The sequence below is a fragment of the Pleurodeles waltl genome, chromosome 9 (genome assembly GCF_031143425.1).
Source record: "Pleurodeles waltl isolate 20211129_DDA chromosome 9, aPleWal1.hap1.20221129, whole genome shotgun sequence".
Taxonomy (NCBI): domain Eukaryota; kingdom Metazoa; phylum Chordata; class Amphibia; order Caudata; family Salamandridae; genus Pleurodeles; species Pleurodeles waltl.
This window is the reverse complement of record NC_090448.1, coordinates 876,171,988-876,460,345: the sequence shown is the minus strand read 5'-3', so window position 1 is coordinate 876,460,345 and position 288,358 is coordinate 876,171,988. Positions and strand designations below refer to the sequence as shown.

At 44.3% G+C, this 288,358-nt stretch overlaps 2 protein-coding genes and 1 long non-coding RNA gene across 3 annotated transcripts; 2 read left to right on the top strand and 1 right to left on the bottom strand.

Annotated features, from left to right (window-relative positions):
- The first annotated feature begins 108,636 nt into the window (after positions 1-108,636).
- On the top strand, positions 108,637-112,760 carry LOC138259753 (mucin-7-like). Its single transcript, XM_069207640.1, has 2 exons — positions 108,637-109,284; positions 112,689-112,760. Exons 1-2 carry the CDS (start codon positions 108,637-108,639, stop codon positions 112,758-112,760), a joined length of 720 nt encoding a protein of 239 aa, XP_069063741.1.
- Positions 112,761-152,272: 39,512 nt separating this feature from the next.
- Positions 152,273-223,189, bottom strand: LOC138258736 (uncharacterized). Its single transcript, XR_011198534.1, has 5 exons — positions 223,173-223,189; positions 212,706-212,742; positions 207,384-207,420; positions 187,086-187,191; positions 152,273-153,953 (listed from the first exon to the last, which is right to left on the bottom strand). It is a non-coding gene; the product is annotated as an uncharacterized lncRNA (long non-coding RNA).
- A 15,272-nt stretch (positions 223,190-238,461) lies between these two features.
- CALM1 (calmodulin 1) lies at positions 238,462-275,726 on the top strand. Its single transcript, XM_069208188.1, has 6 exons — positions 238,462-238,608; positions 248,491-248,521; positions 249,159-249,302; positions 266,965-267,071; positions 269,296-269,431; positions 274,868-275,726. Exons 1-6 carry the CDS (start codon positions 238,606-238,608, stop codon positions 274,894-274,896), a joined length of 450 nt encoding a protein of 149 aa, XP_069064289.1. The 5' UTR covers positions 238,462-238,605; the 3' UTR covers positions 274,897-275,726.
- The last annotated feature ends 12,632 nt before the right edge of the window (positions 275,727-288,358 follow it).

The window sequence follows — 288,358 nt, the reverse complement described above, 5'->3', positions numbered from 1 at the left end:
ACCCGACCAGGATTATGGGACGCCTGCTCAGCCGCGGCCCGTCCTATAGAAGGGGGGGGGCCACGCCCCTCCACCTTTTGCCCCTCATGAAGAGTGGCTGTCAGTCTCACTGACCCCATCCCACTCCGTGACGAAGTTGGGACTGCTGCTTTCCCTCATTGGCTGACCGAGCTGAAGGTAAGTGTGTGTGTGTTTTTTAAATGAATGTTTGGGGCGTGCGTGTATGTTTGAATGTTGATGAGTGATGTGAATGGATGTACGTGCTTGTGTGAATGTATGCATGTGAGTGTGCTTCCCGCCCGCCCCTTCCCTCCTAAAATTACCGCCCGCCACTGCCCCTGGTACGCTCCTAATGCTAATGTCCCGAGCAGTTGGTGCCCTAACAGGTGCACATATCTGTAACTCCTCTAGGTTCAGGGGAGTTCAACTACTGAATACTAAAGTAAAGTTGTGGGTAAAATGTCAGCTTTGTGCACTGCACACCTTTGTGATGCCTGCCATAACCTTTTGTGAGTCGGAAACTGCAATCTATGGAACTAACTGCAGATGCACATTTGCAATGAGAAGACTGTTCATGAGCAGTTTGCATGTTTGCAGTTCGTAAACCTGGCTCCTTACATCATTTATCAGGATTTTTCTGGGACAAATCTCAGCTTCATAACATGTATTTTGCTTGACCTAGAGCCAAGTTTGTTCATATTACAAAATTGGCTCTTTCTGCATAGCAACTCAGATTGTTAACATTCCAATTTTCTATACAGTATGCAAAATAAGATTTTGATGAGCCTGCCAGTTGCTTGCGTTTTACATTGTTTGTATTTTGTGAGTTAGCTTTGTTAATTTAGGAACTTTATTTTTGTAGCACACTTTGTTCCCCTTTCTTTTGTACAGCACTACCTTGCCCCTGCCGCCAGATGTGCAGTTTTGAAATGCTTTGGTAAAATAAAGAGCTCCCAGTGTGGATAGTATGAAAGGAATCAATAGACACAGCCTTTTAGCTTTCATTTTCCCTCCTCCGTCTCCAGAGTCTGAATCACCGGATTTTGCCCATGACAAAGCGAAGCGTTCACAATTGGACCACATTAACAATGAATAACTAAACGCTGCAGGTGAAGTTATTAGCCCAGTTGAGTGCTAAACCACAGTAATTTGGAAAACCAAAAGGGTCAATAGTCTTGACTAAGACGTAAAAAAGACTGCCAAAAGCAACACAAAAAGGCTTGCTTTTGTACTCAACGAATATACAATGAATCTATGAGATACAAAATTTACTGTGCCGTGTTTCAGAGTACTTTTCAGATGTAAAAACTCATACATTGACATGCACTCCATTAGGAATGTAATGATACATAATACATAGAACGAGGTGAGTGAGCAATACTGCTCTAAAGCCCACTCTATGTATATTTAAAAGAATTGGTAACAATAGGTTTTACAAACTACTTTTAACTACTTCAAACTACTTTTTACAAACTACTATTAAGCGGACCTAAAAAGGAACATTTTGTTGAGGGTGTGGGTTTCAGGTCTGGAGTGCCATCGACCTAAGCTGTGTATATTTGGGAATTAAAAGGATTCTGTATGACACTAGGCGCTAAGTTGGCAACCTTCACAAAACTGGAAGACAACTTGCCATAGGCATGTATATAGTGCACTGCGCTGCTGCCACTACTGTGGATTCATACTACTGTGAAGTTGTCCAGAAAAAGCTGCATCTAGGGGGATACAAGGATGGATGAGAAGAGTTTTGTTAATGTGATCTATGTATGAATTGGCTGATGTATGTGGGGACCAGAAGTGCTCAAATTGTGTCCCAGCAGACCTTATGCAGCTATGCAGCATAAATGTGTAGAAAGATTGAAAATAAGTATTAAGGGGAGCGGATAAGAGGCTAGTAGAGCAGGGAAGTTCGTATGTGTGGGTGGAAGCATTTAAGTAGCATGTAGGCACTACGAGTATACTAAGTGCTATGAACGGTTGCCATGGCTTGCTCTGAATGTGGTGCAGCAATTAAAATGCACAAATAGGATGTTAGGTACAATAGGGTTCACTATTATTTATACCTGAGTTATATTCACTTTTAGCAGTACCCCATGGTGGCAGTTATGTGCATAAAAACATCCATGATTCCCCATTGGAAAGGAAAGTTATTGTGAATACTTCTATTGTAGGTTGGAAGGGAGTTTCAGAGTTCAACAGACTAGATGCAGAATGTAGTCTCTTAATCAAGATTCGTCGAAACTTGGGATTTCCAAAGCTAGATCTTTGAGTGAAGGCTATGCCTGTGGTCTGCAGTCTTCTTTGGAGGAAGTCGAGACCAATGGCATTTGAGACAAATATTGGAAATACAGAGGGCTTTTAAGCAAAATCCCGAGTCTAGAGGAAACCAATAGACACGTTCAGTGTTGGAGAGATGTTATGGAGGATTCAAGTAGCTTTATTTCGGACCATTTACAAGTTGTGCAGGGGATACACTGTCCATTACCATACTTCGTATGGGACAGCAAATATGAAATGGTGGATGGCACCAAATATGGAAGTCTGAGAAATACGAAACGTTAATCTCGCCAATCTTAGATGCTAGAAGGAAGTTCACTGGTTTGACCTGCAGTCCAAGGGTAAGACCAGAATCCAAGGTGACTCCAAGGCACTTTACTGGGGGACATACTGGAGGTGTGGGGTTCTGCCAGTAGGTCACCATGAAGAAGGCAATAGAAATGGCAAAGATCCTCATGTCAAGATTTAAGACTTGTTGAACTTGATCTTCCTAAGGTTACTACTCACCCAGTCATCAATGTCTGTGACACAGCACTAAAAAGTCAAGGTTTGTTTCTTGGTTCTAGTTCCAGTTTGAGGTCATAATTAATGTCATTAATACAGATCTCGCATGCCAGACTGAATAACTAACTTGAGTAAGGAAAGTGCCTAATGCACACACTGAAAATATTGAAATCTTGTGGGACACAAAACATAAAAATTGGGACACCAGATTTGATAATGTTATACATTTGATGGTTTCAGCTTCATTACCATGCATTTCGATCTTGCAGATTGCATTCCAAGGTTCCAAGATAAATTGGGAATTAACGTTTTTGGACAGAACGTTTTAGGTGTCCGTGAATTTGGTGAATTACAGAAAAGCATTCTTCACCAATTTAGTCAACAGAGCATGCTAATAAAATGCCTATCATTGTCCGGGTTGATGGAATCAAGAGTATGGTAATGGTAAGAGTCAAATTGGTTTTGTTGTTTGATTAACTGAAGGATACAAAGCTAAAAACGCATAAAGTGCAACCAGGATCAGAGCTAAAATGTGATTAGGGACACCGAAAGGGTATTCAGCGCAAATTTGTAGTTTACAAGAGCTGGTAAATCTAATATTCACATTTGCAAAGTGCAGAGGTAGAAATGCAGTGCGCAAAATGCAGATACAATTAAAAAGTCCTAGCCTTGCTGATACTTAGCCCATTTGATACTTAGAGTCAAGAGGGGATTTTACTGAGCTGCCCGCTAACTACACGCGGGGTTATGCCACAGGTAGGGTTAGAGGCAAACAACACAGCTTATACATTGCAAAGTCAAAATACACAAACGCAAACACCGTCAATCTCAAGGTTGTCATCCTTTCAAGTTAACGGCAAACTATATAGGTCAGTGTGAGATCGCAGAGTGAGAAGGCACATCATCAGATCCTGTTCTATTCAACTAGTCAGTTTCCAAGGTTATATATTTAAAAAATCAAGTGGTTATTTGACTTTATTCACACTTTAGGCTCCACTCCGCAGACTTTTTGAAAGATTGAATCTTGAGGGTTGTGCATAGGGGGCAAAGACAGAATTTTAGAAGTTACGCATCTGCAATAGATATTAATGAAAGATTCTGGAGCTGATGTACAGTCTGCAGACTTGGTCTGAATCGCTCCTTATCCTCCCACACCAATGAACGTCAAAAGTAATTAGAACAAATAGTAACCACATTGGGTCTCTTTTTAGTTTCAGAGGAAAAGGGAGCTTGAGGCAAAACTGGGTATTTTGGGGTATTTTGGGAGAGGGGTCGTATGTATTTAAAGCTATATGTCCATGTACTTTCTTGCTAAGATCGTCCTTGTCTTGGGATGTGGAGAGAATTTTAGCTTGTCTTTTAGTAGCTCGGCTAGTTGCTTACCTGGCAAACCGATTTCCCATATCTCTTTTGCTACAATTTCAAGAAGGGATGCTTCGAAGTAGGTTCTGCAAAGAAAGTTCCCAAAGTTAAATGCCCGCCACAACAGGTTTTTCCACTGTTCCGTGCTGCAGCTTTCAACTTCGCACAGTAGGCCAGGTATCTTGCACGGAGCATTAGATTTTGTCTTGCCAGGTTGAATTCTACAGTCAGTTGTCATTCAGGTGTGTATTCTGGTAGGTAGAAGAGAATGTGATAGGTCGTACGCGGTGTTTCTCAAGTCATTTGCCGAGTTTGTTTCTAAATATTGCCATTCCAAACTTTAAAGTCGGCTTAAGCTTGCATCCTATAACCATGAGTTGGCAGTTGGAGGCCAGGACGACTAAGTTATCCTGAACGCAGAGTAACGCACTTGATAAAGCACGAAGGGCCAAATGTATCAGAATTACACCATTGCGAATGCGAACTAGCCTTTCCGAATGTATGGAAGACATTTGCAGGGCAATTTTAAGGAATCACAAAAATAGTGACTCCACTTTGCAAATCCTCAAGTGTGTTTCGCAAATAGGTCATTGCAAAATCAATGTATGAACCATTCGCAAATTGTGAATGGTCACAAAATGGGTATTTCTCATGTGCAATTTACCACTAACTCAAATCAGATAGTAAACAGGTGCAGCCTATATAAAGAGGCCCAGAGAGCATTAGCCCTTTATAACCATGGCTGCACTCTAGGTCATAGCGAGGAGGAGGAGGAGGAGGATCCTGGCAGGTTTGAGGAGAAGGAGGAGGAGAAGACGGGAGCACATTTGAAGAGTGTGCATTACTTTGTTTGACCAAACAGAGGAGGAGATGTATGAGAAGTATAGGTTGAATTCTGCCATGATATCAGATCTAATAGCTGATTTGCAACCACAACTGCAGCGACACAAACACACACAGAACCAACGCAATACCCACTCCTGTGTAGGTGTTATGCTTCCTGCACCTCTTAGCTTCAGGAAGCTATCAGGGGGGGTAATAGCAGCAGCTGGAGGTGTGTCACAAAGTGCGCTCTCACGCTTCTTCCATAAATTCCTGAATTTAATTTTATCTAAAATCAAAGAGGACATCAAATCCCCCAACCCCACCAGAGGACCTGCTGCTCACAAAATTAAAATTCTATCAGGTAGCCCAATTCCCACACATCATCAGCTGCATTGATGGGACACATGTCACAATCTGTCCACCATCTGACAATGACTATATCTAAAAAACTAGGAAATTTAGCCATTCACTGAATATACAGGTCATCTGCAATGTCTCACACATCATAACAGATTTACTGGCCAGATTCCATGGTAGCACACATGAATCCTATATATTCAGGCATAGTGGAATCTACACACAGCTACTTGGTGGAAAGACTGGAGAAGGATACCTACTTAGTAATTTAACACAGAACAATGTAGCATAGTATAAAGATGAGGGTAGAGATGACAATGACTCACTATTCACTTCTGTCATTGTAGGAGACAGTGCATATGGAGTGCGGTCCTTCATCCTCACACCATACCTCAATCCAGCTACACCAAGTGAACAGTGTTACAATGCTGCATATAGGATGGCGCAAAGTGTTATTGAGAGGACCTTTGGCCTTCAGAAGAGTCGCTTTCGATGCCTGCACAAAAGTGGCAGGGCATTATAATACAGTCAGGAGACCTGCTGCAAGATTGTGGCTACCTGTGCTACATTGCACAACATCGCATCATCGAGAAGCATACCCCTGGAACCCTCAGATACGCAGTCTGATGAGGAAGACAACCCATTACCACTCCGTTACCCAGCAGATGGATCAAGAGCAGCAGAAGTCAGGCAAAGTCGTGCAGAGGCTATGCAGAGTTATTTTTAATGTAAGTAATGAAGAGACCACAGATTGCTCCTTATTACTACAAGTATCACATTTATTGCCTTAACGTCAGGTCAAATATGTGGGCATACAACATAGGTAGCCCAAAAGCACTATCTGTACTTAAATCAAATGCTTCACCATAAATATCATATAAGTAGTGCAATGTCACAACACAACAAGCCCCGGAACATATCCTAATTACATTTTTAATCCATGCACTCCACTAAAACGGTCAATGTCTTAGCGCATCCCTTGTTGAAGCTTCTGAGACTGCACTGTGTCAGGAACTGTGATACCTATACTCCATCACATAGGCAGTCACACTACTGAGGCTAGAAAGCTCTTCACTATCCCCACCACCTAGGTCTCTGTTTCTCGCGATCCATTCTGTCTGTATGTTCTCCAATGCATTGGTAACCTGCACCAATCCCCTTGCAATGTCTCCATTACAATGTGTCATCTCCACTTGCATGTCCACGACACACAATGACAGCAAAGCAGTTGCATTTGAGAGGCAATTGACAGATCTGCTAAACCCATCTAATCTACCCATCAATTGGTAATGTCGCCTACGGTGGGTGACATTGTTCTGCTGCATTACTGTGCGGTGTTCCTTAATGGAATTCGTCATTGTCCTTAACTTGTCTGCTGTTGCTTTCTGTCCTTCCAGCACTGTTGCTTTCAGCTGGCACATGTAATTGAGAGACACCAACTGCCTATGCAATGATTTCATGTGCTTACATTGTAGATGTTGCACCTTCAACATTGATGCCTCCAGACCTCAAAACATAGATGGGCAATCACCTTCCTCTGAGCTCTGTCTGGCATTTACTCTACATCTCCTGAGGGGAGTGTTTTGGTGCTGGAAAAGGAACTGATGTCTGTGGGTGCATCTATCCTCATCGGACTCCAGATTAAACTCAGGGAGTGGTTCCACTGTTGCCCTGCGTCTGCGTTGTGCAGGTGTTATGGACACAGCATAGTCGACTTCACACCGTGGATGGCTTTCCTCATTTCCCCCAGTTTCTGTTTCTGTTTCTGCTGCATGTGGTACAAGGACATCTGCAACATCAATAAGCAGTATTTTGGTTACCTATTACTTTTGCATGTCTCAGTTCCTAGTTTCATTTTGAAGTAAACAGTTTCTCTGGCATAGGCCCTCATTACAACATTGGCGGTAAGTGCCGCTTACCACCATGCTGACTGCCTCCAACATACCGTGACCGAAGCGGTATACAGCTACGGGTATTATGGCCCACACATAGAAATCAGCCACTATACGAACACCCACACAAGTCCGCCAGCCCAAAGGTCTGTGATAAACTGGCAGTACCAAAACCAACCCCGTTACGCCAACAGAAATAAACCCACAGCATCATGACGCACGAATCACCGAGGTAAACCATTGGTGGTACATGCCGCCGCACTCAAAGAACACACACACTAACAAAACAGCACTACATTGGACAATTCAAACTACACACACCTGACACACATACACACACCACACTCACACGCCCACAACACTATAAAACACACACCCACAATACCCACAACCCTTTACGACCCAAACATTTTGGCAAGTGAGTGAGAGACAAGCAAGGAGCACCCACTGAATCTGAGCCACAAAACACCATCACCCATACACCATCCACGCACCTCACAGCACACACCCCAACACATCACCCCACACACCCTCACACATACCACTCACACTACATGGCACCACAAAGACACCCCAGGTTCTCAGAGGAGGAGCTAAGGGTCATGGTGGAGGAAATCATCCAGGTAGAGCCACAGCTATTTGGATCACAGGTGCAGCAGACATCTATTGCAAGGAAGATGGAGCTATGGCGGAGAGTCGTGGACAGGGTCAACGCCGTGGGATAGCACCTAAGAACAAGGGATGACATCAGGAAGAGTTGGAACGACCTATGGGGGAAGGTGCGTTCCGTGGTAGCAAGACACCAGGTAGCTGTACAGAGGACTGGCAGTGGACCCCCACCTCCTCCCCCTCAACTAACAACATAGGAGAAGCAAGTCTTGGCGATCATGCATCCTGAGGGCCTCACAGGAGTAGCAGGAGGACTGGACTCTGGTAAGTCAAATCTTTACTGCTATATCCCCCTACCTAACTGCATGCCATCACAAACAACAACCCCTACCCTCACCCCGATCACCCCACCACCTCACATATACCCCACTATCACAACCCACTCATCCCAATACTAAGCCCTGCATGCAACACCAATGCATGGATCCCATCACAGACCTTCATGGACACCCATCACCACAGCATGCACACTAGTGACAAACACTTAGCCAAACCAAGCACAACTCACACAAGCAAAAGCTGCCTTGCTAATAACAACCATAGATGGAAACATATCCATGCACAAGATGGCACACGCAGATACAATAACACTGCATTTACATCCCCACAGGACCCCCACTCAACGTCACCGGAGAGGAGGTGCCAGCCACACCTGGTCCCCCCCGAAGAGGCCCACAGTGATGATAGCACCTCTGCACACCTGGGTCACGATGACCAACCTGGCCCATCAGGGACCTCTGGACAGTTGGTGACCCAGCCACAGTCCCAACCCACCACAGAGCCTCCCTCCTCAGGAAACACCAGCACAGCACCCACCCAGTGGGCCTATCCCTCTGTCCCAGGACACGTCATCAGCAGAGAGTCCACCACTACAGGGACCCCAGGAAACCCCATAAACACAGGACGATCAGGGACCTGGGGTCAGTGGCAGTGGGCATACGGTTCAGGGGACAGAGGCACAGGACAACAGGGAAGATCGGAGGACTACTGTGCGACAGGGGGAGAACAGGCGAAGGGAACCGTCTCTCCACGAGGCACTCACCAACATCCTGGGAGCACACCACCATTCCCAGAAGACCATGGGCCAGATATTGGCCAAGCTGGAGGAGACCCAGCAGGACACCCAGCGGCTGCAGGAGGGACAGTACCTGGGGGTGATCAGGGAGGACCTGAGGAACATCCACACCACCCTGGTCACCATTGCAGGGGTGCTGGCAGACATGGCCAACACCATGAGGGAGGCAGTGGCACACCAACGGGCCCCTGACACTAAACCGAAGAACAGCCCTCCACCTCTGCCGGCGCTAGTCGACAGGAGACCCCACCACAGGACCAACAGACAACCAGCAACCCACCCCCTGCAGAAGGAGAACCACCCTGCAAACGGTCCCTGCGATCCAGGCAGAAGCCAGAGAACATTGCCAAGACCCCTGCCAGGAAATAAGACTCTCCTGATTTTCACCCTTCTGTCCCACTCTGTCACCCTGTCCAACATGAACTGCCATTTCTCCCCTTCCTATGCCCCCTTGGACAATGCACCTGTGATACCAATAGACTGGACTCTACCCTGGACTTTCCTCCATCAGCAACCCAGCTCATTGAAATACCTCCTACACTTATTAGCACATAAATAAACACCCTTGGAACAAATTCAAGTATGGAGTCTGTGAATTCTATTAAAAATGTATTAGTTTCACAAACCGTAAACATTGAAATTCAAATGTACTGTAATATTTACATAGGTATGACCTGCAGTGGCAGCAGTAAACACACCAGGAGCCAGAGTGGGGCACAGAGATCTGAAAATAGAGATGCCAAAGGGTACAGTCAGTGGCCATAGAAATACGGAAATCATGCTGCCATGTTCAATGTCAAACACAAAACTGCAATGGAAGGTGAAGTTACAGTGTCTTACCTGAGTGTCACTGGAAGTACTGTTGAATTAGTGTACTTCTGTTGTCCACATCTTCTTCCTCTGCCTCCTCCTCATCACTGTCCACAGGCTCCACCACTGCCCCACGACCATCCCCAGGCTCATCTTCCTGCAGAAAAGGCACCTGGCATCTGAAGGCCAGGTTGTGCAACATGCAATGATGATCTGGCACACCTTCTTGGGTGAGTAGTACAGGGATCCACCTGTCAGATGGAGGCACCGGAATCTGGCCCTCAGGAGGCCAAAGGTTCTCTCAATAATCTTTCTTGTTCGCCCATGTGCCTCATTGTAATGTTCCCCTACCCTTGTCCTGGCATTCCTCACTGGGGTCACTGGCCATGAGAGGTTGGGGAAACCAGAGTCACCTGCTAATATTCGAGGGATACCTGTTAGCCACACACTCACCCTTAGGGCCAAAACCACACCCATATACATCAACTGGGTGGGGACCATGGGCTCACCTATTAGCCACACCCTGTGCCTCTGGAGTTGAGCCATCACATATGGAATGCTGCTATCCTCAAGATAAAGGCATAATACGCAGAGCCAGGATACTTGGCATTTACATGGAAGATGTACTGGTCCGCCAAACACACAACCTGCACATTCAGAGAGTGAAAGCTTTTCCTATTTCTGAACACTTGTTCATTTCTCCGGGTGGACGGGACAAATGCAATATGTGTACCATCAATGGCACTAATGATGTTGGGGATATGTTCTAGTGCATAAAAGTCAGTCTTCACTGTGGCCAAATCCTCCACCTGGGGGAATACGATGTAGCTGCGCATGTGTTTCAGCAGGGCAGACAACACTCTGGTCAGCACGTTTGAGAACATTGGCTGAGACATCCCTGATGCCATGGCCACTGTCGCTTGGAAGGAGCCACTTGCCAGGAAATGGAACACTGACAGGACCTGCACTAGAGGGGGTATACCTGTGGGCTGGCGGATAGCTGAAATCAGGTCTGGCTAAAATTGGGCACACAATTCTTGGATGGTGTCCCTATCAAGTCTGTAGGTCAGGATAATATGCCTGTACTCCATTGTCGCCAGGTCCACCAGGGGTCTGTACACGGAGGGATGTCTCCATCTCCTATTCATCCTCAGCAGTTGAACTCTAGGGTGAAAAACGGTGAGCAGAAGGTCATATTCACACATATGTCAATATTAATATGCATTTCTGGGCGTGGCCGGGCTACGAAACAAGATGGCCGCTTAGAGCGAGTGCTCCGAGCCGCGACGATCCTGGAGAGGCGACGGGGGCGAGAAGACAGCCGGACAACACACCGGGTCCGGAGCCCCTCCACCTCCATAACAGTGGCGACGTGAAACCATGTCCGGAGATCCCGGAACGGTGGGGCGTAAGGCAGAAAATCCGTGACTCGCCCCAGGCAGATAAGGCCCGGCAAGAGGGGCGGAGTCGCGTCCTCGGAAGACCGAGATCGGTGCGCCCGCAGCGGCAAGGAACCAACTGAGCAGGCCACGAGGACTGCAGGAGCGGTGACGATCCGCTCCCACCTCCCGACACCAGCAAATAACACCCACGGACCTTTGGACCCTCAAAGAGAGACAGCGAAGGGGTGCGGCCTCTTCGACAACCCGGCCAGAGAGGTAGGATCGAAACCTCTTCAAAACGAAACGACAACACCGGAGGCAGAGGTACGGCCCCCCCTCCCCTCTTTTCTACCATAGAGGGATTATAAAACCCTCCTTCTGAGACATATCAAAAAACTCTCACCCCTCGACTAATACTGAGGGGGGTGGAGGGGACGGGAGGAGAGGGGCACGACGGGAGGAATGGAGGGAGAGGAGAGAGACACGAGGAGAACGGACACGAGGAGACGGAGAGGCGCGGAGGGGGAGCGATCGGAGGTATAACGGAGATAAGGGAAATCAGAGGGAACTAAGGGAATAGAGACACAGGAGAGGGGATAGGATCATCCTGGCACCAGCGTAAAACACCAAAGCCCTCACTATCCCCCACACCTACTGGGGGATTCTGGTGAGGATAGGAGAACCACGCAAACCCCTGCCCAGATCAGTCAGATCAGACGGACGGCACAAGACCCGGAGGAAAGCAAATCAGCCCCTCCTCTCACTCCCCCCTCTACTACTACTCAACGCAAACAACATCAACCACCGATGAACTAACCTCGGCAGATACCGGAACTTGTGGAGGGAAATCAGGGCCTCACAAGGCCATACTCTGCAAACAGCTGAGGCGATGCCCGGCAACAAACCGAACCATAAACCCGCCAGCAAGCCTGCACGGCAACTGCTGTTCTCAGAAGCATTACAACATAAACGCCTAACCCCCACAAAGAAGAATCCCCAAATATCATCACCTTTAAACGAGCCTACCAAAATGTATGATAAAGACCAATCCACGACTATGGACAAGATACTACAGGAGATCACTGCTGTTAGTCGTTGCATAGAGGGGATGGACGCCTCTATAACCTCATTGACACTAGAAATTAAATCCATGCGATCTGACATTGCAGGCTTTCAATCTAGAGTGACAGGACTAGAGCACCGAATGGGATCACTAGAGACACAGATCAACATGTCTCAGGAACGAGAACAAGACCTCCTCCACCTCAGGAGCAAATTAACGGACATGGAGGATAGGAGCCGGAGAGACAATATCCGCATACTCGGGATCCCGGAAAATGAAGAAGGCTCGGATAAGCAGGCCTTTCTCACCTCCACCCTCCCAAAAATGACTTTGTTGGACTTTGACCCTCCGCTAGAATTCCAACGGGCACACAGGATAGGCCCAAGACGCTCTGACGACTCTTCAAGACCCCGTCCAATTATCGCATGCTTGCTGCGGCATAATCAAACCCGACAAATACTCCAAGCAGCACGCAATCATGGCCCTTTCCGAATAGATCAGCACGAGGTCCGAATAATAGCCGATTATTCCAAGGAGACTAATGAACGTAGAAAGGCCTTCCTAGTTCTACGACCTCGGCTCCGTAAATTAGAGATGAAATATGGCCTCTTTGAACCTGCAAGAATGTGGATTACCAAAAATGGAGTATCCAAGGACTTCTATAACCCCGACGAACTGAGACTCTTCCTTGACTCTTTTCATTTCCAGCCTATAGACTCCCTCAGTACGGTCTGCGAGCAGGACATTGCAGGAGGCAGTGATAGGACTGAAACCCCCCACTTAGGAATGGAAAAGATGAAGACGGCTCCATACGACGACGGAGCCAGCCACAGAGGCAGAGACATGGAGAGACTAACCAGATCATACAACAATAGGGGTCAGATCCTACACGCAGTAGTAACCCACACTCAGTTGTCGGAGAGAGACAAATCCCGCTCCCCTTTAAAGCCAACAACTGGATCTCATTGAGAAGACAACGCGACAAGACGACATGTGGGACTATCATTAGAAAGCCGGAAACAACAGCTGTAAACCCAGAGGACGGATGAGTATCTTTCCAGATCATATGTGTATTATTATTGTAGTCGTCCAAGACTGATAGTATCAATGTTAATATTAGAAGCTTGAAAAACCCATGTTCTGCACGACTAGAGCCGAGGCCCTCTAAGAGGAAACTAACACTAAATGGTTACTTGTCCTCAGTATATGACAGGTGATAATCACTAGCATAGAGCCCAGAACCTATTGCCCCCCTGTATGTTGAATAAGGACCTAGTCCCGACCCTACAACCCTATAGCAAGGCAACAGGGGCATCAAATAGATAACAAACAACAAATAATAATAAAATATTACGGAACCTGCCCTGTATCTCACACACCACAAAATATCTTACAGCGATAAAAAACATGGTATGCGAAACCCCCCTAATATACACCACACTCGACCAGCATCGACATCAGAACCATCTAGCCCCCGTTATCATACCCAGGGTTGGGACTAGACCACGTAAAGATAAATTAATCTCAACACAGGGATACACAACACGATATAACCTGAGACATATCAACACCCCCATTACTTTACTTTACCTTACTTGACTTTACTTCATTTTACTATAAGAAAACGGAAAACAAAACCCAGAACACAAGGACATAATACAACGCAGCGCCACATAACAAAGCGAAACAATATGATACCTTACACTGTCACATTACATCACATTATAACAGCATAATATACATTTTTAGCTATTCCTCCTCCCCGAATGATCGTATTACTCCCCAGCCTAATCATTGTTATCAGCCCAAATTACCATCTAAAACAGAACGACCGTGATGGTAGCATATGTCAAGTAAGACCCTAGCAGATCAGTCAGTATTATGATGTAATAATACATGACAAGAAGCTTGTAACGGGACGAGATACGCACTATCTTCGCGTAATCCGGGTCTTGGCAACATTCATTACCTATCCTATGATATATAGCGAGACGCCTTACAAAATGGCTCTTAACATAACATGATAACATAATAATGTGAAAAGATACTAGGTTGTATTATGTTGACTAACCCACAATATCACTGAAACGTTATGAAGCGCGATGAAGCAGTGTTATAGTTGAAAAGAAATGTTCAGGATGTATTATTATCATACTGTATATTGGTATCTTCATGTACCCCCCCTTACACGAGAACTGTAATACTCTATCGGAACTCTTCCCCCCTTCCTTTGTTCTGCTCCCTCCCCCTCGCCAACCGAATTATGCCCTCCTACCAACCACGTCTTTACTCCAATTTATGTCCCTATCTCAAGAGTCCACAAACACTCTACGATACCACACAATACTAAGCATTTGGGACGACATCCTAAACATCGTTCCCCATCAACACTCCACATCTTCTCCCTCCTTCCCATTTCTAATGCCGCCCAGGTATCATAGCTATTACCCGACCATTATCTCTACTGATATACACGTTAGTCATATAAACACTATACTAGCCATTAAACATCGACTAATGGATCCATTTCTCGATACATATACATAAACATAAACACAGCTGTGTACTCCCCACCCCTCCTTATCATCGACATATTGATAACTGGCTGTCTGTTACCTCCCCCCTCCCCCCCAGATCGAGATCGCCCGACGGCACGTGAGCTCCGAGAGAAATCAGGCCCGCCGCTTACAGACCTAACGAACGAAGGAGGTTGGGCTCCTAGCCTCCCTCATCCCAGAGCCCACCCACTCTCCCCTCCCCCCAATCGAACGCCTTTTTGTCATATTCTCAACCTCAACTTCAGCGCACACATCCATTCCCTCCTCCCTCCTTTTTTCTTCTCTCTTTATTCTCTCACTTCCCTTTGTCTTCTTCCCCCCCGTATTCTCCCTCCCCCTAGCTCTCACACTACTTATATTGTCCCTCTTCCTTCACCCCATCTTCTCTTCCCTCTTTCTTTTCCAGAGGACATCCTTGGCCCCCCACCAGCTGCTACCCTCCGTGTAAAATACTGTACTATATTAAAACACAACTCTCACTCTAACAACTAAGTCAATATCCCCCAGCCTTCCTCCCTTACCACCAACATCAACCCCGGAACGAGGGTGACTACTCACAATTATTCAAGATGTCGAAAAAACACCCCCAAGTGACGCGACCACTACGAATACTCTCTTGGAATGTACACGGTTTGACGAGCTATGTTAAACGGAAAAAGATACTGTCCTATCTCCAATCCAAAAAAACAGATATAGCCCTGATTCAAGAGACCCACCTTGACACTCTGGAATCCATTAAACTCAACGGGATTGGGTAGGGAGGGTTGCTTTCAGCTGCCGTCCAGTGGGCCAGGAACCTGGAAGTAGCGGGCCCCGCAAATATGGAGTGGCGATACTAGTGCGAAAATCACTTCCGGTTACTATCATAAAAACTTGGAATGATACGGAAGGAAGGTACATATTTGCTAAACTAAAACTAGGGGACACCTTTTTATGCGTGGGATCCATCTACGTACCAACCGGCCCAAAACGCCCATTCCTCCTACAGCTAAATCGCCTCCTGACAGAAATCGGAACTACTCGATACATAATTGGTGGAGACTGGAATCTTGTCCAAGATGCCATAATGGATAGGACAGGCCCCGTTGATATATGAAACAATCACGACAGAGCACTCCTGACGGACTTGACCACTGATGTTGGTCTAGTGGATTGCTGGAGAATACAACACCCGAAAGAGAAGGAATATACTTTCCTATCCACTGTCCATGGCACTCAATCACGCCTGGACTATTTCTTAGTATCACATACTGTAATCCCTCATATGCAAGACACCTGCATCCTAGATAGTGGGCTCTCAGATCATTCCCCAATACTAATCCAGATGGGACTATCCTTCTCTGGTCGAAAACCATGGCGACTGGCGGTACACAGATACCGCTCTCCCCAAGGGAAGGAACAACTCAAAGCTCATATATCTACATACATGGCCGAGAATACAGGCACCTTGTCCTCAAAAAGGATCCTATGGGCGGCGGCAAAAGCGATCCTGAGGGGGAATATGATGCGAGACGCAGCGCTGGCCAACAAAGATAGAATAGCCCACCAAACCACCTTAGAGACCACGATTCAGGACCTCACTAAACAATATACCGCCCAACCATCCCAAAGGTTGCGACATACTTTAGAACAGGCCTGCATGGCACATAACGAACTCTACACATCTCAGGCGGAATACGCATTACAAAAATTGCGAGACCACCATTACGAACAAGGAGAAAAAGCAGGACGTCTCCTAGCGGCACAGCTCCGACAAAGAGAGGCAGCCTCCGCCATTGCGGCCAAAACATCTTCATCAGGAGCAGTGCTAACTCGTCCACAAGACATTGTGAACGAGTTCGCCAAGTACTATCGACATCTGTACACTCCTGAAACAACGACTGTTCAAACACAAATGGAGAAAATCCTCACCGCGGCCAATCTACCTCGCCTGTCTGAGGCAGGCAGGACCCTCTTAGACTGCGATATAAGCAAAGAAGAGATAACCCAAGTTATAACAAACCTCCCCTACCACAAATCTCCAGGAGAAGACGGATTCCCTGCGGAATTCTATAAGTGGGCAGGGGAGGAGGCAACCACCGCAGTACATGAAGCACTGACGGAAGCATGTAAGGAAGGCTCCCTGGGCCATCTATCCAATAAAGCCACGATTGTCGTCTTGCCTAAGCCAGGGAGGGACCCCCTACTTTGCGGCAGTTACCATCCTATTTCCCTCTTGAATAGGGATGTCAAACTCCTAGCCAGCGTCCTAGCAGCGCGGCTCCGTAAGGTTATACCATCATTGATTCACAATACTCAAGTAGGGTTCGTGCCGGGCCGTACCTCCAGAAATCATATGCAAACTCTCTAGCATACACTGTTAGAATCCCTACAATTACCTGATGAAGCCCTAGCCCTGTCCCTAGATGTGGAGAAAGCATTTGACCGCATCGAGTGGCCCTACCTATTCACAACCATGAAGCATTTTGGCCTGGGGGAACAATTTATCTCTAAAGTACGATTATTATATGATCACCCGACAGCACAGGTTAATTGTGGGGGCATCTTGTCAGACCCATTCCCTATTGGAAGGGGCACACGCCAGGGATGCCCCCTGTCACCACTTCTCTTCCTATTGGCCATGGAACCCCTAGCTGCCATCATACGAAATTCTCATCAGATAAAAGGGATCCACATATCCGGGGGCATATCCAAAATCTATCTCTACGCAGACGACATTCTGCTAACAATGTCCGATCTAGAAACCTCCCTCCCAGCACTACTTTCCACTATAGAAGACTTCGCATCTCTATCCGGATATCGGGTAAACTGGGATAAAGGCGAAGCACTACCAATATCCCGTATAACGACGAGGGCAGCGATACATGGCCTTCAATTCAAATGGACCCCGACCCGCCTTAAATATTTAGGAACGTTCATTAACCGAGGTCTGGAACATATGGTCAGGGACAACATAGACCCTCTTATATCTAAAATGAAACAGGACACAGGCAGTCAGAATGGTCACCCTACCACATTTCACATACGTGCTAGGCATGCTCCCTCTACAGATACCTCTTTCTTCACTCTGTCCAATTGACGCAGCCATAAGGGCCTTTGTCTGGGGCTCCGCACGCCCAAGACTGAAACCTGCAACAATACTGGCACAACGGCCCTACGGAGGATTAGGACTGCCCTCGGTAGAACAATACTCACTGGCCCTGCAACTCTCACACACTCCCAGATATACCCGATCCACCACAATGGGTGACCACAGAGACATTCCTATATGGACAGAACACGGAGATGGGAGGAATATATGCTGACCATGTCCCCCCAGCTAACCCCATCCTCAAGGCTACAAACACAGCGTGGTGCAGAGCCCATTGACTACTAGGAGTACATCCCTCCTTGCACACTCAGGCTCCTATAGTATAGGAGGGAAAATTCTCAGATGGCCCCAATGGTCTGAGACAGGTATCCACCATATAATAGATGGAGATAGCTTCCGCGCCTTCGCCTCCCTCCAGGAAGAGTTCGGTATCCACAGTAGTCAGGAGTGGCGATAACTACAGCTTAAACACTGTATGCGTGGAATACTAGGAACCCCTCCGTGGACGCTCAAAACCTCACCCATCGTCACATATCTCCAGAAATGGGGCCGGAAAAAAGGCGTCATGGCTGGCCTCTATGCCGAATTAACAAACCACCTCTACTCACAGCCTCTCCTTGAACGACTACATTTAAAATTGCAGGACAAACTAGAGATAACCTATACGGACGAAGAATGGCCAGACATACTAGAAGCCCTCGACAGGGGCGTACGTGAAGCACGCCTGAAATTTTGCCTGTTCAAAATCCTTCAGGAGTGGTACTGGACCCCCGTTAAACTCCTCAGGGCAGGGTTGATACCGCACGCTAACTGTTGGAGATGTACAGAGTCCTACTGCGACCAACTCCATATCCTATGTCATTGTCCAACGGTACAGCCTTTATGGGACGCGGTACGCCTTGCCCTATCGGACTTCATACAGATACCAAAACCGACCCCGCCAGCACTAATCATTCTACAAGATACTCACCCGTATCCCTCCCTATCACGGGCGCACAAACGACTACTCCATACGGCACTCGCCACGGCCAAAATATGCATACTCCGGCACTGGAGATCGAGTACTGCCCCCACACCGGTAGAATGGATGACGGCCATGTATCAAACAGCCACCCATGAACAGTTAATTTATAACCTACAGGACCACGCAGAACTATTTGCGGAGGTCTGGCGCCCATTCCTGACGAGACCATGAGCGGCTGGTGGATGTCCAACGATGTCCAACGATGTCTAACGGAGGAACAAAGGCCAACAATCAATGATTAGGGAACATCAATTACCAATTACCCCCTGAGAATCCTAGACCCTGGAAATATATCTACAGAAAAATTGTATTTAGTGTGCCATCGCCAAAGAGGTGCGGACCCTTGGGGTCTTTGACAGGCGGAGCACCCACTGCCGTAAACAGTGGGAGGACCTGCGCAGTTGGGCAAGGAAGATGGCGGAGGCCCAGCTAGGGCTGGCGTCCCAACGAGGGAAGGGGTGCCCATCGTACCCTGACCCCCCTGATGTTCCGCATCCTGGCGGTGGCCTATCCGGAGTTGGATGGGCGCTTGAAGGCATCACAGCAGCCACAAGGGGGTGAGTACAGATTCAGAATCATGACTTTGCATACGTTAAGGTTTTACCTTGGTGGGGGGTGTGGGCTGTGGGAGCCCCTAGGCCAGGGCGAACATGTCAGGGTATGTTCAATGATGGGCAAGCTCAGATGCACTCCAACCCCCATAGTGTTAGTGAGCATCTACTGCTGGGCAGGGTCCTGTGGGTTTCAGGTGCGCAGCTAATGGCATTATGCATTGTACCCCATGGGCTGGTGACTAGCATTATAACTGGTAGTTCATGGCCTAGTGCACAGGACTGTTCCCTGTGTGTTGTGTACACCAACGGTAGTGTTTTTGCTGGCATTGACCAAGTGTATCCTCTGTCTCTCCTCCCCGTTTTTGTTTTGTCACCCTGTCCTTGTGTGTATTAGCATCATCTGGCGGAGGAGCAGAGGCACCGGTGATGGAGGGAGCTGCAACCCACATGGGCCTGGAGGACGAATCCGCCAACAGTGAGTGCACCAGTGGGACGGAGGCCGAGGGAAGCACCACGACAGAGACAGGAGGGGACACTGCCCACAGCGATTCCTTCTCGGATGGAAGCTCCCTGGCGGTGGCGGACACCTCTGTGCCCCCCCCCAACAACAGCTACAGCCGCCACCCCCGTACCAGCACCATCCTCCCAGCAGCCCCTCAGCATGTTTACCATGCCCGCTCACCCAGGAGGGTGGGTATCTCCTTCACCCCAGGCACATCAGGCCCTGCCCCAGTCAGCCCTGCTGCCCTCAGTGAGGAGGCTATTGACCTCGTGAGATCCCTCTCTGTTGGGCAGTCAACCATACTGAATGCCATAAAGGGTGTAGCAAAGCATTTGCAACAAATAAATGCATACCTGGAGGGCATTCACTCTGGCGTGGCGGCCCAACAGAGAGCATTCCAGGCTCTGGCCTCCGCACTGATGGCAGCCAGTTTCCCTGTCTCCAGCCTCCCCCCTCCAACTTCCTCTAACAGTCCCAAGCCCCTCAACCCCAACCTATTCCAAGCACACCTTCAGACCAGCAATCAACCAAATCAACACACAAAAGTGGTTCAGGCAAACACAAGCACCTCACTTCATCTCACAGGCACTCACACAAGCACCATCCCCATGCAGACACACCAACATGCACTGCCTCCACTGTTTCCTCGTCCTCCTCATCGTCCACCTCCCTTCCAGTGGCGTCTCCACTCATACCTGCATGCATTACATCCTCATCCACTACCTCTATCACTAGCACGCCTATCACTACACGCCCCTCACTGGCAGTCACCACCCCCACATCCATGTACACTTTCCCTGTGTCCTCGCCCACTGTGTCTGTGACCCCTCCTCCAAAGGTACACAAATGCAAGCACACACACACCCAACAGCCATCCACCTCACAACAGCATCCAGCCCATGCACCTGCACCAAAACACAGCAGACTGACACCTCCTACAACCACTCCCTCTTCCTCCACTCCCAAACCTTCATCCTTTTCCCATCCCAGTGTCCCTAAGAAACTTCTCCTTGCAAACAGTGACCTATTCTCTAACCCCCCGGTCCTTCACCTCAGGCCAGGGTGGCCAGAACCCAGCCCAGCACCTCAGCCACATAGCCACTGTGGTTTCTACAGCTGTGAGAGGCTCCAAGGAGGCCCCTGTCAGCCCAGCCAGTGTACCAGCACCACCTTCCAGGGCCAAGAAGGGCCTGTCACCTGGCAAGAAGGGGACACCAGCCAGCAAGGGGAAGGAGGCACAACCAGCCAGCCAGCAAGGGCAAGACCAAGACTGCAGCTGGCAGAAGCAAGGAGGCACCTCCATCTGCCAATGGCAGGAAGGGGCAAAGAACACCAGCCATGGCACTTCAGCCATCGGAGGCTGCAAGTGAAGGCCTGGAGGATACCACCACCACTGCCTGCACCACCACCTGCACCGCGGCCAGCACTGCTACCTGCACCACGGCCAGCACCGCCACCTACCCCACCACTGCCAGCAGCAGCCCCAGTAAGTAGCCATCCGAGGCTGCAGGCGAAGGCCTGGAGGCTACCACCACCACTGCCTGCACCACCACCTGCACCGTGGCCAGCACCGCCACCTGCACCGCGGCCAGCACCGCCATCTGCCTCGCCGCCAGCAGCACCACTGCCAGCAGCAGCAGCCCCAGTGGGCAGCCGTCCAAGGCTGCAGGTGATGACCTGGAGGCTACCACCACCACTGCCTGCACCGCCACCTGCAGCACAACTGGCATCCACTGAGCAGCTTTCACCACCGGAGAGCAGTGTGTAGTGGTGACTATATGGGCTGCAGTGCGTCCTGGACCCTGCAACACCTGTTGGTGTGACACACAGGTGAGAGACTGTGACCTTGCCCCATCCAGGATGAAGCACACTTGGCACAGCGGCCCTCCAGAACCAGTGGAAGAAGCCATCCACTCAGCCCCTCCTTGCCAGGATGAAGCACAATGGGAACAAGGACACCCCCAGAACCAGTGGAAGAATCCGTCCACTCAGCCCCTCCTTGCCAGGATGAAGCACAATGGGCACAAGGCCCCCTCCAGAACTAGTGGAAGAAGCCATCTACTCAGCCCCTCCTTGCCAGGATGAAGCACAATGGGCACAGGGCCCCCTCCAGAACCAGTGGAAGAAGCCATCCACTCAGCCCTCCTTGCCAGGATGAAGAACAATGGGCAAAAGACCCTTTCAGAACCAGTGGAAAACTGGCACCCACTTGAGAGACTGTGGCCTTGCAATCCCCAGGACCAAGCAGTGGGCAAACCACCCACTTGAGAGACTGTGGCTTTGCACTCCCCAGGACCAAGCAACGCGCAAACCACCCACTTGAGAGACTGTGGCCTTGCACTTCCCAGGAGCAAGCAGTGGGCAAACCACCCACTTGAGAGACTGTGGTTTTGCACTCCCCAGGACCAAGCAGTGGGCAAACCACCCACTTTAGAGACTGTGGCTTTGCACTCCCCAGGAGCAAGCAGTGGGCATGTAGCCCCCTCCAGGCCAGTGGCGTTATACTATCTTCTGTCCGAGGTACCCCTCCATTCCCCGTCCCCCTGATGTGCCTGTGTGTTTTCGACCTGATGCCCCTGCAGTGTTCTCTCCGTATTGAGGCAGGAGTCAAGTGTGGCCTTGGCCTATGTGTTTTGGCCCAGTGGGCCACGGACATTTTGGAGTGGGCATTGTCCTCCTTTTGTATATATTGTATAAACTGTTTATTTCTTTATGAACGTATTTCTCAGAATTACACTCATTTTACTCCATTCCTTTTGTCCTTGCGTTGTTCCTGAGGGTTACGGGCGTATATGTAGTATTGTTGCATGAGTTTGTGTGTATGGTGTTGGGGGTGACGGTGGGGGTGGAGGTGGGGGTGTTGTGTATGTTTGTTATTCTCTTTTTCCTCCCCCCCCCTGTGTGCTAGGTGCAGTACTCACCGTGGTCGTCTTCGCCGGCGTTCATGCTCCTGGTGTATGAGAAGGTACACCAGCATGGGGAACACCTGCAGTTCAGGCTCCATGGAGTCCTGGTTCTTCCTTGAGTGTTGAGAGGTGAGTTGTTTCCCTTCTGTGTTCTGTTTCTGCTGTGCTTTTGATGGCGTTGGTACCGCCCCGGAAAAGCTGGCGGATGGGCGTGTTGTAATGCAGTGGGCGGTACATTGTCTTCCGCCTGGCTGTTGGCGGGTACTGCCGTGATGTTTGTTGCTACCACCGTGGCGGTCGGAGTGTTAAAGTGGCTGTTTGTGTTGGCGGTTTCCGCCGTGGTCATTATTCCAATTTTTTTACCAACGGCCTGTTGGCGGTATTACCGCCGCTTTATCACCGATGCAGTTGAGTATTCTGTGTTGTGGGTGTCTGAAAGGAATGCAGAAGTGTAGCTGTTACCTAGCCCAAGCCAGACGTATTGGAGATACGCTGTGGGCTCACAAAGCAGTGAGTGCAGAGAAGTGCCTAGTTTTTAAAAGTAACATCTCTAAAATAGTAATAATAAATCTGACTTTACCAGTAAGGAGGATTTATTAGTACCATTCCAATGGTACTAAACATGATGCAGCTACTCCTCTCAGGTCAGGAATTAGAGCTGATAGGTATTATAAGAAATTCTCTACCATAGTTTGTCTTGTTACATGACCATGATTAGGCCTGTTTTCTCATATAGATGCGGTGCTCTTGCATGGATGAGCATGTATCTTTAGATCATTGTTCTTAACAGCAGGTTGATCAAGCTGGGTCTGATGAGTGTGGTTTGGCACATATGGGTTGCTGGTTTACTCCAGTCATAATATACTTGAGTATAGTAAATGATGTACCTGGTTATATTCCTAAGGAAAACATCCCAAACCACGACTCTGGAAGAACGAAGTCGTGAACAACGAAAGCAGAACAACGCTTTTGTTAACCACAACTTCGTTCTTCTGTGCCTTAACCACGCATCTGCTGAACATCGCACATGCTTGGTTAAGGAACAGAAGAAGGGAGTCTTCTTCCGAGCAGGACGTTGTCAGGTAAGTGGGGCTGGGGCCATTTTAGGGGCAAAGGTGGGGGCTCGGGTATTTTGAGTTTTTAGGGGTGGAGGGTCGGGTAGTTTAGGTTTCAGGGGGTGGGGAGGTCATGGTAGTTTTAGGGGCGGGGTGGGGGGTTGGGGTATTTTTAGTTTTTAGGGGCGGGGCAGGGTGTGGGGGTCAGGGTAGTTTAGTTTTTTTTTCTCATAGTAGTTTTAGGGACAGGGTGTGGGGGTCGTTGTAGTTTTAGTTTTTAGGGGTGTGGGGTCAGGGTAGTTTAGGGTTTGGGGGGTTACAGTAGTTTTTGGGGGGGTCGGGGTCGGGGTATTTTTAGTTTTTAGGGGGTGGATGGTCACAGTAGTTTTAGGGCAGTGGTGGGAGGTCGGGGTATTTTTAGTTTTTAGGGGTGGGGGTGGGAGTCAGGGTAATTTAGGTTTTGCAGAGGGTCTCAGTAGTTTTAGGGACAGGGTGGGGGTCGGGGTGCTTTTACGGGCAGGGGTGGAGGATCGGGCTAGTTTTAGAGGGGGTGGAGGGTCGCGGTAGTCAGGTAAGTGGGGCTGGGGCTGGGTTGGGGGTAGTTCTAGGGGCGGGGTACTTTTCATTTTTAGGGGCAGGGTAGAGAGTCTTGGTAGTTTTTAGGGGCAGGGGTGGGGGGTTGAGGTAATTTAGGGTTTAGGGGGTGGGGGGTGCAGTAGTTTTAGGGGTGGGGTGGGATAGTCGAGGTATTTTTAGTTTTTAGGGGGAGTTTTATGGGTGTGGTGAGGGTCGGGGAAGTTTAGGTTTTAGGGGGGGGAGTTGGGGTATTTTTAGTTTTTAGGGGCAGGGTGGGAGGTCAGGGTAGTTTAGGGTTTGGGGGTGGTGGGGTCGCTGTAATTTTAGGGGCGGTGGTCGGGGTTCGGGGTATTTTTAGTTTTTAGGGGTGGGGAGTAAGGGTAATTTAGGTTTTGGGGGATCGCAGTAGTTGTAGGGGCAGGGGTGGGGGGGTCAGGTTCTCAGGTTCTTTTAGGGGCAGGGGTGTGGGGTCAGGCTAGTTTAAGTTGTAGAGGGGCGGAGGGGCGCGGTAGTCAGGTAAGTGGGGCTGGGGCAGGGTTGGGGGTAGTTTTAGGGGAAGGGGTACTTTTAGTTTTTTAGGGGCGGGGTTGGGGGAGTTTTTAGCGGTGGGGGTTGGGGGTATTTTTAGTTTTTAGGGACGGGGTGGGGTCGGATAGTTTAGGTTTTAGGGGTGGCAGTAGTCTTAGGGGCAGGGTTGGGGGGTCAAGGTAGGTTAGGTTTTAGGGGGTGGGGGTTGAGGTACTTTTAGGGGCGGGGTACTTTTCATTTTTAGGGGCAGGGTGGAGGGTCTTGGTAGCTTTTAGGGGCAGGGGTGGGGGGTTGAGGTAATTTAGGGTTTAGGGGTGGGGGTCGCAGTAGTTTTAGGGGTGGGGGTGGGATGGTCGAGGTATTTTTAGTTTTTAGGGGGAGTTTTATGGGTGGGGTGGGGTGGGGTCGGGGTAGTTTAGGTTTTGGGGGTGGGGGAGTTGGGGTATTTTTTGTTTTTAGGGGTAGGGTGGGAGGTCAGGGTAGTTTAGGGTTTGGGGGTGGGGGGGTCGCTGTAATTTTAGGGGCGGTGGTGGGGGGTCGGGTTATTTTTAGTTTTTCGGGGTGGGGCTGGGGGGTAAGGGTAATTTAGGTTTTGGGGGATCGCAGTAGTTTTAGGGGCAGGGGTGGGGGGTCAGGTTCTCAGGTTCTTTTAGGGTCAGGGGTGTGGGGTCGGGCTAGTTTAAGTTTTAGAGGGGCGGAGGGTCGCGGTAGTCAGGTAAGTGGGGCTGGGGCACGGTTGGGGGTAGTTTTAGGGGCAGGGGTACTTTTAGGGGCATATTTATATTCTGTTTGCGCCGGAATTGCGTCTTTTTTTTTGACGCAATACCGACGCAAAACTAACTCCATATTTATACTTTGCCGTTAGACGCGTCTAGCGCCAAAGTCTATGGAGTTTGCGTCATTTTTTAGCGTGTACACCTACTTTGCGTTAATGATATGCAAGGTAGGCGTTCCCGTCTAAAAAATTGACTCCGAGGCATGTGCGCCGTATTTACACTCCCGGGCAAAATTCACGCCCGGGAGTGGACGGGTCAAAAAAAATGACGTACGCCCGCTTTTGTGCTGTTTTTTAGCGCCTGGACAAGGCAGGCGTTAAGGGACCTGTGGGCTCGGAAGGAGCCCAGAGGTGCCCTCCCATGCCCCCAGGGACACCCCCTGTCACCCTTGCCCACCCCAGGAGGACACCCAAGGCTGGAGGGACCCATCCCAGGGACATGAAGGTAAGTTCAGGTAAGTATTTTTTTTAATTTTTTTTGTGGCATAGGGGGGCCTGATTTGTGCCCCCCTACATGCCACTATGCCCAATGACCATGCCCAGGGGACAGAAGTCCCCTGGGCATGGCCATTGGGCAAGGGGGCATGACTCCTGTCTTTGCTAAGACAGGAGTCATTTCTATGGGGGTTGGGAGTCGAAAAAAATGGCGCAAATCGGGTTGAGGCGAAAAATTTGCCTCAGCCTGATTTGCCCCATTTTTTTACGCCCAAGCTCCATATCCCCTACGCCGGCGCTGCCTGGTGTACGTTGTTTTTTTCCACGCACACCAGGCAGCGCCGGCGGCTAACGCCGGCTAACGTCATTGATTAAATACGGCGCCCGCATGGTGCTTCAGAATGGCGTTAGCCGGCGCTAATTTTTTCTACGCAAAACTGCGTTAGCGCAGTTTTGTGTCAAAAAGTATAAATATGGCCCTTAGTTTTTCAGGGGCGGGGTTGGGGGAGTCGGGTAGTTTTTAGGGGTGGGGGAGGGGGTTGGGGTATTTTTAGTTTTTAGGGACGGGGTGGGGGTCGGATAGTTTAGGTTTTGGGGGGGTGACAGTAGTCTTAGGGGCAGGGGTGGGGGTCAGGGTAGGTTAGTTTTTAGGGGGTGGGGGTTGAGGTAGTTTTAGGGGCGGGTACTTTTCATTTTTAGGGGCAGGGTGGAGAGTCTTGGTAGTTTTTAGGGGCATGGGTGGGGGGTCGAGGTAATTTAGGGTTTAGGGGGTCGCAGTAGTTTTAGGGGTGGGGTGGGATAGTCGAGGTATTTTTAGTTTTTAGGGGGACTTTTATGGGTGGGGTGGGGTTCGGGGTAGTTTAGGTTTTAGGGGTGGGGGAGTTGGGATATTTTTTGTTTTTAGGGGCAGGGTGGGAGGTCAGGGTAGTTTAGGGTTTTGGGGTTAGGGGTCGCTGTAATTTTAGGGGCGGTGGTCGGGGTTCGGGGTGTTTTTAGTTTTTAGGGGTGGGGGTAAGGGTAATTTAGGTTTTGGGGGATCGCAGTAGTTGTAGGGGCAGGGGTGGGGGTCAGGTTCTCAGGTTCTTTTAGGGGCAGGGGTGTGGGGTCAGGCTAGTTTAAGTTGTAGAGGGGCGGAGGGTCGCGGTAGTCAGGTAAGTGGGGCTGGGGCAGGGTTGGGGGTAGTTTTAGGGGAAGGGGTACTTTTAGTTTTTTAGGGGCGGGGTTGGGGGAGTTGGGGGAGTTTTTAGCGGTGGGTGTTGAGGTATTTTTAGTTTTTAGGGACGGGGTGGGGGTCGGATAGTTTAGGTTTTAGGGGGTGGCAGTTGTCTTAGGGGCAGGGGTGGGGGGTCAAGGTAGGTTAGGTTTTAGGGGGTGGGGGTTGCGGTACTTTTAGGGGCGGGGGTACTTTTCATTTTTAGGGGCAGGGTGGAGGGTCTTGGTAGCTTTTAGGGGCAGGGGTGGGGGGTCGAGGTAATTTAGGGTTTAGGGGGTGGGGGGGTCGCAGTAGTTTTAGGGGTGGGGGTGGGATGGTCGAGGTATTTTTAGTTTTTAGGGGGAGTTTTATGGGTGGGGTGGGGTGGGGTCGGGGTAGTTTAGGTTTTGGGGGTGGGGGAGTTGGGGTATTTTTAGTTTTTAGGGGTAGGGTGGGAGGTCAGGTTAGTTTAGGGTTTGGGGTGGGGGGTCGCTGTAATTTTAGGGGCGGTGGTGGGGGGTCGGGGTATTTTTAGTTTTTAGGGATGGGGGTGGGGGGGTAAGGGTAATTTAGGTTTTGGGGGATCACAGTAGTTTTAGGGGTGGGGGTGGGGGTCAGGTTCTCAGGTTCTTTTAGGGTCAGGGGTGTGTGGTCAGGCTAGTTTAAGTTTTAGAGGGGGCGGAGGGTCGCGGTAGTCAGGTAAGTGGGGCTGGGGCAGGGCTGGGGGTAGTTTTAAGAGCAGGGGTACTTTTAGTTTTTTAGGGGCGGGGTTGGGGGAGTCAGAGTAGTTTTTAGGGGTGGGGTGGGGGTTGGGGTATTTTTAGTTTTTAGGGACGGGGTGGGGGTCGGATAGTTTAGGTTTTATGGGGGTGGCAGTAGTCTTAGGGGCAGGGGTGGGGGGGCAGGGTAGGTTAGGTTTTAGGGGGTGGGGGTTGAGGTAGTTTTAGGGGTAGGGTATTTTTAGTTTTATGGGGAGGGATAGGGGTCGGGGTAAATTAGGTTTTTTCACTGTAGTTTTGGGGGTGGGGGGTCGGGGTATTTTTTGTTTTTAGGGGTAGTTTTAGAGACGGGTGGGGGGTCGGGGTAGTTCAAGTTTTAGGGGGTGGGGGTTACAGTGGTTTTAGGGGGGGTGGGAGGTTGGAGTATTTTTAGTTTTTGGTTTTTGGGGGGTGGAGGGTCGTAGTAGTTTTAGGGGTGGGAATAGTTTAAGTTGTAGTAGTGGGGGTCGGGTAATGGGGTAGAGGTAGAGTTTTTAGGGGCCGGATTGGGGGTTAGGGTACAATTGTTTTGGGAGTGGGGGTAGGGGTCACATGTTGGAACCATGCATGCCGTTCCACACATGCCTTTACCAGGAATGCTTTTACAACGAAAAATCGTTAAGGCATTCGTGGTAAAGGCATTCGTGGTAACAACGCAGTCGTTGTTACGATCGCGTTGTTTAGGCATGCGCGGTTCCAGCATTCGTTGTTCCGACTTATATTCTTCCTAGGGTATGCTTGGACAAGCTGTCCATTTGCATACTTATCTTTGTGTAAAGGAAGGCAGGTGGTGGACCTAGTTTTTGTCAATACCATGACGGTTAGTAGGCTTGAATAATGATTGTTTTGAAGAAATGTTCAGGACTTTGCTTTGCCAGGATATGATATCTTCTAGCATTCTTCTGTTGGCTGCCCTGTTAGATAAATTTCAGAAACAGCTTTAGGTTTCAATGTGCCAACATGTCACCTGGCATGTTTGTGATGTAGTCAGGCAGAAAGTTAGCATAGCTGATGCTTGTCAATGCTTGGACAGATAGTGGGCTAACATAATATGCACTCATCAGTCATGTCTTGGTAATTTGTTATGCTGGGACAGGATGACATTTGATTGGTCAGTGGCACATCTGACTCTTTTTTTTAATTTTAATTTAATCAATTTTAGCAGATCCAAGGATGAGGAAATAATACAAAAGATGCACACAAAAATAAATCAATAACTTACAATATTATACAATATTCATAAAACACAGGGAAAACACATATTTACAGACAAGATATTAACTTTCAAAAACATTAATTGATCATAGAGTATAGCACATTCTCAAATTCTTGCGGGAAAGGTAATTCATTTAGCATATATAGGAACAATAAATATAACTAAATTCCCAATTAGAAGTTGAAAATGCTATAGCCTTATAGTATGAGGGTGACTCTTGACCTATCCCCCATATGCCCTTAAATTTGCATATTGCACCAATACGTTGTACATAAAGTTGCTCCTTGGAACGCACAAGTTTCATTTTAGCCTCCCAAGCCGCGTTGGATGATGTTAGAGCCGACTTCCAGGCCTGAGGAGTTAATGATTTGGCAATCAGAGAGGTGATGAACAGAATTTGCCTTGCACGGAGTGATAACCCGGGATTGCTAAATATTCCAAACAATGCTCTAGCGGTATCTGGAGTGAGAGTAGTCCGGATCTCAGAACTAATCCACTGGAATATTTTTTCCCAGTAGCCTGCAAGCTTGGGACAAGCAAAACATCTTTAGGCCCACCATTCCTGAATCACAAAGCAGTACTGCCGGATGAAAGCTGGGGACTTGATATTTCTGGAAGATGCTCTTATAGCCCAGTTCATGACAGCGGCCTCGTAATACTTCCTAAAATGAGGTAGGGCTAGCCCACCATGCTCGTCCACTAAGGATAATGTTTTGAGCTGAATGCACGGTTTTTTATTAACTCATTTAAACTGAAGGAGCATCGTGTCTAGGTCTTTGAAGAATATTTGAGGGGGTTTGATAATCACATTAGAAAACAAACAAAAGAAGAGGGAGAATCATCTTTTTGACCAGTGCCACCCGCCCAATGATAGTCAATGAACAAGTTGTCGTTTCTGTAACAACCCTTGAGCTTTCTTGAAGGTAGATGTGTAATTAAGCAGGATAATATCGAACATTTGTGAGATACATAAACACCGAAATACCTAATGGGGCGAGAAAGCTGAAACTGCACCCGCATTCCTGAAGAAAGAATAGCATCGGTAGAATTAAACAAGAGAGCTTCAGACTTGGTATGATTAATCTTACAACCACACAGATACGCAAAATATCTTGATTTTCGCAAAGGCCCTTTCGATATTCGAGGGCTAGGCGAACAGTTTCAATTTGGGTGCTTGGGGAGAAGGGGGATATATAGAGTTATCTTGATGAAGAGCAACTGCTAGGGGTTCAATAAAAAGTGAAAAGAGCACTGGAGAAAGAGGAAAGCCTTGGAGCGTACCTCGACAGACTTGCAAAGTCCCTGCTATGCGTGCGTTTACTAAGATCTTGGCATGGGCCTTGTGTATACAAATTACGCAGAACCTGAATAAACTGCCTGGCGAACCTTAACCTGTCTAAGAGCAAAAACAAACCTCCCATTGAACTTAATTGAATGCTTTCTCTGCATCAAGCATTGTAATAGCGGTGGGGATCTTATTGTGGGAAAAGTGACGAATGACCTGGACTAATAAGTTAGTATTAGTTGATAAAAGCCTGCTTGGAAGAAAACCACACTGATCCTCATGAATTACCCCTTGCGCCACAGAGGCGGCTCTATGTGCCAGAATCTTTGTCAGAAGTTAATAGTCATCATTTTATAAACTGATCGGGCGGTAGGAGACTGGTTTCTCTGGTGGCTAACCCTTTTTTAAAAAGCTAACAATAGTGACCCTTGTAAAGAAGGCTGGTATCTCCGTCCCCTTAAGTATATCATTAAAAAGACTGACCAAAAACTCAGAAGAGCTTTATGCACTTCAGCCTGAAGACCATCTTCGCCACAAGCTTTCGCACTGTACAGCAGTTTTATGAGCACTGCAAAGTTCCTTGTAGATTCAGCAACTTTGGGCAAAAATAAAATCATCAAGATAACTCTGGTGATTACCTTCTGGTTTTGTCTAGTGGCAGTTATGACTCATCTAAAGTAGCGCAGATGGTTAATATGTCTGCTGCAAAAATGTATATCATGCAAAGCACAGCATTCTATGCGCATAGAACAGTGGGGCACTGCTTTTATCACAGAGATTCTTTTGTTACTGTGCAGTTCATAAGTTACAATCGTAATATAGCACAGTGAGTTATGAACTGCCATCAAAGAGCTACATGAAAACTGCATAGCACAAATTACAGAGTTGTGTTTTTTTCTCATTCTATCATTTTCCTTATGCTGCTGAAAAGGTTTGCTTGCTTAGAAATACATTCTTATTATTATAGTCAACGCTAACCACTGTGTTATGTTCTGAGTCCTCAGTTTGTGCTTCTCCAGGCCAAGCACTCTTAGAAAATGCCTACTAGTGTGGATAACATGTGAATCCTATACTTCGTAGTCCTCTATAAAGTGCTCGTACACTGGTATGTGAGATGCTTTAAAACAAATGAATTACATGTGACAGGCTATGAAGAGACTAGAGGCCCTTATGGTCTTACTTCCCTTACCCACTACATATTTATGTGAAAAAGTTTTCTCAGATCCTATGTACCTAGAAAATAAAAACAGAAATCTCTTGGGAAATGTAAAATCTGACCTGAGGATTCAGCTTTCCTAAATAAAACCAAACATTTAAAAGTTAGTTGCTGAGATGAAGAACCAACCTTCCCATTAACATTTTTTGATTTTCGCATATTTTTTCAATATAAAATAATTATGGTGGTCATTACAACCCTGGCGGACGGTGTTGAAGCAGCAACGGTAAGACCGCCAACAGGCCGGCGGTAAAAAAAGTGGAATTACGACCATGGCGGAAACCGCCAACAAAGACAGCCACTTTAACACTCTGACCGCCACGGCGGTACAGACAAACAGCTTGGCGGTCACCGCCAACAGACAGGCGGAAGACAAAGTTATGCCCACAGTATCACAACCTACCGATCCACCACCTTTTCCGGGGCGGATTCACTGCGGACAAAAACACGGCGGAAACAGGATCTCGAAGGGAAAATGCCCAACTCTACACACTCCACGAGGAATCTGGACGCCATGGAACCAGAGCTGCACATCCTGCCAGCCCTCATCTTCTTGCTCCTCTACCAAAAGCACGAACGCCAGCGGCGAAGACAACGGTGAGTGCTGCACCTACGACACAAGGGAGGGGAAGGGAAAAAACAGGGACACACACACGCAACACCCCCACCCACGACAACACACACACTAATACATATTTATACATTATAGTTACGCCCCCCAACCCCCTTGGAAGAATGCAAAGACAAAAGGAAATGAGTGTAACCATTGTAATATATTAAAATCAAGTACGCAAAAATATATGTATACACCATAAACAAAATATAAACCAAGCTTAGTAGTCCAGGTATTGCTCCAATGAAGTCCGTGGAATACTGGGCTCACACGGTATGGGCGAGGCCCACACAAGATCCCCGACCATGATGGAGAGAACACTGCAGGGGCATCAGAGAGCAAGAAAACAGGCACCTCAGGGGGAGGGAAAGGGGGGGCATCTCAGCCGGCTGAGTACACAACGCAAAATCCACGAGAGGGCCACATGCCCACTGTTCAATCCTGGGGAGTGCAAAGCCACAGTCTCTCAAGTCTCTACAGTGGGTGGATTGCCCACTGTTCCATCTTGGGGAGTGCAAAGCCACAGTCTCTCAAGTCTCTACAGTGGGTGGATTGCCCACTGTTCCATCCTGGGGAGTGCAAAGCCACAGTCTCTCAAGTCTCTACAGTGGGTGGATTGCCCACTGTTCCATCCTAGGGAGTGCAAAGCCACAGTTTCTCAAGTCTCTACTGGAGGGGGCTCTGTGCCCAGGGTGCTTTATCCTGCGAAGGACAGAGGTAGTGGATGACAGTCGCCACTGGCTCTGGAGGGGGCATGGTGCCCAGAGTGCTTCATCCTGCTAGGGACAGAGGTAGTGGATGACAGTCTCCACTGGTTCTGGAGGAGGAATGGTGCCCAGAGTGCTTCATCCTGCTAAGGACAGTGGTAGTGGATGACAGTCTCCACTGGTTCTGGAGGGGGCTCTGTGCCCAGAGTGCTTTATCCTGCGAAGGACAGAGGTAGTGGATGACAGTCTCCACTGGTTCTGGAGGGGGCATGGTGCCTAGAGTGCTTCATCCTGCTAAGGACAGAGGTAGTGGATGACAGTCTCCACTGGTTCTGGAGGGGGAATGGTGCCCAGAGTGCTTCATCCTGCAAAGGACAGTCGTAGTGGATGACAGTCTCCACTGGTTCTGGAGGGGGCTCTGTGCCCAGAGTGCTTTATCCTGCGAAGGACAGAGGTAGTGGATGACAGTCTCCACTGGTTCTGGAGGGGGCATGGTGCCCAGAGTGCTTCATCCTGCTAAGGACAGAGGTAGTGGATGACAGTCTCCACTGGTTCTGGAGGGGGCTCTGTGCCCAGAGTGCTTCATCCTGCTCGTGACGGACTCAGTAGCGCCAGTGCCCTTGGCGCTCATGGGCCAGCAGTGCTTGTGGCGGCGGTGCCCTATTCAGCGGTGCTTGTAGTGGCGGTGCCCTGTTCAGCGGTGCTTGAGGGGGCGGTGCCCTGTTCAGGGGTGCTTGAGGCGGCGGTGCCCTGTTCAGCGGTGCTTGTAGCGGCGGTGCCTTGTTCAGCGGTGCTTGTGGCGGCGGTGCCCTGTTGAGCGGTGCTTGAGGCGGCGGTGCCCTGTTCAGCGGTGCTTGAGGCGGCGGGCTCCTTTGCAGTGACTCAGCTGCTGGCGGTCCTCTCTGTTCCAGCGGGGTTTGTGCTGGCGGTCCTCTCTAGCCCAGCGGGGCTTGTGCTGGCGGTCCTCTCTAGCCCAGCGGGGCTCAGGCCCTAGGAGACGGACGGGGTGGGGGAGGTGTGGGAAAGAGGTCAAGGTTGGACAAGAAAAGTTTTTGGGAGACACTGGGACGGGTAGCTGGAGGGGGTTTGGGAGTGGAGGAAGAGGTTGTGGTTGTAGGAGGTGTTCGTTTGGTGACTTTGGGTGAAGGTGCATGCGCTGGAGGCTGTCGTAAAGTGGATGGCTGTTGGGTGGGTGTGTGCCTGCGTTTGTGTATCTTGGTAGGTGGCGTCACAGACACACTGGGAGAGGACATAAGGGACGTGTGAATGGTAGTGGGGGTGGTGACTGCACGTGAGCGGGGTGTGGTGGTGTGTGTGCTGGTGATGGCAGTAGTGGCTGTAGATGTAGTGCATGCAGGTGTGAGTGGAGACGAGACTGGGAGGGAGGAGGGAGACGAGGAGGCGGGGGGCACAGTGGAGGCAGTGGATGTTGTTGTGTCTGCATGTGTGTGATGCTTGCGTGAGTGCCTGTGGGATGTGTGGTGCTTATGTTTGCCTGAGCTTCCCTTGTGTGTTGATGTGTGTGCATGCTGGTCTGAAGGTGTGCTTGGGATAGGCTGGGGTACAGGGGATTGGGTCTGGGTGGAGGAAGTTGGAGGGGGGAGGCTAGAGATGGGGACAATGGCTGCCATCAGTGATGAGGCCAGAGTCTGAAAAGCTCGCTGAAGGGCAACCTGACCAGAATGAATGTCCGCCATGGAATGCATTTGTTTGTTGCAATTGCCTTTCTACACCCTGGATGGCATTCAAAATGGTAGACTGCCCAACAGTGAGGGACCTGAGGAGGTCAATGGCCTCCTCACTGAGGGCAGCAGGGGTGACTAGGGCAGGGTCTGAGGTGCCTGGGGCGAAGGTGATGCCCACCCTCCTGGGTGAGCGGGCACAGGGCAAAGGTTGAGGGGCTGCTGGGAGGGCGGTGCTGGTAGGGGGGTGGCGGCTGTACCTCAAGGGAGCTCCCATCAGAGGACGAGTCAGTGTCGCTGGTGTCAGCTCCTGTCCCTGCCGTGGAGCTCCCATCGCCCTCCGTCCCACTGGTGAACTCTGAGTCCGTAGTCTCGCCCTCCAGGGCCATGTGGGATGCAGCTCCCTCCTGCTCCTGTGCCACTGCTCCTCCGCCAGGGAGACCACAAAAAGGGGGGGACGACAGAAGAAAGACATGTTGAGTGCATGCATTACAGCTACCGTTGGCGGACACGACAGACACAGAAGCCCCCTGCACTACGCCACGCTCTTGGGCTCCACTGTTCAATCCCTAGGAAATGGCCTACAAGGCTATGGACGACATCTGCACACATGGATGGCACAGGGGCATGACTAGGTGTACTTGGCACGCTACGGAGGTGGGGTGGGGTGCCACATGGCCTGCCTTAAGGAGAGACCTTGCCTACTAAACTCGCCCTGGTCTAGGGAAACCCACAGCCCACCTCCCCCACCCAGACACCTCCACTGCGCGCAAAATCAGCAGGATGAGAGTGTACTCACCCCCTTGTGACTGCTGTGATGCCCTCAAGCGCCCATCCTACTCCGGGTATGCCACCACCAGGATCCTGAACATCAGGGGGGTCATGGTACGACGGGCACCCCTCCCACGTTGGGAGGCCATCCCCAGCTGAACCTCCGCCCTCTTCTTGCTCCAGCGGCTAATGTCCTCCCATCTTTTCAGGCAGTGGGTGCTCTGTCTGTGGTAGACCCCCAGGGTCCGAACGTCCTTGGCGATGGCACGCCAAATATCTTTTTTCTGGTGTGCGCTGACCTACATGAATTGTACAGGGGGAAGAGAAATTTATTACCAACTGCACTGGCACAGTCATTGGCCCCCATCCCTACCCTTGCCATGTGGCACATGCCCTCACTGTCGTTGCATGCACGCCTCAATCTCCCCCCACCCCCATCTTACATCCACCCCACTCCACACATGCATAGCCCATACAGCATGCTCCCAGTGTACTTACCTGTTTGTCTGGAGGACCGTAGAGTAGCGTGTACTGGGGGAGGACCCCGTCCACGAGTTTCTCCAACTCCTCCGATGTGAAGGCAGGGGCCCTTTCCCCAGACACTCGAGCCATTGTCTCTTCCAGACCGAGGTCACAGCAGCACTTGCAGTATAGGTCCTCTACTGTCGAAGATCAGGTATTGAGTGATTGAACAGATAGAAAATGGCGGTCACATCTGCGGCGATGCGTACCGTCACAGCAGGCGTATATCGTCATTGGCTCCTGGGACACATAGGGTCCAATGTTAACCAATGCAGCATTGCGCCGCGGTCTTCGACCGCCTACCGCGACGGTGTACAACGCCAGCGCAGTTACCTCACATCCCATTGTCCCACTTTAGAGGTCAGGCATCTGCCATTTCAGGGGCCCACATGGCTTAATTTTTAACTACGTCACACATACATAGGCCTAGACTCAACACACATGCAGGCCACTTTTCGGATTAGGATTTGTGTTCTGTGTAAGCTGTGGGTACGTACCTCTGAGTTGGTTGACTCTGTGCTCGCTTTTGTCCTTCATAGGCACCGTCCGCAGGGACATGTGAGGAGATGGCGGCATCCTCCGGTGTACAGACCGCTGGTGGACCTGTCGACAATGGAGGAAAGACATGTGATCATCACATACAGGCTTGACCGTGCCACAATCCATGAACTGTGTACCCAGCTGGAGCCAGACCTGATGTCAGCTATCCGCCATCCCACAGTAATCCCCCCTCAAGTGCAGGAGCTGTCAGTGCTCCATTTCCTTGCAAGTGGGTCATTTCAAACAACAGTGGCCATAGCATCAGGGATGTCCCAGCCTATGTTTTCCAACGTGTTGTCCAGAGTGCTGTCTGCCCTGCTGAAACACATGCGGAGCTACATCGTTTTCCCTCAGGTGGAGGATTTGCCTACAGTGAAAGGTGATTTCTATGCCCTGGGACATATCCCCAACATCATAGGTGCCATTGATGGGACACATGTGGCTTTGGTCCCCCCCACAGGAGTGAACAGGTGTACAGAAACCGGAAGAGTTATCATTCCATGAATATGCAGATGGTGTGTTTGGCAGACCAGTACATCTCCCATGTGAATGCCAAGTTCCCTGGCTCAGTGCATGACGCCTACATCCTGCGGAATAGCAGCATCCCTTATGTGATGGGTCACCTCCAGAGGCACCGTGTGTGGCTATAAGGTGAGCACCTGGAAGCAAGACAGTGTTAATGGTTGTCTGGGTCTGGGGTTATCCCTACAGATTAGTGTGTGTCTAACAGTTGTCCCTCGCCATTTGCAGGTGACTCTGGTTACCCCAACCTGTCATGGCTACTGACCCCAGTGAGGAATCCCAGGACAAAGGCAGAGGAATGCTACAATGAGTCCCATGGGCGAACTCGGCGGATTATCAAACGGACCTCCGGCCTCCTGAAGGCCAGGTTCAGGTGCCTCCATATGACAGGTGGATCCCTATTCAACTCACCAAAGAAGGTGTACCAGATCATCGTGGCCTGCTGTATGCTTCACAACTTAGATTTGTGATGACAGGTGCCTTTTCTGCAGGAGGATGGTCCAGATGGCGGTGTTGTTGCAGCTGTGGAGCCTGTGGACAGTGAAGACGAGGAAGCTGAAGAAGAGGACATGGACAACAGGAACTCAGTGATCCTGCAATATTTCCAGTGAGACACACGTAAGGGTACAGACCTGCCTACTACATGTACTTTGACACTACTACCTCTCTACTGTCTGTCGTTTTCACCCAGTGTATGATCACTGAGTTGTCACTTTCCCTTACGATTTCAGAGATGTGGGTCCCACTGTGTGACATCTGCTTTGTTTCCTCATGGACTAGAGCTGTGTGACATAGGTATGTTGACATTACAATTGAAAGAGTATTTTGTCACTGTAATTGCTAACACACATTTTCGAAATCACAGACTGACTCCAGATTGTTTTGTGCTTCAGGGGTGTTTATTTAAGTGCTCAATATTGGATGGGGTTGTAAAATGGTGAGGGTTGATGGTGGAGGAATGTCCATGGCAGAGTCCAGTCTATTAGTCTCACAGGTGCATTGCCCAAATGGGCATAGGAAGTGGAGCTGGGGCAGTTTGAGGATGGACAGGGTGACAAGGTGGGACAAAAGGATGACATTCAGGGCGGTCTCATTTCTTGGCGGGGGTCTTGGCATTGTTCTCTGTCTTTGTCCTGGATCTCAGGGACCGTTTGCGGGGTGGTTCTCCCTCTGCAGGGGGTGGGGTGCTGGTGTGGTGGTCCTGTGGCGGTGCCTCCTATCCACTAGCTCCGGCAGAGGTGGTGGGCAGTTCATCGTCCATGCTAGTGTCAGGGGCCCCTTGTCGTGCCACAGTGTCCCTCTTGGTGTTGAGTACTTCCTTCAGCACCCCTACGATGGTGCCTAGGGTGGAATTGATGGTTCTGAGTTCCTCCCTTAAGCCCAAATACTGTTCCTCTTGCAGGCACTGGGTCTCCTGAAACTTGGCCAGTACTGTTGTCATCGTCTCCTGGGAGTGGTGGTAGGCTCCCATGATGGAGGAGAGGGCCTCGTGGAGAGTGAGTTCCCTTGGCCTGTCCTCCCCCTGTCGCACAGCAGCCCTCCCAGTTCCCCTGTGTTCCTGGGCCTCCGTCCCCTGGACCGTGTGCCCACTACCACTGCCCCCAGGTCCATGTTGTTGTTGGGGTGGTGGGTTAGCCTGGGTTCCCTGTAGTGGTGGACACACTGCTGATTGACGTGTCCTGGGGACAGAGGTATGGGCCCGCTGGGTGGGTGCTGTGCTGGTGTTTCCAGCTCTGTAGTGGCCTGTGACTGTGTGATGGGAACCGACTGTCCCGAGGTCCCAGATGGGCCGGGCTGGCCATCTAGATCCAGTTGGACAGAGCTACTGTCATCACTGTGGGCCTCTTCTGTTGGTGGTGTGGACATGTGTGGACTCTCCTGTTCGGTGACGTTGGGTAGGGGTCCTGCAGGGGTATAAAAGGATGTTTATTACATCTGTGTGTGGCAGGGTGTATAATGGGTGAGTGACCGTGTACCCCAGTGCTGGCATTCCTGTGTGTGAGCTTGTGTGATGATGGTTTAGGGGGGTGTATGGGTATGTGCAGTGGGCATGCTTTGGTGATGGGTGTCCATGCTTTGTTGTTGCATGCAGGGCTTTGGTTTTGGGATGTGTGGTTTGTGAGGTTGGGACATTTGTGAGGAGTTGGAGTAATGGGGGTGAGGGTGAGGGTGGGGGTATGTGATGGCATGCAGGTAGGGTGGGGGATGTAATAGTTAAGATTTGACTTACCAGAGTCCATTCCGCCATCTATTCCTGCGAGGCCCTCAGGATGCAGAATCGCCAAGACCTGCTCCTCCCATGTTGTTAGTTGTGGGGGAGGAGGTTAGGGTCCGTCGCCAGTCCGCTGAACCGCAAGGTGGTGTCTTGAGACCACGGAACGCACCTTCCCCAGTAGGTCGTTCCACCTCTTCCTGATGTCATCCCTATTTCTTGGGTGCTGTCCCACTGCGTTGACCCTGTCCACGATCCTTCGCCATAGCTCCATCTTCCTAGCAATGGAAGTGTGCTGCACCTGTGATCCGAATAGCTGTGGCTCTACCCGAACGATTTCCTCCACCATGACCATGAGCTCCTCCTCCGAGAACCTGGGGTGTCTTTGCCGTGTCATGAGGTGGCGTGGGTGATGTGTGGGGTGGTGTGTGTGGTGATAAGTGTGCTGATATGTAGTGGTGTGTTGTGTGAGGTGCGTTGAAGTTATGTGGGTGATGGTATTGTGTGCCTGTGGATGCTTGGCAGTAGTTTGTAGTGTCTCTCTCTTGCCTTCTTTTGGTGTTTTTGTCGTAGGGGTTTGTGGGTGATGTGGGTGTGTGTTTTATATTGTATTGGGTGTATGGGAGTGGTGTGTGTATGTGTATCAGGTGTGCGTATTTTGAATTGTCCAATGTGGCTGTGTTTTGTAAATGTGTGTATTTTGAGTGCGGCGGTGTGTACCGCCAATGGAATACCCGGGTTGAAAGACCACTGCGTGGATTCCTGTGTTGTGATAGTGTGGGCGTATTTCTGTTGGCGTGACGGTGGAGGATTTGTTTTCGCCAGTTTATCACTGACCTTTCGTGTGACTGACTTGTGTGGGTGTCTGAATTTTGGCGGATTCCGTGCTGTGGGTCATAATAGCTGTGGCGGATTTCCACGGCGGTGTGTTGGCGGTCTTCTGCACGGCAGTAAGCAGCTTTTACCGCCAATGTTGTAATGAGGGCCTATATCTTTAGTAATTACAGTATTTGGTGTGTTCTTGTTTATGTTTTGCGAATTACTGTTTTAATGTTTGAAATTTCTAGGGGATCCCAGGCTTCCAGCAATGATTCTGTGAGGGTTCTCAGGAGTCAAAGGTTTGGGAACCACTGACCTACATCACCTATCCTGGCTACAATCATCTATCTGTTCTGGAGCAAGAAGTCATTAAGTATTATGTAAAATTGAGTATTTGGAAAAAGAATAGACAATGTCAACAATAAAGTGAAAACTTATTGAGAAGGTTCTTTAAAGTTATTCCTTGGAGAAACAAATGAAGTAGCTATTGGAAAGTCCTGAAGCCTTAATGAACAGTTAGTTGAGATGTAAATCCATGTGTTGTTACAGAAGTCTGAAAGTCTCTTATGCAGTGGTATTAATTTGGATGACTGGCATTAGACAAGGGAGGGGCAGAATACTGTTAGTGTAAATGAAGTGGAGGAATAATACTCGCGTCTTTGTCTTTAATAAAATGGAGTTTTCTTTACTAACACTAGGAAAATCTAAATTTTATGGGAAGACCAGAGACTCATATTATGCTTGCTTAAGCATGTTACCAAATAAAGATGTTGCTGTAGTATCAGGTTTCTCATAAAAAGTATGAACAGTTTTATCATTTACCAGTAGGGTGATCTTAGAAAATCAAGGGATTGTCCTCAGTACCAGTGTGACCTAGTAGCCCAAGCTAATTTAAGTGCTTTCGTTCTTCCAGGGGCCGATGATTTTCTAATATAGTTTGCAGCTTCTGACAAAATGCCTGGAGTGGACCAGGCAGGCCAGATACTTTACAAGCAGTTAGTTTTAGAGTGCTGTCCAATACAGCCTTAGAGTCTGACGTAGAGGGCTATAACGGCCCTAAAGGCCCGCTCCAGCGTTAAAGGCCAGAGCCAAAGGCGAGGGCCTTTAACAAGGGAGCGAGACTTAAATTGCTGGTATAGTCCAGCTATGAAGGACTATAAGGCTATTAGAACATTCTGCCACTAGAGGGCAGAATGTTCTAACAAACAAAACAAAGTCCTCACGGAGCCTGCGGGGACTAAAATCCTCTCGGGCTTCATGAGGCCTTTGTTCACAGCTGTTGCTTTGAACAAAGAACATTGGAATGTTGAGGCTCCAGGCCTTTATCAGCCAGTAAAAGCCCAGAGCACTCCATTGTCTCCAATGGAGCACCCAACATTCCAATGTTCTAATATTAGTTTGTGGCTGTGGCTTTGAGAATCTCGAAGAAGTTTGGGAAAAGTTGATATTACCACCGGGAAGATGACTGCTAGTTCTAAAAGAGCTGGATATCTCACTTGGGATTGCTAAACAGAGGCTATATAAATCAGTCATGATTTCTGTCACCTCACCTGTGCTAACACCGTGATGATCAGGAGGAATGGAGGAAAGGCATATTTGGTTCCTTGAGACCAATCTTGTAGGAAGGCATCTGTTGCTAAGGCCAAAGGATCTGGTCTCCAGCTGGAAAAATATTGAAGTTGAGTGTTGAGCCGGGATGCAAAAAGGTCTATCCCAAAAGGACCTCTTTTGTGATTACGTTTATTGAATATGGAACGATTTTGTTTCCAAAGGCTCAAGTCTTAGAGGTAGAATGAGTGCCACTCTGCCTCTGCGTTGAGATTTTCAGAGGACACATTGTCCCTACAGAATGTCTGCAAAGAAGACAAAACTCCCAGAAGCTTTTTGCTAGTCCTACCAGAGGTCTGGATGATTTTTCTGCACAATGATTTATGAATCTCACTAGTGAGAAGTTGCCCATTCAAAGGAGGATGGAACAGCTTATCCTGCTTTTTGCAAAGGTGTGGATTGCACAGGAGTCTGCAAGCATCTCTGAGCAGTTTATTTGTGACTATGGGGGTCATTTTGACCCCGGAGGTAAAAACCGCCTACCGCCGCGGCGACGGCCACCAAAAGACCGTTGTCGCGGCTACCAGCTGTCTGCCAAATTATGACCACAGCCAGATATCCGCCAGAAAGATGGCAGAAATCCAGCTGTGGCCATGCCAGCGGATGGCGGTAAGGTGGCGCTGCTGCCAGCAGCAGCACCACGCCAGTAGACCACCGCAGCCGTAATATGAGAATTAATACGGCCTGGTGGTGTTCTCCTGGTGGAAGCTGCTGTTGGCAGCAGCGCCCCATCTCCTGTCAGAGGACCCCCTGGACACAGGTAAGTGGGTACTCCGACGGGGGGGGTTGTGTGTGTAGGGGTGTGTGTATGTCTGTGCATGTGTGTGTGCAGGTGTGTTCCGTGTTGTATGTGTGTGCATGTTTGGTGGTGTGAGTGCATGTATGTTGAGTAGAGTGAATGCATTTCTGCGTGTATGTATGTATGGAAGTGTGTATAGATGTATGTGAATGGATGCATGCATGCATGGATGAATGTGGGAATGGGTGTGTGTATGCATGTGTGAAGGGGGGTATCAAGGGGGGTCTGGAGAGGATGGGGGGAACCTGTGAAGGGGGCAGGGGTAGGGGAGACCCCTATCAGTACCAGGGAGTGGATTTGCGGGGTCGTAATCCCGTAGGTGGGCAAGTGACGGCCGCCGGGCTGGAGATTGTTCTCTCCAGCCCGACCTTCATTACCGCCATGGCAGTCGGTGTGGTACATTGGCGGTTTGGCTTCAGCCAAACCACCAATGTCATAGTATGGAGGAAAGTACCGCCAGCCTGTTGGCAGTACTTTCCTCCATAATACCGCCGACTGCCGAGGTCATAATGACACCCATGTATTTCCAGTTGAGCATTGACCACATCATGCTCCCCAACTTGCATCTGACTCTAAGACTAGATGTGGGGCAGGAAAGAAAATTGTTTTGCTGTTCTAGGAGTCCAAGTGATCCACGCACTATTGGAGTTCCATCTGAGACTCGTGATGTAAATCTATTATATTTGAGTAAGCCAGACTTCTGCACGAGTGATGAATCTTTAAGTTCTGAATAGCTTGATAATGCAGAGACTCCGGAAATATAGCCTGTATAGATGAGGCAAGAAGACCTACAATCTGTGGTAGTGTTCTTAGAGAAATGTATGCAGCATAAACAGTTTAAGAGATTTTTTATTGTTTTGCCTTTGCTTTGGAATTGGGTAAATGAAGAATGGGAGTTTCTGAATTTAACAGAAATCCCTTAAATTTAATTTGTCTGGAGGGAGTCAGGATACATTTCTTTTTGTTGAGAATGAAGCCTAAATCTTGGAGCAGGGACATGTGATAAGAATCGGTGGGCATTGAGTAGAATGTTAGTGAAGGGTATAGGATTGTTGTTCATAATGATGGAAGAGTGTGTCAGTGAGGTTAAGGTCAAGGTCACATTTCATGTGATGCAACTTGAGCGAAAAATTGCATGCCTTTTATTCTGATCTAGTTTCATTGTTATATGATTTGATTTCTTGTGGGGTTGTGGCCTAATACCTATGAGTAGGCAGCACCCCTGCAGTGCTCCCGCTGGCGATCCCTATCCGGTCTCATCCTGACCCCTATAACCAGCCATGACAGCTCCATCCTTGCACGAGACCCCCACACAATGGCCACTGGTGGCGACTCCCCTGGAATATGTATTAGAGACCCAGATTGAGGGGGGAGCAGATCCAGACGAGTCAACCCTCCTGGGACCATGCAAAATGGCAGCCATAGCCCAAGCGTAGCACTGAGCCGTCCTTGCCAAGCTTGTCAGCAGCAGCTCCAGGGGTGCACCGTACTGGAGGACAGACATGTGGGCACTTACTGAGAGGCGAATGAGAAACCCTGCCCAGCCCTGCACCCTGACCTGAGACATCTGCTGGCTGGGCTGAGTGCGTGCTGTGGCCAGGGATGGAAACGTGGTCCAGCAGAGAGGTGCTTGCACACGGAGCGGCCACTCAGAGATCACTTGGAGTGGCGGCAAATGACTGCTGTCCCCCCACTTGGGGATCGGATACCGGGCACCTTGGAGGGGGCTTTTGAAGCAGTCTGCGCAGATGAAGCAGCCTCAGTGGTCCGGCAGCATACTACGGAGAGTCTTGTGCTTGGGCCCAAATGCAAGGACCTTAGAGAGGGGTGTACCATTGGAGAGGCCCTAGGCAAGACGACTTGTGACAGAGCTACCCACTGCTGCGGCTGGCTGCTCTTTTGCCTCCCAGGAACGCTGGAATGACTGCAGGTGAGCAGGTGGATGACTGATGGTGCCTTCTACCCACCTACCCTGGCTCTTTGTGGGGAACCATGGGCACTTGAGATAGCACCCAATAACCAAAATAATTAAGTGTCTGTGCTGGGCAGCCCCTGTGAGTGCTAGGGAATCCTGTGCCCCAGCAGAGGGCTCCTGGTCCAGGTCAATCGCCTGGCATTGCAATCCCCCGTCACTCAGGCTAACTCTGCTGAAGGATCACAGGAGGAGGTACCCACCCCGCTCCCCGACCTAAGGACCTGCAGCTCACACGCCGTGCTATCTACCAACAAAAGGAGAGTGTGAATAGAGGGGTGTACCTCTGCCTCTCTGAGATCGTACCCTGAGCACACAGTGGTTGGTGCGATAGAGAAGAAGCAACACGGGGGGCCCATATTAATCAGCGTGCTTGACCCAGGACACCCCAAGTGGAGAAAAACCACTCATTTAAGCTTGCCATGAGGAAGACAGCTCGTCAAAAGAATCGGTTGGAAGAAGGGGGCCTGCTAGAAAGGGTAGCAGGCCCCCCCAACATAGTCACGACAAACAGCCTGATGCTGCTGGGACCCCCACACTCGGGATGTTTTACAGGCCATCACGGCATTATGTGAGGCTTTGGAAGCCAAAATATGCTCCACGGCCACATACATAAGAATACTATGCGATGATCACCAGCACTTAGCGGACAGAGTCACCACCACTGAAAAAGATATGCAGGACATTACTCCGGCCCTGAGAAATATGACCAACAAACTCACAACGATGGAATCGAAGGTGCGTTAACTGGAGCAGAGAGCGGAAGACACTGAGAATATATCTAGTTCTAAAATTATTTGAGTGACTGGGCTCCTGGAGTGAGGAGAAAGGAAGGAAAATGGTGGAGTACCTTGAGAGGTGGCTAAGGAAAGAGGTGTAGACTGATAGTCTCTCAAAATTCTTTGCCCTGGAAAGAGCGCATGGAGAACCTGAGCTCCCTCTGCCCCTGGTGGCACTGCCGCGCCCAGTGGTGGCAAGGTTGTTGCATTATAAGGACAGGGACCATATTTTGAGCCAGGCCAGGAAGAAGGGAGATTTTATCATCGAAAATAGCATGGTCCACATATTCCCGATTTTTCCAAAGAGGTACAAAGACAAAAACCCACCTTCAAGAATGCCAAATCAAAACTTCACCAACTGGGAATCCAGTATGTAATGATATTCCCATCTTACGTCCAAGTAATGACAGCAAGAAAAACACACTTCTTTCACACTCCCAACAAAGAATGGTCCTGGCTTGATGATCAAGCTCAACACCCCATCCCTGAGTAAGGACTCCAAAGTCGTAGCAAGTGAAAAACCAGCCCACGCCGTGACCTGCCATGATCACCACGTCTGCCCCCACAGTTGGAGAGACAATCCAGGAATGTAGGAGAGTGATGGTGCCAGAGAAAGCAGTTGAGAGAGACTCAAACTCCGACCTTGAGTCCTGCACGTAAGGAGACTTGGGGGCTGCCATGCCAGTGGTGACTCAGATGAAATCATCAGCAGTCACCAGTGGTGACTACTGATGAAATCATATAAGCAAGTGACTGTCCAGTAGTAGTTATGAGAGATTGGACCCAGCAAATAAATCTGGGAAAGCACACTATCCTCGGGCCACCCAATGGCCAACATCCCACTTCTATATACAAGGGTGGGTGGGGAGCCGTGTGGGGGCTAGGGAGTCCACCAGGCTACTATTAGTTGTTGGCTAATGGGTACACCTGTGAGCATGGTTAACTGTTTGAATAGGAGGTGTTTGTCTGTTTGTCTTGGGAAACAGGAGTTGGGCTGACTGTTGTTGGGTACATGTTGGGAAATATTTGAGTCGTATTCTAACAAAAGTTATGATATTAATGATCGTGCAGTTGGTGATGAGGTGTGAGGGGGCGGCTGGAACATATTGGGTGACATGACAATGATATCCACTTTGAATTGCAAAATAATATAGTGGAACGTAAGGGGGATGCACATGTTAATGAAGCGTTACAAGGTATTCTCATACCTGTGACAAAGTGGGGTCCAGGTGGCCATGTTGCAGGAGACATACCCTCACGGCCAAGAAGGGGGCAGCATTACATAAACGCTGGTGGGGACAGGCATATTATACCACCTATTCTGCTTATGCCCAGGGTACACTAATCTGGATTAGAGCAAGAGTCTCCTTCCAATACACTGGAGGCTTTGCTGACCCAGAAGGGAGATTCATCATAGTAGCAGATCACCTGGATGCATGTGATATAGCACTAATAAATGTATATGTTCCCAATGTCAACCATGGGCCCTTCTTCACAAACTTATTTGGCCTCCTAGCCCCATACCTGGTCAAAATGTCAGCCATTAGGGTTTTTTTAACTGTGTGGCAGACCCTCAGATGGACAGTTCTCACCCCCCATTGGCTGGCTCACCAGCGACTAGAACAGGGCAAAATTTCACTCACTGGCAGACTCAATGGGGCCTCACAGACCCCTGGCATCGCATGCACCCAGTAGCACAAGACTACTCCTACTTTTCAGGCCTACACAAACTACATGTATGATTAGACAGCTTTCTCTGCACCCCCAATGGCCACGGACTAGTCCACGATGCGAATACCTAGCCCAAACAATATTAGACCATAATCTATTACTCCTCTACTTGAAGTGGACTACACCATGACCACAAAGCTCCACATGGAAGCTAAAACCTGAATCCCTTGAAGACCCACAGTTTAAAAAGGCAATACAGGAGCACATGGTACAATATGTCATAGATAATGAGGGCACAGCAGCTAGTCCTTTAGTAGAATGGGATACCTTTAAAGCAGTCATATGAGGAAGGTCTATTGTTGAATCGATGTTGGTCAGGCACACGCTACTTCGTGAGGTACAGGTAGCTGACGAGCGGCTGAGGGACATTAAACAGTGCAGACAGGGAAACCCAAAGATGCAGAAAAATGCTCATAGAGGTGAAAGAACAAGTAGCGGTCCAAGTCGAACAACTCTGCTCCTGGCCAAGAGAAGCTTGGTTATAATAGACATAAACACAGACAATGGACATCGTTTATACAAACAAGAACAGATCAACCGTCACTTTATGCACTCTTAAACAGAGCTTTACAAAAGGGTTGCTCCATATGACGCAGCAGCGACAGAATCCTTACTGCCCCTATCACACCTCAAGTCCTTAACAGGGGAGGAGGTAGAGCCTAGTTGGGGACATAACAATTACAGAGATAAGGGGGAGATCAAGAGTGTGGCCCATGGCAAGACTCCAGGGGCAGATGGGTTCCCAATGAAATTTTACCCTGCATATTTGACTGAATTGGCCCCCAGAGTGCCCGCCCTTTTTCGGGCAGCCAAAGAAGCAGTAGCCCTCCCAGCCTCCACTCTGGAGGCATTAGTAGTATCCTTGCTGAAGTCTAGTAGACCAGCTTCTGACCATAGAGCTTACAGACCCCTTTCCATATGAAACCTGGATTATAAATTCCTCAGCAGGAATCTAGCCACTTGGATACTCCCACACATGACCACCTTGGTGCACCACGACCAAGCAGGATTCATACTGGGCAAAAATAAGGCTCACAATATTCACAGGATTGTGGTGATAATGAGTGACAACACCTATGACAAGACTGGGGCAGCCGCTTATTCATAGACATGGAGAAGGCCTTTTTCTGCTTATACTGGAACTACTCTACAGTGTACTGACCCAGATGGGGCTGGGAGAGGGTTACTTGGCCTGGATTTGACTACTTTATACCGATCGATCAGATAGAGTTCGCATGGGAAAGATTATCTCTGATGGATACAGGGTGGAAAGGGGAGCAAGACAGGACAGCCTGGTATCACCCCTGCTGTTTGCCTGACCATGGAACCCTTGGCCTGCCTGGCTAGAACGGGGAGTAGATTCCAGGAACTTCAACTAGGCCCCACACAGCATCATATAGCGTTATCCGAGGATGACCTGGTACTCCATAGGAGCATGTCCTCAGACCTGACGGGTGGCAAGCAGAAGATGGTGGAATTTGGCACCTTGTCAGGCTTACAGGTCAACTGGCAAAAATCAAGACTATTCCCCCTCAGTCCAGACGGTCCCCGGCGGACGTGCTGGGGCCCCAGCAGTGGTAACCCCGATGCCTTCAATACTTGGGGGTGAAAATGTACCATGACGGCGAGACATGATGGACGGGAATATTGGGCAGGCGCTTCGATCTCTGAAGTCTTATATGGACCTCAAGCAAGCACTTCTACTTTTGATGATAGGATGCGCAGCCTACTCAAAATGGTGGCCCTCCTTAGGTTGCTCTACTTCTTCTCTGTGTTACTGTTCTGGATTCCCCATACAACTTTTAAGGAACTGAACACCATTACTATAACCTTCATGTGAGGATAGAGTCGGAGGACAGTGGCACTGTTGTAGATCCTATGTAGTTTTAATGGGAATAAGGAGTTTAGCTTAGCCTTCTGGCTTGCAGGCCTGTGCCCCCATCAGCTAGTGACTTTTAACCAACTTAGCTTGCTCTTTTTTAGCACATTTATTGAATTATTTCTTCCAAAATGGCTGCTATGTGTATAGTTAGGTAGATGTTTTAGTTTCACGTTATCAGAGCCACTGTGTAAAAGCATCACTATCAAAGTCAAAGATAGATGAGATACGTAGGTACTCACATCATGTACTTTCCCGCTTTCGTGTGACAGTAACATAATGTACCTTTTCCAGGAATTGTTTAAATAATTGCCACCCCAAGCATGCCATCTTATCTATTGTTGAGAAATATACCTGCATCAGAGGTCCTACAAAATCTGTATAAATACATTTCATACAGACAAGATTATCAGGGGGAATTCCTTCCAGATGCCATCAACGCTATCTATACAACACATCACCTTGATGCTTTTTTTTTTTTTTTTTTTTAAATATGTTTTTATTGTTATATCAGCCAACAGGCAACATTAGAGTGAAATACAGGTGATTACAATTTGCTCCTGGGCACATATACAGTGAAATTGTCTTGCTTTGCCACATCTTCAATTCCTGTGTGGGAGCTCCATCTCCCGTGCACACACGAGAGCGCGGAAACCTGCGCTCCCAAGGGCAAAAAAGGGGCATGAGATAATGTACATTTGAGATGCATAATTGGCTCACCATATAAAATAATAATAGAAAGACTTAAGGGGACAGAGGAAAGACATAAAGAAAAGAGCCGGAGCGGGTTGAGCGAGCGCCGTCGGGGAGGGGGGGTGGGGGGGAAGAGCAGAGGGGGAGAACAAGGTGCGGGGAGGAGTGCAGCCCCCCTTTCTAGCGCTGACAAGCCCGCACCCCGGCCAGGGCCGCACTGCCACCCCCACGGCCCAGGAGTAATTTGAGGAGAGGGCCGAGGCCCAGCCCCCGTTCGAGGAGAAGGCGGCAGCTCCAGAGCAAGAGGGGGACACCCACGGCATCCAGACACACCAGAGTCGGTCATGTAGTTAAGTGTTCCGGCCCCCTAGTGATATACCTGGGCTGTCCCCATAGGCCGTATTTCAATGCATATGTTGGTTTACAACTTGTTATGTATGTGACAGTGAGCGCCTGTGTTAGTGTCTTGGGGCTCTCACTTGAATATCGGGTGTTGTCTGTTTTTTACTGTTTTCAGGGAGGACTCTCGTCATCCTTGTTTTCTACAGCAATCATGAACGAGTTCCAAGCGTCTAGGCCCTTGACCAGGATTCCTTTGTCCAATAGGTTCTGCAGTGTCTGCGCTTCCGCTTTAGCCCACCGTAGCATGTCTGCCCGCCATTGGGCAACACTAGGGGCGCTCGGCACTTTCCATTGCATGGCTATGAGGCGCCTGTACATCACCAGTGCTAGGGCGATACATCGAAGTGTTTGTTTGCGTTTTTTGGGACAGGGTCCTATGCCCAGTAAGCATCATTCGGGGTTGGGGGTTAGTGTGGTGTCTGTCTTCTCGGCTAGTAAAGTTATTATGTCAGTCCACGTGTTTCGGATTGGGGGACAGTCCCATGTCATATGATAGAAAGTGGCTTCTGCTGTTCCGCATCTGGGGCACGTCTGCGGTGATCGGGGGAACATGCGCGTTATGCAGTGCGGCAATAGGTATGTTTGATGCACGTAATTGAACTGCGTGTACCGGAAGCGTGGGTTGCGGGATACTTCGTAAATCATTTTCATAGCTTGTTTCCATACATGCTGTGTTAGGGGTTCAGATAGTACACAGTCCCATCTGTTTTTTGCTTGTTCCTGTTTGTGTTCGGTCTGAGTAGTGAGGGTTTTGTATACGTTCAATACGCTTTTTGAGGCATTTATGCTTCCTAGCAATTCGTGAAGCATGGGGGAAATATTAGGTTCCGCGTTGCCGCTTTTCCACCATGCTCGTATTGCTTGTCGCACTGCTCCGTAGGCTATGAAGCCACCTTGTCCTAGGGTACATTTGTCAGCCAGTGCTTCATATGTTTGGAGTTGCCCGTCATTATATATGTCACCGATTGTGCGTACGCCTCTGCTTCCCCATGTACTCAAACCCACCTTAGTCGCTATTTTCGCGAGTTTTGGGTGAGCTAACAGTGGTATCCTAGGGGAGTACTGTGGGTTTTTATCATCTAGTAGTGCAAATCGGCCCCAGACCCAGAGCGCAGTAGCCAATAGGATGTTGCGTGCATGTTTAGGGCTCTCGCGATTCATGAGATAATGCAATACCTCGGTACCGCCGAGATCCAATAAGACCCTCTGTGTTTCTGCGCTGGTGGGATTCCCGATCCAGATAGATATCCATTGCAATTGGGCGGCTGCGTAGTATAATTCAAATCTGGGGGCCCCTAGTCCCCCTAGAGTAAGTGATTGCTATACTTTGGATAACGCAACGCGTCTTCGGCCATTTCCCCATATTAGGTCAGTCAGTAAACTGTTCAAGGGTTTGAAAAAGGAAGTAGGCAGTACCAACGGCAGTGCCATGAAGAAATACAGAAGGCGTGGTAATAGTATCATCTTTGCAATGGCCACTCTGCCCATAGGCGACAGTGGGAGCGAGCACCAGAAGGGCAGGGAGCCCCTTAAGGATCTAATCACTTGGCCGAGGTTGCCGTCCCTTAGGTCCCGACTATCATGATGTATGTTTATACCTAGGTACTTAAAAGTGGCATGGCACCACTTCAAGTCACCCGGTCCTGATAGTGTCCTGTGGACCTCAGGGACCGGGCGCATAGGGAATATGCATGATTTTGCCCAGTTCACCATCAACCCAGTCACGAGCCAAATTGTTGTAGTAGGTTCAATAAGCCAGGCAGGGATTCCGTATGATATCGGAGGAAAATCAATGCATCGTCTGCATATAAATACACTATCCGATGTGATCGGCCGTCAAGGACACCCCAAGTAGGGGCCATTGTGCGGAGACGGGCGGCCAGTGGCTCAATGGCCAGCCCGAACAGGAGCGGGGATAATGGGCATCCCTGCCTGGTACCTCTTTCTATGTTGAGTGCCTCGGAGATCGTGTCACCTGTCTTGACCCTAGCCGTTGGATTGGAGTATAACACTTTCACCCAGTCAATATAAGTCTGCCCAAAGCCCATGCGACAGAGCGTTTCTGTCAGGAAGGGCCACCCTAGTGTGTCAAACGCTTTTTCTATGTCTAGTGATAGTGCTACCCGATGCCACTCGCTTTCAGGGGAGTTTTCCATCAAGCGCAGTAGATTCCTAATGTTGCTGAAAGTATTGCGGCCAGGGATGAAGCCCGATTGGTCTTGATGGACCAATTCTGATATGTATGGGAGCAGGCGGTTGTCTAGGATTTTGCCAAGTAATTTGCAATCTGTGTTTAGCAACGATAGTGGCCTGTATGAGCGTACATCTAATGGTGAATCTGCTTTAGGTAGTACCGCTATCAGTGCCTCACGGCAAGTGTCAGGGAGCTGGCCCCGTTTTAAAGCCTCAATTAGCATTGCTAGGTATGGGGCTAAGGTTTGGGATGGGAACGTACTATAGTATTCAATGGGTATACCATTGCTACCAGGCGCCTTGCCATGTGTTAATTGTTGCAGTGCCTGTTGCACTTCAGTGATATCTATCGGCCTGTCTAAGTCCGTCACCTGTGTGGCCGTTAGGCGGTTCAGGGTAATGCCGTTGAAGAACTTGCTTAGTTGTTTTTCAGTAGGTAGGGGTCACGCCTTGTATAGTGAGCTATAGTACTCTCTAAAGGCACTGTTTATCTCTGCCTGTGTATTAACTATTAATCCTGTATCGAGGCGAATGTCACCTATAGGGGAATTCCGACGTTCATTGTTTATGAGCCATGCTAGTAATTTGCCGGATCTGTCCCCTTCTGCGTGTGTACGGGCCATGTAATGTCGGTGGTCAAAGTGCCTGAGTCGATTGTCTATCTCCTTCCATTTAGTGCATATACTAGAGAGCTTCGCTTGTGTGATCGTGCCTTTTGCGAATTCGCACTCAGAAGAGTGAATCTCTTGTTCTAGTTTACGGAGCTCGCGCGTCAGTGTTTGACGTATGCCTACTGTCGTTGATATACATAGCCCCCTTATGACTGTCTTGTGTGCATCCCTCTCGATAGCTCTGGAGATTGTTGTCCCAACATTTTGGGTGAAATATGAAGAGATGTGCGTGGCTATCTCTTTTCTGAACAGGGGATCATGTAATAGTTGAGTTTGCAGGCGCCAGGTTGGGATACAGGTGCGGTGTCTGCCCCATCTGATTTGTGCAATAAGTGGGCAGTGATCTGAGATTACCCTGGCGGTGTAGTCTGCATTCATTATTCTATGTGTTAGGTCCTGTGATGTAAGGATGAGGTCAATCCGGGTGTGTAGAAGGTGTACTGGGGAGTAGTAGGAGTATACTCTGTCATGCAGGTGCAAATGCCTCCATATATTAGTCAGGCGACGCTCTGTTATCCATAATCGTAATGTCTGGGAATTTTTCGTTATTGGGGCGGCCACCAGTGGGGGGTGTGATCTATCCATATCTATTTGCGGGATGCAATTCATGTCCCCGCCCCACATGCAGGGTATAGTTAAGTCATTTGTCATTTGCGATATCATTTTTTGTAAAAAATTTCTAATGTTCGGGACACATAACCCATTAATCATAAGCTCCTCCACATCTAACAGTCCCTTTAATTGTATGAACCTACCATCCTTATCTTTTATGCTGCGTTGCACTGTGTAAGGGACCCCCGGGGCTATCCAGATCAGCACGCCTCTGGCGAAGGACGAGTTACCAGAGCTGTATATTGATCCCGCCCAGCACTTTTCTAGCCGTGTAATGTCTTCACGTGTGATGTGTGTTTCCTGGAGGATTGCTATATGGATATGGTGGCGTTTTAGATATGCATGTATCCTGTTTCGTTTATTTATTCCGCCCATGCCCTTCACATGCCAGGTTATTATATTATATACGGGTTCCTTCTTCATTGTATTGAGTGGTGTTATATGGAGCTATATGGGCTGTTCCCGAGATCCCGTTCTTATGTGCATCATCCCCTCGCCACCACGCCTCCGTGCATCCACCCCAGCCACCCCACCACACACCCGCCCGCATGCAACCCAGATCCTGAGAGAGGAAGAATAAACCCAGAGTGGGAAAGAGGAGGGTAAGGAAAAGCAAGAACACAACAACAAAAAGGATATTCCGGGCGGTGTCCGGTTTTAAACAAAGTGGCACAACCGGTGTCTAGACTAGCGTCCAGGAAGTTCAGTTCCATTCGGGTACCGTTCAGGTAGTGGGGGACGTGGATTGATTGAGGTCGGGCCCTTGGTTGGCCCACCTCCAGGATGATCCATTGCCTGTGCTATCCTGTGCGTGGCCGAGTTGTATAATAAGAGACAGTTAATGCTTCCGATGCGGCTGTCAGCTAACTCCCCTCCAATGGCCGTCGCAGTCTTTGGCATGAAACTACTGAGGAAGAGGAAGGTCCCGCTCCGGTTGCCGCAACGCCCGGAGGGGGCGCCGCAGGTGTCCACTACGAGCACCTAGAGTTCGTCCGCCGAGCGTGGGGTGAGGTCCGGGCCAACCAGCAACGGGGAGGGGGACGGGCTGGAGTCCCCCCCATGTGAGGTGGTGTCATTGGTATCTGTTTCACTCCTGGTGTCCAATAGCAAACACGTGAATGAGCTGGTTTCCTTTAGGATTTGTGCTTGGTCTGCTGCCATTTGTGATTTTGTAGGGCGGGAGGTTGCTTTAGCTTTTTTCTTCTTTCTGGAGCTGGGGGTGATCCATTCTTCGTTCGCTGTATCTTCCTTGGTTGGGTCTTCTAATCCTTTGGCATGGATCCATCACCATGCGTCTTCAGGTGTGGAAAACATTAGTTTTTTCATCTATGAATATGCGCAGGCATGCTGGGAACATGAGTGAGTAGGTGATGTCATGTTCATGTACTAATTGTTTGATCTTAACATATGTGACTCTCTTGCGCTGTACTTCCATCATATAGTCTGGGTAGGCCATTACTTTGCTATTTTCCAGAGTGATTTGGTTTGAGATTCTGAAATGTTGGAGGATCGAATCTCTTTCTCTTTAGTTTAGGAAACGCGCTATCAGCGGGCGAGGTGCCGCTCCGGGCCGCGGGGGTCTGCCCGGGATTCTGTGGGCTCTCTCAATCACTGGAGCTATGGCGGGTTCAGCCAACTCTCTATGAATTCCTCTGCTTTTGGGGACTCAATACGTTCTGGGATGCCGAGGAATCTGATGTTATTGCGTCTTGATTGACCCTCAGCGTCTTCAGCCCTGCGTTGCAGTTGAGCTATATCCGTTTCCATTAGTTGGATTTTGGTTCTCATGTCTGCCACTTCTGGTTGGACGGGTTTTAGTGCCGTTTCTGTGTTGTGCACCCTTTCTGTTAGTTTGCGATGATCAGCGTGAAGCAGTGATACTTCCAGTACCGCAGCATAAATTTTCCTTTCCAATGAAGATTGAGGGGGTCATTACAACCTCGGCGGTCTTTTTACAAGACCGCAGAGGGACCGCCGTGCTGAAGACTGCCAGTGATGGCGGTTTTCTGCTCGGCATATTATCACTGTTGGCAGCTCTACACCGTTTTTCCGACGGAGAGCCGCCAACAGCCATAGTGACGGGCGGCGGGGAAGTGGAGGTTGCTCCACCTCCACGCCAACAGAACACCGCCCAGCGAATCACGTCCTGTGATTCGCCGTGGCGGTGTTCTGTTGGCGGTGTGGTGTCGGCGGAGCTGCCCCCATGGCTCCCGTCCCCTCCTGGATGATCGACGGAACAGGTAAGTCGATCGTCCGTTAGGGGAGGAGGGTGGGGGGTGTTGTGTGTCGTGTGGGTGCATGGGGGTGTGCATGGGTGTATGTAGGGGGGTGTGAGTGCGTGTATGCTTGCGGGGGTGTTGCGTGTTTTGGGAATGAGTGCGTGTATGTCTGTGGGTATGTCTGTATGGATGTGTGCATGTATGTTTGAATGTGGGTGTGCGTGTCTGACTGTGTGTGTGGATGTTGGCATGTATGTCGGTGTGTGTGCGTGTATGTGTGTTGGTGGTGCCTGCGTGCGTGTCGGGTGTGTATGTGTAAGGTAATGTCGGGGGTCGGGGTGGGGAGGGGGATCCTGCCACCTTTGGAGGGTGGCAGGAGTGGTGGGCGGTGTAGGGGGGGGAGTCGGGTGGGGGTGGGGGGTGGGGGAGACCCCTATCAGTGCCAGGGAAGGAATTCCCTGGCACTGATAGTGCTTACCGCCATGGATTTCATGGCGGTTCCTACCGCTAGAAATCCACGGCAGTAAGCCGGGTCAAAATACCGGCGGCGGTATTGTCATGACCGCCCTGGCGGGCGGAACGGAGGAGCGGCGGATGACCATGGCGGTAACCTCCATGGTCATAATCCTCAAAAAAAGACCACCAGCCTGTTGGCGGTCTTACCGCCGCTTTAACACCGTCCGCCAGGGTTGTAATGACCCCCTTAGTGTCCATTATTGCTTGCATGATTTTGTCGAACTGGAGGGAACGCGCGCGTAGTGTTTCATTCAGTTGAAGAAGTGTAGCTGATTGCATGTCCGAGTGACACGCTGAGGGCTGAGGGGGGGTCCCCATCTCTCTGAGTCCCCGGTTTGGGATGTTTTGGTTTTATCATACTTCTTCACAGGGGTAGCCCCACCCGCTTCGCGACGCAAATCCAGACCGAGTAGGGTGGGGCCGTCAGGGGGCCCAGGCTGGGCGATTGCGGGGGTCTCCGCCCTGCAGGGAATCTACACGGAGTTGTCACATTGGCCAATGTATATTGCACGGGTGGTGCGGCTGGATGTACTGTGTGATTGTGGGCCGAGAGGAATGCCCCATAGAGTTTGTTCGCCCAGGGCTACGACCAGTCATGTGCCCGCTTATGTTGTAAATTATACAGCCCTTAGCCCATCATACCTTCCAGTACTCGATCCACTCCGCTCCCAGCACACCATTTTTCTTGTTGCCCGTTTCCTGTCTTTCCCGGAGTGCTACGACTTTGTCCCCTTTTCAAGCTGTGCTTTCCCCCTTTGATTGTTTTACTTCTAATGCTGACAGTCGCCTTTCCACCTAGATAAATGAATTGTTAGGAGACCCTTTGTTATATTGAACTTTAACTTGGTCTTCTTTGTTTCTATTCTTTTGTTTCTTTGATTTTTTTCTCTCTATTGTCCACTTTTGTAGCTAGTCCACCTTTATGTTTAGTTTTTAAGTTTCACTGTTTTCATATGGCTCAGTTGACTCTGCACGTTCTCCTCCGTGCCGTGTGGGGCCAGCCCCCGTCCCGGTCCCAACGCGCCAGGCCCAGTGCACACCGAGCTTGGTCCAGCTGGAAGCCAGAGGGGCCGCAACTCGTCCCGGGAACGAGCACAGCGCAGCCCTTCCAGGATCTTGCTGATCCGGTGGACGAAATCAGGAGCCGGCTCCCATTCGCCGCGCGCACTCGCCCGCACCAGCCAGGCGCACCCCCGGCTCGCCCAGCTAGGGCGCGGCCATGCCGGAGCGCAGCGCGCACAGCTCACCTCTCTGGGGACGGCTCCCGGCGCGCGGCTCACAACCCCGGGCATCCTGGAGGCGTCGATCAAAAGGAGCTCCGGTGGGGGCCCAGGGGGACCAGACAGATCCCGCGGCACCACCGCGCGGTGCACTCAGGTAGGGCCCGTGGACCCAGGCCTAGGCCGCACCGCCGCTTCCACGTCTCCGCTTCCCCGCAGCAGGCGCCGCCTCCACGAGCTCAGGAGTCCTCAGGTGCGTTCCCGGCCGGGAAGGGAGATCTTTGCCCGCATCAATCCCCGGTAAAAAGAAAAGATTCTGACTGCAGAAGGAGAGGCCACTTGCCCAAGGGAAACGCATTATTGTTGTTACCCCCGTGCCTGCCTTAGATGCTGTCACCGAAGCTAGTGTTCCTAACGCTAAAGCATTACATCCACGTTAGAGTCAATGGGCACCTCCCTGACTGCCACCGATGTTGATTACATCTGTGATCCAAAACTTCAGATACAAGAATTTCTCCAATACGAACAGGAGTACCCCGCACCTCTAGACATATTGCCACTTGACAGATACCGTAGTGTCATTTGCACTGATGGTTCATCACAAACAGCTGTAGGTACCAAACATCAATACTCAGCCGCTTGCGAAGCAATGAGCCAAGTGATGAAGGATGATGTAATCCACCCTCACAATACCTACACGCAGACCCTAGGGTACTGCACCGCTCAGCTGGCTGAACTCAAAGCCCTCATCTTAGCGCTAGAACATACAGATTGATTGTCTGTGATTCATACTACTGTGTCCAGTCCTACAATGATTATCTTAATCATTGGTAATCGAACGGGTTCAGAGACTCCAAAGAGAACACCATAAATCACAGAACTCTGTGGGGGAGGGTGGCTGATTTCAAGGATAAGCTACCGAGTGGTCATATAGTCCATAAATTGGGCCACAAACATGTAGGAGTACATGTTATTGTCAACACTTGGGTTGATGAAGCAGCCAAATCCGCAGTAGCTACAGCTTCTCTGCCTGCAGTGACTCGTTTCCAGACGAGACTGGATAATGAAATTTGGGCTGCTGTGAAAGCTTTGGCTGAAGGAAAGCCTCTCCCAAAAGCATACCCTACAACATACTCTTACCACATCAGTGCACAGAATTTTGCTTATGCAACACTTCCTGGGGTTGGAGATCGAGTGAGCCCCAACCAAGACCTGAGAATAGATCTAATCAAAGCAGCGCTTGAGGGTGCCGCCTCTGCACACGCTGGTATTACGGCCACAATAACACTCCTACAGAAACGCTTCTGGTGGCCGGGTCTATACAAATAGCCCAAGCAATATATCCTTCCACTCCAACACCAAACGCCCTCTGCAGACATCCCTCTTGGTGTCCAACAGACCACTACAATGTGTGTACCTGGACCATTGTGGTCCACTCCAACCTGATGGTGCATACAAACACATCTTAGTCGCTGCAGAATCTTGTTCTAGATTCCTGTGGGTATGTCCACGGAGTCAGCTGACGCTCGAACTGTTCTAAAAGACTTGCTGATCTTTATTGGTACATATGCGGTTGCAGCATTGCATTCGGACCATGTTCCCTGCCTTTGCCTCTAAGGCATTAAGGGACACCATGGGGACGATGGGGTTTGAACTACATTACTCCTCACCCTACCATCCCAAGGGAATTTCGGTTGTGGAGAGGAGGAATCGATATCTAAAGCCGTCTGTAACAGCTAAAGTATTAGGTTCTGGCCGCTGCTGGCTTCATCACCTATATGGGGTCCAGAGAGCACTGAATAATCTGCCAAGAAGGTCTTTGGGAGGACGCACTCCTTATGAGGTTCTCTTTGGGAAACCTATGTATGTCCCAGATCTAGATGGTCCTGGTTTGGCGGCATGTACATCTTTTTACATAAATTAACGTCTCACTGTCTTACAGGAGCTTCAGCAATTTTGTGATGATAAACCATCCACCAGTGCTGCCACCTTAGTAATAAGGAATCTGCCAACAACTTCTACTGGCAGGATTCCTAGGTTCAGGGATCTGGATTGTAAAAAGATTGCTGTGAAGAAGGAATTTGGCCCCATCCTACAGAACACCGGTCCAAGTCCTGGGAATACAAGGTACCAGAACTGTCATCCGATCACCGCTGCCTGGTTCCAAAGCAAACAGATTTGTCTCCATTGACAACATCAAACTCCATCATGTGGCCGATCCTGCACAGTAGAGCCAGAGGTCCCTTGGGTAGTTCCCGGTCCCCTCTCACTACCCAACAGGATTTACCTCTTCAAAGAAGAAACAACAATACTTCTGACAACAACAACATGTACAACAATGCAAAAAATCTCTCCTTGAGCATGGGAAGGGTGGAAAATTAGCTCTTGCTGATTCCTGTTACAACTTCAACAACATCACCTGTCCAAGATGTGACTGTTTTCTACTCCAACACAACACAAACCAATGACATTGTCTACTATGAGCCTCCACGCAAAGAGGATCCATCCACCAGTAGTGCACCACCTGCAGTGCTTGCAGAGACTGCTTCTAGTTGTTACATCGCCTAGTACTTCATCTGCTCCTGCACCTTCACCTGAAACTGTTTCAAAGACACGTAAGTTGTACATATGGCTTAAAAATCATTATTTAATGGAACTATCTGTGGCTATTTCTGACGTTGTTTGCATTTTTTCTATGGATTAGTTTTGTGACTGTTTTCTTCTTGCTTATAGATGGTCATTACCTTCCTGAATGCTCCTCTGTTGAGCCATTGGATGATGTTCTAACTCCATATCTTCCCTCGCATCAGGTCCAATGAGAATTGTCCCTTGTGAACATTTCAGCAATACTGATTCCTGATGGGATTGTGTGGGATAAAGTTCAATGTGATATATACGGGCCTACTAAGGTCATTCAAATTCCATATGTCTTTAAAATGTTATTGACTGATGTAATTACACCTGGTGTTTTTTCCGATGACTGGGATGTTCAAACAGTTGTTTCTAATGTTAGTTGAATTGAAGGATTACACTGTATTTGAAATTGATGATGTGTACACTAACACAAAGAATTATGGAAAAATGTTCTGTTACAATAACTGGAGACATTGCTACCTGCACCGAGCAGCTAGACACAGATCAGTATTCAATTACACACAGTGGGAACACTGTTCAATTCCACCTGTGGGGAGCCCAAAACATTATTTAGATAAATTCTGATATTTTTCTGGGCATAACTTTAAGAATGCAGAGTCATACTATTTCAGGATACCACCTTCTCAAATTAGGGAAATTTTGCTAACAAACACAAAATTGATGTATTCAGATTCCTTTGTTTTCCTACTTGCAGTTGAGGGCTACAAATACTCAAAGAATACTATTGATGTAAAGAGTGTATGGGGTACACAAGATTGGCAAATACGGGTTAGGGAAACTTTATTTAGAGCGTACCTTATTCCTGCGCAAATTATCTTTTTGAATGACACAATTCAACAAACATCCTGACTAGGGTTAGCAAAAATGAAGGAAATGAATGTGCCAAGTATCCCCACACCGGCAAAATTAATCAATTGGCAGTCCTTCCTCAACGTCACCGAGGAAGAATGAGATGCAAAGGTTCAGGCTGGTACTTATTATTCTTCACATTGCTGTCCAGGGCGGCAAGGGCGGCTCCTCCTTTAAGGGTGGAGGAGCGTCGCCCCCCGCCAGCAGCGGCATCTGCAAACCTTTGAAAGAAAAGGATAATAAACTTTGTTTATTATCCTTTACTTTTGAAGGGGTAGGACCACAGGGGTGACGAGCAGCGAGGGGGGAGTGGTCAGCACTCCCCCTCACAGTACATGTATGTTTGACCGGCTGTCACAGGTGATCATGATGGCAGTCTGAAAACACTGGAGGGCTGGATTATCAGAACCAAGGGCTCATGCAGTCACAAGATATTAGTCAATATCAACGGGCAAGATAAAGGCGATCACCTGCATCTATAAGTCCATTAGGGGCAATACTCTCATGCCTAGACACCCTAAAAAGCAAAATGGGGAGAGGAACTGGGGCGCCTATCCCTGCAAAGGATTGGGTAACATGTTGGATAGGAACCTAAAAATATCCTGTAACACACGCTTTAAATGAATTAACTTTTACATCTTACATAGCGCATATCTTACGCTGAGTCACATAAACAAATACTTTCACACAACAGGGCGGACTGCCAATGCTGTGGGGTGGAGGGAGCTGATATCAAACATATGTTCTGGGGTTGCCCTCATTTAGTGACATGTTGGGCAGAAATCACAAGGGTGGTGGCGGTGGCCATTTATAGAGAAGTCACCTCTACAATTAAACATTGCATACTGGGCTGGTTCCCCCACACCTACAAGACAAAAGTAACCAGTAGATTCCAAGAATTTGAGCATGTTCTGGAGAAAAAAGAACTGACACGAAATTGGAAGACCTCACATGGCAGGAGAGTGAAAATATGGAAGAAGGTGCTTGAGCTCTGGACCACATATGAGGGTGAAGTACTGCTATTAGAATCAATAAGAGGACTACGTCCTCTGGAAGTAGCACTTGCATGGGAGGTACAAGTGGAGAGCATGTAAAACATGGGGGCACAGTCCAGAGAGTCATCAGCAGCCCCTTCACCACCCCAGAACCCTCCCATTGCAGTGGGCTCAGGAATTGGCAGCATGAAAGGGATCAAGACCTTAGAAAACTGAGATATGTAGAATCCCTCCCCAGCCCCCTCTAGCCCTATGCCTACACACCCGTCATGGTTCCTTACCCATTATGGGATACATACAGATCACCTACAAGAGACATAAACCCTGCAAATGTTCTGTAGATGCGACTCAAAAGTGTTGGGATGGAAAGGAGAGGTAAATGTTTTCTTTAAAGCACAACCCAAATGTATCCCCATCTGTTACGAACTGTATGAAAGCTCAGATACTGCCATAATGCAATCATCTGTATTTACCTACAACTGCACTATATACGTGATGTCAGAATGTTCAATATAAGCTGTTTACAAAAAAAATTATTTTATTTCTTGTGATGTCATCATCTGACCGAAGTTCACGTGATGTCATTTCTAGTAATGTTATCAGTGGGTAATTGTTAGATTTGAAAAATCTAATCTTGTTTCAATCAACAGAATGTTGGCCACAATGAGAACTTCAGAAATCCATTAGTGGGCCAGAGGATGGAGCAAAATGCAGTAAAGCAGCATGCAGATAGACAAGCTATATGACAGGCTGACTTCTATGCAAATATTAAACTGCCTGTTTTGCCTCTTGCACACATAATATTTGCCATATATACAGAATGAGTGGACTCCAAATAACGATGCAACATAGATCTCTTTTGTCTGAGATGACTTGACGGGCTCCAGCAGCTTTTAACAGAGTCAAGCTGTGAGCTTCACTTCCAGAGCTTACTGTCCCTTTAGTAAGATTGAAAATAATGCCACCTGAGGTGGTACAATAAAAACAAATCTATCACATAAGCAAAATTTTAACTCTACTGCGGGAACCTCACCACTACTGGGTTGTCTCGCTTCGGGTGTGTGCTCAGTACTGATTTTCATAAACAAAGGGCTATAGTGCGCATACAGTTACCGCTATTGTGACTTGCAGTGAGCGCAACTAGTGTCTCCTGTTGCATGAAAGCAGAGCAGCATTTGCATAAGAGGAGTTTAAGTGCCAAAAATAAATCAAAAGGGTTCACCCTCCATGCATTTCAATGTAAACACTTCTCTGGCAAACTAAGGAAATATGTAATGGATTCCCCCCACCATATCTAGCAGACTATTGCTTTTCTGGAAAGATTTACTATTATAGTTTCCGCCACCAGTTAGCACCATGATTAAGAGCAGGTTTGATTACCCTGGTGAACTATACAGTGTCCTCAAATAGTACTTAGGCCGACCGGCATATTGAAATCACAGAAATCTGACTAACTGGTGTCTTAAAAAAATGAACCCCTCATTATCCCTCTCACAGATCCAAGTTGCAGTTGGCTCTCTGTCACAAGTAGAATTAAGTTGAAAGGTCTTTACCTGTCATTTGAAGTTGTTAGTGCCCTTGGCTTATCTATTTAATAATAGTAAGTGGTTGGACGCTGCTTTAAGGTCGATTCATCTTTTGACTTGTTTAAATTATATATAGATTGTATGTCATGTAACACGACAGCATTAAATAATAACAATTACCAAAGAGTCAACAAAGAACACACCATGACCAATTTGGCCACGAATAACCACACCTTTTAGTATCATTTAAAATATTTATTTCCCTATATTAACAATGCTAATGTCACACAAATTATTCGCAACACCAAATGGTACAAATAAAGAAGCATCACAGGCTGACAAATTGGCCTGAACAATTCTAGTTTAAACAGAGAAAATAAAACAATAAACTCAATTGATAGAACACAAATCAATAACATGAATATCTGTGCAAGAGAGATAAGATACATTTGATTCAGCAATAAAACAATTTCAAATCATAGGCATAGAGAAAAACACCTCACTAACCTCAAATTAGCATTAGCATATTGGGCTTCATGCAAAAGTTTAGTAACATTAAATTAGAAAACAATTAGCTATGACACTATCAAAAATAGCAGCAGTATTAAAACAGTAGCAGTTGGTACCGGGAAAATAAAAGACAAGTAATATTGCACAGAGCAGTATATTTACCAATCCTAAATAAATCAGCAAAACAGCATAGCTTCATCAGAGGGTCAGCAGCATCAGCATCAGGACAGGGGGCAGGGAAAAGGTGTGACAGTTCAGAATTTGGACTCTAAGCTCTCTGAACTAGCAAATTAATTATCTGTGGCAGGCAGCAAAGCAAAGCTACAGGCGCTAGGCATTGAGCGCTAAAGTAAGCACCAGCATCATTGCATGGAGCATAGGAAATACCTCAAAATAATAAAGTACCAGAATGTCAGTAGACTGACTGGCAAAGCATGAAATGTCAAAGTGACAGATCATAAGAATGAGAAGTAAAGTCTCTGGAAATCAAGAAGCAATGAACCTCAAATGTCTGATTCTCAAATTTAAATAAACATGCAAAACTTTTTTCGTTGGCTAAAAACTTCATATGGAAAGGGATCATCCAATCATAAAACATCAACTCATCAGAATTAAATGTAAAGTATCATAATATTAGTTTAAATGCTTTGTATTTTACTGCTTTTTCCTTTTTGCGTAAGCTCAAACAATATTAATTGTTGCATCTGAAGCACACATCCGAACGGTTCAGTAGAGGTCTTTGTTCAGCCACTCCAAAATACACTGCTGCAGGACGATAGTTACAAAGAAGTAGAAACATTTTCAAATAAGTTCGTTCCTTCGAGAGAAACACATTCCATTAACACAGAATAAATTAATGATTCAAACAAAAGAAGCTTGTAATTCTACGGAGATTAGCTCAGCTTGGCAGACAGATAACTACACCCTGTGGCCTTGCTCAACTTCAGACACAGCAGAGAACAAGAAATGCTCATATCAAAAGAAATACATTTAATTAATAAACGTTTTAAACAAGTTTGAGATTCAAACAAAGAATGTGTTATACAGCGGACATGAACTCATTCTACTAACGTTGCAGTTTTCAGTGCTTTGGCAGAAATTCAACATTAGCTGCGGCCTTTCTCTGCTAGAGGCTCAGCAGAAACCCAAGAAATCCTCGTATTATTTCTGCATTTATTTTTGCAAAGAACTTTTTCTTAAAGAGACAGAACATTTTTTCTCATCACTAAGTTAGTTGTTTTCATTATAAAATATGTGCAGGCCTTTCACTTGATGGCAGCCACTAAGTAAGGCACCATTTTCATGTTAACATCTATTTTTTCATTTAAAGTATTTCTCATATTATTACATCACTATGATTACATAACAAATAATTATTTCATGCTAAATCTCAGCTCTCACAATCCCTCCTCTGATGACTATATATGTCATCACACCTACATCCCAAATACATTTACTTATTTCATTACATAGTTTTTGATCCCCTCACATTTTTATTTAATCTTTTTCTCTTTGTATTTTTCAAATATAATCTTTCCAACTGAAATTCTACACTCCTCTGATTCTTTTCAAATCTTCTTCTTTTGATCACTTTGTACAATTTGCACATTCCACATATTCCATTTAGACAAATCACAATAATTGAAACTCCTTGTATTATTTTCATTACCAATCCTTTTCCCAGGTTGCCAACCCAGTTCCCCACAGCAGTAATTTCTTTGCCAGCTTTATTCCAAACAGTGAGCTCTGTTAGTTCTTTTAATTTAGTTTCATCTTTTGTTAAATTGTTAATCAAGCCTCTAACTGCTTTACTGTTGTCCGGTATGCAGGAGCAACAATGACGCAGACCTAGCAATTTACAAACTTCGCCCTCCTTTGCTAAAAGAATGTCTAACACAGGGCGGTTCTGAAGAGTCATAGCTCTTACCACAGCCATTTCTGTATCCAAAAGGATAATGGCTCCTGATTATCTTGTCAGCATGTTATTCACAACTGTGGACAACTGTCGACCCCAGGCACAGGTGGGTCTTGACCATTCAGCATAAATGTCCACTTATTTTGCAAACATAACAATCTCTCGCATCCATGATATCAACATACTTATGCAATAAGCGATAGAAGACATTAGAAGAAAGGTATCCCTGTGAATGCAAATATTTCTCATCTATTTTAAATCTATCTATTGTTGAGAGAGTAGGCACTCATTCTGAAGAAGCTGTTTCTATAGCTATGTATAGTTGGTCCCATTCTTATTAAAAACAATCACACCCACAATCAATACCAAACATACAATTGCACAAACAAATCACCAAACCAATACTCATGTATTTACCGCATCTACTTTTAGTATTCTGCTTTACAGACCCATGGTCTGTAAAGAATCAGGAAGTAAAGCAAATACAAAAATATGGCTATGCAGCAAAAATCAAAACTAAAAACAAACATTTTCAAGTCTTCAATCTTCAGTCTTCAATTTCAATCCTTCCTTATTTTTATTTTTTTCAATAATGTTCACAGCTTCATTCACACATGACCCTTATGTCAAAAATCTGTAAATTTGTCAAAATCTGTCTAGCAACCTGTCAAATTTAGGTTATCAAAGTCTCTCAAAAATATTTTCTTTTCAACTAAGTCTCTTTCATTCAGTTTTCAAAATTTCAATTGTTCTCAAACAAATATCCATCAGTTTTCTTCACATGCCAACAGTTAGACCTGGAATGCCTCTGTCAAAACAAAAATTTGAAAGTTATTCTTGCCATTCATTAGGAGTTGCATATGCACATTCAGGACCAGAGTATCTTCGATTGGCAACTCTCTTTCTTTTTGATTTTCGACCATCACTTGATTCACCATCAGTCAGATCTTCACTTCTGGTGTTATTGACTTCTTCCTGTATTGGTTGCACCAGATTTTTGACTTTGAACTTGTGTCTGGCCAGTTGTCACCTTTCAGAGATTTTCTTGTTAATGCTCTTTTAAGTATTGGACTCAAATTCCCCTCCTTTGACGTTCTCGCAACCGGTTCAAGAGGAATCAAATCTGTTTGGTCTAGATCTTCCTCAACTCTGTTCCCGCTGAGGTCGGTCACTTGTTGAGTCTGGTTTGTCAGACCATCTGCTTCTGAGAACACCCTCCTCTGAGCAGGACTTCTCTGGACCGGTCCCTTTCTTGCTCACTCTTGGCCAGTTTTTTTACTGTTTCATTTGAGGACGTTGATGATGTTTCATCCTCATCTTCCAGGATTCCTCCCACTTCGTTTGACACAGGAGTGGGCAAGTCAACTGAAGCCTATTCTGGCACTGTCTCCAGCATGTTTGGTCTCCTGTCTTGTCCTGGAATACGTTCAGGTGGTGGTAATCTCAACAGTTCTTCTTCTTATTCTGTTGGACTGTTCACCTTCCTAGTGTGGCTCACGGGGATCCAGTTCGGAAGTCCTGCACACTTCACAGCTGTGGTAGTGATCAATACCACCTGGTGAGAAACCTTCCACGAGGCTCCAAACACGATTTTCTCACGTGCTTTCGGATAACCACCCAGTCCTCCGCCTTTAGGCTGTCTCCTTGCTCTTGGGACGGTTGCCATGTGGTACCATTCACCTGATGAGAGAAAGAGCGAACCACATCAGCTAGACCTTTGCAGTAGTCCAATACCATATAATCTGTATTGTTCACAACAGCATTTGCAGGTACAGCAGGCAATCCCATGGCCCTTCCCATGAGGATCTCATAGGGCGAAAGTCCTGTTTTCTTGTCAGGAGTGCTTTTCCTTGACATTAGAAACAGATAGACAAAGCATCTGTCCATTTCAGATTTGTGGATGCACTCATTTTTGCCAATCTCAATTTCAAAGTACCGTTAATTTGTTCTACAAGTCCTTAGGCTTCTGGGTGGTAGCTACAATGAAGCTTCTGCTCAATATTTAAAGCTGAACATAGCAACTTAATCACCTCATTGTTGAAGTGACTTCCTCTATCTGATTCTAAAGAGACCGGAAAACCAAAACGTGAAATTAACTCCCTAAGTAGTAACTTTGCCACTGTGAGACTGTCATTTCTCCTTATAGGGTAAGCCTCAATCCAATGACTGAAAATGCACACAATTGCTAACACATATTTCAAACTAGCACATGCAGGCATCTCAATGAAATCCATTTGCATTCTGCTGAATGGTCCTCCAGCTATTCCTATATGTCCCACGTTGACAACTGTTCCTTTGCCCATGTTCATCTGCTGGCAGACAACGCATCTGTGGCAAACTGCTTTGGCAACCTGTCCAAATTTTGGAGTGAACCAAAATTGTTTGAATAACCTGACCGTGGCATCTCTCCCTACATGAGTTTGACCATGATAGTATCTGGCCATTTGAGTTAGCAAACTGTGGTACTACCTTCCCCTCTCCCGAGATCCAGATGTCATTGTCACTTTGGACTCATTTTGACTTTAACTAATCTCTACGTTCTTCCCTTGGGACATTGTCTTGAAGAGTTTTTAATTCCTCCAAATTATCAATAACATGCATCAGTTAATTTGCATAGATTTCATCATTTTCAGGTAACAATTCCCATTCTCCTTTGGAGGATATGCCAATCAATGCGCAAAACTTTGCGACTTGATCCGCATATGCAATTTCCAATGACATGTAATCTTGTGATTGCTGATGTGCACTACATTTCACCACAGCAATCCTTTCAGGCATTTGAATCGCTTTTAACAATCATGAATTCTTTCACCATTTCTTATTGGTGAACCAGAAGAAGTCAGGAAACCTCTATGTGACCACAATTAGCCAAAGTCATGCTCAATGCCGAATCCATATTGACTATCTGTGTAAATAGTCACTTTCAATTGAGTTGAAATATGGCATGCTCTAGTAATAGCCACTAGTTCTGCCACTTGTGCAGAAAACACTCCTTGAAGCCATGAAGCTTCCAGTATGCCAGTGATAGTGCACACTGCATATCCTGCTCCTAATGTGCCCACATTATCTCTCAGGCAGGAACCATCAACAAAGATAATTTGGTCATTTCTTCCAGGCAAGTATCTCTAATATCTGCTCTGGGTTTTATGCATAACACTGTAATTTCCAGACAATCTTGTTCAGTATCATCCAATTTATCAATGTTTGCTTCCACATTCGGAAGTAAAGTTACTGGGTTAAGCACTGTACATCTCTTAATGCTTACATTTAGAGACCCCAAGATTGCTGCCTTGAGCTGGTCAGATTTTACCCCTCATTACGAGTTTGGCGGTCACTGGGCAAGACCGCCATGTGAAATGGCGCCACTATACCGGCAGCAGTGGTGGAATAGCAACCGCCGGATTACAAGTCACAAAACACAATCTGCCAAAATACAGACACAAAACCAACACCGCCAGGCCAACCCTCAGCGAATGACTAACTGATCAATCTCCGTGCCCGCCACACCGACACCATTCTGACTGTCATATTATGAATCAACCTCCAGCACTGCAGAACATGCACGGCAGACACCGTAGGCAGTTCACACCATGGCAGAACAAAAAGGCACCGGGGAAAGTAGCTAACACCACATTGGCTAATACAAATATCCCACACCTGATAACCATACACACACCACGCACACCTGACCATGCCAACATATAACCCCCTCCCCCAACAATCAATAGCGACAAACGCAAGCACCCACAGCCACACCCGAGACCAAGCACACAAGAAACACAGCAAACAAAGATCACAAAGCACACATTGCACAAAGCAACACCGCATCTCACCAGCACACACAGCCATACATCCCACATCACCACACACCCCGTACTCCACCCGACACGTACAACACATTCCCACGCTACAACATGTCACGCCAGAAGCACCCACAAATGCAAATGAGTTGCAGGTCATGGTGGGCGAGATCATCAGAGTAGAGCCACAGCTCATGGGAGCCCAGGTTCCACAGACATCAATAGCCAAAAAGACGGAGTTATGGTAGAGGAACATCGACAGAGTCAATGCAGTCGGCACATACCCATGCACAAGGGAGGACATCAGAAAGAGGTGGAATGACTTCTGGGGGAGGGTCCGGTCCATGGCCTCCAGACAGACGATATCCAGTACAAAGACCAGCGGTGGGCCGCCACCACCTCCCCTACAGCTGATAACCTGGGAGGTGTAGGTCCTGGACATCAAGTATCCTGAGGGCCTGACTGGCATGGAGTGCTCGACACTGGTAAGTCAGCAATACCCCCCAAGCACCAACCACACATGCCCAGCATGCCACCCCACCACTCACCAATCACTGCAACCCACCCCACTGACCCTGTCCCAAACATCGCACACCCCTCTTATGCATGCGACACCACCCCAGTCCCACCATCCCTACTCACACACCCTGAAAGCATGGATGGCAACCACAATGTGAAGAACCACAGCTCCCACAATTCAATCCAAACCAATGTCTGCAGTGCAGTAGATGTTATTGCTAACAAAGGGAAACATGACAAGCCACTGCATGCTTACACAACAGGGACACAACAACAACAGTCACACAACTAACATCTACCGTATCCATCCACAGGTACCCCGCCACTGACGCCCTGCAGAGAATTCCAGGCTCAAACAGCCCTCCCCAGGATGAAGGCCCCACAGGATGTCTGGATGAGGACAACTTGTCCGGGCCAACTGGGGCTACTGGGCAGTTCACCAATGGCACACCCACCCTGGACACACCGGAAGACCCTACCCATGCAGCAACAACACCACAGCCATACCCTGACCCCCAAACCTGTGCCCCAGGGACCCAACAATCATAGGTGTGCCCCGTAGTACAGCTGCCAGGGTCAAAGGCACCCACCCCAGACAATGATGTCCCTGATGATACTGGGAGTGGGCACACTGTGCCAGGGGCACAGAGGCCAGGGCTAGTGGGAGGGGAACCGTGACCCAAGGGTCGGGACAGCCACACCAAATGACTGCCCAGGAGGGTCTTAACCAAGTCCTGGGTGTGCACCAGCACAACTAGGATACAGTGGGCCAGATCCTCGCCACCATGCAGGAGACACAGCGGCTGCAGGGGCAATACCATTAGGAGGCCATGCAACAGTGGCAGGCCAACAATGCCACCATGGCCTCCATTGTAGGGAAGCTCAAGGACCTGACCACTGTCATACGTGAGTCCACCACCCACCAGCAGGCCCCTACCACTGGCCACATCCAATCACAGCCCTCCACGTCAGCGGCAGCCAGTGGCATGGAGGTCCCCCCACAGGTCTCGCAGGACACCAGCATCCCTACCCCTGTAGATGGGGAACCCCCACGCAAGCGAGGACATCCAATTAGACACCCAGCCGGACATGATGCCCAGACCAAGACCACCGCCAGGAAGTGACCCTCTCCTGGACATTCTCCCTTGTGTATGAGTCCCTGTCGACTGTCCACTCCCATATCTCTGTCTACCCATGGCCAGCAGACTGAACCTGGACTACCTACAGCTACCCTTAACATTCTGATGATCACCGCCACCTTGACCCCATTCATCACCCCTCACAATTGAACATCATAAATAAACTACAACTAGGCACAGTCCATGTCTACGTGTTTATTTGCCATGAGTGTGTATGGAACTGCCAATACATGGGCAAGTGGCAACTCTTTGTCCAGCACATACATGGGAGAATGACAGTGGAGGCAGCAAAATGCCGGGAGGTTGATCGTGGAGCAGGCAGTGGCGGGACATATGTGTCAATGGAGGCTACAGGCCTGGCAGGGGGCACAGAACACCACAACATTGTCCTGAAAGGAGAGCAAGAGAGGGACAACACTCATTGTAGAAGTCACAGATTCCAGCTCCACACAAATGCACTGTAGAAACAGGTATCCAGGACAGGCAGGTCCACAACCATATGGCCAGTACCAACACACATACACAACACATACCAACCAAATGGTCCCACCATCACAACGCCCAGTGCCAGACCTGGCCCCATACCCACTGCCACCAACAACAATGTTGCACTGCCTCCCAATGTCGACTCCCAGTATGGATGCTGCATACATGCAACAAACCTGTGTGGCACACATATAGCACCTGCAGTGGCAACTCAGGGAACTTTACACCTACACATTGATAACACTAGTGCACCAGCACAACACCTGCCTGACCATGGGCCTGATCTGTACACTTTGACTACCTCAGTCATGGGCACATGTGACACCACCCCCAACTCACTCAGAGTCTGACCTGCAACCATCACCGACAGTGGTAACAGACAACAGGTGGCATCAGAGTGAAGGCAAACAGTTGTAGAGGACACATACCACACAGTTTGCACATACCTGCATCTCAGCCAAATTAATGTCGAATCAGCTCCGCCCTGGAGTCAGATGCATCCTCATCATCCTCCTCTTCATCACTCCCCATTTACCCTTCATCAGCCACTGGTACAGCTACACCCTCCTCTGCATCTAGCTATGGGATGTGACGGCTCAGGGCCAGATTGAGCAGCATGCAGCAGGCCACAATGATCTGGCACACCTTCTGTGGGATGTAGAGCTCGGCACCACCAGAGACATGCAAACACCGGAAACTGGCCTTCAGCAAACCAAAGCATCTCTCAATGACCCGTCAGGTACATCTGTGGGCCTCATTGTAACAGTCTACTGCAGCTGAGGTTGGACACCTCACGGGTGTCAGGTGCCAGGGCAAGTTGGGGTAGCCAGAGTCACCTGTGTCAATAGAGGGAAATGCATATCAGGACCAGGAGGGAAATAGGGTAGGGACACAAGGGTGAAGTGAGCTGAGGGGCACACATGTGCAGGGGTACAACCCGATGAGCCAGGCCTGGTCCCTCTGGAGTGGTGCCATCATGTGTGGGAAGCTGCTGTTCTGCAGGATGTAGGAATCATGCACAAAGCCTGGGTGCTTGGCCGTCACCTGGGAGATGTACTGGTCCGCGAGACAAATTACCTGCACATTGACCAAATTAAAGTTTTTGTGGTTTCTGTACACCTGTTCATTCCTTTCTGGGTGGCACAAGGGCAATGTGGGTGCCATCAATGGCCCCAATAACATGAGGGACCTGTGCCACAGCGTAGAATGCAGCCATGACAGTGGGAAATCTGCACGTCGGGGGAACTGGAAGTATTTGCACATATGTTTGATCAGGGCACACAGTACATCCCTCAGGACAAAGCTGAACATGGGCTGCAACATTCCACTTGCAAAGCCTACTGTGACCTGGAAGGAGCCTGAGGCAAGGTAGTGTAGGACCGACAACACCTGTACTGTGGGATGGATGACATGGGGATTACGTATGGCAGGCAACAGATCCGGATCCAACTGGGCCACAAGTTCCATTATGGTCACACAGTTCAGGCGATAGGTCTGGATGATGTGACCCTCCTCCAAGGTGGCAAGGTCGACTAGGGGCCTGTACACCGGTGCATTCCTCATCTTCAACCGTGCATAGTACCTGGGAAAAGGGGAGAGGTGTTAGCAGGTCATGCAGCATAGATGTATGACGCATTACATTTCACACACATCACACGTTCTAAATGTGAAATGGTTGCCGCCTCTCTGCATGCATGGGACAGGTGGAAGTGAGATAATCCCGCCGGCATAACATGTCATGGCGGTAGGTGGTCATGACCGCCGTGCTACTCACCATTGACTCCAGTATCATTGGCTCACACTGTCGCCAAGGGGAGGCTGGAGCCAATGGTGATTGCCGCGGCATACGTGACAGCCATTTCATGTGCTCACGCTCACTTGACTCCTGAACCTCGTGTACTGAAGACCTCCACTGCATTTGCTGCTGTGTACTGACTCTGGTAACCAAGACAGGGCCTCAGCCTTCATCCAGGAGGAGTTGGAGCGGCTTGTGGACGGGGTCCTGCCTCTGTATGGACTGTTGTATGGGGCACCAGAGCAGCAGGTGAGCCCATTGTCATTGTCCTGTATGTGAGCTGTGTGCATAGGGATGGGGCCCTTGGTAGATGGCAGTGTGACTGGAGAATGGACATGGGTGAGGGGCCGAGGGACTGTGGAACTGTGATGTGTGCTGTCCACTACTGTCCCAGGAATGCCACCATACATGACTGTGTTCTTCTGTCTGTGTCATCCATGCAGGTCAGTGCCCATCAGAAGAAGGGGATTTGACGTGCCATTGCCAAGCAAGTGCAGACGCTGGGGGTGTATGCCCGGAGGAGCACCCACTGCAGAAAGCAGTGGGAGGGCCTGAGATGCTGGGCACGGAAGACCGCAAAGGTCCACCTGGGGATGTCTTCCCAATGAGGAAGAGGTGCTCGTCAGACCCTGACCCCCCAAATGGCCCACATATTGGCAGTGGCCTACCCTGAGGTGGATGGCCACTTGAGGACAGCACAGCAGCCACATGGGGGTGAGTACTCACTGTCACTTGTGACATGTGTTGACATGGTGGCTCTGGGTGGGCACCATTGGGTAGCTGTGGCGTGGATGCTAGGTACAGATGTCCACCATGGGTTGTGTCCATCTGGGCAGGATTTACATCACAGGTGTAAGTGATGCCATGCTGTCAGTGGTAGCAGCCCAGACTGCTTAGTTCAAAACTGTGTGGCCATCCACTTGCTGTACCTGCTTACCAGCACATGGCAACTGGATCTTCAGAGCTGGGGTGTCAGGGCATTGTGATTGGTCCTGACCAACCACTGTGCCAGGGGTGTATCCATGTCCTCAATCAGCTGACAGGCACTGCATGTATAATGGGTTGGGTACACAAAGTGGTGACAGTGCTTCTTGACATTAGCCAAGGGGGCCTGCCAACGAGCTGTGCAGGATCCTCTTGTGTGTCCAGTCCTTTGCATGCCTGTATCAACGGCCATGTGTGTGGGCAGGTGCTTGACAGGTGTGGCGGGTATGACACTCCTCATGTAAAGAGTTGCCTCAGTCAGACCATCAGCAGTTGACCTGTGCATTGTTGTAGTATCCCCCATGGTGTTACCAAGTAGTAGGATGTTTAGAGGTGGGCATCATGTATAATGTAATGGCATCAAATGCTGATGTTCTACCTTGTGTGACGGTTGTGCTGGCAATGACCAATTGCACCCTGTCTCTCTTTCTCTCCCTCCCTGTCCTCCTTTCTCTTTGTGTGTATCACCATCATTCGGGAAAAGGTGAAGGGGCACCGGTGTGTGGGGTAGCTGCAGCCCATGGGACCCAGGAGGCTGACACCAGCGGAGCAAGGGGACCAGTGGGACAGAGGGCGAGGGGAGTGCCACGGGAGTGACAAGATCAACCACTACATCTTAATATTCCTCCTCCGATGGTGGCTACCTGGCGGTAGTGAACCCATCTGGGACCACCCTAGCACCATCCTTGTCTGCCACCCTCATACCAGCACCGCTCTCTCTGTAGCTCCCCACCCAGTTGCCCATGCCCGCTCACCCAAGAGGGTGGGTATCTCCTTCACTGAAAGCACTGCTTCCCCTGTCCCATTCAGCCTTGCTGCCCTCAATGTGGAGGCTATTCACCTCCTGAGGTCCATCTCTGTGGGGCAGACAACTATCATGAATGCCATCCAGGGACTGGCATCCCAGATGCAACAGTCAAACTCTGGGAGTTGCAGGGCCAGGTAGAGTTTTGGAAGAAATTGCATTTCACGTGCCATGGTGCCAATGGACGTGCCTGTGTTCCTGAAGGCGGGTGTTCCCTTTGTTAGTTTCCACAAGGCTTTTGGTGGCGGTGTTTCCCCCTGGAGATCCTGGCAGTGTGCAACCTCGTAATAAGGATGTTGGATGCTGCCTGTCCACCAGGCTGGAGATGGCTACTGCCTGGCGCACCTGCACTTCCACTGTGGCGGGCCGAACGGTGAGTTGGCTGTGTTCTGCAGGTACCTTTCCAGGACTTGTAATATGGCGGTCTTCACCACCAGGCCCGCAGCGTTGCGGCCACCAACTACACCACGGCGGTATGCTGACCGCCAAACTCGTAATGAGGTCCATTGTGTTTTAGACCTGGTAACCAACATTTCAATTGAGTGTGGTACCATTATAGTGAGAGGATAACCCATCACTATACTCTCGCTCTGAGGGAGGCTCTGCTCAACTGCTGCAACGGACCACAAACAACCGGGAAAAGCTGCTGCGACCGGATCCAAAGTGGATGAAAAATATGCCACTGGGCCATTCACACCACCATGAGACTGAGTCAAAACAGACAAAGAACATGCATCACGTTCATGACAAAACAACAGAAAAGGCTTAGTGTAGTCAGGCATACCTAAAGCTGGAGCTTGACACAAACTCTCTTTCAAATAAGTAAATGCTTAAATACAATTTTCATCCAGCACTATAGGATCAGAAACATCCTTGAGTCAGCTCCTGTAAGGGCTTTGAAAGAACTGAAAAATCTGGTATCCATTGGCGGCAGTAACCCACCATTCCCAAGAACATCCTTACATCTTTCTGAGTAGTTGGTGCTGGGATTTGCAAAATAGTTGCAACTCTCTTTCTGGAAACCTTCCTAGTTCCTTTCTCAGTCATATGATCCAAGTTCTCCACCTCTTTCTGACAGTACTGCAATTTAGCAGGGGACACTTTGGGCCTGTTTACAACTTTGGAGGAGGTGTTAATCCGTCCCAAATGTGACGGATATACCACCAGCCATATTACGAGTTCCATAGGATATAATGGACTCGTAATACGGCTGGTAGTATATCCGTCACATTTGGGACGGTTTAACACCTTCCTCAAAAGTTGTAATCAGGCCCTTTATATCCATTGTCTCCCAGGAAATTCAACAATGTAATCATATTGTATTTACACCCTTCTTTTGTTTTGGACGCAATTAATAGATCGTCAATGTATTGCACCAATGTTGACTGATAAGGCATCACTAATGATTCCAAATTCTTTTCCAAGATCTGGTTGACAATGGATGGTGACTCTGAAAACCCTTGTGGATTTCTCCACCAACAGTAGACTTTGTTCAGGATTTAAAAACAAAAGAGATATCTGCTGTCCTCATGAAGAGGCACAGAAAAGAATGCTTGACGCAAGTCCACCACAGTGAACCATTCAGCAGCACATGGGATCTGAAACATAATCACAGCTGGATTTGGCACAACTGGGCAACACTTGACCACTATGGCCGTCATTATAAACATGGCAGTCCGGACCGCCATGCGGGTGGTAGTGGTAATATTATGTTCATGGCAAGACTACCACCGCCAGGCTACCGCCGCCAGACAGCCTGGCGGTGGCAGAGTTCCTTATCCAACAGTACAGCGCTGAAAGCAGCGCTGCCCGCCGGATAAAATACCTGTTTTCCCCCAGCCTTTCCCTGGCGGTTTACCCCACCAGGGAAAGGCTGGTGGATTGGGTGCCCTGGGGCCCCGCTGGGGGCCCCTGCACTGCCCATGCACTTGGCATGGGCAGTACAGGGGCCCTGTGCACAGTCCCGTCGCACATGTCACTGCCCGATTTACGGGCAGTGATATGCGCGACGGGTGCTGCTGCACCAGCCGCACTGCTACATTGCCGCCGGCTCCACGTGGAGCCGACATCAATCTACAGGCCCAGCGGAATATTGTTTATGTGGCCGGCGGGTCTTCAACGCGATGTCGGTCTTTTTTAGACCACCAGCACCGAACTCGGCGGGATTTCCCACTGAGTTCGTAATGTCCCTGTACGAGGTTGGCCGATTGAAAACACCAGACTACCTGTTATGGGTGTTAGGTATGTTGCCTTTATTGCTCTTTATACAGTATCACTAGTGTTGTGGGAGGATGTCTTGTAGGTAGGTATCGGTGAGGGTCTTCTTTCTTCTGGTCGCTAATCTCGTCTTCTTCTTTCTTTTCTTCTAGAGGCCTTGCGGGAAGCATGTGGGGACCGAAGAAGAATAGGGGTGGTAAGTGTTTGGTTTTTTACCCCTCCTTTTTTCTCACCTCTCTACTTCTCCTCTCCACTCTACTATCGTACTGCATGGCTTTTTCCTCTATCTTTATCTTCCTCCGGGCTCTTTTCTTTCAGCCTGTTGGGTTTTCCTTGCGGTCGCTCGGTTTTTCCCTTTCTTAACCCTCCTCCCTGATGCTGGCGGGTTTTTTCCTTTTTTGTTTTGTTTCCTTTTTTTTTTCTTACTCGTCTTTTCTTATTTCTTCCCCTTTTCTGTGCCTATTATACGCTTGGCGTATGTTTCTCGCTAGTGTCCTTTTCTTTCTTTCTCTTTGGTCTGTTCCTGTTCTTTTCTTTCTCTCTTCTTGCTCTTTAGGCTAAGCTCCTCTGGCTTACTGCCTTCCAACACCCTCGTATTTGTCTTTCCGATTCCTTACACCCCTTTTTCCCCACCCTTCTTCTCCCCGTGCTCTTAGTGCTTTCCCTGTGTTTTCCCCTTTTCCCATCCCCCTCCCCCGCTTCTTCCTCCCTGTCCCGAACTCCCGTACCTGGCTTGGCCACGCTTCTCCTGAAGCGTGGCGGGCTCACTCGTGTGCTCCCCGGGGCCAGCGGTCCTCGTCTCGGTATCGGGTCCGCAAGGGTCTTGATTCCGGCTCCGGTCCTGGCTTTGGATGAAGAGTCCTGGCGTTTTCCGGATCTTCCTCGTTCCTCGCCCTCCGCTGCTCGTCCTCCGGTACTCCCATCGGCTCTCTCAATCGCCACCACTGGATCCCGTCTCTCCTCTCTTGAATGGGTGAAACCACCCCTTTTATGGCGTCATGTTCGCGCAGCTTCTGCAGGGAGCCAATGGAGAGGGGTTCTTCCCAGGTTACGTCCGTGTTGTCCGGGGCAGAGACAGCACAAGACATGTTGATGTGCGGATCGGTCCGGTCCAATCCGTCACAGTCCCCATATGTCATTTATTTTTCTCAAATCTTGCACAAGTCGAATTTTCCCACAAGGCTTGCGCAGGCCTATTATTGGTGAATTACACGGGCTGCTCAACACTTCTTTCAGAATTCCTTTCTCCACAAATTCTCCCATCAATGGTCTCACTCACTCGATTACATCTTTTGCCATTGGGTATTGTGGAGTGTGAGGGAAAACTACATTGGGCTTAACCACAGCTCTAACTGGCTCTATTCCTTTTATCAACCCAATGTCTTTTCCTGAAAGATCCCAAACTTCAGTCTTAACACTTTTCTGTAAGTCATCAGGAAGATCTTTTGCTGCAAATACTGGAAAGAAACTAATCAAAGGAGCTTCCTCCTTCACTGGCTAATCGAAACTGATCAAAGGAAATTCTTCAGACATTGACTTATTGTTAACAGTAAGTGTCGGTCTTCTTCATCATCACTGTTTGTTTGAATTTCAATTCCCTCATATGAACAGGTAATGCAACATCTTGTTTTGCACAATAAATCCCTTCCGAGTAAGGACACAGGACTTGAATCACAAACCACAAATTTGTACAATCCTTTAAAATTGCCAATTTTAACCAGAACTGGTTCTCTAGATGGGTTAGTCTAATATTTATTAGCAACCCCCACAATCTGAACTGTCTTCCTTGACAAGGGCAAATCTGGAACTTCTGCAGATGTCACTGTTGAGCATGTAGCTCCAGTGTCAACCAAAAATGAAACTCTGTGACCATTCATCATTTCTTTAACATAAGAACCCTTCTGATCCACTTCTAAAGAAGCTGCCATCACACATTCTTCTTCATCCAAAGTCTCAGACATCCATTCATTGTTTATTCCATCCTCACTGTGTAATGGAAATTGGTGTACTGTATTGTTACACTGATTCACACTTAGACATGTGACCATCTTAGAAAGCATTGCCTGCTGCTGATCCATAGGGGCTTGAGGTATCTGAATTTGTTGTCTAGGCATTTGAATTTGTTGTGCAGGCACTATCTGCACCTGTGGCTGCATCTGCTGTAACTGGGGCATTCACATTTATAAAGGTTGTACATTTTGCATATGCTGCATGAGTTGAAAACCTTGCATCGGGTTCACACTATTCTGGAAATTTTGAATTTGACCTCTCATTCTTGGTCCTCTCACACTTTTAAACAAATTGACATCATTTACTTGCTGAACCATACCGCCCTAATTTACCATTGGACACTGCTGTTTCCAATGCCCTATTCCCCCGCAGCGTGACAAGGTAACATTCTCTTTCCTTGCTGCTCTCCTTGAATCATTACTGTATTCAAATCCAAACCACAATTAACACTTCCCATTCCACCTGGATCTCTGCCTCCACTCTGAAATGTGCCTTGATTCTGAAACATGCCTTTTCCTTGCTGCTGCTGAGGCTGAAAACTTCCCTGAATCCCTGTCTGTGCAGCCTTAATCTGCATCACAATCCCTTTCTCCTTTAACTTTTTCTGTTTCAATTCAATCTCATCACTACAGTATTTCGCATACTTCAACATCTCATCAATCGATTTGGCTTGCCAGCAAATCAAATGACTCCTAATCACCTGACTAATTTCTGATCTGAGTCCCTCAACAAGTCTAAACACAAAATGAATAATGTCTTTCGGTTCAATCGTTTCTGTACCACTTTAATGTGTAAATGTTTTAACAACCTCTCATAGTATGCATGAATTGACTCTTTTGCTTCCTGAGCTGTTCTATCTATGCACTGCCAATCAATGTTTTTCCAAAAAATTCTCGTTTTCAGAAATTCAATCACCTTATAGTAAAATTTCATTACTTCAGGTGATGGTGCACCTGTTGCTGGATCCCTTGGCGGCTCACTTGTTGGCCAATCCACACACCTCTTGCATTCAATCCGTAAATCTGCTGGAACAACTATCTCTAAAAGAGTGTTCAAATCCTCCCACAGGCATTTTGCAAGTTTCATAAACCTATCTGTCTACTGATACCATTCTACTGGTTTCTCCCTCGACCTGGGGTAATCATTAGTAAAGTACAAAATGTCACTTCTGCTCCAAGGGACATGTACAAAATTCCATCCTGGAATTTCTCTCATTGGTAAAACTTTCGCTGCTTCCTTATCCTGCGGTGTTTCTGCAGAAAAATTATCAGGACCTTTTTTCGGCTTGTCTCTTTTCTTCACTCATCTGCCTTCCCATTTGTCTAATGCTCTACATATCGGGATGCCTCAGTGTGTTTTCATTCCTGCAAATCTCATGTGTTCAAAATCTTTTACTTCAAAATCTAACCTATAACTTCTTTTCAAATGTTTCATTTTTGATAACTCTATCCCATGTTTGTCTGCTACGTCGGCCAACTGTTGATGTATCTCACCTGCTTCTTTTGTAATCTTTGGGCACATGTATCTAAATTCTTCTTCATTGTAGGACTCTAACCTATTTACATGCATGGTTCCCTCAACAAGTTCACTCGCTTCCATTGAAAGCCTAGTGTAGCATTTTGTGAGGCATTCAGCTTTTCTAACCCCTGGGTTAATTGTTAAGCTGTCAACCCTTGTAATGAGATGTTATTAGGCTGAGTACTAGGTAGCTGTTGTACAGTTAGACCTGGAGGATGAGGTGTCATTGACCTCGAATCAGCACCAATAGGTGATCCTGATCCAGTATTCAGAGAAACTCTCAAAGAACTTAAGTCTATCAATGACCTTGTTCCATCAACAGTCTGTAACACGGTTGTACCTATTTTGCCATTTTCACATATTCCTCCTCCCAGCAAATTCTGATTCCGGATTCCCTGTCCATTTGTACCATTGTTACCCTGGGCATACAACGGTATGGGTGGACCAATAGTGACAAGTAGAGACACTGTATCTGGACTTATTCTGGCATTTACATTCTGAGACTGCATTACACCTGTATTCTGCATTTGAGGTAGTAACAGCGGGGTTGACTCTGACTGAATCAACCTTGGGTTCTGGAAAACCTGTCCTGTTAGCACTTTTACATTTGTTGTTGCCTCCACAATTGGTACATTTGGCTAAATCCTAGGAACGCTAGGTTGTGGCAACTGTACAGAGTCTGTTGACTGGTTTAGACTGCCCCGCATTGGTATTTGTACTAAATTACTAGTCTGCACTGAGCTCTGTGTCATGAAAGGATTAACCTGTGTGGAACTCTCAATCATGTTAAGACTGCTCTGTATTGAACTCTGTGATAAGTTAACTTGTGTTGGTGCAGAAGGATTCACACTAGTACTTGGACCCTTCTCTTGTGCCATAAATGGTGGTGGACAATTTATCAACATCTGTAAAATAAACTCCTCATCGTCCGATTCCTCATCATTAATCGAAGACCTTTCAGGTTCTTTTGATGTCTGCTCTTCATCTGATAAAGAAAAACTCTTTTTAGATTTCTTTAAAGCTTTCTTTGCATCTTTCTCACTGTCTTTAGACATTGCAGGAAATATCCCAATAACATATAAGGTATCGAGTCTCCACTGTCTCTGATCATTGTCCCACCTTGCTTCTGCTAGTGACTTCTTTGCTTTTCTCATCTTTCTCTCAAATTTCAATGGTTGTTGTTGTCTGGCTACTAACTCCCAGTTCGCTAATGCCTCAAACTGAGCTGGTCTTGGTGGAGGTCTTAGACCACACATCACCTGTCTCAGATTCTCCAAAATTCTCAAATTAAATGTCTCATTTTCAGGAAATGCTAAGCTCCCTTCCTGTCTGGTGATTTTGCACCAATGTTTTAACCAAAGGCATGCTCCAGTACCTCTCTCTTCAATTACGATATATGCTGGAGTATCTTGTGGCGGACAAATTTCTAGCTGGAATATATTAATCTCTTCTATAATAGCACTTTTTAAAGCTTTGAAAAACTTCATTTTCACAGATTTATATCAAAAATAAATAAACAGGAAGTGACTTTTAATACCACAATCCTCTTTGTCTACCGTCTCAACTAATTGCGCTTCACGGTTGTCCACCAATCCGTTTGCGACCCTTCTCACTAACCAACCTATCCTAGCGCAGCACAAAATGACGTCACACTTACAGACAGAGGCTGACAAATTCTTGCAGCTTGTTCTCTTAAACTCAAAAACATTCAAAACTAATGCAATATTATTTGCGAGCACTTCATCAAAACCACAAAAAAAACAAATTTGTCTATTTACTACAGGTAGGGTAATACAATTGCTTCAGTAACCTTACGGATTTTTACTGACGGCTTTTCGCTCTAACAGCTATTCTTCTTTCTCACTTCCCCAGATTTGCAAGCAAAATTTGACCCGCAAATTTCACTCTCAGCTGATCAATGGTTACTGTCCTGGCGCACATAGGTCTTGCCAAATCTCAGTCGAAAAAACCTTACACTCAACTTATCTCACAAACTTGACCTGCCAACTACACCCGATTGCCCTACTAAATAGACAAATTACAACAAAATCCAAGTGTTGCAATACACTTAATATACACCGGAATCTTAGACCTACCTCAGAGTCCGTATACCAACAACCATGTGGACAAGTTTTTTTTTAGCACCAAGCACCACAACCCTGAGAAGTTCGCAGACTTCCCTACTCTCACACTTCAGAGTACGCAAACTCCTTCTTCAACAACATTTGGAGTACGCCAACACCCCTAAAATCTTGCAAACAACTCAATCCCATGCAAATTAGCTAAAGCTGTGCAAGTGCATAATCTACTTCATTCAACCTGACAATAGAACGCTGAGAACACTCCCCACACACTTAGCCAGACTCCAAGGACCGGGGACAGTCACCTTGGGTGTTTAGGGACAAATCCTCTCCATATTTTTCATAAATTTTTGAAAAATCAATAAATCTCAATCAAAACCCAATTTAATCTATACAATCTATATGATTTAAAGAGACATAACCATCAAACTCTGTCTACCAAAACCGTTAGCGCGCCCTTGGCTTATCTATTTCATAATAGTAATTGGTTGGACGCTGCTTTAAGGTCAATGAATCTTTCGACTTGTTTAAATTGCGTATAGATTGTACATCATGTGACACAACAACATTAAATAATAACAATTACCAAAGAGTCAGCAAAGAACACACCATGACCAATTTGGCCACAAATAAGCACACCTTTTAGTATCATTTAAAATATTTATTTCCCTTTATTAACAATGCTAAGGTCAGGAAAATTATTCTCAATACCACATGGTACAAATAAAGAAGCATCACAGGCTGACAAATTGGCCTGAAGAATCTTAGTTTAAACAGAACAAATAAAACAATAAACTCAAAAGTTGGAACACAAATCAATAACATGAATATCTGTGTAAGAGAGATAAGATACATTTGATTCAGCAATAAAACAATGTCAAATCATAGGCATAGAGAAAAACACCTCACTAACCTCAAATTAGCATTAGCATGTTGGGCTTCATGCAAAAGTTTAGTAACATTAAATTAGAAAACATCTAGCTATGACACTATCAAAAATAGCGGCAGTATTAAAACAGTAGCAGCTGGTACCTGGAAAACAAAAGACAAATAACATTGCACAGAGCAGTATATTTACCAATCCTAAATAAATCAGCAAACAGCATAACTTCATCAGAGAGTCAGCAGCATCAGGACAGGGTCAGGGAAAAAGGGTGACAGTTAAGAATTTGGACTTTAAGTTCTCTGAACCATCAAATTAATTATCAAAGGCAAGCAGAAAAGTGCTACAGGCTCTAAGCATTGAGCGCTAAAGTAAGTACCAGCATCATTGCATGGAGCATAGGAAATAACTCAAAATAATAAGGTGCCAGAATGTCAGTAGACTGACTGGCAAGGCATGAAATGTCAAATTGACAGATCATAAGAATGAGAAGTGAGGTCTCTGGAAACAAGGAAGCAATGAACCCCAAATGTCTGATTCTCAACATTAACTAAACTTTTCCCATTGGCTGAAAACTTCGTATGGAAAAGGATCATTTAATCATAAAACATCAGCTCATTAGAATTACATTTAAAGTATCATAATATTAGTTTAAATGCTTTGTTATTGCTGCTTTTTCCTTTTGCGTAAGCTCAAACGATATTAATTATCACATCTGAAGCACACATCCGAACGGTTCAGTAGAGGTCCTTGCTCAGCCACTCCAAAATACACTGCTGCCGTACGATAGTTACAAAGAAGTAGAAACATTTTCATATCAGTTCTTTCCCTCAAAAGAAACACATTCCATTAGTACGAACACAGAATAAACTCACGAATTAAACAAAAGAAGCTTGTAATTCTATGGAGATGATCTCATGCAGTTGATACTTTAGCTCAGCTTGGCAGATAGATAACTACACGCTGTGGCCTTGCTCAACTTCAGACACAGCAGAGAACAAGAAATACTCATATCAAAAGAAATACATTTAATTAATAAACGTTTTTAAAAAATTTGAGATTCAAAAAATGAATGTGTTATATAGCAGACATGAAATCATTCTACTAATGTTGCAGTTTTCAGTGCTTTGGATGACATTCAACATTGCTCTGCTAGAGGCACAGCAGAAACCCAAGAAATACTCGTATTATGTCAGCATTTATTTTTGCAGAGAACATGTTCTTAAAGAGACAGAATATTTTTTCTCATCACTAAGTTAGTTTTTTTATTATAAAACATGTGCAGGCCTTTCACTTGATGGCGGCCACTAAGTAAGGCACAATGTTCATGTTAACATCTATTTTTTCATTTAAAGAATTTCTCATATTAGTACATCAGTGTGATTACATAAGAAATAATTATTTCACTCTAAATCTCAGCTCTCACAAAGTCTTCTCCATGCACCATGACCCCATATTTATTCAATATTCTACACCGGTTCAAGCCTTCCTCTGAATTCTTTATGATCTATTTTGTAGCATTCAAGATTTTGATGGAAACTGTGCGCATTCTGGTGCCAATTAAAAACCTCACTATGGGAGGTGAGTGATCCGAGCTCATGAGCAGATACTCAGAGTACGGGTATAGTCCTGCTTTTCTGGTACCTCCGAGGCCACTTGGGGAGTGTAAGCTGGCTAAAAGTCCCAGTGGGAGTGTGAAGGAGGGAGTCCCACAACCAGATCCAGAAGACTTTTCTTGAACCTGTGGAGTGTAGCCCCTTTGAACTTGGTGGCATACCCTAATGATGGCAGAAGTACAGCTGTGTTTTTGTAGTGATGGAGCCAGCTCATGGCAGACCGCCTGATGACTGTGCCAGCCAAGATCCAAGGGAGCATGTTGAGTGAATAGCCCCTCATATCCAGAGATTCACCAAGGGTTAACCTGATGTAAACAGAGTCCCCAGTGCTGAAGAAGGCTGTGGCACAGTAGAGTAGGGGATAAATGATCTGGGAGCTGGTGGTGGCTCAAATGTGGAGGAGTCAATGGGGAATGAATGGCTGCTCTCCCAAGAGGACTCTGAAATGGCCGGTGGCCTTCACCCTTTGTGTGATAATAATGTGCCTGGATTTATGTGTTGTGCTTATAAACAGAGATTTGGCCTCAGGATGTCTCAGGAAGCGCACCCCACCCCCAAGGTTGATAAAGTTAAAAACAAAGTAAACAAAAATTACTTTTCACACGTGACAGACGTGACAGTTACAACAACAAGACAGTGAACTGGTGTTGTCTGAACTTACCAAGGCTGATGGCAAAGGCACATTGTGGTAGTCTATCTTTATGTTCTATTTTAGAATGCTATTATTCAGGGGCCAGATCGAGAGAGCGGATGGTCATCGAGCAAGTGTGCACACTTTCTAATGGCTGAGACTTTCTAGTTAGAATAAACTGAGTGGCATCTTATCACTCTGCCTCCCAGTAACCTGACTAGCAACTGCCTGTAAGTGCCTGAAAACCGACTAATGAAATGAAAGTGCTGTTTTGACATTGCCTTTTTGGAAGCTAGAGCAGTTTCACCTTGATAACTTGTTTTCCTCTAGAGCTTGTCGTCATCCAAAGATGGAAAGCACTCCATGAGAGGATCAAGGCTGTAAATGAAGAAACTGGCAACTTTGTTTGGAGACAGTGTGGCAGAATAACTAGTCTGTACCTGGTGTACCTAAATGGTGAGGCACTTTGTTAGGCGACAGAGGTTATATGGACAGGATACTCATTATTTTATGTAAAGTTATAACCTTTAGGTTGCAATGGTTGCTGATTCACTGAGGGAGAAATTGTTTACCTGGTTGCTTGTCATATCTTTTGAACAGTCGTGGAGCGCATACGAGTGGCGATTCTTAAAGGTTTACTGTATAAAGAATCAGGATTTTATTAAAGACAAGGAGGCTAGCATTATGCATTAAACCTTTTATTTACTTCTTCTGAGCAGCAAACTCATACATTAAAAGTATCCAATAGAACTTTAACAACATCATAATAGAAAACAGAATGTCAACTCCATATAAACTGTGTGTCCTCCATTTTGTTCCTCTTTTGTTTGAATTCTTCTTCTCCTCCAGAATCCACTTACGTTGAAATTATTCCTTCTTAAGACTCTGCAAAAATAATTAAATAAATAACTCTAAATCATAAAACTTTCTTTCCTTACTCTTTTCTTTTTTTTCTTTTTTTTAATCATAAAATATACAGAATTCACTATTCCACCACTCTGAGGGAAGGGAGGGTGGGATAATGCTAACCTCCTTGTCTTTAATAAAATCCTGATTCTTTATACACTAAACCTTTAAGAACTGCCGTTTTATGTCAAGACAGGAGGCTAGCATTATGCATGTTTAAAGTCATTCAAAATACATTTTGAAACATGATCTATAGATTTAAAATAAAATGTTCTAAATGTTTCTGAGGATCAATCAGCAGCCTTCATAATATGCTGGCCACCTAAGTCGAGAAACAAATTTACATTCCAAAGGACATGATATTTCGAAGTAGGTGGACATTTTAAAGGAATCCCTTTCATCACCCTACATACCAAAGAGCTCTTACCAATGGATGCTCCCTGTTGAAGAACATGACCTGCAGCTATAGATGAACTGTAGCAATTAACTGTTCTATAAGACATACCCTTATTAAACAATTCCACTAAAACATTTGCTACTTGAACATCATCAGCCTCCATGGGATCCAAACTCCTTTGTAAGCACCAACGAAACCAAACTTTCCAAGCACTCCTATACCTCTTTTTCGTCCCTGGTGCCCAGGATTCATCCAATATGCCTGCAGCTGATTCCGAAAGCTCTGTGAATTCTCATGAATGCCTGATATCCTCCATACTAGAAGGTTAGGAGAACCCAACACCACTAAGGGATGTTCTTCGCAGTCTGCACCTGGCAACAGACTTTTGCAACACCTTATTAGAATCGGATGTTCCACTGCCATCTCCATCACCGTTGGAAACCAGATCTGAGTTGTCCAAAAAGGAGTCACCAAGACGAACTGACACTGCTGATGTCTCACCTGCAACAACACTCTCTGAACTATCGAGAATGGTGGAAAAGCATAACCCCTTATTCTGCTCCTATCCTGCATAAATGCATCCACTGCATAAGCACCCTGATCCGCTCTCCAACTGACATACACTGGCAATAGAATGGATATTTTGGAAGCAAACAGATCTACCTCCAAAGGACCCATAATCTGATTTATTTCCTTGAAAAAATCTTCTGTTAGTTTCCAATCACTGAAGTCCCTCATCTGACGAGAATTTCAAACTGCTATAACATTTTGTACACGTGGCCAATACTGCGCCTTTAAACTTATTTTGTATTCCAAACAGAAACCTCACAACTCTTTCGTCAATTCCGCCTAATTCCTGTAACATGCTCCTCCCAATTTGTTTATGTATGTCACCGCAGTGACATTGTCCATTTTGTAAATGTAAAAATGTAAATTAGCACTTGTATAGCGCACTACTCACCCGTTAGGGTCTCAAGGCGCTGTACTCATACCGCTATGGAACCCCTCCTGGCTTTTCCCTGTGAGACGCCCACTCCTGAGCACCCCCAGGGTGAAGCCAGGCATCCAAGCGCTGTTGGGGCCGTTGTGGAGATTAAGCAAGCTATTGCCCAGAGTTGCAGAGTGGGACCCATGAATTAGATTAGGCACCGAGGCGAGAATTATCTGGTCAAGGGGAATTGAGCCCTAGACCTGCCGAAGCGGGACTTGAACCCTGGTCTTGAGCCAGATCTCTGCTTCAGGGTCTGCCGCTCTAACCATTGAGCCACACTTCTCCACAAAAGTACACATTTTCAAAAGTACATATCTCCCCTAAAAAACCTCTTTGAAACTTTGCAAAGCAAACATTCCCACGTGTAAATCTAAACAACGTATGTGTTTCTCTTTCTCTAAAAATGTCCACATTCCACCTGTTTCTAATCCCAGACAATGTGCACCCCATCCAAGTTTGCTCACATCCGTTTCCACTATGAAATCTGCTTTTGTTCCAAAAATCGCTCGACCATTCCATGCATCCAGATTCTCTTTCCACCAAATCAACTCATCTGATGTCTCCTGAGATATGGACACCCAATCTCCATATGCAAACCAGACATCTTCATACTTTGTAATGCTCTGTAATGTAATGGACCTGGAAAAATAGCCTGAATAGACGAAGACAGTAGCCCAATCACACGTGCCAAATTTCTCAGAGTCGCCGGTTGCTTCCTCATCAAAGACTGAACTTGTTTTATCCTCTTCATTTTCCTTACCGTTAGCTGTAACTGACATAACTCTGTATCCACTATGAAACCCAAATATCCCATGCACTTCATAGAAATCAAGACAGATTGCTACAGGTTTATAATGAAACCTACATTTTCCAATAAATCCTTTCAAAGTTTCAAATGTTCCTTCAAGACTCCTAAATCCTGGTTAAGAATCAATATATCAACCAACCACTGGTCTCAATACCTTCGTGAAACACCAAGGTGCTGAGGCCAGACCAAAGGGCAAACTTGAAACGGAAAAACCTGGTTCTTCCACATGAACTGCAAAAACCTCTGACTGTATTGCGCTACTGGAATTGTAAAGTAAGCATCCTTGAAATCCAACTTTACCATCCAATCTTGCTCTTGTAAAAGATCTTGTAAAAGAAAAATTCCCTCCATTTTGGAATGATTGTAAGACACAAATTGATTCAATTTCCTCAGATTTATCATCAGTCTCCAAACCTTGTCTTTCTTTTCCACTAAAAATAATGTGCTTACAAAACCTTTCTCCTGTTCCTCCATCTTCACAATGACATTCTTTAACAACATCTGAGTTATTTCCACATGAACAATCTGTTCCAACTCCCTGTGAAACTCTATTTTCTCCTGGTTCTATTTGCTGCACAGGTTCTCGATCGAACTCTATTACATATTCCTGTATCATTTGTAAAACCCATACATCCTGAGTGATTATTTCCCAATTGTCTTTAAAATACTTCAATCTTCCTCCTACATCTATAGTGATAGAAGTAGAAATAATCTTCATACTTACCCTGAATCTGTACATGTCCAATGTTACTACCTCTTGCTCTCGTAACACGACCACGTCCTCTCCCTCTCCCTCTCTGGGGATAGAATTGAAAACATCAGTGGTTCCCAATGAAGAAACCTGGTCCTTGATTCTGATAATGGGCCCTAAAATTTGCTTGGCTGGTAAGCTGCCTTCTCCTACCAGCCCTCCCATATAAATTACTGTTTGCAAAAACTCTTTTTATAGAGAAATGCACTTTATCCAGGCTAGTAAATGTGCGTACATATTTTGACAATTCCTTGACCATTCCAACACCAAATAGAAGACCACAAGCCTCCTCAGAAGAATCGTTATTAGCCATACCTGATTATTTAGGATTTCTACGCATTAGGACCGTTTTCCTTCACTCTGCCAAACATCTTACATTTGCATTTCCATCAAAGCAAATGACTCTCTGACACCAACCCCGTAAAAGATGCACATCCAAGTCCTTCCCCTTCAAGTACGCATCCTCTACTGTGTCAAATATCCAACCCAAAGGACCTCGCAAATCAAGCAATTTATCCTGAACCTGTTTTAAAGACTTTTCCAATCCCTTGCTTGGATCTTTAACCAACCTAAATACATAAGTTATCATCTCTGGGTCCAAATTTGGTGTCAAACACACCTTCTCATCAATGATGGGCCTCGAACACTCAACCCTCATTATATTTCTTTAATCTCTCTCCAGAGGCTTACATAACCTCACTTTGATGTAACTGGCAACATGGTCCAAAGGCCACCATTCCTTCTCCCGTGGATGGCTAATATCCTTAGGCTCAAATAACGTCTCACCTAACGGATCTTATAAATCCTTGCTACTCTTAGTTATTATATTACCACCCAAATCGTCCTCAAGACCATCTTTATACTCCAGATCTGATACATATTTGTGTAAATCATTATCATTATCATATTCCTCATTTAAATAATCTTTTTCAGCATCAAGCTGACTCTCCATTGTACCACTTAGGGTACCTCTCTTTTTTGAGCCACTTGGGACTCAAAACTTGTCCTGCATCTCCACTAAATGTTTTCTTTTAATTAAACACTCACCTCCTGGACCTCTAAAATGGTCCTCATCCTCAGACAAAGAGAAAAATTCCTCCTCATCAATACCTTTCCTTTTGCCCAAAACCTGCTTAGCTGACTCCTGAACTACTGCTTTTAATTCCCCAGAAACGATTTTCCTAATGAAATCCTCCTGAGTCCCTTCTTTCTCCTTGTTTATTTCAGACATCCTCTCCAAAATTACTTATATTTATTTATTTCCAGAAATAATATAATAATGCCTGCACACCTGAAAAATATCTCTTTGTGTGTTATGTAAACCTTTCCTCGTAACGAACCACCAACGGTGATCCGTTATCTTGGAAACCCACAACTACAGAAATTTGCTTTAAACATAAGCAGAATTGCTCACAATGTGCTCAAATGCCTGCCAAAACAAAAGACTAACCGTTTCCTTATTTTGTTCCAGACACGCTGATACATCAGTGCGTCCCAATGTAGAGGAAATGAACGTTTAAGCGTTCATTCGTCTAAACCCTCTGAACAGATGTAAGCATCTGTTCAGAAAGGCCTCACACTCCGGAAACCATTCTAAGCACAAGCGAAGTCCTTGCCTCGCACTCTAAGGGTGCTACAAATAAAGAATAAAAAGTAAGATTTTTCTATTTTTAGTTAGATACACAACAATAAACCGCACAAAACATAAAAACAAACTCATAATGAAATATGTCCTAATTAATCAACAATTAAATGTAGTAACTATCCCCTTTTTTTATATTATCCTTAAATCCTGTAAATATAGCTTATTAAACTAATTCTACCCATAAATTGGGTAAAGCATACACAAAAAATAATCACATATACCAACCAGTAAAAAGTCATAAATATTAGTAACATATACTTATCTGCTCAAAGCAGCAAACAAAAGAGGAACACAATGGAGGACACACAGTTTGTATGGAGTTGAACATTCTGTCTTCTATTATGATGTTGTTGATGTTCTATTAGATTCTTTTAATGGGTTTGCTGCTGAGAAGAAGTAAATTAATGCATAATGCTAGCCGCCTGTCTCGACATAAAATCTAGCAATCCATTCATCAAGTCTTCACCAGAGCCATGGCTGGATCTTGAAGCGGTGGAAGACATGATAGCATTATGGCACCACATCACAACATCACAACATCACAATGCATGTTGAAGTCATTTATGACGCTATATAAGGAAGACATTCGGCTACTGATTGGTGTCACCCCTCAAAATAATAAAGAAAAAATACTACAGCAAGCGGGCAAAAGAATTAGGAGTGACCAAGCATAGTCGTAAGTAGAAACACCAAAGAGAACAAGCATTTGCAATGCAATGGGTCTCGCATTTGCTCGAGTTAGAGCTATTAGCGTTGTAAACTCCTAACCAGGCGTTTCTTGCCACATAAATTGAAAATGAGAGTAACACAGTTTCACATAAGCGAGATGATTCAAAGCAATTCAAAGCACCACGCCATGAGCGTGAAGGAGACACGTGAAAGGAAAAATAAGTTTGCTCACAGTCAAACGTATTGGCAAAAGTGCAATTAGCCATGTAACAGGGTGGATGTCCAAGGCGATACAGGTGACCATAACGGACGTTGAGGTACAAAAAAGCACTAACATGATTATGCAGTTGGAGGCCTTGATGTTAGCATTTCAGGATAAGAGTAAGGCATCACAAAGCTTTAAGAATTGCATTTCTCAGTTATAAGCTGCATCAAGACAATTGGAACAATTGAAGTATCATAGCTGTGCATGTAACATTCAAATTTTAGCAATACTGAGATAGTTGGTGTCAGAAGAGTTCTTCGATCATGATCCAGAGGTTCTTAGAAACAGAGATGACTGCACCTGACAACAACAAACCAGGGGCCATGGAAAGGAAATTAATTTTGTCTTCTTTTGAGGAGCACAATAAAGACTCTGGGACGGACTGTTATCACAGAACTGGGACGTCTGCATGAGAGAGAAAAGAATCTGCTAGAAGCATCTAAACGACAAGAGGCAATATTTTAAGGCAAGTGCATTCTACTGTTACCAAACTACAGCCGGTGATTCGCATTGTTAAAGGTTTTTGTGCGTTTATATTTTGGTGCATCACTAATAATGTGCAGAATGTCTTTTCAGACTTGATTACACATGTATACACTGATATAGTACTGTTGCTTCTGAAAATAATTCTCTGATGTGTAAAAGTGTGCTTTTTGGGTACATTTTACCTAGGCCTCAGTTTAGGTATATACACCATCTTATGCAGAATGGAAATGACCCTTGTCGTTCATGTCTTTCCCTGTGCACATCACACTGCTTGTTGATTCTGTAGCATGTAGTCAAGCAGATTATTATTATTGTTTATTTCCACTGTTGTTGTTCCTGCTGACTTTGATTAACTTACTTGGTTCTGTAATGAAACTGTAACTATTTCTTCAAGATCTTTCCATTATGTCACGCTCCCCTGTTCATTCATATAACATGCTGTAGTTCATGTATTTAGTTTGTTCGAGCATCTCAGGATGATATCAGCGTATGGGGGTAGAATAATTGTTTATGTAGTAGGATAGTGCTTAAATGTTAAAGGCAATATGACGTTTAAATTTACTGTGCTCTGACGTGCTGATGAAATGATACATTTGCTCACACCACAATTAATCTCATATGCAAAAATAATATTTGAAAACACTTTCCTGTTCTACTAATGATCATATTTGTTCCTCTCCTGATTTTGCTGCCCACTGGAGACAGAATAATGTCTGATTTTGCCTATCTCTGCATTATCCTTTTCATGGAGACCCTTCCTGGCATTGACTCTGTACAGCTTCAATTTTGAATTTTGTAATAAAACCTTTTAACTATTCCATTGATCTAGAACTCAGTTACTGAGTGGACCAACCATTCACTTAATTCATTGTTTTCTCTGATATATTGATGCATTGGAAGGTACCTTAATGCAGGGTAGATTGCCTCATGAAATTGAGATTTAACATAGTCTCTCTTCCAGTAAAAGTGGGCATTCTGATTTAGGTGAATTTTTGAATGTCTAAAACTTTGATAGCAGATGATGTTTGCATGTTAAAGAGCACCTTCTTTCTGTTTCAAAATTCCCTTTAGTGGATTTTCCAGTGTGGATTTTTCTAGTGGATTTCAAAGAGAACCTGACTTGCAGTGCTGTTCCTGAATGATTTGGATTGTACATTTCAATAGAGCTGAATGATTCTGGAAATTGTGAGTGATCATGGCGTGTTATTGAGGTGTTAATTCTTGTGCTGAGTGATGGATTGCTATGAGGTATATGATGCTTTTGGTTTTGCAATGATGATTTTGCATCAGTTGGTGGTTTGATCACTGTTGTTTTGACTTACTGCTCTTGTTAGTGATTTGCATTAGAAATATTTTTAGTTTATATCTGTTGGTTTGGTAATTGGATTTATCAAAATCCAAGATCCCACGATATTTCTGTTTAACTTGTAAACATAAAAGAATGTCTTTTGTGATGGTATTTTGAGTTAATAATTTTTCCTTTCCAGGAGAATGCATGATTAATTTGAGCTGGTGCTTTCTGCTCCTTGTAACATTTAGGTTGAGCAGACAAGATTTATTTTGGTTTATTATTGTATGTTCATTGACAAAGGCTATGCAATTGTTTTCTTATTCATGAAGATGTATCGCTGTGATTTGCTAGTCATAGAGGAATCACGCTGGGATTGGTAAAACGTCACCACAGAGTTTTGCTGTCATTAGTTGGTTTCTGACAGAGCCGCTTTTGGATTGGTTGCTCTTTGGCATAGCCACGCTGGGATTGGTTATTTTGGCTTGCTCATTTTGTGCAGTTTTTGCCTTGTTTTGAGTGAAAATAATGGGTACTGTGTTAAAAAAGACTAGCATATCTGCTATGGAGGATCAGAAATTACCTGATGATGGGAACAGCTGCATATGAGATGAAGACAGACATTGTTTTTATAGGTGTACTTGGATTTCTGAATGGCATGAATTTTCCTCTCCTTATAAGGACATGCAGTTTCCTTTGCAGAGTACCTTTAACAATAGAAAGGTAGATTTCTGAGGCAAATTAAGAAATCATATAAAGATGTTACCTAGACCTACACAGTTTGAGGCATTGAACAAATGGAATTGCTGGCTACAGAGAAGAAGAGAAAGAAAATTAAGAAGCAGGTGAATGGTTTATTTAAACAGTGGCTCGAAGGCAAGTGGGCACAACAAGAAAGACACTCAAGGCAGGATATGATGGAGAGAGTACGAGTTTTACCAGCAGCAGTCAAAGAGACGACAAACACAAATAAAATTGATGAGGGGGACAGAGAGAAGCAAAACCAAGACTCAGATGAGGAGCATAACGTTTTAAACGATCTTTAGAATTCCAGTTCTCCTCAATATATGCAGACGGAATACCGAGATTAAGTCCTGTAGTATCTAATTAGAGTGAAGCGGGAGATGGTACGTATATACAAGCACAGGGATCAACTGCACCTACAGCTACAAGTGCATCAGCGAGTGCCCAATCTGATATTGCAATGATGCCTATACCAGGTACTAGAAGAGATGTTACACTTGTTTCTTCCATTCCAGATGGCATGTCTATTACTAATGCTGTTATTGAAGAATATCCTAAAGTGAGAGTGAAAATGGAAAATGTGCAAAGATATTAAAAAATGAATTTCACCAATTATTAAATAAAAGAATTAGGTTTAATAAAAGACAAGGGAATGTAGGGAATGGAGGAATAGAAAAAAAGATGGAAGGAAAGGGTTACTAATAAAAGAAAGCTTCAGAGACAGGAAATAAAGTGAAGAGGTCAACTAGAGATTCAGAAATAGTGGCAGTTTCAGAATTTCCCCAATGAGAAGTACATGGAGGAAACTATGTGCCTTGGATGGGAGGTGATCTTTGTACTTTTACAACAATTATTGAAAATAGTGAGAGGTAATTGAGAAGTGCTACAAAGAGGTTCATAGGTTGACAACCATTTCAATACGATGTTTGAGATCGTAGTGACTTTTTGTCTGAGTGTAAGGTTGCTTTTGCTGGGCCAACTGAGGAAACAGTTAGGGTTGCACCTAAGAATGCTCCTTCTGAAGTGATTGCTGACAAATAAAAATAAGTGACAGAATTGTTTTAATGGATTGAGCTAGAGAAAGACATTCCTTGGGTGAAGATTTTCACAAGAGCCAAAAGAGTCAGTGTATGCCTATTATGAGAGACTTCTGCACATTTTTAAGAAACACTATGGAGTTGACAATCCTGAGAAAGATTGTGCCAGCAGTTTAGTTTCTGTTTTTGATGAGTTTGCATATGGCTGGGTCCAAACTGGGGTGGCATGGTGAGCAAAAGAACGATGGATTAAACCCAGATCTATGACTGGGGGCGAGTGTTTGACAATGTTCAGCATTCCGTCCATCACTTGTTGTTTTTGCTTTGATGAGTTTGCATCCTGCGCTTAGTTCACTTATACAGAAAAGTGTTATGTGCTGGCAGACATAGAGTATAGATAAAATCTTGAAATATTCCAAGTACGCTAGTGATTAGTTTGATGCAAAGCAGAAAAGGATCAAAGAGAAACTGATAGTTGCCCAGACAAAACAGTTTGAGAGAAATGGCAAGATGTGCAAATGAGGCACATGGTAAACTGAAGGAATTGACGGATGTATATAAGGTTGACATCAGTATAATGAAAAATGTGCCAAGACATTACAAAATGAATTTGAGAAATAACGAAAGAAAATAATTAGGTTTAATAACCTTATGCGCTCTCATTAGGGATCAGGTTAAAAAGACAAGAGAATGAAGAGAATGAAGTAATACAAAGAAAGAGGGACGAAAAGGGTGAGTAACAATAAGAAAGCTCCAGAGACAGGAAGGAACATGAAGGGGTCAAGTAGAGATTCTGAAATAGTGGCATTTGCAGAATTTCCCCTATCAGAAGTACATGGAAGAAACTATGTGCATGTGCCTTGGAGAGAAGAGTTCTTTATGCTTTTACAACAATTTTTCCAAAATAGCAAGAGGACCATGAGAAGTGCTACAAAGAGGTTCATCTGTTATTGACGATTTAAATAATGCTTTGGGCTGATTTTAATGTGATGTGTGAGATTGTAGTTCCTAGTGACTTGTGGTCTGAGTGTAAGGTTGCTGTTGCTTGGCCAACCGAGGAACCAGTTAGGGCTGTGCCTAAGAATGCTCCTTCTGAAGTGGTTTCTGGCAAATAAAAATAAGTGATAGAGAATTTAAAATGGAAGGTACCAGAGAAAGGCATTACCTGGGTGAAGATTTTCACAACAGCCACAAGAGGCAGTGCATGCCTATTATGGCAGACTCATGCAAATTTTCAAGAAACAATATGGAGTTGATAATCCTGAAACAGATGGTGCTAGCAGTTTAGTTTCTCCTTTTGTTATGGGTTTGCATCCTGAGCTTAGTTCACATAAGCAGCAAAGTGCTATGTGCTGGTAGACATAGAGTATAGATACAATCTTAAAATATTGCAGGTACACTGGTGGTTAGTATGATGCAAAGCAGAAAACGATAAAAGAAAAACTGATAGTTGCACAAATAAAACAGTTTGAGAGAAATGGCAAGAATGGTTGATGGGCTCTCATTTGGTTATAGTGTCATCTAACAATGCAGGAATTAATGGGATGTCTTCAATGCAAGTTGTAAAGCTGGAAAATGAAATGCGCAGATGCAAAGTTGTGGAAGGGGGATTGTAAATAAATTAAGAATTAATGTGAATATTGATATGCTAAAGAACAATACTGCTTATCATTTTTGGGGTAAAATCAGGCACTGGAAAAAGTAATGTCAACAAAATCCATACTGAATTTAAAATTACTTTGTTGCCCAGATGCAGCAGAATGTAAATAATGTACAGACACAGTAATTATCCCCAGCTCAACCAGCTCCTGCGCTGAATATGAAACTTCAGAGGCGATTTTGAATGAATATGTGTATGGCCACAGTGTTGCAGCACAATATGAAAAACAAAATATCATATAATCTAGGGTACCAACAGAATCCATTGATTCTAAGTAATGATTTTCCTTTTTGTTCCTGAAAACAATTCTCAATGATGTGCTGGGGTGGGGGAGGTGGATTGCTGACTTAGAGCAGCCCTGAAGGTAGACCAGAGTGGCCCATACATTGATGTTGAAGTCAATGGCCATCCCTTTCCTTTCGTGATAGATATGGATGCTACCTACTCTACAGTTCATTCTGTGGAGGTTCCAAACCTTCCCTACTGGGAACAGAAGTCCAGGTTTTAAGCATCAGCAATAAACAGATTGTTAATCAGGTTACAGTAGATGTCCCTGTTAAATAGGGTCAATAGAGAATAATCATCAGCATATTTTGTGTGATTTGAGTCCTGTAACTGTGCTGGCCAGAGACTTGCTTTGGAAGATGAGCTGTGTGATTTATTCTGCACCAGATGGAATTGCACTTGAAACTCAAGATGAAGATTCTGTGTTTAAAATTAAGTCACATGACTCAAGAGTTTAGCTGTTCCCAATTCTGACTAAAGATGATTGGCTTACGGTTTTCAAACACACTGTTTAAGAAGAGGTATGGAATTTCCTTGATAAAGAGATAGGATTAATTGAAAGTGCAAAGACTGTTAGAATAAACATGAAACCAAATTCCGTTTTACCTAGAATTCAACAGTACCATTTTTTAAACAGAAGAAGAATGAAGCTTGTTTTTGAAAAAAATTATTAAACAGGGAATTCTTTGGGAAGTGCTTGGTAGTCCCTGCAACTATCTAGTGATGGAAAGTTAAAAAACTGTGGTAAATGAACAATGGTGCAGGACCTGAGAAAACATAAATAAAAAAGTGATTCCATGTTGTCCAGTGGTACCAAATCCAGCTCTAATTTATTCAAGATTCCCTCAGATGCAGAATGGTGTACAGTCATTGACTTATGCCAAACGTTCTTCTCCATCCCCCTGCATGAAGACAGTCAGTACTTATTTGTGTTCCAACTCCAAAATAAAGTTCTTGTTGGTGTCGAATTCCACAGGGGTATATTGAAAGTCCTTTGATTTTGAGTCAAATCCTAATACAAAATGTGGAAACTTTACAGTTGCCCTGTGGCCCACTCTTGGTGCAATATAGAGATGATCTATTGGTGGCCTCAAAGACAAAATAGGATTGTAAACTTGACAAAGTGCCTTGTTAAATTATTTAGCTGATAAAGGTCACAAGGTTTTCCCCCACAAAAATGCAATACTGTAAAAAAAAAGTGATTTATCTTGGACAGTATGTTAAAAAAGGAGTAAGGAAAGTCTCAAAAGAATGTGTTTCTGCTATTCTGAAAATGAATCCTCCTACCACCCAGAGGGAGGTGAGGATGTTTGTGGGAGTTGTTGGTTACTGTTGTAAGTGGAACTCAAACTTTTCCTTGATTGCAAAGCCTTTAGGTAGGTTGACCCACAGTGATATCAAAGATTCTGCTTTCCTGTGTATTGAGAAAAAATGTGTGCAGTGCACCCACCCGTGGAATACCATGTTATAATTTGGAAATGTTTCTTATTGCCATGAGGGAGGTGGGTGTGCACTTTCTGTACTTACACCAATGCAATGAGGAATAAAGAGTCCAGTAGTCTATTTATCAGCTGTGTTGCATCCAGTAGCTAAAAGTCTTCCTGTAAGTTTCAAAGTGGTTTCAGCTATTTGCACTGCAATTGAGAAAACTGAAGGCATTGTGGAGGAAATATATTGGCCTTCCCCCAGCATCTTGTCCATATGTTATTGTGTTAGCTAACGTACCCAGCCTCCCGCCTGGCCAGTTTGAAACTACAAGAACATTAATGAACAAAGTTATCCATTGGATGTCTGCCAATGCGAGCAGACAATGGGACTTTAGTTGTGAGATTTTGTTTGCAAGGCAGGTGGGGGTCATTGGTCGTCTGAAAAAGCATTATTCAGGCAGTACTATAGTTATTAATGCCTGCAACCCTTTGATCATGGGCAAAGTGCTGGCATTAGCTAGAGATGGCTTGGTTAAGCCAAGTATGGTCAGGATTCTGCCACTGGGCTTTTCCTATCTGGTCCCAGTCAATCCCTGGTTTCCTGGGAACCAAGCTCTTAGCCAACCCTTTATCAAGCTGCTAACACTTCTCCACCTTCAAAAAAGGTTTATGTCCCTTACATGTTTGGAAGACATTGACTGACATCTTAGCAGGGAGAGTGTTTGTGGGAATAATAGTGTGGCTTATGGAGGTAGTGGGGTTAATATCAACATGGACCACACCATCACTCCATCGTTGTTGGTACCATCTGGTTCGATGCACCCTAAATCTCTCTTGCTGACCCCAGAAGAACCAATGATCGTTGTGCCTGGTGGTCTTGAGGCTGAGCATAGAAACTGTGATTCAAGTAGCAGAACAAGCAGCAGAACAAGATGAATCAAAAGGAGCAAGGAAAGTCTCAAAAGAATGTGTTTCTGCTTATCTGAAAATGAATACTCCTACCACCCAGAGGGAGGTGAGGATGTTTGTGGGAGTTATTGGTTACTGTTGTAAGTGGACCTCAAACGTTTCCTTGATTGCAAAACCTTTAGTAAGGTTGACCCACAGTGATATCAAAGATTCTGCTTTCCTGTGAATTAAGAACAAATATGTGTGCAATGCACCCACCTGTAGAGTACCCTGCTACAATTTGGAAATGTTTCTTATTGCCATGAGGGAGGTGGATGCGCACTTTCTGTACTTACACCAAAACAATGAGGAATAAAGAGTCCAGTAGTCTATTTATCAGCTGTGTTGCATCCAGTAGCTACAAGTCTTCCTGTAAGTTTCAAAGTGGTTGCAGCTGTTTGCACCGCAATTGAGAAAAGTGAAGGCATTGTGGAGGAAATACATTGTGTTTGTTTCACATTCTGTTGATATTTTGCTGGCTCTAACTGCTCATCTGACCAGATATGAACAAAATACTGGCAGCTGTGTTTCAATCAAAAGGTATAACTACTTGAATCTTGCAACACTGCTTCCTGTTCCAAACAACAGTGAAGACAGAAACATGAGGGATGGCGGTGAGCCAGAACATTACTGCATTTGTGTCATGTACCAAACCAAGACCAGACATTAAAAACATTCCTCTTAAAATGGCTAATCTGATTTTGTTTGTTGATGGTTTCTGTCTAAGAGCCAACTGTGGAGCACTGAAAGCTGCTTATGTAGTGTGTAGTACATTCCATTTCTGAAGGCCTTCAAGCATCATAAATGCAGAATGTAACTTCTACACAAGTGGCGGGTTTGGTTGCATTTGCAGGAGCTTGTTGCCTATCAGAAGGTTTGAGTGTGACAATATATACAGACAGCCAATATGGTTTTGGAGTGGTGCATGATTTTGGACAACTGTGGTAACAAAGGGGTTTTATGACTTCCTCTGTAACACTCCCATCAGGAATAGTCTCTATATACTTGATTTATTGAAAGCAATACAACATCCAAAAGAGATTATTGAACCTAATTGTGCTGCCCATAAGGCTGGAAAACATATGGCCACATATGGAAATAAATATGCAGACCAAGTGGCCAGATATAGTGTACTTGAAAATTAAACTGTGATTCAAGATGGAATTGACAGATCAGTGTCCAACGTCTGCCCCTCTGATCTAGAGTTGAATTCGGGGTCAACAGTTAAGCACAGGAAAATCACCCGGAAATCTCAGCAGTCTGAGCCTAGAACTAAACCAGCAACTTGTAGGCCTCGTAGGATGGAAGTATCAAAGGGACATGTCCTCCTCGTTTGTTAACCCCCGGGATAGCATGGCTGCATGTTTAAGTGAGTGAGCGCTGGATGACAAATTATGACTGCTTTATGATTGACTTTTTGCCATTGAGTCTAATTTATGTAAGTTGACCATGGTAGGGGAGGTGGAGCTCATCTGCCCTCAGAAGTCTCTTGCTCCTCCTGCTGCTGGAGTTAATCCTCTGCTGAACTCTGTATCATCAGCTATGCAATTGCCGATCCATTATTTTGGGGACAGCGCGGATGATAACAACTCGCTACCGGCTAAAGTTACAGGAACCGGTCAATCCTCATCGCCTTTGAGGGATGGCAGACAGACCCTCTCAGTACCTCTTTCTAATCAAGTTAAAAATAAAGGCCCAAGTGTGGACTCCTTGCCTGTAATTGACCTTCCCCCAGCATCTTGTCCATATTTTATTGTGTTAGCTAACGTACCCAGCCTCCCACCTGGCCAGTTTGAAACTACAAGGACATTAATGAACAAAGTTATCCATTGGATGTCTACCAATGCGAGCGGACAATGGGACTTTAGTTGTGAAATTTTGTTTGCACAGCAGGTGGGGGTCATTGGTAGCCTGGGAAAGCATTATTCAGGCAGTACTATAGTCATTAATGTCTGAAACTCTTTGATCATGGGCAAAGTGCTGGCATTAGCTAGAGATGGTTTGGTTAAACCAAGTATGATCAGGATTCTGCCACTGGGATTTTTCTATCTGGCCCCAGTCAATCCCTGGTTACCTGGGAACCAAGCTCTTAACCAACGCTTTATAAAGCTGTTCACACTTCTCCACCTTCAAAAAAGGTTTATGGCTCTTACAGATTTGGAAGACATTGACTGACATCTCAGCAGGGCGAGTGTTTGTGGGAATAATAGTGTGGCTTATGGAGGTAGCGGGGTTAATATCAACATGGTCCACACCATCACTCCATCGTTGTTGGTACCATCTGGTTCGATGCACCCTAAATCTCTCTTGCTGACCCCAGAAGAACCAATGATCGTTGTGCCTGGTGGTCTTGAGGCTGAGCGTAGAAACTGTGATTCAAGTAGCAGAACAAGTAGCAGAACAAGATGAATCAAAAGAAAATTCTGTGATAAATATAGACGACGTGAGTTGTTTCCTATTGCATTCAATTCAAACTTCTTTAGGAGCACTGAGAGACCTTTAGGAGAACAACCCAGAAGATGAGAAAAAAAGGGAAATGTTGGATTACAAAAAGAACGACCAGGACATACATATATATATATATATATATATATATATATATACATATATATATATATATATATATATATATATATCCTGAGTATAAATATGTATTGCCTGACACAATGTTGAATTGCATGGCTCAGTATTTTCATAATCAATCACACACAGTGATAGATGCCATTACTTGAATATGTGAATTTAGCATCTATATCTAAAGAAGAACAAGACAAATCAGAACCGGAGACTTACATTTAAATAAACTGTTGCCAATACATATTCAGTAGTGACCCAGAAGAAAAATAATTACTTTGAGAGTTCATAAAAGAATGTCATAGATCAGTCCAAACTGTGGACAACTCACATAAGATCCCAATAAGAAGAAAAAACAATGGAGACCATGAATTGAACAAGAAAAACATATTTTGAAGTATATTTTGATTTGTGATTATTGTTTTAAAAACAAAGAAGAAACGTTTATAACTGTTTAAAAAAAACGGTTAGCCTTTTGAGTTCCACATTTGCTTTTTGTTTTGATGAACATATAGCAAATGCTGCAAAATCATTGGTCTAATCACTTTGCTAATGACACCAATAATCTAAGTTGGCTTGTTATTGTGTCTCTTTTCTACAGTGGATATGACTCCACAGAGGTTGAATTAACTACAGTACTACATGACATTACACCTAATCCACTGGTACATAGGGTAAGCTTAGCTAGTTGATTTCATGATAATCTTTATACTAAAATGTTGATTAATATGTAGAGATTATGAGGGTCATGGATGGTTTGGTATACACTTTTTCCCCTCTCCTCAGATGAAGGTGCGATCTACTTACAAATACCAACATCTTATGATCTTTTCTGTAACGTGTCCCTTAGACTTTTCAACAAACATGAATTTCTATCACCCTGAGTGTCGGGTTTCAACATCTCACTGGAAGAGCTAACTATCTCTAAAAATGTCAAGAATCATCTAAAATATGGTAAAATTTGAAATACAATTGCACAAGTTCACCAGGAGAATGTGTGCAGTTTAAGTAAAGAAGAGTATGAGTTTGTTAAGGAACACAATGAGAGAAAAGTTAAGATTGTGAGAACTTGGAAAGGTAAGACGATAAGAGAACAGAGTAAGGCTGAAGAAGAATTTAGATTGCCACATTTCTATCCAAGACTGGAATAGAACATGAAGAAAGAGTGAATTGTGTCTTGTGCATTGTGAACCTACAAGAATTAGATCAATTAATTATGTGGATGAAAGTGAATATGAAGAAACTATGTTTAAATTGGTGCTTTTCTGATTGGGGAGGAACCAATTCTGAGAGGAGTTTATTATGTGTGTGGTGAGACTGCTTATTTCAATTTGCTGCATAACTGGATTGGATCATGTGATTTTGCTTTGGTGTTTCCTAGAGTCTCTCGCTTGACTGAAGTGAATGATGCTGTTGGTTGAAGAGAGTGTAATGTGGTTTTGGACAGACAGTATTAGATATTTTAGGAGCTATTATTCCATCTATAGCTGTAGCTGTGAATGATATGAAAATTATATGTTTGTCTACACTTGTAGATCGACTTGCTTCTAATACCACTGGTGCTTTAACCTAGAATAATTCTGAATTGATCGCAATGTGGCAATCATTATGCAAAACCCTTGCGCTAGCTATCTTTCTTCCGATGGAGGGCTGTGTTTGCGAGGTACTAAACGTCAACGTATGTCGCACTTTCATACTTGATAACAGTAGAGTTATTACTGCACATGTGAGTAATATTACTAAAATCTCTGGTGAAGTCCAAGCTTTATAAGAACATAGCATGTGGAAAACAGTAGTTTCCTGATTTAGTGAGATAGGGAAGGGTTTTACCAAGATTAGTGAATGGTTTGATAGTCTGGGAGACGGGATGCTAAGACTAATTCTAACCTCTGTAATAATTGTAATTATTGGTTGAACTGTCCTATTTCTCTTGTTTTATTTTTTTCTAAAATGTGGTTGTAAGAGTAAAGAAAGTAATTAAAGCATAAACAAGAAGAATTTGAGAGGGAGGGTGCCAAAGATTGTGCTTACAACCAGCTACAATTGACAGAAGAATCAACTTGTAAGAAGCAGAAAGTGATGCAGACTATGGTATAGTTGCTGATTAGTTTAATATATTAATTGTATGTTTTAGTGATGATAAAATAATAAGAGGAGGGAGTTGATTGAGGTTTTCATGTTTTTATATTTTTGTGCATCATTAATAAGGTGAAGAATGCCCTTTTACATTTGAAAACACATGAATACACTGATATAAAACTGTTGTTTTTTAAACAAATTCTCTATTACGTGTAAAGGTGTGTTTTGCTGGTACATGTTACTAGGCCTCAGTTTAGATATAAACACAATCTTGTCCAAAATGGAAGTCGCTGTTGTCACTCATGTCTTTTCCCTTGCACATCCACTGCTCATTATTTCTGCAGCAAGTAGTCAAGCAGATTATTATTTATTTTTTCCATTGTCGTCATTTTTGCTGACTGATGGACTTTCTCGGCTCAGTCATGAAACTGCAACTATTTATTCAAGGTCTGTTCTCCATTCATATAACCTGCTTTTTTCATGTATCTAGTTTGTTCTAGTATCTCCAGATGACATTAGCATAGAATGGACAGAATCATAATTCATGTACTGGGATAATATTTAGGTGTTTAGGCAATATGATGTTTAAGTTTACTGTGCTCTGATTTGCTGATGAAATTATACATTTGCTCACACTACAGTGATTCTGCAGTTCTGTTAATTTCATATGTGAAAACTGTATTAAAACCCTTGATTTGGGGGCTGGGCCAGAAGACTTTCCTGTACTACCAGGGATGTTGTCTGTTACCCTCCCAATTTTGTTGCCCACTTGAGTCTCAAAATAATTTCTGATTCCGCTTAGCTAAGTATGACCGTTGAGATCATTAATGGCATTGACTCTGTACTGCTTTAATTTTGAATTTTGTAATAAAACCCTTTTACTATTTCATTGATCTAGAACTCAGGCCCTCATTATGATGGTGGTAGTCGGCTGCCGCTGCCCGCTGCCAGGGCTGCGGCAGAGGCCAGACCGCCGCGGGGCTGAAGGTCCGATCGTTAGATTACAATGCTGATAGTCGGACCGTCAACGGTCCGCCGCCACTGCCAGGATCAGAGGTCACGACGGGCTGGTGGCGGAACGATTTCCTAAGCAGCCACAGCAGTGTTGAATTCAGCACCACCGTGCTGAGTAGGAAATGGTTTTCTGCCAGCCTTTCCGTGGCTGCTTTCCTACTACGGAAAGGCTGGAGGAAAACCTAAAAGGAGCCAGTGTGGGGGGGGGGCAGTTGCCCTCTCCACAACCTGGGGGGGGGGGCAGTTGCCCTCTCCACAACCTTGTCGTGGACAGGGCAGGGGCCCCAAATGCAGGACCTACAGAATGTGCACTGTCTGCATTAGCCATGGGTGCTGCACAGCCCCGTGAGTGGCTGCAATGGCCTCGGCTCCATGAGAAGCCGAGACCAATGCAACTGTGGATGTTCCTGCCGCCCCTATGGCTGGAACAACGTAATGGGGTGGGAGGAGAGGCCAGCAGTCTGGCAGCGGCCTCTTCACCACAACTTCAGCGGGTCACGTACAGCCTGCCAAAGTCCTAATGAGGTGCTCAGTTTTTGAGCGGTCCAATTATTTTCCTAATTATTTTACTTGATATTTTGATGCATTGGGAGGTGCCTTAATGTGGGGACACAGCCTCATGAAATTGAGGTTTGACACTGTCTCCGATCCAGTAAAAGCAGCATTTGGATTGAGGTGAATCCTGGGGTGTATAAAATTTTGTGCGACTCCCTGCCCAGAGGTTCCATAATCAGTAGCTAGATGGAGTCAAGAGGAGACAGATTAAATTGGGTTGGATGTACCTTAACGACCCCCCGACATGCTGAAAGAATAGAAGTAGTTAGTGAATGTTTTCTCTTTTTCCCTCCCTCTTTCCTAGGTGGTGTAGGTTCTCTGGATGGGCTTGGGAATCACCTTGAAGAAGAGCAGGATTTGAATGTCCCTCATATCTCTGGCATGTGTTTACGATGGAGGCAGCTCTGAATCATGCAGTAGATTGCGTTGTCTACAAGCAAAATATATGCTTCTCACTCTCCTACCATTTTTTCCCATCCCGCCCCACTCTACTGTGTCTTTTGAAAATGGGGGGAGGGTAATAGATTTTAAACAATAGTTCCAACTGGGGAGGGCATATACTTTCATTACTACTGAATAGTGTTGTTTGTAAAGCTAAATAAAAATGATTAAAACATCAAAAAAATCATTAGTGTATTTTTAGTCTCTATATTTAATAGATATTATTTTGGCTTTCTTTCCTCCCACCACCACCCTCCTTCATCTACCCTCCTGTCCCTGTGTAAGATGAAGGCACACACATTATGACAAGTGAAAGGTAAGGTCATTCTTCTTTTATTAAGTAGATCCACAGGAGGGACCCCATCCACATCAACGTCTCAGATCAACTGTCAAACAACCCTTTAACACACTGCCTGGATAACCATCCCACATTCTAACGGTCTACATCACTATAATATTACAATTGTACCGCATCATAACTTAGAAACATAATCCTACTAGGTCATCCCTTAGATACAGAACACCACACCCTGCCAATTCAGTCCCTCTTTCCTTTACCTTCCATTTGTTCATTGGGAACTTAATACTGTTGAGACTCACTGTATAGTTTCTATTCTTAGGGTTTACACTTTTTTACCTGCTTCACAGTTCTGATGCTTTGGTTTGTAATGTTTTCTGTTATGTTATGAAAACTCCAAGAACGACATACAAAAATGCCTAAAATACTGATTCTGGGAATCAGGATTTAGGAATTTTGACCCTATATCCTACTTTCTGCAGCCGTAAGTGTTCTTTTCAAATGTAAATGATTTTGTATATCATAAATGTTCACTCATTGCAAACGCTGTTAGCTATATAAAAAGTAAATGCTGATTCTTGTTCAATATTTACTTATTACAATTCATATAAAAATATAACTTATTATATGTTTTTCACTACATAGTATTCATTGTATTATGTATTACAATGACTTGAAATATGGCATGAGATGTATTCATTAAAAAAGTTGCCACATGCCAGGTAGCTTGAAGTCACTGATGACATCACAAAGGTGGGATGTTAACCGAGTTTTCTCAAGTAGCAGATGAAGATGGAGAAGGGGGAGGGGGAGGAGAGATGGGCAACAGCTGGGAATCGTGTGGCATGCTTCCACAGATCAAGTAATGGAGAAGAAAGCTGCTGGGGGAAAGCCCGAGAAAGAACCAGCAAAACAGAGTGTTAACCCTCCAGCCCCAGATTCAAAATCCACAGAGGCTGAGGCCATGAAGGATTCACCTCAAAAGGGCACTGGCCCTCCCGCCACAGAGAAGAAAGTTGTGGCTGGGGAGGCTAAGAGGGCACCAAATCAACCAACTGCTGCTTCTGCAACCACAGAGAAGAAGCCTACATTGGGAGGGCCTGGGAAGGAACCACCTCAGGAAGGACCCAGCTTTCCAGCTGCTGAAAAGAAAGCAACAGAAGAAGAACCTGGGAAGACGCCAGCTCCACCAAGTACAACAGCCCCTGCCACAGAGAAGAAAACTGTAGGAGAGACTGGAAAGCTGCCAGCTCAACTGGGTACAACATTACCAGCTACAGAGAAGAAAACTGCAAGAGAGGGTGAGAAGGCGCAGGCTCCATCGAGCACAACATTCCCAGCCACAGAGAAGAAAGGTCCAGTAGGAAAGACACCATCTCAACAGGGTGCCAGCTCTTCGGCCCCACAGAAGGAAGTTGCAGGAGTGGCAACTGCCAAGACACCAGCGGTGCAAGGTGGAGCTAAACCAAATAGTACCACTCTGGGTGAAAGTCAAGAAACGTCTGCCTCGAAGGTGCGTAAAGTTTTTTCGAAATGTCAGAGGAGGTTGCTATGGTGCTCACTCAAAAGCCTTTAAAAAAATGTAATCTCATTATATACACAAGCAGAGCTGAAGTGGCTGGAAAAGATAATTAACTTACAATGTCCTGTGAAGTTTTGTATAATATTTGGCTCTTTGTAGTGACTCTTTGCAAAGGACAGACATGCAGATTAGGCCATCAAGCCACATAGGGCAAGGTAAACAAATAATATGAGATGCCAATCCAAACACAGGATGCAATAACCATGTTCAGGCCGAATCTACTAGGGAATGAGTTCAGTCTAACCATGATTTGTATACGCAATTCATATAATTTAAAGAGGAATTCACCCCCTAAGAGCACCTTAGGTTGATCTTTAACCAAGCACTGTTAGAACTGTTGTTCAGAGACAATCTCTGTCCACAATTCAGTACTTCCTGGAGCACAGTAATTTGTTAAGTCCCCCTTTACCCAGAGCTCTGCCCTGTTCAAAGCCCAGCATGGCCCAGAACATAGCCGGAACCTCTGTCTTGTCCAGAACTCAATTGAGAATGGATATCAGTATCTACCCAAATCAAACCAGGGCCTACCACTTCCCAGAGCTCTGCATTTTTCATATACCAGCCCTGCCACAAGCTGAGCAGTGCTTGGAATACAGCCAGAAGCCTAGAACTAAGAAGACTTAGCCCAGCTTCCAACCATTATCCCGGGTCCAGAGCTCAGCTTATAGCCCAACACTTCTCAGAGTCCATTCCGTATTTAAGTCCAACTCTGCACAGAGTTGAGTGCCTTTTGGAGCAAAGGCCTACTGAAAGGTGAGCCATGCTGGATATCTCCCCTTCTCAAAGCCTAGCCCACAACCAGTCCAGCCTGAAGCACAGTCTCAATTCCAGCCCAGTCATTACCCCATGTTGTGACAGCCTGGATCCCAAACTAAACCAGCACAGGAGCCAGCTCTACCTGGAACTAGAACCGGAGGAAACCCCAGCTCATCACAGCTTAGCCCATAATCCACTGCCAAGTTTAGAAGTCAGTCCACTTCAGGGGACTGTCCATAAACCCCAACTCAACCCAAACCCTTGAGCCTAGGCCTAACCCATCCTAGCCCAACTCAAGCACAACACAGAATCCAGCCAGGAGCCCAGCCGTGAACTAAGCACAGCCTGGAATCAAGCCCTGCCTACAGCCTAGGTAATATGAGAAGCAAAAGTGTCAGTGAACAGTGGCGACTGGTGAAATTCCAAAGTCCTGGGGCATAAGCACATGCCTGAAATTGAACAGAGAAAAGCCCAACTCTACCAAGGCCGGCCCCGGGGGAAGCATGAAGGGGGCTTGAAAACTGGTGCATTTTATGCCACAATTTACCAAACACACTGACTCAGAGGCTACATTATTTAAAAGGTAATTCCTTAGGGGCACTTTAGAAAAAACAACCTGTAAAATGTTTATTTATCGTTATGAGACACCTACTTGGCCAACTGTTAGTGCATATGGCACTTTAAGCAGATTTGTGTAATGCATTTAGGAGCACATCTTGATTGTGGATGCAGGATAATTAACTCCAACGTTCAAATCAAGTTTAGGAATGTTTTTAAAGTGAGTCAATTCGAATGAAAAATCGTCTGCATGATAGGTGTGCATAAACAAACATTACATACATGGAAGTACAGTCTGACAGCAAGGTCACATGAGCTTATATCACACTATGAAGGCTATGAATCCATATGCTGCAAGTATACAAGTTTTTTGTGGTATCATTTTTAATGATGTATTGGTATACATTACAGATTGGAACAAGCAAACAGTTACATATCCATAATACCCCAGACCCAACCACCCCCTTCCTCCTGGCTCTACAATAGAATACTCTGATGATTATTTATGAAGCACAAACTGTGTGAAAGTCTTCGAAGGAGCAGGAAACATTCCACCGGGGACCCAACCCACCTCGGACACACAACCGAGGCATCTGCCTCATGCATCGAGACAGAGACCCTTTGTTCCTCCTACCCTCTAATAGAAGCAATGTTCCCAGCAACCACCAAGGCCAACTTCCCTCAGGTGGCCTAACACCAGGGGGCTCAAGTAGGGCTGCAAGCATGGCACCCCAACCCTGTAAGTCATGAGATAGTTTGTTATCCCTGCGGCATGTGCGCATGCGGCTCTCATCAGCCACTGCCCATTCAACCATATCTTTCACCCACTCCTGCACCCCTAGGGAGGTTCGAGACAACCAGTGAACAGCCACCCTGTGTTTGACAAGGATCAACCCCAACACCAGAAACCTCCTACTCAGGCACTTCTTCGGTGTTAGGGTCACACCTAATAGGCATTGTTTGGTTTCCCGAGAGACCACCCATCCGTGGTGGTGTTCAGCCGGCCAACCACTGTGCAAAAAGTGCCAAATTCAGAGCATCCCCAGATCATGTGTAGAAAGTCAGCATTCTCAACCAAACACCGGGGGACAGCAAGTGTATAATTTGTCATAAAAAAAGAAAGATATGATGCATTCTGGGTTATGTAGTGTTATGGTGTGCTGAAGAAAAAAATCACTACAAGTATATACATCAACAATGCTGTAGTCGATAAGGGTTAACAGTTTCACAGAAGTGATAGGACTTCCCACTAGCGACCTTCATGCTACGCCTACAATCACAGTGCATTTCAACACAGAGATCACTATAAGAAATGTGTCATCATTTAGTTATGAAGACAAGCATCTAGGCCTACACTTACAACAGCATCATCTGGCCTTCTACATATAACACACTAGTGTGCACTGCTCACTGAGTATCCACATCATATGGCCTCCGAGAGAAAATTTCACATCAATCAAGTGCCAGCATTGGAGGGTCTCTGCCATGAAAGTTTTCAATTATTTGAAACAAGTATTACCTTCGTCCTACAACATGCTACATTGAATTCACAAGGTGATCTTACAAATGTAAAACGTCCTTTTCTCCCTCCTTCATGTTCTTCACTCCACTACAAGGCTGTGGGTAAATGCAGTGTCCTAACTTCAGACACAAAATCTCCTTCTTTTTTGCATTTTCAAAGGTCACTGTGTGTTCTTTATATCCACATTTTGAGTGCCACGACACATCCATTTCTGCAATCAGCATACATGCGAGCCTGAACTCCCCTTCCATCAGCTGGGCCCCAAGCGTTGAACCAGTGCCAATCGGCATGCATACATGAAGATGAATGCGAGCTGGCGCCAGAAAATGACATGGTTTATTTATCATCACTGACGTCTGGTTGCGAGCTCCTTTATCACACCCTTTCCCCGCCTCATCACAAAGTGTGGTCGGGTCAGTAAAGCATTCTGATCTCACTCCTCTCCATGACTGGAAAAGGTGTGGAAAACCGCTTTTGATTGATATGCTGCATTTTATAGCCCGAGCTTGAGAGTAAAATGCCAAGGGCTGTTTTCCACATCCGCTTGAAGGAGGAGGAGACAAGGATATGACAAGACCTGCTCTAAGGTAAAATACAAGGGCTATGCATGTGCAAGCCCTAATGATGTTGTATTGCGGCATCAGGCACATGTTCTAAAATGCGCAGCGTGGCTCCTGAAAGTGCCTGACCCTAAATGAACAAGCGTCCAGCAGTTTTGCATGCAAAACGGCATTTTTTGATTCTACTTTAATTACAGCCAATTTTTTTTTTTATAAAGGAAGATACAAAAATGGCAGGGGGCAGAGCTCCAGGGCCCTTATACAGGAACCGCCGCTGTCAGTTAATCAGTGAGCTACTGCCAGGAACGCAAATCTGAGTGAGACTGTCAATACAGTGATCTGTGACAGTTTGGAATTTTCAGGTGCCGGGCTCTCTCCCAGCCCCTAAAAACGTAGCCCGGCCTTGATCCCAGCATTAAATTTAAAAAGGACGCTGGGTGGACTGCTTGCAAAGGTCTCAGCCAATAACAATCCCTCAGGCTGCATTCCAGTCTATTGTTTGCCCACTATGACAATGAGGAACTACATGCAAATCAGTTTTGGCCTTGCTACTAGAGGAACAGTCGAGCCACAGTGCCAGGCCATGTCCCCTCTTAAGTGGAAACACACACAATCCTAGAATGGTTTAAGCATTACCAAGTCTCACAACTTAGATACAGCTAGGATACTGTGGCATAGAAAACACAGGACCAGTGACCTGTGAAAATAAGTTTGCCAGTGTTCCAGTGCTTCCCCCAAATAACGTGTTCCATCAAGAGTATGATGTCAAGGTTGGTATGAGGAACACAAGTATTCAAGAGTCTATATGAGCTTTCTTAACAGGTAGATGCAAGGGGCATCAATGTACCAAATGTGTATTTCTATTTCCAAGTAGCTCAGCTACAGCACACTGCAGCAACTTTCACGTGACCAATCGCTATGTAATAACAGAAGGAGCTCAATTTCAGCAGACATCAGTAGCTAACATGTTCATATTTCCTGACTTATTCAAGAGGGTATGCCACTGGGCTGTACTCTAAAAGGTTGGAGGAGGATGCTCTGTGCCTCGAAGATGCATAACCCACCTAGCCTACTGACATATGACATACAGTGGCTGCACCTCCAAGTCTGACTCCAAAATACATGCTTAGTGGTGGTAAAGCAATATTTAAAAAATTGAGAACCTATTCACTGATCATTAACTAATTCCAGTAGTGAATAGGAACCGATCAAAGGAGGCTACACTGTTCTCAAGTAAGCATACGCATATGTGAGGTTATGGTGGCAACTGGAGCCAGAGAAGTCTCTTATGGTACAGAAACAGAAGGAACCTGATTTACAGCCTTTCACCTTGAAAACAAGGGAATTTATCAGTAACACTTATCTGTTACTTCAGAATGCCTCTATTGAATAACAAACGCAGGCTAGGCCAAAGAGGGTGCAAGATCTGGGGGTACAATGATCTGAAAACCAATAGAGAAAAACCTGTATTCGCACCCAAGACGGTGTCGCTCAATGTGTGTACCCTGGTCTGCCACCACATACGTAAGAAGCAAGACAGGTGCAGTGCACAGGAACTTCACAATCCTATGTAAGCCACCTGCCACTGGCATCAGTTGTGAGTTGACTGAACATGATCAGGCATTCTAGATTCGTGATGTACTAAAGTCTACAGGAAAATCAGGAGACCAACTAGATGTTGGAGGACTGCAACTGACAACTGTCAGTGATAAAATGATTCCGTCAACTTGATAGTCTCACTGCAATATATGCAAAATATATATATAAATATATTGCCTGCATGTCAACCTGATTACCACCACGAAATAATACTTTAGTGGAGTAACGAGATCTCGCCCAGCAGAGCATTTGTTGTTAATATCAAGATAGATGACCCAGTGATGAAAACAGTGTTCAATGCCTCCATGGTGCGCAAGGACATACTTCTAGACTGTGATTCACCTTGGAGACTTAAATGTGGTCATTTAAAGGGAACAACATCCTATCTCCGCCTTTGATGATATTGTAACTGACCTAATTGGTCACTACATGTTCTCCAAGTTGTGGCTCTAAGATGGTGCAAATGCTGTTTTTTTCGTATTGTCAGCAGCCAAAGTGTTCCAAGTCGCAGTGGTGATATCTTTGTTTTGTGTTAAACACAAGTGACGACATTCTGAAGTATTCACACAATAAAAAAGAAACATCATGGGACACTACAAGAAGGTTTTCGAAGAATGTAGGACACTGGCCTGACAGTGCAGAGGTCCACAGGTAAATACAAGTGGCATACGAAAAAACAGAACACGTCACAGGCAAGAAATGTCATGGGAAAAGATAGAAATGTGCACAAGTATGCACCAATATGTGTATGAAAATAAGTAATTACACTTTTCCACATGTTTAAAGTCCTGATTTTGCTTTTAATTAAAGATATTATTCATACTGATAGCCTGCCCCAGGCCTCCAGGCCACACCTCTGCCTGGGCTTAGCCTTGACCCACGAAGGAATGTCTTGGATGACTGGTGTGGTGCAGTTATTAGGAGGACTGTTCCATGGCTAGGTTGGTAGTTCTCCTGTCTACTGTGATATGCTTCCTTAAAAAAAGAGAGGTATTCTGTTTATACATTGGCCAACATATTGCTAACAGCTAATGGTTCTTATTGAATGGAATAACTATGTTAAAAAAATAACTTTATGCTTTGTCTATTTTAGCTACATTCTGTATAAAGATACATTTAGTTAGGCATCCTTCTCCATAAGATCATGAAATGTGATCCATACCCTGAATTATAATTACGTTTTGTTCCCCTGTGCTCTACTAGCAAACCAGTTTCTGATTAGGGTGGTCCTGGAGTCGCCAACATGGCCAAAAGGAAGACCCCGAGCGCTAAACCCCAACAGCCCCGGAACACAACCACTGGCTCTTTTTTGGCCAGAGGAGTAGATGTTATTTCAAAAGAGATTGATTTGGCCGAAATACTAATTTCTCTGGGTCTCTGTGTAATGGCCACCGCCCCTGCAATAAGTGACACTTTGTCAGAGGCTCCAGAAGGGTCCAACACCACCCTGGTCTTCGAGGTGACTCCCCCATGCCTCCCCCTCTAGGCCTAACGAGGATCTAACTGCTCCACCCTCGCCTGCATGTCCCCGCGCTGCCAAGTGTAAGCGTAAGTCCCTGAGATCCGCCAAAGCACCAATAAATCCGTTTGGCTCTTCAGACCCACCTAACTTTAATCTCCCTGGAGCTCTCAAGGATTTTGACCGGGCATCCATCTGCCACAAACTTTTGTCCGCACTTAATGACTGTCTTGCTCCCATACAGGCAAAATTGGACAGGCTGAAGTGTAAAACATTTTAGCTATTTGCCAACATAAGATTACACCTACAGAGCCACCGTTTACCACAACCACTGTAACCAGACCTACTTCTGTCTCTAGGCCAAATTCACTTCTACCACCTTAGCATATAGCTCCACAGCTAGCCGGGACAGATCTTGGTCAACTATCCCCTCTTAGCCCTGGCTGCCTTGGAAGGTGCTCTCAGTCTTCCTGCTCCTCTAGGTCTTCCACATTCTGCTACACATAAGCCCTGCCTAACACCCCCATTAACAGTGATCAATCTTTCCCCCGCCTGCTGTCCCTATGTAGTGGTTATGTCAAATGTCCCACCCCTGCCAGACACCAGCCAGAAGTCGACTGGCCAGCTCCAAAACAAGGTGTGCCATTGGCTTGCTTGCGATTCTGGATTTAAAACCCAGGACAACCATAACATCTTGATGGTATATCTTGTGGCCTGGAATGGTCCCTCAACAAGGAAACAAGGATTTTTTCAGGGGATTGCATTAATATAAATGTTACGTATCCGCACATTGCAAGGAATACCTTGTTTCAACTCTGCCAGACTTAAATTGTGTACAATACGACTAGCATCTTGCCCCTTGCCTTCTTTTACAGGCACCTACAAAAGCCTGCAAACAGTTTGGTACCTGGGAGCTCACAAAGTCTCAACTGTCTTGGTGGCTATTGCATTCCCTGCAAAAAACGGTTTGCAATACTATTGGGCCTCAACGAGCAGGTGTGACTCTCATTACCTTCCAGTAGCGTAAGTCGGGCATTCGATAATAGACTATCTCTCAAGGTTAGGTTGAAGGGACGACCCTATCAAGTATGCTTGGATGTTAAACTGTAAACTTCGTACTTGTATAGCGCACTACTCACCCGTTAGGGTCTCAAGGCGCTGTACGCATACCGCTGTGGAACCCCACCTGGCTTTTCCCTGTGAGGTGCCCACTCCTGGGCAACCTCCAGGGTGAAGCCAGGCATCCCAGCCCTGTTGGGGCCGTTGTGGAGATTAAGCAAGCTATTGCCCAGAGTTACAGAGTGGGACCCATGAATTAGATTAGGCACCGATGCGAGAATTATCAGGTCCGAGGAAACTGAGCCCAAGACCCGCCGAGGCGGGAATTGAACCCTGGTCCCGGGCCAGATTTCTGCATGTTCTTCCTATTGCCCCCCTTAATGGCATCCCGCTTTATCAATTGAGTCTCCAAAAGGGGCCCGAACTTCTTTCCCATTATTTAATACTGCCCCCGTAAAAAAAAAACATGGTGGCAATCTGGCTGGATTTTCAAAAAGCCTAGTCTGCTGGAATGTATCTGGGCTATTGGCTAAATTAGGAAATACTGACTGGGTTGATTATGTCAAAACAATTGATCTTATCCTATTGCAAGAAACCTGGTGTACAGAACACTTAACATGGCGAGGTTTTCTGAGCTTCTGTGTTCTAGCCATTAAAGGGAACAGGGGCAGAGCTAGTGGGGGATAATGGTGTGTATTCATTCCACATGTAGCTTTAAGGTTTTCCCTGTGCCCGTCAAAAATACCGGGATCCAGATCCTTTGACTGGTGCACCCCAATAACTTCTCCTTTCTGCTAGTCAACTTCTATGATACTGTAGCAATCCAAGGCAACTTCTGTAGCCTAGAGGACCTGACTTTTGTTGGGCAATGCCTCCGCAGTAGATTTTTTCACTGGCTAAGGGTTTCACCATAATCACTAGGGGCGATTTTAATGCCAAATTGGGGACTAACAATACTGTGTTCCAGCCGTTTGAAGTATTCAAACCTGATTGTGTCCCTTGTGCCACAGATGCTAGGGGCGTTAGGCTCTATAATTATGTCTTAGGGACTGATTTAGATTTCGGTAGAGGGGTTACTCCATCACAATGGAGATGGATATCCCTTCCATCGAAACCTAAATCCCATAAGAAACAATGGGATTTAGATTTCGGTGGATAGGATATCTGTCACCGCTGTGACAGAGTAACCCATTTGGAAAAATCTAAATCAGATCCTTAAACTTGGGGAATGGTGAATTTGATGGAACTACTGGGTTCTCCAGATATACATGTACCAACCTTTATAGGTAGAGGCCGGGGCACCATTATAGATTACATATTTACTACTCCTTCGATGTGAGGCTTCATAAACTCAATTAATATGGCCCCCAGAGCCCACAGTGACTACAAACCTGTTGGGCTTTTTCTGAATCTTCCCTTGCTTTTGGACACTACTTTAATCATGAAGTCACAGATATTGAGGCAAATGATCAGACAATGAGAATTAGGTGGCGTAGCATAGATTACTTCAGCTTCTGTAAATTGGTGATAAAATCTAACCTTTTACTCTTCATGTTACAGAGTCTTTCCTGGTATTAGAATTCTCTTGCATCTCCATCATAGTTGCTTTTGGATCCTTGAATTGTATTATTAAAAATCTTTTAACCTCCTGTGCACCCAATAGGGCAAAACTAGGCCCTTCCTGGTTTAATGATGAGTGCAGGAGAACAATAGACAGCTGCATGCAGCTATTAAAGGTATTCCCAGGAACAGGACTCACCTGGCAGTCTGGCGCTCTGATGACAAGAAGGCGAGCTTTGCTAGAAAGAGAGGTTAAAGAAGAATTGTGGGATAGCCTAGCCTCAGCTCTTGACCCAGGGATACCCGGGGTTTCTGGAAAATTGTAAACCGCCCAAAGATACCTGATGCATTAACAGATGGGCTGGGGATTAACATTAGTACAGAACACTGGGTTGAGCTTTTTAAAGCAACATTTCCCTGATATCTGATGGACACCACCCATACTGAGGGCCTGATGGAAATCTTGGTGGAGGGTAATTCTCTGTCACAAACATGACGGATATCCCATCTGAGGTATTAGGATTCTATTATAGCCTATGGGGATCTTAATATGGCGAAAGGGATATCCGTTACGTTTATGATGGAGTATTCAATCTGCTGAGATCTAAGTCAGGCCCTGAATCACCTATTGTTTTCCCCTTGATTATTAAACTTGATCAGCTGGAGGTATAAGATGCTATCTGTGCAAGCCCCTCTAGGAAGGCCGCTGGCTCAGATGGGGTCCCATTGGATCTCTATCAAGAAAACTGGGTCCCAGAATTCCAGGTTATCACTGAAGTGGTTAATACAGCTGTTAAAAGTGGCCTCTCAGACTCGTGGCATTCTGCTGTCATCAGGCCTGTCTACAAAAAGGGTTGTTGACAGGATCCCATTGCTAGCGCCCTATATCCTTCCTAGATTCAATGGTAAAAATCCTTGGGCGGATTGTCCTCAACAGGATTTTAAACTTAGCAGTTAATAATCATGTGTTTTCCCCCTGTACAATATGGCTTTAGAGAGGGCTTGGGCAATGTACAGCAGTCTGTCAACCTTTATCTCATTATTAACAAGTACGCAATAGCTAAGGAAGGAGCACTGTTCCTGTCATTCATAGACCTTAGCAGGGCCTCTGATATGGTCAACTGTAGTAAATTGTGGTGGATACTTTTGGAGCAAGGCTTTGATAAGGATTTGGTTAACTTTCTGACGAACCCTGCGGGATCAACACCTCTCTACGGTATGTGGCAGTGGGAGAATGTACGAGTACCTTAGAATTAGAGCGGAGTGTCCGACAAGGGTATATCCTTTCCCCAATTCTTTCTCTCATATATAAATGGTTTGAACACTACCTTGCAATCTGACTGGAAAGATCGTCCTAAAATTAACTCTACCCTGTTCCTAGCCCTACTTTAAGCAAATGACGCTGTCTTGATGTCACACACCCCTAATAGGTTGTGGGCTTTAATTAACAGCTTTGTCACTTTTATAGAGAATTTAGATCTTGACCTGAATATTTCTGAAACCAAATACATGGTTTGTACCAAGATAACTGTCATAACTGGCTCCTTGTGGATTAAGGGCAAACGTATAGATATGGTCATCAATTTCCCTTATCTTGGCATTTTGCATGATTCAAAAGATTTCTGGGTCCCTTTGTAGCTAGCCACTGCCTACATTTCAGCCACTCGGTCAGGGCCTTAATTGAATTTGCTCAACGTGTTGGCAATAAGTTGATCAAGCCGGCCCTTGACGTTTTATCAAGAAATGCTTGCCAGTATTAATGTACAGTGCTGGGATCTGGGCTATTGGGAGGTCTCCAAGGTCCAGGTGGAGTAGAGTAGATTTTGTCTGCACTTATTAGGTCTCCCCTGTTAAACCTCTATATATCTGAACACATTACGGTTGCAACCCTAGCCCTTTGGACTTCAGACTGGTCCAACGGTCACACTCGCTTAAACAGAGAAATCACCCAAGATTGTTTGAGGTACGAGAAGGGTATCTGTATTCCCTGGATAAATTATGTGAAATCTGTTGCAAGCGTCATCAGCTGGAAAGAACTATTTTCCTCCCCGAACATCCTGACCAAAGGTGACATTCTCATACCCAAGACACTATGGGGCATATTTATGAGAAAGTGGTGTATCGGTCCCAATGAGCCACTTCTCTTGCATCACCCTTCCCCGCCCTAACAACACCATGGTTGCGCCATATTTACAATGCGGTGCACCATGGTGGTCATTACCGCAAAAGTGTCAGAATTTCTGACGTTGTTGTGGTACTCTGCTGTACTAGCATCAAAAATGTTGATGCTAGTGCAGCAAAGAACAGAGAGGCCCATTGATTATAATGGGTGCATTATTTTAATGCTTGCCTTGAGCAGGCATTAAAAATGATGGAACAAATGGTGCTGTGAAATCTAGTTAATTTCACAGTGCCATTTTTTCAGGGTTCCCTGCATCGGAACGCCCCCCCTTGCGTACTTTATTCCTGGTTCAGGCATAATGTAGCACGAGGGGTTGCAAAGTAATGCAATGTAAATCTGGTGCGGGGGGAAGGCCATGTTAGCACCGTCCTAGCATCAAACTTCAATACGAGAACAAGAAGAATTAAAGAAAACCTTCCCCTGTGGGATTATGCCCTGGTCCTGACAACACCTTTTATTGAACCATATCTATCATGGGTCCCCAGTCCATGGGAAAGGACACTCTTGGCTAAATTCCGGATAGGATCAACCAGGTCAATGCTTTTTTTCCCTTTAGGCCAATTCGACAAAGACTCTATCCTCGTTTGTTCATGTGACGAGAGTTCGGTTCAAACCCTGGAGCACTTTTTCTTTTTCTGTAAATATTATGAGCATCTAGTAAAAAAGTTTTAAAAACCTATTCTTATATTGTATGGCTTTACTCAGTATACGCCTGCTGTGTATTTTCTATGCCAACTTACAAATCCTCAAAATCTGTTTCTGTGTGGACTGTTTTTTTAAAGTCAGCCATCTGCAAACGTAAAATATTGTCTAGTGGGCATTTTTTATACTGAGACTTAACGATGTATGCTTGTGTATTTATTTTGCTCTTTTCACATTTGATAGCCATTTCCTATGCTGAGACCTAATGCTGCCCTCTTATTTATTTATCTTTCTCTTTGCACGTTTGATGCTGGTTTGCCATCCTTTATATACCTGTCTGATTGTGCAATGAGTTCTATATTTTTAAGATGAACTGTGATGTTGTTGCTTTTTATCCCTTGTGTTTTTATTGGTATTTTTTAGTTATGTTTGTTTGTGTCTTTTATGATCATTTGTTTTCAATGATCGATTAAAGAATTGTTTTGGTCTATAATTACTCTCTAATCCCTTACCCATATGCTGCATACTCGGAGCCATGCTCTGCATGCCATCAGTCTTTCTGTGTACCTCATTCAGCAGTACTGTCAGGGGTGTATCTTCAGGTGGGTGTTTGGAGTGTTACATGCCCCTACTATATGCAGTGTCCACTTTGTAGATGTGTTTTGAAATTTTCAGTCAGCCTGGGAATGTCTCTATTGAGTTGCCCTTCTCATTAGCAGCAGTAGAGACTACATGGCACATCCATCCAAATATTTGAAGCATATAGACTCCTATGTTGCGGCCTCATTCCCGCTGGGCCGGCGGGCGCAAACTTGGTTTGCGCCCGCCGGCCCAGGGGGAATGTCGTGATGGGGGCCGCGGGAGTGCGGCCGCATTGGCGGCTGGCGGTAGCCACCCGCCAATGTCATAATGACCCCCTATGTTCTGCCCTTCAGATTTAAATTCAGGCATATCGTAGGTTGACCACTGAGGGGTTTTGGCTATATGTCCATTTACAAGTTTAGATGGGGGGGCACATATAGCTGTTTTTTAACGCCCATCACTGCCAGGAAAAAACTGGTAGCAAGGAGCACTGAAAAGTGCTCAAGAACCCGGCACCGTAAGGCATTTTTTTTAAAAGAAAATCCTGATTTGGCACATGTTTGACAGAGCCGGCTGGCAAAGTTAGAAATCAAAAGCAGGAACGTTCAGCAGCGGGCACTTCATAATTTGGAGGGCAGCACTTCCGTCAGGGTGACAGAGTAACTGACTCTATCACCTTAAAGTAACGGAGCACCCTGTGAACCATATCACAAAGTCAAACAAGAATATCTTAATGTGCTTTAATCAAGTATAATGGTTAAATGAAAAGAACACAATCATCCCATTCAGTAAGAATGCATCATTTTGTATGGAACCCAATTATACATTTAGTAAGATTCATAAGGTGAAAGATGATATATTATCATGATACAAATGAGGAATGTATTTTTTTAAACCATGTTCCTAGTCGAGTTGAGGAATCAGCCAACATGTGGTTCGTCGCAACAAAGGAGACTTCTTCAGGGCTGATGATAGAAAAAGAGATGTGTCTTCAAACACCAATGATCACAAGTTGCTTTGTCATGAGCATTGTATGTTTACATATGATGTGATCATTTGATCACCATAATAAAATGTACAGAGTTAGGACTTATACTCCAAAAATGTATACATTTTGATTACAAGGATCACCAATGGTGGACTCCAGGAAGTTTAGGAATCATAGGCCCATTAGTAAAAGTGTGTATAACACTAAAAAAAGTGTTAAAATGTGTGCCAAAAGTAAGTGAAGGTAAGAGACAGGAGTACTAACCTACTATGACATGATTCAAAACCAAGCTTTCCAACGGTTGAGAAGTATATCCCATAGTGTCAGAAATTAAATGTAATCATATTGTTAGGTGACTTGAGAGTCGTGCACCCAGGAGGAAGACGTGGTTCGAAACAGGAAAAAGATTTTGAGAGTATTCCAAAACGTATTAAAGTGATAATGTAAGAAACTTAAACCTTACCAATAGTCAGTACACAAATGTGTATCTCAGAAAATAGGTACAGTATACGTCTTGAAAGCCTGTATAAAGGCATGTGGAAAAGACGAAATAAAATAAGAATGAGTATCTATTCTTATTTTGAAATACCGTATTTAATTTAAATATCTAATAAAAGGAGCTAACCTCTCACAAATCCCCAAATATGGGTCAAACAGCTTCTATAGGAGACGGTAAGAGAAGTCTTATTATTATCTCGATTAGCTCGTTTAACTCTGTTTCAACTGTGTAAATTACCAGTCAAGTCAAGAAGTCAGTTAATTGCGATTTATTGAGAGCCTTGGTAAGGTTTCTGGTGCATATTTCTGTATAAAACGAATGAAAAAGAACATTTGATCTGCACTATTCCGATAAATCTGGACCAAAAAAATATAACATTTGCAAAAATATGCCATGGTAAACATTAAATAAATAAAGATCAATCCACTATTCATACTTTAGATGTTAGAGACTTGAGAAAATCTAACCTAATGGTGATCCACTTAGTTTCTTACAGAATAAGTAACATATCACTTATTATGTGTTACCAACTGCCAGAAATCTTTTGAGTACGTACACGAAATGGGAGCGAAGATAAAGAGGTCTGTGTCCCATTTGACCTCTGATAAATCTGCCACCATAAATCTTAAGTATATCGCTTGGTGGAGTCAAGCATCACCAATTACACTAAGGATAAATATATATATATATATATATATATATAACTCACATAAGGAGCTGGAATGTCCTTTGGCCTGTAAAGGTGCCTGATACGTGTAGGTTTACGAAGAACGCGCGTTGTACGAAGTTAAAAGGCTCCTCGATTGCGTATGCAAAGTGCATTCTGTACGTCATACGTCGCCAGTTTCCATGACAACAACCCAAACGGGCCTAAGATATAGAGATGCGCCATACGTCACAAACATCCTAGGCAATGACCGGACTCACAATCAAATTGGATAAGAGCAACCTATGGGTATGCTAACAAGTCCAAAAGGACCTTGAAAGTAAGGTGTTTAGTTCTTTTAGTAAGTCTGTCCATCAATACCGTAAAGAAAATCATAGTTTTGTCCAAGTGACCTAACGCTACTATTAAGCTAAGTATTGTCTCAAAAGACAACTAGCAGTCAAGAAAAACCCGGTATGATAGACCAACGAAAAATAAAAAAAAAGAAATAAAGAAATTGGATAAAAAAGCAATATAGAAAAATGAAAATTAGAAAAGAATGAGAAATAGAAATAAGTGACCCCAAAGGCATGTCAGTGAAAAAAATAATTGGTAAAAGAAAATATAGCAAAGTGAATCATTCCATCATTGATTAAAGCGTGTCTTTCACACCTTAGACATGTATTGGTAAAATACGAGCAACTTGTTCCTAAGATAATCATGAAATCATAACAGAATTCATGCATGTAACACATAAGTCGTAATATGCACACAGAAAATTTGACAGTTTATTGCTCATTTAGAATTTAATAAATGTTGTATAAAAAAATGCTTACAAAAAAAGGTGTAGTTCAATATCTTGATTGATTCCTTGGACCAAAGCCCGTAATTTTAAAATCCAATGAGATCCATTTTTCCTCAAATCTGTTATGCAATTCCGTCCGCTTTGGTGGGAACTTACATGATTTATTCCCAAGAATGTGATGTTAGGCAGCTCTAATCTTGTGTGTTTTTCATGTATGTGTCTAACTAAAGGAGAGGTTTTGTCAGTGTTACATAATGCTCTCATATGCTCCTGGATACATTCCTTAAGCTCCCGAGTTGTGATGCCTACATAAATTGCCCCACATCCACATAAGAGTACATATACTACAAATTTTGTGTTGCAATTTGTGAAAGAATCGATCAAATAAGATTTACTTTGGTTGAAACTGAAATTGTGTGTTTTGTGCATTGCCAAATTGCACATGTTGCAATTTCCACACTTAAAAAATCCCTTGGGTAGAACTTGTAGCCATACTTTTGCTGTGGTTTCATGTAAAGGAGGCAAAAAACTATTACATGTCAGATCCCTAATGGTTTTGTCCCTCTTGTGCATCATTTTGGGTTTGTTTGAAACAATCTGTGACAATGTGATGTCGGTGCTGAGCATGTGCCAATGTTTACATAGTATTTTATAGATGATATTGCTATCCCTACTATATGGTGTGCCGAAAAAGATTTTAGTTATTCCTCTTTGTTGGGGTTTTTTCTTACATTTTATCAAAAGAGATGAGCGTGAAACAAAATAACCTCTTTGTCTAAATCTTTCTGAGAGACAGTCCAGTTCCAGTTCACAGACTTTTTGATCACTCCAATTTCTTTTGGTCCTAATCATTCCACAGAGGGTATTGAGGATATCTGACAAGCCGAATGGGCACTGCTAGCCAGTAATAAAGAATTACATTCTGTAGGCTTGCGATATAGTCTAGTTTGCACTACATTACTGTGGCTAGAAATTTCAATATCCAAAAAATAGCTAAAATTTTTATCAAGTTCAATTGTAATATTAATATTGAAATCATTGTTATTCAGATATTTGTGAAATTCTAACAGCAATGTTTCAGTTCCTGTCCAAATAAGTAGAATGTCATCAATGTATCTGCCCCAGAGATATATATGTTCTGTCAAATGTGGTGGGCCTTCAGACCAAAGGTGTATTAGTTCAAAGTGGCCCATATAAAGATTGGCATATGAAGGAGAAAAGCGCGAGCCAATAGCTACTCCTTGGGCTTGTCTGTACCACTGTCCTTCTAGTACAAGGACATTGTTGCCTAAAATGAAGTTGATCATGTCAATAAGCATGTCTGTATGTTCCATGTAAGATGCTGATCTTTTAGATAAAAAACGTCTTACTTATTCTATACCTTGTTTTTTGGAGATGCAAATATAAAGAGATGCAACATCCAAGGTGACCCACAACATGTCTGGTGACCATTGTAAATCCTCCAATTTGTTCAAAATGTCTTTAGTATCCTCAATGAAGGAAGGAAGATTTTGAACAAAGGGTTTGAGGAGCATATCTACATATTCAGATAGTCTCTCTGTGGGAGAACTTATGCCTGATATGATTGGATGACCCAGTGGTTTGGCCTTATCTTTATGTATCTTTGGTAAGATGTAGATACACGGAGTTCTTGGATAGGGATTCCAAATGTATTTGTGTTCTAAATCCGTAATCAAGCATGAATCCCGCCATCCATTTAAAACCATGTTAAGTTGTGTAGTGATATTGATCATGGGGTTCTTCTTCAGTTTGACATAAGCTGTGGTACCTGCTAATTGTCGATCAATTTCGGTGACATAATACTGTCTGTCTAGTAAGACTATGTTACCTCCCTTGTCTGCTTCTTTGATAACAAGTGATTTGTTGTCACGAAGTTGTTTTAATGATAAGCATTCCTGATAAGTTAGATTACGGACGTATTGCCCCTTTCTCAAATGTAGCTTATGCTCAACTTTATAAAAATCCCTTGTTACTAGTTTGCCAAAGACATCAATGACATTATGTGATGCAAGGCTAGGTACAAAGGTAGATTTAGGACTTAGACCACTATCCAGAGTCACATCCTGACGAGATACATAAGCCCTGAAGCATCTGGGTGTAGTCTGTTTGTGTAGAATTATCCCTCTCTAGAGACAACAATAGTTGATTATTCTGTATATTGTGAATAGTGTGTTCACTGATAGGTAAATTTAGATCCCTGACCCCAAAGGGGATGTCGTTTTCAGAAAAGAACTTCCTAAGTTTTACGTGTTGTGTAACATAAGTTGAGGGACAAAAGCTTAAACCTTTGCTCAAAACAATTATTTGATCTTGTGTCAATATATGATTTGATAGGTTGACAATAGATATTTTTTCCAATCAATGAGGTGTCTTTATTTGCACTTCCTTCCTGGGTAGACAATACATTTAAGTGTGTGGATTCCTGCATTTGGCTCTGGTTTGTATTACTGATGTTTCTTTTGGTTCGATTCTTCCTTTTGCCCCTGCGGGTCCTTTTTGGAATTTTTGGTTTGGCTATTCGGCAAAAGTTTTTTTGTTCCCTAATCTGAATCTTTTCGCCTCACATAAAAAACGAGAAGAGCTACCCTCCTCTGTTCTTAGACTCGTTTTATAACATCGCTGCATGTGCTTCCATCATTATCTGTTCCTCACGATGTATCAGATAGTTCAGATTCAGTTTCTGCTGTACTGTCGTTGTCAATCAATTTAGTATCTATCATTTTGCTTGAAATACTGTAAATTGTTTGTTGCAAAGGTATATAGTCTGCCATTTTTGTAATCATTATCATCTCTACGAATCTTAGACATTGTTTTGTTCTTAATATAGTCCTGATGTCTACCCAAGACATCTTTAAGTATTTTGTCATTCTTGTCCTTTACTTCAGGTAAATTTAATGCCAAAATTTCTGTTTCGAACTCCTTTATTTCATTTAACAATTTCTGTCTCTTTTCTTCAGCATGCTCGATTAATATACACATCATACCCTTGGAAGCTTCAAAGAGTAGTTGTTCCCACTCCATCATATGTTTGGGAGATAAATCTTCAAATGAGGGGAAGATAATTACTCTCAGTCCCCTGAGAACCTCTTTGTCGGAGGTATTTTTTTTAATAATTGTCGCGTCCCACCAGCGTAATAGTTCCTTTTTTCTTAGTTTTTCTAAGAGAATGTATTTATGTTTCATACTTTCCGGATGTTTAGGATTTTGGGCATCTAGAAGACTCTGGGTTGTCTCTTTAGCAAACATTTCCTGAAATATCCTATCTCTGTCCTCACTAAAAAGTGACATCCCGACTGGAAGTTAAACTTTAATGTGTAGGTAGTGTCTAATCTAGTCCAGGAGTGCAAAACACCACTAATAAATAGTCTCATAGGAAAGGCAACAATGGTCACAAGTAATGCACATCCCGTTTGTCTAAAAAAATCTTATTTTCTTTTTGTATTTAATGGTACTCTTATGTTACAACACACCTGTTGCCCTGATGTGAAAAATCTAACCAGTTGAAACTGTTTTGATTGCTAATATTACGATAAAGTAACGGAGCACTCTGTGAACCATATCACAAAGTCAAACAAGAATATCATAATGTGCTTTAATCAAGTATGATAGTTAAATGGGAAGAACACAATCATGCAATTCAGTAAGAACGCATCATTTTGTATGGAACCAATTATACATTTAGTAAGATTCTTAAGGTGAATGATGATGTATTATTATGATACAAATGAGGATTGTAGTTTTTTAAACCATGTTCCTGGTTGAGTTGAGGAATCAGCCGACACATGTTTCGTCCTAACAAACAAGAATTCTTCATGGCTGACGATAGAAAAAGATGATGTGTCTTCAAACACCAATGATCACAAGTTAAAAAATGCTTTGTCATGAGCATTGTATATTTACATATGATGTAATCATTTGATCACCATAGTAACATTTACAGAGTTAGGACTTATACTCCAAAACATTTATAAATTTTGATTACAAGGATCAGCAATGGCGAACTCCAGGAAGCGTAGGAATCATAGGGCCATTAGTAAAAGTGTGTGTAGCACTGAAAAAAGTGTTAAAATATGTGCCGAAAGTAAGTGAAGGTAGGAGACAGGAGTACTAACCTACTATGACGTGATTCTAAACCAAGCTTTCCAACGGTTGAGAAGTATATCCCATAGTGTCAGAAATTAAATGTAATCATATTGTTAGGTGACTTGAGAGTCGTGCACCAAGGAGGAAGACGTGGTTCGAAACAGGAAAAAGATTTTTAGAGTATTCCGAAACATATTAAAGTGATAATGTAAGAAACTTAACCCTTACCAATAGTCAGTACACAAATGTGTATCTCAGAAAATAGGTACAGTATACGTCTTGAAAGCCTGTATAAAGGCATGTGGAAAAGACGAAATAAAATAAGAATGAGTATCTATTCTTATTTTGAAATACCGTATTTAATTTAAATATCTAACAAAAGGAGCTAACCTCTCACAAATCCCAAAATATAGGTCAAACAGCTTCTATAGGAGACGGTAAGAGAAGTCTTATTATTATCTCGATTAGCTCGTTTAACTCTGTTTCAACTGTGTAAATTACCAGTCAAGTCAAGAAGTCAGTTAATTGTTAATTGCGATCTATCGAGAGCCGTGGTAAGGTTTCTGGTGCATATTTCTGTATAAAACGCATGAAAAAGAAGATTTAATCTGCACTGTTGCGATAAATCCGAACCAAAAAAATATAAAGTTCACAAAAATATGCCATTGTAAACATTAAATAAATAAAGATCAATTCAGTATTCATACTTTAGACGTTAAAGACTTGAGAAAATGTAATCTAATGGTGATCCACTTAGTTTCTTACACAATAAGTAACATATCACTTATTATGTGTTAAGGACTGCCATCAATCTTTTGAGTACATACACGAAATGGGAGCCAAGATAAAGAGGTCTGTGTCCCATTTGACCTCTGATAAACCTGCCACAATGAATCTTAAGTATCTCGCTTGGTGGAGCCAAGTATTGCCAATTAGACTAACAATATATATTTATATAACTTACGCAAGGAGCCGGCATGTCCCACGGCCGGTAAAGGTGCCTGATAATTGACTCCATCAGCCTGCTATAGGACAGACCTTCCGCAAAATTATAAACCGGGCCCTTATTCCTGCCATTGACAGGAGTAAACCTCCAACCTTTTTCATCGTGTGGATAAAAACCATATAAGTGTGCACATCTAACAGCTCTGGATTTCAAAAAATAGATTTTCACTCATAAATAGAGCTATTACAGTGTGTAAATCTGACTAAAACACACAAATATGTTTGAGCATAAGGTCAATTTTGTTAAACTGCTTTCAATCAGACTACATATACTCAATACAGCAGTATGTGTCTGACCTTAAGTGTGAGATACTCCTTCTTAGAGAAAAAAATATACAAACACATTTTCAATTTTAGTAGCAGTGGAGCCTGTGTCCTGTATGTTTCACAGTCAAGGGCTATCTCATTGGGCTTGGAAAGTGTAACCTGTTTATTACAAAGAACTTTCATGTAGCCCGGGCAGAGGCACCTTATCTTCTCTACCCGGCTTTAAACCCAGCCACCGCTCCACCATTCCCTTGTCATGACTATTAGATGTAAGTTCTCCCACATAGGCTGTGATGGTAGTATGGCATGGATGGTAAACATCAGCCTGGCTGTGTAAGATATTATTTCTACTTAGCGGCCCTGAAGGGCCACTTGGCAGAAAAAATACCTTGCAAGGATCTCCGGGCCCTTTAAGCCCTGGGATATTCCCAGGATTGCTCTATGCACTGGATACGGGGAATCTGTAATCCTTGGGGTTACTCTCCCTGGGGTGTGCAAACACATCCTCTTCCATATATAAAATGGGAATCCAGTGGATTGCTTGGTAAGTACTGAGCATGCTCACTGTGTCAGCAGGATTCCTGTCTGTCACGGGGCCTGTACACACCTGGGAAGGTAATCCTAAGTGTTCCCATAATGCCTTGAGTTGCAGGTGTGGCAATGGCCCTTTCTCCTACCCCTGGCGTGAGAAAATCCATGGAGATTGCCCCAAGTGCATCAGCTGTGTGCAGCAGGCTGGGGGAATTCTGGGGGATTCAGGAACTGTAGTCAGCTCTCGGTGGCCTCCAGGACATGTGCACATTGTGTGGAGAGTACCCCCACCCTGTAGGGGGGTTTGTAGGCAGGAGTGGTACTAGAGGCACAGATACCTTCGTCAGATCCCCCTATACCGGCCTCTGCTTTGTAACTGCTACAGATTTAGCATGAACGTCAATTCGCCAAAACGTCAGAGGTAGCGTCGGTTACATCACACGCCATTGAGCCTTTACTTTCACTCACATATACACATTCTTACACATGCACACACATTTACACATACGAGCACTCGCTCTCACTTAAACACATTCTCATCCACAAGCGTGCACACAACACACATTTAAATCATTGTTTAGCTACCTCCGCTGCCAGAGAGGGTCAGATTCCAGCAAATGGTAGTTCATTCTTTATTACACCAATAGTGAATACTAAAAGGTTATTCACTGTTTGAGTAATAAAGCACTCACATAAAACAAGGAAAGTGGAGCTGCCCTTGTGCTCCTGGCACTGGCTTTGCCTCTTCTGAGGTCAGGGGTCGCAAAGACAGTGCCAGGGGTCACAAGGGGCAGGCCAGGGGTCGCAGATGAGACCCATGGAGACTCCGAAATGACATCCATGAGATTTAGCTGTTGTTTGTATAATTGCTTGGACAGATTGAAAGATCTCAAGTGTTGATTATTCTTCAAAATGTCATTTTTCTACCCTAACATCCTTCTACCCTCCAAACTTCACAGGTATCCTATATTCTGTTGAGTTCTCTGTATCATATCTTGAGGGGACTGATTTAATAAACTTCATGAAACGCGGCGCTGAGGCGCTTGCTGGAGCACTACATTGTACAAAGGGAAAAACGGAGCAATGCCATATTTACAGTCTCGAGTTGCACCTACACATATTTTGAGCAATGCTGAGCTTTGGTGCAAAGTCCAGCCATTGTTTTTTATTTTGCTTGAAATGCGTACTTCAGTTACACATTCTAGAAAAAAATATACGCATTGACAACCACTTAAAGGTAAATTGCGAAAAAGTGTATTTTGATGGAAATTAAACGTTAGAGCTCGGAAAGGCGTGCAATGTTCAGCTTTCTCTTGCTTGTGCTTGCTGCCATTGGCTCTAAGATTTCACACAAAGCCATATCAAGCTACTTTAGAAGATCCAAGTTTGTGTGAAATTGCATTAGTATTTGTGCTATTCTTGCCACAATAATAATAACCCTAATAAACGGGAGGACTGCCACTCCATGCTTGTAATCCCTGTGCCCGCATTACGCAGAATACGTTTTGATCAACCCTGAGGTTTGCTTCACAACATATTTCCTAGTTTTGCGATATATAATAGTAAACCAGGGCCTCACCTGGTATATGTTATGGACTGTTAGGAACTCTCATACTCATTCCAAATGCAAATCCTCAAATCTCACTGACCATGCTACGCCCCGGAGTCAGTGCTTAATTTGTAAAAAAAAACAAGGTGCCGGTGCTCAAAGCCCTTCTCTTAAACACGCGGCTGCTGCAATTAAAGTTGCGAACACGGAATACTGAGCCAGCGTAATCCCGAAGCCATCTCGAGCCTCTTTAAACCATGTAAAACACTCCCTAACCCTTCAGCTCACACTTGCAGCTTTCTGCTCTCTCTCTTTGTGACGCTTTTTCGATTTTCTCTTCCTCCGTCTATCCCAAACGTGCCTTTTGCTCGCTGCAAATGCTTGAGGCAGAAGACTAAGCACCGGCCCTCAAAAATAAGCGCCGGTGCTCAGCACCGGAAACAACAAGCACAAATTAAGCACTGCCCGGAGTACTGTCTAGGTACCTTCTTTCGTTCTGTGTATCCTCCACCTTCCAGGAATATTGCGTAATAAATTGAGATTTGCAAAGGGCGGCACTATTTTTTTGAAGACTGCATCCAGGGATGCAACACTCATTGGGCTAAAAGGGCATCAGTCTTTCGCCACCGCCCTCCCACTCCTACCCCCCAGCAACAGCTGCCATAAGAGGGGGGCTGGCTGGTCTGCAGCAGACGGACAAAAGATCACTCTCATCCTACTTGAAGTCAGAGAGCCATTTAGAGTTTTACTGGCCTCCGTTTAGTTTATTTTTTTGGTTTCACTTTCATAAAAGTAAATAGTCACCTGGGTTACATAAGGTCTCCTGTGGGGAGGTTTAGGATACCAGTGACCCCAAATGTCAAATAAACAGCATGTGTAGCCATCCAGGTACTGACCTGTGTAACGTGCATTGCATGTTCCCATTAACAGAAAAGCAGAAAAGGAAAGCTACAGTCGGTATGAAATTATGGCAAAGTGAGTGATATTAATATTCTTAAAAGAGGTTTGCCTTTCAAGGATAAAGAAAAGGGCATTTCGCATTAGAAAATAAATCCCATAGTAGTCTGCATGTTTTTTTAAGTAATGCGAGGACTATCAAAATTGATACGTGGCACTATTTTGTCTTGAACTTTACAAAATATATTTTACATTCTGGCATTGGATCGTACTTAGTACCTGTGGTATGATGTTACATGTGGGTTAGGAGTGACCACAATTGCTTTTTTTCAAAATGCAAGTAATGTTTGCATATAGTTGCCCCCCTTATCTTGAATAGAAATTGGATGTGAGGGCATCCCTTGTGTACAAGAGCCTCACGAGCATCCAGTAGTAGACTGGTTTGAGAAGAAAATGTACCTCTAACTTGGTTTTGCTCTCCCTGTAAGACATTTTATGCTCAAACTAGTGTCCTGGGGGCAGAAATTACGCACAAATTTGCACTCATGAAATGGCAAGAAATTTTCCAAAATTTGCTTAAACACAAAATTTGTGAACTTCGCATGAGTTCGTCTATGTAACTAACATTTTGCCGAGACCTAATGAGGGTATATGGTCCTCTATTGTGACTTTTGTAGCAATCTGTGTCCACCTTATAGGGCACAATCATTAATGTCCGCAGGGGCTTCACGTCCTTTCATCCTTCTTAAATTTATAAAACGTATATCAATGAACGGACGGCAGGAATCTTCTGGAACAAGGGCTAAATAAAGCACAAGTCACCACAATTATGTAATCAAGAAACATGTTTCTGTGGAAGTTGAGGTTGCAACAGGGACAAAAATACAGCATGACAATCATTGGCAAAGCGAATAGGTCTGGCATTGGCCACCAGCCTTTCGACTTTGTCAATGCTTATTTTGTTTTGTCATTTTTTGTGAACAGTTTTGTTGGGTGAGCTGCTGGACAATTGGCAATATATTTTTAAAAATTGGGTGGCAGCTAATATGCTTGGGTCTCAAAAGCACACATTGCCCTAGCAGCCCCTGGCACTAAATGGAACTACTGTGAAAGAGCAGAGTGCCAATGCTTGCAGTGAAGTTAACCAATGGCTAAAGTGGGCTGACCCATTGTTCCATGCTCTATGCTATAGTGAGCAGAAGAAATAAGAATGAAACAACTGACCAATAGATGAAATGAGGTGTCTGAAAGCCCCTGCTTGTAAGTGTATTATATATACATTTTAGTAAAATCGAAAGGTGTTGGCTAACGCCGAACCTAAAAAAATTTTTTTAAAAAAAAGTTTCATAAGAATTGAAATATATCAGGTAAAATGTATTTTTAAAAAATGTGCATGGTCAAGTCATGTTTTTCTGGTGTGCTGGTGTACATTAAAAATGAGAGCCTTGGAGAGCACTACTATGAGTTATATTCAAAATGGTTAGCCTAGAAAATTGTGGCTATTGAAAGAACAGAGACTGTGAGCCAGGCGAAAGAGGAGAAAGGAAAAACAGGAAGAGAGACAGAAGAAGAGTTAAAGATAGATAGACATAATAGAATTACGGTGAGAAAGAGGGAAAAAGAATGAGGAAAGTGATGGGATGTGAAAAAATAAGGAGAATGAGAAAAAGAAATAAGAGAAGGAAGGCATACAGAAAAGAGCAGACAAGGAGAGATAAAAGAATAGTTTGGAGAGAGGAGGAAATGAGGGTGAAAACAGAAAGGCAAGAAACAAATGTAAGTGCAAGAAAGTGGGGATAGAGGAACAAAATGATAGTAATGTGAAGGGCATGCAGAAAATGTAACAGAGGGAGAAAGGGAGCGAGAAAAAGTAAGCGGAGGAAGGGGCAGAGAAAAGAAAAAATATAGAGCTACAGGTAAGAATGTTGGGTAGAAAGAGAAGAATGGTGAGAATGGTGGTCCAGAGAAAGAGGGACAGAGACTGAACAGAAAATGAAAAAGAAAGAGAAGGGAAGATGTAAGGGAGAAGGAGTAGTAAAAACAGAAGGTAAAAAATGGAAGGGAGAAAATGAAGGAAAACGGTGATATGGAAACAGTTTTGGCAAGACAGATTGGATGGAGAAGGCAGGCAATAGTGAGAGAAAGGAGGCACAAAGCAGAAGACAGAGACTCAGAAGAGAGAGAGGATCAGGTGAAGAGAGAAAGAGAATTAAGAGGAGAGAGTGCTAGAGAAGGGAGAAACAGAAGAAAGAGAAAATGTCAATGAGATACAGTCTGTCCAACTGATGAGAAAGGGACAGAAGTTTTGCCTAGAGGCACTTCAAACCACGCCCCTGGATCTATATTGGGTCAATATTTATTACATGAAAAAAGTATCTTAAACCTTTGTTCGTTTTTTACTAGTGAGGTATGCCAAAAGTACTCTAATATCAAGCATGTTGTAACAACTATGAAACAGTTTGCTTAGGGATAATCCTCTAATTGCTTCTGTGTGTTCTTTAAGATCTTACACTATGATTATTAGATTAGTATTGCGGGCCAAATTTTCTTTAAAGGGACAATCTTGTATTCTAATTTCAGTATTTTTGCGGGGAAGTAAACATTACCTCACTTCCAAAAACTAAGGTCTGCGATTCTTATTTGAAAGCACATATTATCACACACCATACAGCACCAGAGTCACACGGTTGGGTAAGCATTGCCACCTAAGCAAGACATCCACACAGTTCTCTTCACACCTTGTCCCACAACAAATGGACATATTGGACAGGGGAAATAGTGGCAATTGAGTGGGCTCTGAAAGTTTCGAAAAGTCACTTTGGCATATTTCTTTGCCATTGCTTAGCGGTACCTGTGGCGATCCTCTAGGTGGCAGCACAGCATCGGCTTAAAGAAACAACGCTCCGTCAGCCTGGAATGTGCTCACACGAAAATGCTAATTATATTTGTCATGCGACGGTAACTCATTAACCGACTGGCAGCTGTTTTTCCAGTCGTGATCATCTTGTCAGACACCCATGCGAACGTCATGCACGTTTTTATCTGTCATCACTTCAGCGGATTCTAGTTTATATGGCGTCTTTGTTTTCATCAGCATTTGGCCTCTGTGGGAAAGGAAGCCTGCCATCTGCCCACTGTATGCAGACCGGCCACACCCTGGTCGGGAATATCACTACTGTAAATATGAATTTCTAAGGGCAGGCTATGCAGCCCTAACATCAATAAATATTATCTTGTCAGTGTTATACAGACGGCACAGAAGCTCTTTCCGAATATGAACTCGAATTTCCTACCGGTCTGGGATTTCCATCCATCAGCAATTGGCTTCTATTGGGTCAGTAGAAATTCGTTCAGTGTCCAGTTTAGGAATGGTTCCTGCCGGCACTCCTGTAGGTTACACACTTGTAAATTGGGTCCATGAGTGGCACCCCCAGTAGGTGGCACCATAGATAAAAAAAAACTGTCTTGATACGGATATTCTGGACGCCAGAGGCGACACCAACCTGTTGGGAAACCTACTAATTCTTCTATCATCGCTTTCAACTGACCTCGTGCCCTCACTCAATTTGTGCTTTGCAACCTAGAGCGGTTCAGTAATCTGGGGGTTGTAGCAGGGCCGGCTTTGGCGCCGGTGGTGCCTTGTGCGACAGTCTATTTTGCCGCCCCAACCCCATAACGACCTCCTCGGATTCACTCACTACCATCCGACAAATGTGCCCATCATCTGTCCGTAGCCCCCCTTTCATATACATACATTCATTTGTTTTAAAGTGCTTGTAAAGGCTGGCTTTACTAATCCACTCAGCTATTCACATAAAATATAGTTCTGTTCTTTGCAGCAGGCATATTAACCCTATACACTACTTTATGGAGAGTCAAAGCTGCTGCTAGACAAAACTCCCATCTCCCTAACAGGAACATTAATCACAAGAGGTATCTTGACATTTTAATTGCTTCCTGAAGGCTGGATGCACAAGCAACTTTTTGGCAGGTGCTTTTAAATCGCAAGTTTCGTAAGTCATTGCTAAACCCAGCCCCACCACTACCCAAATCCAGGTCAGCAACCAGTGCGGCCGCACCACCCTGCAGCCGTTCCTGGATTGTAGGTTCATACTTACAATTAGAAAGTGAAACTTCAGTTCCCAGAATGCTGATAGCCCATGGCTGAAAAAAACACAGGACTGGCTAAAAGTCAACCTTTGGATAGGACAGATATTTTTCTTGGTCAGGGAGAAAGAACAAATTACCTGCTTTGGGTTAGGGTCTGGATAAATCTTTTTTCATGTCACTGAGAATACATGCCTTTGCTGGGAGCATAATGCGTTCATGTGTGTAAAAAACATCAATATTTTAACTGAATATTTTATTATCCTAACAACAGCTTGGAAGACAGGGCGTGAGTCACAAAAAAGTTGGAAAACTGCACACTTAGGTCAACATTACATGGGTGTAGATTTCTTACTTTTTTAAATTCACAACATTTTTTATTTAATGTCTGATCAAAAGTTCTCCTGGTGTGTGTCTCAACATGTTTGAGTATGTGAAGGCGTTTCTACATGTGCAACTGTATGCAGTGTACAGCAAGGCACATGGAAAAAAGCATTGCATTTGTTCAAATGCACTGAAAAAAAAACATGATAAAGATGTTCTTTGAAGAGAAATGTCTTCCCCTAACAGCCACATTCCACTTCTCGCCTGGGAAAACATTTTACTCCTCCCTCTAGCAAACAGTGGTCTCATTCGGGTTAGATTAGAGCAGCCTCGCTGAGAAATGGTTGTTCTGTCTCATTCCGAGTATGGCAGCCCAGCTCAGATGTGAAAAACACTGCTTCATACAGATGAGCTGCAAATAAGCAAAGGGGTAACGAGAATGCGTACAAATTCTATGTCAGGACCGGAGGCTCAGATTATGCTTCTCTTTCCATGCTTTATTTTTAACAGCAGCCAATGAAAACCATGGAAAACAAAAAACTACATATCCTAATACTGATATGTCACGTGATAACCATAGAGGAGGAAGCCTATAAAGTGTTGCTTCACACCCAACCTCTCCTCTTTCTTTGCTGCTTCGCAGCCAGTTAAGTGATTATTTGTCTTATTTCATGTGTTATTCTGTTTGTGTCTGGGAGCGGTGTTTCCCTCCCTAAAAGCGGCCGCTCGGATCGCTTTCACTCTGTAGAGTTGGGAGCAGGGGAGCGAGGACTCGCGCGTCTCCGCGCAGTCCTTTTTTTTATTGCTGGTATTTTATAATTAACGCACTCTCTGCGTGAGCCTTTGCCATCCAGAGTCCGCGCAGCAGCTTATTCTAGCGCGTCTCTGTGCCGGCTCTGGAGCGACATTTGTTTGCCCTGAGGGCATAGTTATTCACCGCTTCTGAAGCGGAGCCGCAGTAGTGTTTACTTTGCCCCAGGGGGCCGAATTTCTTAGCGCTCGTGTCCCGAGTGTCCTTTGGAACCGGGCCGAGCTTTTATTTACGCTGCCGGGGGGCCTAATTAGCGAGCGCTCGTGTCGGAGCGTCTTTTTTGTAAGAGTTCAAGCTTCTGTTTGGGCAACAATTATAATAATTACACGCTCGTTCTCAGGAGCTTTTTTTCTTTTGGATCTAGAGAAGTTCCATGTTTACACGCTCATAGCTGGAGCGTTTATTAACTCAAACACAAAAAGATTTACACTGGCTCAGCTCCCCATTTACACCCCAGTGCCTGTACTCTGGGGTTGCAATAATTATTTATTCAGGCTGGGCCTGCACTAAGGGTGTTTTCTCATTACAGGGCAGCTCCCTCCACGTCCTAATCAGCAAATTTTGTTTCTTGCCCTGTTTTACTATTATTGATACTGCTCCTTTGGAGCTCATCTGCTGTATTACAGTATGGCTGGCTATGAAGACCCAGCCTGAAGATTCGTATTATCTGGATTAACCAGCTGGTTCCTTTGAACAAGACTTGGTATATGCTCTAGACACAGGAGTGCGTCATACTGTTAATCAAGCTTTAGCTCAAGCTTTTCAGCCCATTAAGCACCATCTATTGGGTTTTGTGAAACAAGGCTGGGTAGCCCCGTCGGTAACCCATTGGGGATCCTACCCTTCCGGCGAACACCCAAGCCTCTAAGCAGAGTACTAATCCGCATTCTGCGGACTTTGAAACCCTTATCAGAAAAATGGCAAGGGAGCATGATTATAATTCAGGATCACAAAAGAAAGCTGTAAGTGACCCAGCTTCTTCTTCTTCTGAACAATCCTCCGAGCAGGGAGATGATCCCACTGCGCAAGCGCAAGAAGAAGGTTCATCATCAGGAAGCACCTACCCCTAAGGTCCTGACATTCGAGCCGGAAGACATTGTGCATCCCAGGTCTTCGCTTTGGTTACCACCTCCTGAAGTAGCGGATTATGTGGAATCCCACATTAGACATAGCTTTGATACGGAGGTTCCCTCTAGGCTGCTGTCTGAATGCCCCAGGCCGGATTTTCCCTCCAAGGTGATTGAGACCCCCGAATTAGACCCTACTCTGGTCACTTTTCTCAAAAAATCTGCAAAGGACCCAAAGAAGGGTATAGATCACGCCTGACGTGGATGTCAGGATAAGCTGTTGGACGTCTCCGGTCCATTAACAAAGATTTTGGAGTTGGCCTTTCAGGCCAAGGAGTTTGGTGAGCCCATCAACCCTGATATCCTAGTGGGTTGGGCTCAAAGAGCACTTTGTTTCCTGGGCAATGCCAATTGAGCCATATCTTCTGAGCGTCGCAGATCAGTGTTGATGAAGTTAGACCCCCAAATTGGCAGACCTCACTACCTCTGAATCAGGCCCCGCGGCCCAGGGTTTGCTGTTTGGTTCCCCCTTCATGAAGGAACTTTCAAAATGTGTTTCTACTTACGCTAGTTTGGACAAGGCACAAGGCCTTAATCAGAAGAGTGCTATGTCCACTTTTCAGAGGGGCCGGACGCTACAGAGGGCGTGCCTTCGGCCGCTTCAACCAACAAGGCCCTCAGCGTGGTTACTACCATCAAGGAAGAGGCGTTTTTCAGGAGTATGACTCCTCCTCTGCTACCTTCTATCCATCAAGACCACGATCTGGTCGGGGCAGATTCCGCAGGGGGAGATCCAAAGGCCATCAATCTTTCTCCCAGGAGTCGGGTGTCACAGGTGAGATTGGTTGTAAGTTCAGATGTAATGTTGGGGGGCAGAACTCAGAGATTTCTGCAAGCATGGCGTCTGATTTCTTCAGATGCTTGGGTCTTAGAGACCGTGCAGGGGTTCAAACTAGAATTTTATGAGTCCCCATCTCAGCTCTGCCCACCCCGGCCAACATTTTGTTCCCTTCACAGTCTCATTTCCGCAGAAATATCGGCCCTGATAAAGAAGGGTGCCGTCAAGGTACCGCATCACCCTTCAGGGTTTGTCAGTCCAGTGTTTCTAGTGGACAAGAAAGGGGGTGGGTCTCGCCTGGTTCTAAACTTAAAATACTTCAATGGTTTTTTACTGTATCGTCATTTCAAGATGGAGGGCATTCATTTGTTGAGAGACGTTCTCCAAGAGGGAGACTGGATGGTCCGTTTAGATTTTTCCTCCACATCGGAGATTTCTACATTTCCAGTGGGAGACCAAGTATTACGAGTACAAAGTTCTCCCCTTTGGCCTGTCCTCTGCCCCTGGTGTTTCACGAAGGTGATGCGTCCAGTGGTGGAATTCCTTCGTTCCCAAGGGGTTCGTCTAATAATTTATCTAGACGATATCCTGATCATGGCCCAGAATCAAGACCTGCTGCTTTCTCATCTGGAATGCACAGTGTCTCTGCTTCAGAGTCTGGATTTTATAATCAATGCCCAGAAGTCCATTCTGACTACCTATCAACAGATGGTTTTTCTGTGTTTCCAGATAGACTCAGTACAATCTCAATTGTTACTTCCCCCCGGGAAGTTTCATTCGATCAAGAGAGAGTTGAGGTCTCTATTATCCATACAGACAGTATCATTGAGGGCGACTGCCCGCATGGTGGGCCTGCTTTCTTCTTCGATTCAAGCGATTTTTCCAGGCCCTCTACACTACCGAGCCCTTCAACATCTAAAGATCTCCCATCTACAAAGAGGTCTCAGTTATGCGGATCAGGTTCTCCTCTCTGAGGAATCTCGTGAAGAGATGAATTGGTGGTTGGAACATATGGAAGCCTGGAACGGCAGAGCTATTTTCAGTTCTTACCCGGATGTAGTGATAGAGTCCGATGCCAGTCGTTGGGGCTGGGGAGCCCTTTGCGGATCAGTTTCCACGGGAGGCAGATGGTCAAACACAGAGCTGAACCTTCACATCAATTGTTTGGAGCTCCTAGCCGGCTCATTTGCGATCAAGAGCCTCTCCCCTCTCAGGTCGAACTGTTGTGTTCTCCTACGCATGGACAATATCTCTGTGGTGAGATATGTCAACAAGTTGGGGGAAACTCGTTCCCGCATTTTGGCAGAGATAGCCAAGGAATTTTGGCACTTTTGCCTTCAGCACAGGATTTCAGTAGTTGCGGAATACCTTCCAGGGGCCAGCAACATGGTGGCGGACTGGAACTCGCAACACCTGAGAGATTACAGTGATTGGAGGCTACACCCCAGAGTTTTCCGGGCACTTTCTGCTCGGTGGGGTCCCTTCTCGATAGACTTGTTTGTGTCTCGCCACAATCGACAGATCAAACGTTTTTTCAGTTGGAGGCCAGATCTGGAAGCAACGAACATGGATGCTTTCCTTCAGGACTGGTCTCAAGGACAGAGTTACGCTTTTCCCCCCTTCTTAATGATACGCAGGGTATTGGCACAGAGCAGACGTCGGCAAGTGGAGCGGGTTCTGGTGATGCCTCTTTGGAGGTCTCAGGCATGGTTTCCGTTGGCAATGGAGTTGAGTTGCGATCGTCCGATCCTACTTCCCTTCCGGGAGAATCTTCTACAGGACCCTCTGGGTCTTTTACATCCATTGATCCTGTCGGGTCAACTATCTCTGGTGGCTTGGTGGCTTTCAGGGAAAGATGGAGCATCCCAGGATTTTCACAAGAGTCTTCCGATTTCATAGCAGGTTCCTGGTCCTCCAGTACTCACAAGAGATACGCTTCGGTTTGGAAGCGCTGGAGTTCTTGGTGTGGTGCTAGGGGTGTGGATACTTCTTCAGCAGATTGCTGTCTGGTCCTAAATGTTCTATCTTCTTTAGCAGCATCAGGTCTAGCTTTTCGATCTATTAATAATTATCGGTCTGCTATTTCGGCAGGGCATTTACCCGGGGAGGGCAAACCTATTGGAGAGTCTCCCGTTGTTTGTAAATTAATGAGAGGTATCAGATCGGCTAATCCTCCTCGCCCTTGTTATTCTTCCCTTTGGGATGTGAACATAGTTTTTTGTTTCCTGGAATCATGGCCTTCCAATAGAATTTTGTCTAGGAAACAACTTTCAGCTAAACTAACGATGTTGTTATGTTTAATTTCATGTAAGAGAGTTTCAGATGTTAGAGCTCTGGATTTGGCTGGGAGAGAATTAGATGCAATCTCAAGTCCGTTTCTTATCCCTGTTTTGTGGACAACCCCAAACTCTGTGTTGTGCAGTGTCTTAGAGCTTACGAGGTGAGTACAGAAGAGTTTTGTTCTGATATGGGGGGTCAATTGCTCATTTCCTTGGTTAAGCCTTATCATCATGTTTCATCGGCCACCATCGCTAGATGGATGCGATGGTTACTGAATGAAGCAAGCATTGATGTTTCTAAATTTGGTGCTCACTCTTCCAGAGATGCTATGGCTTCAAAGTCTTTTGCTTTAGGTTCTCGTTTAGAGGACATTATAAGGACAGCAGACTGGTCTTCTCCTTCGACTTTTAAAACTTTCTATTGTAAACCTATTGTGGATATTGCATCGGTGGTTGTGAATCAGCTTTGAACAAGCACAATCTGAGCCTCTGGTCCTGACATAGAATAAAAACAATTCTAGCATTCGCGTAAAGAATTGTTCAATTCTGTTAAGGACACGGAGGCGAGGATTATCCCACCTCACTGTATTTATGTTATCTTGTGGTATATAATGTTAATATGAAGTTCATGTACAAATTTACTGTATTTCAGTGCTAACCCACCCTATTTGGTAGTGGATATAAATATCATTTTATGATGTTCAGTTTTTATGGTCTGAATTTTCTTTTTTCCTCGGAAATGACGAGAAGTAATTTTCGGACCGTTCTGTCACCGTTCAAGTTTCCAGACGAGTTGGACCCATCTATTTCATTCCAGTTCTTCTTTTTTCAGGATTGCGTTTGCAGGATTCATGTTTAAGACTATGATTTTTTCTGTTGCGAATATTGGACAAAGAAAGAGGAGTGGTTGGGTGTAAAGCAACACTTTATAGGCTTCCTCCTCTATGGTTATCACGTGACATATCAGTATTGGGATATGAGTTTTTTGTTTTCCATGGTTTTCATTGGCTGCTGTTAAAAATAAAGCATGGAAAGAGAAGCATAATCCTCGCCTCTATGTCCTTAATAGAATTGAAAAAGTCTTAACGCGAATGCTAGAATTTGTTTTATTCTGACTCAGTCCCGTTAGACTCATGGCAGCCTTGCAGAATAGTGTTGTAACTTTCCAGTTTTAGGTAAAGCATTCGATGAGCAGGAGGTAGAATTTCATACTCCGCCCAGTGTGGTCTATACGTGCTCAGGAGAGTCCAGACCTCATGGTTATGTTACTTCTTGCCTTCTTTCCTGAGACTACAGGAATACACACTTTTATTACATTATTGTATAATAGGTGTCCCAATACATCTTCATATCCACCCACCAAAGCTTTTCATTATAAAAAAATACAAATCACTTGGCTTTGAAATGTGTGCCAATGAATGCTCAGACTAACACATAGGATTCAATTTTGAATTGGTTATACATAAAGCCAATGCATTTTTTAAAACAGGAACTGATAACCACTGGAAAAAGCGTGACGACCGCAACTACATTTTAAGATATGTGCAGCTTTGGATCAGTGGGGCCTGGATTCGTAGAGTACAACATTTTTGTTCTGCAAAGCAGTGCTTAATTTGTGCTTGTCGTTTCCGGTGCTGAGCACCGGCACTTATTTTTGAGGGCTCCAGCATATTCTTCTGCCTCAAGCATTTGCTGCGCGCAAAAGATACGCATGGGAAAGACGGAGGAAGAGAAAAACTAAAAAGCGTCACAATGGGAGAAAGCAGAAAGCTGCAAGAGTGAGCCGGAGGGGTAGGGAGTGGTTTTAAATGGATTTGAGAGGCCCAAGATGGCTTCAGGATTACGCTGGCTCAGTATTCCGTGTTTGCACATTTAATTGCAGCAGCCGTGTGTTTAAGAGGAGGGTTTTGGGCACCGGCACGTTTTTATTTACAAATTAAGCACTGCTGCAAGAGATGTTGTTGTAGCAAAGGCCGATGTTAGGAAGGGTGAAGGGTGTATTTTGAGGGTGAAGATGTACCCGTCAGCTTGTTAGCAATAGCAGTGCTTAATTTGTTCAGGTGATATGCACCAGCCTTCCTTTCTGGGGACTTAAACAACAGGCTTTGACCCAGTGCTAGAGTAACAAAGACAGAATAGGCAGAAGGATGGAGGAAGACAAATATAGAAAAAAGAATGACTAAGGTAGAAAGCAGGATGAAAAAGAATCTGAAAGAGTAAGATAAAGAGGCATGAAGTGTAGGGTAGAGAGAGAAAGAAGTATAAGAAGAATCAAGACTACGCAGTCTTGGTTCTCAGCAAACACTGCAGCCAGCAGCAAAACTGGTGATGGGCTGCTAAGAAAAAAATGGACCCTCTTCACATCCTATTTTTTCAAGAAAGTAAGCACTGGTAGTTGGTTGGGTCCAGGAGTCACGTGTGGTAGTGTCAGTATTGGCAGTACAGAAACATACAAAGCTGCTCACACATACTCCATGTCTCCTTTTCAATTTCTCCCCCTTTTCTCTTGCTCTTTCTCTTTGTCTCTTTTATCCTCTCTCTTGCTCTATCTATTTTTTTGTCCCTCCCCAATTTTTCTCTCACAGACTCGTTTTGGCCCTTGGCTTCATACACAACAGCTAAAGACATTGGAAGCGATTGCATGGTGACAACTATTAAATTCTAAGACACGTGCATCTTTACAGCTGTGGTGTGTGGGTTCGTAGTAGACATCTTTTTTTTTTGTTCTGCAACATGTGTCGCTTGACTTTGCTGATGGTTTGGGAAATAGCAACTGTGCAGAAAAAAATACCGTACTTCTCATCATGAACTTATTTGGTGTGAACAACTACCTATGGTTCACAGGTACACATTTTCAACAGGACCAGCTCTGTCTTGAGTGCCCACATCAGCACCCAGATGCCAGGGCCAAGACGTATCAGCTGCAGCAGGGTTTTGTGCTCAATTAATTTCATGTTCTTGGTGTGGCCGTATAGTTGAGTCCCTGTAGTATCCTGCCGTCATTGCCCTAGCTGTATCAGTGTTGATGATAGACGCAAGGTATCTTCCCCCAAGCCCATGACTACACGTCTACTTTGCTAGACACAAGGCCGGCTGCCTCACATACGCACCCATCATGTGCTACGAGTCATTCTCCCTGCTTTCCCAACAGAGGCAGATCCGGCAAATCGCGCAAGATTCGTGGGCGCCATTGAGCCAGAGGACCACCCACCTTCACATGATGCTCTTGCGGTCACCCTCCTAGTCCTTGCTCATGCTGATGCTCCTCCCTTATCAGCTCGAGGTTCTCACACTTTTCTTCTCATCAGAGGTACTTCTGAGACACATTGCCCACGGCCATCTAACACATGAACAATATCTCCATAGGATAGGCTGAGTCCCCACACAGGTTTTGCCTAACTGCCTGGACATGTACCCGCAAAGGCTGATCCAGTGGATCCAGTCCCAATAAACTACTTCCACCACATTTTAAGAAAATACCTCAAAAAAAGAGTTTTAAAAAAAGGAGGCTCTTCTGCCAAAATTGTTAGCAATACATATAATTTTGCCTGTGCGTTGGCTCATTAGGGCCTTGCTTTTGGATAATTGAGAAGCCCAAGACAGTCTGCCATTAAATCTTGCAGGTAATCAAAGTTTGTGATTTTTTCTAAGTTCACTCCATAGATTCTGAACGTCATTTTTAGTTTTCTTGGTGGATTTAATATCATGAATGTAGTTTTATTGATGTTGAAGATCGTTTTTTTGTGGTACTATATTTTCCTTGCCATGGAGATCCGGTGCAATGATCTTTCAGTCTAGGACTGTTGTGTAGCCATTTTAGTTAATGCTCCATGTGCGTTATTTTAACATACTAGGCTTGCCGCTGTGCACTTTAACCTAGATATATTTTATTCGGCTTTGCTTTGTTATTATTACAATAGCCACTTTTACAGTCTTGTTTTATTTTCTCTCTATCTCACTGTTTTCGTCTAGGCCAGCACTCTGTTCTCAAACAAGACATCCTTGCTCACTCTGTGCTTCTTCCAAGGCTGCAGTAAGATAGGTTGCCGGTGAACGTGGTGTAGAGTTTTGTCTGACATTCATAGAAAACACACATCCATATGTAGGGACATTTTTGAGAACATCAGCTGTTTTATTATGAAAACACTTCTTTGTCCCTTACATGTTAGAGGGAGATTCCAGCCAGACAACCCCAACAGTATGCTGATAGCTGAATGCTTCACTACAGCTGCTTATGCAGACATCAGGCCTTTGCTCAGGTATGGGGAATGATATCTTCCCAGGGGAACCTGAAGGGCAGAATTAGAGCTTAACACGCTGTGCTCTATTACAGCCTAGGTAGGAATTAGTCTGTTCACTCTAGTGACAATATGGTAGCGTTATTTCTATGCTTTACTCTCCTTGTCACAATTTTAATCTTGTCATGCTGTATCGGCCTGGTTATTGCAGTCCATGCTTTGCTATCTAAGATGCAGTCACTCTATTAAAGCATTGTTGAAACCTATACTGCCTCTGTTTGTCATTATGTATGTGAGACTAATATAATTGAAAGAAATGGATGAGACCTGAGTGACCATGATTTCCCTGAGAAATCAATTATGTCATTCGCTCGGCCGCCCAATCATCCCGTTCTTGGTTGGAGATTAGGCACTGCTAGTTAGCCGGAGCAAAACCCGGATTGGAGCGACAGGTGTCACCTGTAGTGGGTCAGATTCAGTCCCCTGTACCGCAGGCGATTCTGCCACTCAAAATCCAGTAGTCTTATTAGAATAATGAGAGCCTACGTGACAGGACAAGATGACTGCATCGTCAGTGAAAAGTAGCAGAAGGAATTAGGTACTTCTATTTTAAAAACATTTTCTGGAACGTTGAGGTCCGAGTAAAGGAGTGGTTTTCCCATATCATTTATAAAGAGGTTATAAAACAGTAGTGCAAGCACACATCCCTATTGGACTCATTGATAAGTTTATCTACAGAGTACACTTGCTTCTCATGTTATAAAGAAACCAGACCTGCAACTCACATGGTGCTACCGTGTGTCACATGATTTCAGCTGTCTTCACACCTTCAACCGCGGAAGAGGCTAAATCACACCGTAGCAGGTATGAAGAACTAGAAACCACTGAAAAGTGTGGATTTCTAGCTCCTCTTTGAAGGCTGTAAACAGCCAATGTCTGTCAAGAGATGTGAAAACTGCACGCCAGCAACCTTCCTGTTTTTGTTTACTCAGATGAGGAGGAAGGAGGTCAATGATTGCAAGGCATGGGGGCAGACAGGCCTCAAAGGTAGTTCAGCATAAAGCCCCTCTCCCGTCACAGCCACACCCCCTTCTTATAGTTCAGGTTGGCAGATCTGTGAAACCTAGCTGTATTCCTCTGGTGTAAAATTCATACCGCTGACATTAATTTCACAGGAACTCCTGGTGCGCTCAAGGTGGTCCATAAAAGTGACCTATCCATAGAGTCAAATGCTGATTTTAGGTGAATGAAGACCATAAATAAGGGGGATTTCTTGCTCACTGTGAACTTGCTGCAAACAAAGTAGAGCCTCATGGCCTGATCGACTGCACACACTTCTTTCCGAAATATGGCTTCAATGTCGGACAGGAGCCCTTTTCTTCGGCCCTGTCTTGCAGCCATTTTTCCAGCAGCATCAAGCAAGTACTTAGCCTATAGCTGGCTGAGTCACTATGGCTTCTAGTTTTGTATATGGGAATTGTTTCAGGAGCATGGTATTGCCTGGTGAGTACAGATGGCATTAAATCCAATCGCTAGGTTGGGGACCTAAGTGGATAAGTTGTTTCTGAAGATATCGGATGGAAATACTACATAGTGCTATACACCTACCTCATCAAATTCTGGATTTTATACTCAAATTGCCACTGATTCTCCAGGTACACAGCACTGTTCTATGTACAGCACCATACATTTGAGATACTCCCACTAAAATTAAAAAAAATTGTATGAAGTGCTCCACATTGTATTAGTGATAGGTTCAAGCTATATCTCATAACTGATATAAATTAAAAACAAGCATTTACAATGAAATGTGTCTCGTGTTTGCTTGAGTTAGAGCTATTAGCCCTGTAAATTCCTAACTGGACTTTTCTTGCCACATGGTGTCATGTCATGGTGTTAATAAATATGCTTTGTATATATCAAGTGAATCCAGGAAACTGTCTATATAGGTAGTTTGGTTTGTGGCACAATATTCAAGAAGTTCGTTAAATAGGTTTGCCGGTATTTCACATCTAACATGGCGGCCACAATTACTGTGGAATGTAGTAAATGACACACTCTTAATATGTATATTTGGTAGATTGGATTATGGTGTTGATAAATACATTATGCAAAATATTAAGTGAAGCCAGGATTTTTTAATTATTTTTCTTTTGTTTGCTTGTGATATAGACTTACTCTTGAATGGATTTACTTTATAAGGTAGTTGTGAAGATTATAGTATTTAGTAAATTGAGACTTTCGGCATATGTGGGCGACGGATTTTATGAAAGCGTAGGTAATTCGAATGTGCAGTGATGGGTGAATCTAGCGAGTTTCGTTTGTCACACTAATTATAACTTATTGCACCCAGGGGTATTTGCTACATTCGAGCTCTTACTTATAGAGCTGGCCCTTTCCAATATGGCAGCTGTGAATTTTATAGTTTCTAGTTGGATAAAACTGTCGATACATGTGATCAGGAGAGTTACTCCTTTTCAACATGGTGGCTGTGAATTTTTTAGTCTTGAGTTTGGATAAAACTGACGATGGATTTTATGAAAGCGTAGGTAAGTGCAATGTGCAGTGATAGGTGAATTTAGCGAGTGTCAATTGTCATACTCATCACAACCTATAACACTGAGGGATATTTGCAACATTCGTGCTCTTATTTATAGAGTTACTCCTTTTCAATATGGCGGCTGTGAATTTTATAGTTTTGAGTTGGATAAAACTGCTGATACACATGATCGGGAACTCTCCATGATGGCACTTCCGCATATTTTGACTCGTAATACCAGGATACAAGAGGACAGGGTATTTAAATCGTGAGTCACGCGCACTGTTGGTTTTGCCTCATAGCGTGCGCATTGACACTGTTATGCTGCTGAAACTTTGGAGGATTTGCGAAATCATTTAAACTATGAAGGAATGAAAGGTGTTTACACACTATGAGAGGCTTGTTTTTGTACAGGTGTTTTCATGCATGCCGATACTGGTACATGGTCCAACCTGTTTAGGCATATGAGATATTTGAATGACAATTTTGATACACGTTACACAATGAATAATGGTGGTAATGAATAGATATTGGATATTGTAGGATTATTTATTTATTTTTTACTATATATGAGAGTAGATGAATTTATGGTTTCAGTTCTCTCTCTATATTTATATAAATAACATCTCTTAGATCAAAAGACAAAATTTGCACATTATATTTACGGTGGCAATTTTGTGAATAGCCTTTGGAAATTAAGATTTTTTTGATGTAAATAGATGATAAAGAATTCTCTTTCATTTGTAGTAGACTGATATGGTGGAGGCATGGACGATTTAAGAGCAACGATTAAAACAATTGAATTTGAGGCCAATTGTTTAGGTAGGTCTCATGAAATTGTTTCTACACTATGAGGTGTAAATTGGTGGGTTCTCGTATTATTATTATTATATAAGTACAAGGTTTGAATGATTGGTCTTAAGTTATGATGGACAAATGAATTGTGCCTTATTAAGGTTGTGGTAAATTGACATTTTTTAGTGTGGTGAATGTGGGGGTGTCTTTTATATATTTCTTAACTTTTAGGTATATATATATATCATATTTTTGTATTGAGGATTTTTCTGGGGCACCACTTTGATAATGTTTCAGTACTTTGTACTCTGTTTATGTTTGTGTATGTTTTTTACATGTATTACATTTATACTTGTCTATGTTTTTTATATGTAGTTTTTATATCTGAAATTCTATGTCTCAGTTATGATTAATATTGGTCCCTTGCTGTATCTTCTTCCCTCTTTTTTTCTTTTAAGGAATTTGTGATTTTATGTGTTTGTTAAAATACTGTGGTTTACTGTATGTTTGATGTAACAGTATATTTGGACACATTTTGTATTGTGATTTGTTTTATTGAATGTGTGTCACATATGTTATATTACAGCCCTGAAGAAGTCCTATGTGAGAGGGCGAAACGCGTTGGCTGTTGTTGTTGTGAGCACATGTATTATTATTGGATAAAGAAAGAGGAAAGCAAAAAGAATAAAAGAAGATTTACACAACTATAACCTAAATAAATAAATAAGTGTACATTTTATATTATTGGTTGTGGTGCACTACCTTTGTTCTAAATTGTATTTTTTCCTTTAGTTTTAAAGGAGTACACCCTGGCAGCATGTGTTGGTTTCAGTGCACACAAGAAGGACATATTTATTATATATTTTTTTCTCATTACTTATGAATTTTTTGGTCAGGTGCTCGTTTTGTAGCCCGCTGCTTTTCTTTTTGATGAACATTTGTAGTAGGAACGTTAATATCCTGTCCTATCGCACAGGAAATAGGCAATTGCTTTAATTATCCTTACGTAATTTCACCTGATAGACAGCCTTGCCTTAATCTACCTCTACGTCATTTGAACAAAATGTACTTTTAAGAGTTCTATGAGTGTCTGAATACTGAGCTCCCACCACATATTTTAAGAACAAAGCTGCTTTGTGAGAGGTCTCTGGATCGGCCCACTAGCACTGGCACTGTGGACAATGGGGCACGTTAGTGAAAAGGTACCCAATCAGAGCCATTTTTTACCCCTTAGAAAGATATCAGAATGTAGCTCTGATAGACAAAAGGAGGGGGCACCTCCCTCCCCTCACCCCCACCTCAGCGCCTTGAGACCCTCACTGGTGAGTAGTGCGCTTTACAAATTCCTGATTGATTCTATTTAATGGGTTTCAGTTCTATAGCAGTAACTGCTGTAGAGTAAGTGCAAAAATCTAATGTGTTAAATTCCACAATTTTTCCGTTTCAAAATGCACCTTAAAAATAAAACTCAGCATTCCATGCAAGCCGCTAATACCCATTAAATGGGCAGCCGATTAGTCACTGGAATCTGTAACTAGCATTAGAGGCTTTCAGCTGCCGGTCTCACAACAAACAGCTGACTACTGAGTCCCGGGAATGGGAGTGGTGACAAGCTGGCGCATTGATGAGAAGATAGAATTACCGACCTAGAAGCCAGTCAATGATTATATTTAATGCCCCACTTTATATAACATTTCCTGCAGCTCCGACCCTTAATTGGAGTAACAAGCGTCAAACTGAATGAACTCTGCAGTACAACCGCATCAGGGGGTACATGTGTTTTTATCTTTTCTTGCTTATGGTACTATACATTAATGATACCAAGAATGGTAGCTTCAGGGTAACATCCTCCCTCCCACTGGCAAGCCACAAATGACCCAACCATACCAATATCACCCAAACTTGCCAGTGCCACCACTCCCTCCTAAACTGCCACAAAAGGTGTGTTACGCCGAGTCAGCAACGGATAGCTTTAAAATGCGATATACATATTTAAGATTTAAATCGACAGGGTTTGTGTGAGTTAGATAGAAATATATACACAGAGATTCAAAATGTATACTGTAAGTTTATACTGAATACAAAGCTGCCCATCGTGAAAAAGCAGTAAAAACATAGCGGTTTTTATGACCCATCCATAGGCAGCTCTACATTATTTCAGAAAATGAAATTAAGTTTAATTACCGATTAAATCATGTGATATCGTTTGAAGATACTCAGAGAAGGATAGAGTTTAATGTCTGTCAGGAGAGTGTTCCAGATAGCAGATGCATTGCACAAATGAAGAGAAAATAATTTCCTGTAATTAACGCAGACATTTAGATGTTGAAAGATCCTCGAATAATTGCTTAAATCAACATGCTGTCCATTTCTGTGGCTTTCTAAATGATTCAATGATAAATTGATTTGTTGAGTGATCGGTTATCCAGACTGTGATTATTGCTGTTTTATTTTCTGTTTGTGTTGGCGTTGCTGTAGTGCAATAACGTCAAAAATAAGCCATGGCTTGATTTTCTTTTTTTGTTTAGAATCTCTGCTTGTGGGCTGAGGTTTCACATTCTGTAGAGACAGCAGGGCAATGAACAATGGACAGTTTTCAGAACTTTGAAGCAGCATGACAGAGCATATTCGCCTGACAAGCAACTAACACAACAAAACATAAATGGGACTATGCAGTGTAGTAACTTGCCCTACAACAGGCATTTTGCCATAAAACTCATTTCGTCTTTACTATCAAAACTACATTGAACTGTTTGAATCAATTAAACATAATAATCTTATAGAAGCCGCCCGCAATGTAGAGTTTGGTGGGCAGCCCACTATCTGACATTGTCGAGAAGAGATCATTACCTCTGCCATCCTGGAGGACTTCTGCTTGCCATATTTAAAGATCTTCACGGTGGTCCATGCTTTGATAACGCCCCGGCTGGACTATGCTAATGCACTTTACTGGTGCCTGCTGGAGTATCTTCTAAAAAGATTCTAGCTGGCGCAGAGTGCAGCTGCTTGGCTCCTGCTTAAGATCCCTAGGTACGTCTCTGTTCACACCCATCTCAAAGAGCTGCATTGGTTACCTGTCAAGGCGAGAGTGAAGTTAAGGATATGACATTCATCCACAGAGCTTTCTATGGACTGGGACATAATTATCTGTCTAAAGGACTTCCGCATTACCCCCCTTCCAGAGCTTTGCCCTCTGCGAAGGCATTACTGGCTGTCATGCCCAAGACTAAAAAGACAAGATGGGGCGATTCCTCCTCTGCCTTGGCCACCAGAGGGTGGACCTCTCTGCCCCTGCACCTCCGTGCCTTCAACGACTCTGGGTCTTTTAAACAGCACCTGGAAACATGGCTTTTTAATAGAGTGTTTGAATCTTCCCCCTGAACGTCCCAGACTTTCGTAGACCTGCAGCGCTGGGACACTCAAGTGACTAGGTGCGCATTCTACAAATGGCTTGATTTGATTTGAACATGAATATGTTTAAAAAACTGTTATTTTTACTGTTAGCACTTCTATAATGTACTGCTTCCACTTGCTTGGCCTCATAGCAGTCAAACTTTTCCGTTTTGTTGCATACTGGAGCCTTCACGTATGGTTGAAAAAATAACGACAGATAGTGTGGGTGTTCTCCTGACGCCCATTTGATCTGAAGCCAGTATCTACATTCCTGTAAACTCAGAGATCACACTGGAAGCCACAGTATCAACCTAGAAACCCAGGGAAGGGAGCAGGGGAGACAGGGAGAGAGAAAGACACCAGTCCCGTCATGGAGGACAAGAATGGCTTTGAAAGCCAGGAGTCTTGGGGTAGCATCCCTCCAGGATAGAGACAGCACCTGTATAGGAAGGATCAAACATAAAGTAAATACATGTAATAAGGGAATATCAAGAATTCATAGTGTAAAGATTTCAGCACATCAAGTTTTACTCCCTGACAATCCCAAGGAAAGCAGAAACCTACCTTGATTCTGGAGGAGAGTCTGTAATATAGCACACTGAGGGTGGGGAAAGGAATAAGTATGTAACACCCAAAGAAGTAACCCAAGAAGGACTGGTAAAGAAAAAAATTGAAAAAGTGGGCTGGGTACAACGTAATGTGACAAGCGCAAAGTAATGCAAACATGAAAAGTTGACGGCACACAGTGGTGGTAGCACAATTATCAGAGGTGGGATGTTGCCATTAATATTACACCAGTAAACTCATAGGGACTTTGACGAATAAAAGCATCATACAAAGAACAAGTGTAGCAAATGAACCACGTCCATTCAGCAAGAGAGCGGTATGGGTGTTGTATGTAGTGCATCTTAGATCACACTGTCACGATTATTAAAGCATGGTGTGGTGGCACGCTGTCATTAAAGACAGCACATTCTTCAATGAAAGGGCTCATAATTTTGCAGACATACAGTTTTACTGCAATCTATGTAACTTTACAGCACACAAACTATAATGTGTGGTAATCAGGTTTCATGAACATTTGTCATTTGCGCATCACCAAATAAAGGCCCTCTTTACAACCCTGGCGGTTGGTGATAAAGCGACGGTAATACCACCAACAGGCCGGCTGTAACACCGCCAACAGGCCAGCTGTAACAAAAATGGAATTATGACCACGGCGGAAACCGCTCAGACAGCCACTTTAACACACCTACAGCCAGGGCGGAATCAACAAGCCCACGGTGGTAACCATCAACAGCCAGGCGGAAGACAATGTACCGCCCACACTATTATGACCGGCCTATCTGCCACCTTTTCCGGGGTGGTACCAACGACACCAAAACCATGGCGAAAACACTGCACAGAGGAACTTAAACAGCACTGGTGCTTTTTCGACCCAAATGTTGCTGCATGTTTTTACATTAACATCCACAAATGGAACCTTGGAAACAACGAAATATCAAAAATTAGTTACCAATGATGCAACTACAACAAAGAAAAACATATCACAACAACCTTGTTCTGACAGCTATTACTTCCAAGTGCAACAGAGAATAAAATAAAAAAATCTTATAAACAAAGCCTAAGCAAGCAAATAGCCCGAAGACACACAGATGCTGGTCCTCAATATACTCACCACAGAAATCTCAGAACAGGAAACTGTCTATCCACCAAGGAAATTTTAAATTAAAGAATTGTAAAGGGAAAAGCACATGAACATTGCAACTGCAACTATCTCGCCAGGACAGACATCAAACAGTCTATTTGTACAGCATAGCCAGTGTACATAAATCCATATCCCACTCACCTCTCAATAAACATAAACTGTACTGTTCATCAGTGTCCTCACTCTCGCCTGTGAGCTCGCTATGTGTGCGGTCCTCTAGATGTTCCTTAATTCTATGAATCTTCCTGCTCCACTTCTCAAGGTCTTTCTCCACTTTCTCAACACGCCTCATGTGTTGTGTGTCCATACTGCCCACTCCACCAAATCTTTCATCCACACCTGCATCTCAGAGGCTTGTGGGGGAACCCAATATATTGCTATTCCGCACTTGACCAGTAGCGTTGTAGGACTCTTACCTTGGGATTAAGACTACATTGCGTTAGGGTGGCAGCATCACTGAGTGTGGGTAACTGAGTCAGTTCCACACCAACTGGAAGCGTTCTGACTTTGTCAGCTAGCTCGCAGCACCTCACCCAAACCTAGAAAGTAAAGGTAGTTTGTTGCAGCCTAGAAACATGACACTGACTCTTCAGGGAAGATCATGCCTTTTCTCTCATTTACACAAAAGATCAAACATGCCAGAACAAACGAAGAAATGCAAGATAGATTTCAATATATTTATTGAACTAATTGCATTCTATTATAAAAAAGCATGTGCTGTGATGATTAGGAAGATGATTATGGTTACCAGTAAAGATGATAAACAATACCACCATCCTTGTACGATTATGAAATCTAATGTTTCCTACCTAATATAACATCTACACCCTGAAAGAATAGTACTATTAGCCCCTCTGCCTATCCCAGTCTATGGAAGCATCCCCGATCACACAGCTTGCAAATGTTCAAGGGTCTGCCTGTTATCTGCTGACAATCCTCCCAGTGGGCTGTAGAGCCAATGCCATGATCAGCGAAGCTGTAAATGAAATGGTGTACTTCTGATGGCCAAGAGTTGAATGCCCTCCAAAGGCCTGTATGGTGTTTATGTAATAAAATAGAACAGTGTTCTAGGAACAGGTCTGATGTGCCAATATGTCTGTGGTTGAGTGGCAACCAGTGACAGAATATCATGTACCGAACATGACATCCTTGAACAGGGCACAGAGCGAAATGCGTGCAGAGGTGCTGATAAAATGTACAACACAGGAAACTATGCCTTGCCAGAAAAGGAAGCTGAATAAAATATAAAAACAAGCTGAAAAGCTGGCTGTGCTAAAAAATATTAATAGGATTAAAATTAATAAAGCATGTGTGTGTATTTAAAGTCCCAGGCCACGGGCCCAAGAGCTAAAATAAAGATGTCCAGCCTAGGTACTGAGGGGAACCCGCAACAGTAGCAGTCCTAGCGCAACCATGTACTTTCCCATTTTTATATTTTTCCAGTCTTTAAGGATGCCCAGGAAGCACATCTGTACTGTACTCTCCACCCTTATCAACATAATGCGAGTTAGTTCCCACCCCCATAACAGTCTCCCAAAAATCACATCAGGTGGGCTTAACCATGTTATATAAAGGAAATGCGCTGCATGCAGTTCGCACCTCGTACACATCACCACCCTGAAGGTGTCTAACCGGGTCAGTTTGCTGGGCACCAGACAGGTTCTGTTATGTAGTGAAAGTGAAAGTGAGTAAGCTTAAATGTAGCGTTAGGTGACACAGTCTTCACTGCCTCATATGCCTTCTTTACAGTCCTGCTCTGTCAGCACATCCAGGCAAACCGCTTTCCATTTTTCCCTAGGCCTCCCCATCGTACCTCCCTTGCCCTCCTGCAGGGCCCTGTGTGTGTGATCAGGTGCCAGCATCCCGTCCAATCTGATATACGAACCACATTAAGCATTCTTGGCTTGTACGGAATGTGCGACAGATCTGATGAACCACATGGGCCAGCCTTGCATATTGCAGAAACGGTCCTGGCAAACTGCTCCTGTGCCTGTTCAAAGGTGATAAGTCTACTGTTATAATAGAGGTCCCCTAAATTCTCACAGCCCCCTCTCGCTACCGGACATAGGATATCACTCTTTGCAAGGTAGAAAAAGGACGCAAATACCATATCGGCAAGAAATCAGGAAAGGGTGCCCATCATATGGTTTTACACACCACTTTATGCCATGTTGCTGTCAATGTCGCACCAGGTAAGGGAAGTCTTGAGCAACACTCTTGCTCATCAGGAAAAGTTCCTGTAGGAAGTGCGAGCTACAGTTGCAAGCCAAGAGCGTTCGCGCCCAGTTGGATCCCTCCTTGTACCAACTAACTGTATGTTGCAGCTGCGTCGCAGTATAGTATAGGAACAAGTCTGGTAGCCCAAGTCTCTCCCTGCCCTAAGGGAAACTTTAGGATTTTCACCTTCATTTGGCTTCCCCACACCACCAAACCAGCCGGCCAAGCAACTAATCGAGACGCCAAAAAGCTACCATTGGGATGGGGCACATTGCATTTTGCATGGTGTACAAGCACTTGGGAAGAAACACCATTTTCACTTTCACCACTTGACAAATAAGTGATAACTGCAGCTTAATCCAGAAATTCAACGATCGCTCAAGCTCCCTCAGGACTGCTCCTACATTTAGATCAAAGTGGGCTGCTGTCATATGTGTAATCGTTATACAGAGTTATCAGAGCCATTCTGATTCCCATCTCAGTTCTAGATCTTGTAGAGCAGTCCAGTTCCTCTGCTCTGTCCACTCCAGGGGAAACAAATGACTTTTCATCTTGTTCGTATGCAACCCAGACACCCATGCAAAATCATACAGCTCCTTTATTAACAAAGCCATCGCCTCCGCCGGGTCCCCCAAATACACCAGGACATTGTCAGCATAAAGGTAGACCACATGCTTCTTACCATCTATGTCAATACCCCAGTGCCGAAGCTTTTCCCGCAACCTGTTCGCAAACCTTTCCACTGGCAGCACGAATAAAACCGGGAGCAGTGGACACCCCTGCCTGGTCCGCTTACCCAGAGTCCACGCATCTAATACCATGCCTCCTAGGCGGCCCCCTAGCCACTGGAGCCATATATATCAGCTGCACCCATTTAATTTAATTTGGGCCAAACCCCATGTGCCTGAGGACCTCTCATAAGTATTGCCATCCACCATGTCAAATGCCCTTTTGAGGGCACCGCAGCAGGACTGTGGGAGTCTGCCAAAGGGTGCTTCACATGACTGGGTCGCCTGAAATTATACATTGTACTCCGTCCTGGTATAAACCCAGTCTGATCGATGTGTATAAGAGTACCTACCTCTCTGTGCAGTCGCTTTTCCAGCACCTTACAGAGCAGTTTAATATCCGTATTCAACGTAGACAATGGCATGCAGGAGGACAAATCAGCAGGGTCTTGCCCTGCCTCCGGGATCAGCACCATCACTACCTCCCACACACTGTGGGATAGTACAGCCCGTCTCCTGTACCTCGAGGAAAACTTCCATCAGCCTCTCAAGGAGTTTGTCCACCATCAGATGGTACACTCCCACTGGGAATCCATCTGACCCTGAGGTTTTCCCCCGTGGTTGGGTCTCAAGCATATCCCGCTGTTTAGGCAACACCAGTAGCTCCTCTGATTGTTGTCAGTGGGCCTCTGTCAGGCCTTGCAAACGAGACTCTGTAAGATATTCTTCCAGCGCCTCCTCTAGCACTGCAGGAGCCCTCACAAGCCGAGCTTAAAGGTAGTGTGCACAATCCCTATTTTTTCTGTTGTGGACTATAAAGCCTTCCCCTATATCCCCTCATGAACTAAGGCAGTGGTTCCCAAACTTTTTTGATCCCCGGCTCCTTTGACCTATTGGCTGTGTTGGCCACGGCTCCCCGTTATGTTACTTTTTTTGGCGGGTGGGGGAACGTAATCCCAGCCTGTACCTGTACCTGCACTATTTACCGTTTGTCTTCTTTATTCTCTCCTTCACGTTGCTGAAAACCATTTATTGGAAACTATTTTTGTTATAGGGATATTATTAATGGTACTTTGGCGCCCTCCGCTGGTCAGAATAATTAATGCAGGGTGTTTTTTTCCAATACCACGAGGAAAAGCTACCATTTCAAAGCACCTCCGAGTGGTTTCCAGACTGTGTGCGGCGCCCCTGGCTAGTTTTGACGGCGCACCACGGAGCCGCGGCGCACAGTTTGGGAACCACTGAACTAAGGATATGTGTCTGCGGATGCTCCAGCAGAAGCAGGCATGCCAGCATCATCCTTGTTTTGTCTCCTTTGCGGAATAACTGTTGCCAATATCCTGTATAGGCATATTTTTCCAATTTACTCCAAACCTCTCCCACCCGTTGCTTAAAGTCTGTTAACTATTCTCTCTGCTGCCTCCAGATGAGATTTGGTATCCAGGTCCGCCTGCTCTCCCTAAAGGCTTTGCAGCTCCCATTCTAACTCCTGCTGCACCCAAAACACATTTGCTATCCATTCTCTGTGCAGTGTCACTTTATAGGACTCCCGTTCCACAGTCCTGCTTGCAGTAGTTCTCCGATTATCTGGAAAAATGGGAGGTGAAGTCCCGGATATGAGCTGCAAATGCCCCATTCATCATAATCTCAGCCTGCAAAGACCTCAGTGGGATCTTCGGCTCAGACTTCCTAGGTAGGATCTAGTCGTGGCTTGCTGTGCTAACAAGGGGTGGGTGCAACACAAGGGGGGGGTGGTACATTTAAGAAATAAAAAAACACTTACCTAATCCACCGACCTGCGCCGTGCCACTCCCATTTCCATCATCGCTGCAGACACAGGCTCCCAGCCTGACCTGCGACTAATACTGACGCTGCTCAGAACAGCATCAGGATTGGCTCGGAGTGCCCGGCCAGACTGGGAGCCTCTGCAAGCTCTCTCCAGCCCAGCAGATGTAATGCTTGGCTGGAGAAAGCCTACTGCACATGTGTGTTTGGCCGGCCCGAGACTGCCGGCCAAACACACATGCGCTTTGAGGGCATGTGCTGCACACTGCCCCTCACTGCTCGTCACCCCTATGCCACCGCCCCTTTCACAATTAAAGAATAATAAACATAGTTTATTATCCTTTCGTTCTGAAAGGTTTGCAGCTTCTGCTGCTGGTGGGGGGCGAAGCTCCTCTGCCCTAACGAAGAGGCCGCTCTTGGTAGGATCATGATCAGCAGTAGGGAATGATCTAATAGATAACTGTTTAAGTATGTCAAGTGTTGATTCATTTCCACATCTTCCTTCCACCCCACCACAAAGTCGAACCAAGTGGTTCCCGACCTGTGATCCGGGGACCCGTGGGTGTCCGCAAAGCCTACTCAGGGTGTCTGTGGCTGCTTAGAAAATTCAATAATAACAGATTAATAAAGTGTATAAGTTAAGTGGCTAAATGTACAATGCACTGTAAATGTCAAGGGATTTGAAATTGGAGGCTAAAAATTTAATTAGTATCCACAGATTTATTTGTGGGCACAGTGGAGGTGCATCCAAAGAATATAGCATGGACAATGTGTGGCTTCAATAGAACTTAGAAAAGCCTTCTTAAGAAAATTGTATTTTTTTAAATTTATATTTCTTTGCAAAATAAATAAAATGTGTTGTCATTTGTGTATTTGTTTGATGAATTCTTGGTTCTGTAGTTTATTTGTATTGTTTTGCAGTTCAAAAAATCATCAACGGTGTTCAGGCCAGGGTCCCTGCATTCCAATAATGACTCAGTGGTAGAAGAGGGACAGGGGATGCCAGATTTCAATAATAATTAATTGGGGGTCCCTGGGTTCCAGTAATGATAAAGTGGGGGTCCACAGATGTGAAAAGGTTGGCAATAACTGGTCTAACCTGCTTTGCTTCCCATGTGCCCCGCGAGTAATATGAATAAATCCTGTCCCCTGGATGGAGGGAGTAGACAAAAGGTCCTTTCCTCAAACACACTCCTGTTGAACAAACACATCTCCCCAACTGACGGCTCACGCACCTGTATTAAAAGCACCCTGCTACACAGGAGAGCCCCATACTATCCACCCCCCAGGACACTAACTACAGAATTCTCTCAATGGAACTTAATTCTTTTTAAACAAAATGATATTTCATGAAACTGAGAATGCAGGCAGTACCCAAACTGTCAGAGGTCCATCCAAGGCCGGAGTTCCCCAGCAGGTCAGGCCTGCAGGCTTGCCCCAAGGGGCAATTCATTATCGGAAGTCAGCTCTCTCTTTCGGGTAATGTCCAGGGGCCTAGACTGTCACTCATAGTGGAGCCGGCCCTAGTTGTCTATCGCAAATAGTCCCCATCTGTTGCAGTACATACCATGGCATCCGGACCATAAAACCTAAGGGTACGATATGACCTGTCCTGGTGAGCCTAAGCATCAAAGACCAACCCACTCTGCCCCAAAGCCATTACTACAGACCCTTCAGGGGAGCCATCGTCCAAGCTGAGACCACCTCATCACTCTGGGAGGCGGCTGACTTCAGAAGCAGCACCTCAGATTCGCCCTGATCATTGTTCCATCCCTCCCTGATCATGATCCGATGGGGGCTAGTGAAAGGAGCTCTGCTGGCATCTGCCAGTCTTCTCCTCCTCTGCTTGCAGACCAAACTCCAGACGCACCTGGCCCATCAGCCTCCGTCTCCCCCCCCCCCATGCCAGAGTCCAGCCAGGAGCATATCTCATCTGGTCTGGTAAATAAAGGGACTCTGCCCTTGCCGTAGACCCTTGAGGCACACAGCTAACAGCAGCATATATTGTAGCCACACAAAGTCTCTGCTTCACAAACATAAAGGATTCTCTTTGGGCTTGCACTCTGAGTACATTCAGGGTAAACACTGATGTTCTGATTCTCAAACTACTTCTTTGTGGTATGTTGCGCTGTCTTGAGGATCTTGTCTCAGTCCATGTTGTTTAAGACATGTGCTATCAAGGCTCTTGTCAGGGCCCTTTTGGGCCCTCTCCATTGCAAACACGACCGACCGACCCACCTGGCAAAGCTCTTGTCGTATCCAGTCCTCCAGGAATGCCTCTCCATCTGCTCCTTCTGCCTGCTTTGGGAACCCCAGGAAGCCAACGTTATTCCTCCTGGCTTGATTCTATGAGTCCTTTGTGCTATCCTCCACCTGTCCTTTCTGAGTTTTTATCTCTTCCTGCAACTCCTTGGTCATGCCCTCTACTGTTTGCACTCTCTCCACCACCTTCCGCAGATATGCCCGCAGAAGGTTAACATCAAGGGAGAGCATCTCTATCTTCCCCTCCAGAGCTGCACAAGTCACTTGTATGGCTTGGAGCAGTTCCATTTTAGAGGGCTCCTCCTGGACTGCATCCCACTCCCGCTCCTTCTGCAACTCTGTTTGGGGTGTGGTCTCTGCAGGAGGGCCTGAGACATAGTGTACTGCACAGTTGTGTTCCTCTGGGGCCGTTTGGGGTCCTTGTCCTTCCCCATGCCGGCAAACAGAGTCTGCAGCTGCCCAGAGAAAGTCGTACAATCCAGGTCCAAACCTGTGGGGGCCTGTCACCGTGCAGCTCACCACTGCACTCTCAGGGACCAATGGCAGTTCAATTTCTCAGGTTGCATTCCTCCATTGAGGCGTAGAGGACCAAAGGCACCCCGTAACGAGCAGGGGTCTCCAGCACCCAAAAAAAGACTTTCATATGTCCAGTGTGGGCACTCAGGGGGCAGGACCAGCAGGTGCAGCTCCTCCTTTGCCAGACAGTTTAAACAATTGGTGTTGGGGCCCCCTGTGGTCCGCTGAGGCCTTAGCTTAGGAGTCCATGCACTTCCAATCTCCAAAAATGCCTCTATCCTCCCTTCTATGGGCCAGTGGTCAGGGCCCTCCACCACTGGGATACAGAGGGTACATTCCTCCTCTTGTTCATCCTGGCCACCCAGGGAGGTCCCCAAGGCCTCGCCCATCACCAGCCCACTTCAGTAGGCAGCTTCTCACTCCTTAACTCCAGCTGCAGACCGAGCACTCCCATAATGCATTGTTGCCATCCATTGATATGGGCATATGATATTCCCTACCCTACAACGCTCACTGGAGGCCCACGCACACCTCAGGAAGACCATTCCAGGCTTCCAGGGTACAAGTCCTCTGCCAATCAGCCGTCGCAGAGCTGCAGAGGCTGGTGGGGCATTTACCACCACCACTCTCTCTCAAAGGCAGTCAGCAGATGGAAATGATGGACAATTTAGCCTTGAGGCCACTCCATTCTTAGCAACACTTCCAGGGCAGCGCACTAGCTTCTGGGTAGTCCCAATGCGGGCAGGCAGCCTGCCGATCCTCCTTGGATGCTGCACATAAAATGGTTGCCAGGAGACTCAGCCCTCAGGCCTCGCAACATCCAGTGCAGCCCGCAGAGAAGCTGCAGAGCCTCGCAGCTGCCACATAAGACAGTATACCACTTGCCCCATCATAGGGCAGTCTAGACAGCTTGTAGGGCCGCTCTCGCCCGCAGGATGCTTTAGGATTTAGCATGCGGCTGGTGGAGCTACAGCACTCTATGTCCAGTCGGCCATCTTGCTGGGCCACGCCCCATCTCTGGAACATCATTGGTTTCACTTCCCACCAATCTTCACTTGGTTTAAGAATGTCCAGAATACCACCCTGATCAAGAAAGCCCTTTGCTCTAATCATCCTTACGAGGATAGCTTCCTCTGCCCATTTACTAAGGTTCTGATCCCTTCAATAGTGACAGGAGCACATCACCTCCTATCTTAACGATAACACCAACTGGATAGCCATTTGGCAGAAGAAACCTACTCACCACTCAGCAGCTAACCTTCTCCATACTGGCAGGACACCCTTTTAGTTTTTCAATCTCTGGCATTGACTGTTGTAGACTACTGATCTCAGGAATGATATTCCAATTGATACAATAGAAGCAAATTTGTTATTGCCACTCCCAGACTGCACTAGAATTTCGGGACTGAACAAATAATGCTCTGCCAACATGGGACAGAATGGCAATCCTGCTACTGTGGAGTATTCCATTGGCAGACGCAGGTTGCAAAGTGACATCATTATGATGTGTTGATACTACACGAATACAATTCTGACTAGATGTTTTCAAAAATAAATTTGAACGCAAAACAAGAGCAAATCACATCTGAATTCACAAAGAATCGGCTTCATGTGATGCACTGAAACACTGATCATAGGAAAAGCCATTATTTTGAGCACTTCTTGCACTTCCACGTTGTAGGAAGTTAGCTCTGTATATACTATCTCAAAGTGAGAGATAGTGTGCATAGTCCAAGGGTTCCCCTTACAGGTTGATAGTGGTAATAATAGATGATACAAATGCTCTATTTGTGGTAGTGTGGTCGAGCAGTAGGCTTATCAGAGGGTAGTGTTAAATATTTGTTGTACACACACAGGCAATAAATGAGAACACACACTCAAAGACTTATCTCCAGGCCAATAGGTTTTTATATAGAAAAATATTATTTTCTTAATTTACTGTAAAACCACAAGATTCAGAATTCAAGTAGATACATAAATTGTAAGGTACTTGGCATAGGTAAGTATGGAACGTTGAAATAAAACAGTAAGGTACACAGTTTTGGCAAAAATGGCAATAAGCTATTTCAAAAGTGGACAAAAATCAACAGTTCCTAGGGGAGATAAGTACAAGTTAGTTTATCAGGTAAGTAAAGCACTTACAAGTGCAGTCTCTGGGGCATAGGCAGCCCACCGTTGGGGGTTCAAGTCAACCCCAAACATCCAGCACCAGCAACACAGGGCCAGTCAGGTGCAGAGGTCAAAGTAGGGCCCAAATAACATAGGCGCCTACGGAGACTAGGGGTGCTCCGGTTCCAGTCTGCTAGCAGGTAAGTACCTGCATCATCGGGGAGCAGACCAGGGGGTTTTGTGGAGCACTGGGGGGGTCACAAACAAGCACACAAAATACACCCTCAACGGCACAGTGGCGGCCTGGTGCAGTGTGCAAAGTAGGTCTCGGGTTTTGCGTTGAAAGCAATGGAGGGACCCAGGGGTCACTCCAGCGATGCAGGGGGGGCTTCCTGGGCCAGCCACCGACTGGGTAACGATGAGGGCTGCCTGCTGGTTACTCCTGCACCGGTAGTTGGTTTTTCTCTGGCCTGGGGGCTGCGGGTGCAGTGCTTCTTCCAGGCGTCGGGTTCTTTGTTTCCTGGGCAGTCGCGGTCAGGGGGAGCCTCTGGATTCTCTCTGCAGACGTCGCCGTGGGGGTGCAGGGACGTCGTCTCAGGGTGTTCACGTCGTGGGAGTCTCCTGAGGGGTCCTCGCTGCAGTGTTGGTTTCTCTGGACACAAGCCGGGGGTATCGGGTGCAGAGTGATGGGGAATCACGATTCTGGAGTGAGGCTGGAGTCTCTTTAAAGATAGTTTCTTCTTTGTAGATTAAACAGAGCCACTGTCCACTGGAGTTTCTTGGTCCTTTGGGTTGCAGGGCAGTCCCCTGAGTTGGCAGAGGTCGCTGGTCCCACTGGATGCATCACTGTTGCAGGTTCTTTGAGTCTGGAGTCAGGCCGGTAGGGCTGGTGCCAAGTCAGTTGTCTCCGTCGTCTCTGCGGGGCTTTCAGGTCAGCAGTCCTCCTTCTTGTTCAAGTCGTCAGGAAATCTGTTTTCCTGGGTTCAAGGTCACCCCTAAATACTACATTTAGGGGGGTGTTTAGGGCTAGCGGGCAGTAGCCAATGGCTACTGTCCCTGAGGGTGGCTACACCCTCCTTGTTCCTCCTCCCTTTGGGGAGGGGGGCATATCCAAAGCAAGATGGAGGATTTTCTAAGGAAGGGGTCACTTCAGCTCAGGACATCTTAGGGGCTGTCCTGGCTTGAGGGTGACTCCTCCTTGTTTTTTTCATTATTACCCGGACTTGCTGCCAAAAGTGGGGGTTGTGTCCGGGGTGCGGGCATTTCCACTAGCTGGAGTGCCCTGGGGCATTGTAACACGAAACCAGAGCCTTTGAGGCTCACTGCTAGGTGTTACACTTCCTGCAGGGGGAGGTCTGAAGCACCTCCACCCAGTGCAGGCTTTGTTTCTGGCCTCAGAGAGCACAAAGGCTCTCACCTCAGGAGGTCAGAAACGCATTCCTCAGTGGCAGGCCTGCACAGACCAGTCAGTCCTGCACTGAAGGATTGGGTATAATACAGGGGGCATCTCTAAGATGCCCTCTGTCTGCATTTTGTAATAAATCCAGCACTGGCATCAGTGTGGGTTTATTATTCTGAGTAGTTTGATACCAAACTTCCCAGAATTCAGTGTAGCAATTATGGAGCTGTGGAGTTCGTTTTGACAAACTCCCAGACCATATACTTAATGTGGCCACACTGTACTTACAATGTCTAATAATATACTTAGACACTTTAGGGGCATATTGTTCATGCAGCTATGCCCTCACCTGTGGTATAGTGCACCCTGCCTTAGGGCTTTAAGGCCTGCTAGAGGGGTGACTTACCTATCCCAAAGGAAGTATTTTGTGTGCATGGCATCCTGAGGGGGATGCCATGTTGACTTTGCATTTTTCTCCCCACCAACACAAACAATCTGCAATGGCAGTGTGCACGTGTTAGTTGAGGGGTCCCTTAGGGTGGCACAACACATGCTGCAGCCCTTAGGGACCCTCCCTGGTTACAGGGCCCTTGGTACCACTGGTACCTTTTACAAGGGACTTATCTGTGTGCCAGGGGTGTGCGAATTGTGGAAACAATGTTAAATTTTTAAGTGAAAGAACACTGGTGCTGGGGCCTGGTTAGCAGGATCCCAGCACACTTCTCTGTCAAGTCAGCATCAATATCAGGCAAAAAATGGGGGGGTGGGGTTAACTGCAACAAGGAGCCATTTTCCTACACACGTCACTACCTCTAGTGAAATCCAGGATTTTGCTCACATGTATTTTTTGACTGGATTTGTTTTGTACACTGTCAGAGGATGGTGTATTGTGCTGTGCTTGAATCGCATCGAGCTCCTCTGTTATATTTATAAATCTCTAAATGAAAAGATTGTCTTAACTGTACTACTAGCAAATAATTTATGCATGTTTCCTCATCACTACCTTGTAATGTCACAAGGTAACTGCAGTCAGACCATCAGGGTGTGAATGCTGCCAAGAAAGGATTATAAAACATTCAAAATGCTACACCCTTTACAATATCAGCTGGCACATGTTCTTCCTGGTTTTGCCAATATGCAAATCAGGAGAGACGCAAAAGAATTAGATACAAACATATGGTGGGCAGTCCCAATATGAGGGGAGACATTCCTCCATTAAGGCAGAGGAGTGTCACCCCACTACCAAAAATGCCTCCCAGAGAAGCCCCCGAGATGAAAAATATAATGGTAATAAATGGGATTTATTTCCATTTTATTTTTCACCAATCCATCCCAAACCGAGTGTGAGGACGCGTTGGGACCAGTGGTACAGCAGGGAGAAGTGGTGGGTTACCAGCATGAGAGCAGTGCCAGGATTGATTAAGGGAATTGGCTGTAGCCCATGGAGCCTGGAGGAGCAGAATACAGACTGGATCTGAAGAGGATGTCGTGCAGCAAGCGAAGTAAGTGGCTACTTCTTTTTAGGGTTGAGCGCACAATCGCTCCGTCCCTGTTGTAATCTCTCTTTGGGATTTTAACCCCGCCCATGTCACATCTGTCACTTTCATTGGTTCCTGGGCTTGCCTTTTAAAATGTGTTTGATTACATTAGTGAAAGGCATGCATACTTCATGCTTTTTCTGGTGTTTAGCCCTCCTCGAGTGCACCGGGCAACTACTGAAAACATACGAGGCTCCATGTTTTAGCATGGTTTCCGACTACACAATCTTTTTATTTTCCATGCAGCGCGATCGCGCTGGGTTTTACATAGCGCGATTGCGCAAGTTTTTTTCTTTCAATTTGTGTGGTAAGAAAAGTCCGGTTAGGAGTTTACAAAGCTGATAGCTGTAACTCGAGCAAATGCAAGACCCGTTGCATTGCAAATGCATGATATTTATAGTCACCACTTTCCTTGCATGCATGCAACCACCCATTTGCTCCCCCACCACCTAATCAGTCTTCCTAGATGCCAGCTGCCACTGGGATTTATAGCAATGTGTCCTTTATTATGATCCCAAGGTATTGACCCTAGTCTCGAGAACTAGACCCAGTCCTTGGGGATCAGAGGCCCTAAATCCAGGGATAGAATATTATCTACTTCAAAGTCATAAAAGAGGAACATTTTCTATAATCACACACCATACAGCCCGAGCAGCTCATCAGACAGGGTTCCCTTCCACTAGAATCAAGGCACAAGCAGACACTGTGGATATGCAAATGATCACTGCAGAACATCCCAAGTCTTTGAATGGGGTCACATTCAAAGTCCCTCCGGTTTTACATTATGACAATATTATGTCGTTTTACATGGGATTATCAGAGCAAAAAGGTGTAGGCTCCTTCACAATGTGTATTCAGACAACCTCTGCTTGAGTCTTGAATCTAAGGTGAAATCCTGGTGCAAAAGGTTAATTATGCTTTACAGTCTGTAACATTTCTATCTCGTATATTTGATATTTTAAAACTCATTGACAGAGACGAGATCCCAATACTTTAGAAAATACAAATGATTATTAAGAATTAAAACCACACATTCAGCAGAGCGTTTTCAAAATGGCGTTCGCCAATTAATAACTGTTTTATCAACTAGCAACACAGTCCTTTTAACTGTCGGATAAAATAGTTTGTATAAGACATTCAATGTAAAGCAAGCCTACGTGCGCACACTTCTTGTAAAAATATTTGAAAACTTCGGTTTCGTCTGTGTCGAGAGAATGTGGGACTCTAGGAGCAAATTTTACATTATGAGAACAATATTTAAATTACAATTGTAGTGTGTAAGAGTCTCACTAGGTAGTACCGTAAGATTCAAGACATCAAGGCTGTATCATGATCAGGTGCACTGGCAAAGCAGCAGAGTCGAGTGCCTTTTTTTTTTTTGCATTTGACGTGTCTAAAGTTGATAAATATAATTTGAGATTTATCCGAATGAATGCATGAATTTTAGGCAGCTGCTGAAGACAAGTGTCAAGTTTATTAGTTCACGCATTAATACTAATCCAGTACTATTTTCACCTTTTCAGTGCCCGTTTGCTGGTTACGAGTGATAAACTTAATTTTGCAAAGTGCAAATTATGCTGCAGCTGGCACAATGAGTAACAAGTGTGGCAAATACATAATTAAGCAGCTAGTGCCACAGATGGAATGCTGGGCACTTCCAGTGGCACCGAATAAGAGATTTTCATTCAGGTGCAAACTACCACAAAATAATTATGTATTTGTGTTTCCTGTATAAGCTGCACTCCATAAATCGAATTGTGTCAAGGTGCTATGAAAAGGACACTCTTCAACAATTTTGACAAAAACAAATAGATTTACCATGTGCATCTGAAAAACTTTTAACGTTGAGCTGCTTTACTAAACATCTATTGGAATGACAAGAGAAACAGAGGTCACAGCCTTGCAAATTGAGTAAGTTTGTGGTTAATCTAAATTCAGGAAGATGAGTAGTTCAGAGTTTCTGTGTCAGTGCATAAAACTCGTTTCCGCCCCTCCATTTAAATATGTATTTTTTGACCTCGTGGCCTCGATCTTAAAACACTGTTGTAAATGTAGAAATGACTATTTTCCCATAAAATGGGGAGGGTTTAGACAAAGCAGACATGTAAAAGATACACTTGTATGCAGTATAGGATTAAACACAAGGTTAATTTCTATGTGAACCAGAAAACTTGCTATGGGAATATACACGTAGTTAGGTGCTTAATTAGATGTTGGATGAACATAAAAAATATAAGTATGTAAGAGTATGGTAGTTCTAGGTCACAAACCAAGCCAAAGAAAACAAACGCATTGTATTCGATGAAAGAGAAGCATACAGGCAATGGGTGATAGGAGAAGTAGCTGAATAGTGGACAGTTAATGCACTGTCATGTAGTGTTCTTTAAAGAAGTATGTCTTCAAAGCTTTCCTAAATCGGAGCAGCGTTTTGGGCGGTCCTGAAGAATACAGGTATGTTGTTCCAGATTCTGTGTGCATAGATGGAAAAGGCTTGCTGTTGTCACACTTCTTAGTATGCAGCCTGAAGGTGCCCTGGCTGCTGAGAACCACCAGAGATGGTGAGCTTGTCTGCAAGATAAACAGGATACTGGATGTGATCACTTTGTAAATGATGCAGCCGGTTTTGAAGATGGTGTGGCAAGCAAGGGGAGCCAATGGAGTTCCATTAGGATGAGGTTGAAGTGATCATATTTCCTAAGGCCCTGCATGAGTTGTGGTGAAGCTGGTAGGATGCCCTTAATGGGTGCAAGTTTGGATTTCGGAAGTCCATGGAGCAAGGCTTTGCCACCATCCAGATGCAAGAGCACAAAGGCTTGGAAAGCAGGTTGGAGGTTGTAAATGTTATTGTTTAGTTAATAGAAACCATTACAATTATCATAATCTGCTATGATTAAAACAATATTCTGAAAAAAATGATTTAAAATGTGCATAAAGGCTTGTGCAAGTTGTATATAAATAAGCAGTGAGGGTAGTACAATATCATTAGACATGTACCAAAAGGATTAGCTGGTGGTGCTGGCTATTATAATTGGTTTGCACCCTCTACAGGGTCCGGCACAGTAAACTACTACTTTTTGTGGCAATAGTGCATTATCAATTAAGGCGACTAATGTACAAAGCATGCATAAAAATAACGTCAAGCAAACAGTGCAATTGCAAGATCAATTAAGAAGCTGTTCTGGCTATTATGATTGATTTGGATCTTTGGTCCATTCCGGCATCATTGACAGAGACAGCCGCTGCCTGAGAATATTAACAAATTTTGCACATCTTGCCAGGGGCAGAGAGGGCGAAACCCCAAGTACTAGAGCTACAGGTTTAATTAGTTCTCTCCTCTGCTAATCTAGAGAGGGGCAGTAGTCTAAAAGGTGTACCCAGAATTCATTTTGGTAAGAACATCAACAGGAACTTTTGCATCAGTGGTTAGCCCAAGAAGGGTTAAAAGCTTTTATTGGCAAAGCTGGCTACTGCATATACAAACTCTACAACCATTTTTCGGCATTTATGGCATCCAGTAGGTATGGTTTCTGGAGCCCGGAAGGTACGAGGCATGCAGGGACTGTACCAGAGGTGTACTTCCAAGAGTTAATTTCATGATCATGATCTCTTATGATCGCCTTTAGCTGCCAACTCATTACCTTTTTTCCAGCGTTAAATAGAATAGTCCCTATCTGGGGGCAGTGTTGTTCAAATGAAGAAACTTCAGTGTGTTTGTTAATTGAGTGTGCCAAGGATTACCTGGACTTTCAAAAATGAATTTTAGATGACCTTTTGTTGTTTGTGCATCAGCTATCCTAGTCCTGATGTAATACTTTAGCATAGCAGCTTGGCAGACAAGCGACTAAATCATCAGACCCAGTTCCAGCCTTAATCTGGAACAACAAACATAGCAGTTGTTGAAAGATTTTCTTATATGCCCTACAGTGGGATTGTTCCAGGACTTTATCTAAAGCTCCTGGATAAGCCAAATAGCCATATTGAACAACTGGGAAGAATGTCGGCTTCATCACTCTTAACATTGGGGCTGCCGATACTCATCATAGTTGTCAACTCAATCGACCAACCCCATATGTAATTGCTGCAACCTTTTTATTGAATTTCTCTGTGCCACTATGATGCTATTTTCACTAAACCATACTCTGAGGGAGTTATACATTCTTCGTTTAGGGGGCTCCATCGTTCCTCATGCTCTTGAAGATGTTTTTACACCTTCCAGGCATATATGTATTTGGGCTCTATATGCTCAAGATCTCCGGGTGGGAAGGGCATCTCAACCCACAAACCTGCTCTGATCATCAGCCAGTCTTCTGACTCACTAGTGGTAGTGACAATAGAGCACATTTGCATGCCCGTCATAACCCTCTACTGGCTGGAGGCCAGAAAAAGAGGGAGGTTGTCAGCTTGTGACGTGGCTTACCCAGGCGGCTTGTAGGATACCATTCTCCCTTGTTAAATTACAGCAATTTAGTTTGTTCACACGCTTCCAGAAACGAGTATGGTTGGGGTCTTTCAGCAGCTGAAATTGTGTTGCCTAACCCTTTCGATACCTTGCTTCCTTGTGTTCCCATATTATTTTCTTGCGGCATCGCCTCTTACAATTAACCTGTACCTTGGAGTTTATTGTACGATTTTGTTTGTACAACTGCTGAGCTCTACAAAAGACTCTCCTTGCGATGATGATAACTTCATCGACTGCTGGGCTGGCCTCCAGGCCCCATCAGTTTTTGTTGGGATATATTTAGACACATCTCCCTTTAAGAGGGAGGTGAGTTCCTCAACGTTCTTCTGCCACCACCTGAGTATTACATCCTGCTGCCTCGAGTTTATTATGAGGCCTCCTTGCTTAGCCAGGCTGTTAATGAAGCTGTATAATGTGGCCTCCACTTTATTCTTTTAACTAAATTTACTTTCTATTCCCTGTTGAAGTACCCAGAGGCCAAACCTCCACAGAGGGTTGTAACTGGAGAGCCATAGTGGATTTTAATAGGTTGTGATCACTTTCAAACCTTTTTTAAAATCTTGAAATGCACCAGCTGCAAAGCCAGGCACTCACAGAGAAAGACATAGTCTATGGTTGATCGCCCTTTTCAGGTCTGGGAGAATGAACATTCCCTCTCTTTTACAAGAATCACCCTTGTGCTGAAGCCATTTTGTAAGCTGAACAAAAACTCTTGCCTTGTATGCCTCCCTCTCTTCCGAAGGACGATGCCAGGGGGCTCTCCTAAGTCTCTGACATTAAAATCCCCCACCATTATGATTTCATGGGCAGGGTGATCCAAAATTAGACATTCAAAGCTGTTCACCAATTCTTGGATCATCTTCAGCTTGGATGTTTTTTGCTGCGTTGATTTACCCGTTAATAAGGATCACATCCATAATCTTACTCTTTAGTTTCAGGCCTCTCATGGAGAGTGCTTAAACCATGCTATCGTTGATGGCAAGTCTGGCAACCGCCAGGTCAGTTGCATGCTTGATGAAAGTTGAAAGGCCCCCAGACAGGCAACCAGGCATACTTGTTCATAGTGCATGGGTGAAGATCTCATGGAAGCCTGGCAACACTGAAGGGGCCAGTTCCCAAGATTCCTGAAGGCAGAGGATGTAATTTGCTTCTAAATAAGCCAGCACTTCTCTGATTGCTCTAATACTACTGAGGCCTGCTGTATTCCAAGAGAGTGCTAATAGCAATTTGTTTGGACTCATGGTCAAATGTGTGGGACCTCTCTCGAGGCTAGGGCCTGTACCTCTGTCTTTTTGGTACAACAGACCCCAACTCCCCCAGATGCCATGTGTAGCTTTTCTGAAGCTGGACACATTTAGATAATCCACCTAAGCAGTCTGGGTCTGAGGTCCAGCCTCGGTTTCCCCTTCAGCACACTACTCACATGCTCTCTGGGATATGATGATAGAAGGACATGCAGGTATTAACCTGGTGATGGAATGTGTAAATCAATGCCCCATTCCACAAAAGTCACTTTTTCAGGGCAGACTGCATCTCTCTGGGCCATTCTCTTCCACATTGACATGGTTACTTCCCCAGCAGAGTTAAAAATGGGTGGATCTAACCTTATCCACTAAGCCCCCTGGTGTTATATGACAATGCTGGAACATGACTAAACAAGCATAGTAGATTCCCTCTATTTAGAGCATCCATTGGGCCCTTTGGGGTGTATCACGGGATGAAGAGTAGTTTGGGGCAGGTCCATCCATACATCTTGCTTACAGCGTGAGTAGCAGAGTGCTGTGCTTCGATATGCACAGTGGTGTGACCCTTGCTGAGCAGCCCTGAATGAGCTGTAACATCAATGTGAATGGGGCTTTTACACATGCTCCGTTGTGGTAGGCCATTAAGAGCCTCATTACTGCTAGAGTGCAGTTGCACTGCAGGGATGTCAGAGAGCTGGAATGCTCTATTACTGCCTTCTGATGGGGGCATTACAATATTTTTAATATGTGGGGGCACGATGCTGATCCCAGCTGTTAGCCTTCTGACACCACTTAAGGAAGATTCCTGTCCAATTGTGTACCCTGGTCTTATACTGCTCTTTGAGTTCCAGAACACCCGCTGGGGAGCTGCATTACCCCCAATTGTAGCTGGTAAGGGGCACTTTCACTGCTATTGAACCCGCCATGGAAACCAAGGCTCAACAATCGGACCCGAATGGGGCAGGAAGATCAGAAAGAGTTTAATTTGGGCTGTGTCCTTCCAATATCCTGAGGTTTTACAAGGTTTAGGCATTATTCAGGTTCTTTTTAATTGGCGTTCATTCTTGGATTGCTTTTTTAGCCTTTTTTGCCCTCCTAGACAGGTTAATTGTTGGTAATTAAGGGACAATTGCTGGTGCACTGCCAGAGACCATGTTTGGACCCTTTATATGTGATGTTTCGTTAGGGGGTGAATAAGACCTTCTCCTCGGAGGGTCACACTGACTTTCTTTTGATGTTGTGGTTGACAAACCGCTGCCTCCCTGTTCTAGTTCAAGCCATGATGACACAGTGAGGGTTATACTGGGCTCGGCCACTTGTGAAGTATCACTGACTGACAAGTTTGAATTACAAGCTTCAAAGGCGAGAGAGGATGCCATTCTTGCCTGAGGCTCTGATCTCGATACATATACTTTAAATGTACCTACTAGTGCTCCCAGTGTCTCAGATAGGAAGCTTAGCTTATCAATGATTGGCGAGCATGGGCACTGTTTTTCCTCCTCAAGCGTTTTAGTTTGATTTCCAGGCACTTTAGCTTGGAGCCAAATTCTAGGAGATGGTTCGACAATGACTGTGGGAAATCTAGTTGTAACTCCATTTTGTTTGACTGCCAAAGATAAGCTCTCGCACTGGTGTCCTACAAGGCTCTATTTGCCGCCAGCTCTTGTACGTTCAAAGTGGGTGATTTTACAGGAGCCTGGCCAGAGCCTTTTCCATCCCTTACTTCTAGCGGTGTTGGCTGAGAGTTTTGTTTATCTGTGCTTCTATGTTGCTGAGTAATCGATCCGACAAATACCCTAATTCCTGGTCTGTAAAACACAGACCTCTTGGCGTAACGTGAAAGCCTTTTAAATTTGGTGAAGATCTACTGATTTACCAAGTTCTAAGGGGGGGGGCTCAACCGCTCTGGGGAGCACTCTAACTCCCAAGTAACGTGTACAACTACTATAATCTGATTTGGGTTCAGTTTGAGTCCTGCATTGTCTTCTATACTGGATTCTGTAGTATGGATTCTGGTTAACTGCTTATCTGCGCCGCCTCACCTACTGGCGATTACACAGCGACAGAGGGGCACAAACATACAGAAGGAGTTCTTAGTCAGATATGTTCAAAGTTTTAATATCTTTGGCCCAGTAGCATTACTGCACCACCTCTCCTCCTGATTAATCCCTTGCAACTGAGGGGCACGCGCAAAGGGGGAGCCCTTGGGCCTGGACTCTTCAATTGGGCACTAAGGCTTTAGTGCTGATAGCAGTGATATTGGCATTGTCAGAATAAAGAGTAGGCGGAGGAGGGAGGGCTCAGCTAGGGTAAGGTCCGAATTCAGAGTTGCACCTTACCATGGGCTTAGTCTCTGGGGTCTGCAAAACTGCTGTGCTCGTGGCTGTCTGGTGCTCCCACATTTTACCGCTTGTTGCGTCAGGCTAAATGCCTTTCACTGGGTTTGGGAGTGGCTGCGGGTATGGATGGTGCTCTTGAATACAAGGACAGCTTGTAAATGTGTGTTTTATTTCGCGACTTGCAGCTTTGGTGCAGAGGATCTATGAGGATGTTTTAAAATGATGCCCCCTTCAGCACACCAACTCACTTCCTCCGGCCTTGGCTCCGCTGCCTTGCTTGCTTTAGAAAGCAGTTCAGAAGTCAAGTTCACTTTCTTTAGAAGAAAGTGTTGGTACAGGCCATCTTTGTTGTTTTGGCAATGCGTTCTTTGAGGCTGGTGTTCAAGGCAAATCCAGATGACTGCATTTTTTTAAAGTTTGGGTTCGAAGCTATCAACATTCAAGCCACTGAGTCAGGTTTGTAATATTTCTTGTTTGTTAGTCTTCACAAATAAAAGGAATTGTGTCTGTTTTGGGTTGGTGCTGGACAACCAGGTCCAGCTAATGTGCAGGCAGCGTTTGAGGGGTTCGATGTCAGAAGCAGAAGAGACTTTCAAGTAGAGTTGTGATCATCTGCATATTGGTGAACCTAGGTGGTGTTATTCATTAGCAGAGCACCACACGTCTCTAAGTAAATGTTGAACATAACGGGACAGTATGGAAGTCTGGGAAATGTTCTGAGACGTGGAGGTGCCCATGTGCACAACAAAGAAGAATTGATGAGGAACACTGCTGGTGAATCCCCTTTGAGTCTCCATGGTGTGTATGAGGGTGGTCGACTGTGTGGAATGCAGCTGAAAGGTCCACTAATATCAGCAGGCAGGGGTCATCTTCGTCAGTGGTCAAAAGGGCATTGTCTACAATGTGTAAGGTAGAGACCTGTTCTGCAGCGTGAGCTGAAGATGGGCTGGCACTGGTGTGATCTTGGAGTCAAACAGATTGCTCTTTCAGTGATCTTGAGAAAAGAGGATGAATAAGTATTTGCTGAAACAGAAGTGAGATATAAGATTGCAAATAGTTTTAAAGTATTTTCTTTACGTAGAAGGGAAATATGTGAGAACAACATATTTGATTGGCTCATGTAAATATTCGATAAAATACATGATCTTGTACATGGCTATACAAGACATGTTTGCAATGTTCTGTTTATAAAGTGGTATCTAAAACAGAAGAACAATCGATAAATTGTGATTGTACAAAGTACCCAGATTATCTTAATGTAACGCTCAACCATATAGAGGTTAAGGTATACTTAGAAGGTAGGCATGGCATTTTAAATGTAATTTCCTTACAGAAAGGCAGCCTCTCTTCCTGGTGGATGCCCATAAGACAATCAAATTTGTTTTTTCAAGAGTCAGATATCACCCACATTCTGAACGTAGGGTAAAGGGCCATCTGAAAGTCCTGCAGCTCAGCAAAAATTACATTAGCATAGTCCAGTTAAGACCTTCTCAGGGATGCACTATAAAATGGAAGCAGGTGTGGATATATGGAGACATGTTTCACCTGTCGTAGAAAGAAGAAAAAAAACAGCTTCAATTACAGACACAATAGGAGCATCTAAGCTCACTTTTGCATCCCATGTTTCTCCTAGCTATCATGATTTATTGCAATCTGACAATGAAGCTCAGAACAATGTATACAGAGGGGGGAATTTATCAGCTGACCGTCTTGGAGGTTCAATGGTAAACATTTAGGAAGATACCTCACTCGGCGCCGTGGAGAATTTGTCCTAAGGGCCAATGACATGCAAATAAATCTGCATGCCAATAACTCAGAAATTAATCTTAAATCCTTGTGCTACAATCAGCTCGAGATGAGCTCTTTGAAGATCCTCAAAAATAGAATGGACAAAGGAGAACCCTACTGAGCACAAGTTCTACTTTAAAAAATATGGACTGAAAGAATCTTAGTCTGATATGTTGCTACCCCCAAACACTGAAGGCCTGGAACCACCTGAAGGCAAACATCACCCACAAAAGTCAAAAGGAGTTACTGATAGGCCAGCAAAAAAGACACTAATCTGCCTATAAAAGTGGCAGATGGTGAACTGCTCTGGAGTCTGAAACTGGAACACCTTCTAGAGTGGAGTACTGGTCTATACAATCCCTTCTGTGAAATTGCAAGGCTTCCGAGACATCTTGGTAACAATACTCATGATTTTAGCAAATGTGAGAATCTCCTTCTGCAGTGCAGTATGTGAAAAGACCTCATCTCTGTTTTTATGTTAACACAAGGCCTAGTGGTGCATTTTGGACACATATATTGCAGTTTTATATAGCATGAACACGGCCCAAAGACACTTGAGCAGTTTACATGAGCACCAGATTAAATTACACATGGTCAGATTTACTTTATTATAGGCACAGTAGACCGATTGTCCCAGAATCAAATGATGTTGAGCCAACGCCAGGACTGAAACCTGGTTTTCCAAACACAAAGTTGGAATATCTGCCCATTAGACTACATCCATATTTCTCAATTCATGTGCGAAAGTCAAACACAAGTGGTATGGTTGTGTATGATCACGTTTAGTGAGCACATTCTCTGTTGAAATCACTTTGTGAAAAAAACAAAATAAATAAATACTGAAAGGTTCACCCAGAGTCTTGTTGGGCAATACTTGCAAGGGTTGGTTTTAAAACCGGATTTAAGTACATTGGCCAGTAGCTTGTGCATGAGTTCTCAAACAAGGTTAATCATTTCAAATACTACCTACATATATACATATAGACCAGGACTTTAGCAACCTACCGAAAATGAGCTTGCAAATGACTAGTGGGTCCCGACCCACAGTTTGGGAAATGCTGTTAAACAGCATTCTATCACTTATTACGGTAGCATAAAGAAACCAAGAGACAATCAACACTAAATGGCTGCAGCAAGCAGCTATGTTTTAAGAGATGTGCCAACAGCTAAGACAGATTCCACAATGGTGGGGAAACGACGAAAAAACTGTGGACATCCAGTTGTGTCCATTTGGGACAAATGAAGGCTTATCAATTGAAGACCTACGGTGTTCGTCAGGCATGTTGAAATGTAAATGGCTGTAGCTACAAGAGGTGTGTCCATAAAAGGAACAATACGAAGTATTTTGAAGGCTACTCATTCTTGAACGAAAAGCCAAGAGGCTAGAAGAGGATGACTGAACCAAGGGGCCCCCAGTAACATAGCTGTCTGTTCCAGAAGGGCCTGGAGCCTACGTAATTTGCTTCTAGCAACCCCTCCTAAAAAAGGAACTTAAATAATACAGAGAGTGAATTAATATTATTTACTCTGCTAGCTGTAGAAATAGATCTCAACAAAAAAAATAACAGAATTCCTGTGAATGGGGTAAATAAAGAATTCAGAAAAGGTAATGTTTTTTTTTTTTTTTTATCAGGCTATAAAATATTTTCTGTGAGTTATGGGCTACGAGCCCATAATCATAACCAACCTAGGTACATGCTGTTTGAAGAAATCTCTTGTATTTATTTATGTATAGTTATCTTTGGCAGAGATGTCAAATTATTTCTGTAAGGTACATTATGCCTTCATAAGTTTAGCTTTCACATACGCTAGGACACAATTGTGTCTCCTCGGGTTTGAAGAGGCAACAAATGGGCATTCTTCTGTAAAGATATCTGAACATTTGTTGTGGTAGTAATCCAATTACAATAGATGGATTACCTATCAAATAAGAGATTGCCTATGAATGGCAGGAAGAGTAGACAGCTGCTAAGCATCGGAGGTGCCACACTAGACCAGTTCCAGCGATTGATAATAACTTTTGTGGATTTGCATGTAGCAGTACTGCATTTACTGAACATAAAAAGAAAATGTCTTGACGAGGTGACCAGAAACACCAGCACATCTCAAATGGAGAACTTGATGGACCAGAAAAATCAAGTAAGTAGACTTTATGATAGGTAGGATACATTAAATATAATTTCAGGTTAAGAGCAGTAGGGTTCTCCACCACGTTCGGAGTAGGTTTACTTCAGGGGTCCTTAATCCATTAGTTGAAATCCCCAATTATTATGAACTCAAAAAAATATATAACTAGTGAAGATCAAAATGTTCAAACACTAGAAATAAACTTTTTTTAAGGGGGATGGTGGATGCCTTAGACGAGTACCATTAGAAGGTTGCTTGGGTCAAAGTACAATTCGGGTCAGGAGAAATCTGACGACGCTAAGTGTTTAGAATCTTAGGTGAGGGAAGAAGAGACGCATTAAAAACATTTTTTTTGTAATGGTGGCACCACTATCACTATCTTTTTTCATCAAGGCGAACACCTCTAAAAATATAACCTGGATCCTCCGGGTAATTTAAAGACGGGTGATCACTGAAAGTCACGCTTCAGACAGAAGTATCTAATGTAACCCCTCTAAAAGCACCTCATATTTCAAGAGCATGTTTGGAGATAGGGCGAGTGTTAAGAGTCAATTTTAAAGTGTTTGGCATAAGTGGGGTCATGAAGGGGAGCTACTTGAACTGCCGTTCTAATCTAATGACATCATAACTAAAGCACACGGTGCGTCAGGAGTTTCAAAAGTATTGAGAAACTGCCCTGTGGAACGTCAGAAGAAACGCGCTTGAACAACAATGAAGGGAAAGCGTCCCTACAGAGGAGTATATAAAACGGCCCATCTCATAGATTTACCAACCTTTATTACTTTTGTAATGAAACACCACTTTCTGCTAACCGCCTATTGATGGGGAGGGGGTTGCTCGCTCTTTTCAGGATTTCTTAAAGTGACAGTATATTTCAGAAAATGTTTGAAGTTGTTACATGTTCACATACATTTTTTTCAGTGCCACTCTTCTAGAGTACTAAACAAAACCATGCATAAAAGAGCTTCCAGTCGTGCATTAGAATCACAGACCTCCTGTAGCATGTTTTAAATGGCACATTGTTTCATAGTTATGCAACTTAATCTCACAAAACATTGAGCCTCTCACTGCCTCTATTAGAGCAAGAGATAGTTTCAGCAATACGGTATAAAATGTGTTATTTTTCCGGTAACTTAGTTATTCGGTAAGGTTATAACTTCTAATCATATTATTAAAGAAATAATTAGATCCCCTTGCCGTGATGCAGTCCATTTGCGGTGACCTGTAAATATAGTTATTATCTTATCAGCAGCTTCTCTCCCGCCCAGTATTTCTAGGCTGGAAAGGAAACATGTAATAGCGAACCTTTCGTACTTTAAGGAACGGGCGCACATTTACAATAAACTGCCATAATGGATTACAACAGTGTGCATTGTATAACTTTTTTCTAAACGGGTTCCTCGCTCTGGTATTATCGCATACACATCATCGAAAATAAATTGTCGAATTTAAAGTTTGTCAGCTTTGCAAACTTTATTTTAGCGACAGCGCTCCAGCACTTTCAAAATGTGAATTCTTCGACATGCCATTCACAATATCCAGGTGAAAAATAAGAAATCTCCGCGATCGGTAGATGTCATTTTGTTTGAAAACGACTTTAAAATAAATCGTTGTTTTGTTTGTAATAAATGCTTAAAAGTTGTTATTTGTGTTTGGAAGCAATACAATACGTATATACCCAAACTGGATACGTTTCCAAAACATAACTTCTGTGCTGTCTTTTACGTAGAAAACAATATAATTAGAAATATCACTAATTATATATATATATATATATATACACACACACACACAACGGAGAAATGTATTTGCAGGGAGGCTGCGGCGGGACCGGTCTCCTCCTTGCGGTGATGCAGTGAACCAAGCACTCAAGAAAACGGCCGGGCGATGCGTTTCACATTATATTTATTTAGACACTTTCATACAAATATCTACGGCAGCCTTTTAAGAGGTTATCACCTTTGCCCCCGCGTTTGTGCAGGAGTCACAAACTTGGAAAACGACTAATTAAAAATAGTCATTTCCCTCGGTTGTACAACGTGAAAAAATGGACCAAATCATTCGTGAAAATACGATTTTAAACACAGACGGAACTACTACAAATATATATTAGTAAAGGACGCACGTGTCTAATTTCCTATATTTTTGCTACTGTGTAAGAAGTGATACACCAGTGTAAATAACGGCATACATAGCCCACGGCGGGAGCAGCTCGCCATTGCCCGGGAACACAGGTTACGGCCACAGATCCTAGCCGCCATCATTACTTGACGCATTGCAGGTCCGACGCAACCAATAGTAGGAGTGGGCTCTTCCAGCAACCCACTGCAGGGTCCCGACGGCCACTAGAAGGCTTCGTGACAAAGACTTTGCCTCGCCTCCATCCCTCCCTCCTACTCAGTGAAAACGAACAGCAGGCTTGTGTTAGCTCTAAGCAAAGAGCAGTCAGTATATGAGAATAAACCTGAAAATGTAACCCTCCGCTAGGAAATATAGTGCCGCTAGGTGGGAAGTGCTATGGATGTGGGCTGGTAGAGGACTCACACGGGCGGGAACGAACACTGCTGTGGGAGGAGACGTTCAAGCATGGAATTCATTCACACGTAGTAGTTAAGGACGACGTAACGCGTGAAAGCCAGATGCCAAGCCTTGCTTTATTTTACATGTCCCTATTGAGACTGAGTATTTTTAATATATTTTGCTTTTAATTGTATTTCAGAATGTACATATAGTAATTAGTACTAAAAAAAAAGTGTGGCAACACATACTTTTCATATTACATATAAATTATAGATCGTACTCCTTTGCAGCCTTATTTGCGTTTAGGTTTGTAACGCTGCCAAATCCGCATAACGATACCGAAGCACCTATTTGTTATATGAAACTTACTACTGTGCACCCTCCCCTCAAAGGACGCGTCTATTGAAAAAACTGCAAACACAATGAACTCCTTGGATAATACTGGCAAAAAAATGTTTAATAATCCTTAATCGTAAAGGAAAAAAAATATTTATTTTTGAACTCTGTAAGCCCCCCCCAACCCCCAACCCCCCCCCCCCCCCCCACCCCCCAATTTGCGACATCTTGAAAATAATATGCACTTGCAGGACAAGTTACAAAGAGTAGCCGTATCATTTTAATAAAGAAGTCTGGGTTTGGTTTAAAGAGAGGTCTTAAAATGGGGACATGTCATAACTATTCATGGAAATTACCACGTACATGAAGTGAAAGACTTAATTCACAAATTTGATGTAATTTGCGTGCATATGTATTAAGATTTGCAGATTTTCAGTCAACAAGACGCTTAAAAAAATAAAATAAAGATCATGGATTGTAAAAAACAACAACACAGTAGCATATATCATAGCCTTTCAATACAATGCAATTATCCTTATGTGCAAAAAAGTATGGATTTACAAGCATTGCTGATATTTGTGTATCTCATGGTGTTGTAAAATAAGTACTCTGCTACCTTTATATGCCAGTTATGGGATTTCTCCCACCTAACTGCAGAGCTTGTCTTCACCTTTTAAGCATTTTGAATCCAGTGATCCTGTGATGAAATGCTTTGAAGGCTGTTTTTTATCTGTGGTATGTTGTCAGAAAGTGTATCTAGTCTTCCAGCCCAGGAAGCTCATGTCACATTGTCAGACCTAGTCTGGTTCTTGGCCTCCAAAACTATATGGGCTGCCAGTTTTCAATCTCTAGTCTCTGTTCAGTGACACTGTACTTAGTGATCATTTACATGTGTGTGGCGTTATTGACTGTGTTAGATTATTATGATCTGTAGTCGTCTCTTTGCTTGCCAATGTTTACCAACATTAGATATCATAAGCATATTTTGTTATACACCATCACACATACTACAACCCAGAAAAACTAAGACATAGATATATAGATTTGTATCAATCTACATTTCGATACCCTATGTGCAACTCTTGTAAACGGTGGTTACACATGTGCAGCTGATGTACTTTATTCTTACCAGTATGCTAAGAGATTGTAGCTTTGTGGGGAAACAACTGGAGTAAGCACTTCAATAAGACATTTTGGCTGTGCCAGTTGGTACTAAACAAACCTCGTAATACAGGTTAAAATGATCAAACACTTGGTGAGTGTGGTGACAGATGCATTCAAAGTTGTCTTTAAAGACAATGGTAAGTTAATGCTCCACCATTACTTAACATTTGCTCAGATGAAATTCGATGGATTGTAATGATAGAATGGACTTTGGCAACATGGATCACAAGCTTAAAAAATCCCATACCTAGGGTAAGACTAAGGGCACACTATACCTGATTGATGGACGCAGCATTTGCCTAATATCATATGGTGGTATGCGAATGCTTCTTTACATATCTTTACCGATAAGATTCTTTCAACTAGTATGACTAATTCAGTTTTGTAAATTAGTAATATTCTGTATTTTTCACAATCTTTGTACAGTTCTTGGTGTTGCATCACTATAGTTTAAAGTGAAGGGGAAGCTGCTGCCTTAGGGGAAAAGCCAAGTAACCTACAAATGCAAGACGGTATGGTAAATTACTGGCCTGCAACAACAGCAGGATATGTTATGAAAGGCACCTACTTAGCTGTGTTTGGTTTTTTTTTCATGTCAATTAAGGAATATAAAGTATATTGTTGTTGAGGCCCAAGATTGAAGTTAGATCGGGGATTCTCCGACAATGACGATGCTACCAGGATTTGAAAAATAAATCAATAAACCCTATCAGCTGCATTTATTCCTCATACCCATTTGAATTCTACAAAAGAAAGATACATCTTCCATCAAATCATGTTAGAGACCTTTTTAGAGATAGCCATGCCCCTTCCAACTGATATCGCTCCTCTCCCTATGTCTACATCCCTTCTGTAGGTATCAGGTCTCAAGGGTTCAGGACACAACAGGAGAGTTTGCATCATTTATTGAGCCCACCATAGAGCAATCGCCCCCTTGAGTTCTTTATTTTGCTAAAGAGTTTAGACCCCACTCTACGGACACTGTGGTACCAGAAGTATTTGCTCCAGGCCAAGTGTGCCATGTCCTACTACCCCCCAAACTGTCATTTTGCATGGAATTTCCACATTATAGGCACATTTATAGGAGCATGCAGGGGTACCTTTGGGTGATGTGGGTGATGTAAAATTGTATTGATGGAAGGATCACACATGTCACCCCAATGTAGTATCCTAAAACTGAAGGTGTCTTTCCACGACCTAGAGAATAGGTCCATAATCATCTCGAGATTCCAAGACACTGATTAAACATTGAAAACCCCTCAAACGTGACCACAACACTTTAGGGCACATTCCACTCTGTTATCAATGGGATCAGAGAGAGCAACATCCGCAGAAGCAATTTTCATGGAACGCGTCAAGCTTGGAAGCAGAATATCTACCTTTAGAGTTTCTGGAAAATATGTCTGTTAGAAATGGGGTCTCTAGTTGGCAGTCAATTTACACCCTGTCCAAGTAGGGACCCACACGCTAGTCAGGGTGAGGGAGATACACATACACAAAAAAAATCATTCACCTACATTAGTTATCATATTAGTTAAATCCATAGATGACACATCTTAGAAAATTATGTGGGATGCTTATAATGCCTCCATAAAGGTTGCAACAATTGCTAAAGCAAAATGGCTGTGCAGCCTAGGAGCTCTAAAGCTGAGCATGTACTATGATCTCTAACGAGAGACTGTAGTTACAGCACAGTGGTGGCAATATGGAGACACACTGCTGGAGTACTGCTTGTTTCACCAAGGTGATGTTGAGATCCACAATGACGACGTAGAAGGCGGCTGGAGAATTTTCCCCTGGCCTCTGAACACAAGCAAGATGGCATGATGGCTGTATTATCCCAGGGAGGATCATTCCTGGTGAGAGTAGGGTACTGGACTCTCCTGGGGTTCTACCCCCCAATCGTTTCTATGGTGGACATGGTCTACATCGACACCTGCAGCAGTCAATAAAGACGCTGCTTGCAACTAACCTGTGAGTGAAACATGGAAAAGACCATTGAGAAGGTGATAGACATCAACTAGTATATTGGTAATCCAGTATGCTCATTGACAGGTGTGGAAATTCTGGAGCGATAGCGATGGCAGGCAAAGCCCAGAGGAAAGGTAAGGAGGATTTTTTCCTACCACGATGGAGAGAAACAGCAACAGAGAAAGATGATGAAGGAAGAGCAGTGGGAGGTCTGGCCAGAGGTCAGAAGGAAATGGCAGACGTATTGGCTAACATCCTCAGTAATTTGGATCAATTAAGGGAGATATGATTAGATAAGATGCAACCACTTGTGGCTGGGGTTGAGATGACTGTGCAAATTGTGGATACTAAAGTACTTCAGTTGTTGGCAAGAACAGGAACAGTGAGGGGATGTAGTAAAGTTCTGAGTTCAGTTACAAGGAGGCTACAATGAATCCCAACCTGGATAGCAAGTTGGTGGGGATGGAAAACAAACAGAGGGCTGCAGACATTAACAATGTGGGCCTCCACGTGGCCCTGCACTCTTTCTTTCATGCACATCCTACCTCCATACAAGATGGTGGTTCATATAGTCAAAAAGCATAGCAGGTTCCTTCTACGGCCTCAAGATCTGATGAGTTCCCAGGCATTGGCAATATCATTGAGGTGCTTTAGGAGGATAGAAGAGTGCTGCATTTATTGAATTATGGTGAACAAACGTAGCACAAGAGGCATCAACTTTAGGCTTTGTCAAAATAATTCTTGGCAACATTCGTTACAGCTGGGGTGAGGAATCATGAAAATATTATTGTGTGGCTTATCGTGTGGTATCGAAACATGATGTACATCTTCTCCCGTGTTGAATGGACTCAGGCTTTCCTGAACAGACTTAAGTAAGTTTCATAACATCAGTCAGCTGTCTTTGACTGAATGGTTGAAATGTGGTACTTAGTTCTGCATTGCTCCTAATCCCATTAGAGGCATTATTTGGCAAAATATAATTTCATCGCATGCTGTAGATTACAATGTTATCTAGATGATTGTACCTTTCCTTCTATTCCCGCATTTCCACTACTGTGGTCCTTACCTTCTATCTTTACCCTCTCCACCTTTTCTGAATGTGCCTAAGTAAGAGCGATCCATCCAAAATAAAATTGGAAGTTGAATGCTGATGTTGTGGTAGGATCAGCCACACTAGCCTTGGAATCTGTTTTGTGCATATTTAATAAAATGACTGCTTACATTGAACATATACACAAAAGCACAAATTAATATATCTCTCGATGTTGCTGTCGTGGATAATCCCACTCTATCCGTGCAGTGATATATGAAATTTGTTTACACCACTATTGTAATCTTAGAGCATGTTTAGTCATACTCACCGATGACATGAATGAATAAATTGGTTCTGCAGGTAATTAACTTGATATCTGTCATAGAGATAGGCCTACTCCTAGGTGGCTGTATTCCAAGATGACATGAATGCTCCTAGAAAACACAATAGAGACAAAGCAGAGATGTTTTCCTCTTTACCTAAAAAAAAGTCACACATCCATCTTCTTAATGCTGCTTGACAGTCCCTGGCATTCTTAAACAAGCATCAAAACATGTAATTAGTAAGAACGTTTGGAGGCGATTAAATCACAAGCTATAGGTAAAGGGTCGGGCAAAGATTAATTGAATTAAAGGCAGCTTCCTCAAACAAATTGTCCATTCACTACAAGATCTTTTACAGGAATTCATAAAAACACAATGATAAAACAGGTTCTTAGCACAGATTGTTACGATGGTATTGTCCTAACCTGGTGGGAATTGTCTTTACATGTAAAATGAATGATCATCAATCGCAAGCTTTAGGCAAACATTTGTTGCATATTTCCAAAATCACAGAGTTCTCACAGACTTTGATCAAAATGGGTATGCCAAAAACCAGGCTATTTCTGTGGTATTTATTTCACATTATTCTAATTTCATGGTGTAGCAGTGGCGTACTTACATCGGTGCTAAATAGTTTTCAAAATGGTCAAATGGAGATGTCCATAGTGGATACTGGAATATAAATAATTTGGCCTCAAATTATGTCAATGATCTCCTCATTATATATTTGCCCAAAAGAGTGCTCTTATATGATGTGCAGACCTCTTATATACCAAGAGTTAGGCAAGACTTCCCTACTGCCACCCTTTGTTTAAACTCTAAGCATCTAAGCATTCAAACTAATGAAAAGCAAATCACGTTATTAGCCCCTGCTCTATGCCAATAACATCTAATTTATCTTGTAATCCAGCCATTTATCTCAATTGCCCATTTCATATTTTATACATTGTTGTAACTTTTATGGTTACAAAGTAAATTGGCACATGACAGAAGACCTTCAACTCACATCAAAGGGTTTACCAAACACAGTAGGAGTAACATCTAGATTGCTATACGACATAAACAACAGCCACCATTCAAAAAAGGGCAAGATTAACCTTCTCAAAGTAGAAAGGAACAAATTAATAGGTGCATTATATATATTTATTATTTTAGTAGCAATTGGGCTCAATGTATATGGCCTAAATTGAATTAAAACAATTTTACTTAACATGTCTGAGGACAGGTATAATCAGAATACATTGAATTGGGAAACATAGTTCTTGAAGTATTCAACTTTCTTTCAATCCAGAGACCTAGTTCTGATAAGGCTAGTTTACCTGATAATTATTGGCACAGGATTTTTTTAAATTTGAAACAAAGCTATAGACAGAAAATGAGAACGTTTTTTAAAGCAGATAACATAAACTCTATAAACAACAAGATGCAACACTTAAATAAAAATCCAAGGTCTGCCTTGTGCGAACTAAAGTTTAAACAGGAACAGTACCCATGAACGGAACTTTATGACTCTACAATAAAAAAAACAACGTAAAAAGTTCTGGTCACTAATCTAATAGGTTCTGGCCAAAATCAGAAGTATAATTTGGGGTACTGTCATATAAATTATAAAAATTAGAACATTTACTTCACTGAATTTATGGCTTTGGTGGGCAGTCTGTAAAGACGGTGGTTACTACGTCTGCTAGCTCCATAGGTGAAACATCAAATGTGGAGGTTAGTTTGATAATTCCTCAATTTAAAATGTCTCATGCTCGCAACCCTAGCGGTATCTTAAAGGCAATTTTAAAGAATAACATAGTTAGCTGATCTACCCTCTTAACATCTATCTTTAGTTCCAGTATTATTCCTTCATCATGGAAAGGCTCTATTTTACAACCCCTTTATAAACAGGATCCCAAATCAGAACCCAACAGTTATCATATGACTCCGTTACTTCATGCTGATGGAAAAATGTATGGGGAATTATTATTAAACCATATTGTGGGCAAAGCTGGCAGGTTTGGGAACTGATAATAGTCTTCTGCATTTAATCATATAGTTGTTTTCGGATACCTGGGCGCAGGTCAAAGTAAATGATAAAAGAGGTTTGACTCTACAGATTAAAACAGAAAATGGATTAAAACAAGGATGCCCCCTGTTATTTTTCTGTATCTTGCTGATATTTCTACAGCGTTAGATAATAAGGATAGGGACTGTCCTAAATTGGAGCCACGGAGTATACCGTATCTGGCCTATGTTGTATTCTCTAAAAAACAGATAAATCTTCAACTTAAGTTTGCACATCTACAAGATTACAATCAAATAAACAACTTAATAGTTAATTGCAAGAATACTAATGTTTTATGCTTTGGGAATTCTAAAGCCTGTTTTAGGTAAAAGATAAATCAGCACAACAATTAGGTTGTTAAAAGCTATGCCTATTTGTGCATAACTATGCAGAACACATTACTATGGTCACTGGAGATTGAGCATTTGAAAAAGACAAATGTAATAAATCAGCTGTTGCAATTAAACAATTTGCTTCTAGGTACTCAAGGGGAGTTGTAGGGCCAACCATTACTGCAACTAAATCAAAAATAGTATCCATATTGATGTATGATTAATTAACTATGTCACCTTAAGCAAATAAGATATTATTTTGCACAATAGTTTGAGGAAGATGATTGACCTTAAACAATCTATCCATTACACAATGCTGAGAATGGAATTAGGACTACCATCTATTTTGTCTCAGAATAATATTAACATGCTAATATACATATGTGAATGTGCGTCCGCTGACGAGAATTCTGTAAAATATTTTATTCTGTCGGAATCATCCTCAAATATTTAGTCAAAAGATCTATCCTCAATCTCTAATGTGCCCACTTTATTGACAAACTATAATCTTCCTTTGTTAACTGTTCTTGCTGATATAAAAAAGTTGCACATAAAAAGCTTATTAGGCAATCAATTTCATTATCCCAATTTGAAGATGATAAGGAGATTTGCTCATGGTATAAAAAGAATGGTTATGTTTTAGATTCTTACAAATTTATAAGGCAGGTCTATTTGGATTTATCAGTTGATCCTCTTATGATTAGAACATTTTTAAGGTTTTGGCTTTTATATATTTCACTGATCCAATTTAAAGGGTGTATAGAACAAAACAATTAATCAATTTATGTTATGCCTTTTGTGTTATTTAAGGGAAGAAATGACTGAACACATGCTCTGCATCTGTCCCAAATGGTTGGATATTCAGATAAGATATTTATGACCACTGTTTAGAGATCATGGCGCGCAAACAATTAACAACGCTACTAGCTTTTGTTTACCAGTTGACTAATTTACAACAGTCTTGACAATATGTTGCAATTGAGATTTGAAGTTTTTTTTTTTTTTTTTAAATTGTCAAAGACAGGTACAACGGCAGACCTGCTGTGGATCTGGGTCAGGATTCTCTGAAGACGCCATCAATCCCTAATTTAAAAAAAAACTTGTGGGACTGCTCATATTACTCTACAAGCTACAATAACTTGAGTACATACCTACCTTTTAGCATGAGCCTATTCAAAAAGCCTAAATCAGTGTATCATAAATTACTTTGGGAAAGACAATTCTATTTTCAAAGGTTAAACATGTGCCTCCGGTTGCAAAATGATGAACAATAGGAAAAACCAAGAATGAGATCCATAACTCATTGGCAAACTATATCTCATGATATAGTTTAACTTTGTTCGTAAGGATGATACAGGTACTGGAGTTTAATAAACTGCAGAGAAAGCTTATAAAATATATTCTGCATCACATATTCTCTAAGAGGCAAGGTTAAAATCATTTTGTTGAAGGTCAACAAATAAATCTGGGGTACCAAAGGATCTTCAGTGATTAGCGCTTTACAACTGACTTGATCTTTTGTCTTTTACCTTGGCATTTGCTCAACTCGTGGCTTCTCCTTGTTGCTTTATTTGGTACACATCCACTAGTCAGATCACACAACATAACACGTTACTTCACTGACTTCAAATGTGAAGTAGTTTTCCAAACATTGTGGTATATGGAACGAGTGGCACAGCATACTCACCTGGAACGATACCACAAAAAGTATTTTGTTGGCGACATTGGACTTTGTTGGCGGAATTGGCAGTATCAAGTAAAAAAAACATTTGTATCAATGCTAATTCAGTTTCTTGTTTGTAAACGTGGACACTGTTTTGGTAAATTGGATCGAACAGCACTCAGGCCCTCATTACAGTGTGGCAGTCTTACCGCTGCTGACCTGGCAGTAAAGACCGTCGCATTACAAGTAGTACGGTTTGGCCGAAGCCAAACCGCCACAACACCGCCCTGCTGCCGTTGAGGTTCCACTGATGTGGCCGGCAGTGAGATCCTCCAGGCAGGTGGCAGGCCTCAGACCGCAGGTCGTTTTAGAAGGCAGCATACTGCCAGGCTTTTCACAGTAGCACGCAAAGCATGGCGGTAACGCACTGGGCAACAGGAATCCCCAATCCTGTCACTGGCACACGCACCCCCACACGTCCACACACCTCCATGCACCCCGCTACCCGTCCACACACTTGTAAACACCTCCCCACCCATCCGCACATATCCATACAAACACCCCCAATTTCTCTCACACTGACATACACCCTCGCATTCAGACATACGCACCCCTCTCTGCAATCATTCACTCCCACCCCTCCACAATCATTCACATCCCCACACAAGCATACATTCACACATTCCCCCCTCCCCATACGCGTACATGCACACATCCTCCCTCATCTGCGCACTTGCACACCCCCTCCTCATCCACACACTTGCACAAACCCCACTCCTCTGCATACATGCACACACGCACCCCAACTGCACGCATACATCCAGACACCCCCACTCGCTTGCTCACAAACACGCACTCAGACAGCCCCATTCGCACACATACACGCACTCAGACAGATACCCCCACCCCTCTGCATACAAACACACTCGCACCCCGGCACCCCCTCCCCTCCCATTCGGACACACACATCCTCCACGCACTCATGCACACCCATTCTGCTACATATACACATACGCACCACACACATGCACCCAACACCCCCTTTTGGACTGTCCACTTACCTCTTTCGGTGAGGTGGTCGTCTGGGAGGGGGTGGGTCCTGGCGTCTTCCACTGTCAACACAAATCTGTTTACGTGATAGGCCCATTGTCAACATGAGGGCAGTGCGCGCTCTACGGGTGACTAAAATGCAAAAACCCAGTCTTTATGCAAGAGCATAATTTATGCATTGTGTTTATATGCAGTTTGTTAACCTTTTGCATTGTAGAGTTTTACCTTGAAACCACTATTAATGTTTGCCAATAATGTTCATTTGCAAGGTATTGCTGCAGGCGTACAGAGTGTATCAGGGTGTGGTCCCTTTCTAGGACCTTCTAGAAGCTTTTCCTGCAGCCTAACTGGGTGTGGTTTGTGGGCTGGGCCAGACTCTATAAGGGAGCCAGCCCAGCTCCATGTGCTCACTATTCAGAGGTCCCGGTGCAGAGCAGCAGCAACATCCTGAGCTCCTGTTCCGGAGGCCTACCTTGACCTTCCAGGCCTTTGCCCTTCATTGTATTGGTGATCCTTGATCAGGACGGTAAGACGGAGGTTGGGCTGGGCCCCTGATCCCGTTTTCGAAGGCATTTGAGTTTTTGGGCCTAGTTTTCCAGTTGAAAGATTTTTCCTTGTGCGTGTGAATGTGCTTGTGGTTTTCTGGCATTTACCGGTTGGTATTCGAATCGGCAAGACGCGCGATTCATTCTTGGCATTTGACTTTTGAGATTCGGGTCGACAACAGTGCGTGGGATCATTTATTGACATTTGCATATTGGCTTTTGAATCGGCAAGACGCACAATTCGTTCCTTGCATTTAACTCTTGATATTCATTGTGCGCAACCATTTCTTGGCATTTGCATGGTGGTATTCGAAACGTCAAGACGCGCAATTCATTCCTTGCATTTAACTCTTGATATTCATTGTGCACAACCATTTCTTGGCATTTGCAAGGTGGCATTCGAATCGGCAAGACGCGCGATTCATTCCTTGCATTTAACTCTTGATATTCATTGTGCGTGACCATTTCTTGGCATTTGCATGGTGGCATTCGAATCGGCAAGACATGTGATTCATTCCTTGCATTTAACTCGATATTCATTGTGCGCAACCATTTCTTGGCATTTGCAAGGTGGCATTCGAATCGGCAAGACACGCGATTCATTCCTTGCATTTAACTCTTGATATTAATTGAGCGCCCCCATTTCTTGACATTTGCATGGTGTCATTCAAATCAGCAAGACGCACTATTCATTCATTGTGCGCGATTCTTTTCCCGCATTTAAACCTTGATGTTCAGATCGCTTACAGAGTGCGCGATCATTTCATGGCATTTGCATATACTTGTTGGAATCGGCAGTATACACGATTCATTTCCCGCATTTAAACCTTGATGTTCAGATCGCTTACAGAGTGAGCGATCATTTCATGGCATTTGCATATACTTGTTGGAATCGGCAGTGTGCGCGATTCATTTCCCGCATTTAAAGCCTAGGTGTTCAGATCTCATACAGTGTGCGCGATCATTTCATGGCAATCAAAACTTTGATGTGTAGTGTTTCCTGAAGAGCACACAATTATCCAGGGCCCTTGAATTTTCTGCAAAGGTGTTAAATTCAAGATGTTACATTCTATGTGCATGTTAAGTCCTTAATACAATTCCTATTGTTTTCCAGGGAATGTTTTAGATTACCTTTTGTCCTCATGTTAAAGAGGCAATGTTTTTTCTGAAACATTATTCTAGAAGGTTCTTATATTCCTAGACAGTACGCAACAACTCATGAAAAGTCCATATGAAACATTGTATTAACCATTCTTGATTCCTTTCCAGGTACCTAGATTTCTTGAGGCCTAGTTAGAGTCTAGTTCTAAGCCATTAGTGTTTCTTCAGTCTAAGTGTTATTTCATGGCCCCAGTATCATTGAACCGTAGATTCAATAGAGTGTTCTTTCATGTTCCGAGTATCATTGAACTCTAGATTCAACAGAGTGTTATTTCATGTTCCAAGTATCACTGAACTCTAGATTCAACAGAGTGTTATTTCATGTTCCGAATATCATTGAACCCTAGATTCAACAGAGTGTTATTTCATGTTCTGAGTAATATTGAACCCTAGTTTCAACAGAGAGTTTTTATGAACCTCAATGTGATTATATCCTGATATTGTGTTGTTTAACCTTTGCTTCCTACAGGTCTCCTTCCCAGCTGTTCCCTTCCTAATCCCCTTTTCCCCACTTGGACTCTGTTAGGCTCTGTGTAATTTGTCTCAGAGTTTTGGAGCTGTCTTGTGGTGGACATGTTGGGAACGTGCGCAGACCCCGAGGATCTGGTCTCCCTGACACCATTACTTGCTGACACATTGATAAACAGCCAACAGAAAAATGGTTACACGATACGATACTAGCAGTGCTACCCTATTTTTTGTTTTGTTCTTTATCTAACTCATACACTGTTGAGTTGAGTGTAGTTTCCGGTTACGGTCATCACCATGTTACAGCTCTAGTTGGTTTCTAAGCTGAGCTTATGTCACTGCTCTGGGATAGGGCTGCTTGTTGGCAGATATGTGTGTTTGACAACATTGAGATGGAAAACATGCTAAGAGTATTTATAAACAATTTCCACTAGATATATTTTCCACTCTACCTCTATGCAGTTTTGTAAAAAGCAATTATTCTGAGTCTAGAAACTGCATGGGGAATTTCAGTCTTGACGCCAGCCAGTTAGTTTGCAAAATAATGCAAAGATTGTTTAGGGAGCTCTACCTACAACATGAAAGCTGAGTGCATAGTGTATGGCCAGGCAGGAATTATGTTCTCCAGGAAGTATCTTTCTTCTCATTGGAAATACAGATGTAAAATGAGATTAGAGTTTTAATTTTTTTTTTAAATATAAAAGCTAAAACGTCAGTGCTTATTTCAACTTAGATGGAAAAAAGTTGAATAAGGTCATACATATTATTAAAAGTTTTAATGACAGTTGAATTTCAAACACAATTTTCATCTTTTTATTAATGGGAAAAAAGTAAACTTGCTGCTTATTGTTGGTCGTCACCCTCATAAAATGTGAAATTACATCAGAGAAGGCAGGTAAGGGAGAAACCACATCACAGAGACAAAGGTGCCCTGGAGAAGGTTTCATTTTCCTTCACATGTGACCAACTTGTAAAGATTCACAGGCTTATTCAAACATACTTTGGTCCAGCGCCGTTTACTGTTTCAGTGTTCAAATTTAACAGTAAAAAACAACTAAGGCATCTATAGCCTCATTGCTTTAATAGTAAAGGGACCCGGGGCGGCCCCTCCGCTACGGGGGAGGAGTATTGCCCCACTGCTAATAAGGCAAAAGGCAAATAAAATAGTGCATTATTATCATTTTATTTTTCCACTGATTAGGGTGGGTGAGGCCAGCATCCTCCTTGTTAGGAGGGAAGCGGAGTAGTAGTCCACTCTTAAGTGCGTATGTCAGTTTAGCTGGCCATCTAAGGCCGTCCAAACTGACATGCGCACTTAAAACTCTCCACCAGGCTATATTTCACAGCTGGGTGGAGACCAAGTGCAGGCCCCCACTCCCTCCCTGACTGGTATTTCAGCCCGCTCAGGACAATCCCGGCACCACCTTCCCCCATCTCCCCACTGCCCCCCACCCCTGGCCACTACTCCACACTACCCAACCAGCCCTGCCTGGTAGCAGCCGCCACTGACTGGGAGAGAAAACATGCACTCAAATACTGTTGCACACGGTATCAGTTCGGTTTTGGCACCCAACAGCAACATTTATAGATTAAACAGCCTTTTGTACTATTTGCATTCAATCTGCATTGGGTACAAAATGTAAAACTAGACACAGAAATCATTTGCATCTGATTTTCCCCTTTGGGGACCATGTCGAATGAAGCGATCTGCAGGCTATTGCAAACAAAAAATATAAAACTAGTAGGCACAGTGATGGTTTGCAGAATGTAAAGAAAAACTGAAACTAGACAGTATGGAAATGTGTGTGTGCAGGGTGGTGCTAAGATCATAAAATATGTAATTAGTACTCCATAGAATTTTTTCAGAACCTGTGGCACCTAATCAGAAACTTTGGCGAAAAGTTCAGAGTGTGACTGGAGTGCATGTAGATTAATAACTGACAGTAAATAGAGTATGTAAAAGCATAAGATGACAGTTTTAGATAATTATAATTTCTGTGATACCACAAACAAGTAGGAAAAGAATTGCAAAGCTCTGGGTATATTTAGGAAGGACCTTTGATGTTTTTGGTACTAGGGCTGAAGTACAGCCTTTAATCAGCTGAATAATTCATTGAGGGGAAAGGAGTGGGCAGCAATTATGTCCCGCTGGCCCCTCAATGTAGAAGGGATTAGTTTTTAGGCACATTCTGGACTCATACAGAGGAGTTCCAGTAGCTTGAGAAGACATTTGGGCTATAACATGTTTTTCGGGGCATAGATTCCCTGAAAGTGGAGTGGGGATTTGTGGCTCCTATATCCCAGGTAAACAAGACACTGATGATCCAGCCCTTACCGTATGGTACATCAAGCTAAAGTCTTCCAATATAGATTCTATGGGTCCAAGTGAGCCACATTGCTGTCTTCCACTAGCAGATCGTCAGGGGTTCTCAGCAGCATCAGTTAAGTGCACTAGAATTCAGGAACACAAGCTGCCGTTCTTTGTGGAAGGATACTAAATAGTAATATTCCATTCAAGAGGGTGGCCCATATATTTGGACTGCGGTCTGGCTCTGTCCTCAACCCAGGGGGATGGAATTTTATAAAATATCTACTTGTCAATGGGACAGGTTGCTTCATAAATCTACTTGCTCAGTTAAAAAATCCACTTGTCCCTTTGGTATCACTTAGTGCAGCGACACAGTATGGCAGCAATTTCATTATATAAGAGCTGCGATTATAGCCTGTCTGATTATGCCAGGGCTCATAATATAGCAGGGTTTGAATACTAGTATTTCCAATTTTTTGCCACCTTTCTGCTGATCTACACACTGGGCCTGGAAGTAGGGCTGACTAATAGTTCCAGGACTGGAATGCCCTTTTGAGTCTGTGCAAAACTACTAACCTGAATTTTTTAAGGGTTTCACCAGCTCTTTTTTAATATTTTCCCATACTGAGAAGGATTGGAAATTTACTCCTGACAAGGCAGAAGTAAAAAGTTCTTCCAGGGTTGGGAAAAAAGTGGTGGGAGAGAAAATGAACTTGTAAAAGCTCAACATATTTTCTCGTGAGCAAATCTACACATGCATATTTGTTTGTGCTAAAATGCAGTTCACAAATTATTCTAGGAGTATGATTTCCTGGCCTACTTCTGTAGATTCTTGTGAATTCATGAAAGCTGTAAATCTGCACTAATGCAAGAACATATACCATGGGTGCAGTTTTGTGACCTTCTTTAAGAATTGGGCACTAATTAGGTCTGGTGTTGAGTAAGACCTTTTGTTATTAAATGTATGTCTCTTTCTCTAGCTATCTATCTATAAACTGGCTTCATCAGTGACAGCATTCTACTCTTTCATAAGTAGCACAGTAGTACACAAGGTAGTTTTATTCACTGCAAAGGAACAGTGTTGTAATGTATGCTTTTTGAGAACAAAAAAATGTTTTGTCACAGTTTGTTATAATGGTGAGGGACCGACAGCTCCCACAGCTATAAAGTTGTACAAAAACTATGTCAAAACAAGATACACATTGACAAAATCAAAAGGCGACCACCAATGTCAGGGCTTTTGGCTTTGCCACTGCTTGTTTATTTTCATGCTTTCCATAATCCTGTTGAAATTTGTTCCCCTGATTTTCCATTATGTATATGTTTTGGAAATACTATCATGCAGCAACACATTTTACTAAATGATGTTTCAAAGAAATGGTACTTAAAATTTCTCAGTAGTTTAGCAAAACATTTTTTTCTAGTTACGTTTTTTGTGAACAATTTATTTTGAAAGCGAAGAATCATGAATCTTGCTTTCAGAATTATGCAAATTTGCATCTAATCAGAGTGCACTATGGGAGCATTATATGTAGCCTCATATTGTTAAACTTTGCAAACATTTGTATACATTTATATTCTGTAACCACTGTCAGTAGGGCAGTCTGAGGCTTACAAAAATTTCCTTAGAGTGCTCTCCCTAATAAAAAAGGTTGTGGGCTAATGAACCACAAATACAAGTTTAAAAAGCATTAACATATGGACACAAATATCACCTTAACTGCGGACAATGCCCTTCCCGGATCCTTAAAGCGGTACTGTAAATTGGCAGCAAAACGGATTGTACTGCAGGGGTTTGGGCCTACTTGAACTAAGGACAAAATAGACATGAAACACTTGTTGTCCTTGATCCCAAACAATGGGCCCCATAGTGAACGGATGGCAGTTGGAACGCCACCAATGCGTATTTCACAAGAAGAATGTAGCTTGTGACATAACATCCAATGCCAATGAAATATGAGTTTGGACACTGCTGCTTTTGTGCTTAGAAGGGGACTAGTATGTAATATATAGTATAGATTCAGATGTGCAGAGGGTAATATGCGAGTTGTTGAGTTTAGGGAGGGGCAATGACTCATGAGAGCTGATGCCTTTTCCTCCCTTTACAATAGTGATAAATAGCTTATTACTGCATATTTGCATGTCAGACCTAAAGAAATCTACTTGTCCACTCGCTATGGTGAATCAGATTTCATCATGGCAAGATATTTTTAGGGCCCAATGGCCTGTTCTGGTGAGCTGATAAAGGGCAGGTGTTCTGTTTACTCAGGAAGTGAATGAGCAATAAAGATGGCTTTGAATCTTGTTTTTATTGTGTCACATTTGCTCTCTGTTCAGAGACGGAGGTCAACTGTCAGCTTATGTCTTCTAACAATTTTCTGCTTATTTTCTCCTGTTGGTATGTGTTTACTTTTCTCATTCTGACTGCAAAGTTAGAGGATTTTGTAAAGTGAACGGCCTGACAATCGTGCTATAAACAGTGAAATGAAAGGCTATACGATGTCAGTTTTTTCTAACACACAACATTTAAAAAGTTTGTAAATGAACTGTACAAACTTCAAAATATGTCAGTAGTTATGAAAGCACATTTTATGTAACTGTATGATAACAAAATTAACAGGATGAAAATTAAGTCAGAACACTTTACATGCCAATGGTAAATATTTTTGCTGAAACCCAAAACCTACAGATTGTCTATACGTGCTATGGATTTATCAGTAAAACCTCAGGTTAGCGGGAAGGTCTGTGGACATTTCAATGGAAAATGTACTGTTTTTAAATGACAGCACACTCTTAAATCATGCTTTTGTAATATATTTATTACAAATAACTTTTAAAACATTAACAGAGAAACGTTCCTGCCCCTGCCCTGAGGATAAAGCCATTGGTGACCTCAGAGGCAAGTCAGGGGTGGTCCTATTATACATTAGTCTATTTAAGCAAGCAAAAGAAATGCAGAGATGCTGAACTCACGTATTTGTAGGTGCGCTAATATGTGATGATAAAAAAAGCCATCTGTAAAATAAAATATTTGACTAGGATTGCGCATTGAGACCCATTTATGGGTCAAGTATGTTACATTTAAGTGGAGTAAATTACTCCAGTCATTAGACCTGCAGGTCTGGTAACATTTGTTTAATGTTTTGAGGCCTGCATATATAGTTGATACTATGCTTGTTTGTCATATGGAGTTGTTATAAGTAAACTTAGTTAACCAGAATACAAGAGGTTAAATCTGGGCATTGAGAAAAAATTGCACTGAATAGCCCTTGTTTTCCTCCGCCAAAATATTATAGGTGTTCTCTCAGACAGTGTTTTAGCTGTACTGTTGAAATAAAATGCAATTTAACCTTTTAACCGCCTGCATTGTGTGTGTGTGTGTGTACTCCCAGGGAGATGCAGATATTGAAATAAACAAAGGTTAAAGTGATGTTATAGTTAGGTAAGGTAATATTTTTATAGTTAGGTGAAATGCCACTTAAAATATAAAGTTCTGAACTAACAAAACCACTGAAATTCACCAGTTATAGCTATCTCAAGTAACTATGACTCGTGCCCTAAAGTAGCTCTTACTTGCACACCCGCCATGCATAGTGTTGTCATTAATGATGTAATTTCAGGTGTTGCAGATAAGTTATTAATGACATCATAGAGCATGTCATGGGTGATGTAATATGAGTGGTAATTATTAATGCATGGCGTGGGTGCAAGTTATAGTAACTTAAGGCACGAGGTATAGTTACTTTACATAATTATAACTGGTGAATTCCAGTGGTAATGTCTGTTTAAAAACTTATGGATTCACAGCGTCCAGGGGATGAGCATCCTGGGATACAGTTGCGTATCAGACCCCAGGAAATGGGGAAACTGGTAAATGATATGGGCTCGGATCCCACTCCCTTGGAAAAAAAACTACAGCTGGAGGGCGGTGGCCCCCACAACCTCCACCCCCTAAAAATCATAATGGACCTAGAGGATGGAGTCTCTGAGGCTGTCGCGCCGCTGCACGCGGCACGAGTTGAACATTCGGCTCGGGCCGCAACACGCGTTTCCCAGACGCGGCGTGCCCCCAGTCTGCTGTGTGTTTTCCGAGGCCCCAAATTGGGCATGGGGCCTCGCTCTTTTGCTGTGCACCGGGTTTTCAGGCATTTCTGACCCCCACTCACCTGTTCTTTTCTTCTCTTTTTTCTTTTCTTCTTTTCTTGGCCATCTGCTTGTGCCTTCCTTTATGTTTTGTTCCCCCTTCCCATGTTACCTTTCTCTTCCCAGCATTCCTTGTTCCCTATTCTCTATGGTTCCTAGTCCATTCTGTTCTATGTACTTTTTCCTATCTAAGATGGTGTCCTTTTACTTCCTGTTGGTCGTTTCCTGTTTTTTGGTATTTAAGGGCTGTGATTCTTTCTCTCCTTGTGCTGCAACACTTTCTGTTTGGATGGTGTCTTCGCTCCTGCTTCCTCGTTTTCTTGTGCTGGTTCTCGACAGTTCGGAATACCTTTTTCCTGTATTTGCTCTTGTTTATATCTCTTCCTTTTTGTTCCTGTTTTAGGAACATATCTTTGTGGAGTTTTTTTTCCCCTTTTCTGGGTTTTTTCCCCCTCTGGCGCTACTTCTGAGGGACACGGCCTGCTCTTGGCCTACCCATTGCCTGCAGCACCGTTGCTACCAGAAAGAGTCGCCCCTACTTGGGCCAAGGCCGAACATTCAAGAACAGGATCCACGCCACTCGCTCTGCGGCCTCCAGGGTAAAGCAGCACGTAAATCATGACAGAGGCCTGAATAGGCTCCGGGAGGGGTGCTGCATGCCCTCTTCCGTTCAAAATGATTTGCACCACCACCTGGTATCTGCCACTCCAGAAGTACAATTTTTTTAAATGCGCTTTTAAAAATGCTGTGGATTCTGAGCTAAATATTTAAAAAATATATTTCTGACCTCAGGATAGGAGTTTAAGGGGGGGGAAAGGGTGGTGGGAGGCTCTGGGAATGGGGGGGCAGGGTTATCCCTACCCTGCTCACATATCGTTTTTGCATTTTTACTAGGACTCTGGACTGAATCCAGAATACTAAGATGGCTGCTGCCACTTTATTGCTTCTGTGGTGGCAGCCAGACAGCCTCAACCTAAGATCTCTGCTGCGTGAAATATCTACACATTTTGATCAAAAACTACTGAACGGAATTAGTTCAAATCGCAAAAATTATGGTTTCTGAACTAACATCTACCTTTCTGTTAATTTTGGTGAGAATCTGGTCAGCCGTTTTTGCTGTATCACTGTTCAGTTTTCCTGTGGAACAATTAATGTTGAAAACATGTTTTGGAACCCCCCTCCCCTTTTCTTCTCCCTTGCTTAACGGATCACCTCGAAAGTTTCCAAGAAGGAGCTGAGTTGGAAAAACATTTTGGGGAAAATGTTGTTTTGATTCTGAAAACAGAATTTTCTTTTTGAAAAGAAAAAATATAATCTCTCCTCACTTCCCTTGTGGTGGGGAGCATTATAACGGCTTTGCTGTTCCTTACTGACAGGTTTTACTTCAAGATAACAAACGGTAAAAAAAGACAACAAGTCTACCAATCCAAATTGGGTGGGCGGACATGTAGCCATTACGTCGGAGACGTTGTGCCGTGGCCAAACTGAAGGTCCCTCCACATTTAACTAGAACGGGCAGAAAATCATATTTTTGTTATCTTAGTATTATTTTATTATTCTGTAAGAACTGTATTATTTTAAAGATGTTTTATTGGCTTTTGTTTTTCAAGTTCTTAACGGAAATAAATATTTTCTGTCTATTAGTAATATGCTGTTTTTGAGATGTGATACTCTCATTTGAACAACATTGTTATGACAATATTTGGGAGTTGTAATACTGATGCTTGCTCAATAAAACAGAATGAAGCCGCTCCTTTATGTTCTGTAAGCCTGCATCTAGCTTCATGCCTGGTTCCTAGAAATGTAAACCATCCGGTCCTTTCATACGTCTCCTGAGGTCACCCAGCATGGGCACAGCCTCAATTTGATCATTATCCAAAGTCAATGAGCAAGGTGCATGTCTGACCACTACAGAATCTGTACAAATCTACTGAAAATGTCACTACATTGGATCTCTGTGGGAGCCTGGCTCTCTACGTAGTGTGCAAAATCAGGCACACTGTGCAGAGAGCTCAGGCAACCACATGTTGGATTACAGAGGTAAAAACTAGACGACCTAATGCTCTAATTTTTTGGGCAGTTTGGTCGAGCAGTTTGGCCAATCTTGGACAAGTGTAAAGCATTTGTACTCACAGTAAAGCATTTGTACTCCATCAATAAAAGAAAACACACACTCAAAGGAATAACTCATGACCAACTACAAAACTACTTCAGATTTTTATTACATTTTAAGACCAAGATCATCAAAATCAGGTAAGTACTTATTACGTTATGATTTTTCAAAGTTTAAAAAAAATAGTCTTTTTATGTGTAATTACGCACCATAGGAATCATTAGGACCAACTTTAAAAATGCATATAAAATCAGGCAATGCATCTACCAATGTATCCTTTTGATTTTAGGTTGAGATCATCAAGCAGTCCCATGGGCCAGCTGGAGGAGTTCGGGCAGTTCCCTGTTTTGGCAGGAAGAGCTACTGGAAAGTCCTTGAAATTGGTGCATGACCACTGAGGGGGACCACCTGGAAAAGCAATGCACAGGCAGACTACAAGGTGAGTCCGATGGGTCCCCTTGGAATGTAGAGGTTGCAAGGGGTGGGGGACCCTTAGAGCACAGCTTGTTCTCCTGTGTAGGGCAGAGGAAGGCTGGGTGAAGAGCAAATAGATGAGCCAGGAGCTGTGCTCAAAGGTGCCATTGGAAGCAGGTCACTTTGTGGGTGGATTGCAGGTCAACAGGGCCATTCTGGGGGGTGGTTGATTCATACGTGTCCTGAAGTCCCTCGACTGTTGCTTGCTGCTGGCCCTTTTGGAGTCCGTAGTGGATTTTTCTTCTCGGTGTCCAACACTGAGTGACCAATACCACAGACTATTGCACGGTTCAGCCGCTGGAGGTCGCAGTGCCACCAAACTTGGCACACTTTCAGGATCTGTCCTCCAGGTCCGTCGGGTGAAATTTGGTCTGGCTGTGGCGTCTGGTTCCTTGCTCAGCAGCTGGTCAGTGAACTGGACTTCACTGCTCTTTGGGTCTTTTGTTGTAGGGAGTGATGCCTTCACTCTGGAGGGAGATCTTTGGCAATTTTCAGAAGGGTGGAAGACTTCTGGGGTTTTGTAGAGTCTGTCCAATGTCCGTGCAACGCCTCAGCGGTGACTGCCCAATCCTCTGTGCAGCAGGGAGGGTTGGGAGCCTTGTTCTTAGTGCAGCAGGAATGCAGTTCTCGAGCCTTGGGTCTTCTTTGTTGCAGGCCTTCTTGTGTCCTTGGAATCTGATCTGCAGATCTTGGGGTGCTCACTAAATACTGTATTTAGTGGGCGTTTAGGGAGTACCTAGTAGTGATCAATGGGTCATCTAGCATAGGGGTGGCTACACCCACTATGTGACTACTTCCTGTGGGTAGAGGTCACTTCCCTTCCCCTGATAGGATATTTTCCTACCATGCAATGATGGAGGAAAATGAAATGGAGGGATCACCTCGCACGCAACACCTTAGTGGTGGTGCAGGCTGGGGGTGCCCACCTCTCCTGTCCTTTGTGTATTTTCCCACTGTTGCTCCTGCCAAAAGTGGGGGTTTGCAACTGGGGCGGCCATCTGCTTCTAACAGCAGGACTGGGGGTTGAGCTTCAAGGGCAGTAAGCCCTTTGAAGCTCATAGGCAGGCCTGTCCACAATCCTGGGGCAGGAGGTGTTATACCTCTGCCCAGAAAGGGTTTGCTCTCTTGAACAAGAGAGCACAGTCTCCCATCCCAGGGTGCTAGAATCTTTTCTGGTGGTGGCAGGCTGGTTGTGACCAGCCAACAACCATGCCAGGGTAATTTGCTTTTGCCAGGGGCAGCTCTAAGGTGGCCCCTTGGTACATTTTGCAATCAATCCAATACTGGTACCAGTTTGGATTTATCTTTCTGAGTTGGTTGATACCAAACAACCCAGGGTACAGAGTGTAGCTCCGTAGTTGTGAAACTCGTACTGACCAGTGTCTAGCACATGTTTGTAAAATGGCTGCTCTGTTCACTTATGTCCCATGTTTGGCAGGGACACAGTAGGGGCATATTGAACCTATATCCACACTTGCAGTATAGTGCACCTTGCCTTAGAGCTGAAAGGTCTGCCAGAGCAGTGACATACCTATATTGCTTGCACTGTGTAGTGGACGGGGCACACAGGCTGTGTGCCATCTCAGTTTTGCACTTTAGGATTGCACCAGGACACTCAGCCTGCAATGGCAGTGCTGGGTGCACTTTGATGCATGGTCCTTGAGGGTGGCACAATCTGTGCTGCTGCCCTCAGGGGTCTACCATTAGTACCCTATGTCCTAGGTACATATGTACCCTTTACTAAGGTCTTATAGTGGCAGCTAAAGGTATTGCTTATTATGTCAATGCATCACAACAGTTTTGGGAAAGAGATCTGGTCCAGTGAACCTGGTTAGCAGCTGCTCTGGGCACTAACAACTTTGAAACCAAATACCAGGCAAAAAGTGGGGGCTAACTATGTCAAAAGATGCCCTTTCTCACAATCTCGAAACATCCTTTGAAAGCAATCAAATTCAGGGATTTTTATACACGAATGTTCTTGTAGCATCCCAAATATTGGTTACCATTTCTTCCTTTCCCAGACATCAGCTCACCCGAAGGACAGCTAATCTTTCATGAGGTAACATGAAAACTGTACTCCATCAATGGACATGACTAGGCACAATGGGAGTTAATAGAATTCATTCAATATTGCTGCAAACGAAACATGGTAAAACAGTCAGGTTAACCTTAATGTTCTAAGGAAACACCTAACTATGTTCACTACATAAACATTTAATTTCAGTCCTACAAGGAGTGAAATAAATGTCATAAATTTAGAAACACAGTAACTGTTACCTCTGTGCAGCCATAGGCTGTGCATGATAGTAGTCTCTCAAGCGCAACTTCTCATGTGCACACATGTGCATGCACCACTCATCACTTGTAACCAGCCCAGTGCCCACTACACTGGCTACACTGCAAAAGCCTTATCGTTAAGGGCAGACACTGGCTTTAAACATGTGAAATTCAATTACCAGGAAACTACAGTGAGTGAGATTCAGGTAGGGAGTCTCACCCAAAACGAAGGTAGAAAAAAACAGGTAATAAAAAACAAAAATCCTAGTGGACTAAGTGAGCAGAACCAGGAGAAAAAAATCTCTGTGAGAAAAGAAGTAACCCACTGTGCTATGCACATAAAATACAGTTTTTTGCATGATACACATTCTTTGAGGCATGCATATTACCATATGCTTCTTGAGTCAAAACTGCCACTTTTCAAACTGTTGCAGAAATGAAGTCACAAATATAAAAACACACAGCGAGAGGCCCCAGTTAGAGAAGTTCCTTCCTACCGGCCCAGGCCTGTGGACCCCCTGGGAATGTGTGACGAACCCCTGGGGGTCCGCGGACCACAGGTTGGGAACCGCTGGTCTACACTATACTCTTTGCCTTTTTTGTTGTCTTCTTTCTCCTATGTTGCCCCACAACACCTTTTTAGGATATCAATTTGTGCTTTACAGGTGCTGCATTTATTCAATTAAAAACTGAAAATACTTCAACTCTAAAAATATGAGACTGAAATACTTTATTAAGGCCTGTTGAAATCCTTTTTCTCCCTACATATGTCTGAAATCCTCCACCTGCATATTTGCATCTTCTTCATAACTGTTTTTTCACTCTGTCCTGCCTGTACTTCCTTGTGTCAATACCTCCTGTGACGGGTCGGACCGGGCCGACTCGCACACTATCTTGACTGGTGCTGCCGCTACCTGCGATAACCCGGAAGTGTTTCCGGAGTCAGCCTTTCCGATAGGCTCCGATCCCTCTCTGCGGGAGCGAGGGAAGTTAAAAAGCCCCGTCGCTGAGTTGAGATGAGGAACGGCGGATGCTTGGAGTGGATTCCTAGAGGCGACGTCAGAAGACTCACCCCGAAGAACCGTGAGGGCTCAGAGGCCGAGGGGACCCCTAGGACTACCAACGATCCTCGAGAGAAAAACAAGACCAGATCAAGGAACCATTGTGGTCCCAACCCGAGAAAAAGACAGCTGACCCCGGGAAGCCGAACCTTATGACCCGCCACGCTTCAGGAGAAGCGTGGCCACGTCAGGTACGGGACCGGGGACAGGCAGGGTTAGGGAGGACAGGAGGGAGGATGTAAATGTAGATATCACGGGCACGGTCACCAAGGGGAGGGAGGGAAACAGATAAGGGAGTAGGGAGTACGGGAACGGGGAGCACGACAAACACAAAATAAAGGTGTACCGGGAGGAAAATAGGTTCCAGTTACTACCAGAATATAAAAGAAAGAAAGAAAGAAAGAAAGAAAGAAAGAAAGAAATAAGTATAATAAGGAAGGAAACTCACGAGCAATAGGAAACCGAAAAAGAATCTACAGGAAAAGAAAAGACAGGAAAGCCCGAAGCAAATACCACTGCACAGATCAGAGTAAGACGGAAGACAGAAAGGAAAGAGCAGAAACAGGGGATCAGGAGAAGATAGAGAGAAAGAGAAAAAAGAGAGAGAGAGAATAGAAGAGGAAAAGAAAGGAAAGAATAATACACCCACTTACCGTACCTATTCTTCTTCTGTCCTCACATGCTTCCCGAGAGGTCTACGGAGAAAGCAGAAAGCAGAAGACGAGAATAGTCAACGAAGGCCAGAGGAGGAGTCCGAACAGAGAAAACCAATTACCACAGACTTACTACATCATAAAGTATTCTACCACTCGAAATAAATACTACTTACCTATAGACTCAACTAGTCATGTGTGCTTGATATCGGTCAGCCTACGACAAAGTGGTGTCAGAAGTGGGATTCTGGAAGACGTCCATAATGGAGGAAAAACCCACCATGGCGGATGTTATTGCACAATTAGCAGAGGGACAACGCCATCTCCAACTAATGTGGGAACAACAGATGAAGGAAGCAAGAGAGGAGCGCGAGGCGTTACAGACAGCCCTTAAGAGCCAGGCCACAATCATGGCCATTAACCAACTAGTCCATGAAACCGCTCTAGGAAAACGTACGGACACCATAGCCCACACTAAAGTGAATCCCAATGTACCAAGCAGCGTCTTACAAAAATATCAGGACCAAGAAGATACCGACTCCTTTTTCCTCAACTTTGAAAGAGTAGCGAGCTCGGCTAGCTGGCCCGAGGATAAATGGGGCCAGTACATTCCCCCTTTACTGACGGAGCATCTCCAAGGTACATACCAAGCCATCAATCCTAGTGGTACTCTCCCATATAAAGAAATCAAGAAGACCATCTTAGGAAGGGTAGGGCTTGATAGTGAGAGCTACCGGTCCAAATTTCGCCACACTAAGTGGCAACCACAGGAAAACCCTTGTACCCTCTACTACCGGGTGCAACATGCTGCCGGTCGCTGGTTACATCCCACCGAAAAAACCCAAGAAGAGATGTTTGACGTAATCGCCTTGGAACAATTTTTAGATGCCCTGCCGAACACAACCCCAAATTGGGTTCGACAACACCCAGGGTTGACCAACGAAACCGCCATTGACCTTGCTTGTGCCTTCCACAGGAGTCCAGACTTCAGAGCCACCTCTAGCAGAACCCCGGTCCCTTCCCCTGTACGCCCCACCACAGGAAAAGGAGCAGCCCCAAGGCCAATGGGGGCTCAAGACCCAGAGCGTATAAGGATACACCATCCTCCACAAACAACTTTTCCCGCTACGGGTCCTCAGTGTTATCACTGTTCGGAGTGGGGACATATAGCCCGATATTGTCCCCAGAAAAAGGACATGGAAGAACCGATGGAGATCGGAGTTGCAAAGGGAAGGGTTTTCTGGGCCGGGGAAAACAAACCCACGTACACACTCCCTATCCTTCTTAATGGTAGGGAAAGGATGGCACTGGTGGACTCAGGATGTAGCCAGAGTGTCATCCGCCAAGAATTGATTGAACCCGGTCAAGGGTTACCACAAGCACAAGTATTGATCGTCTGTATCCCGGGGATCAGAAATATTATCCAGTGCTGTCATCAACTTCCAGTGGAGAGAAGAAAAATAAACCCTCAAAGTGGGAGTGTTGCCTCACCTGGAGGAGGACATTATTGGAACTGACTATGCAGCCTTTTCCCTTTTGTTGACCAAAGCAGGACAAGAGCACACTTTGAGAATGTGGTGGAAGGAAGTCCCATATGACGCCGGGGAGGGAGTAAGCCGGATTCCTTGTGACCATCTAAGCAAACGGCAGAAAAGGATACAACGACAACAAAATGTGCAAAATCCAAACAAAACAACCAGGATGGATCCGGGAATCACAGGCAAAGTGTATACTGTGGCAGGAGATTTCAGACAGAGTCAACGGGACGATCCCTCCTTAAAGAACGCATGGCAGCAAGCCTTAAATCACGAGGAACATGTGGTAGGTCCGAAATTCCTCATCCAGAACCACCTCTTATATAGGATTCACCATGCCGAAGATGGAAGGCAAAAACAATTGTTAGTCCCTAGTAGCCACAGACAACAGGTCCTGCATCTTGCTCATGGAGACAAGGGGGAAGGGCATCTAGGTAGGGAGAAGACAGAGGAGGCCCTACTTAGGCAGTTCTATTGGCCCGGGGTTTTTGGGGATATTCGCAGACATTGTTCGAATTGTCCGAAATGTCAATTGTATAATCCTGCTGCACAACTCCCCGCTCCGTTACTACCTTTACCAATCATAGAGACCCCTTTTTCCCACGTGGGCATGGATATTATCAGGCCCCTCAACCCCTCCAGCAAGGGTTGGCAATATGTCTTGGTGTTGGTAGATTACGCCACACGGTATCCAGAAGCTATTACACTCCCCAGCATGCATACAAAAGTAATTGCACAAGCCATGATTGAGTTTTTCTCTAGGGTAGGTTTCCCTAAGAAAATCTTAACCGACCAAGGCACACCCTTCATGTCCAGACTAATGGCCGAAGTGAGTAAGACCTTAGGAGTAAAGCAGATCAGAACATCAGTATATCATCCACAAACTGATGGTCTCGTGGAAAGATATAACCGGACAATCAAATCTTTACTCAGAAAACGTATCAACGAAGATGGTAGAGATTGGGAAAAGAAATTACCCTTGGTATTGTATGCAATTCGCACACACGTACAGTCCTCTCTAGGCCATAGTCCTTTCGAATTGTTATTTGGGCGACCACCCGAACCCTTCTCGAGATGCTAGCTGAACAGTGGCAGGAGTCAGACGATGAGATTAAAGATCTCCTAACATACACCAGGGAGTTGAGAGAAACCCTACATTCCGTATGGGAAAGAGCACACAATACCTTGCGGGAATCCCAAGAGAAGCAGAAAAAGGGGTGACACTAGGAGTGTGCTCCGTAGTTTAAAAGTAGGGAACAAGGCTTTAGTACTCCTTCCCAGTAGTGAGAACAAATTATGGGCTCGATGGCAAGGACCATAAGAGGTGCTCGAACAAATCAACCCCACATCCTATAAACTGGCCCTACCCCACGGCCACGGTAGGGAACAAATATATCCCATAAATATCTTTTCAAAATGGCAAGAACCCATGAGTGTCCAACCGGTCCTCTACATCACAAATAACAATACCGAGGACATCCTGTTCCTCACCCTTCCCGTTTCACACTATCCAGAGGAGTTTAGACCTCAAACTAATGCAACTCTTCCAGATACACAGCTTGTACCCCTCTTACACGTTACCGAATCATATTGGGATGTTTTCTCCAAACAACTTGGTCATACCCAGCTAGCTGAACACACGATTCGAACCAAAAATGAGTCTGTATCCCGACAAAGACCCTACCGCATCCCAGAAGCTAAAAAACTCCTCATAGAACAAGAGGTCCAAAACATGCTGAGAGCAGGGATCATAGAACCCTCCAATAGCCCCTAGTGCTCACCTGTAGTCGTGGTCCCAAAACCAGATGGGAGTACTCGGTTTTGCGTAGATTATAGACGGGTCAATAAAATGACCTATTTTGATGCCTACCCCATGCCACGTGTTGATGAACTTCTTGAAAAATTGGGACAAGCCAGGTTCATGTCCACCCTCGATCTCACAAAGGGGTATTGGCAAATCCCCTTGAGAGTAGCAGACAGGGAAAAAAGGCCTTTGCAGCCCCATCTGGTCTATACCAATTTACTGTTCTCCCTTTTGGGCTGCATGGGGCCACGGCCACATTTCAAAGACTCATGGACAAAGTACTGCGTCCCCATCAGCCATATGCAGCTGCGTATCTAGATAATATTGTAATATACAGCAAGACATGGACAGAACATCTAGAATACTTGGGAGCGGTTCTACAGGCGTTACGGGAAGCCCATTTAACAGCTAACCCCGAAATATGTAAGTTAGGATTTACGAATATCAGATACCTTGGTTATGTGTTAGGGGAAGGACAGGTTCGTCCCCAGATAGAGAAAGTAGACGCCATCCAACAAATACCCCCACCAAAGTCTAAGAAGGACGTACGTGCTTTCCTCGGTTTTGTTGGATATTACTGGCGGTTTATTCCGCAATTTTCGACTGTAGCAGAACCCCTCACCAACTTACTAAAGAAGTCTACTCCCCAAACCTTCTCCTCGCTCCCCGAAGCTGCCCGCAACAGCTTTGACCGTCTGAATAACGCCCTGTCCACCGACCCTGTGTTATGCTGTCAGGACTTCCAAAAACCTTTTTTTTTTTTTACAGACAGACGCATCTGATGTGGGACTTGGGGCGGTGTTGTCTCAGACCAAGACGGATGGGTCCATCCACCCTATACTGTATATTAGTAGGAAATTGCTCCAGAGGGAGTTGCACTATCCCACCATTGAGAAAGAATGTTTGGCTATTAAATGGGCAATTGAGGCGTTGCGCTATTATCTCAGTGGGCGAACATTTACACTTCTTACGGACCATGCACCTCTCACCTGGCTTGCTCGCAACAAAGACTTGATCGTTCGTGTTCTAAGGTGGTTTCTCTCTTTGCAGCCCTTCTCATTCCAGGTTCTACACTCTCCTGGCCGCCACATGTTGAATGCTGACTTCTTATCCCGCTACCCTGCTCCTGAGCGTCATCGGCTGCAGCTCTCTATGGGGAGTGTCTGTGACGGGTCGGACCGGGCTGACTCGCACGATATCTTGACTGGTGCTGCCCCTACCTGCGATAACCCGGAATTGTCTCCGGAGTCAGCCTTTCTGATAGGCTACGATCCCTCTCTGTGGGAATGAGGGAAGTTAAAAAGCCCTGTTGCGGAGTTGAGAGGAGGAACGGTGGATGCTTGGAGCGGATTCCAACAGGCGACGTCAGAACACTCACCCCGAAGAACCGTGAGGGCCCAGGGGCCGAGGGGACCCCTAGGACTACCGACGATCCACGAGACAAAAACAAGACCAGATCAAGGAACCATGGTGGTCCCAACCCGAGAAGAAGACAGCGGACCCCGGGAAGCCGAAATATAGGACCCGCCACGCTTCAGGAGAAGCGTGGCCACGTCAGGTACGGGACCGGGGACGGGCAGGGTTAGGGAGGACGGGAGGGAGGATGAAAATATAGATTTCACGGTCACCAAGGGGAGGGAGGGAAACAGATAAGGGAGTAGGGAGTACGGGAACGGGGAGCACGACAAACACAAAAGGTGTACCGGGAGGAAAATAGGTTCCAGTTACTACCAGAACATAAAAGAAAGAAAGAAAGAAATAAGTATAAGGAAGGAGACTCACGAGCAATAGCAAACCGAAAAAGAATCTACAGGAAAAGAAAAGACAGGAAAGCCTGAAGCAAATACCACTGCACAGATCAGAGTAAGATGGAAGACAGAAAGGAAAGAGCAGAAACAAGGGATCAGGAGAAGATAGTGAAAGAGAAGAGAAAGAGAGAGAATAGGAGAGGAAAAGAAAGGAAAGAATAATACACCCACTTACCGTACCTATTCTTCTTCTGTCCTCACATGCTTCCGGAGAGGTCTACGGAGAAAGCAGAAAGAAGAAGACGACAATAGTCAACAAAGGCCAGAGGAGGAGTCCGAACAGAGAAAACCAATTACCACAGACTTACTACATCATAAAGTATTCTACCACTCGAAATAAATACTACTTACCTATAGACTCAACTAGACTTGTGTGCTTGATATCGGCTAGCCTACGACACCTCCTTCACCATGCCCTCCCTCACACTCTCCCACTCTCTTCCCCTCTCCTGTAAAGACAGCAGTTTATTTTGTTTTAGCACTGACTATATTGCAGAGCTGCTGTTTATACCTGCTTCACACACCTTCACATAAAATGGTAATTATAGTTGGCACATATGTGACCACTGCTGTGTGCGCTGTGGTGAGGCAAAGGACGAGATAAGCATATAATCTAAACAGTCTTATACCCACTGACACAGGTAGTGTGAGAAACTCACACTTCGTTCAGCTCAACTCCAGAGCTCTCAATTGAGCCCCAGCATGAACATCCACTCACACCCAGACATCATCTAGATGCGTAACGGTCATTCAACTCATGGTATGCACTATACAAAAGCCACATGTTGATTGAAATAGTATGGAAACACAACATCTGTAAAAAGCAAATATTCTTAAAATATTCTTAAGAAATACAAGAGTAAATAAAACATGAAACGTAAACAGGACAGCATTTCTGACATGTATTAATTTATGGTTTTCTATAACCATTGCTGAGAAATCGATCAACTTTTGTGCCTGTGTGTTTTACATATCCTGATAGTGAAATACTGCTAAATTTGTTTTTCACTAACATGGTGGATTGCCTTGAAATATATTTTAAGTGTAATTTCCGATTAGGAGCAGGTAGTTTTGTTGTTCACTAACATGGTGGATTGCCTTGAAATATATTTTAAGTGTAATTTCCCATTAGGAGCAGTTAGTGATATGGAGTTTGGGGGCTCTGAAGTCACAATTTTAAAATACAAATTTTGGTGAAGCTGGTTTTTGAATTATAAGTTTGAAAATGCCACTTTTAGAAAGTGGGCTTTTTCTTGCTTAACTATTCTGTGCCTTTACCTGTCTGTAGAATAGGTATGGGTATGGGTCAGGATGACAGCTAGGCTATTTGCGCATTCACTCTAGACAGTCAGACAAAGGGAGCTGAGGTATGCCCTGCACATCCTGATGTCCCATCACCAGGCTGACGGGTCTTATTGAGCTAGTGGTGGGAGGATCTGACACTTGCACCTGCATAGGGCTGTGCCTGTTCTCACACAATGCAGTCTCAAACCACCTTGAGTGTGTCTGGGGCCAGGACAGGGAAGAGCAGGGTCTTGTGCACTTCAAAGACTTCTCTTTGAAGTTTGCCTACTTCAAAAACAGATATGGGTATAAGTACTGGATCTGTGACACCACATAGTTAGAACACTTCTGGACAGAGAACATTCTGCCAGGAGGAAGCGCTGAATGCTGTAGGAGGGACTGGCGCTCTGCCTATTGCTTTGTTGTGCTGGCCTGCTGCCTGCAGCTTATGTCCTAGGAGTAAAAGGACTGGACATTGCTTTCTATATCCTGCTTTCCAAGGTTCTCCAAGGGCTTGAACTGAGCTTGCCTCCTGTTAAGAAGTCCCAGGGACATCAAAGACTTTATCTGCCAATGTCTGGCCTCTCTTGCTGGGAGTCCTGACTTGTCAAGTGGTGCAAAATCCAGTTCCTGGACCCTTGGAAGTGAGCTCTGGTGCAGCCAAGAAGAAACCAAGCACATTGAGTCCAGAGCAACTTTGGAACCGGCATTGCTATCTGACTCCGTGATGCTGCCTGCACTGGAGCCATGGTCCCCACTGAGTGCAACGACCGCATCCTGTATCCCAGACCCAACGCTGCTGCAGCGCCTCCGAAGTCTCGCCACAGGGTGGGTGCCGTGCCACCAACATCCATGACACCGGGCTCTGACTCCACCGCAGCAACTGTGACCCTGTGGTGTGATTGGGATACCGCATAGATGACTCCTCACATCTTGACCGCCTGGATTCATGCCTCCAGCTGGGTCATAAAGACCAGACACCTCACCAACAACGCTGCATCACCTCCCCTACAACCGTATGGAACTGACGCCTCACATCTCCTGCCTAGCAGTAAGGATTTGACACCTCACCCCCCCCTCCAAACCTTCCAGTAGCAGTAAGGAATAGACTACGCACCTGCTCCAGCGATGCCTCACCTCCCTTAATCCATGCAACCTCTTTGTTTCCTGATTGTTTTCCAATGTACTGTATCTGGGGTCCATGCAACCCCATGACTGGCACACACTCCCTTGCAAGTGGTGTAAGACTGTTGGGAACTCTCCGTCAAGACGCCGTGAGACCCCAGTTGGAGCTACTGGGTTTCTAAGTGCTTTACTGAGACACAGGGCCTCATTACAACATTGGCGGGCGGCAAGCTGTAACCGACGGGCGGCCGCACTCCTGCGGTGCCCATTTCGACATCCCCGCTGGGCCATCGGGAGGAAACCGAGTTTCTGCCCGCCGGCCCAGCTGGGATGTGGGCCGCAACATGGGAGCCGGCTCCAAATGGAGCCGGCGGTGTTGCGGCCGTGCGACGGGTGCAGCTGCACCCGTCGCGCTTTTCACTGTCTGCATAGCAACGGTTCAAACCACCAGGAAAAGGCTGGCGGTCGGGGACTCATAATCCCCTGGGCAGCGCTGCTAGCAGCGCTGCCCTGGCGGATTACTACCGCCGGGGCCGTTGTGGCGGAAAACCGCCGGCCCCGGCGGTGCGACCGCAGCGCTTCCGCCGCGGTCATAATGACCCAGGAAGCACCGCCAGCCTGTTGACAGTGCTTCCGTCATTTTAGCCCTGGCGGGCTTGTACCGCCAGGGTCAAAATGGCTCCCACAATCTTTGAAAATTTGTATCTTGTGTATGTTGGAGTTTTGTCATGTTGGTCTTGTTTTATTCAGACAAATATTGTTCATTTTTCTAAACTGGTGTGGAGTAGTTTTGTGGTGTCTTCACTGCGTTACTGTGTGTACATATAGTTTATACATTGCCTCTAAGAAAAACCTGACTGCTTTTACCAAGCTACCAAGGGGGTGAGCTGGGGTTATTTTAACTGTGTGGTTTCCTTACTCCCATTAGAGTGAGGGTCTCTACTTGGACAGGGCACAAACCACTGCTAACTAGAGATCCTTTTTCTTACAGGCTGGAACAGCAGGCTGGATGAAGCAGGTCTGAAATACAGGTTCAGACTGGATCATGATACAGGTGAAGAAGTTGACATAGAATACTGTGTTACAATGCAGCACATAAGCTTCTCAGCAGCCTCATATACCTAAAAGACAGGAAGTGAACATGTGAAGAAGGAAAGGCCATTATGGATTGCTAAGCAGTCCCAAAATATGTATAAGAAACTATTTGGCTGATTTCTGCTGGTAAAAGGTAAATACTTATGTGGAATAGTATGCAGCACACAAGGCCCTCTGACATATAGCCAGTACCTTGTATGTTGCCTTTCACACACCAAAACATTGTTACATCGAGGAACATCGACCTGCACACAGTCTATACGGGTCCAGAACAGAGTCTGAGCAATGTGTCCTTAGCTGCAGGCATAAACCAGGGACTGCATGGGACAGTGGAAACTCTTTCAGGCGTGTGGAACAGCCAGGAACTCGAACAGTGTGGAGCTCAACATCACAAGTGATGAAGGCCTGCGTCACCTCGGTGAATGACATGTTGGGAACAAGCTCATATCAACTATTCATGTGAAAAAAATGCTTTTCCCATGGAGAAAAAAATGAAATCAACTGATGCTCCCACAGTCTTTCAACATGCATAAATGCACATGTATTTTTATGCAACCAGTAATGCTTCAGCATTTGAGTGAAAAGCAGTAATAGTAATACATGTTTTCAAGGAGTACTCAGTGGAAACAGTGGCTGACTCAGATTCTTTGGCATCATTTTCACATTTTTTGTGAATTAACAAAATCGTAAATTTACTTCAAACATTGAAGGAAACCAATACGATTAACTTTACCTCTCTGAAAAAGCTCATGTCGCAAGTTCTTTTTTTTAAAGTACGCACAAAAAAAGAACAGAAAATGGACTTTGGGTCATACCCTTTCAACCACCGGCTTTAATGTGATTGTCATGATTTGTCATTGCTTGGAGCAGCTTTCCATGAATGCCATGCCATTTTGAGGATGGTAACCTTTACCATATGTGTCTCCATTAAGTTTTGGTGAGGATACATTGAGCAGTCCATTTCTAAGACAGAAACTTCAGCATGGTGTGTAACCTTTAATTTACAGATAGTATGTGTTCTTTGATGCATTTACTTTGCTGACGGAACATTTTAATTGCTGTTTTATATCTTTTTTTTCTTAGGTGTGCATGCTGTTTGTATAACTTAACCTGTAGTGAAAAACACTGTTGTTCATTATTTTCCTCTTTGCATTCATTCTGTTGTACTTTGCTGTCTTTAGGGGCAGCGTTTGGCAAGGGTGAGCTGGGCCAACACCCAGGGCACAGTCCACCAGCGAGGGCGCTGGATTTTCCTGCAGCAGTCTCCCTATGACTAACGTCAAAAGAAAAGTGTGTGTAGTGTTGCATGACTATGAATGACAGATCCCTTTTGGCTTCTGAGGAGCTCTGTAGAGCTGTGGTGTAAGTGTTATAATGTGGTGAATGCAGGTTTAGAATGTTGAGTTGACGGTTACACGCAGATGATTAAAGATGTGTAACACATAGCTCTGTGTGTGGTGTATTCATTGGCGGGTACCCAGGCTGGGGAGGATGCTACAACTGGAGACTTGATAGGGGATAAGTAACTCGAACATCAACAGTGCTCTCCCAGAGAGTCTGGTGTGGTCCAAGCAAACTGCTTCTGCGTGCCAGGTGTGCCTTCGTTTGATGTATGTGGAGTGAAAGTGCAACTCCAGCCGGTGTAAAGTGTTGAAGATGAAGAAAGCTTCACTACGAATTCCACGCATCGTTGGACAAGAACTTACTGGAAAAGATGTACAGAGAGGTACTGTGTTACTATGCAATATAAAGCTACACAGTAAACAGAGTGCTAATTCTAAAGGCGGCCACAAACAGATACAGAAAATAGTGGTAGCTGACAGAACAATTGATAACAAAGCATACTGTCATTACACTTACCAGAGCCGCAAGCAGAAGAGCTCTACGACCTCAGTGGCAGGCGAGGAGACCCAAGAAGAGGTACAAAGGTTGTGCTTACTGAGCTGTCCTATACCTCAAGCGGCACACCACCAAAGCTGCCAGGTGGCAGCTCAGCACAACTCTAGAAGTCTCCAGAAAGTGAAGGGCTCCAATGGTGACCAAGAAAGAGGTCACAGTACCACAGACTATCCAAGATGAACCAAAGGCCAGCACTTCACAAGGCCTCAGAGATGGTGTGCATGAACAAAGTCACTGAGACAGCCAAGTGGACTTGGAAAGAACTCCTGTTGCAGTGTCAGCAAATCCTGTGAATAGTTACACTGCTGCCACCTTCCTTAACCCACCACCACCATTCGACGCCACTAAAAGCAAAATACTGGCAAAAGATGGCCTGCTTGGGTAGAGATATTTGATGATTTAATTGATGCACTAGAAGAAACAGATAAAAAGATAATTAGGTAGCTGAAGAATCTTGCTGGTAATGGTGTAAAAGAAGTCATAAAGAAAATGCTGCGAGCTGATGAAGCTACGTGCTGTAAAATTAAAGAAGCTTTGAATCTCAAGTTAAATCAAATGCCGAATGTAGACTAAAGAATGACAGAGTTGGTGACAACAAAGACAAATTTGTTGAGAGACTGGATACGCTTATCAAAACCGTAGGCTCAATTAATTTAATGATGAAGAAGCAATATGTTTCTGAGTTATGGAGGGATGCTTATCAGATTCATTCAAACAACAAATGCTGAGAGAAACTCTTAGTCTGGAGCGAGTTCTCATAGTTGCCAGTGCTGAAGAACGTATTGATCGGAAAGCTGCTGAAATGGAGGCCAAATGTGCCCAAAGCTAGTAAGTCAAGAATCTTGAAAGCAAGAATAAATACAGACCTGAAGTTGATGTCACCAAAGGAAAAGAAGTTGTGTTTCAGGTGCTGATTTCCGTTTCCACACAAAGGTAAATGTCCCGCCATTGGGATGATAAGCAAAGGATGTGGAAAGGAGAACCACTGTGTAATGGTTTGCACGGCAGAGGAAAAAGTAAGTGTGTCATAGCGAGACAACAAAATAGCTGACCGAACATTCCAGAAGTGATGTTCGACGCACGTCCACAAGGCTAAGCAACACCATCAGTTGAAACAAACTAACACCAAATGAAGTCGATCATCACCCAAATCATCGTCAAAAAGTTTGTATTTGAATCAATTTAAAGTGAAGATGATGATTGTGCAATGTCTATGTTTACTGCCGAAAAAATGCACACATGCTGGATTGGCAGCATGTGAAGAAAAATGCTAGTCAAAGGAAAATCAACATAAAAAACACCAAAGTCATTCAAACATTGTCCGAAGATTAGATTGAAAATAAACAGTTGTTCCAGAACTATCTTCATTGACAGTGATGCGTCAATAAATATTATGCCTGAGGAGAAATATAATGAACTATCTCCATTGCCACGACTGACGCCACTGAAAACTAAAGTGTACACATGGGCTGCATTAACACCCTTGAAAAGTAAAGGTTCATTCGTAGCGACTATGAAACACAAGAAAACAAAAGTGCAAGCACCCATCCACGTGCTTCAAATTACGGCGTCAAGTGCCTGGTTACTCAGTTTCAGCAGGGCTGCTAATATGGGACAGATCAAAGTGAATCACAACGTGAATGCTCATTGCGGAAATAGTAAGTCAGTTCCCTTTGTTGTTTCAAGGGTTAGGAAAACTTAAAAACATGAAAGTACAATTGCATATTAATAGTCTGTCATGAATGCTTTCAACTATAGCGATAATCTCTTAGTTTTCAGAGTTACACAGAAGGAACACGATAAAGCTCTCATGCAAGTGCTTACTTGATGTAAGTTTAACACTGAATGCTGAGAAATGTGAATTCAATAAGACAGAGCTAAAATTATTTCGCCATATCTTTTCTGATGCAGGCATGAGACCAGATCCAGTCAAAGTGCAAGCGCTCTCAGCTGTCAGTCCCACACAAGATATTTCCATGTGACACTCATTCCTTGGCATGGCCAGTTACTTTTCCAGATACTTACAGCACTTTGCCACTGTGAGTGCTCCATTGACAGAGTTCACGAAAAATAATGTTTCATTTCACTGGTCAAATGAATGCAAGCAAAGTTTTAATAGATTCAAACAAGCAATGAAAATGCTACTGAAACATCATATTTTGATCCAAAGCTAAATACAGATGTTGTTGATGCTAGCCCAGTAGGGTTAGGCGCAACCCTTGCACAGCACAACGGACATTTAAATGCTCTAAGACATATTGTGGCAAATGCAAGCAAGAGTTTGTTCCAGACTGAACGTGCTTATTCAGAACCTGAAAAAGAGAGTTCAGCAGTGGTGGTGGACATGTGAACATTTCCACATGTCCTTTACAGAAAATCTTTTACGCTTGTCACAGATCGTCAAGCATTGCTGACCATCTTTGGGAATCAAAAAGTCAAGATGCCTCCATGCATTTAATATTTGGGTCTACGAGTACAACTACACTTCTGTGCATAATGCAGGGATCAATCAAACTCTGCCTACTACTCCAGAGTGTCTAAACAGTGTCTACGTAACCCTTGTAAGACAGCTGGAGCCTATTTGAATGTCCTTGCGAAATCAAATATGCCTGCTGCCATTTCGTTGGAACAAACTGTCACTGCCATGAGTCAAGATAGTGACATGATAAAACTGAAAGACATTACCCATGAGTCATGGAACCAACATCCTTGGCCTCTTACCGGTGACAGTGAATAGCAGAAGTTTAGAAATGCCAAAGAACTGTCCAGGACACAGAAGGCATTATCCTGAGGGTTTTGAGAATTGTCGTTCACGAGATTCAGCGACAACAGATAACTTAAGTGTCCCAGGAAGGACATCCTGGAATTGTTGCCACTAAACAAGCTCTCCAAGATCGAGTTTGGTTACTTCATCTTGATGAAAGAGCTGAAAGAGAATTAAAGACCTGTCATCTATGCAACTGCCAGTCATTGAAAACTACTCAACACCCTATAAGCATGTCAGAGTTGCCAAAGCATGCATGGGAAAGAATTGCTGTTGACTTTTTCGGTCCCCTTGGCAATGGACATCACTTGATGGTGATTGTGGATGAATATTTGTTTCCATTAGTAGACGATCTCTCATCTATCACTCAGGGAAGAATCCTGAAAGATTAAATGGCATCTTTGTGACATGGGGGTATTTCTGCATTTTTTAAATCTGACAAAGGCACTCCTCAATGGTTGAGAATCTAGAGACTTTCTCAATCTGCCTAATGTGAAGCATCAGAAGAGCACACCTCTGTGGCAAAATGTTTTATGAGTACTTAAAAAAAATCTGTACAGTGTGCTGCATTAGTAAAGCTCGACCTCAGGACAGTGTTGAATTCAACCCTACGAGCTTACTGTTCGACTTCTCATTCGACCACAGATTAAAGCTTTGCAGCGTTGATGTTTGGGAGAGCAATGACGACCAATTCACCTCAATGGACCAACACAAGATTGAGATCTGAAGAAGAAACTTGTACAAAAGACTTGGATTGTAAAAACAAAATGAAGGCCTATGCAGACAAGAGACAACACACAAAAGACATGGCCTTCTCAAGAGGAAATTGAGTGCTTGTCCGTCAGCTGAGAAAACATAAGCCAGATGCTTGATTTGATGCCAAGCAATTCTGTTTTGTAACCATCAGTGGACCCATGGTGACTCCCCAACATCCAGGGAAATCCATTACGCGGGATCCCTTGCATTTCAGACAGGTGGCTCATCGCGCATCAGATACTGATGTCAATGGAGAGACAGGTTCAGAAAGGACAATTGGAAAACTCTAGACTGCCATTTCTCCTATATTGCCAACATAGATCATGGACACTGCTGTTGCTGATTCGTAGTTTCTGAAGACACGATCTGGAAGGGAAATCAAAGTGCCAAGAAGGTATATCCACGAGTTGTGATTGTGTAGATGTTTGTAAAAAATGTAATATTTTATTTAACAGGTGGAAATGTAGTGTTGTGTGAGTATGAATGACAGAATCCTTTTGGCTCCTGGAGAACTCCGCAGAGCTGTGATGGACATTTTAGAACGTGGTGAAGTGAATGCAAGTTTAGGATAATGATTTTGTGGTTACACGCAGACGAATAAAGACGTGTAATACATAGCACCATATGTGGTGTATTTATTTGGTAAGTACCCAGACTGTGAATGACGCAAGTGTGGAGGGGCACCAAATTTGCTTTCGTCCCCGGGGCGTTCTGACCAAAAGCCAGCCCTGGCTGTCTTGGAAACATACTGTAGCACTTACAACTTTTAAGTTCAGAGTAAAGACAACTGTGTGAATAGTCTTTTTTACAGATGCAATGAAAATCTGGTCGCTTGTCAAAACATCTATGCAGTACATTGCCGCATATCCTTTTTAAGGTCTCTGCTTACAAGTTTAATCTTCCACCTGCCTTTCATAACACTCTTCATTGATGCTACAGCATAATTCTACTAATACAATCTTTTCAAAAGAGGGGCTCTTCACCTACCTTCCTGTAGCCGAAGCTGTATTTTCCTTTTTGGGACTTTCTTTCTAAGGCAGATGGGGACAACATTAACAATCGCTCAACTATTAGCAAATGATTCCCCCCAACAACAGGTCAGACCTGCGGGCTGTGCAGTGCTTGTTGTACCTGCTCTTAAGATGATTTGATTTATGACCAGACTACCTGCATCGAAGTTTCTCTGTGTGAAGTGCGTTGCAATTCCTGCATGTGATGCACTAAAAACTGCTCCATATGCGCTGCGACGCTCAAAAATGAAAATGAAACATCATAGCAGGTCTGGCATTGTCATGCCAGCGTACTCTCAAGCTTTGGACACTAAATACAGGACAGTAACATTTCCTTTACACAGGCTATTCGTTTTCAGGTGCAAGTGTGTGAAAATTATTGGGTTCTGCAATATTTTTTTAACAGATGCAATGGTTTTGTTTTTGTCTAGCGAGCTAAAGCCACATAGGTCTTCACTAAAAGGAAGCTACGATTTAGAGGAATAAGGATAAACACAAAAAAGCACACCTTTTTACAAAGCAAACTTGCACACCATTAAAAAGCGAATTATGTTATCTTCTTTGAAGAAAAGTATATAGCTTAAGGTACACAAGCGTCTTGTGGGGCCGATGGATATACAACACATCATCACTCAGTCTTCGGCTATCCCTCCCTGTTTCAGAACGATCACGGCGATTGCGCATTGGCGAACACCAGAAAGTAAGTTTTCCCACTCTGCAGAACTCCCGCATTGACTACCGCGTTGCGTCCACTCCTCAAGCAGCTGACGTGCCCCGTCCACTGCCCCCATGGCAGCTAAGCTCGGTTCCCTCCCTGCCATCCAAGCCGCACCTCCTCTCCAGTCGAATTGCAGTGGGTCTGAGGCGTGGCCACACGCCGCAGTCAGGCGTGCAACGAGTGGGAGGGGCTACGGGCCGCAGTATAGAGGAGGAGGGCAGGGCGTGGCTTCTTGGCGCTCGGGCGGGGCGGTGAAACTGTCACAACGTCACAATCGGAGTGAGAGGTGGGCGGGACATGCGACACCGAAAGAAGGTCCAGGTTGGGTTGAACTGCTGGCGGAGGGATACCGTGGTATAATAGGACGGGCGAGCAGCCTGACGCTTCCGAGCACTCTGTGGAGCCGCTTCAGCCGGGAGGGTCGTTGCTTCGTGCGGATAGCAGAGCCGGCCGACCCACTCACAACCCTCCCCTTACGGGCCCCATTTACATCTGTTCACCGAAGACCTAAAGGACCTTTCTGCAACCACAATGGTAGGTAGACCATGTGCATTGACCCACTGATGGCCAGGGGCCCTTCGCGCGTGCTACTCCGTTGTTTTCATTTAACCTGTGGGGTTGTCCTCGTACAACGCGGCCTGTCCTCGTTTGAGGACTGTTCGTGTGGCTGTGGTGAACGGAGCTCATCGAGCCACCTTGAGAGGACTGATCTGGAAAGTTCAGGTCGCGTGTATCATGGTGTGTGTGTGTTTTTTTTCGTTTTTTTTTTCTTTTGATAATCGAGGCATGCTTTACTGTAACTGGGGATAATTTGATTGAGTTTGTCTCTATTGTTAAATTGTGGTTTCGGATACATCACAGATTCATTGCACATGGCAACCCGATCCCATCCGGTTAGTTTTGTAAAATCCCTTGAATATTTTAATTTATATGGCCTTCCAGTTTATTTTGTTGTGGTTCCTGAACAGCATTTGACGTAGACGACACGGTCGTGACACATGCTCGAGGTCTCTCGTTATAGGGAGGCACTTTACGTTTTTCGCAGCAGTGCGATCTTTCTGCAATAAAGTTGCTGGTGTGCTCGGCGATTTTAGGATCGACCCAGCTCATCTTGACACCAAAGCACCACCCAGACTCGCCACCTTCTTCCATTTTCCGGTATTCTTTATGGCGAGACAGACAACAGTTTCGAGCGACCCGTTTTGTGTTGGACATCGTCGTGGGATACCACCTGTGAGCAAATAGTAGCGCTTGATGCGAGGCCTAGTCCGTTTTAAGCGTTGCAAGGGAAACCGTGGCGCCGGGTGTGGGATTCGGTCAGTCAGTCTGTCTGGTCAGATGTGGGAAACGGAAGTAAATCCCACCCCACCACATTTGCTTGATAATTGATGTCGGTTCTGGATCGCCCACTAGCGGCAATGAATTACTGTTTAGGGATAAACTGTGCGGTGTGAAGTGACGTGTCCTGTTTATGGAAAAGAGACCAAAGTGGTCCGTTGGAAGGCTAATGTGCCGCCGCCCTATATCGTTTCGTCCTATAAGAAACGTGGCGAGACTTACAACTCGTTAAGCATCTATTTGCACCAGTATCTGAATTGACCACCCGACTCTCTTCACCCTGGTGTAGCCATGCCGGAGGCTTGTTTCCTGTTTTTTACGGCTACATAGGTATATGAGTTTACAAGATGAGCAGTAAAATCGTTTTCACCTGTCATGACCCCGTTTCATGACGTGGTATCTTGTGGTCACTGGGTGTGATGATTTGACTTTAACGTTATTCGCCGACTTTAGTCTTATTTTCTTTCCCCAATGAAATAACACAATTAATAAGTGTTGGCTTTCTTGTAAAACTTGTCGGTATTTAGATGACATGTCCGTTTTTCGAGTAAGGAAAGAGGTACGCATGATCTGCAATCCACGTGGTTACCATAGCTTAGGAAATATTTAAAAAGCCTAGTTATATTGGTGCTTGTTCATAGTCACTGCCGAGGCACATAATTTAGTAGCAATGGGCTATGTTGGGATGGAAGCGACTAGGGTGTGGTTTCCGCCGTTTTTTCGAACTTTTAATGACCTGCGATTAAAGATCTGGTTACAACACTTACAGCATTACATTGTGCCACAGATACCTCAGCTTTTTTATAGCCTATGGACAAAATGCGGTACTCGTAGATTTTCTCTACGGCTCTGAGTATATCTTGAGAGGCCTCTGAATACCATATTTATGTAGTGGGCTGCTGTCATTGGTTTGGCACTTTGCGTTATGAGAACTGACCACAACCTACATGAGTAGTTGGATAGTATTGTCATGGCATATTTAATGTGCGAAAAGTTGACGTGTAACTGAACGGTTTTGACTATCATTCTTGTGTAACAACCATGAACAAGCACTCTGTGGGATCACACTGAACGACTGTTTTCTAGAAAATTAGTCATGTGTTACTGCTATGAGTTGAGTTAAATCAGAGGATGGTAGCGGCGTGCAATGTCTCAAATGTGAATCTTTAGGTGGTCAGCGCAGTACTGGTAAGTTTTTAAAGTGGGTGCAGTGCAAACCAGTATATTCATAGAAACTTGTCCAATCAAAGTAAGTTAAAGATCAAGGTTTCTGTGGGAGAAGGATGAGCACATGGCTAGAATGTATACCCAATCTTTTTGTAATTTTTATTGACAATCATTTGAAAGAACGTTTGACATAAATCTTTCACATGCATCAAAAAAGATTCCTTCCTAAGGAACTTTATAGTTAGGCCAGACTGCGACAAACCGGACTTTAGAATTACAAATGGTAACCTGTAACGGACAGATTCTCCCCCGCCACCCCGTTAGTGACCTATATGAGAAGTTCACAGAATTTCGAGTATCCCACCATCTGAGTCTCCCATGCTGATATTAAGTCAATGGAGAGGGTTACGGTGCTCGATGAAGAGCAAAGTAGGTTGCAGCGGGCCTGTGATCAAAAAAATTAAAGGAGCAGAGTGAGCTTCTGTTCCTCTGGGAGAAAGTAAGGAGTAAAGTAATACTAGTGTCTGCTTGGGTATCTGAGGGTCTCTATGTAGAGTCGTCCACCCTGTTGCCAATGTATCAGGAGGGTGCAAGGTATTCAGCTATGCTAGTCTAGCTTGCCCCTGTGCTGGTTTTTCCAAATCACTAATTCATCCCAGAGATACAAGTCCTCGTTACAGGAGGTCTGACTTCTGTTGCAATCTTCTTCTAGGAGAGTCTGGGATACACGCCTATCAGGCTCCCATAGTAGTAACCTTGGGTTTCCCAGTGACCTGTGAGCATGGTCTCCATTGTATTCCAAAACTCTCCATGTTTGGGACAAGAACACATAGCGCAGTGGCCGTCTGAAGGGGTTTGACGGCACCGAGGGCAGTCAGATCGAACCCTTGTGTAAGCAAATGCTGAATTGTATGCATTTGAAACTGGTGTTTTTAGAGAGCCTACAGGGATAACTTACGTCCCGCTGCCATTCTTTGTTCGAGTCTCGCATTGCAGTGGTGCTCCAATGCTCCCCGAGAGGTTGTAGGGAAATGTCAACGTGTTTCTGTGTTGCCTTTGTAGATAGCTAAACTAACCTATTGAAGGCATACATAATATTGTTATTGATGGGGATGCTGCAATGATCTTACAACAGGAGTTCTTAATTATGTTTTTATAATGGCTAAAGAAAAGACAACTTAAATTTGTTTAAAAATGAGTCACACGTTCTAGTTAGTACACTGTTCTGAACACCTGCAAATACATTTATGAATCTATAAGTGAATGATGGAGCGATAAGCTTTACTAGTGGGCGAGAATGAATCTTCTCTCATGATGATTAACCTAAACAAACATATTCGTAGTAGGTCCATACCCTAACTCAAAACTGCCCAACACAGACCTCATGTTTGTGTCAATGATTGCAGCTTTTTTCCTTTTTGCGGATGGTTGAATGTTTTAGTGTATTTTTGCATTGCCTATTATGTTCCAAAACTACGACTGGAATTTGTATCCTTTGCTTCCTGCATAAGGATCTAGCAAATAGGTAAGAGACTGGATTTCCTTCTAACCTTTTGTTTACTTCTCAGGTGAGAGTTGGTCATGGAGAAACTGTTAGTAGTGGTACTAAAGGTAGAACTGTGAGTTCAAGCTAGGTCTGGGCTAGTCACATCCCCACCATTGTCCATAGAATCTCAAAGCTGTTTTATATACTGCTTCTGTTCCAGTTTCTTTCAATAGTGACATGGCTGATACATTAATACACTAGATTAATACTATTAATATATTTGAATGCTGTTTGCCACAAGATTTCACTGACTTTGTCATTGTGGCCACCCATTGCATAATGGTGCCTAACATTAAGGTAACATTCTCCTGGGCGTAGTGGTGGTTGTGGCAGTATATTTGTAATTATTGTCCGTTTGTGGACATCCAAGGGTTCTTGTTTCTAAGATTGTGGCCATCATGGCCACAACAGTCTGTAGCACATACCTCGAATTATAGTGGTAGTTCATGACTTGTAAGGGTAGCCTGCGTGACATTCTGGCACCCACCCTGTTAAAATACTTGGCTGACAGTGTTAGTAATTTCTAGTGTATTGTGAGCAACCACGGAAGGAGGATGATTTAAAGGCACAATTGTAAAAAATAAATACTTTTGAACGAATTAAAAGAGAGCTCTGAATAGGAATGTGTTGCTCACATGGGCACCTGCACGTCATCAAAAAATAGAAAGGTTCCATTCTATCTCCTGTCATCTTCATCCTTTATGCGGAACCACTTAGTGTGGTACTCCCAGATCAAAGCTTCAAGATTCAGCAAAATGCGAATGACACACAACTCTTCTCTTCTGTGTTAAACAGTCTGCGCCTCAAGTATGCTTGCACATCATCAGGACGTGGACGACAAGCCAGGCAACCAGAATTCCTGTTATTTATCAAGAACAATATACAAAACACAGTACAAAGCTCACCCAATGGCCTGCACCTTGCAATCTTTGAACTACAGTTTTTACTGAATGCTAAATTACTTGGATTCACCCTGGACACCAAACTACCCCCTCAAGGAACACATTGCCAAAAAATACAAAGACCCCTGGTACCAGCTCTGTTTTAAAGAAACTGTTTCTTTTCAGAAAGGGACCTCAAAACCACTGAAGCCCCTGCTCTCATACCTGGATGGTGATACCGTTCTACTTCATGACCATTCAAACTCTGGCACCCTTCAGGAGCATCCTACATGCTGCAGAACACCTCATCTGAAAAAATATAATCACATTGCCTCCATCGTGATGGAACTCAGTTGGCTCCCCATGCTGGCCTGCACCAGCATCATTTACAAATCTGTCATGATTGGCACCTCAGCTTATTGTAAAAACCAGCTCACCAGTGTTCACTATATCCATAGCCAAAAAACTCAATCAGACTGCAGACTAAGGGCCAGATGTAGCAAAAGGTTTTACCTATTCTATGTCTATGGGAAAATATGTTAGTACATATGGCCCAAAGTGTAGTTTAAAAAAAAAAAAAAAATCCTTTCCAGTTGCTCACCTAGGTTATAGAACAACCTGTATCCACCAGGACTGCCCCAGTGTTGCTCCAATTTAGGAATGAGTTGATTCACTTCTTTATGGAACACTTCATAATGCATTAACATCCCACAACTCTACTTCCTTTCCTATTACCCGTTGACTTTATGCTGCTCTTTCATCATGTACAGCGCTCTGTTGTCTTTTTGTTAGGTTTGTGTTTATACAGATACCTTACCTTACATATGTGTAACATACAAAGAGCAACTTCGGAACCGGTGTCAATGTCCAGCTCTGCGATGCTACATGCACTGAAGTCGTGGACCCCATTGAATATGTCAACTGTGACCTGCATCCCAGACCCAATGCTGCTGCAGTGTCTCTGAAGTCTCGCCACAGTGTGAGTCCTGAATGCTGTGACACCCGACCACAACTCCGTCACAACACCCGTGGTGTGATTGTGACCCCACAAATTTGACTCATCTCATCTTGACTGTCTGGATTCATGGAACCTGTAGGGTCATAAAGACCTGACCCCTAACCACTGACACTGCATCACCTCCTCTGCAACCATTAGGAACAGATACCTCTCCTCCCTTGGCTAGCAGTAAAGAACTGACGCCTCACCTCCCCAGTAGCAGTAAGGAACAGATGCCGCACCTGCTCCATGCAATGTCTTTGTTTCCTCATTGTTTTTTCCAAGGTACTGTACCTAGGGTCAATGCAACCCCATGACTGGCCCTGCACTTCCTCGTACTTGGCGTCCGACTGATGGAAACAACTCCATCAAGATGCTGTGATAGCCTCAGTTGGAGCAATTGTGTTTCTAAGCGCTTTACTGAGTCTTACTGTTTGAAAATTTGAATCTTTACTTGTGTGTGTTGGATTTTTGTCATTTTGATCTTGTTCTACTCCAATAAATATTGATTATTTTTCTAAACTGGTGTGGAGTGCTTTTGTGGTTTTTTTTTTTTTTTTTTTTACTGTGTACAAATATTTTATACACTGCCTCTGAGCTAAGCCTGATGGCGCGTGCAAACCTACCAGGCTGTGAGCACAGGTTATTTTAGCTGTGTGGCTCCCTTACCCTTATTTGAGTGAGGGTTCCTACTTGGACAGGGCATAAACCACTGCCAACTGGAGATCCCCTTTCTAACAGACTGGAACGGCAGGCCTTAATGAAGCAGGACTGAAATACAGGTTCAGATTGGATCAAAATACAGGTGAAGAAGTTAACAAAGAAAACTGTGCTGTGATGCAACACATAGTCTTCTCAGCAGCCTTGCATACCTAAAAGACAGGAAGTGAACATGTGGACCAGGAAACAGAAAAGGCAATTCTGGATTGCTAAACAATCCCAAAATATGTATAAGAAGCTATTTTGCTGATTTCTGTTGGCAAAAGGTAAATCCTTATGTGGCATACTATGCAGCACACAAGGCCCTCTGATATAGTCAGTACCTTGTCTGTTGCCTTGCACACACCAAACATTGTTACATCGAGGAACATCAAGCTGCACACAGTCTATATGAGTCCACTGTTACCTCACTGCAGCCAGAAACCAGGGACTACATGGGACAGTGGAAACTCCTTCAAGTGTGTGTGGAACAGCCAGGAACTCAGCAAGTGTAGGAACACGCCTGTATCAATTATCCACCTTGGAGGAAAAAAATGCTTTTCCCATGGAGAAAAAAATGAAACGTTAAGTCAACTGATGCTCCCACAGTCTTTCCACGTGCATGAGTGCACGTATACTTTTACACATGCAGTAAAAGCTTCAGCATTTGAGTGAAAAGTAGTCATAGTTAAAAAGATTTTTCAAGGAGTACTAATTGGAAATAGTGACTGACTCGGATTCCTTGGCATCATTTTCACACTTTGTGAAATAAATCAAAAACATACTTCAAATGTTAAAGGAAACCAACATGATTACATTTAGCTCTCTGAAAGAGCTCATATTGGCAGTTTGTCAAAAGTACACTTAAAAAGAGTGGACTTCGGGTCATACCCTTTCACTGTGATATTTTTGCTCTCGCTCTCTCTATATATGTGTGTGTGTGTATAATTTTTTATTTTTATTTTTTATGGTTTGTCATTGTCTGGATCAGCTTTCCACTAATGCCATGCTATTTTGAGGATGGTAACATTTACCATATGTCTCTGTTAGGTTTTTGTGATATCTCATGCAGTCCTTTTCTTAGACCTAAAATTCGGTATGATGTGTAACTTTTAATTGACATTGTCGTCTTTGATGCATTTACTTTGCTAACATTTTAATTGCTGTTCTATAGCTTTTTTGCTTAGGCTGTGCTTGCTGTTTGTGTAACTTAACCTGCAGTGAAAACACTGCTGTTCATTATTTGCCTCGTTGCATTCATTCTGTTTTACTTTGCTGGCTTGAGGGGTACTGGAGTTTTCTGCAGCAGTCTCCCTATGATGACTTGCGTCAAAAGAAAAGTGTGTATCGGTTTGCGAGTATTAATGATAGATCCCTTTTGAAGAGCTCAGTACAGCTGTGATGTAAGTGTTAGAATGTGGTGAAGTGAATGCAGGTGTAGAATGTTGAGTTGGCGGTTACACATAGATGACTAAAGATGTGGAACACATAGCTCTGTGTATGGTACCCGGGCTGGGAAGGACGCTGGAGATGAAATAGGGGATAAGTAACCTGAACATCTATAGTACTGTGCCAAAGAGTTTGGTGTGGTCCAAGGAAACTGCTTGTGCGTGCCAGATGGGCCTTCTTTTGATGTATGTTGAATGAAAACACAACTCCAGCCGTTGTAAAGCACTCAAGATAAAGAAGCTTTGATGAGAAGTCTACGCATCGTTGGTCAAGAACCTACGGGCAGAGCCATATAGAATGGTACTGCATTACTACGCAATATAAAGCTATACAGTAAACGGAGTAATAATTCTAAAGGTAGCCACAAACGGGTTCAGAAAAGAGCGCTAGCTCACAGAACAATTGATAAAGCATATTGTCCTTAAATTTAACAAAGCAGCGAACCAAAGAACTATTTCACCTCAGTGATGGGTGAGGAGAAGCACAAGGGTTGTGCTTACTGATGAACTGTCCAATACTTCCATTGGCACACCACCAAAGCTGCCAGGTGGTGGCTCAGCACAACTCTGAAAGTCTCCAGAAAGTATAGTGCTCCAATGAAGACTCAAGAAAGGGGTCACAGTTCCACAGACTATCCAAGATGACTGGGAGGGGGTTGTGGTCAGCACTTCACAAGGCCTCAGCGATGGTATACATGAACAAATTCACCGACATAGCCAAGTGGACTTGGAAAGAACGCAAGTCGCAGTGTTGGCCAATCCTGTGAATAGTTACACTCCTGCCACCTTCCTGAAACCACCACCACCATTCGACTCCGCCAAAAAGTAAAATACTGGCGATGGATGACCTGCTTGGATAGAGACCTTTGATTTTATTGATGCACTAGAAGAAACAAATAAAGATTATCAAGTAGCTGAAGAATCTTGCTGGTGATTGTGTAAAAAGAACTTTAAAGAAAATGCTGCGGACTGATGAAAGTACATACTGTCAAATTAAAAAAGCTTTGAATCTAAAGTTAAATCCAGTGCTGAGTGTAGACTGCAAAATTGTATATTTTCAGTCAAGAATGACAGTGACACCGTATACTACTTTGTTGAGAGACTGGATACGCTCATCAAACACTGTAGATTCAATGAATTTAGTGATGAAGAAGCAATAAGTCTCAGCTATGGACAGATGCCTATTGGATCATTCAAATGACATGATGAGAGAAACTCGAAGTCTGGAGAAAGTTCTCATAGCTGCCAGTGCTTAAAAGCGTGTTGATCGACAAGCTGCTGAAATGGAGGCCAAGTGTGCCCAAAGTGATTGAGTCAAGAAACTGAAAAGCAAGAATAAACACAAAGCTGAAAATGATGTCACTGAAGAAAAAGAAGTTGTGTTTCAGGTACTGATTGTTGTTTCCACACGAAGGTAAATGTCCCGCCTTTTGGACTGATATGCAAACGATGTGGTAAGGAGAACCATTGTATAACTGTTTGCAAGGCAAATGAAAAAGTGTGTGCATCACGGCAAGACAACAACATAGCGGACTGAGTGTTCCAGTAGTGATGTTTGACGCAGGTCTTCAAGGCTTTTTTCTGGGACGCGGAGCAGGGGTAGGTTATCCACACAAGTGGGTTGACTATACAAGCCTGGACCACTGATGCTTATCTCTATCCCGATGGGGCCCATCCTTAAATACAAGGAGGGTTTTTGTGGTACGAAGAAATCCCGCATTGGGTTATACCATGTGGATCAGGTACTTTTTTTTTTTTTGGTCCTGGTTATTCGCACCGATCTTAACAGACATTTTTTGCGAGAAACATGTTGACCCCGATGATAGAAGTATAGTTAGTTCTGTACTCTGACTCTCCACATTCCCCTAATTCAGGGACTGACAGTTTTTTTGTTTCTGAGGGTGGACTAGACATTACTTCTAATCCTTACCCACACTCTGTTTTTAATCATGACAGGGGTCTGGGTTGATTAAATACGATATTTCCAGACCTCTAGCCATTTTTATTTTCACATACCCATATACCAATCCCACATACTAGCACTCCGCTACCTGCATTCTTTACACTCAAAAGATCTCTAGCAAAGAAGCCCCCACGAGGGGCCAGTCGGGCATTGCAGTGCTGGCCTGATGAGGAGCAAAAGCCCGGTGATGAAGCGTGTCACCATTTGGTGAGTGAGGGCTCTTGTTCTAATAAGAGTAGACTCTATTACTTACTGTTTACATTGGTACTAGTCTATTGGCTGGAACTGTGTACTTCTGGTTTTTTGGTCTTCACGGCTAAGCAACATCAGTTGAAACTGACACCAAACTAAGTCGCTCATCATCTTAATCGTGTTAAAATGTGTATTTGCATCAAGTGAAAGTGAAGAAAATTATTGTTAAATGTCTGTTTACCTTGGAAAAAATGCACCCATGTTGGACTGGCAGCATGTAAAGAAAAATACTAGTCGAATAAAAATCGACATGAAATGGCATTTTTCCATAACTTTCGTTATCGACAGTGATGCATCGATAAATATTATGCCTGAAGAGAAATATAATGAACTATCTCTATTGTCAAGACTGATGCCATTGAAAACTAAATGTACACCTGACCTGCATTGATACCTTTGAAAAGTAAAGGTTAATTCACAGTGACTATGAAACACAGGAAAACAAAAGTACCAGCACCCATCCATGTTCTTCAAATTATGGCATCAAATGCGTGGTTACTCTGTTTCAGCAGGGCTGCTAATATGGGATGGATCTTAGTGAACCACAACCTGAATGCTCATTGCAAATAGTAAGTCTGTTCCCTTTGTTTCATGGGTTAGGAAAACTTAAAACCATGAAAGTACAACTGCATATTAATGAGGATGTCCGTCCTGTTGCTCCTACACAAACAAAGTGCATTTTGTTTATAAGAAACTGTTGAAAAGGAACTTGAATCATTAGTCAGGCATGAAACCACTGAGCGTTCTACTGGTCCAACGCCATGGGCTTCTCCCATAGTGGTAGTCCCTAAAATAGGCAGTGAAGGAGCTGAACGCATATGCGTGGACATGCGTCAAGCGAACAAGGCAATTGAAAGAACGACATCAAAGTCCGTTAATTGCTTACATGATGATACAACAGAATGGTGCAAATGTCTTACCTTGCCATATCATCAGTTGGAACTTGAGGAGTATTGTAGGTAAATTACCCCTTTTCTATGCGTATTTAGTCTGTTTCGATACTAGACACTCAGTTTTGGTTTGTCAACGGTGGCAGAGATTGTTCAAGATGTCATTTGACGTATCATAGTGTCATGAATGCTTTCAACTGAAGCGATGACTTCGTTTTCGGAACTACACAGAAGGAGCATAATAAAGCTCTCAGAAAAGTGTTTACTTGTGATGTAGGTTTACCTCTGATTGCTGAGAAATGTGAATTCAATAAGACTGAGCTAAAATTCTTTGGCCATATCTTTTCTAATTCAGACATGAGACCAGATCCAGTCAAAGTGCAAGCACTCAACTGCCAGTCCCACACAAGAGGTTTCCATGTTACGCTCATTCCTTGGCGTGGCCGGTTACTTTTCCAGATACTTACAGCACTTTGCCACCGTGAGTGTTCCATTGAGAGAGTTGACGAAGGTTTCATTTCACTGGTCAAATGAATGCTTGTAAAGTTTTTTTAATAGAATCAAATTAGCTATTGAAAATGGTACATAAACAGCATATTTTGATCAAAAGCTACATACAGATGTGGTGGTTGATGCTAGTCTGGTAGGGTTAGGCACAATCCTTGCACATCACAACGGACACCCAAATGCTCAGACATATTGTGGCAAATGCAAACAAGTTTGTTCAAGACTGGACATGCTGCTTCAGAACCTGAAAAAGAGAGTTTAGAAGTGGTGTGGGCATGTGAACATTTCCATGTGCTCCTATATGGAAAATCTTTTATGCTTGTGACAAATCATTGAGCATTGCTGACCATCTTTGAGAATCCAAAAGGCAAGATGCCTCCATGCATTAAACATAGGGGTCTACGGTTACAAAAGTAAAACTACGCAATTGTGCATTATGCTGGGAAAGATCACTCTGCTGACTATTCCAAAGTGCCTATACAGTGTGTAGGTAACCCTACTAAGATGACCGAAGCCTACATAAATGTCATTGTGAAATCCAATATGCCTGCTGCCATTTCATATGAACAAACTATCACTGACTTGAGTCAAGATACTGACCCATTAAACTGAAAGACATTACTATCCAAAAGTCATGGAACCAACATACTCCGCCTCTTACCAATGACCGTGAATAGCAGCAGTTTAAAAATGTCAAAGATGAACTGTCGGTGACACAGAAGGCATTACCCTGAAGAGTTTGAGACTTGTCATTTTGGAGATTCTGTGACAAGAGATAACTTAAGTGGCCCAAGAAAGACATTGTGGAATTGTTGCCACAAAACAAGCTCTCTGAGTTCAATGAGGAAACCAAACTCGTTCGGTCATTGAAAACTACTCAACACCCTATAAGTATGTCAGTTGCAAAAGCATGTATGGGAAAGAATTGCTGTTAGTTTTTTTTTTTTTTTTTTTTTTTGGTCCGCTTGTCACTGGACATCACCTGATGATGATGATGATGATGATTACGTTTGCGGATGAATACTTGTTCTCCATCAATAGACAATCTCTCATCCATCACTCAGGGAAGAGTTGTTGAAAGATTAGATGGCATCTTTGCGACATGGGGCATTCCAGCAATTTTAAAATCTGACAGTGACGCACCTTTCAATGGTTGAGAATTTGGAGACTTTCTCAATCTGCTTAATGAGAAGCATCAGAATAGCACACTTCTTTGGCTAAAAGCTAGTATCCTTGTTAAACGTTTTAGGAGTACATTAAAAAAAAAAAAAATGTTCAGCGTGCTGAATTAGAAAAGCTCGACTTCAAGATTGTCTTGAATTCAACCCTACGAGCTTATAGTTCAACTTCTCACATGATCACAGGTGAAAGTTATGCAACGTTGATGCTTGGGAGAGCAATGAATACCAAGCCACCTCAATGGACCAACACATGATCGAGAACTGTAGAAGAAACTTTTACAAAAGACTTGGATCATAAAAAGAAAATGAAGTCCTATGCAGACTTGAGATGACACACAAAAGCCATGGTCTTCACAACAGGAGATTGGACAAGCACTCCACAGCTGAGAAAACGTAAGCCTGATGCTCCATTTGATGCCAAGCTATTTGTGTGGTAACCAGCAATGGACACATGGTGACTGCCCAACATCCAGGGAAATCCATTACGCGAGATCTCTTGCGTTTCAGACAGGTGGCTCATCACTCGTCGGATCTGATGTCAATGTAAAGACAGGTTCAAATAGGACAGTTGGAAAACCAGAGACTGTAGTTGGTCCTACATTGCCAACACAGATCATGGACACTGCTGTTGGTGATTTCGCAGTTTCGGAAGATACGATTGGGAATGGTAATCAAAGTGCCAAGAAGGCGTATCGAAGAGCTGTGATTGTGTAGATGTTTGTTAAATAATAATATATATAATATAAAAAAAAATTTATTATTATTTTTTTTTTTACAGGGGGCTATGTAGCATTGTGTGAGTATAAATGACTGACTCCTTTTGGCGAAGTGAATGCAGGCTCAGAATATTCTGTTTGTGGTTACACGCAGACTAATAAAGACGTGTAATACATAGCTCCCTATGTGGTGTATTTTTCGGTAGGTACCCAGACAGTGAATGACACAAGTGTGGAGGGGCACCAAATTTGCTTTCGCCCTAGGGGTGTTCTGACCAAAGGCCAGCCCTGGCTGTCTTGGCAACATACTGTTGCACTTAAAACTTAAGTTCAGAGTAAAGACAACTGTGTGCCTAGTCTTATTTTTACAGATGCAATGAAAATAATGGTCGCTTGTCAAAACTTCTATGCAGTACGTTGCTGCATATCCCTTTTAAGGTCTCTGCTTACAAAACAAGTTTAGTCTTCCACCTGCCTTTCATAACACTTCATTGATGTTACATCATAATTCTACTGATGCAGTCTTTTCATAAGAGGGGCTCTTCACCTAGCTTCCTGTAGTCGAAGCTGTATTTTCCTTTTTGGGATTTTCTTTCTAAGGCAGGTGGGGACAACACTCACAATCGCTCAACTATTAACAAATGATTGTCCCCCTCCGGCTTCCCCCCAACCCCCCCTTTAAACAAAACAGGTCAGGTCTGTGGGCTCTACAGTGCTTGTTGTATCTGCTCGTAAGATGATTTTGTTTTAATGCAAGACTACCTGCGCCGCAGTTTCTCTGTATGAAGTGTGTTGCAATTTCTGCATGTGTTGCACTAAAAACTGCGCCATGCGCCGCGACGCTCAAAAATGAAAATGAAACATAGCAGGTCTGGCATTGTCATGCCAGCGTACTCAAGCTTTGGACACTAAATGCAGGACAGTAACATTTCCTTTACACAGGCTATTCGTTTTCAGGTGCAAGTGTGTGAAAATTATTGGGTTTTGCAATATTTTTTTAACAGATGCAATGGTTTTGTTTTTGTCTAGCGAGCTAAAGCCACATAGGTCTTCACTAAAAGGAAGCTACGATTTAGAGGAATAAGGATAACCTAAAAAAGGAGACATTTTTACAAAGCAAACTTGCGCAACATTAAAAAGCGAATTATGTTCTTCTTCTTTGAAGAAAAGTATATAGCTTAAGGTACACAAGCGTCTTGTGGGGCCGATGGATATACAACACATCACTCAGTCTTCGGCTATCCCTTCCTGTTTCAGAACGATCACGGCGATTGCGCATTGGCGAACACCAGAAAGTTAGTTTTCCCACTCTGCAGAACTCCCGCATTGACTACCGCGTTGCGTCCACTCCTCAAGCAGCTGACGTGCCCCGTCCACTGCCCCCATGGCAGCTAAGCTCGGTTCCCTCCCTGCCATCCAAGCCGCACCTCCTCTCCAGTCGAATTGCAGTGGGTCTGAGGCGTGGCCACACGCCGCAGTCAGGCGTGCAACGAGTGGGAGGGGCTACGGGCCGCAGTATAGAGGAGGAGGGCAGGGCGTGGCTTCTTGGCGCTCGGGCGGGGCGGTGAGACTGTCACAACGTCACAATCGGAGTGAGAGGTGGGCGGGACATGCGACACCGAAAGAAGGTCCAGGTTGGGTTGAACTGCTGGCGGAGGGATACCGTGGTATAATAGGACGGGCGAGCAGCCTGACGCTTCCGAGCACTCTGTGGAGCCGCTTCAGCCGGGAGGGTCGTTGCTTCGTGCGGATAGCAGAGCCGGCCGACCCACTCACAACCCTCCCCTTACGGGCCCCATTTACATCTGTTCACCGAAGACCTAAAGGACCTTTCTGCAACCACAATGGTAGGTAGACCATGTGCATTGACCCACTGATGGCCAGGGGCCCTTCGCGCGTGCTACTCCGTTGTTTTCATTTAACCTGTGGGGTTGTCCTCGTACAACGCGGCCTGTCCTCGTACAACGCGGCCAGTCCTCGTTTGAGGACTGTTCGTGTGGCTGTGGTGAACGGAGCTCATCGTGCCAGCTTGAGAGGACTGATCTGGAAAGTTCAGGTCGCGCGTATCAACATTATTAAGAAAAACTTGACCTTCCCCGGCGTATCGAATTGTTTTTTCTTCTAGAATTTAGTTAGTCTGCGTATCACATATGGATGCACCATTTGTGGATCCACAGCATTGGACGTGTGTATTTTAATCTGGTACAGAAGAAACCTCTGCAATGGTCTCGTGTCGAAAATCGTTGTGCATCAATCCGAATTGATGCGGGCGAGAATTGTCTAAACGTATTTTTCGGTGGACTTCAATTTTTCTGTTTGAATGAAGTGTGTCCTCAATTACATATTTTGAAATGGGCTTGCGTCTCTTCCACCTTAACCAGTGATGTTTCCTATCATCTCCCTTCTTTTTAATGCACACCGCAGTTTGATAAAAGTTTAAACCACTTCGCGTTAATTTTTCCCCCCTTTCCCGATGGTAATCGAGACCTCTTTTAAGGTAACGGGACATAATTTGATTCAATTTGTCTCAATTGTGTGGTTAGTTTAAATCACAGATTCGTTGCACCTGGCAACCTGATCCCATCCGGTTAGTTTTGTAAATCCCTTGCATATTCTAATTTATATGGCTTTACAGTTTATTTTGTTGTGGTTTTCTAAACGTTTTGCCTAAAAAAGCATTGTTTGTCGTAGAAGACACGATTGTGACACATGCTCGAGGTCTCGTTATAGGGAGGCACTTTACATTTTTTCGCAGCAGCGCGGTGTTATAGCAATAAAGTTGCTGGTGTGCTCGGCGATTTTAGTATAGACCCAGCTCATCATGACTCCAAAGCACCACCCAGATTCGCGACCTTCTTCCATTTTCCTGTAGTCTTTATGGCGAGACAGACAACAATTTCAAGCGATCTGCGTTATGTTGGACCCCGTCGTGGTATCACATGTGAGCAAATAGTAGCGCTTGATGCAAGGCCTAGTTCGTTTTAAGCGTTGCAAGGGAAACCGTGGCGCCGGGTGTGGGATCTTCGGTCAGCCAGTCTGTTTTTGGTCAGATGTGGAAAACGGAAATAAATCCCGCTCCTCATATTTCCTTTATAAATTATGTTGGTTCTTGGTCGCCCACTAGCGGCAATTAATGTTTTTCAGCTTCGGCACTCGGATGGTGGTCATACTAACGCGCGGGGCTCCTGCCGTGACATACTGTGTGACCTCAAATGCTTCCTCTCCGAGTTTTCTTGCTACGGATATGCAACGTCTGGTTTTGGTCTCTACATCGGTCGGTTGTAGTTGTTAGTGTTCTCGCTTTATCGTCTCCCTATCCACGGTTCCCTATCAACGGTTTAAAGCAGGACTGTTGCCGGGAATCCCCATCCATGGTCCTAACTTTAATTGTGATCCCCACATGGTGGGGTACTAGTTAATGCATTAAAATTTAATTGATATTCCAAAATGACTACTGACATTTGTATCCCTTGCTTCCTGCATAAGGATAAAGCAATAGGTATGGGAGTGGATTTGCTTCTAATCCTTGTTCAGGTTTGGTCATGGGGGAAATTGGTAGTAGAGGTATTAAAGGTAGAACTGTGTGCAAAATAGGTCTGGGCAAGTCACATCCCCACCATTGTCCACAGAATCTCAAAGCTGTTTTATATACTAATTTATCAATGTTGGCTTTTGATTAATGTGACAATGTTATGAATGTCTGATCCTTTGTTTACAGTCGGTGAGTCAGAGTACCAAACTCTTTTAATAACACGCATTGGCATGGCTTGGGGGCATCAAGATGGCTGTTGCACTAAGAATACCCTGGACACCCCCGTCATCTACAACGTTGCTGAGCCGTTGGCAGAATTCCGCCCCCCCCCCCCCCCCCCTTAATGACATCACTGCACAGTGGGACTCCAGCTCCCTATCTGAGCTTGCTTGTGAGAAGGTGAGGAAGAAACAAGCAACCAAGTGAAGCGGGCTGAGTGAGACCCCATAATACGGCGGACCTGTCTGCTTACTGAGGCCCGATTGACAAATGCAATTGGGGGGGGGGGGCTAAAATTGCAGCCTTACCCCCGACTGGATCTTTGTTGGCCCCCTCCCAAGCTCTCCTGATGGACATGTCCTCACCAATAGTGAGTGGCTGCACAGAAGGAATCCGTGGTGTTTGCCGTGCTGTCGCAACTGCCGCCACTGCTCTGCTCCTTGGGCTTCTGACGGGCAGCTGTGGCCTAATGTATCACGGATCACTGTAGACCTTATCCGCTTCCCTCCAGGGGCAAGAGGACGAGCGGCCAGTGGGGGCAGCGGGCCCTGCCTCCAGCGGTCGCTCCTGAAGATCTGTGCACTCCAGAAGGCCTCGCCCTTTCATTGTCGCCAGAGTTGAGAGCCCTGACCTGAGGAGGGAAAGCAAACCATGACAGCCTCTCACCTCACCTACTAGACAGACCTGAGGGAGACTGCCTGGGCCCCAGCCGTACACCAGATCCAGTCTCAAACGCCCGACTCCATCTCCCCCCCCCCCCCCCCCGTCCTTACGGGCTCACGACAGGGCCTGGCCCATGTACTTAGTGATGGTGCGGGCTGGACATAGGGAGACAAGTGGGTCCCGATTGGAAGGTAGTGCCCCCCCCCCCCCCCCCCCCCCCCCCATATCCCTGACTGCCCCTTGAGGAGGACCTGAACTAGACCAGGACGACTTGGGCCTCATCACTGGCACCCAGCAATAGGTGTCTAAAACATAGGGAGAGCACCTCAAGGCGGCTCCTACCTCTTCCTGCGATGCCTGCCCCACACATGCAACTCGATGGACTGACATTTAGCGCCTTGGGCAAGGATAAACCAGCAAGATCCCACTCCTCCGGGGCCATTATGGACCGCTTCATCACCTCTGCACGGACTCTGGATGGTGAGGCCACTTCACCCTTTGGCTGTGACTGATAAAATCCCACAAGCCATCCAGGTCACCCAGTTGCAGTGGAGACAAAAATTGGGGAGGTCAGGGTGGATATGTTCACCTGCACCAAGACCCTAAAAAATGCAAGTAGCCATCTTGCGGAAGCCATGGGGCGGATCTCCAAAATGGAGGGTGCTCAAACCATGGAATTCTTGGAACAGTGGTTCAGATCCTGGATTCCAGATGGCCCTTGTGTGGCGTAGAGCATGCCCACCTGTGTTCGCTGTGTGAGTTCTTGAACACCCTCCGATTGTCCCCGATTAAGTCTCCTGGGATTAATCCAACCCCCATGGGTCCCTTTACTGGTCTGTCTTGGAATGTGAACAGCATATTGAACCTGATCAAACGTTTGTTCGCAGTCAGGTATGCACAGAGATTTCACCCGTCTATCTGGCTATTAATAGAAACACATCTGTTGGGAACATACTGCCCCCTTTTTTAAGCCCGCTACAGTTTTTGACAGGGCATATCACACAGTTTTACCTGAGGATCCCGTGGGGTAGCGATACTCCTTAGACATGCCTTCCCTTTTGTACTTCAGCAATCGTGGATAGACCCTCCGGGCCGCCATCTTGCAATTACAGGCACACTGGAAGGTCGCCTCTTGAACCTCCTTACCAGATATGCTTCTGTCCCCCGCGCTATAATTCCTTCTTGGCAATATTCACCAAGTTAATGACAGCCCTTCCTCTCAATCTCACCATAATTGACAGCAACTTCAGTGCTGTTCTTGATGTCCACCACCCACAAAGTGTCAACGGGTCCCCCTTCCGCAATATGCTGCTCTAGTTCTGACTCCCTTTGGGTGGACGCCATGGGTCTGTGAGATGTGTGAAGGGCTTGGAACCCTCGGGCCCAGCAATAGACCCACATCTCAGCAGTACACCACTCTCAAGCATGTATCTCCTACCTGCTACTGACCTGCCCTCTGTTACACAGGTACAGACACTGCCCCAAGGGATCTTGGACCATGCACCCTTACTCCTCACCAGTGGGATCTCTGAACCCACATGCCACCCCCATGGCACTACTCTGGCCAACCATATGCAACAGGTTATCGGGACCCTGATCCACCTGGATCTATACCGACACAAAGCACTCAGGGCAATACAGAGCTTTTATGTCGTCCTTGCCCCAGCACCACTCCCTCCATGACCTTTTGACCTTAATGCTTATTGAGTTTGAGAGGGTGTTCGACACAGTGGACTGAGGCTATATGTTCCAGCTCTTGGAAAAAGATGGACTGCAGAACCCACTTTTGACGCCTGATAAAAATACACACAGCGGCTAGCTCAGGTACAGGTCAACTTAACAGTCTAATTCCTTCTGCGCCTGCCAGGGATGCCCATTTTCCCTGCTTCCTTTTGTGCTGGCTATAGACCCCTTGCACTCCTTCTGTGATGTGACTCTCGGGGCGGGGGCGCAATGTGGACCGGGTTGGGCTCTATACCAGTGGTTGCCAACCTTTTTCTCTGTGGACCCCCACTTTATAATTATTGGAATCCAGGGACTCCCCCTGCCCCCCCCCCCCCCCCCCCCCCCAATGAGTCATTGCTGAAAGATGTGGACCTAATCTGTTAATGTTGTTAAATTTTCTAAGCAGTCGCAGACCCCCTGAAGAGGCTTTGGGGACCCCCAGGGGTCCCCGGACCATCTGTTGAAAACCACTGCTCTATACCAACAGCGTCCTCGTATATCTCCAACCCAGATGCCCCTGCTGCCTACAGCTACTGCAACTCTTTGAAGCAATGGACCTGACCGATAACCCTGCCAAATCTCTCCTTGTGCCCCTGACCAACAATTGTGAAGCCATAGACTGGCAGACATTTCAATCTGGCAACTGAGCTTCCGCTTCCTGGGCCTTGGACGTCTCTCTTGCTTGGTCCCTTAATGTTTCCCCAATAGTCTGCAAATCCAAAGGAGACCTCAAAAAATGGCAACTGCTACCACTTAATGTCATGGGCCGTATTGCGCTTTATAAAATGATGGTATTGCCCTGCTTCTTGTAGCTTGTTCTAAAATTTTCCCACTCAATATAACCGCACGTTAGTTTAGAGAGATGCACTCACCGATAGGAGGCTTCTTTTTTTGGCATAAGTCAGTGACGACTAGCCATGACTACCTGCCAATGCGCTGTGTACAAAGTGGTCCCTGGGCATGTCTAATCATCAGCAGTAGTACTACCTGGTATCTCAGATGCTGGTCATCTATGACTGGCGAGGAAGGTAGACTTGGCTTATAGTCAGGAACTGGCCTGGTTGGACTTTCCCAGAGTCATGGATACGCTTTATGGTAGCCCCATCCCAGCCGACATCCCAGAAGTCACCAGTATGGTATTTCACAGCTGGAGGCTGGAACGGAGACACTCTGGGTGGTGGGAGAAAATCACTCAACATATCCTTTTATGGCATGGTACATGGTTCCGAGATTCTGCCACCCTTAAAGATTTCTTCCACTGGGATGCAATAGGAATTACCCTAGTTGGGGATATATGAGCAAGTACGAACGTGGTTTCCTTTCAGGACCCCTAAAAAAAACCTTTGAAATCCGCAACACCCAATTCCAGAAATGTCTACAACTGCGCCACACAGTGAGGGTTCACATTCCCATGGCATGTCCATTCCAGAGTTTAACCCTATGGAGGCAAATGTGATGATGGGGAACTGGACAGGAGCGGGGTCTCACAGATATACTGTTCCCTTATCCTAAATGCAACAGCTGAACTTGGATGCCTCAAATCCCAATAAGGAGGGCTTGCTTGAGTCTCTAGATGATGACTGGGTGGGATGCCTTGATGGCGCCCAGACCCATCACAATCTCCGCCAGGCTCTGGCTTGTCCAAACATACTACTTGTACTGTGCCAACCTCACCCCAGATAGACTATTTAGGGCTGGTCTTCACCCTGACTCAAAGTGTACCTGTTGCCCCCATTCCCCAGCTGATGTCTTCCATGTGGCCTGGATGTATCCGGTCATTGACCAATACTGGAAAAGGATTCAGTCTAAACTTGGGGAGACCCTGGGTCTCTCCCCTGTTAGTCCTCCTGGGTGGGGGGGGGGGGGGGGGGGTTTGGACGGTGAACGAAGGGATGGCAGGATTGAGAGACAAAAGATGTTCTTGAACACGGCTCTACTAGTAGCCAAGAGAGACATTGCTGCACAATGTAGGACCAGGCCATAAACATCTAGACTAGATTACTGCTTGCCAGAAAACTACAAACGGGAACCTGAAAACACCTGCATTATTTACACTACACACTTCAACATCCTGCTTATGTCAAGACATAGTTTTTATACTGTTAGGTGGATGCGTGTGTTGTCAGCAATTAAATAAATAAGCAAACATGTTCCACTGAAACACCGGCCTATCACCAGGGCCAACTTTAGCACTGCTGGCGTCTGGTGCAACACTCTACGCAACGTATCTGTCTGTCTACTCTACACCAGACTGCTCCGTGCAAATGCACTCTACCCCACTCTACTATGCACTACTGCATTCTTCACTACTGCACTATATACCAGTCCAGTCTAGGCCACTCCACAACTATTGTCTCTAAGCCACTGCACTCAACGTCACAAGTCTGTGCCACTGCACTCGATCCTGCACCAATTCACTCTAGTCTGAAACCGTCTGTTCTAGGTCACTGCACTTTCCACTAATGCACACTGCCACTGCACACTACGCCAACCTACTCTGCACCGCAGTTACGCCACTTCACTCTAGGCCACTGGAGAGCACTTTGCGACACACTCACCGTTGCTCCACTCTGCAACACACTCAGCCATTCCATGCCACTTTACTACACTTAATTCCACTCTGCCACTCCACTGTGCGACACGGCCACTCTGCCATTCCACACTCCATGCCACTTTGCTGTATGACAATCTACTCTCCTTTATGCCACTTCACAGCTCCACTTTGTGCAACCCCCTCTACTCTGCACAACACCCTCTACGCCACTCCACACCACTCTTCCACTCAACACCCTCTTTGCCACTACGTCACACTGGTCCACTCTGCTCACCTATGCCGCCACTCTGCCCGCTGCGCCCTGCTATTCCGCAAACAGCCACACTGGTGTGTAACATTTCTAAAATATATTGGCATAGTCAATAGCTGTTGCATAGGCAAGACCTAGTGGCTTTGCCAATGCTGGATTTGTTTCCACTGCACAAGGAGATACAGCATTAACATTAAGTGTTCACTTGAAATCGTTCAGCTCAACAGTGGCACATATTTTAGGTTAGAAGTGCAAGGAGACCTGCGAGTTATACTTTGTTATAAAAGCCCACTGCCTGCTCGAGTTCCTGCCATGACTGACTTTTGATGTGGTGCTCCTTTCTGTCATATCAACTTTTCACTTAGCAGAGTTTGTGAATGGACAGAGATGTTGACACAGTGTGCTTGCATGTTTTAGTTCTGCCTCGATCAATGGGTAAAAACTGAAGTCTGCATCTGCAGCTTTCACTGTGCACAAAATTAATCCTATGTATCACTTGAGCTGCACTTTACGTTTCTTGAAGATGTTTTGCCTTTGCTAAGACATATCGAAGGATTCGCCAGATCACTGCTGTACAAAGCAAATTCATTGCTCAGTAACTGCTCACAAGTCAATTAGAAACTCCTGTAAACTTCCAGGTCACCGCTTTGAATGCTGAAAGGTCAACACCCCCACGCCAACCACCAATATATTATCTGTCATGCCCTCTGTGTGGCTTACCTACCCCCATCCTCTGCAATTTTGCCCCTGTACATTGCTTCTCGCACCACCCTACGTCCTCCATGTTGCTGTCTCTCACCTGTGTTTGGTGAGAATATTTAGATCTGCTTCACCGGGAAGCAAAATGACCTACACGACTTTCGTATCAATTTCATCAGGGAACAAATACTTCGGTTCCAATTCTCCTGCCCTTCCAGAGATGCTGCAGAAGAGCATTGCATCATAATTTGTGTACGTTGCCTCCAAGCTATTTTTATCTGTCTATAGGCAAAGCGTATTGTGGGCCTCAGTGCTTTGTGAGACAAAAAAGGTTACACCAGTAAAGAGTTCGCCTCTAAAAATTATGTGGGCTAAGTAATTAAAGGCATGTGAACTACTGTCCTTCACTTGACACAGCATGCTGCCTGACCAGCGTTTAGGTGCCTCTTTGCAAGTTTTCTGCTATCACACAGACCATCACGTAACACATATCAGCCAGACTTATTGGCTTTGCATTTTTGCTAGCAGTATTATATAAATGAGAAACAGCAATTTTGTTGTAAATAATTGGAATTGGTAACTACATTTGGTACACATGTTAACCTCAGTATGTGTTCCCTGAAGAAAGGCCACCAACTGAATGAGCATATAATCTGAACACTGCCTGCCCACTGGCTCGCATTGCCTTCAGCCTACTTCCAGAGCTCTTGATCGTGCCCTGTTAAGAACACGTTTCTTCACCCAGAGCTCTTCCGGACACGTAAATGCACTTTTTCTGATGTGTACTATGCAAGCATTGGAAAACCCAATAGCACATTCCTTTTGGATTTGCCAATACTTAGTAAATTGCAATACTGCATTTTACCTATGCAGAGTTTACAAATTCAAAGCCTTTACTTACAGAAAATATGCAATGTTTATACAGTAACCTTTTGTTAAACCATTGGCAAAGCAAATGGGTCCCTAAAGCAAGACCTAATGGTTTTGGCAATTTTTATTTTTTATTAAAGATGCTTTTCCTCCTACAGCTCGGACACTGCTTTTTGCCTGTAGATGGTGGTATTCCCCAAGTCACAATTCATATTTTACTTGCCATACATTACTCGTCCCTAAAGTTATCAAAGTAGAGGTGTTATGAGGGGAGCTGTAACCCTCTTGGAGCATCCTTAAACTTTTTCTAGCTTCTTGATTTGCTGGCCATGTGTAATGCTGGCAGTCTCTTGTGCTGATGTTTGCAGAATCATACAAGCCTTTTTCCTGTATACTTTTGAGATGTTCAATGATCCGTTCCTGTGACAGTTGAGAATTTGGTTTAGTCCATTTAGTAATGGTATTGAGATGGGCTTTAACAGTCAGCCACTGAAACTGAGGTATCTCGTGTAACTGAGGCGAATGACGAGTAATTCTGATTAACCAGTAATTGAATGCTCCTATCCTTGTCAGTTCTTGCATTGCTGGCACCCGTCTCGTAGGCCTGTCTTACGCATAGTGTGAGATTGAGCATTTTCTACTAAGGGACTGGACTTAAAAACTTGATTATGCCGACATGGCTGTCCCTGAAGCGTGTTAAGATTAAAGTGAATGGAGTTCTCCTTGGAAGGATTATCTGTCTCCTTGTGTTAGGACTGACTCGTAAGATTAGCTCTGGTTAACGACTTTCAATACGTTTTTATATATTATTTCTCCATACTGTGTAATCTTACTCTCTCATTTTTCCAACCACCTTGTGGCATCTCCCTCAATGTGCGCTCCACTTCTCTGTTGTCCCATTCCTTGTCTTTGATAAATGAGGTTAGCAATTGGGCATTGAGTCCTTGATAATATCATTGATGTGGGATTAAGTTTGTGACACCTCAACCTTGAGTTTTCTTGCCTGTTATGTAACAATTACTCTATCAGGTTTAGATCTCTCAACAGTAGGGGTGTCCGCGTAGCTATTGTTACAAATTCGTTAGCGTGGACTTTACCGCCGACCCCACAGGAGTATTGCCCTCTCACCTCAAATTACTGGCTGTTTCATTCTTCTACAGTGTGTTTGAGTTATAAAGTGTACACATTTTTTACATATCTTACCTTTTTCTTCATAGGCTGACCAGCTCACAGAAGAGCAGATTGCTGGTAAGTGATTTGTCTTAAAAGCCCATCTTAACAACAACTGCAGCTAATGTTTTTTTATTTTTAAAATTAATTTGATGTAACAAGAAACTTAACTTCATCAGAACTTAAACGTTGATGGTTGTAGTAGATTTTTTTTGTGTGTGTCTGGGATATCTTGGGTAGCTTATTCCAGCAGTGCACTTATCCCTAAGCTTTTGCAAAGCCTGCATGATACTGGTGCACACGGGTATCTAATTATTATCGAATTATAATTGCTTAAGTGCAAAACACAAATATCAGAAGTATAAAAGTGAAGGGCCACAAGGCAGCTCTTCTCTTGTGGTGTCACTGCCACCTGCTGAGGTCTAGGGTTAGCTGTAAGTTTACGGGTGACCAGTAAGCTTATTTTGTATGTGTTAATTAAGAAATTCCAGCTCCTCACTGGCCTACCTGTGATGATGATATTATTATTAAAAAAAAAAAGAAATCTACTTCGCAGGGTCATGGGTTTTACCAAATTGTGTAATTCTGTCAAGATGCTGCACGTTTGTGATAAAAATTAAATTGTCTTGTATTTTAGTTTTCCTTTATTGTACAGTTTTGTACTAAAACAGTGGGGTGTGCCTTATTGAAATTTTGTTAATCTATTTTCTTACAGAATTCAAGGAAGCTTTCTCTCTATTTGACAAGGATGGTGATGGTACCATTACAACAAAAGAACTTGGAACTGTCATGCGATCGCTTGGTCAAAATCCGACCGAGGCGGAATTGCAGGATATGATCAATGAGGTAGATGCTGACGGTAGGTGCTGGTGAAATCTTTGAGGCACTTCAATTTACATTTTTCTAATTAGCTTTGTTTCTGTGTATTTATACTTTTATTTAATTACATGCGTTGCTCATTATGCTCTGCTCAGCATTCCTGTTTATCACCCTTTTGTGTTTTGTTTTATTTATTTTTATAATCTGCATTTTCAAATCATTTGGAAAGGTAATTCTGTCCATCGGTTTAAGCGCGCCCCCCTGCAGAAGAAACACTCTTCTAAAATTGATGGATGTTGTATTTGTTCTTAATTTCTGCAGACCTATTTCCTACTCTTAAGCTGAAATGTCTGCTGCTCTATCTGTTATCTGTTCATACATTTTTTTTCTTGAGCGGCAGCCATTTACAATACCTGGACTTCTGAAACATCTGACACCTTGCCCACTGTAAGCATATACTCAAGTTGTTCACTTATCAAAAAAGACCTGTTGCTCCCCTGGAGTTATACTTCAGGATTAGAGAAAGTAGTTTTTCCTCTTAAGAAAAACTTAGATTATTTTTTTATATATATCAGATGCTGCTATGGATGTTTATCAGTTTTTGTCAGCTGACTTTTGACTACTAGTCAGGGACTGAGTATTCTCCCAAAAATTGCCCTCTATCCCTCTTTTCGATCTCCTTGAGGCACATACTATGAAGAATCATCTGGGGGAGCGGGGGGAGCTGTACTGGACGTGGGCTGCCTTGGAGCAACTAGATTGAGCTGTCTGGTTAGCTTAATGTTGGCGCTGATCACCAGGTCTAATGAAGACAATTCAATTCTGGAATTTGTTGATGTTTTTAATTGGGTAGATTGTGATTGTTAGTTTAGTGTTATTTGGATGTTGGTGAATCTGGACTCCCCATGCTGGGATTAAGGACCAGTGCTCGGATTAGTTCTTGTTTTGAAGGACCTTGTGGAACCTCTGTATGAAAATGTCATGCCAGTTTGATTTTTATGGTAATTATTTTGTTACATGTAGCCTGCTAGCTTTCTAAGGTTTTAATATTTGATCATTGCAGGTACAGCCTCCTTGGTTTTGAAGTCTAATCTTTGTGAAGATTAGAGTATTCTGAAAAAGGTTTTGCTGTGTGAGGTGATGTTAGAGATGCTTGCAACTGGACGACTTATTTCAGTTTCAAAAGGGAAGTCATGGGTGTAGCAATACTTAGTCTAGACTGTACCTGCTTTTTTGGTCCTGGGCTCAGCAGCCTTCTAGGGAAACCTACCAAACCCAGACACTTCTGAAAACTAGACACCCGAGGGAGTCCAGTGAGGTGTGACTTGCGTGGATCCCCCTATGTTTTCTTACCTAGAATGCCCATCAAACCTCAAATTTTAGCTAAAAAATCAAAATGTTCACACATTTCTGTGTGGGATCACCGCACTGGGACACATTTCATACCACCCAATGTTCCCCTCAGTCTCCCGATAAAAATGATACCTCATTTGTGTAGGTGGGCCAAGTGCTTGTGAAAGGGAACAGCCAAAAACATGTCGATATTGAGGGGGAACAAAGGGGGTCCAAAAGGGCAGTTTGCAAAAAAACATTTTTAGGCTGACCAGTGCAGCAGAATTTTTATCGGTATAGATAAGACAATGCTGGGTAGTAAGAATTTTGTGGATTTCTGCAGATTCCGGAAGGTTCCATCACAAAAACGTGGGAAAAATGTGTGATTTCCAGCACAGTTGGAGGCTTGCAGGGGATTGTGGGTACAAAAAATGGTGCGGGGTGCATGTGAAACACAGCAGTCTGGAATCACCCAGATGTTTAGTTTTCAGATGTGTATAGGTTTTGTGGATTTTTCTACATGGCAGCGTCCCAAAGTGCAGCCCTCACCATTCCAAGTGGGACGGTTTTGAGAATAAGCCAAGTTCTCATGGCCCAAATGTAAAACTAAAACCCAAAATAATCAAATGCCTTTTTGCTTGCTGTGGGATAAAATGTTTGAGTGCGGGGAGAGCTGAAAGACTGTTACCCCCCTCAGTTGAGGTGGGGGCATAACCAGACCAATACTGGTTGGTAGCCACCACCCCAATATATAATATATATATTTTTTTTTTAACTCCCTGGCATCTAGTAGACTTTCTGCCCCACCCCCCTAATTAAAATAGGCTTATCTGCGCCCCCCCCCCTTGCCTTGGGGGCAGATTGGCCTCATAAAAATAGGCCTAAATGTAATTTGCCCCCTAGGCCTAAGGGGTCGCTCCCCACCTCTTTGAGAAAAAAAAACTCCCTGGTGCCTAGAGGTTTCTGTCCCCGTCCCCCCCCCCCACCCCAGAGCGACCCTTGCCCAAGGGGGCGCTCCCTTATGCCAATTTGAAAATAAATCCCTGGTGTCTAGTGGGCGTTTCAAAAGCTGGATTGCTTTACAATCCGGCTTTTGAAACGCTGAGAGAGACTGCAAAGGGAAGGAAATTAATTTCCTTCCCTTTGAAGCCTCTCCGACCTCCTCCACGAGATCGGAATAGAAATGCTAGCGCTCCCCCCGGGTGCAGGACGAAGTGATCTTGTCCAAGGCAACCGGGAACCGGTGCCTTGGACGAGATCAACTCGTCCAAGGCACAGAAGGGGTTAAATTCAGTAACTGGTTGATTGTTTACAATGCCCAGCCATGTTTATCAAATTGGAAGTACCATCTACACCCCAGAGATAGTTTCCTTAGGGAGATTTGAAATTACTGGGGTGAGATGTTAATTGAGTAGGTAGGCGTTTTCCTTTTTAGGTCGAGCATAGCAGCACACATGTGCTGCTTTTCCGCTGTGTTGGTATGTATCTGGGCTTTTAACAACTCCCACCTCACTCCCATCACTATCAATCGTTCGTGGGCCTGCCCTTCAAAAATCCTTTGACATTGGTAAATGGTTTACGTTTGACCCTCCTTGTGGAGGTTTTGTTACCTCCTTGGCTATTGCCCCTGTTACATGGCTAATTGTGCTTTTGCCGATAAGCTTGACTGCGAGCAAGCTTCTTTTTCTGTATCTCCTTATTGCTTATGCTCCTGGCGGCCGTGGCACTGTGAATCGGCTCGCTTCTGTGAAACTGTTCCACTTCTGCTTTTCAAGTTATGTTGCAAAAGTCCGGTTGGGAGTTTACAACGCTAATACCTATAACTCGAGTAAATGTGAGACTCCTTGCATTGCAAATGCTTGTTTTTATTGTCTGGCTTGTTCCTGGATGTGGCGGTTAAGCAGGTGAGCTGGAAGTATACTGATCAGGCAGTGGTGTCTTTCTATGAGGACAAAGCTCTGTGGATGTGATTCCTTCAGCGTGCTCTGATAAGAGAGTTTGTGTATGGTAAATCTTCATTAGTTTTGAAGGTGAGATATAGTGAGCAATAATATTGTTGGTTTACATATTGGACCCATTTGATACTTGGGATGATTTTTGGATGCAAAACATGCTTTAGTAATTAAATGCGTCAGGCTGTGTGGAAGTGGTAATGGTGTCTGTTTTGGAGGGTCTATTGAGTAAGGTTTAATACACATCTTGGCAATGGGGTTGCTCTCAGCAGCTGCATTAAGGGATGGTTTTTGTATGGGCTTGGTTTTAGCAGGTACAATGGTACATTACCTCATATGCAAGATGCTGGGTTTCTGGCCCTGGGCTTAAATTGTCCCGATTTATATGGTGCATTTTGGTGTATTCAATTTGGAGTGTAGCCGCTGGATGAAGGTGAATTGACAACTAAAAGTGGTTGATGGTCGTTGGTAATTAAGCTGTTTAAAGATAGCTGTCCTCAATGTTTTGGCAGTTGGAATACATTTTCTTTGGTTTTTCTAGAGGCAGTTTTATAGCTCAGTTTTTATATAAGTAGCAGTTTCTTTCCAGCTTGGTTGCTAAATATGTATGCTTGAGTGACAGACATTTGTAGTATGGTATTGCGTTTTTGTGGACCCTGTCATTCACCTTTTGGCCGGCCATCTCTTTGCATGTTGTCATGGTACTTTCATCATGCTATGGACTATCCTTGCCCTAGCTTTGGAGACCTGCAGTGGAAAGGGATCAGTAAGACGAACTCACTGTTTTTTCTGTGAATTAAATGACCGCCACATTTCCGTATGGTTGGAAAACTGAGGCCCGGAAAACTGTTTCTCTGGGATTTTCTCATAAACCCTAAAATTACCCCTGCCTCCTCCTCCTCCTCCTCCTTCCCCACTTGATCCCTACAATTACCCTTGCCTCCCTTTACCTACCCCCTGAACCCTAAAATCACCCTTGCTTCCCTTTAACTATGCTTACACACACACACATTTTTTTTAAATCTATAATTGTTAAAGAAAATATTTACCTGCATGGTAAAGTTAGAAATACTTACCTACGTGATGGTTGCATGCGTTTTGAAGGTATGTGGAGTAGCTGGTTTCCCAGTCTACTGAAATGTCGACTGACATGTTGTTTACAAAAATATTGTCCCACTGAATGTAGCTATTCTTATTAACCCGAATGGGTCAATATCTATTGTAGCACCATACTACTAAAGATTATTCTTTTTTCTTTTTAATTGATACTTTAAATATGGGTCCGATCTGCCCAGGATTGTTATGCAGGAGATGGTGGGATGCCCTTTTAAGTAAACTGTGGCTATTAAACTCTGTGTTTATGATTACCAATTCACGATGACGCATGTTAATCCGAATTTATGGTTTTTTTATGGTGTTTGCAGTCTAGGTATATGAATGTCTTTTCAGGTGTTAGGTGACCTAAGATTCTGAACTACCCGTCCTTATTGTGGAGTGTGCAGTAATATGTGGTCCATACATTCTATTTTGGTGCATTCAGTTTGTTTCGTTGTTGATCTACTCTTGGATGGTGTTGGTTCTTTTGTCGGACAGCTAGCGTTTACGTTTTGGGGGGCTTTAGTAAAGTTGTCTGTGATAGGAATGGAATGAGAGCCCATTGTAAAGAGGAAAACTAAAGTCTTACAGATGGATTTAAGAATTGGCAAAGAGTGCTCTAGTAACTCCCAGAGATGGAGATATGTATGGGATGCTAAAGGTTGACATGGTGAGAGCAGTTTTAGGAAGGAGACAAATCCACTCACTGCGCAGAGTTCTTGAGGCAAACGTGCCTCATTTTTGTGAACGAGTGCATGATTTTTTTTTTTTTTAATTAATTTTATAATCTACATAATTTGCTGTATTTTTAAAAATCAGTTGGTTGTAATGTTGGGTATTCTTTCATTTGGTGTCTCAGTGAGTTATACGCCATCTTCACACCCCTCCCCTCTTTCCAATTTTGTCCTGAGAATGCATCCATTCTCCAAGGACCGAGTTTAACTTTTGCACTTCACATGTTCCAAGTACTTACCTATGTAACCTCTGTCCGCTGGGACAGAGGGCGTTAAGAGGGTGCAGAAAGGACTTTCAAACCGGATAGTCCCCTGCCTAAATATGTGCTATGAATTTGCCAAGAAGCAGCCTTCATAAGAACAGAGGACCCATTCTGCCAAGGCTGCTACTGCTGACTGCATTGTCATGCAGAGTGCCTATTCTATGTTAGGCACGACATCTGCATCTGTGTTCATGTTCAGAAAGCACTGTCAACCAGGTCTGTCAGGAAGAACGGGTCTGCAGAACGTTTTAATCCAAGCACATTTCACATACTGCTTTGGTATTCATTCTAAAGCTGAGGAATCTGCGGCTACATTATCCATCTGAAAAGTGTTACAGAAGGTAACTCCCTCTGGTGTATACTTCTTATCTGCCTTGCCAGCGTTGTGTAATAACAATTTAGAGAAAAAATGCATACATAGAGGTTCTTTTGGGCAAACCCTTTTCATCCATCTGTCAGTTCTACTGTCATCGGCTAATAGGTCGGCCCAATGCAGCCATTGTCTTTTTGCATTGAGTGACAGGGTGGGGTGGGGGGTGGTTTTTATTTTATTTTATTTTTTCCCTGGGCGCGTGCGCAACCCCTACAGAGTTCTCTTTCTGCCAGGGTTTTGGGCCACCTACATCGCACTAGGTAACCAAGGTTAGACCTACGGGCTTTTCCAACTTTTTATTTTTTATTTTTAATCTACAAAGGTCCAGGTGCCCACCTCTGGAGGATCTCCTTTCTACAGACATTCTAAAATGAATTAAACAGTTGTAGCACTGCTTCTGGTCATCACTGCAATTATTGCCATATTTTGTTGCAAAGTCTGTTTCTGAGACCTTTTCTACATGCACATGGACTATCCTTCTCAAAGCATAGAATACTAAATTTTTAAGTCACACCTAGCATACTTTAGATCCATCTAGTGATCTTTCAAGATCCAGGAAAGGTGGTTTTGACTGTCGGGTCAGACAACCAGACCATTTGTTTGCCGGGTATGTGTCTGTCGGTGGGAGGGAGGTTCTTATTTTTATCTCCAGAGTTTGCTTTGTTTTTTGTTGGCTGGTCTGACACCAGCCACCATGAGCAGGCACTCCTACTTCCAGCTGAACCCAAACGGTGATGAGGGGAGGGCCAGTCTGCATTGAATATGGCTGGTCCATCTTTAGAGTAGTACTAATTGCTATACTATAAAGTCTCCGGCATTTTGATGGTCCATGATGCGCTGTGGTCCTGGTTACCAATCAAGGTCCCTTGGGTTCATAATATACAGCTTGATGGCATGTGTGGCTGTAGATGCACATGCTCTGCATACTCCTGCCATCTAGTGCTGGGTCTGGAGTGGTGCAAGTTTTTCTTTGAAGAAGTGTTCAGAGTCACTCCTCCGTGACATTGCGCATGGGCATCGACTCCTTTGTTTTCTGTCCGCCATCTGGTTCGGACGCGTGTCTCTGATCTGTCTTCACTTGCTCTGGATTGAATTCTCTCTCATCTTAGTCTCTTTCGATGGTATTGTTATCGTTTGCTCTTCCATCTCAGCGCTCGCTTTGATTTAGTCGGGTCGGACACTGCCCGTCTACTCTTTGGGGTGCCGATGCCATACTTGGGCCCACCTTCCACATGGCACAGACTGACATGCCAACCTGATGGAACAGACTCCATTCCGCTTCTACCCTCATTGCCTTGCAAAATTCCAGCATCTTGTGTGCAATCTCAATCTGTGAGTACTGTGGTCCCTCCCGTCCACCACAAGACTGTTAAAGACTTTTCAGTCATTGGTCACCAGTCCGCCCACTGCCACCAGGCCATGGTTGGCACTGAACAGCTCCTTCCGGCTCTGCACCAGACCCATCTGCTAAGACCAAGGCTCCATTCTCTGCTACTAACACCCCCCCCCACCCCCACCGGACTGAGAGATCGACTGTTGGATTCAAGCCTCTGCACCAAGCCGAACACAGACTCCACTTTGGTGCAGACCAAACCGCACCAACTGAAATCTTCGTTGCTGAAAACATTGGAGCCAAGATTGTTAGGACAAAGGCTTGGGCAAATCTTCTACCCCTTCTCCAGTCGAGCCCATACTAGAAACCTTAACGCCGCTTCCAATTATTATAGGAGGGTACAGGACATATATTATTGCTCCACCTTCCTCCCCTGTACTTTTAAAAGTGAAGCGATCATTCCAGGCTTTAGACTTTCCTTCACCACCTAAATAGAGGACCAAAAGCAAGGTCCACCGTGTAGGCCTTCTCCACCACCTCAGCCTCCTTCCACCCCACCTCCTTCCCCTCCTCATTCTCCCACTTAACCTATACCGGGAGAGAACACTCCTCAGGGTTTTAGGTGGGCCTCAAAACTACCCAGACACTTCAGATGCTTATAATCCTGACCCTATCACCCAACATGCTCATCCTACTACACTTGTTTGGGGGAAGGCTTTAACTACTACTTGCACTGGGGCAACATTACCACGGACTAATGGGTTCTGTCCATGATCCAACATGGATACTGTTTGGCGCATATCACAAGTCCTCCCAATATTCCCCCTCGCCGTCACCGGCTCTCTCAGGAACACCTAACCATTCTCAAACAAGAGGTCCAATCCTTGGCTCTCAAAGGGGCCATAGAGCAGGTTCCACTACAACACCCAGGGACCGTAGTATACTCCCTACACTTCTTGATTCTTAAAGTATAGTTCTCTCGGGCCTATTCTTGACCTTCAACCATTAAATACATATTTTCAGAACATTTTCACATGGTTAACCTTCAGGATGTTATTCCACTTCTACAGCAAGGGGACTTTATGACCGGCCTAAATCTGAAGGATGCCTTCTTTCATATTCCCATTTGCCCTGCATATCAGAAATACTTGAGGTTTGTCATTGCAGGCAAACACTACCAGTTCAAGGTCCTTCCATTTGGGGTCACTACCACTCCCAGAGTCTTCACAAAGTGTTTAGCAGTATTTGCCGCACACATCAGAAGGCAAAACATTCATGTGTTTCCGTACCTTGACAACTGGCTCATCAAATCCAGCACCTTACATCAGTGCCAACACCACACTCAGCTGACAGTGGACCTCCTTCACATACTAGGTTTCACTTTCAACTTCAACTCTCCTCTTCAATCTGTTGCTCTACTGCCTTATCTAGGTGCCATCCTGAATATGGAGCTAGGGTTGCCATACCTCAACCAGGCTCGTGTTGAGTTTTCAGACTCTAATCCACCAATTTCAACAGAACCATACTTGAACAGTCAGGCCCATTATGTGCCTGTTGGTGATGGTGATCACCATAGTTCCCCATGCCAGACTTCACATGCGTCCTCTACAGCAGTGACTGTCTTGTCAGTAGTCTTGTCACAGGGGTCACCTGGAAGATCTAGTGTTAGACTGCCAAACTCACTGTTCTCTGCAGCGGTGGCACAACAACAACCTGTTGAAGGGGCGGCCTTCTCTAGACCCTGTGCTTCAGGTCACACTGACCAGACTCATGGACCGGTTGAAGCGCTCACCTTCAAACCTCACAGCACAGGGCTTCTAGGATCCAATCTCCAATCCCTACATGGCAATTACCTCGAGTTTTAGGCAGTGTTTCTTTTTGCTCCATTTAAAAAAAAAAATCAAATCTAGCCTACACCTCCATTTGAATACATTTCGCAGCCATAGCTGCATAGACAACATATTTCCCTGTTCAAAATCCTAGTCATTAAGGCGTTCATGGAAGGCCTTTAAAAGGGTAATTCCACGTAAGGTTAAAATGTGTTGATGCATGCTACTATTTCCCAAAAAATATTCATAATGGAAAGATCAGTGTCACCAGTTATAGAGAAGATTGAGAACATGAAAATAAACAGGCATAGGCAAAGCCAATAGGTCTGTGACATTGGTGATTATCCTTTTGGTTTTGTCAGTGTGTCTTGTTTTGACATTTTTATTTTATTTTTTTATTAAAAAAACTTTCATTGTTGTGGAGCCCTCACCATCATAACAAACATTGGCAAAAGACAAAAATACATTTGATCTAAACAAGCGCACCTTACCACAGTAGTTCAGGACACTGAACAGATCTACTTTGTGCCAATATGCTCCTTGTGAAAGAGTAGAATGAGGTCACTCAAAGTGAAGCCAGGCAATAAACTGAGAGAATTTTATCAACAGTTTTGAAAAACCAATTAGGGGTCCTGTTCTTAAAATCATATAAAGTGTACACAGTATATGTTCTTGCATTACATACATAGGCCAGGAAAACATACCCCTAGAAAATATTTGAGAACTGTGTTTTAGCATGAGCAAATATGCATGTGTACCTTTTCGCTCCTGTGAAAATCTGAGCGTTTACAGGTTCTTTCCCTCCAACCACTTTTTTCCTAACCAGGACAGTTTTACTTCTGCCCTTGTCAGGTGTAAATTTCCAACCTTTCTCTGTATGGGAAGAGCTGGTGAAAACCTCTTAAAAAATAAAAATAATAATAATAATTGCACATTATTAGGTTTGCACAGACTCAAAGGCATTCCAACCCTAGAACTATTACTCACCTCTATTTCCAGCCTCAGGAAGTAGATCTGCTGAAAGGTGCCAAAATAAGGGAGTTGCTAGTATTCAGACCCTGCAATAATATAAACCCTGGCATTATCAGAGCTCTTACATAATGATATTGCTGCCATAATTTGTCGATGTACTACATGGCGGCAAAAGGGCAAGTGGATTTTTTTTTTTTTTTTAAGATTTATGAAGAGACTTGTCCCATGGACAAGTAGATAATTTACAAAACTCCACTCCCCTGATCGTGGAACCTCAATATTGTGCTCACCAGGCTCATGGATCCTACTTTAAAACCACTACAATCATGTCCGCTTTCAATACCTTTCTCGGAAGGTAGCTTTCTTAGTTGCTGTCACATCACTTAGGCGTGTCATTGAGCTCCATGCACTAACCTTGGAAGAACCTTTTGTTCGGTGGCATGTGTAGCTGCAGATACACATGCTGTGCATAGTCCGCCGTCTGGTGTTGGGCTCGGAGTGTTACAAGTTGTTTTTCTTCGAAGAAGTCTTTTCGAGTCACGAGACCGAGGGACTCCTCCCACTTCGGTTCCATTGCGCATGGGCGTCGACTCCATCTTAGATTGTTTTCTTTCCGCCGTCGGGTTCGGACGTGTTCCTTTTCGCTCCGTGTTTCGGGTTGGAAAGTTAGTCAATCTCGGAAAAATTAGTCTGTATTGTTTCGTTCGCTATCGGGTTAGTTAGAACAAATCGACACCGAATCTTAAAGAGATCCGGTAGCCCTTCGGGGTAATTTCGATCATCCGTCGGGGCCTGGTCGGCCCGACCGCGTGCAACATCGAGACTGATGGAACGGACCCCGTTCCGATTCTGTCCTAAATGCCATAATAAATATCCTTATACCGGTCAACATTTGGTCTGTAACTTGTGCCTGTCCCCCGAGCACAAGGAGGATACGTGCGAAGCCTGTCGCGCGTTTCGGTCGAGGAAAAACGCTCAGAGACCGAAGAGCCAGGAGATTGCAGATGGCGTCCACGCCGACAGGACAACAACGGTTGGAGGAGGAAGAAGAAACTTTCTCCATCCACGAGTCGGATTCCGAAGAATTCGACGTCGAAGAACAACCAACCGTGAGTAAGACGTCGAAACAAAAATCACACGAAAAAACTGACAAAGCCCAGGGGGGCGCCACCGCCAACAGGCCATGGCTTAACCCGGAAAGTAGGTGACCGTCCATCGGCACCGAAAAAGGGCGAGCTGCTGTCTAAGTCATCCGACTCCGGTCGAGATACAGGCATGCAGCAATCTCAGGACCGAGAGAGTGACGCAGAAAAAATTCGTCACCGACACATCGGCACCGAAGTTGATCGGCACCGAGAGGGCACAACGCCGAAAAGAAAAAAGATCTTGTCGGAGCCGAAAAAATCCAGAGACACGGTTTCGGTGCCGAAACACCCGGCAACCGAACCGAAAACTGGTTCCTACTCTGAGGAACAGGGACTGTCCTCAACTAAAAAAAACAGATTTGAGGAGGAATTACAAACAATTGAGCCAGATCACATGCAAAAGCGGATCTTTATTCAAAAGGATACAGGGAAGATTAGCACTCTTCCCCCAATCAAAAGGAAACTTGACTTCCAGCAAGGAGACAAGCAACCACAAGCAAAGGTGGTAAAGAAGGTAACTCCACCACCATCAACTCGTGCATCACCGGCACAAACTCCACCATTAACACACTCACCAGCTCATACCACAATGAGCCAGGATGATCCGGATGCATGGGACCTCTACGACGCTCCAGTATCGGACAATAGCCCGGAGTCGTACCCAACTAAACCGTCACCACCTGAGGACAGTACATCATATGCACAGGTGGTAGCTAGGGCAGCCTAATTCCATAATGTCTCGCTACATTCGGAGCCTATTGAGGATGACTTCCTCTTTAACACCCTGTCCTCCACCCATAGCCATTATCAAAGCCTTCCCATGCTTCCAGGAATGCTAAGGCACTCGAAACAGATATTTCAGGAGCCAGTTAAAAGCAGAGCCATAACTCAAAGGGTGGAGAAAAAAATACAAGGCTCCGCCCACAGACCCTGTTTTTATTACATCACAACTGACACCAGACTCAGTAGTTGTGGGGGCAGCTCGTAAGAGAGCCAACTCGCATACATCAGGCGACGCACCACCTCCGGACAAGGAGAGCCGCAAATTTGATGCAGCGGGAAAAAGGGTTGCAGCACAAGCGGCAAATCAGTGGCGCATCGCCAACTCTCAAGCACTCCTGGCGAGATACGACAGGGCTCATTGGGATGAGATGCAACATCTCATCGAACACCTCCCCAAAGAGTTCCGAAAACGAGCGCAACAGGTGGTGGAAGAGGGACAAAGTATCTCGAACAATCAGATACGGTCTTCCATGGATGCAGCGGATACAGCTGCAAGGACAATAAATACTGCAGTCACGATAAGGAGGCACGCATGGCTGCGCACATTCGGGTTCAAACCCGAAATACAACAGGCTGTGCTCAATATGCCGTTTAATGAACAGCAATTGTTTGGGCTGGAGGTCGACACTGCAATTGAAAAATTAAAAAAGGACACCGATACAGCCAAAGCCATGGGCGCACTCTACTCCCCGCAGGGCAGAGGCACATTTGGCACATTTCGTAAAACAACTTTTAGGGGAGGGTTTCGAGGTCAACCCACAGAAACCAGCACCTCACAAACAAGACCACCTACCTACAAGGAACAATATCAAAGGGGAGGTTTTCGGGGACAATACAGAGAGGGCCAATTCCCAAGAAACCGGGGAAAATTTCAAGGTCCCAAAACCCCTCAAAACAAACAGTGACTCACCAGTCACACAACCCCTTCACACAACACCAGTGGGGGGAAGACTAAGCCAGTTCTACAAATCTTGGGAGGAAATAACAACAGACACTTGGGTCTTAGCAATTATCCAACATGGTTATGGCATAGAATTTCTCCAACTCCCTCCAAACGTCCCACCGAAAACACACAATATGTCAAAACAGCATATAGACCTTCTAGGACTAGAAGTTCAAGCATTACTGCAAAAGGACGCAATAGAACTAGTACCACGTCAACAAAAGAACACAGGAGTTTACTCACTGTACTTTCTAATACCAAAAAAAGACAAAACTCTAAGACCAATACTAGATCTCAGAACACTAAAAACCTACATCAAATCAGACCACTTTCAAATGGTCACATTACAAGACGTAATCCCACTGCTCAAACAGCAAGACTACATGACAACATTAGATCTAAAAGATGCGTATTTCCATATACCGATACATCCTACGCACAGGAAATACCTAAGGTTCGTATTCAAGGGAATACATTACCAATTCAAAGTGTTGCCATTCGGAATAACAACTGCGCCAAGAGTCTTTACAAAATGCCTAGCAGTAGTAGCTGCACATATCAGAAGGAAGCAAATACACGTGTTCCCTTACTTAGACGATTGGTTAATCAAGACCAACACGCTAACAAAGTGTTCACATCACACATTATGTTATACAAATCCTTCACAAGCTGGGTTTCTCCATCAACTATGCAAAGTCACACCTTTTGCCGTGTCAAACACAGCAATACTTAGGAGCGACAATCAACACAACAAAAGGGATAGCCACTCCAAGTCCACAAAGGGTTCAAACATTTCACAAGTTAATACAGGCCATGTATCCAACACAAAAGATACAAGCAAAAATAGTATTAAAACTCCTAGGCATGATGTCTTCATGCATAGCCATTGTCCCATACGCAAGGTTGCACATGCGGCCCTTACAACAGTGCCTAGCATCACAATGGTCACAGGCACATTGTCAACTTCTAGATCTGGTGTTGATAGACCGCCAAACATACATCTCGCTTCTATGGTGGAACAGTACAAATTTAAACCGAGGGCAGCCTTTCCAAGACCCAGTGCCAACATACGTTATAACAACGGATGCTTCCATGACAGGGTGGGGAGCACACCTCAATCAACACAGCATCCAAGGACAATGGGACATACATCAAAGAAAGTTTCACATAAATCACTTAGAACTGTTAGCAGTATTTCTAGCGTTGAAAGCATTCCAACCCATGATAACCCACAAATACATTCTTGTCAAAACAGACAACATGACGACAATGTATTATTTAAACAAACAGGGGGGGGACACACTCGACACAGTTGTATCTCCTAACACAAAAAATATGGCATTGGGCAATTCACAACCATATTCGCCTAATCACACAATTTTTATTCCAGGGATCCAGAACCAACTAGCAGACAATCTCTCTCGGGATCACCAACAAATCCACGAATGGGAAATTCACCCCCAAATACTGAACACTTACTTTCAAATTTGGGGAACACCTCAAATAGATCTATTTGCAACAAAAGAAAACGCAAAATGCCAAAACTTCGCATCCAGGTACCCACACAGGTACTCCCAAGGCAATGCTCTATGGATGAATTGGTCAGGGATATTTGCGTATGCTTTTCCCCCCTCTCCTTCCATATCTAGTAAACAAATTGAGTCAAAACAAACTCAAACTCATACTAATAGCACCAACATGGGCAAGACAACCTTGGTATACGACACTACTAGACCTGTCAGTAGTACCTCATGTCAAACCACCCAACAGACCAGATCTGTTAACACAAACAGATCAGGCATCCAAACCCAGCATCGCTGAATCTAGCAATTTGGCTCCTGAAATCCTAGAATTTGGACACTTAGACTTCACACAATGTATGGAGGTCATAAAACAAGCTAGAAAACCTTCCACTAGACACTGCTATGCAAGTAAATGGAAAAGATTTGTTTATTACTGCCATAATGATCAAATTCATCCATTGCATGCGTCTCCAAAAGATGTAGTAGGATATTTACTACATTTGCAAAAATCCAATCTAGCTTTCTCTTCCATAAAGATACATCTCGCCGCAATATCTGCTTACCTGCAGATTACTCATTCAACTTCCCTGTTTAGAATACCTGTCATTAAAGCGTTTATGGAAGGCCTAAAGAGAATTATACCACCAAGGACACCACCTGTTCCTTCATGGAACCTCAACATTGTCTTAACAAGGCTCATGGGTCCACCTTTCGAACCCATGCATTCTTGTGAAATGCAATACTTAACGTGGAAAGTTGCATTTCTCATTGCCATCACATCTCTAAGAAGAGTAAGTGAAATACAGGCGTTTACCATACAAGAACCATTTATTCAAATACACAAGAATAAAGTAGTTCTAAGAACAAATCCAAAATTCTTACCAAAGGTTGTCTCACTGTTCCACTTAAATCAAACAGTAGAATTACCAGTGTTCTTACCACAGCCAGATTCAATAGCTGAAAGAGCACTACATACATTAGACATCAAAAGAGCACTAATGTACTACATTGACAGAACAAAAGTAATTAGAAAGACAAAACAACTATTTATTGCCTTTCAAAAACCTCATACAGGAAATCCAATTTCAAAAGAAGGTATTGCCAGATGGATCGTTAGGTGCATCCAAACCTGCTATCTTAAAGCAAAGAGAGAGCTGCCTATTACACCAAAGGCACACTCGACCAGAAAGAAAGGTGCTACTATGGCCTTTCTAGGAAATATTCCAATGAACGAAATATGTAAGGCAGCAACATGGTCTACGCCTCATACATTTACTAAACACTACTGTGTAGATGTGTTATCTGCACAACAAGCCACAGTAGGGCAAGCCGTACTAAGAACTTTATTTAAAACTACTTCCACTCCTACAGGCTGAACCACCGCTTTTGGGGAGATAACTGCTTACTAGTCTATGCACAGCATGTGTATCTGCAGCTACTCATGCCACCGAACGGAAAATGTCACTTACCCAGTGTACATCTGTTTGTGGCATTAGTCGCTGCAGATTCACATGCGCCCACCCGCCTCCCCGGGAGCCTGTAGCCGTTTGGAAGTATATCTTCAACATTTGTACATTTGTAAATATATTACTTTAACCTTCATTTGGTACATACGTATTCATTCCATTGCATGGGCACTATTACTAGCATACACAACTCCTACCTCACCCTCTGCGGGGAAAACAATCTAAGATGGAGTCGACGCCCATGCGCAATGGAACCGAAGTGGGAGGAGTCCCTCGGTCTTGTGACTCAAAGACTTCTTCGAAGAAAAACAACTTGTAACACTCCGAGCCCAACACCAGACGGCGGACTATGCACAGCATGTGAATCTGCAGCGACTAATGCCACGAACAGATGTACACTGGGTAAGTGACATTTTCCTTCCAGATTCATAGGGATTAGGTAGTTCTGTGCACCAACCCTAAGTTCCTACCTAAAGTGGTTTCGCAGGTTCACATAAACCAGTCCATTGAACTACCCATCTTCTTTCCCCAAACTCATTCTGTTGCAGAAGGAGCTCTCCAGACGCTAGAGGTTAAGAGCACCCTTGTTTTATATTGACAGAACCAAAGAGTTTAGGAAAACTAAACCGCTCTTTGTAGCTTTTTCACTGCCTCACAAAGGCAGTCCAGTATCCAAATCTGGCATAGCTAGGTGGATCGTTAAATGTATACAAACTTGTTATGCTAAAGCAAAGACTGTTGCACCTAGAACATATTCTACTAGTGAAAAAGGTGTGCTGTGACCTTTCTTGGAAACGTCCCTATAGCTGACATTTGTAAGGGGGCTACATGGTCTACCCACCAGTGGTTCCCAACCTTTTGACATCTGTGGACCCCTATTGTATCATTACTGGAACCCAGGGACTCCCACTTAATCATTATTGGAGACCCTGCCCCACCCCCTTTTGCGTCATTACTGGAAGCCAGGGAATCCAGCCTAAACATAGTTGGTGATTTGAAATGCAAAACAATACTAAAAATCAGAAGTAAGCCTTCATCAAACACGTAACCTACCTGACTACACCACACTAACAAAACACCTCTGTGTGGGCGTGCTAGCAAGCCAGTGTAGGTCAGGCTGTGCTACACTTTCCCAGTCAACTGCAACTCCTACAGGCTAGCCACCACTTTTCTGGAGAGACTGCTTTTACAATCAATGAAGAGCATGAATATCTACAGACCATGCATGCCATCAAACGGATTACCCTGTAAGCATCTGTACGTGGTATGCAGTGCTGTAGATTCGCATGCATCCTCCCTGGACGCATGAGGCTTTTGCAGTTACTTCACCCTTGTAGATTTGTACAAATGTATTTAAACATCGCCTGGACATCTTTTTCCCTACACTTTCCTTTCTTCCACTCCATTTTCACCTACCTGCAGAAAAACTATTTAACAGTCTATTCCCATGCTCAATGTCCTAAAGAGGAGGAGTCAGTCAATCCTATGACTCTGAACACTTCTTCGAAGAAAAACAGCTTGCACCACTCTGGACACAGCACTAGATGGCAGATGGAATAATTGTGTAGAGCATGCGACTCTAGAGCACTACATGCCACAAATAGATGTTTACAGGGTAAGTAAAATAATCCTTATGCTCACCACTTCTCCAGTGAAATGGGCAACATGAAGCTCTAAATAAAACTAAGATAGCTGTCATATTGTTAGCATTATGGGTCACATTGGCATGCATTTAACATCTTGAAAACTGGGGGGTATTGGGAGCCGGGGAGAGTGTCCCCCATATTATGAAGTGCAGTTAACTAACTTTACAGATGAGTATCCAGTCCCCCAGGGCCTGCAGAGAGATCCTCACTTTATCTGCGAGTGATAATCCCGCAATGGGGTCTGTTAACACTTGGGGTTGATTGCCTTAACAATCTTAGTTAAGTGTAACTTTAGTTTAAATTGTATCTTCAGGCAATGGAACCATTGACTTTCCTGAATTCTTAACCATGATGGCAAGGAAAATGAAAGACACAGACAGTGAAGAAGAAATCCGCGAGGCCTTTAGAGTCTTCGACAAGGTAAGACGGCCTAAATGTAGGAAATGTGTATAGGTGTTTTTTGGGGAAGGTTATACCTGATTTACTAGTGTAACTTCTAATAATGCCCTGACCAGGGTCCCAATACGAAATTGCTAATTTTTAATACTACCTATTTGAACCTGTTGGTCACTCTAAACCTTTTGTGGAAAGTGCTTTTATGACCCTTCCCTGTTTTCGAATACGGAGTTCTTTTAAGGCTAGGTTCTCAATCCGAACATTTAACCTTGGTGTACCAGGATGTGTAGTGTCCAAAATAATCCAATTTCATATGTATTAATTCTCCCTTTTGTTTTGTTTGTTCCCTAATTGATGGATCTCCTACAGTTTTTAATTTGAGATGTTAACGTTTGTTTTAGGTGTAACCTGATACTTACAACTATTCCGTATTGGGGCGTGGGTGTTATGGGACATACAAACACATTGTCAAATATTACGTTGGATTTTTTCTTCACGCTCAGCCCTTCCTAACCAAACTTAATTCATTACTTCGATAAGCTAAACTTGCCTCCTCATAAAAGTACACCAGTGGCAGTACATCTTGGAGGAGGCTGTGAATAATGCACGTCTCCGTGTCCAACAAGATGGACATGGTGGAAAAAGAAATCGGGTGATAGCAGTTCTGTGCCAATCGGTTTTGAAGCGGGTATGGTGCACATTCCTGTAAGTAGGTAATGCTTATATTCTGACTGAAAATCCTAGACTCTTGAGCTCTCAAAGTGCACAAGTATCTGCTTTTTTTCTGTAGTCCTGTGAATGGTCTTCCACTTGCAAGTCTCTTGAGGTGTAGGTCTTACAAATACCCATTCGTCCTCATGAAAGTCTTCAAAGGCACATAAAATCCATTGGAAAATCCTTGTATGTAATGAAATCTTGAGGGCCAGATTATTGTGGGTCTAATATTTCTCTTTATTGGGTAAACTGGTTGTGCAGATTTATAAGCCGTTCTTGTGTGATGTGAAATCTCATCAGAAACCAGCGCCTACTTTATTGAATAGGTGTTCAGTCCTGAAGAACACATTTGAGTTGGCCTTCACAATCTAAGCTACCTGCAGCAAGTGAAACTGAAAGCCCTACAAGGCGTTTCATTAGTTAGTTTATTACTTTATTCTGCTAACAAAAACCTTACAATGTACAACAAATTACAGTAAAGAGATGTGTCACAAATAAAACCATCTAAAACCTGCTTAAAAACTACAAAGCACATCAGCACAAATATTTCAAGCTATTCTTTAACTGGATAGCGATTAAAAGTGGACTGTAACAAAGCAAATAGGCAGGCTGGAGTAGTATCACAAACATATACAATTAGGCAGTCCCATTATTAAAATTGCCAAAGTCATGAAGCACTTCAATTAAAACGTAAGCCTTTTATTACACTAATACATTTTATTTAGATTGAGACTCCCTCTTTTCCTAACAAAGCGGCTCGGCTTTAAACTAATCGGGCCAAGACACATTTCCAGAGACCCTAATCACTGTAGACTAACCATGCCTGTCTTAGTGCCCAATACCTGCAGCTAGCACAATTGTTAACAGAAAATGAGAAAGCAACGATCTATATGCTGAAAAGCATGAAGTAAATAGTGCATTGTCTGTCATCTTGGTTGGCTTAGGAACAGGGTGCCCTGTGTTTGCGCTTTGTTTTTTTTTTTACTTGTCAATCTCAAGGCCTGGTGGTGTTAGACTTTTTTTTAACTGAGTTTTGCACCCTCCTGACTGAATAACTATAGCCTGAATGAAGCAGCTGGCAGAACCAGACCTTATTGTGCCACATGGCTGCTCCAGTCCAGTGCAATCTACTGCAGAAGCTTGAGTCTTTCTGCAGTCTTTCACTAAATTCATTGTCTGGTTGGAGTTTGTCATGTTTTTCCTCCAAATGCAGTATCTAAAGGCAACTAATATCTGATCAAAAACTCACTTAACTCCTAAAATCCCCTCTTGTCCCCCAGTTATTTTTTTGTTGAACAATGAATAGCTAGGAAAGACTGTGGTGTACTGTTTTCTTTTTGGTTGTGTTTTAGGGACATCAAGTTGGGGGAATGTCTCAGTTGGTATTCACAACTTGTGAGTTCTACTGTCTGCTACCAATGCCTACATCTCGCTATGGACTGATTTACTGTTAAAGTGCCACCCTACATTTTGGTAACAGTGTACTGAACTAAGCATTATTTTAATGGTTTCCCCATTATTTTATTTTATTTAGGATGGCAATGGTTACATCAGTGCAGCAGAACTTCGCCATGTAATGACAAATCTAGGAGAAAAGCTAACAGATGAAGAAGTAGACGAAATGATCAGAGAAGCAGATATTGATGGAGATGGTCAGGTCAATTACGAAGGTAAGCTATTCAGGATCTTAAACATTGGCATGCTTTGGCCATATTGAATTAGTTTCAAGAATCTCCATAACACCATGGCTACAGATCATGTAGAAACCACGGTCCTCTTAACATTGAAGACCATAGACAATGGTATGGTAGGCTTGCATACTGCACTTATGATTAAGTCCTTCATACAACATTCAGTGCTTGGTGTTGTCATGCAGCCTCTGTATCCAAGATTGTGCCCCCTGTAATGGTGTCTCTAACTGAATGATAAGACGCAAAAAGTATAGTTGACAAAAGGTGTCCAGAAAACGATAAAATATCATCTGTACCAAGCAAATAAACGGCCTGATTGACACGTCTAAAAGCTTGGTGTTTCTAGGGGCATGCCTTGCCTGTCCAGAGGCTGCTGCCTTATTACATTCTATGCAGGAGGCCAGTCCAGGAGCAATGGACCTGTTAGTGACTAGGTAAGGAAGGCCCTGGGATATCAAGGTGTAGGGTACACGGGTCCTAAATGAGTAACCGTCTTACTGATTAGAAGCTGTCTTGCGATGTATTGCTTGGGAGTTTAACCCTTTTGCTGCCATACCTTTCCCCCTCAGGTGCCAGACTTGTTTTTTGGCTATTTGGGGCAGTTCGGGCTTAGGCCCTCATAACTTTTTGTCCACATAAGCTATCCATGCCAAATTTGCATTTATTTATTTTCCAACAACCTAGGGATTCTAGAGGTATAAGGAGTTTGTGGGCTTCCCTGGAGGAGACTAAGAAATAAGCCAAAATACAGCAACAATTTAGTTTAAAAAAAAAAAGAAAAGAAAATTGGGGGGGGGGGGCGGCAGAAGAAAGCTTGTTCTCCCCACCCCCCACCCCCCCTTAAATGGCATCAAGAAATGGTTTACAGTGCTAAAATCACTATCTTCCCAGCTTTCAGGAATAGGCAGACTTGAATCAGAAAACCACATTTTTCAACACAATTTTGGCATTTAACTGGGACATAGTCAATTTTTTCAAAAAAAAAATCGTTTTTTTTTTTGTGCTTTTAGTTTTCTTCCAGTTAGTGACAGATATGAGTGTGAAACCAATGCTGGGTCCCGGACAGCTGAACATTTCTGAAAAGTAGACCATATTCAGCAAGGGATCATTTGTGTAGATCCTTCAAGGTTTTCCTACCGAAAGTAACAGCAAAAAAAAGAAAATGAAATTGAGGTGGAAAAAAAAGAGCCGCTTCTGTCTACGTCGTCTTTAACTTTTTCCAGCTATTACTGCTTTTTTTTTTTTTAAAGCAATATGCTGTTAAGTCTGCTGGACTCTTCTGGTTGCAGGGATATATAGGGCTTGTAGGTTCATCAAGAAACCTAGGTACCCAGAGCCAATAGAAGAGCTGCACCTTGCAATGGGTTTTCATTGTATACCAGGTATACAGCAATTCATTTTGGTGAAATGTAGAGTGAAATATAGGTATCAAGGAAATCTTTGTATTTACAAATGGGCACAAGATAAGGTGTTGAGAAGCAGTGGTTATTTGTACATCTCTGAATTCCTAGGTCCCCATATTAGCATGTGAATTACAGGGCAGTTCTCAAATAGATGTATTTTTATTTTAGAAGCTACCAAACGCAGACATTTCTGACAACTAGACACCTGAGGAAGTCCACGTAGGTGTGACTTGTGTGGATCCCCCAGTGTTTTCTTACCCAGAATCCTCAGCAAACCTCAAATTTATTTATTAAAAAAAGTAAAAAAAAAAATCATATTTTTCTCACATTTCTGTGTGGGATCACCGCACCGGCACAAATTTCCTGCTTCCCAGTGTCTCTTGATAAAAATGATACCTCAGTTTTGTAGGTGGGCCAAGTGCCTGTGACAGAAGAGCCAAAAACATGTTGAAATTGAGGGGAACCAAAGCCGGTCCAAAAGGTGGTTTGAAAAAATATGTTTTTAGGCTGACAAGTGGGGCAGAATTGTTATTGGTGTAGATGCGACAATGCTGGGTGGAAGGAATTTTGTGGATGCCTGCAGATTCCGGAAGGTTCCATCACAAAAATGTGGGGAAAATGTGTGATTTCAAGCAAAGTTGGAGGTTTGCAGGGCAATGTGGGTAGGAAAATGGTCCAGGGTGCATGTGAAGCACACTACCCTGGACTCACCCAGATGTTTAGTTTTCAGATGTGTCTAGGTGTTGTAGATAATTCTACATGGCAGCGTCCCAAAGTCCAAACAGTGAGCCCTTGCCATTCCAAGTAGGACGATTTTGAGTTAGACAAGCTCTCATGGTCCAAATGTAAACCCAAAATATTCAAATGTCCTCTTGCTTGCCGTTGTGATAAGATGTTTTAGAGTGTGGGGGGGAGTTGAAAGACTGTTCCACCCTTCAGTTGGGGTGGGGGCATAACCATGCCCATACTGGTTGGTAGCCACCACTCCACTATTGAACTTTTTCAGTTCCCTGGCTTCCAGTAGGCTTTCTGCCCTCCTGGGTAGTGGATTGGGTATAATTGCCCCATATGCCCACCAGTGGGTAGAACAACTTTGTCCCCATTTATTTGTGGTGGGGGTTTGGCTGTACCCCCTCCACCCTGTTTTTTTTTTTTTTTTTTTTTTTTCTTTCCTTGAATTTTTTCCTGGTGGGCTTTCTGACCTAACCCCCCCCCCCCCCCCCCCCCCCCCCAGCCTGCAGAATTGTTCAATTGTGAAAGGATTGCTTTATATTTATCTTCCGGTCGCACTAGGAGTGGTCTCTGAGGTCAGCGCACAATTATCCGCTGATGTCATCGGACGTCACGGTGGGTGGTTGGTTTGGGTCGGTGTGGAAGCGATTTCCCCTTCCACCCCTGCCCATGGGAGGGGGGTGGGAGGCCCACGGGGAGTGCTGAGGCTCCCTCTTGAGCTGGGCGCGGGACTAGCTGGTCTCATCCTTGGCACGGCCGAGGGCAAGGCCAGCTTGTCCCAGGCACCCAGGGGTTAAGAACAATACTTTTTCAGTTTAGTGGCACGTTTTCTTATGATTGGTGTAGCACTTTCTGACCCATGTCGAGGTCGCAATTCAATCTGGAAGTTGAAGTGTACACTTCATTTGAATTTAACTAATTTGGTGATTTCTGAAGAAAAAGGCCATCTCTACTTAATGTGAGGAATTTCACTTGTATACAGATGAGTGCTGGTGTTAGATACTGTTGATGAAGATATAAAATTGTAAGGCTAGTGATGTCTAATTTTATCACATAAGCCAGGCATGGAATGGGCATGCAAAGAGAACTCTTCTTAAATGATCACTTAAGAGGACACTGACTGGAGAGGGACTTCAGTCACCTGGTAGAAGTGATTTGCCAGTGACCGGCTGAAGGTTGATTAGGTCCTCTTTCTATCTCTGGTTTGTAACCTTGCCACATCTACCCATATCACTGTATTTTTCTTGTTTTCTTGCCACCCTCATGCCTCTGTCCTTTGAGTCATTCCTCCTGACTAGGGAATAATGTTATTGAATTGTCAGTAGGTAGTGTTGTGGCTTCCTTGTGAGATGCTACTGGGATGTGTTCTGGAGACTCAACAGATACTGGTATAAAGAAGACTTGTTTACAACTACAATTTGGAGTTATCTGCGTTTATTTTTAACACCCAGCCCCATTAACCCCCTCACTGGATAGCCTAAAGATTGTGAATGTGAAGTTTGTATCTATTATCCCACCAACTCCATGTCCTCAACTACTATTGTGCTGTCTGACTTGTGAGACTACTTGTATCTGTCTGTCTGTCTTTTGGTGTGTGCATACCTGTTCAACTCTTATTCTGGCAAGCTCCACTTAAAGCATGGTAAGAGGAGTGGGGTCATGGAGAAACTGAATCCGAAGGAATCCTTACATGGCCTCAATCTAGACCTTGTGGTGTCTACTCTCCCCCCTCTTGCTTTGGGAGTCTAATGGGTTTGCCTCCAAGGTGACCTTAATGTTGCAGCTAAATGTGATCCCATTTACCGCACAGAATCCTGGCATTTATATTTTTGCAGATAAAGGTGCAAGACTAATTTTGGTGAAGTGAGGGAAACCAATTTGGGTGAAGTGGTGGGGGGACCGGTGGGGGGGGGGATTAGTTGTGAATGTAACTTGGTTTCACAACTGAGAACTTTTTCACTAGACTACAGGTGACCTTCCGTTGTCTGCAAGTAATGATTCTATAACATGATTCAAGGATCCAAAGACTGATCTGATAAAACGCAAGCAGATGTTTAGAGGCCGTTCCATGTGAGCATAGGTGTCTGTTATGCTGGTGAAATGGTATGTGCTTCATGAGGTATGCTGGGCCAGTGTTGTGTAAAGCTTTGTACGTGTGCGTGCTGAGTTTGAATGCACTGCATTTGTGAATGGGGAGCCACTGGAGCTCTTTGAAGTGGAGTGAGATGTGGGAGAGTCTTGCAGGATTCTGGATGGTCTGACATCGGTCTAGGAGCTTCTTGGAGATTCTGGAGTACATTGCCATAGTCTAGGTTGTTAGTGACCGTACTTCTGGTGCTCTGTGGCTCCACTAGGATGTTGAAACAGGCAGCACTCACTGTGTTGACTTGTGAGGTCATGTTGAGCTTGTCGTCTGGTACGATCCCCAGATTCCTTGTGTGGTCGATGGGTGCTGGTTGTAGCTCCCTCAGCCACCAGGTGGCATTCCATGGGGAGGTCTTCATTCTCAAGACCAATATTTCCGTCTTGCCAGAGTTGAGCTTCATGCAGTTGGTACTCATCCATTCTACTGAGGTCCTGCAGTTAATGAAGTTGGTTCTGGTAGTGGTTGTCTTGTCAGTCAGGGAGAGAATATCCTTCTGTGACGGAGAAATGGAGAGTAACTTGTTTCCATATTGCCAATGAGCGCAACTCTTCTTTAGTGATACAGGTGCACTCCCAAAAACCTGCTTACCTAGTAAAGGGCCTTTATGAAGGGAGTTTGTCCCTCACTGTTGCTGCATTGTCTGCGCCCGAGAGCTTGTGGTCTTGTAACTCTTCTGTTGAAAGCTTGAAAATCCGCCAACGCTGTAACCATCGATCAGATAGTATTTTTTTTTTTTTTTAAGTGGGGGGTGAGGTGGAAATGTGCTTTCACTGCTCATGTCCAACAAGCCTTTAGGCTTGACACCACTAGCTATCTTAATGTGCTGTGAAACCCTGTAAGATGTATAAAATCCGTAGTTTCCTCGGACCCCACTAACCTAGAATTCAAACAAGGATTGGTCTGAAGAGGTGGTAATTACTATAGAAGAGTAGCCTTTTCTTCAAACAGTGTATTGGGATCAGTGGCTGTTTTTGTTCACCACCCTCTTCCAGATCCCTATACTGGGTAATGCCAGGTCAACTAATTTGAGGGTGTAAACAGAACAGGATTCGCCATTAATGTAATTTATTTCAATTTGTACACTTTAACAACTGTGCATTCTTCCAATAATGTGTTTTCATTTTTCTTCTTTAGAATTCGTACAGATGATGACTGCAAAGTGAAGATCCCGCCCCTCCAACTCTTTCCCTCTAGAAGAATCAAATTGAATCTTGTACTTACCTCTTGCAAAAATGTTCATTACTCATTCTGTTTCTGTATAGCAAAACTGAATGTCAAGAAAACCTACTGTCCACACAAATCTGCATGTAATGGTTGGTGGTCCTGTTCCCAAAAGATCAAGTTAAGCATCTGTTTTACAGTCCAAATACTTGTTCGACCTTGATCAATAAGGAAGCACTTTGTGGACTCCTTAAAATTCCATTTGCTAACTACAATGTTTGGGCTGGCCGATTTTTCATGCATGCAGCTTTGACAATTGAGCACAGTCAGACCTTTGTACAAAAACGTCCACTACATTCTAGGGTGGATTCTATTTAAACTTGTAGTATACATTGTCATAGCTGGTTTACTTTCTAAATTGGTTTATACCTCAGAATGGTATGCAGCAAAATGGTTGAAGGGTGCATATTTTGAGAAATCCGGAAGGCTGAAAGGTTATTCTGTACTTGGCAGAGTGCTCCCAAAAAATAAAATTCGATGGCATGTCTTTTTAGAATATTGATTTAACATTGTCTGCATTGCACTGTAGTGAAAATGGTGATGGGCTGTCAGCAGTCCACACAATATTCAAATGAACCATCATCAAGGGAGCATCGCAGTACTCCTATTTTTAGGGTTCTGTAACATGACTTGGAGCTGGTGAAATACCGTGAATATCTGCAAAGGACTCTGCACAACAATTATACATGGCTGTTCAAGATATTACAATTTATGACCATTCCAAGTTGTAAATGATAGTCTTCTTTTCCAATAAAAGACCATTAACTTAAAATGTTGTACTAAAATGTATTCTTTTAAAAACTGGCAATTGATTAAAAAAAAACAAAATCTGTTACATGTTTGCATTTGTACATTTGGGTAATGGGGTCGTAATCTTGAAACAATTGGACTGTTAAGGAGAGATAGGAATGATGAGAGCGCTAGGCCTTGTCAACAATTTTTAGGGATTGAAATGTCTTGGGCATCCTTTGGCAAGTATTTTCAGTTACCTCTTAAATACATACATTTTCATGTAGTAGCTCTTTCGCAGATTTTACTTGCTCTATATTAAGGAATAGTTTTCATCTTTAAGCTATTAAAACAACCTTGATTGACCAGTATTTCCTATTGTTGGGACTGACCAAAGGCATTTCCTATGAAATCTGAAATTTTTATTGGTTACTAGAAATTGGGAAAAATGCGACAGTAATGGTTTTAATTTAGTGGTGTATGCCCCATTCACTAATCTTGAATCAAATGTACATTTTTGTCCTTGTTACTGTTAAGTAACCAACATAGTTTTCCTATCCACATTCTCCCCCCCCCCCCCCCCCCCCCCCCACAAATACCAAGTTACCTTAGGGTCACTTATGCTACTAGGTTGGGCCTGTTAAGTTTAATTGAGAAATGTGTGTGTGGAGGGGTAGTGGCCAGAAGGAACAGCAAAGAGTGCACACTTTTTAATGAGGGTTTTTGACTTTGCCAAGGATGATCATCCAAGGTTGAGTTCCTAAGCGGATTTTCTTAAGTATTTTATAAATTGCTAATCTGCAATAAAATTTGGCATACTGCAAGAAACACTGTTTAATGCATTATAAGTCCAATCACTTGCCTGTTTCTGTTGTACAGGGAATAGGCAGTCTGCTTTGTAGGCCTGTGCCAATTGTTACAATTGCACCCCCTAAATTCTTACTCTCCTGTCTCTTTGCCTGTTAAGGGTGGGAGCGAGTGTCTAATCTTATAATATTTTCCTCAACTGAATTCACTTCTGTCGTAAAACATGGCTCTCTGCACACACAAACTATTGATTTGTAACTAAAGGGTAGAAAATACGTCCGGGGAAGGTCCATCGATTGACGTGGAGTACTTTAAGTTGGGAAGTTCAGCACTAACTTGTCACTGGAAAGTTTGTTTTACCAGAAAGGATTCTATCTTTGAAAGTTATGAAGCAGTCTGAGCTGGGAAAGCAGCGTGATTTGGCCATTGCCAAGATAGTTTATGTAAAGTTTAAGATATATATATATATATATATATATATATTTTCCTTTGGAAGAAAGGTGTTTTTGCAATGGGGGTTAGGGGGCAGGCACCAAAGCAATAAATGGGAAAAAAAAAAATAAGCAACTTGTTTTGTGGGTTTACTATCTTGCTGAGTTTCTGGCAGAAGGCTAGTGAAGTGAGTAGATGTCAAACCATCTTTGATATTCCATTTCAACAACCTTTCATGATAGGAACAAATTTCTCAGTTGTTTACATCAGATTACGACTGGGTTACTTGTAATTCTTACTACATTGCCCAATGCTCGTGTCAGTTCAGTCTAAGCAAGGTTCATGCATTTATGTGGAAAACAGTTGATCTTTTGATGTGTAAAGTATTCATAGCTTCTCGTACTCTGGCTCCTATGTAGCTTACTTAATTCTACTCAAGGGCTGCCCAATGGAAACAGTAATTTGTAAGATCGAAATTCCTCCAGTTGACCCGAAAGGTTGTTAGCAAATGCTGGGGCTGTACTTTGAAACTTCGTCTTTCAGCTTGCTGAATGATTTTTTTTTTTTTTAAACCAACTTTCTCTTGTAAATACTAGCAACATGGCTTGCATGCTTGTATGTATGTGTGTATATATGTATGTATGTATATGTGTGTGTGTGTGTGTATATACACCCTACCACAACTAAAACGTTTTTTTTTTTTTGTAAAACTGTGTGCCTGCTTCGGAGAAGCAAGTTGCTTTACACAACTATTCCTTAGACATCCGTATATCTTAAGTGTATTTGAACTGATATTTAAATTATTATAGCTGCTTTATGCAGTCACATAAGTGGCGCTGGGCATGGCATTTGAAATTAACCACATTGTGACAATTGTGGAATATTTTCAATACATGTACTAAAGGTTATACATATGTTGCATCTAAAAAGGTTTCATATGTTGAATTGAAAAGATGTACATATTTACAAATTATGTACTTTCTGCTATCCCTTGTCCCACCAGGCCCCACCTACTTGCCTGCTTCATATGCCAGTTTAAGATATGGAATAATTATTGGGGTGTTAATATCTCACTTGTGTTTGACTATCTCCAACTAGTGACGGGCTGGGGAAAAAAATAATCTTCTTTCAAAACATTCCGTGTTCTAAGAGTTTGTAGTGATTGCAAGTTAAGCAACCTGCCCTTTAAATTAAATCAAGGCAGGTATAATGTTGTGTAGTAACCTTTTTGAGTGCTTTAGTAGTTCTTGTAGTATGGACAAGGTAGGTGGGGCTTGATGAAATGGAAAGGACTTGCAGATGTACAAATAAGTGCATCCTTACTATGTCAAATGTAATGTATATCCTGTAAAAAATAAAAAAAAGCAATAAGTACACAACAGGGTAAGCAGTGGCTTTAATGATGGCATGCCCTGGGTGTGTAGAGGCATGAGGCTTGGCCAATTGCCTTCAACCACTGGGAAAGTGCCCTTGGCACAAGCAACCGTGAGTGACTAACACAAGATTTGGCAACCTAACAGACTGTGTTTGAACCTACCCTACTAAGGCTAAACATCTGTTAAACTCACTTCAATGGAGATGTCTGGGAACACTTTTATGGGGCTGTTTTTCATTGTGTAACAGTTTGGAAGTTTTTATTTGATTGCTCCAGCAGTAAGGTGTATCTGCCAATAGGACCAGAGGGTAATCCTTTTAACTTGCCAACATGTTCCTTCCCGTACCATTGGTTCATGCTTTGCATAGCGTTTATAAATACTCCTGATAGGATTATTTTATGTGCTATACAAAACATTCTTAGTTTTAAACATTAAACCCATTTAAACCTCCTCCCTGCTGTATATTGGCACTTTGCTTCACATCTGCAACTTCTCTGATTTCACAGGGAAGTTGGCTTGTTCTAGGTTTCTACAGAGTAAAATTGTGTCTAACGAGTATCTTCTGGCCAAAACGGATTTCATTTTCTTTTAAAGGCCCCCTTTCATGTTTTGAGTTTATGGTCCATGCCCATCTTTTCCAGACAGGCCTCCAATATAGCTAATCTAAAGAGCTTTTTAAATGTTAAGATTTTGTTTCATCTGATTACAGCTTTTCTTTAAAATGTAGATTGGGTTATTTTTCCATTTGAATATGTCAGCATAGTTTAGCCCTTACTTAAATATGGGAATAGGTTCACTCTTCTAAAATACATGGGTGGGCAGAACTGTAGCTGGTGATGAGGGGGGATTAGGTGAATTGTGTCTGCTGGCAATCTGTATTGAGGACTTGGCACCGTATCAACTCATATGGATTAAAACTTGCGAAATGGCTTACTTGAGATGGATTTTGAAAGAGCAAATCGTGAGAGGTTCTGATACTATGTATGGTTTGCATGGTCCAAGGCATTGGGGAATAGAACTGTATGTAACCAAACTGTGAACCTTCTGTAAGATGTGAGAATAAAACATTTAAACTATTTGGTGTCAATCTGTTTTCTGTTTGCGACCCTGTGTTATTGTATGCAGTAGCTGGTATCCTTTCAGGTATCCCAACACTTAATTACATTTGTCTTTAAGGTGTAGATCCTGTTTCCACTTTCCCTCATGGCTAATAACGAGGCCTAATCCAAACTTGCTACTCAGTCGCTTTGTTCATACTTATAACATTGGTGGCCAGTCAAAGTCATAATTAAAATTTATGTAGCTTGAAGAGTCTAGGAGGTAGTGTCTTATTTTCTCTTGGCTTGCTTTCCTTCCAGCAAGGGGAAGGTAACCACCAAATATGCTAGAATCGCCATGAAGGTAGGCTTTAAGACAGATGCCCGTTTTACATGTGCTGCTTTGAGATTATTTATATATATATATATATATATATATATATATATATATAAATAATGTGTAGCTGCAGATAAGCATGCTGTGCACTATCCTGCCATCTAGTGTTTGGCTTGGAGTGTTACAAGTTGTTGTTCTTCGAAGAAGTCTTTTCGAGTCACGAGACAGTGGGACTCCTCCCCTTTCGGCTCCATTGCGCATGGGCGTCGACTCCATCTTAGATTGTTTATTTTTTTTTTCCCGCCATCGGGTTCGGACGTGTTCCTCTTCGCTCCATGTTTCGGTTCGGAAAAGTTAGTTAACAATCGGAAAATTCAACGGTATTGTTTGCGCTCGGTATCGGGTTAGTGATAGCAAATCGACACCGAAGAAAAGAAGAGCTCCGGCAGCCCTTCGGGGCTTCCACTCCTCGGCGGGGCCTGGTCGGCCTGACCGCGTGAGTCTTCAAGGCTCATGGAACGGACCCCATTCCGCTTCTGCCCCAAATGCCACGCTAAGTATCCTTATACAGACCAACATTTGGTCTGTAATTTGAGTTTGTCCCCCGAACACAAAGAGGATACGTGCGAGGCCTGTCGGCCGTTTCGGTCCAAGAAGACGCTGAGAGACCGGAGAGCTCGAAGACTTCAAATGGTGTTGACACCGGCTGGGCGCACAGACGTCGGAGAAGAGACCTTCTCAGTTCCAGACTCGGTCGAGCCCTAGGGTGAGCAGCCGACGAGGCAACAAACTGTGTAAACCTTCCCCGGCTAAAACACACTCAAATTATGAAGGCCCTGGGGACGCCACCGCCGACAGGCCATGGCTTTACCCGAAAGCACGGTGACCAAGCATCAGCACCGAAAAAGGCCTCACAGCAGCCGAAGACATCCGACTCCGGTCGAGATACCGGCACTGAATATACTCTGCACCGAGATACCGGCTCCGACCAGACCCGGCACCGAGAAATCGGCACACCGAAATCCAAGAAGGGTTCTTCGGAGCCGAAAAAGACTGCTGAAAAGGTTTCGGTGCCGAAACACCCAGCTTCGGAGCCGAAACAAAGCTCCTATACGGACGAACATGGCCTTTCATCACAACTACATGGCCACAGGTTTGAAAAATAACTGGGGATGGGAGAGCCAGACCATACACACAGGAGGCTCCATTTACAGATGGACACAGGGAAAATAAGTACACTTCCCCCAATTAAGATGAAGCGGAAGCTCGCATTCCATGAGGCGGAAATGCAGCTAAAAGCTAAAGTGGCAAAAGAAAAAACACCACAGTTTTCACCACAGCCATCACCCCCAACCTCACCACATCTGTCCCCAATGGGGCAGTCACCAACGCACACCGGGATGAGCCAAGATAACCCAGATGCATGGGATCTGTACGATGCACCAGTGTCAGATAATAGTCCGGATTGCTACCCGGCAAGACCATCACCACCAGAAGACAGTACTGCTTACATGCAGGTGGTTTCCAGGGCAGCTACTTTTCATAACGCAGCATTGCATTCCGAACCTATAGAAGATGACTTCTTGTTCAATACCCTGTCATCAACACACAACCATTATCAGTTTGCCAATGTTACCAGGCATGCTAAAACACGCCAAACAAGTGTTTCAAGACCCAGTCAAGAGCAGAGCCATCACACCTAGGGTGGAAAAGAAATATAAACCTCCCCCTACGGACCCTGTGTACATTACTCAACAACTGACTCCTGATTCAGTGGTGGTAGGAGCAGCCCGGAAAAGGGCTAACTCACAAACTTCTGGGGACGCACCACCACCCGACAAAGTCGGAAATTCGATGCTGCAGGGAAAAGGGTGGCAGCACAGGCAGCCAATCAATGGAGAATTGCCAATTCCCAGGCTCTATTGGCAAGATACGACAGGGCACATTGGGACGAAATGCAACATTTCATTGAACACCTTCCAAAAGCGTGCCCAACAGATTGTAGAGAAGGGCCAAACCATCTCCAACAATCAAATAAGGTCAGCGATGGACTCAGCAGACACAGCTGCCAGAACTGTAAACACGGCGGTCACCATTCGGAGACACGCATGGTTATGTACCTCCGGATTTAAGCCAGAGATCCAGCAGGCTGTGCTGAATATGCCTTTCAACAGACAACAATTGTTTGGGCCGGAGGTGGATACAGCAATAGACAAACTAAAGCAAGACACTGACACGGCCAAAGCCATGAGCGCGCTCTACTCCCCACAGAGCAGAGGCTCTTTTAGGAAGCCACACTTTAGAGGGGGGGTTTAGGGCCCAAAGCACAGAGCCTTCAACCTCACAAGCCAGACCCACATACCAGGGCCAATACCAAAGAGGAGGCTTTAGGGGACAATATAGGGGTGGACAGTTCCCCAAAACAAGAGGGAAATTCCAAAGCCCAAAAACCCCACAAACTAAACTGACTCCGTCACAAACCCCCAACACACAACACCAGTGGAGGGGGAGACTTACACATTATTATCAGAATTGGAAACATAACTACGGACACGTGGGTCCTAGCCATTATCCAACATGGTTATTGCATAGAATTCCTACAAATACCACCAGACGTGCCTCCAAGAGCAAACATGTCCAAACAGCACTTAGATCTGTTACAACTAGAAGTCCAAGCGTTGTTACAAAAAGAGGCAATAGAACTAGTACCCAACCATCAAAAAGGAACAGGTGCTTACTCCCTGTATTTCCGAATTCCAAAAAAGGACAAAACACCGAGACCCATATTAGACCTCAGAACACAACCTTTACATCAATTCAGATCGCTTACTTCCACATACCTTTACATCCTTCCCACAGGAAATACTTAAGGTTTGTAATACAAGGCGTGCATTACCAATTCAAAGTGTTACCGTTCGGGATAACAGCACCAAGAGTATTCACAAAATGCCTTGCGGTAGTAGCTGCTCATATCAGGAGGCAGCACATACACGTATTCCCTTACCTAGACGATTAGTTAATAAAAGCCAATACTCAGCAACAGTGTCTTCAACACACAAAATACATCATAGAAAGCCTTCAGAACCTAGGGTTCTCTATAAACTACCAAAAATCACATCTACAACTGTGTCAAATACAACAATACTTTGGAGCAACAATCAACACAAAAAGGGATTGCCACTCAAGTACACAAACGGTAAAAGCATTCCAAAATGTAATACTAAACATGCACCCAAACCAACACTATCAAGTGAAGTTTGTGATGAAACTTTTAGGCATGATGTCTTCATGCATAGCCATTGTCCCAAACGCAAGACTACAAATGCGGCCCTTATAACAGTGCCTAGCAACACAATGGACACAGGCACCGGGTCAACTTCAAGATCTAGTGTTGATAGACCGCCAAACACACTCCTCGCTTCAATGATGGAACACTATAAATTTAAACAAAGGGCGGCCATTCCAAGACCCTGTACCTCACAACGTGATCACAACAGATGCTTCCATGGTAGGGTGGGGAGCACACCTCAACCAGCACAGCATACAGGGACAATGGGACGCTCAACAAAGCCAACTTCATATAAATCATCTGGAACTACTTGCAGTATTTCTAGCATTGAAAGCATTTCAACCGTTAATAGCTCACAAACACATTCTTGTCAAAACAGACAACATGACAACAATGTATTACCTAAACCAGCAGGGAGGGACACTCATCACAGCTGTGTCTCTTAGCACAAAAGATTTGGCATTGGGCGATTCACAATCGCATTCGCCTAATAGCACAGTACATCCCAGGAATTCAAAACCAGTTAGCTGACAATCTCAGTCGAGATCACCAACAAACCCACGAATGGGAAATTCATCCCCAGATACTGCAAACTTACTTTCAAAGCTGGGGAACACCACAAATAGACCTATTGGCAACAAAAGAAAATGCCAACACTTCGCGTCCAGGTACCCACACCCTCACTCCAAGGGAAATGCGTTACGGATGAGATGGTCAGGGATATTTGCTTACGCTTTTCCCCCTCTCCCACTCCTTCCGTATCTAGTAAACCAATTGAGTCAAAACAAACTCAAACTAATACTAATAGCACTAACCTGGGCTCGCCAGCCATGGTACACAACACTACTAGATCTGTCAGTAGTTCCCCATATCAAACTAACAAACAGACCAGATCTGTTAACTCGACACAAACAACAGATCAGACACCCAAATCCAGCATCGCTCAGTCTAGCAATCTGGCTCCTGAAATCCTAGAATTTGGACATTTAGACCTTACACAAGAATGTATGGAGGTCATTAAACAAGCAAGAAAACCTAATACAAGACATTGTTATGCAAATAAATGGAAAAGATTTGTTTATTACTGCCATAATAATCAAATTCAACCACTGCATGCGTCCGCAAAAAACATTGTAAGCTACTTATTGCACTTACAAAAATCAAATCTAGCTTTTTCGTCCATTAAGATACATCTCGCAGCAATATCTGCCTATCTGCAGATTACACATTCAAAATCTCTCTTTAGAATCCCAGTCATCAAAGCATGTATGGAGGGTCTAAAGAGAATCATACCTCCAAGAACACCACCAGTTCCCTCATGGAACCTCAATATTGTATTAACACGGCTCATGGGTCCACCATTTGAACCCATGCACTCTTGTGAAATGCAGTACTTAACCTGGAAAGTAGCCTTCCTAATAGCTATCACATCTCTCAGAAGAGTAAGTGAAATACAAGCATTTACTATACAAGAACCCTTTATACAAATGCACAAACATAGTGGTTCTGCGCACTAATCCCAAATTTTTACCAAAAGTTATCACCGTTCCACCTAAACCAAACGGTGGAACTCCCAGTCTTTTTCCCACAACCAGACTCAGTAGCCGAAAGGGCCTTATACATTAGACATCAAAAGAGCACTAATGTATTACATTGATAGAACAAAACAAATTTGCAAGACAAAACAATTGTTTGTAGCCTTCCAAAAACCTCATGCAGGAAATCCAATATCCAAACAAGGCATTGCCAGATGGATAGTGAAATGTATTCAAACCTGCTATGTAAAAGCAAAGAGAGACTTGCCTATTACCCCAAAGGCACACTCCACTAGAAAGAAAGGCGCCACAATGGCCTTTCTAGGAAATATCCCTATGACAGAAATCTGTAAGGCACCCACGTGGTCTACGCCTCATACATTCACAAAACATTACTATCTAGATGTGTTAACAACACAACAAGCCACAGTGGGACAGGCAGTATTACGAACATTATTTCAAACAACTTCAACTCCTACAGGCTAAACCACCGCTTTTGGGGAGATAACTGCTTACTAGTCTATGCACAGCATGTGTATCTGCAGCTGCACATGCCATTGAACGGAAAATGTCACTTACCCAGTGTACATCTGTTCGTGGCATGAGGCGCTGCAGATTCACATGCGCCCTCCCGCCTCCCCGGGAGCCTGTAGCCGTTATAAGTTGATGAAAATTGTATATTATATGTCGATAAAACCTGTACATTTGTAAATATATATCACTTTGACACATGTACATACATACTTACTCCATTGCATGGGCACCTTCACTATATACACAACTCCTACCTCACCCTCTGCGGGGAAAAACAATCTAAGATGGAGTTGATGCGCAATGGAGCTGAAAGGGGAGGAGTCCCTCTGTCTCGTGGCTCGAAAAGAGTTCTTTGAAGAAAAACAACTTGTAACACTCCGAGCCCAACACTAGATGGCAGGATAGTGCACAGCATGTGAATCTGCAGCGTCTCATGCCATGAACAGATGTACACTGGGTAAGTGACATTTTCCATATATATATATATATATATATATATATATATATATATAATTTTTTTTTTTTTTATGGAAAAGACGAGTAGCTCCAGAGTTATCAGCATACCTCTTGTCTGCACAATCTCTAGTGTGTGTTTTGGATAGTTTTTTTAATGTCTGAGGAGATCATGAAAGTCTTCTAATACTAGATGTTAGGGAAAACTACTTTGTACAACACAAGGAAGACACCAATACTTCCCTTGCTTGTAATCTGAATTTATAAGTGGTGAATGTTGTCACGTGTGGTAATCTGAAAACATTCTCTATTTTCTAACAAAGTATTTTTTTTAATTTTTTTTTTTTAATGAATATCAGAAAACTAACTCTAGTGCAGGCCAATTTTTTTTTTTTCTTTTGTTAAACCATAGTTAGTCAAATGAAAGTACATTTGACTGAAACCACTACAAAAGCAATGTGTTTTAAAACAAAGCTGTGAATTCTGCCACTTTACTTGCACTATTTCTAGAGTGGAGGCTTATGTTTAAGTTGAACGCAAAAGCTGCCTCATGCACAACAAAAAGTGTAGTGCTTTGTTTTGTAGATAACATTTAGAATTTTAATCCAGATACATGTATATGTGAGGGACATTAATCAAACTGAAAAGTAGACCCGCAGTTAAAAAGTAGGCTTTAAAGTAGAACTTTGTCTTCATGTTGGGGTTCTAATACACAAGCGTCTAATACATACCCTAACCATGACTCATGGTACCAGAACACAGGAGCCTTAAAAAAAAAAACCTTCATGCTAAGATATTGTGCACATTGACTGAAGTCAAAGGAGCCTGGAGGGTTGGGAGTGATTAATGTGAAACTCAAAACTGGGAGTTATAAGGATAAATCATTGGAGGAACGTGGTTAGCGTGGAAAAGCAGGTACGGATCTTTTGTTCAAAGTGGGTAAAGCTCGCTCACAAGTATGGTAGATGTGATACCATAGTGAGTATGAAGACAACTTTTCAAGTCTGACAATGCTAGTCTACCTTGAGAATAGGTTCAAAAGTAGGGGCCCATCAGTTTCAATAAAAATACTTTCAGTTCTTTTGGTAGAGTGCGGTGTGGAAAGCTAACACATGTAAGGGGTAGAATCTTGAGGTCGTGAAGTAAACTAAGTAACAAATTGTATATAACTTTTTCGATCAATGCCCTTGGGGGGCGACCATTTTCTCCATTCGACATAATTCAGAATAAAGAACTGATGGGACGAACGAACGCCGTTCAGTTTCTGTCCAAAGTGCCACTCCAAATTCCCTTGGATCTATCACCATCAGGTCTGTAACCTCTGCATGTCATCAGAACACCGAGAGGAAGGCTGTGAGGCCTGCCAATCGTTAAGGTCAAAAGAAAACTACCAGACCAAAGAGCTCTTTGATGTGAAATGCAGAGACATGATTTGGAGGAAATGCCTGATATTGTCGGCATGTTGGATATAGAACAGGAGATTCGAGGCACCAGCTGCTGAAAGAGGTGTTTTCGACCCAAGACACTGACTCAGAGACATAAATGACTCTAGAAATGAAGGAGGTCCCTCCGAGTCAACACGCAGTGAGTAAGCATACCCCTACTCCACCCAAAAGACTAAGTTCGCACACTGAAGCTGTCTAGCTCTCATTGATTTCTGGCCATGGCAGGTATCGAATCATTGGTTTGGATGCCCCGCATTCGGGCTCAGCACCAAACAAACTTTAAAATGAAGCTTCCATCCCAATCAGAGTGTCGGTGACTCTGCCACTCAAACCTTCCACATCACACTCTGTGTCCACCGCTTCAGCAGCAAAAAGACTGCCCACATGTTTGGCATAGAAAGGTAAAATCTCTTTGGTACCGAAAAAATGTGATCCAAAATCTACTTCGGACACAAAAAAAGTCCCAAAGCCAAATCTTCAGAAATGTAGGAAACGGCTCCAAGGGAAGCAGTCCCAATTGCATATCCAGGCTCATACTGGAAGTGTATTGGTAAAACCTCCTCCTAAAAGTTCACTCAGTGATGAGGAAGCTTTGAACACCAGTGAACCTTCACCAAAACAAGATTGGACAAGGAGGCGCAGGAGATTCATCCACCTTTACCTGCATCCCCTCCACCACTGCAAACTCAATCTGGACAACACACTATAGGAGACCCATTAGAAATATCTACACAAGGGTCTCCTCTCTTAGGCCGAGATATCCATGAGATTAGTGACAATACAACACATATCCAGGAGGTCACAGATCCATGGTCACAGTATTATGTGGACACACATCAATCCTGATGTAGAAACCTACCCAGTTAGGCCTTCACCATCTGAAGACTATACATCTTTTCAAGAGTTACTAGGGAGGGCTGCTATATGTCGAGTACCCCTCCACAAAGATCCTATAGAAGATGACGTTCTTTTTGAGACACTAACAGCTTCTCAGAAATCTACACTATCTCCCCATGCTGAAGGGAATTCCAGGATCCAGCTAAAGCTTGCATTCTTACTCAGAGTGGAGAAAAAAAAATACCAAGCCTCTCCGTCAGATCCCACATACATACAGAGTCAAATACCAGCAGACTCTTTGGTGGTCTCTAATGCTAGGAAAAGAGCAAATTCACAAGCCTCTCGGGGTGCACCCATCCTGACAAAATAAACCTATTGATGAATCTGGTAAGTGTGTTGCTGCTCAAGCAGCAAATCATTGGTGGATTGACAATACACTAGGACTTCTAGTCATATACGACCACGCCCACTGGGACGAAATGGAGTAGTTACTCCAATATCTCCCGGAGGAGAATATGAAGAAGGGACAAGAAATTGTTAATGAGAGACAGCAACTTTCTAGTAATGCTATTCTCTGTGCCCTAGACTCTGCT

Coding starts and splice junctions, on each gene's coding strand:
- LOC138259753 (XM_069207640.1), top strand. CDS start 108,637: ATGGAGAAGAAAGCTGCTGGGGGAAAGCCCGAGAAAGAACCAGCAAAA. Junction 109,285..112,688: donor AAGAAACGTCTGCCTCGAAG/GTGCGTAAAGTT, acceptor TGCATTTTATAG/CCCGAGCTTGAGAGTAAAAT.
- CALM1 (XM_069208188.1), top strand. Junction 249,303..266,964: donor CAATGAGGTAGATGCTGACG/GTAGGTGCTGGT, acceptor TTGTATCTTCAG/GCAATGGAACCATTGACTTT. Junction 269,432..274,867: donor TGGTCAGGTCAATTACGAAG/GTAAGCTATTCA, acceptor TTTCTTCTTTAG/AATTCGTACAGATGATGACT.